Source organism: Micrasema longulum, unplaced genomic scaffold, assembly GCF_059751315.1.
Source record: "Micrasema longulum isolate JH-2025_06_02 unplaced genomic scaffold, ASM5975131v1 h1tg000299l, whole genome shotgun sequence".
In the NCBI taxonomy this organism is placed as follows: domain Eukaryota; kingdom Metazoa; phylum Arthropoda; class Insecta; order Trichoptera; family Brachycentridae; genus Micrasema; species Micrasema longulum.
The window spans coordinates 182,637-470,994 of record NW_028277503.1 but is presented as its reverse complement, the minus strand read 5'-3'; the positions used below and the strand labels follow the sequence as shown (position 1 = coordinate 470,994).

Below are 288,358 nucleotides of genomic sequence, written 5' to 3'. Positions count from 1 at the left end.
GAAGTTTACGTAAAAGCCTCAGACGAGTCTTGTCGATGAAGATGATGGAAGATCTAGCGATGGAAAGGTACTGAGATACCGTGTGAGTAGACGTAAGTTATAGCAGGATCATAGACTGAGTTTAATTGACGTCGGATGAATTTAACTGTATTGGAGTTTCGATATGCAATTAATGATTGTAGCTTTCGCGGCAGTGGAATCTATTTTTATTATTTGATCTTGTGCGCTAACCTAGAGAAGGCGCGGGTCTATTTCACTTGTAATTTTCACAGTTAAAGAGTTATTCACGGGTATTATTTATTGTTCAGGCGGGCCACGTTTTGTATTATTTAACTGTTTTTGCACGGAGTACGACAGAAGTGTACGATGATTAATTTCACAACTTGGACTTTTAAACACTGGGGTTTTCACAAAGATTGTTAATATTTTCTTAATTTAATATTGAAGTTAAACTGATTATAACAAGCCGGGTGTTTGATTCACTTCTAAATTTCACAGGATTTATGTTTATGTTTTTATGCGCGTGTTGCAATAAAACCGGGTTTGTTTCTTCTTGAAGTTCTACAGAAATCTAATGGTAATGCGCGGACTAAACTCAAAGGCGTTGTTTATACTTCAAAGTTTCGAAAAACCTTTCATTCACTTTTATATGGTAGATGACTTGCCAAATTGAACTACGTGAAGTCTACATATTGTGAGTCTGGGAGCTAGTGAGGTGAGGGACGAGGGGCAAATGGGACCTATTTATAGCATCGGGGGAGGGTGTCAGGCCGGAAACAGAATGCTTCCTGCTTGGTTGAAATAAGCATGGCGGATGCGTGATAGTAAAAAATTAAATTGGGGAATCCCGGGCCCATAAATAACTAGGGATGAGAAAAATGTAAAGAGAGAACATATTTGATTTGAAACGTAACGTGTAACGTTACATCCAATAGGGGCGTTTGAACTTTAAAAGTGTATAGCGGCGATGTTGGTAAAGCTATAGCCGTCAAATTTTGAGATTTTAATAATTAGGGTTGGGCAAGTCATCATGGAAAGTTACATTATTGAGCAAACTTTCCTATCAAAATGAGTGCTCGGTTCGAGATACGTTTCAGACAGAAAATCATCTTCAGCGACGAGGCCGATTTTTGGATGAATGGCTATGTAAACAAGTAAAATTGACACTTTCGGACAAATAACAATCCACATAAGATCCATCAGTTGCAAATGCATCTAGAAAAAGTTACTGTTTGGTGCGGAGTTTTGTCCGGCGGGGCCATTGGTCATTGGCCCGATGAACAGGCACTGCCATAAATGTCAATGGCGAGAGGTACAGGTTGATGATAATCAATTTTTGGTAGTCTGAATTGGAAGATACGGATTCACGGATCACTGGTATAGACCGCATAGGCGAATAAGCCGCAGACATTTGACGCCCTTAAAGTCAATATAAAAAATGATATGAGCCTGATTTATGAGGTTGAGTTATTGAAAATTGGACCTCTACAATACGCAGGTATTCGTAGGTCCAGCGAAGCTGCGGCGTAAAATTTAAAAAAAAAAGATATTTCCTACACAACTTGTTTTATTTCAATTTAAATTGTGATTTTTTTTTATGAAACAAATTTTTGCTGTTATAATACTACCCAAGAATATTCTTTAAAAAATCATGTTATTTGATTTAGGCAGAATTCTGTACCTGTAACATTTATGGAAATAGAAAACTTGTATAGACACATTTTCTGTAATAAATAGCATCAATTAAGTTTGTTATGCTTAATAAAAAATACTCACTATAATATTATATCCTTTGGATGCAAGTTATATAATCTCTAGTTGATAACTGTATTGGAATATTAAATGTTGTATATCTCGGTATTAGAACATTAGCATTATTCAAAATCATGGCAGATATAAAATTAATAAATGATAGTATTTTTCCCATGTGTGACCGATCATCTTAAGAAATCAACAGTATCTTTAATTTTAAATGTATTTTCAAAATATACACTGACCACTATATGGCTAACATTAATATGCAAAAAAAGTTTTTATCTATTTTCACTTGTAGGGGTTTTAAAAAAATATATTTCACTCCAATCTTCTCTCAATTGGATTATTGCTTTCCAAGTTTTATAGTTTGAATTAATGTTTACCATTGAATTTATTATTATGATGCCAAAACATTAATGTGATCTGTTTACGTACGGACGTATAGATTTTGTAAAACTTTTTATTTTGTAATATTTGTTATGAACGTGTATTGCGTTGTAATAAATTAATATGTTAAATGATATTGCTCGTTTTATTTTTAAACGTCACAGCGGATTATTATTCGTAAGAGCTCAATCCTACTTTGCAATGGCAAAATACACATGTTTCGTTTGATCGCCATTGCGCCGGTAATACCTGCTAAGTAACATTTTTAAAATTGTTTAGGAATCGATATAATAGTGACGAGAAAGTTTAGTGGTTTTTTTATTTTATTTGTTAATGGAGTATCAGACTAGGTAAAAAAAAAATAAAAATATTATGAAATCATTCCACCGGTGACGTTACAAGTTTTAGTCAGTGAGTTCTGCTGATTGGTGAGTGGATTCCCGGAAACTGGAAATCTATCACAACACCGTATCATTAGTTTATTAGGTAGAACTAGTGACGTGGTTTATTTTTATGATTTTTTTCATGCATTTTCAAGATACCGACAATGTTTTGAGTTTGTCCAAATTTTTGCAGACAAGGACTGGATTCAACCCCCTAGGGAGCCGTTAATTTTAACACATTACAACAGAGATGAAGAACTTTTTAGGGAAGGGAATATAGAAGTCTAGGCATCCACAGGGCTTATGACCTGTCATTGGCTGGTTTAAGTGGCCAAAAAAAAAATTTGAACAAACTCAAAATATTGTTGATGAATCCACCTGGTCCAAGAAGAAGTATGAAAATTGAAAAATATTTTCAGGCTTGCCCGTATGAAGGTGAAATAATTCAATCAGATGAATCTCACCCGCAACAATAAAGGTTTCAGCTCTTTAACTTCACAAACGTCAACAGATGGAAGAATCATCGATCGATGATCGGGTTGTGGTCCTGTGGCTAGTGTCTCGGACTCACGGACCAAAGGTCTGTGGTTCGAATCCCACTCTACCCCAACTTGATTCCATTTTCTAATAGTGAGTTATTTACAACTCGTTGAAAATGACCCTCAAAATTAAATATTTGGATAAATCATAAGAACGCAAATATTTCTTTTTTTAAAAAAAGGAATATAGATGTTCAAATATAGGCATAATGGGGAATGTTACACAGTGTGTAAAGTGGCCACTTAAACCAGTCAATGACAGGTCATAAGCCTTGTGGATGCCTAGACTTCTATACTTCCTTCTCTAAAAAGTTCTTCATCTCTGTTGAAATATGTTAATTTTCAAGATACAATTAAATGCTCTAATTTTCACTGCACGTAAGAAAACATTTTTTACATCCAATTTCCCATAGCACTGAACTTCCTCATTCATGCATATTTTTCAAATAATGATGTTCACTTATGAATGAAGGTTTAAGGTTTTTAGGTTTAATTTTTTTATAAATCTTGGGGTAAAAGGAAATTGTTTTTTTTTTTTTAAACATAAAGCCAATTATGTTAGATTATAAATTGTTGTAAAAGGCAGATTTGCTGTTTATGTTAATAAAATATTGTTTTCTAATTATTTTTTTTTTTCTTTAAAATTTTTGCCATGACACATTCATGTTTTTTACTGGGGTTTGACTGACTGATGTGGTTTCTCAAATGACGGATTCAATTATGTAGTTGGACTATATTCTTCAGGTTTAAAAAGACAATAAACCATTTGTAATTCCCAGAACCAGATGACTATGGTTGTGATTTCTACTCTGGCACTGGGCACACTGCAGCACAGGCGCCTAATCAAAACCATCTCAGAGAGGCGAGGATCTCCTGCATATATATATATATAGTTGGATAATTTAAATCACCTCAAGGGCACTGTACAATTAATAAATATCCCAGTACGTCTTGCAGCTAAAGAGCGCATGGGCGGTTGGGATTCTAGTTCCTCATTTTCAATTAAGATCAATAAAAAATTATAACAGATAGGAGCTAGATTACAGGACGACTTGCAGCTACAGAGTGCATAGGCAGTTAGAAATTTAGCCCCCATTTACACATTTTAAAAATTGAAAAATAAATTTAGTGTATTAATGATATTCAAAAAAAAATATGAATAGTAAAAATGAGTAAGATTACAACACGTCTTGCAGATACTAAGCGCATAGACGATTGGAATTCTAGCCCCCGTTTACAAAATTTACGTATTTTAAAGTTGATATATGAAAGCTAGATAACCAATCATCGTGCAGCTACAAAGCGCATGGACAAGTGGAATTCCAGCAAAGTTAAAATGATATTAATAAATTTATAAAAAATAAGAGCATAGTAGTAAATTGGTCAAGTGTTCATGCCAAGAAGTAAGCAATAAAAAACTAAATAAATCAAACACTGTTTCAACTCCATGGTTAATAAAGGGAGATAGATGTCCGAAGAGAAGCTTTTGTAGACAGTAGGTAGATACCGTCGCCATGTGGCCCACTGGCTGCTTGATAATTTCTGGAAACGCACATGTGTAGTTACAGGGGGATTATGCCTATTGTTCCAACGACTTGGTGTCCATTTTGGTCCCTATTATTTCGTTTTATGAGACGTAACATTCCTGTTCAATTCACTTTTTTACATGAATATTACACAAACGCGTGTATGAGCGGTTTGATTTATCATTTTGTATGTTATTAGAAGGCAGATATTTGAAATATTATGTATGCATGACATAATAGAGGGAATGACTGAGGGGACAAATCACAGAGGGTGTCCCCGCCGGGAGTATTTGGAACAAGCGTCATATGTTGAGCTCAAAAGGGCTGTAGAGAAAAGAGCGCAGTGGAGAACGAGATGCAGGACTGCAAACTGATCCCCAGGATCGAGACTGAATAGAACACTACACATATTTTTTAGTTTATGGAAATTACAATCAGTGGATTGCGGAATTAATAAAACTACTTTGCGTATAACTTCTTTTTTTATTTCTAAAAGTCTTAAATATTAAAAAATATGTACAATTGGAATTGGTACCATTACACAAATAAAAAATATGTGGCTTTTAAAAAATACACAGTAAAAAATATGATGAAAATGAATTATGTACAGGATTCAAATTATTGGTCATTACAAATAATTAAATTCATGACCTTCAAAGAGGATATGCGGTCCAACTTTTCTTCATACAAGCGTATTCCCATATTTCCTCCCTGGGTTATGGAACTAAAATATTTTTTTTACACTAGATTTTCACCATTGGCATGTTCCTGTCAATTGTTTTTTTATTTTTTATAAATTGTCTTTAATAGGAGCTAGGACCATCCAAAAACCCTTAAAAGCACCTAGTTTTATCTGCCATCTTCGGATATACGGTATACAAACATGATAACTATTTTTGAAAAAAGGGAAAATGTGTTGACGCGGTAAATTTTTTCCGATAAGAAATGGAAATCAAAATTGATTTAGTTTTATGTTGCAAAAAACGGTAATACGAGATCTTGATTTTGTTGAAACTAGGCGTAATTAGTCCGAGAGAGTGAAAAACTATATTCAAATACCTATTTATCAATTCACTCTTCAACCGCATATCCCCAACAGTCGAACCAGAAATTTTATGGAAATATCGATCGCCTTGTTCATTATTCATACTCATTATTTTATTAAGTATATAAAAAAAATTAGATTTAAGTCATGTAGGTGTGCAGTATTATGTAAAATTTTCTCTTCTGTATTCAATACTTAAAACAATAATTGCAAAACGACTTGAAAAAATTCTTATGTCCAAAAACTTTTACAGAACTGAATGGTGATATTGCTTGGGTCATTGCAAAAGCACGTGTCTTACTAAAAAAACAGACATTTCACCAATATACCCAAGAACTAAACAACTGCTGCTTTAATAAATAATATTCAGGCACAAATCAACAATACAAGATTTTAGATGATCTAGTCGTAAGAAAAAAATGATTATTCTAAATCAGGCAGACTAAAACAAATAATTCAGTGCTAAACCAAGTTTAAAAGAAAAAATATTTTATAAAATAAAACTCAAAATGTGTAAAATGTAATCAACAAAATCTGTAGTATGTCCAAATCTTTGTCGACAAATATTGGACCCTCGACAGACTTTGTCTAGAAAGGTGAGCATTTCAACAAAGACAGAGATTATTTACAGAGCTTATGACTTACTATTAGCCACTTCTACACTTCATTCGCTATTCTGACGGTGGTAGTGATATTAATAAAACCAGCATGTTTATATGCCAATAAGCATATAATATATGTAAAATATGTTCATCATCATTCCCTTTCTGCACCTGATGGTGCATAGGGTACTGTATCGATACACCAACCACAGCATATCTTGATAATTTTATATTACATGAAGGTAAGATGTCAGTCTTACGTTTCATGTGCCAGTCCAGTGACTATTAAATGTTTTGAACACCTTTTAAAATAAATATTTATTTTTCAACCACGTCGGGAATTGAACCCGAGACGTCTTGCATGGTAGGCTAACATGCTGACCATTAGACAACGAGGCAGACATAAAATATTCCTAAACTCTTTAAGTGGAACGGAAGGCCTACAGGTGTCTATAAATAGTCCGGCTTCTGTCGAATGAATTTTCTGTGGCTTTCTCTTCATTAAGCAAATGTGGAGAAGTTACAAAGGTCCACACTACTCGGATAAAGATAGCCAGGAAACAAAATCCACTTGCGAAATATAAACCCTGTACAATATATCAAGGTCAATTATAGGGATGAAACGGATATCCGGTATCCTGCCAAATGTTACTATACGGTCGGATACCGGAAAGTAGGTTAACATCCGGTGGATACTTATATTCATTAAACTGCAAAAATTTCATGAAATCAACACCACCAAATTGATTTATTAATCTTCGTTATTTAAAAAATTGACTTTTTTGCATAAAAACGCCAGTGTTCGGTATACACTCTAGAAAAAGAATTTAACCCGCAAACAAAAAATGTTTTTCAAAAATATTTTTTAAAATTAAAATTACATTTGCGTAAAAAAAGGATGTCCGGCTTAGGGGCTCGCCGAATATCCGGGGTACAGCCAATCGGGTTGTGGTCCTGTGGCTAGTGTCTCGGACTCACAGACCGAAGGTCCGTGGTTCGAATCCTACTCTACCCCAACTTGATTCCCATTTTCTAATAGTGAGTTATTTACAACTCGTTGAAAACGGCCCTCAAAACTAAATATTTGGGTAAATCATAAGAATGCAAATATTTCTTTTTCATTAAAAAAAAAAAAAAAAAAACTACTATCCGTTTCATCACAAGTCAATACTGCAACTTCCGAAAATAAAAAAATAAAAAAACAAGTCCCTAAAAATTGAGAAATATGGTGATCATACACAGGCAATGTAAAACCACTCAACAGGTCATAAGCCCACATCCATCCTCAAAAACAAAATATATCGTAATGAAGGATTTTTTTATTTTATGTAATATTGTATCTCTTAATTATTGTACCTGCGAATATTTAAGTTTGTTATATTAAATTTGTTCCTCAATTTATTAATTACAATATTATTTAACCGCAGTGACTCAAGAATAGTTTCTGCAGTTCTGAAATGAGATCTGTAATGTAGTTCCAAGATGGCGTGACTCTTTCTACAGCGGAAATAAATTCAGAGTCCCGGATGGGGCGTTTGTTAGTCATGGTATGAATTTTAACATCACTCGGTTTGGTGAATGGCAGCAAACACTGCGGAGCATGAACTGTGACTTCCCACACGGAGAGAAGGCGGCCATTACATATTTCGAAACTCCATCTGAAAAACGATATAATTTTTTTGTATACATAGTTTACGTAAGAAACTGCCAATTGGTCAGCCTTAATTCTGGACACACTATGCCTCTTGAACCTTTGCAACCGGCCGGAGGTTGTCCCAAAATTTCTATTGTTCACCTCACTGAAGCTTTTAATGATGATCCCACCAGCAATGAAAAAGCAAAACAAATCCTGAAAGCCTGCATTTTGCCATTTAATGTGCCATTTAGGACAAATTTGACAATTGCATGCTTTTGATATTGTCATGGTTAAAGGCAAATTCACGCTCGTATGAAAGCAGTTTCAAAGGGTTATAACAATTTGGTCTGCAAAGATGCTGATTTATTTCATACAAAACAGAATAGTGCTAAAGAAAATAGAAAAAAATGCGAGAAGAACTCAATTGGATACCAATAAAAAAGAGACTGATATAAAATATGCTTGTTTTTATATTTAAATGTTTTGACGATCGAATGCCCAAATACTTCATCAATAAATAAATAATAATAATAAATTGGAACAAATTGCCAAGGCTAGTTGTCCATTCCATTTCGGCCAGCCAGTTCAAAAACCGTTTGGATGCTTTTTTGAAAGAAGAAGAACAGCAGTACAAGAGATATGGGCTTATCAGCAAAGGCTGCCTGCCTGACAAATAATAAGATAGTGTTAAATAATTATATTACTAGAAATGAGGACAGAACAAGGCTGCTATGTATAAAGGTTTACAAATGTATGAAGAAATGCCTGAATGTATGAAGAATGAAAAGAGTTTGAATGAATTTCAAAATAAATGTTATGTTTACTGTAAGATGATGTAAATAGAAATGTTATTAAAGTAAGTGTAAATATTCATTTGCATACTAATAAATTGTAATACAATCTAACTTAAGATAATTTTGTTTTAATATTAGTTTTTAATTTAAATTCTTTTCAAAATATTTTTTCTTTTTTTGCATCTTAATTTATCATGTTTAAAAGGGCCTTTTAGGCATATAATATATGAATGGCACAAAGCCAAAGATGCCTATCCAACATTTATTTAGTTCTGAGATAATTGAGGGTAAAGTTATATTAAGGTTATAATAAAATTATATCTATTATAAAGTTATATGAATGGTGTCATCATAAGATCACATATGATGATAGGCACATTTGGACATAATAAAATATATTATTTTGGGAAAGAATAACCCATGGAAGGACCTAAATACAAAATTACGGTTTTGTAGGATAGGCACCTTTGACTCTGAGCCACTCATGATGGTAAAAATACTAAATGACTGATGGGTCATAAAGCGAATTTAGCAAAGGAGACAAAATATTAGCTCTAATGAAAAATGAACACAACTTATTTTTCATCTAACTTAATTTGGCTATAGTGGCGCATCAGTCAAGTAGTTTGACCTCATGATTTGGAGTCTGCGAACTATCTCTGAGCCGCAGCCCGTCTCAGTCAGTCATTTAAAAAATAATAAAAAATTACCTGTCATCCGTGAACTGGAGGTTGTACTTGATATGCAGAAGGTAGCAGTGGTGTGACCAGCTCCACGCCTCGCTCACTACTCTAGAACAGTGGCCAACAAGCTTGGGAAGGTCTGCACAGAGTGGGTTCTCTGTCTTAAGACTTGAGCCCTCTAACTGTGAGAGCGCCATCTTCATAGCCAGCAGGTGGAATTTCTGGTTGAACTTACTAAACTTAACTGTAAAAAGAAATAAAAAAATATTGCTATACTGAAAAGATAGTTATTGATAACTTAATGTTTTCATTCATGTGATTTATCCAAGTGTGACATGTATCAGAGCAGTGATGGGAACATTTTTGAGGAAGGAATACGGAAGTATGGGCATATACCAGTGCGAGTGGTGAGTTTTTAGATTGGTAAGCTGCAAAAATTCTGATAAAATGTCTATAGCGGTAGTTTGGCACATAAAAAAAAGGTCTATTTTATATTTGATAATCTATAACAAATGGCACTAACGGCTAATAGTTTCAGTTAAAATATTTTCTAATTTAATACGCACATTTAATTAACAAAAAATGGATTTAAAAAAAACGTAATTGCAAAAAACTGGACTATTTTATAAATAATCTATAAAAAATAGCACTAGCGGCTAATAGTTTCAGTTAAAATATATATATTTTTTTTTAATAGTAAAGGAAAAACAAAACGCAGAAGTTTGGTGTTTGGGGCCCTGGTTAAATAATAAATCATTTGACTTACCATTTGTAGAGTTTAAGCTAATATTGGCGACACGTCGCGTCAAGTTACTAACTTCTTGGGGGGAAGATTCCAGCAAAACTGACATTTTTATACTTCTCCTCATCAAGTAAAATATACACTCGTTGTCTTCCACATACTCCAAACAACATACATTTCTGAAAATAAAATGTTAATCATGAAAATCAATGGCAGACTTCTATTGTATATGAATATAAAAACAAAATAAGTCAATGTTTTTATCATTAATTATAAAGACGGGTTGCGTTTTCCGGTTGGGACTCCAGAAAAGAGGTTCATATCCCTCTCTGCAGAGTCACAAGTGTAAGTTGGCGGTGCCATTGTCATCATTGCTGTGTTTTTTAGTTTTCTCAAATTATTTGAGGCTAACAAATCCGAAGTAATACAAAACAACTATGCTTTTTTTGAAGAGGAACATACAATAGAGGCATCATTAATTCAATTTTAAAATCGGATAAGTGTTATCATATATTTTAGAAAATTTATTACCAATATTTACGATCAGAGTAATTATTTAAAAATATAATTTTCTTATTTTTATTGATTCTATCGGTTTATTTTTAATGATTCTACCATTTTATTTGAATGTTCGGTCCAGAAAATTGTCACCGAAGAAAAAGCAGCTGGGAATTCTTTAACTAAAATCAGTACACCTGAAGATTATTACTTAATATAATAATATATTAAAATAAATGACTGGATAGTTAATTGAATTTATTTTGTGGTAGAACACATTGACGTCATTCGTTGTTTTAAAGTTGCGATGATGATGATATTACAGGCATCTATTTAATTGATCGGACATGTTTAATTTTTTATTAACTGTGATTTTTTAAATAAAATTATGTATTTCATGTAAATAAATAATAAAATTGTATTTAAAGATGTATTAAAATAATACAATTATATTTAAAGAAACAAAAAGCTATTGTTATTTTCTGGAGATAAGTTCCCTCAACTTTACTTTATGTACTTTTCTTAAAAATGTGTGCAATTTCATTCAGTACTGTTTTTTTTAACATTCCGAATTTCCATGCCTTTTATTCAAAATTTTGTTATGAGACTACTTGAATTTATTTTTGAGCACTACTATGTAGGTTTGGAAAGCACAGATTTTTCCATCTATTTCCATTTCCATCAATAAAAATAAATAAATTTATGACTAAAAAAGTTTTTCAACAAGTCAAAGGTAATAAGCACCATGAAAAAACAATGGAATCCATACAGTGGAAGAAAAACTAAAATGAAATGTATTTACTTACGTATCAACTTGAAGGTCCAGTAATTCTTCAATGATTTGTTTTAAAGAAATAGGAGCTGGTTTTGATAGAAGAGCAGGTCTCTGTGTTACTCGAACAGGTGAATCTTCACTGTATAGAGACTTTTCACTTACACAAAGACTTACATCTTGAAATTTGGACACTTCATGACCTCGAGAAACATTATTTACTACATCATCACCTTCTGTCGTATTCACATTCACTCTCTCTTCTGTATTGGTGTTGGTTTGATGTTCAAATTGATTTTCCTGGTCATTTTGATCTGATTTGTCAAAGGAACTATTTACTAGAGATAAATCTGATATATTGGCAATCAAATGATCAGACCGATTGAGATTATCATTGTTACTTTCCGTTTCATTTTGCTTTTGAGGGACAATACATGAGAGGTCTTTTGTATCAATTGCTGGCAGCAAACCATCAGTTTTTAAGTTATTTTTAGTGATGGTATATGTCATAGTATCAATTTCATGATTGCCTGTCACCAATGTTGAAATGTCGATAATCTTGGATTCACATTCTATTTTACCATCTAATGTAACATCTTTAATCCATGAACACACCTGTGGTAGAACTTTTTGCTTTTTAGACTGCGTAATATTAAGTACATCGTCAAATTCATGGTCGGATTTTCTTTTCGCAGTGGTTTCACAAGAAGTATCAACATTCTTCATTATTAGGGAAGTGACATCTGTTACTGGAGTGTTCTTTTCAGAATTTTCAAAACCGATTTTTAAATTTGGATTAGTACCTAACTGGGGATTCAATTCATTATTTGATGTTACCACTTCGCCTAATAAACTTTTCACGAATGCATTTATTTTGTTGTTTTCCCGAGTAAGGGATAGATTACCAATTATTGTTTCATGAGTGGGTGTTATACCTTTGTTGAATTCAACTGTGTTTTTGTCATCAGTCTTTACAATTGAATCAACTTTACTTTTACTATCCTCTGGTTTATTTTCCGTTTCTACTTTTCCCAAAGGTTCCTCGATACTAGTTTCAATACGTGGAAGTGTAATATCAATAGACATATGACCATCTGTTGTGTCCAGTGCTAGATTACTCGGCTCAAGGTTGATTCTTGATTCTTCTATATTGGGAATACTCAATTCGCAGGACTTCTCATCCTGAGTACTCATCATAGAATCGTCGGCAGGGGAACACACATTACGATACTGTCCAAAATTTAAAGTTGAGTTAATCATTTTTTTGCTGTCAAATTCTTGTTGATCTAACAGAAAAGATTTTGTTTCATTAATCTGATTTGTACAAGCGAAACTTGTGCACGTGATGTTAGATTTGCTTTCGAAGAGAGCATTTTTAAATAATAAATTTGATACGCTACAATCGGAAGCCATCATGCATGAGATATTTTTATCCTTAATATCTGTATATTTCCTAATGTTACTTGTATTCCCTGCCGGTGTTTGCAGCTCAGATATCAGATGTTCATTTATACACGTGTAATTCGCAACCATATTACAAGAGAGATCCCGTTCCTTAATAAGATTACTGGTGCAGTAGTTAATATCTACATTATCTACGTCTGTTCGAGTTGGGTTATTATGAGTTTGAATGAGAATAGATTTATTTGTTGTTGAATTGTTACCTCTAGAAAAACTCTCACATGTTGCATTTTCCTTATTATCTGACATAACATCCAATTTATTATTTTTCATATCGATAATCTTAGACTGTTTAATACATTCTATTGACATACGTTCTTTAAATCCCTGTTTAGTGATTAGAGTGTTTTCACAATTTTCTAAAACCAAACTCAAACCGGTATTAATAACCTCTTTTTCAGAATAGGCTAAATTAGAAATTTCATTGGTCATTGACATATTTGATTCAGGATTCTCCTTCTCAAAATTAATAGTTTTACTCCTACTCTCAGCAACATTGGGAATAACATTAGTCATTGACATGCTTGATTCAGGATTTTCCTTTTCAAAATTTATTGTTTTTCTCTTACTATCAGCAACACTAGAGATAACATTGGTCATTGACATGTTTGATTCAGGATTCTCCTTCTCAAAATTAATTGTTTTTCTCCTACTCTCAGCAACATTGGGGATAACATTAGTCATTGACATGTTTGAGTCGGGATTCTCCTTGTCAAAATTAATAGTTTTTCTCCTACTCTCAGCAACACTAGAGATAATATTAGTCATCGAAATGTTCGATTCAGGATTCTCCTTCTCAAAATAAATAGTTTTTCTCTTACTTTCAGAAACATTGGGGATAACATTGGTCATTGACATGTTTGATTCAGGATTCTCCTTCTCAAAATTAATAGTTTTTCTCCTACTCTCAGCAACACTAGAGATAACATTAGTCATTGACATGTTTGAGTCGGGATTCTCCTTCTCAAAATTAATAGTTTTTCTCCTACTCTCAGCAACACTAGAGATAACATTGGTCGTTGACATGTTTGATTCAGGATTCTCCTTCTCAAAATTAATCGTTTTTCTCCTACTCTCAGTAACACTAGAGATAACATTAGTCGTTGACATGTTTGATTCAGGATTCTCCTTCTCAAAATTAATCGTTTTTCTCCTACTCTCGGTAACACTAGAGATAATATTGGTAATTGACATGTTTGATTCAGGATTTTCCTTCTCAAAATTAATTGTTTTTCTCCTACTCTCAGCAATATTGGGGATAACATTAGTCATCGACATGTTTGAGTCAGGATTCTCCTTCTCAAAATTAATAGTTTTTCTCCTACTCTCAGCAACATTAGAGATAACATTGGTCATTGACATGTTTGATTCGGGATTCTCCTTCTCAAAATTAATAGTTTTTCTCCTACTCTCAGCAACACTAGAGATAACATTGGTCGTTGACATGTTTGATTCAGGATTCTCCTTCTCAAAATTAATCGTTTTTCTCCTACTCTCGGTAACACTAGAGATAATATTGGTAATTGACATGTTTGATTTAGGATTTTCCTTCTCAAAATTAATTGTTTTTCTCCTACTCTCAGCAATATTGGGGATAACGTTAGTCATTGGCATGTTTGAGTCGGGATTCTCCTTCTCAAAATTAATCGTTTTTCTCCCACTCTCAGCGACACTGGGGATAACATTAGTCATTGACATGTTTGAGTTGGGATTCTCCTTCTCAAAATTAATAGTTTTTCTCCTACTCTCAGCAACATTAGAGATAAAATTGGTCATTGACATGTTTGATTCAGGATTTTCCTTTTCAAAATTTATTGTTTTTTTCTTACTATCAGCAACACTAGAGATAACATTGGTCATTGACATGTTTGATTCAGGATTCTCCTTCTCAAAATTAATTGTTATTCTCCTACTCTCAGCAACATTGGGGATAACATTAGTCATTGACATGTTTGAGTCGGGATTCTCCTTCTCAAAATTAATAGTTTTTCTCCTACTCTCAGCAACACTAGAGATAATATTAGTCATCGAAATGTTCGATTCAGGATTCTCCTTCTCAAAATTAATAGTTTTACTCCTACTCTCAGCAACATTGGGAATAACATTAGTCATTGACATGCTTGATTCAGGATTTTCCTTTTCAAAATTTATTGTTTTTCTCTTACTATCAGCAACACTAGAGATAACATTGGTCATTGACATGTTTGATTCAGGATTCTCCTTCTCAAAATTAATCGTTTTTCTCCTACTCTCAGCAACACTAGAGATAACATTGGTCATTGACATGTTTGATTCAGGATTCTCCTTCTCAAAATTAATCGTTTTTCTCCTACTCTCAGCAACACTAGAGATAACATTGGTCATTGACATGTTTGATTCAGGATTCTCCTTCTCAAAATTAATCGTTTTTCTCCTACTCTCGGTAACACTAGAGATAATATTGGTAATTGACATGTTTGATTCAGGATTTTCCTTCTCAAAATTAATTGTTTTTCTCCTACTCTCAGCAATATTGGGGATAACATTAGTCATTGACATGTTTGAGTCGGGATTCTCCTTCTCAAAATTAATAGTTTTTCTCCTACTCTCAGCAACACTAGAGATAACATTGGTCATTGACATGTTTGATTCAGGATTCTCCTTTTCAAAATCAATTGTTTTTCTTCTACTCTCAGCAACATTAGGGATAACATTAGTCATTGACATATTTGATTCGGGATTATTCTTCTCAAAATTAATAGTTTTTCTCTTACTTTCAGCAATATTAGAAATCACATTTTTCCGTGATATATTGTATTCAAGATTATCCTCATTTGACTTTATGGTTGCTTTTGTTTGTTTTATAAGGAGTGTCTCATCTAAATATTTTTCTGTTTTAAATTTGAATTCCTCAATGTCTATATTACTTAACTTATTGTTATCGACTTCCATATTTTCATCTGCTAGTTTATTACATATTTCTTCTTTTGTATGAATTTCTTTCGATATCACCTCCTTGGTTGAATCATACATTTTGTGACTGCGTTGTTCTAACATGTTTTCTTTACTGCCATACACATGTGTAGGTATCGGGTGATAATCTTCTAAATTATTTCTTAATAAATGTTTTTTAAGTTCAAACTTATCAAAAAGAGGTACACTTGTAACGGCATTGAGATCACTGATAACAGCATTTTTCTTATCGGTATATATATAGTTTTGGCAGGATTTGGTTTCCAAAGACTCAACACCGGTTATATTTGGATTTATACATGTCATTGACATATTCGCTGTCTGTTGATTGAAATCAATATCTTTGTTTTCTGTGTCTATATTTAGATAAGGTAAATTAGAGCCATGTTTTGGGAAAATACTGGTTATCGACATGTTGCAGTCAGAATTGTTTGGATCAAAGTGGATCGTCTTCCGAGACTTCATAGCTTCTAAATTACTTAGGTCCATATCCATCAATTCAATACTATTATTTTTGATACCAAAAATATTTCCAGTGTATAAGTTATCCTCTATACGGGTCATTGACATATCGCAATCTGAAGTATTTTGGTCAAAAACAATTGTACGCCTTCTGTTAGGAAAGAGTTGATCAGAGTTATCAAAGGTACCTTTTGTCCTTTTATCTGGTAAAATATACGAATCGTCCATACCACTATCGGGAAGAGTTCTTTTCATAGTAACGGGACAATCCTCCATTATTTTCTCTTCTGTTAAAATAAAATCTCGCTCAAAATGTTCTAAGATAGAAGAGGCAGTACTAACTTGAGGTTTCTTTACTTCCTTGTTGATGATTTCCATATTTTGCTGACACATAAGATGCATTTTAATATTTTCTTTATCTCCTGCCCAATTTTCTTCGGAAACTTTTCGTTCAATTTGAGATAAGTCGAACAAGTTTTTTTTCACTGTTACATGTTTGATTTCCTGGATAGGTACAGGTACACTTTGGGTGATTGACATTTCGGATTGACTTTCGTTAAAAAAGGTGTCTTTTTGATTGATGGAAACATCGTTGGATCGAATGTTGGAGAAATCTAACGGGGCTCCTGTAGAATTTGCTGCCAATGGATCGGTGGAGTTAAGAACAATCGAGAAATCATTTTTGACTGAGGTTTCGATGAGTAGGGGATCTTTGGAAGAATCCATGGATATTTTGTAGTTAATCAGCGCTTCAGTATGGTCTGAGAAAGTGAGTTGGGTGTTATTAAACACAATATTAGGCGATTCTTTTTTCATGGGCTTACTTAACCCATAGAGCACGGCGTGAATATCTACGCAGTGGTCCTCTGTATCATCTTCGTCATTTATCACAGCGAATGTCATGTCGTGATTACTATTATAGCTCTCATTATAGGAATCATCTCCAACCTTGAGAGGGGGGTCATTTTCGTCCTTGACTATAGTGGAACAGGCAGCCTTGCTGGAGTCCAGATTGAACTGGAAGTGCGCCGCTCCACTGGAGTCGGAAAGGTCAGGTTTGTTGGCTTCTTCGTAGATATTATGCCATATAGTGTTGCCATGATCTGAAGTGAAAAGCCTTAAAAAAAAAAGTTTATTTCAAGCTACAAAATAGTTAGGTACTTCAATTATAAAAAAAAATACATCTTAATAAAAGAATAATACATGTGTTAGCTGTTTTAATGCAGACAAAATTGGCATTCATCATAATTTTATCCTTGCTTAAAAGAATACATGTAATATTGTAAATAAGGTACATTTATAAATTGTAAGTGTGATTGCTAGCTATTTCACCAGGCATGATAACCTGTTCTGATAGCGTGCAATGATCCCTTATAAAAAAATATGTTATATTAACAAATCCTTATCCACACTTGATGGTGCATCAGGCACTGCATTGTTAAAATAAATTAAACGCATCTTGATCATCTATTACGGGAAGGCAAGGTGATCAGTCTAGGCTTCAGGTGCCTGTTCAAGGACAGTGAAATACTACAGTGTAAAACCAACTTATTAACAAATATTTCATATAGACTCTCCCAGGAATGGAACTAAAGACCTCAAGCACGGCGGGTAAACGTGGTAACCATTTTTTTATTTTTTTAAATATTTTTTTTATTTATTGCTTTATTGGGGATATCAACAGTAATACATGTAAAAAAAATATAATAAAATATACAGAGAATAAAACCAATGACAGATATGCACAGAAATACATGAAATACTCGTACAATACATGTTAGTGTGAGTGTAAAGTGTATGTGAAAGGGTGGGTGAGCGAGTGTTATAGTGGAATGAGGGTGGACATGTGTAAATATTAATGCAAAAGTGTCAAAAATATATAAAATATGAAGAATGAATTGGACGTAGTTATGCATAAAGCGTCCAACCCTCAAAATGCTAAAAATGAGTATGGCTGGTTTCGATAGAATACTACGATATATTTATGTGCTGAAAACGTCCTAACTCCAAATGCTGTACTTATTTTACTAATTAAGGAAATGTCCAACCCACATCACAGCTATCATTGTTATATTAACTTTAACATTTAACTTTAAAAACGTCCAAGTGGTTTGACAGTTTTGACGGCAGCTCTTTTTTAAAAAAAGAATTTAATTTCTTTAATTGACAAGAAAGTAAAGCACTTGGAGCTTGAACGTTTTCAGCACAAAAAAATATCGTAGTATGCTATCGAAACCGGCATCAACCCATTGCAACACAAAGCCGGCGAATCGCCAGCCAAGGTCAATTTGCCACTGACTCACAAAGCCGGCGATTCACCGGTTTGTCTTTGAAGTGATTTTTTTGCATTAAAATTGAATGACTTTATTCATAAAAATGACATAAACAAGTAAATTTTGGTTAATGATTTCATAATAAAATGTAATAATCACAATTTATTTCACATTATTTATTACAAAATATTAATTTAGTCTTAATGCTATTGTAATAAAAAGTGTCAAAATTAAATAGTGAGTTGTATGAACAAATTATGTCAACTTTTATTAGTGGTGCAATAGGTTAAACTCATTTTTAGCATTTTGAGGGTTAGATGTTTCCGCATAACTACGTCCAATTACACTATGATTTTAATAATCGAGTTGAAAACAATAATCCAGGATTTTACCCAGTTATGTTATGTTATGCCTTTTAAATAATAAATACTTTTTAGTTCCAATTTAAATCCAATTATAAAATTTCCTAAAATGGAAATGAACTATTCTGAAAACTAGTTGTAATTATTTATACCTTGTCTGTCTTTAAAATAAAAATACTTGGCTGAATGTTTTGTCTCCCAAAAACATGTTAAAAAAATAGCATAAAAGTTTGAAACTGTTGTAAACAATTTACCAGGCCTGAAGATGCCTACTTAGGCAAAAGTGAACGTTGTAAAATCTTACAAAATTAAGTTTGACCTTGACTTATAATTTTGTTGATATTTTTATTAAATTAGTTTTATTAACATATTACAACAGAGATGAAGAACATTTAAAAGATTTTTATATATTTTTTTATTAAAATTTCAGGCGTTGCCTAGTATGTAGATGAAAAAATTCAATTAGATGAATCTCACTCGCATAAATAAAGGTTTCTGCTATTTAACTTCACAAACATTAACAGATGAAAGAATTGAAGTAATATAGATGTTCAAATATGGGCAGAATGGTGAATGTTACAGTGTGTAAAGTGGCCACTTAAACCAGCCAATGACAGGTCATAATCCCTGTAGATGCCTAGACATCTATATTGCCTTCTTTATTTATTTATTTTCTTTTATTTAGGAAACATACAGTACAGTTACAAAGTTTTATATTTTATACAGTTAGACTTAACTCTAATGGACCAGTGAAGTTTCCATATTATAAAGTAATTATATGTAAGGTTATTATGAAAGTACAAAAAGTAAAAAAAGTACAAAAAAGAGAAGGAAAAAAAAAACATAAATGGAAGTTGTTTAAAAATTTAAGTAAAAAAGTTATTTTAAAGTTTGTAGTTAGTATTTACAAATAGAAATAATATTAAAAATGAAGAAAACTTGAAAAAGTTATTAAGAGTTAAGAATTAAAATAAAGAATGAAAAACATGCTCAGATGTAAATATAAAATAAAATAGTAATAACATTTAAAAAAAAGGAAAAACATAAATATACATATACATATTTTAAGGGATTCAAAGAAACGATAAGAAGAATCTTTAAGTGAAATATAAGATAATAAATTTAAGTCAATTTAAAAAACATCTTCAAAATTAATTGCACATTATGGTAAGAGCAGCAATATATTGATTTTATATACATATATAATATAAGTAATTAAAAGTATAAAAACATGTCAATACAGCAGAGAAAAAAGAAAGAATAACAGGTATAGCAAGTAATCTTTAATATTTGAAAAAGCAATATAAGGAGAAGATTTAAAACCAAGAGTAGTCGATAAATTTTCATTAAGATGTTCTTCATCTCTATATGTTAATATTAACAGCTCCCCGGGGAGTTGAATCCAGTCCTTGTCTACAAAAATTTGGACACACTCAAAATATTGTTGATAAATTAGTTTTATTTAAGAAATATCAACCTACAAAAGACATCTATGTATACTAAAGCGAGATTCACATTATTTCCACACAGTCAAAAATAGTACTAAATAGAGTTAAAACCAATGTAATTAATTTACTAATCAAATTATAAACATTTCAATTAATCCATTTGTGCAATATTTTGAGTACCCATTCTGTCACGATAGATCTTACTCGGGTTGCAGTGACGTCAGGATCTTATTTAGAACCGGGCCCATTTACTTGTGTCCAAATCTTAATGGACTGATACTGTAAACCTACTCTTTTATCGTCTAAATTAACCTAACTAACTAACTACTTCTTCTTCTTCGTTTTTTCATGGCCTTTTCACATCTCAACTTGGGTGTTCTGGCCAGTGTCGAGTAGTTTTGTTTTTTTTTACATATATACACATGTGTTAGTAATATAATATGTACAAGTTAGTATGTTAGTATTTAATATAATATATACATATAATAATAAAACATATTTACAGCTTTACACCATTTACAACTAGATATTTACATAGGATTTTAAATACACGTTTATTGGGTGGGGACAGGAGAGTTAGAATATGAATAGGGAATGGGATATTAATATCAGAGAGGTCGGATAGGAAATCAGGATAACAATCATTTATGGGGCATCCAAAAAAAATATGGTTTAAATCTTCCTCATCTAGCTGACATTCGCAAATGGCAGAGTCCCGGACATGGATTCTGAACAGGTGAGAACCATTGCAGCAGTGCCCAATGCGCATTCTGCATATGGAGGATGTCTCAAACTTGTTCAGAATCACTTTGGAAAACCAAGGCTTTTCTGTAACATTTGGTTTCAGTTGGAAAAGATGTTTACCCTTGGCTTGGGAAGAGGCTACCCAATATTCTTGCCATGTGCGAAGTTGCTTCTCCTTCGTCATAACAAGGAGATCACCTAGTGGTAGTAACTAACTAACTAACTAACCATCACGCCATTTCCCCGGAGGGGTAGGCAGAGAGGATAGAACGCCACACCACTCTGTCCTGGCACACTTCCTTTGCTTCCTTCACATTCATACATCTTCTCATGCACGCACGTCGATTATTCCGACTTTTCACATGACCACTTTCAAGAATTTGTTGTACTTGATCATGCCATGTCTTTCTCGGCCTTCCTCGACTTCTACAACCAGACACATTCGCATCATAAATCTTTTTAGCCGTTCTTTCATCATTCATTCGCTCCACATGACCGAACCATCGCAAAAGACCTTTCTTAATTTTGTCGATAATGCTTAACTCAGCCTTGCATTCTGCTCTAATTTCGACATTAGGGCACCTATCATACATTGTTTTTCCGCACATTCGCCTGTGGGATCGCATTTCAACAGCATTCAGTCTACTTTCGTCCCTTTTTTTCCAACTCCATGCTTCGCTTCCATACATTAGGGTTGGTACCAGAACTCCAAATTAACCGATACATAAAAGACTTTAAACTAAAGAAATTCGTGCATTGTGACAATAGTTCGAATGAAATTAATAACAAAACAATGTTTTGAGTTTGTTCAATTTTTTTTCGATTTGGGAAGTATGTTTACTAAGGATGGAAAGAGTGAGAAATATATTGAAAGGAGGGCAAGTTTCGGGAACGGAACGGGTGGGTAAACGGAGCAAATCAACCTTGGTAAATAAATGTTTTTCGCAGGAGGCAAAACTAAATACTCACAACGATGTATGGAATTGGAAATACAAGGATAAAATCTATCAAAATGTGATCTCTCAGGCGAATGTGTGGTAATACTATGCATGATAGATCCACAAATGCAGAGATCCATGAGTTATGTAAGGCTAAGACGAGCATTATTGACAAAATCAAGAGAAGAATGCTGCGTTGGTTTGGACATGTAAAGCGGATGGACAGCAAAAGAACGGCTAAATGGATTTACGATACGAATGTTGATGGATGCAGAAAACGACAAAGACTGAGAAAGACATGGCAAACTTAAATTCAACAACAACAACAAATACTTGAAGATGGACATTTCAAGTCGGAATAATCGTACTGTGTGTATGAGAAGATGTATGAATATTGAAAAAGATAGGTATGTATGCAAAGACAGAGTGAAGCGGCGTTCCTTCCTCTCTGCCTATCCCCACGAGGAAACGGCGCGATGGTTTGTGAGTGTGCGAGTTGTGGATAAAATTGGTACTTACGCGACTCCTTTAGTGGCAGAGAAAGAAACCCTCCTGCTCCGCAAGGTTTCCATGGTAATTCCATCATTCTCTTCTGTGGGCTTCAGGTCAAGTTCTGATAAGGGCAGGCGAGCCTTCGGAGGCTTCAATATGGACGAACGACGGCCACCCTTGTCAGACATCTCACTAAAAAATAAACTAATTTCAATACACTAAAATCACTTTAAAACACACAATTGATTGATTTTATAATCAATATCGTATGAAAAACAACACAGAAGGCTTCTGAAGTCACAAAACCAGTGAAATAGCGGTATAACTTCGTGAATTAAAATATGAATCCAAGTAGACTATTAACATGTCTAAGAGATTACAAGAATTTAGGAGATATAACAATCGTACCTTTTATTTTATGGGAATTTCTTATTAGTTTGATTCATTCCTTATAATAAAATAACATTTGTGAAAATATTTATAACTCTTCTTGGCAAATACGTCAAAAGTAAATTTCAAAATTTGACTTCAGTAACCGAAACATCAAAACGGAGCATTTCTAAGATTTTGAAATTATAGATATTTCTTACCAACCTTATGAATTGAAATGTAACGTTCCTAAAAAAAAAAAACATCCGCCACGTACCTACTTAGGGGAATCCAGGGCGGAACGGGGTAGCTAAGCTTCGATTTAAATTTATGAGAGTTTGAAATGAATAACACCATTATTTGTCAATTTGTACGTTTATTTACTCATTTATCTACGAAAAACAAGTCTTTGACTTACCTAAATACATCATTACTTAAAAAAAAAAAAAATCTAAAAAAAGGGGAAATTTCCCATTTTGCCCCACCCCCCGGGGCCCAATGGGAAATGAACCCTGGACACAAAAAGGTACTCGTCGCAATTACACAATACAATAAAAAAATATATTTTTTTAGAATTGATGCCGCCAAGTATCCTATTTTTCAACTTATGAGTGCATCAACAACTTGATACATAGCATCCACAGATCAGGAGTGCCAGCTGGTTTTTTCTTATTTATGTTCGGACCATCTGCAGTTGAAAAGGTGACGTTAGAGGTATAAAAGCGTAACCAACAAACAAATAAGTTAGTTGACAAAAAAGGAAAAAAAATAGACCTATAAGTAATAATCCACGAATCGTCGATGTATTTCGTTTTTTATCATTATATCTTTAGTTACAAAGAAAACAACAAAAAAAGCAATTATTCATGATTTTTTCTGAAGCATATTGTTGTGTTATAAGTGAGGCCTTATATGTGCCTTATCTTTAAAGTTAGGAAGGAGAATTTTTTTTCCAATTTCATAATTTTCATTATCTTATTTTTGACTAAGTCAGTAATTAATTAGAGTTTTTGTGCGCTAATGTACCAACGTGGGGCTAACCAGTACACCCGAAAGTGGGATATGCCAAAAGGTTTTTTAAAAATAACACCAAAAAACTTATTTCTTCTGTAGGGATCTAAAAAAAGAAAATTTGAGGAGGTATAAAGACTAATGAAATTGTATAATTACGCGGGAATCACCTTCTTATGAGTGTTTTTTGGCTTTTTCACCTCCCAACTGTGATGTTCTAATCAGTGTCGAATTTAGAAACATTGTCATGTGTGTTATTACATTATTTATTATCTGCGTTAGTTCAGACATGTTGAGCTAATGGACAGCGATAGAATTGTGCCTCACAAAAAATTTAATCCCCTCCATCCTCTTATCCCGAGGATGAGCTCTGCGTGGAAACTCGATTTCTTCTTTCTTTATCAGAGGCATCAAATAAGAGTATTATTATGTCCTGGATCCCTAGCCATTGTGGTATTCCCGGGAACGAAAAAGTGGACGCATTAGCAAAGGAGCCGGTCTACTCCGGAGATCCTGCCTATAGTAATTTAATACCACTAGGTGATCTCCTTGTTATGACAAAAGAGAAGCAACTTCGCACATGGCAAGAATATTGGGTAGCCTCCTCCCAAGCCAAGGGTAAACATCTTTTCCAACTGAAGCCAAATGTAACAGAAAAGCCTTGGTTTTCCAAAGTGATTCTAAACAATTTGGAGACATACTCCATATGCAGAATGCGCATTGGGCGCTGTTGCAATGGTTCTCACCTGTTCAGAATCCATGTCCAGGACTCTGCCATTTGCGAATGTCAGCTAGATGAGGAAGATTTAAACCATATTTTTTTTGGATGCCCCATAAATGATTGTTATCCTGATTTCCTATCCGACCTCTCTGATATTAATATCCCATTCCCTATTCATATTCTAACTCTCCTGTCCCCACCCAATAAACGTGTATTTAAAATCCTATGTAAATATCTAGTTGTAAATGGTGTAAAGCTGTAAATATGTTTTATTATTATATGTTTATATTATATTAAATACTAACATACTAACTTGTACATATTATATTACTAACACATGTGTATATATATCGTCACCTCAAGACAACAAGGTTCTATCTTAACTTTTTTCGTAAAATGACTTTAGTATGTAATATTTTGCTTCTTAAAAAACCGGTTCTATCTAAACTCAAGAAATATCAATATTGTACCTAAATCAGAAAATATTTCAAGTTAAAAAAAGTTCTATCTTCAAATTGTTAAAATCCTACAGAGCAACAAGGTTCCATTTTGAAGCTTGACAAAATCCCTAAGGTGTGAGTAATGACGGACGTTCTATTGTTTGTCTCTTTCACTAGCGAACATGTACGCATAAGTGTGTTTCACGTAGGTGTCGGTTGCAAAAATGAAACAGATAGTGCTTTTTCATTAGAGTAAGCGAGAAATTATATAATGAGATTATCACGGTAGTCACATCTTGCAAGTTAGTTTGTAAAGATGGCGGATTCTAACGTGTTTGATTTAATGTCTGAGGATTGTTTTTTAATTTTGGATGAAAGTACTGGTGAATTTCGGATTACTTTAAATGATGTACAAGTTCCAGAAACAAGGTGAGTCAATGCATATTTTTATGATAATAAAGTGGACACAAAAATGATTTTATATACAGTTAGTTGACTTTTCTCGCTATACCGAAGTTTCAAAACAATGGGAGTGGAAATTAACAGAAATGGTTAAGTTGTCGTATTTTAATAATGGTTTTTTTTCAGACTAGATGAATTGCAACCCAAACCAAAAGTTTTAACGAGGAAAAGATTATGTAATCCAACAAAATGGAAACGTAATATTCGCAAAAATAAGCATCAAGCCGGTCAAGCCTACCTAACAAGTCGAGGAAAACAAGTAGAACCCAAAAGCAGTGTTGTAAATAAGAAAAACTGCTTTATTTCATGCATGTTTTATTGCAGCAGATTTTTGTCCATCTCTCAGCAAAAGGAAATCAATAAAGAATATTACAAAATGTCACAAAATGAAAAATATCTATTTATTATTGGAACCACTGAACGTACCCTAAAAAAAAACTGCACAAATAATACTGATACCAGAAAGTTTTCATTTGTATTTCATTTTAGTGTCAATGGAATACTTCATAGAGTGTGTAAACAGTTTTATTTAAGTACATTACAAATTTCTCAAAAAGTTGTGTATGGGGTTCATAACAGAAAAAACGCCAATACCAATACTCCCCTTCAAGATAAAAGAGGAAAACACAATAATCATCGACGTGTCGAGGAAGATAAAAAACAGTCTGTCCGAGATCATATCAAGTCCTTTCCTACAGTCAACTCACATTATTGCAGATCAACCACTAAAAAACAGTATTTGGAAACCAGTTTAAGCATTTGTAAAATGTTCGAGTTTTACGAGCAAAAATGCAAAGATCAAGGATGTATGCCGGTAAAAATGTCAATGTACTCGAAAATTTTCAATGAAGAATTTAATTACGGGTTTCATATTCCAAAAAAAGACAGATGCGATATGTGTGAAGAGTGGAAAATTGCCAAAAAAGAAAATTTGATGACTGCCAACCTCGATGAAAAATATAGAAAACATGAGAGGGAGAAGGACGCCATGAGGGCTGAAAGAAAAAGAGATAGAGAATCTAAAATTCCAGTTTTATGTTTCGATTTGCAAAACGTAATTACTTGCCCAAAGGCTGATGTCAGCTCTTTTTTTTATCAGAGCAAATTAAATGTTTATAATTTGACCGGACATTTTTCTACAACCAAACAGGTTTATTGTTCTGTTTGGAATGAAACTGTCTCAGGAAGAAGTGGAAATGATCTTGCAAGTGCCATCATAACAATTTTAAAAGCTGTTTATGAAGATCATCCAGATTCAAAAGTATTTACACTATGGTCTGACTCGTGTGTACCTCAAAATAGGAATTCTTTGCTGTCTTACGCCATAACAGATTTTCTTAGAAGCAACCCTAGCTTAGAAAGCATTGTAGTGAAATATTCAACTCCGGGGCACTCTGGAATACAAGAAGTAGACTGTGTTCACTCTTGCATTGAAAATATTTTATCCGCAGCAGAATTTTACTCTCCTGTATCTTTAATGAGGATTTTGAAAAGGGTAAATCCAAAAAAACCATACAAAATCATCAATCTACTGAATTATAATGGCGACTTTAAGGATTTTTCCGCATGTTCAAAAATGTTGAACTATGTAAACGTTCCTTATACAAAAATAACGTCAATGAAAATCACTCAATCATTCTTCAATTTATATTACAAAACCAGTCATGGGATGAGTGAGTGGATAACAGCCGATTTACTTCCATCTTTACCAAGACCTCGGAGAAGAAGACAAAGTGGAGATGGGTCTTCAGTGATGTACCCAAGAGATTTGCCAATTCCAAGAGAATTAACCAAAAAGAAAAAATTACAAGAAAACAAAATAAAATCAGTAAAATTTATGATGAAATGGATGCCAGCCGATGACAGAATGTATTACTCAGCCTTGTTTAGGCAAATAAAGGCTACAACTCTCCCTGTAGGATAGATCGCCACTAGACTCTGTTCCAACACACTTTGCTGGCTTTATACCTACATTAAAAAACTCGTACACGCACGTCAGAAACAGTTCCTGGCATGGCAATATTCGAGTAATTCTAATAAACTTAGTAATAATTATTATTTTTAGTTAGTTTTTTAAAATATTTTTATTTCTTAATAATATGTTATAATGGTTTTGTTCCTTAACACGTATAATAATATAATATATGTTAAAGCACATGCATAGTTTTATTTACGTACAAAAAATAATTTATATTCCTAGTAGCAACAAGGTTCTATCTTGTTGGAACTTTGTAGACCTGGCCAATTTCACTACTTTTGAAAGCAACAAAGTTCTATCTATATTTTTCAAAAAAGTTAAATTAACCAAATTACTTGCTTATCAAAGAAAATACTTTTATAATGTAAGAATACTATTTTTTAAAATATCATGCATTTAAATAAATCATTTTTACTAAAAAATAATTTAATTAAAAAAAAAAAACTTTCTAAAATTCTTAAAATGCTCTTCCTCAACAGTTTTGGTTTTATAAGATGGAACCTTGTTGTCCCGAGGCGACGATATGTAAAAAAAAAAAAACAAAAATACTCGACACTGGCCAGAACATCCGAGTTGAGATGTGAAAAGGCCATGAAAAAACGAAGAAGAAGAAGAAGGTTGATTTTATAATCTAAAACGAAAACACCTGCTTATTTTTACGGGGACAAAAGATTTTAATTCCTGAATATTTTAAACAGGTATGTTTAGCTCGCATCATGTGTAAATATGTTTTAAAAAAAACAAAAATACTCGAAGCTGGCCAGAACACCCGAGTTGAGATGTGAAAAGGCCATAAAAAAACGAAGAAGAAAAAGTGTGGTGTGTGTCACTTATTTTGGTTTTCCATAGAAAAGACACAGACTACAGATATCTTAGAACAGCTATCAAAGCAGCAGAACAAATATCATTGATGGCGTCCCCGGGCGAATACGGTTGGTTTATTTGATTACTTTTGTTGTGCAATCATTTTTATACAATTATAGAATGTTTTCATATCTATGTTACAGAAGACAAAGTGGCTGCCAGCGATACTTCTCAGCCAGAAGTGAGCCCTGCGGTTGCTGTGCCGAATGACCTGGAAATGGAAATAATACAAAAATATTTCACAACCAAACTAAAGTTTAATAGATCGGGTGAGGCATCGATTGACGAAGCATTAGACGCGCCGATTGTTAAAGTTTTGGACGACTTATCGATTGATGGAATCGTGAAATACATTCAAAGCGACGAATGCAGAAATATTATAACCCTCGCAGGGGCGGGAATATCAACATGTAAAGTATATTTTTCAGTGCCATATTTACGAGTTTAAAATACGGATTGTCTATGACTAACAAAATGTGGTGGATGCGTTTGTTAGTTGTCGTTTACTTTTCGTATTTATTAAAGTGATTTGTAGATAATAACGTACTAATTTAGTGAAATCCGTGTCAAAATCAGGCGTAAGTATAGCCTGTGAGCTCGCCAATACATGACAGATGACAGTAAACATAACCATAGAAAAACAACAGTTCAACTTAGAAATACAACGTGAATGCAGCAATGCTTGAAATACATGTCAATAATATTCATTTTAATACATTTTATCGGCTGGGAGGTGGAAAAGACAAAAAAAGTACTAAGAAGAACTATTAGCATAATTTGCATTTTGCCACGGGTCGATTACGATTTTTCATAGGTTATAAATGTTTTGATCGACAAAATAAGAACGACGCTTTGCTTAATTAAATTAAAGACGTTGCGAAAACAAAAGTGCTCGCTAGGTATTAGTTTGAGCACACAAAATGCGTAATTTATTTAACATAATAGATTTGCGAGCGATTTTCTGCACGTTTTATATTCATGATATAAAGGTTAAATACAAAAACTAAAACGCTAACAACAGTGGTTATCGTAAACTATGAAATAATAATTAATTTCAATGTTTTGCGAGTCCAATAAGTATATCCCGTTTAAAATTCGTGCGCTAATGACACGCTTTACTGTGATAGGTGACTATACTGCCAAGCATATTGGCCAACATTACAATTACAGTAGTGAATTGGCAAAAATAAAAAGTACCTACCTTATTCTTTTCAATAGTAGACTACCAGTCTTTAAATAAATGTAATTTCATATTTAAACGCATGACAATATTTTTTGTTGATTGTTACGAGAAATTATTGAAGATTGTTGGATTCATTACAAGAAATTTGTAATATAAAATTCATATATTTGAAATTCGTTCTTAGGTGTGATCGGGTGTGGTTGGTCACATTGTTTTCCAAATGTCAGTTTGACCACCACAACACTAGTTAACATTTACAATAGACAAGAAGTTACTGAATTTAATGACCATAAATTGTCCAGAGTACGTTTCAAAGATAATCATTGAATTTAAACTATTTAATTATTTCATTCAAAAGGTTTGATATGAGAACTATTAAAATGCTGGAGCGCTGTATTTTTAAAAGTTTGTTGTGTATCTGAAAAAAGGTAAAATAATTATGTTTTTGTTGATGATATCAGCAGATGATTCAAAAAGTGACACGACATTTTTTATGAGAAATTCATGGCGTAGCCGAAATACTGAAATAAAACGAGAATGTTTGTTGAGTGACGTGAGCAGGCGCTACCCAGGGGCGACTTTGTGACGTACGAAATTATTTAAAAAGAAATTCATGGCGTAGCCGAAATATTGTAATAAAAACGAGGATGTTTTTGTTAAGTGACGTTAGCAGGCGCTACCCAGGGGCGACATTGTGACGTACGAAATTATTTAAAAAGAAATTCATGGCGTAGCCGAAATATTGTAATAAAAACGAGGATGTTTTTGTTTAGTGACGTTAGCAGGCGCTACCCAGGGGCGAGTTTGTGACGTGAGAAATTATTTAATAAGAAATTCATGGCGTAGCCGAGATACAAATTTGCGTGGTGTTTCGAAATTTAACAGTGTTGGTAGCTGCCTAGTTACAATTTTTTTTTTGTATATATGTAATTTTCCTATTTTAAAATGAAAATAAAATTATCGGTATTTTTTTTTTTAATCGCTACCCGTTTTTTGCATTTGTGTTATTTGTGCATTTTAATTAATATTGTTATTATAAAGCATATTATGATTTATTCTAATTTACTGTACTATTTTTATTACAATTAATAAAAATGCGTATTTCTCGATGAATTTTTCCGTAATATACAATCTATTAAAATAATACTCATCAAATTTCAATTGTCTGTTGCTTTGATTTCCAATCTTCTTTTTTTTCGATGGTTAAAACTCTAGGAAATTCAAAGACAATAATTTTTACTTTCATGTATTGGCGAGCTCACACGCTATACATAGCCCGGTTCCTTCTACTCGGGTAACAATACAATCTGATATATTATTTTTGCCTTGCATATTTCATTGTTCTATTTTAAAAAAAAGTTTTATTTGTTTTTATAAATATGAATGATACAGAAAAACCTCCAGATGGGTCAAGTTCTGGTTAGTCTGGTGGCACAATGGAGACTATACTGGACGCCACTGGATTTGTAACTGTGGTCTCAGGGGCTAAAAAACCAAAGTTAATAAAACCAAGGAATTCGAGCTCTGACTCAGACCGCGTCCTTCCTCAAATCTCCCAGCTCACGACCAATTGTTCCTGCAACCCCAACTACATAGCAGGATACAATCATAGTAACACCAACCACCACACCTCCAAACAAAACAATCCCGCATGTACAACGGAATGGACAGAGCTCCGTTCATCGTACATCTCACCAAATTCCAAGGAGATTGCGACACCCCAACCAATCTTTACGACAACCTTTGGTCCCTTCCTCCATAAGAATAATATCCGGACGGTCTGCAACGGAATTGAATCTGTCGGCCGTAACCGAGTGTCTTTGGAGTTTAAGACAGCGGACGAAGCCAATTCGTTTGTCAAATCAGAAATTTTGAAAACAGCGAAATATAACACATTTGTACCTACTTTCCAGGTTACGAAACAGGGTGTAACCAAAGGTATTCCCTCACACTGGTCTGAACAGGACATAGTAGAGAATTCCGAGGTACCCCACGGGTTTGTTAAAGTAATAAAGGCCCGACGACTGAATTATCGATCGAGAACAGGTGACGTAGTCGAATGGAAACCTTCCCGCACAGTTGTCCTGCCTTCGACTCCAAGGCACTCCCATCCCACATCTCAATGTTCAATGTCTCACTCCCCGTAGAGCTCTACGTGTTTCCGACCATCTAGTGCTACAAGTGCTGTAAATTTGGGCACACAAAAACTATCTGCAGATCTTTCGTACGCTGCTACGAAATGTAGCTCCCCACATAATGGGGAGACCTGCACTGTAGCGGAGAATGCGCAAAAATGCCTAAACTGCTCTGGAAATCGTTCAGCCATCAGCAAGATATGTCCAAAACTGAAAAGGCAACTGAACATCAAGCATACAATGGCCGATAAAAGCATCTCGTATGTTGAGGCTTCTAAGATGATCGGAAGAGCAACGGTTTCGTATGCAGAAATCGCTTCCAAAGCGCCAATTCCCCAAAGATCCTGTTAAACCTAACCCGTCAGTGTCTTTCCAGAAATCAGTGGAGAGGAAGTTGAAATCAAGAAAACTTCCTTTCAAATCCAATACTCCTAAACCTGATTCCTCACTCCTATTTTTCCCGAATGGACAACTTCCATCTGGGAAAAATAGGAGGGAGGATGAAAAAACTTTTGTTGCTCTTTGTCACGAGACGTGCCAATATCGACCGTTTGGAGCATGATACGCAGATTTAGAAGTTCTTTCACTCCACCTGTGAGACGTCCTGAGTCTCTTGGGTGGGTTGAGGAGTTCGCCAACAAGTTAGCCCCGCAGACTGCTAATAACTGGAATGAGTCCCCCTATTGGTACCAGTTTACAGATAGAGGCTGGTTGGATCATAGCTTTAGTTCAGATGAACTGAAGACTGTTCTAACATGGCTAAGGACTCAGCTCCAGGGATTGACGGTATCTTATATAGCTTCATACAACATAACAGTGATCCTACCCTCTCCTATCACTGATCAATATAATCTTTAAATCAGGTAACATTCCCCCTTTCATGGAAAACCAATCCATCATTCCTATGCTTAAACCTAACACGGACCCTAATGGTACTTCCCACCGCCCCATAGCCCTCTCCTCCACACTGTTAAAAGTTGCGGAACATATGGTGAGACAACGCTTGGACTGGTTTGTGGAGAGCTTGAAAATTATCTTAGTCTCAATTTGGATTTAGGAAAAGAAAGAGCACCATTGAAAGCGTATCGGTTCTGATATCCGATATCAGAGCCGCTATGACAGATAAAGAATTCCTAATCGGTATCTGTCTGGACATAAGTGGAGCATATGATAATGTTATAATACATATTCTGGAAGCTAAAATGCTACGAATAGGAATCCCGCGAAAGCTCACTTCTTTTATAGCAAACTTGATTCTCTCCAGAAAGGTAGAAATCAGTGTTCGCGGTCATGCTGTGGTGGAGAGAGAGTTGAGCAAGGGACTACCTCATTTCTGTTCGGTTCTGTCCTGAGCCTGATTCTCTTCAGTATCTATACGCATGACATCAGCAGAATGTATCACAATCCGAGAAGCTGTCAAATACGCTTTAAGCTTGCAATATAGCAAGTTTCTTACCCTGTCGGATTCCCTGAGTGCCTTACAAAAAATCCAATCCCCCCATCCTCTTATCCCGAGGATGAACTCTGCGTAGAAACTCAATTTCTTCTTTCTTTATTAGAGGCATCCAATAAAAGCATTTTTATTTCTTGGATCCCTAGCCATTGTGGTATTCCCGGTTACGAGAGGGTGGATGAGTTGGCAAAGGAGGCGGTCCATTCCGGGGATCCTGCTTATAGTAATTTCCTACCACTAGGTGATCTCGTTATAACAAAGGAGAAGCAACTTCGCACATGGCAAGAACATCGGGTAGCCTCATCCCAAGCCAAGGGAAGACATCTTTTCCAATTGAAACCAAATGTAACAGGAAAGCCTTGGCTTTCCAAAGTGATTATGAACAAATTTGAGACATCTTCCATTTGCAGAATGTGTATTGGACGGTTGTTGAATGTGTGTTGTAACGGTTCTCTCCTGTTCAGAATCCATGTCCGGGGCTCTGCCATGTGCGAATGTCAGCTTGAGGAGGAAGATCTAAATCATGTCTTTTTTGGATGCCCCATTAATGATTGTTATCCTGAGTTCCTATCCGACCTCTCCGATATCAACATCCCGTTCGCTATTCATATTCTTACTCTCCTTTCCCCACCCAATAAACGTGTATTTAAAATCCTATGTAAATATCTAGTTATAAATTATGTAAAGCTGTAAATATGTTTTATTATAATATGTATATATTACATTAAATACTAACTTGTATATATTATATTACTAACACGTGTGTAAATATGTTTAAAAAAATACAAAAAACTTAACACTGGCCAGAACACCCAAGTTGAGAGGTGAAAATGCCATTAAAAAACGAAGAAGAAGAGTTTAAAATGCATTATTTTGATATATGTATACAAAATTAAATAGTTCACCTTGTATTGCTTCCGGACCGACCGTCAACGGAACAACTAACCAAAACATTAATTTTATGCAATGAACAACTAACTTCCTTATCCAACACAGCGCAAACCGATAAAACCAATTAAAAAATATTAACAAATTACAACAGGGATGGAGAATACCTTAAAAAAGGGAATATTGAAGTCAAGGCATTTACAGGGCTTATGACCTGTCATTGGCTGGTTTAAGTGGCTACTTTACACACTGTGTAACATTCACCATTTTGCCTATGTTTGAACATTCATATTCCTTCAATTCTTCCATTTGTTGATTTTAGTGAATTTAAAGAGCTGAAACCTTTATTGTTGTGAAGAGATTCATCTGACTGAATTATTTCACATACTAGGCAACGCCTGAAAACAATTTTTCAATTTTTAAACTTCTTCTTGGACCAGTTGGTTTCATTACAATATTTGGACCCCCTCGGGGGTCATTAAAATCTCTTTGTTAATCTTAATGACCTCCAAGGGGGTGAAATCCAGTCTTTTATCTACGAACATTTGGACAAACTCAAATATTGTAAAAAATATTAGTAAACCCCCCAATACAATGAAGAAGTTCAGTTGTTTCAAAAAATGTTTACATATTTGTCATATTTAGCTATCAAAGTATTAAAAATAAAAAAAATCTTGTATTATCATTGTTATGATTTTCTAAGGTTGTGAAATTTTTTAAATCCCCGCCGAAACTTCTAAATAGCTCCGCTAGCTATATCATACATTCTGGTCCATGAGTGATCAAAACACGTCTGAACATGTATCAAAACACGGTGAAACTTAACTGACAAGAAGAAAAGAAAACATTGGTTTAACTAATGTTTATTCTACTAACCGCCGACTTGCAGGCATTCATATGACATCGTTTGACATGATCGGATTAGTTTGTCGGAGCAAAAAACAGTTTGTTGTAGCAAAAACAGGGGCACTGCTCTTTTAGGAAACTAAAGTTTGATACTTAAACTTAAACTAAATTTTGATTGGTCCCAAATATTCATCAAGTGCAATCTTAACAAAACAAAGTACCTAAATAATTCCACCAAAGATTTTTTATTTATAAATTTTTAACTCTCCCAAGCTGCCGGCATTCCGGATTTCCGCAGCCCGGGATCGGGCTTGTATCACAACCTGCAGAAGTACAACTTGCCCGAGCCTCAGGCCATATTTGACATCAACTACTTCAAGCAGAATGCTGAACCATTCTTCATGTTCGCCAAAGACCTGCTCCCCGGAAGCTTCAAGCCGACTGCTTCCCACTACTTCATCAAACTGCTCGAGGAAAAAGGTTCGCATTTCATTTATTTATTCAGTAGTTTTGCAGCATTAAAAAAATATGTATATTTCAATCACAGTAAACGGAAAGAGTTTTAAAAGAATATGTTGATTTATTAATTTGATTTATTTAGGAATAAAAACGGATAATCAGTAATACTTTAGACAAAAAACAAAATATTACTGGCCACGTGAAGCTAGAAAGCTTCATCATCATCATCAGCACTCGCGTGTCGAATGGTGAACATAGGCCTCCTTTTTCAATCACCACTTCTCCCTATCGTAAAGGAACCGCATCCAACCACTTTTTGCGGCCCATCTTAAGCGTCTTAGGCACTAAGTAAAAGTAATCCATATTCTTAAATTTATAACTTACATGAAAATCAAAAAGTTATTACCTAATAACAATGGACTTCCATCAAGAATATCATAATCATCATCATCATTCCATGTCTGCCCCCCTAGTTGAAGCATAAGGTGACAATGATCCTCCAGGCATCTCTGTCAGCTGCCAGCTCCTGTTCATCCTCCCAAGTCAGGTTTGCGTCCTGTAGTTCTGACATGAACTGCCGACGAACAGTCATCAGTAGACGTCAAGAACCTTGTAAAGTAGGCAAGCGTGGTTAAGGCTCTCAGGAGGCTTCCGCAGTACATGGCCAAGCAACCGTATTGCCTCCCGTGCCCGTTCTCTTTTACTTCATTCCTTACAGTTTAATTAATATGTCATGAATTTGTAATCATAAATCGATTAGTGCAATAGAATTTCTAGAGTTTTCACCATATGTTGTTTTAAACTGTAGTTTTAATTATTGTCATAATTTGTAGGTTTGTTATTGCGCCATTACACGCAGAATATCGACACCCTGGAGAGAGTAGCTGGTGTATCCGAAAGTCACTTGGTGGAGGCCCATGGCTCCTTCCACACCTCGCACTGCATCGACTGCAGGAAGGAATATGACATCAACTGGCAAAATTGTAAGTACTGCTACCAATAATGACATTGTTATTTTGCCATTACACGCAGAATATCGACACTCTGGAGAGAGTAGCTGGCATACCCGTCAGTCACTTGGCGGAGGCCCATGGCTCAATATATACACTTTAAAGAACAGAAAAAAAATATAGAAATTATGATGTCGACTATAGCAAAACCAGGTAAAAAAAGAAGTCAAAACTAAAAAAAACATTGCAATTTTGTTTATTTATTTGAAATGTTGGATTGGACCAATAGATAACTTCATTTTATGAAGTTATCTATTGGTCCAATCCCCGGACCAATAGATAACTTCATTTTATTAAAGATTTTAATTATAATATTTTACATTCCTTCCAGACTTGACTGAGTGCTACCCAGAAACCAAGATCCCAATTTGTGAAGATTGTCGTGGTGTGGTAAAACCAGATATTGTCTTTTTCGGGGAGACAATTCCGGAAAGGTTCCATGACTGCCTAAAAGAAGACTTTTTTCACTGCGAACTTCTTATTATAATGGGTTCTTCTTTAGAAGTTCACCCATTTGCGTCACTCATTGATAAGTAAGTTATCTAAATATTATTCAAGTGTACTCTGTGGTTTACACATTCGCCTACCATTTGCTTGCTGTGAAATATTTGAAGGATTATTTTACACTGCATTGTTTAATTGTCCTTCGGCTGGCACCTAAAAAGTAAGACTGATCACTTTACTTTCATGGAACGGATGATGCACTGCACTCAGTGTATTTTTTGGGGAACTTTCTCCTCCGCTTTTTAATCCTGATGGCATATTTCTAAACACCCGACGTGTTATCCACTTGGGATGTTTCGGAATCCACCTCTTCAGGTGCCACTTCTGGCTTTGTAAATAGCAGACATGTCGGACGTGACATACTTGATGCGTCATCCATCTCACTAGTAACCAAAACAAATTAAATTATTTTATAAATTCAAGGTGAATCATACATTTCCTGTATACAAACGATAGATTGTCAAAAAATTAATAACAACCTGCTGATACGAGCGGATATAAAATTGCTGAGAAACACGATATTAGTACACAACCTCAAGATCCTACCGGGAAGTAGAATGAACACTAGACAATAACTACATATAATTGGTAGCATCTTTAGTTAGTCAGTTCCATCGTGTAATCAGATAGTTCAGTACTTACTCAGTTACTAACGTAAAACATTTATGTAGTTGATCTTTCCATTACTCTGTTTATATGACATGTAATAAACACGCATCAAAGCTTATCATCGTTTTCTCCTGTCAACCTCTAACTGGGTAGGAGCTTCCATGTATCCACATGCATCAAAACCTACGATGAAAAGGTGAATGTTTATGTTTAGTGACGTTAGCAGGCGCTATTCAAAGGCGATTTTGTGGCTTTACGAAAACTAACATTGCTTATTAATGATGACTGCCCGAGTGATTCCGGAACATCACAAATGGATAATGCGTCCCGTATTAAAGAATATGCCTCCTGGTTTTCTTTATGCCCATTCATTGGTCGGTATATTACACTGGAACATCTCTTTACACGGGGGATACGTTCCACAGAACCGTGTCAAAAAAGTATACTAAAAAAAGTACAATGCTGGATAGGTTTCCCTGTATAAAAATCTATTCAGGATATCAAAAAAAATAGATTGTTTTCCATTTATTGTACCTTAATTTTCTTCATTAATATATCATGACATTGAAATACTTAAAAAAATTGTAACCAAGATTGTTCGCTATCATAATATAATATTATACGCGCAATAAGTAAAAGAACAACGTAAGATATTCCAATAACTAATATGTTGTATAATTATGTTACTATTACGCAATGTTCAATTTTTGTACTGTGTTATTTCAAAACCTTGTAAAAAGAGATTGCATATTCTCCTTCCGGTGTATAATTTTTTTCATCTTCATTTACCAGAGTTCCTACTTGGTGCCCTCGTCTCCTGATCAACCGCGAGCGCGTGGGCGTAGCCCCGGTGCTGGCCGACACCCCGCAGAAGGCCTCGTTTATCCGTGGGAAGATGCTCTCGCTGTCGGGGCTGCGCCGGCTGATGGCCCCCGAGGGCCTGCACGAGCTGCTGGAAGTTGGGGGCATGCGCGATGTGCTGGACCCCGTGGGCCTGCGCCTGGATCACCCCGACAACATCCGGGACCTGGCCTGGCTGGGGGACTGTGACGACGGCTGTCATATGATCGCCGACAAGTTGGGATGGGGGGTATAAAATAATAACTTAATCCTTTTTCTTGTATACTAACTCAGAATGCGTTAAAACATGCTTCAGCAGATACTATGCCAATACCAATATTATTTATTTATATAAAGATGCATATTACATTACTAAAATAAAAAAAAATATTACAAAAAAATAATAATTAATAAATATTAATAATGTCGAGTTGGGACACTTGAACAAAATGGTCAATTACACTGCACCTACTTTAAATTTAGTTAGAGACAATAATTTACACATTTTGCCTTCGGTAAAACTTAAAAAACAAAAATTATTGAAATACTTTAACTGAAACCTTTTTTTAAAATTGAATTCTTTTTTTTTTTAAATAAAGGATAATTCTGGTTGTAATATTCGATTTCAAACAATATTATATTGAATTTTTCGTGACCTTCAGACCAGCCCAAATCACTTTCGGTAAGGCAAAATCGTATGATTTCCTAATTTTGCGTTGGTTCTAAAAGAAATAAAGAAAAATGTCACAAAAACGTATGTGATTTAAATGCTTGTATTTTTTTTCAAAAACAAACAATTGAAATTTGGCCGCGGCAACTTTTATGTTAAATTTATTATCTTCAAATTATTGCAACAAATTTTTGTTCAATACTTAGTCTTTATTGATATCCCAGTATCTAAGTTTAGTCTAAATTTGAAATGGCGTAATCTGCCGGTCTAAAATTAATTATATTTTAGTTACATAAAACTTTTAAGTGTATTTTTTAGCAGAAATACCTTAGAATTTTTTTTTTTATCTAATTTATGTTTTTTTATTTTTTTACGATTAAAAAAAAACATTCATTTTAAAATAGCGAAATCGTATGATTTCCTAATTTTGCATTCGTTTTACTAAACTACAGCCTTAATGAGCTATGTGTGTGTGTTTTTTTCTCAATTTTTTTTAATAATCTAAAATTAATTAATTACAACGACTGCCAAAGGGAGGCTTCGTGTAATGATATTAAATCCGCTATTATTTTCTAGGAGGAGCTAAAGACCATGATCAAGTTGGGGCACGAAAGGATCGACCTGCAAGCTGCGGAGAAAGCTAGCATTAGTACGGCCACTTCTCCTGAAGCGCCGCACTCGTCCTCTCCTTTTTAACTGGCGCAGAACGGCACTCACTCAATCCTGTTTATCCTTCATCTCTCCAATATCTCATTACACGCGCTGTCTAACTCCAAACTCTTTGCCTTTTAGATTGTAATACATAGAATATTGTGCCTACTTCAGAGTGGTCTAGGGTTGTTATTGTTCATGCCAGCGGATTTGATCGTGTTAATTACGATGTTTGTTCTTTCTAATTTATTTGTCTTTTGGGGTTATTCGTTTTGGTATATGTTCGGTGAAAGTTAATATGTAACGGTGGTTATAAATGTTGTGAATATCGTATTAAGGAAATTATTGTGAATACTGGATGATTTTTTGTCTGAAGTTGTCACTAACCAAAAATATGTAACAGTTTCCTTTTATGCAAAATAACGATAGGGCCCCTCTATAGCTAGCACATTATTACTCTGAGGTATTTATGTACCAGTAGTTTGTACTGTGCCTCAGGAGATTCAGTGTTATTTTGTTTATTATCGTACATATGTAATGCCGGGAACCGTGTTGAGTTTTTTTTAAATGTAAATATTATTCCTCCAACAGACATAGCATGTGTGAGTGCAGTGAACCTTCAAAGGGGGCGACAGGCTTAAATTAAACTATACATGGATACCGCCAAAACTATTAGTAGATAAACACATATTTTTTTGTACACAACACACCCTTTGCAACAATAGCCGAAACGTCAGAACAAATGCGACCAATACGGGAAAAAAGACCAAACATACAGATAACAGTGACCGTGATAATCTACGCACTCATAAATATATAATTTTTTTTAATAAGTTTATCTTTCCACAATATCATGACGTGATTTAAAAAATATTATTTCCCTTCCCTACCTTATTTTTATAGTTTTGGCAGTTTTTAAACATTATTTATTTTTCTAATAAAATATTTGCAGAGGAATGTTAGTATGTATTAGATTTGTTAGTTTGCAATTGAATACATTATCGTTGATGTTATACAGATATATACATCCAATCAAACTTTCGTAGATAGAAATTAATCACCTGTACAAGTTCTAATAAAAATGTGGTTTAAAATCCTTTACAAGAGAAATATGTAATTTACTCTTTCAGTTTCTAAACATTGTCATTTTTTTCTAAAATTATGTTCATTTCAACAATATTTTGAGCATGTCCAAATGCTTGCAGACTGACTGGATTTTCTCCCTAGGGAGTTATTCATAATTTAATTTGTTGCAACAGAGAGGGAAAACATTTTTAAAAATGAGTAAAAGAAGAAGTATAAAAAATTAGAAAATTGTTTTAAGGCGTTGCCTAGTAGGTGAATTGGTTCGGCTGGATGAATCTCACCCACATAATAAAGGTTTCAGCTCTTTTACTTCACAAAAGTCAACAGATGGAAGAGTTGGGGAAATGTGGATGTTCAAACATAGGCAGAATGGTGAATGTTACAGTGTGTAAAGTGGCCACTTAAACCAGCCAATGACAGGTCATATCTGGTAAATGCGTAGACTCTCATATTCCCTTCTTAAATTTTTTTCCCTCTCTGTTGCAACCAAATTATATTTATTTGTTGACAAGTTAAAATTATGTGTTTTATCCTAAATTGCTTAATCTTTTTCCTTCTGAACTTAGGTATAATATATATATAATCATAATAATATCCTAATGTGTGTTTCCTTTGTAATTTTGATTTCCTACTAATGTATTTTTGTACCGAGTGTAAAGGTGCATAACATGCACACTAGGGTGGTTCGATTTCTAATTTTTTGGAAATTGAAAACGGCCCTATGCGGAAAAGATGTTCTACAGCCTACAGATTACGGGAAAAATAAACAAAAAAATATATTTTTACGATAACGTTTGCCGCGAGACTGTTGAAGCTTAGGTATTTTAACATTTTCATAGTATAAAAAAAATTTTTTTGGGTAAGCAAATTTTCCTATATTTTTTTTTAGTATTCATTGCAAAGATAAAACATAAACAAATTGAATAATTTTTTTTTATTAATAATATGTATTGAGCAGCTTCAGAAAATTATTTTGTTTTATGTTAAAAAAAACGTCAAAATTTCAGTTGACGGTTATTACTAGTCTTAAACACTGGTATTAATTTTCATAATTTAAAAAAAAATTATTAAACCTGTTTCTTTTTTGGTTTCTGCAGACAGAAACTGCTGCTTTCGCAAGTATTTTTACAATTCGTGTGGCTTGACTGTGACAGGACAACCCCTTGGTGGAAGGTATGGCCTCCTCAATATCGATAATAATCGATGTGTCTCCTATTGCTTCTGAAATCATCTTATAGGTAAATTGTTCAGCCATTCGAGGCTCTGCCAGATTACCTTTTTTAGTCAAATCCACATAATCTGTTGTACAAATATCACATTCTGAAAATTCAAAGATTCGGAAATCTGTTGCAAGTGTAGTCCATTTTATTTTGCAGGCTCTCGGACTTCTCCTGAAAACTATTTTTTCTTACGTGCTTTCTCTCGTCAGCTAGCACTGATAAAATAACATTCTCAGGATACGAAGTTAGTATTTTTTTAAACTGGGTCTTAATAATTCAATTAAATTATAGTTTTTAATGTCACTTAAATGTCGGATAGATTATTGTGAGACGCATACTTATTTCTCTACTATTTGCGGTTGTAGGCCACTTACAGTGCCAAATTTTTCTAGGGGTTCTTTTCTACAGACTTTAATTGCAATGTCCAAAGATGATAATTTTACAATTTTCATTTAGTATAGCTGATCAGTGGCTAAGCCTTTCTTATTAGTGGACAAAAAAATTATTTAAATTTATTTCAACAGAGAGGGAAAAAGTTTTCGAGAAGGGAATATGAAAGTCTAGGCATTTACAGGGCTTATGACCTGTCATTGGCTGGTTTAAGTGGCCACTTTACACACTGTGTAACATTCACCATTCTGCCCATGTTTGAACATCCACATTTCCTCAACTCTTCCATCTGTTGACTTTTGTGAAGTAAAAGAGCTGAAACCTTTATCACGTGGGTGAGATTCATCCGGCTGAACCAAATCACCTACCAGGCAACGCCGGGAAACAATTTTCCAATTTTTATACTTCTTCTTTTACCAGGTAGTAATTCAACAATGTTTGATTATGTCCAAATGCTTGCAGACTGGCTGGATTTCTCGAAAACTTTTTCCCTCTCTGTTGAAATAAATTTAAATACGAACAACTCCCTAGGGAGGAAATCCAGCCAGTCTGCAAGCATTTTGACATAATCAAACATTGTTGAATAAAACTATTAGCAGCTTCTCGCCATCTAACAATTTTTCTATTTCTTCCGTGAATCTTCTGAGCCCAATTGTATTTTCGAAATTTGCAAAATTATGACAATGTGGAACGTTATTGGCATGTGACTGGCACACAAACCACTGTTCTATCAAATCCAATCGCAACAATATCAGACCTTCTCTTGTGTTTTCCAATTTTTTTTTACTCTTCCGACATTTACAAATATTTTTCCAATATTCTCGGACTCAAGTTCTTTTTACCAGACTTATGTGTTTTTGGTTTTGATTTTTCTTCCGCTTTTTCGTAATATTATGGTCTTATCTTTACGTTTGTCAAAATATAAATTAATCAGATCAGAACTTGCTACAACTGGCTGAGATGGTAAAGTGGTTCTTGTTTTTGTTTTCTCACGCCGAATTAAAATTCAATCAATGACGTTCGATATGTTGCTTAGTGATATAAGGCCAACATCTTGAAGTACAGCTGACACGATAGCTACCCCTTCTTGTTCAGAAACGCCATACTGATCTAATGTTCTTCAAGTGTAAGGTCTTTGAGAATTCAGGATGGGGTTTCAAGAATATCCGACTGTATAGGAAAGTCAGAAGTCTCGCTCACAGGCTGGTTCCGTTTGCTCGTATTTTTTCTCTTATCATTTACATTTGTTACATTTAACATAATTTTAATTATTGTCGTAAGTGTAAACAATTTATTTGGTGTGTGAATGAGTATCATACACTAATTTACAAAGAAATTGACAATATTACTGTACATTCTGTTTGTTTACCAAATAAAATAAATAAATAAATTAATAAAATGATCTTGTACTTAATTTTTGGGATTAATGCTCGTTGTTAGATATCGTCTTCTTAAAAAAATATTTACATGGTTCAAAAATGTCTTACTTATGTCGTATGTCGGTTTTAATGCCAAAATACACACCAGATTACAATTTCACGGGTAGAAAGCATATTTATGGCATGTCACAACCAGGCCCGAAAATATGGCAAATCGTGTCTTTTCTTAATATCGCTATAGTAATAAACTAGTTCAAGTTCATCGACTCACACAATTCACACAATATAATAGTAATTTATTTATCGGGAACAGCGGCCGCGCATGCTATTCTGACGGCCGCTCGCTCAGTGTGATGCAGTTTTACGAACTGATTTAAGAGGATAAGGGGAAAGGGTTGACTATCAAAGCCATTGTAATGTATTATCTTATTAATGATTATAATTTATGCATATTTATATTGCGGAAGAACATTCATTTAGTATCCAAATTAATTTAACCAAAACATGGCTTTTTTCAACAAAAATCTAAAATTCAACCCCCTCGCGGCAAATCTTTCCCTTAAAAAATATTTTTTATTTTAATTTTCCCTTAGTCTACATAGTACTATAGAACATCTTTTCCGCATAGGGCCGTTTTGATAATTTCAATTTTTTTTCTCCATACAAGATCGATCCACCCTAATGCATACCTATGTATACCGAATTACTTCTATTAATTTATTTGATATCAGGCTAAAACAACAAAATCAATAATAATTTTTATTACGATTCCCCTGTCAGTATATGAGAATACTTATAAATATTTTACACAAAATAAATTTTGTTCTAAATGAATGAATGATTAGTTGACAAGTAATGTAATTCTTGTCATGATGCTAATTAGAGAGGGTAATTTTTTTTTAACTGTTCTTTTAAAACAATTACTCTTCCGCCACACCCCTCACCATGAAAATGAAAAAATGTGAAACTGTTCTGCCAGTTGCTACTAGATTTTTTCACCACACTGCTCTAAACTGTTATTTATATTATATAAATTTCACAAAGCAGCTTAATTTGTGAAACGGTAACTGTTACTGCTACTTATAAATAACCTAAACGCTTATCTCTAATCCCAATACAATTTTTTCTTAAGAATATTTGATAATATTTAATATTTTCTGCAATCAATTTAATAAACTCCAAAATAGTATTCAAACTGTATCTAATATTATTGTGGGGTTATTTTTAATTGAAATGTATGAATATTTTATGAAAACTGGTTACTATACACATATTTGAGTTGAGGGTGGAGATTTCATTTATATTATAAAATTTGCATCGTTTGGCCATATGTAATGACATTCCTGCAAAATAAATATTTTTTAAATTTTTATTATACATAATTTGGTTGGATTATATTCCAGTGTTAAAAATGCTTTTAAATTTTTTTGTAACAAATTTGTGTTTTTTAAAATTATTTTTATGGGAATTCCTTCTCAAGATATTGTAGTTTTTGTATGTGTAAAATGTTGCAAAATTATCTCATTGTAATTAAGCATGTATCTCCCATCAAACATGGCCAGGTCATGTAGAGGTTTCAAAAATTACCTCTTATAGTATTTATTATGCCAGTGTGCCAGTGGCAAACGGTGACTTTTTTTATAGGTAAGCTTTAATTTTTTTCATAATTTGTACCTGTATGTACATACATACATAAAAGTTATCTCGCAAATAAGTGGAGGCGTATAAAAAAAAGTATATACAGGTACACGGATTCTTTTTCTATGGTTTTTTGTAAAAACAACTTCATCTCTCCAGCTCCAGTTCCACCTGCTGGCAACAGAAGACGCAATACCTACTTATTTTTAATCAAAATAATTTTAACCAATTACCCAACAAACAAACAACAATTAATAACTTTGCGTAATATGTAGGTATATTCTCCATTATTTTTAGACAGTACATGTATGCAAAAGTTTTAAAATATAAGGACAATAAAATAAGTTTATTTATAATTCCTTTTTGTTTGGCACTGATTAAAAACACCGTATATTTGTTTGTAATTTACATTTTATATTGCAAATATTTAGGTACTAATATAAATGAAAGTAAACATTTTATTGAATTTAAATTAATTTAAGATTAGATTTAAATTAATTTATTTATGCCAAAATACATCATTTTAACTTTACATATTACATTACATAACATAACATAACAATAACATTACATAACATAACATAACAATAACATTCATTAGAAATATTCACAATAATATTGCAACAAAAATTCTTCGTTTCCTTCTAAACTGAGAATGAATAATGCAAGAAATTGACGACACCGAGCGAGGCGCCACTAGCTAAAACGCGCGGACTAAAAAACTGGCGTCATATGTCAACAGCATACTATCAAACGAAAATGGTCTTTAGGAAATAACGCTCGAAATACTACTCTCCAAATAGAGAAGCTTGAAATAATATCTGTAATCTGCAAGTGAACTTAGCAAGGAAAATATAAGCACTGTGTTTTTGAATGTTAAAATACAGTATACATTTTGTATTGAAAAATAAGCTGCAATAATCGGAACCGGGCAATGCGCTGGGTGCGCATTTAGCAGCTTATATTTATTTTTTGAGGAAGATATAAACAGTGACGTTAATTTATAACAAATAAAGATTATTTTATTTATTCTCCTATAATTAAAACTACTATAAAACATTATTATTGGTAGTGAAATATAATGGTAAGCTGTAAATAATCGATTATATGGACGGTTCGCCCCTGCAGTGTGCTTAGTAAAAAAAAAATATTCTACACAATTTATTTACGCTTTTTTGTCTATTTGTATAGTGCAGAATAATTAAGTTGTCTTTGGTACTAGATACTTAAACTATTTACACAGACTTTGTCATAGCATGAACAAGGGGATTAAAAAAAAAAAGATTTGCTGAATGAGACAGAAAGACACTAATATGTTTTTAATTGCATTCATTTATAGTGTTTATTTACATAAATAATGTAAAATGGCCGGATGGGATAGGAGTATAGTGTAAAAAAAAATTGCTCCCCATTTGATAGGTTCCAAAAACAACTTAGGAATGTGCCAGGGCATTTTGTAGCATTATATACTATGTAGTAAGATGCTAAATAAATTATTGACAATAACATTTGTTCCCTGAGAGTAGTATGATGATTACTGATTAATTAATGATACCATTAAATCTCCTGCCTTAGGATTAATCAATTTTTTAAAAATGTTTTCTATTTGAAAAATTATGTTGGACGCATCTGAAAATCTTTTTGATACAACAGATATTACAATATGTCTATTGATTTCATACTGTGTTACAGACTTGATAACTTTGCATCATTCCGGTTTTGCTAATTGTCCATCTAGTTGTGACGCCCTAGAAAAATGATATAAAAAAGTCAGCTGAGTTCAGATTTAAAGTACCCACAAAACTATTATTTTTATACTAATTGCTAATTGAAACTATTGCCATTTGTTGGAGGCTTAAGAACGTTGATAGTGTGATTTATTTATCTTTATTGCATATATTTGTAACATAATTTAAAATGGGGTTAAAACCCCATTTTAAAAAATATATGTTTTTTTCTCATAAATGTGTTTTATTCATGCGGACCTGACTTGAGGTTAGTAGCTGACGGAGAGGCCCGGAGGCTGTTTGTAGATTGCGTATGATTAAACTAAAGAGTTAATGTGGAAAAATATGATAATTTACACTAGGGCTGGTATTCCGAACGCATTTACAGCGCGCTATAACGCGTATTTAGTACGTAAAAACGCGGTATACCGCGCTAAGATTGCGTTCGGAATACCAACCCAGTAACAGCTGTAAAATATGAAATCGACAACTTTTGTTATTGACCCGTTACACTGCATTCACACCCGTTACATACATAAAAAAACTTATACCTAGAATTTTTTCTTTTACTAAAATTATTTCCTTTGAGGAAATAGATTTACCAGTGATAAAAAAGTAATTTCAAGACAAATACAAAAGATTTTTTTCAATAAATAAATTTAGTATCGAAAAGGTTAGTAGCTGAAGTATTTATCAAGTATAGTCTATATATTCATAGTCAATGACAAAATTATTGTTTAAACTAATAGATAAAATATGAGTGTAATTTTAACGCGGGGAAAGGGTTAAAGATCTGAACAATTTATACGTGTTATGAGAATGTATTAAAAAGGAAAAATATTACCATCTTTCTATTTACCCCCCTTCCTTTCACACCGCGAATTTTTGGACCGACAATACCATTCGATTTAAAAAACAAGTTTTTAAAATGATTGCATAACTAGCAGGTAACGTGCTAAAAAATCCAGCCGTTTTATGTTTAGAATCCTGGACGCTTTGGGATATTGTGATTTCAGACACTCGGAAATTTCAGCCCTTTGGATCATACAACGTATTTTTTGTTGTTTAGAGCAATCACCTTGTGTCACCATTTTGGACAGCAACAGGGCCTGCATTGAAGAAGAATAATTATTATATAGATACCTAATATACATATGTATATATATATATATATATATATATATATATATATATATTAAAAATATAAAAAAACGCATGAGCACTTCGAGGACCATTTCGGTGTTTATGAACGCGACTTCAAGCGCAATCGTTTTTTTGTCCATGGATTTTCAAATTTGAACAAGAGAAAAAAATGACAACTTGTGAACTTGTCTAGATTTGTAATTTCTTTGCTAAAAGCGGGAAATAGTCGAAGTGAAATTCGCGCATATAGTAAATAAAAAAGCTTATTTTTGTATTTTCTTAAAAGTATAATTATCTAAAGGTTCATTTTCAGCATATCAGACGGCCTTTGTAGACTTTGTAATATTAAAAAAACAAAACTTTACAAAAACTTGGGTACACTAGTATTGTGTGCTCCAGCACTTCCGGCAAGTGATCCACCGAAGTGATCCAGCCCGAGCAATCAACAAATTATGGCGATGACATTATCTGCGACAACGGCATCTGTAGTAGAAGAGGATGCTGACGATTGTGGACCAACTCTAATTAACAAACTTGAGGTATAAAAGCAATCCCACACCAGAAGACGTGATTACTGGAAATCTAAAAATATAATGCAAATATTTATTTTTTGCTCTAGGGAAATGGAATCACTTCTGGTGATATAAAGAAACTTCAGGAATCTGGTTATAATACTGTTGAATCTATTGCCTTCACACCAAAGAAGAATTTACTAGCAATTAAAGGTATCTCTGAATCAAAAGCTGACAAGATTATTGCTGAAGCTTCTAAACTAGTTCCCATGGGGTTCACCACAGCCACTGAGTTTCATCAAAAGAGGTAGGGTTTCTTCTTGCTCTACGGCCTTTTCGTCCTCTTGTGGTTGTATATTATATAATTATAATTTATATTATGATAGAAAAGTTCCTGGCTAAACATCAGAAACTTTTCTGCGCATTTGTCGATCTGCAAAAGGCATTTGATAGAGTTGACAGAGAGAAATTGTGGAAGGTTTTATCGGAATATGGAGTAAATGGTAACCTGACAAGGGCTATTGCGTCACTGTATAAGGACAGCACAGCATGTGTGAAGGTGAATGGGTCATTCACATCGTGGTTTAATATTCCGAAAGGAGTCAAACAGGGATGTGTAATGTCACCATGGTTGTTCAACATATACATCGATAACTGTATGAAAGAACTGAAAGATTTAAGAATGGGAGCAAAAATGAATGGTATAACTGTTAACTGTCTTCTGTATGCAGATGATGCCGTGCTTCTTGCTAGCAGCAAAGAAGACCTTCAATTCTTGGTAACAAAAGTCTACGATGTATGCAAGAAAAGCGATTTGCTTATGAATGTTGATAAATCGAAAGTGATGGTTTTTTAAAGGGATGAAAATATAACTAAATGTGAGATCAGCGTGAACGGAGATATTCTGAATCAGGTAGAAGAATTTGTGTACCTGGGAAGTATGTTTACTAGGGACGGAAAGGTCGATAAAGATATTGAAAGGAGGGTGAGTGCCGGGAACAGGGTGAACGGTGCACTAAAATCTACTTTGGCAAACAAATGTTTATCGCAGGAGGCTAAACTAGCAGGTCACAACGGAGTTCTAGTTCTAACTCTAATGTATGGGAGCGAAGTATGGAATTGGAAAAATAATGATGAAAGTAGGTTGCTGTCGAAATGCGATCCCTCAGGCGAATGTGTGGTAAAACGATGTATGATAGGTGCACAAATGTCGAGATCCGTGAAGTGTGTAAGGCTGAGACATGCATTATTGACAGAATCAAGAAAGGGGTGCTGCGTTGGTTTGGACATGTAGAGCGAATGGACAGCGAAAGAACGGCTAAAAGGATCTACGATGCAAATGTTGATGGATGCAGAAAACGAGGAAGACCAAGAAAGACATTGCACGATCAATTCCATCAAATACTTGAAGATGGACATGTCAAAAGTAGGAATAATCGGCGTGCGTGCATAAGAAGATGTATGAATGTAGAGGAAGCGAGGTCTGTATGCCAAGATAGAGTGTTATGGCGTTCTATCCTCTCTGCCTACCCCTACGGGGAAACGGCGTGATGGTTTGTTGTTGTTGTTGTTGTTATAATTTATATATAATATATACGAGTATAATGTGTATGTATTTCAAGTAATTTTTAATACGTATAGTATATTAATATATCATACTCGATTTTTTAATATTTTTATTTTTAAGCACTCTTTAAACCACAGATATGTAAATGGCAGAATTGCCGTTTATAAATAAATAAATATCTAACATATTTATTTACAATGTAATATTTTTACTTGTTAGTTACTATCCAAAGGTTATTGCAGTTAGTATTAACTCCCCCTTACCTGCGATGTGTAGCTAGTACACATTGCATCTAATAACTTAAATATATCCATAAATATAATCTGGCTGGAGATTTTAAATTTTCTTCTGTTATACATTTACGTATCGATTGAAATAATTCACTATTAAATAATAAGTTCTTTTTAGGCTCAAAAAAGCACTTTATCAGAAATCGGGGATACATCCCCAATACAATAAAAAGTTTACCAATGTGTCGCATTGTCGAGGCGATAAAGTAAAAGAGTACCGAGTATACGACTGCCTCAAACACTCCTCACGCGTAACTCTCTATGTTATAGGTATATTTGTGAGCGAGAGAGACAATTTTATGCATCACGCATGTAACCTGTACCACTGTCACAGTACGACGGTTATGCGTTTAATTGCTCTCAGAGCTTTGTTACAGGTGGACCTCTTGCTCGTGCTCCGAGCGTCAGCTAATGGGTTTTCCACATTTTTAACTATTAGATTAATAATATTATCGCTTTTGACTTCCTAGACTGGAATAAATTGCCAAGCCTAGTTGTCCTAGCTGTCCATTCCATTTCTGTCAACCAGTTCAAAAACCGTTTGGATTTTTTTTTGAAGGAAGAAAAACTCGGACAAAAAGCAGTACACGAGATATAGGCGCATCAGCAAAGGCTGCCTTCCTATAACGAATAATAATAATTATAAATATTGAACCAATTGCTTATGAATATTCCATTTTTTTATTTTAAATCTCCCATTTTTGCATGTGTATTGACTACGCAGACTAGGCCAAAAATTAATACACAGTATTACTGTTACACATATTAAATTAATATGTGCTAGAAAAAAATTTCACATAATATCATGGGGTAACAACTAGGCAACTTAAAAATCAGCATTTTTGAGTTACCCACTACAAACAAATATTTGTATCTTCCTCTGTGAATGCTACAAATAGACGAGTCATGCATTGATGATAAATGATGAATGAATCACGACGAATGAGGTTACCTAGTTGTAGTAATTACTCCGCGATATGTTATTTAGAATGTTCATTTATATGTTTTGAAAAAGTTTTACTTGTAATTAAATGTTTATATTTTAAATACAATTTTGAGAGTGATGAATTTCCTCAGTCAAATATACCACAAGTTTACTAGCTAAAATTTTGTAGATCTGAAATCATCCAACTAACGACCGGTTCTAAGGAGTTGGATCGCCTACTCGGGGGTGGCCTGGAAACTGGCTCTATCACGGAGATCTTCGGGGAATTTAGAACTGGCAAAACTCAGCTCTGCCACACACTTGCTGTGACTTGTCAGGTATAATAAAGAACTTGCTAGAAAACTACTTCTGCTTGAGGATTTATTTTATTTGGAAAACCGATAGTTCTAGCCTATTAACAGTTTGTATGCGCTCACAACCAATGAAAGTTTTCTAAAAATTGCACCATGTAAGTAAAGAAATATACGTAAACATACATTACTTCTATTGAGCGATACCCCTGTTGAGCCGAGACGAATAATGTACTACTTGTAAATTAATAATACAACAAAACATTATTATAAAATAACACATAGCACATCAATATAGAAAGAACAATGACATAACCAATAGAAAAATCATCAAGAAGTTTCCGCCTCAAAGTATGTTTATTACTCATCTGTCTCTTTAATTTTTTTTCTGAATAGATAAAATGTATCATAAAAATAATAAATACGCATATTATGTATTTAAATAATAATTTATGGTGGAGTTTAGTTGCCCGTGGAGCAAAGCGGAGGGGAGGGAAAGTGCCTGTATGTGGACACGGAGGGAACGTTTCGGCCGGAGCGTCTGCTGGCCGTAGCGGCGCGTTACGGTATGGCCGGGGCGGCCGTACTGGACAACGTGGCCTACGCCCGTGCCTACAACTCCGACCACCAGACGCAGCTGCTGCTGCAGGCGTCAGCTATGATGGCAGAATCCAGGTTCGGACAAACATATATTCTATATTATATTACGGCAAATATGCAGAACATTTTTGAGAAGGTGAATTTCCTCTCTGTTGCAACAAATTAAGATCTAAATCAATTGATTTTATGAATGTTGTACTAGAGGGTTTTTGATATAAATGCTAAAACAGATGTCTCATATGACACAGCTTATTTACTTAAGGTTTTGTCAAGCACAGCCTGTTTGGAAAGAGCTACTATAGAGTCAAGTCGACAAGACAGCTTGGCATTAGATTTGCGATTATTGATTTTAATTCATTTGATTGGTTTAATTTACGAAGTATTGGTTTATATTTTATAATTATAATTTATATATTGACGATTATAAGAGATTTTCAGCTATTTTATTTTATTTTATTTGGGAAATCAACAGTTCTACATACATATTTTTAGTAAACAAACAGATATAGTGTATAAACTCAGAACTAATAACAGATTTCCACATAGTATACAAAGTTAGTAAAGAAAATATAGTGACTATAGTGACGCATAGTCACTTAGTCTTTTGACTGTTGTCGCTGCTGCGATATAAATATATCTAGATACACACATAAAAACAGATCAACAACCATCTAGCAAAATAGCTTTGTCTTCAAAGGTGTAAAAAATCATAATAATCTTCTTAATGAACTAAAAACTATCAAAAATAATATATCGTTATATAAATTTAAAGTTAATCTTAAGAAATTTTTTGAACTCGTGTAAAAACAACATTAGTATGAATGTATTATTGTTTTATGTTTATTCTTTAAATATCCTATGTTTTTCTTTTTCTTTTCATGTACTCGTATTAAAATTATATAAACTCTTATAAATAAACAACTTAAACAGTGTAAGTCACCCTCCAAGCACAAGAGCTAGTCTCTTTTTTTGGAGAGTTACAGTGATAAAATTTACTAGATGTGTAAAAGTAGTTATGTTTAGAATTTTACAAAAAACTTGTACTTTTTTATGAAATTTATGAATAAATAAAAAAAAATCTCCGGAAACATATGAATGGAGACAGCTATTAATATATATATATATATTTGGATAATTTATATAGCGCCGTTTTTGTGAAAATCACCTCAAGGGCGCTGTACAGTAAATAAATATCCCACCACGTCTTGCAGCTACAGAGCGCATGGACGGTTGGGATTCTTGTTCCTCGTCTCCAATTATGATATACAGGAGCTAGATTACAGCACGTCTTGCAGCTACAGAGCACATAGATAATAAGAAATCTAGCCCCTATTTGCAAGTTAAGAGATTTAGTGATATTTAAAAAATATATATTACAAACAAATTTATAAAAATAGAAGTTAGATAACAACAAGTCTTGCAGCTACTGAGCGCATGGACGGTTGGAATTCTAGACCTCATTAACTAAATTTGTATATTTGATAGTTGATAACATTTACCTATTGAAGCTAGATTACTAATCGTCTGGCAGCTACAAAGTGCATGGACGAGTGAAATTCTGGCAACTTAAAATTATCAATAAATTTACAAAAACAAACATTGAGCATAATAGTCAATTTGTAAGGTGTTCGTGCTAAAAAGTAAACAATAAAAAACTAAACAGATAAAGCACTTCAACACTATGGATGACATAACAGATAAAAATATCCGAAGGGTAGCCCTCGTAGATGTTCGGTAGTCACTAGTCACTGTTGCAGTATCGCACATGTGCAAACACATGTTTATTCTAAATTCCTAGAAGATGGTCCGGTCCACGTGTAGTTGCCGAAGGGGGGAAAGAAGTTTATTGTTCCAACGACTTTGTATCCATTTCAGTCTGTATTATTTCGTTTTATAATGAGAATGAAATTCCCGCTCAATTTTATTTATTTTTTACATTATTATTAGACAAACGGGTGTATGAGAGTGGTTCGAGGATTGACGTATCATTTTGTGTGTACGAGCATATTGGAAAGAATATTTTTAATCTATTGAGTATTTATCAATAAGTTCACTTTTGGTAGCACTGTTGTAATTCATCGTGGGAGGTAGTATTCTAGATAGTTAAATCTTGGTACATTCGCATCGCAAATTAATACATTCTTAAACGATTTCAATGGGTTATTAAACTGCTACTTACTGTGTAGAATCTGTATTTAGTAAATGTATTGCTTGGGTGAATTATGACGTAAATTATAACTTCTGGGTACAGCTTTTTCACCACATACTGCATACCGCTTCTGAAGACTTGAATCCTTGGCGGTACCCACCTACAAGGAAAAATTGCTTGTTGCCTAACAGAAGACTCTGCCCGAAGATGCTCTATATAATCTGGTATCCTTGGCATCGTTGTGTTGCATGAAGGTAATCCAGAAACACATAACATGTACTTCATTGGGCTGAGAAAAGGAAGAAAGTGAATTCTTCACTGACTGGGATTAAATTGATCGGATAAGATCAATTCGCCAAAATGATTACAAAACTTATTATTTATTTATTTGACAATATTGTAGTCTGCATTGCTTTACGGGCTGTTTAACCCACCACGTAATGCAGACTGTAAACATTAGTTAGATCTTAATGGATAGAAAGCAGATAGCTGCGAAACTACCGATACGTACAGAAAAATAGATCCATTACTATCCACAGAAGCCGTATTCAGCAATTGAATTGTCCTATTAATGGATGAATTCTGACTTGCATTTGTATGGCTTCTGGGTGTGTAAAACAGTGCGTGAGATCTCACTCTAGTATAATTATTGAGAGTATACAAACTGATCTCTTTCAGTATATTTGGATTATATATACTTCCAGAAATCAGCTTATAGAAATGTTTCCCAAAAAAAATTTTACGACGAGATTCGAGAGTGTTGTAATCCAACACCCTTGCTAGAAAGAATGATGATGAGAATTTTAAAAGCCTTGAAATTGTTTTTGAAAGCCACTAGACCTGTTTATCCGACAGGACTTTTTAAAGGGTCACGGATAGTATCGAGAAGCTCCATTCGGTATTCATAGAGAGAGGGGAAGAGACAAGACCACAGAATGTGTTCAGAAGATTGATGAACAATATTAAAAACAAATAAACTTTAATTAAATTTACCTGAATTATCGTGATCAGGGATAACCCAAGGAGAATCCTAGGTACAATAATAACTAATTCTAACCTCTTATCCAATATTATTAATGTAATTAAATATTGCGCAGATACGCTCTACTCATTGTGGATAGTGCTACCGCTCTGTACAGAACAGACTACTCTGGAAGAGGAGAACTCAACGCCCGACAGATTCATCTTGGACGATTCCTTAGAATGCTGTTGCGACTAGCTGATGAGGTAAGTAAACTCATTCAATTCAGATTTTACTAAATATGAATGAATCTTAAAGATATGCGTGGGACCAATAGGAGACGAGCTTTCTGAAGAAGGACAATTTATTTATTTAACTTTTTCTACATAATGTTATTTGTACATTGGCGGGCTTATTTCCAAATGGCAATTTCTTCCAACCAACCAATAAAATTAAAGTTTTATTTTTATAATTCAAGTTACAGAACATATTCAATAGAAAAAAAAAGATTAAAAAGCTAAAGATATATAAAAATAGAAATAAATGTATTTGTTTATAAATTACCTTAAATCAAAACTATTACTCAATGGGAAAAAGGAAAAAAGAAAGGAGGAGAGATTAAGGAAGAGAACGGAAATGTTTCTCCAGACGTGATTTAAACAGAGATAATGTAGTAACATCTTTGATGGTGGATGGGAGATGATTCCACAGTCGAGCCGCATGGACACTAAATGAGTTAGAGAAGAAAGAGGAATTGTGGATGGGTATTAAGAGAGTGCCTTGAGAATTAGAACGAAGAGGTAAACCATGAACTGATAAGTGTTGAAATTTTTCACAGAGGTATATAGGAGCGTTATGACTATGAAGCACATTGAACAGAAGTAAGAGGGAGTGATAGTCTCTCCGCTGTCTAATTTTGAGCCATTTCAGTTGCCTACTACCTAATGTGGTCATATTTCCAATGACCAAAAATGTACCTTATGCATGTATTCTGAAGTCGTTCAAGTTTATCAAGTTGCTCACAGCTTAAATCAGTCATGGAAACATCAGCGTAATCTAGAATGGGTAGTAGTAATGCTTGTACAAGGGTGCATTTAGTATTAATGGGTAAGAATTTTTGCAACCTTCTAAGTGAGTGTAGACTGAAAAATATTTTGCGGCTTAATTCATTAGTATGAGCTCGCCAGCAGAGATGTTCATCCATTTGTACTCCTAGATTTTTTACGGATTTCCTGTATTGAATATTGGTACCATTGACAATTCCATAGATCGGAGTAAATAATGTGTTAGATTTGATTTTCAGAACAGATTTTTCTGTCTCTTATAAAAATTTGATTTAGTAGATTGGCGGTAATGCACGCCGACCGATGATATATTGTCTTTTAGCTAATCACACCACATAAGTCATTTTTGTTATTTTTACAGGATGACAAAAAACCGCTTATTTTATTGAAAGGTCAACTAAATGATGCATTTAATGTTATTAAATTGAAATGTTTATCGATAAATTGTTGTCTATTAAAAACCTGTAGTCCAATTCCTCTTTAATTCAATAAAATAATCAAACAAAAATGACATACGCGGTGTTGTTAGCTAAGCGACGGTATGCTTAATAATTTTATGTAATTTATTTATTTTTTATACTAATTCTAAAGGGAATTTCTTTTTCATCCACATGTATCAAAGATGTATATGTTTTTAGTTTGGAGTTGCCGTTGTTATAACTAACCAAGTAGTGGCCCAAGTGGAAGGTGCTGGAGTATTCGCAGCCGATCCCAAGAAACCGATTGGAGGACATATCCTAGCGCACGCCTCCACCACGAGACTATACCTCCGCAAGGGGCGTGGAGACAATAGGATATGTAAAATATATGACAGTCCCTGTTTACCTGAGTCAGAAGCCATGTTCTCTATCGCGACCGAGGGAATCACGGACGCTAAGGAATAAAATTAATTAATTCATCATCATCGTTTCCATATCCGCATATTTATTATCTTCAACCCATATCCTGATGGTGCATAAGTAAATGGAGCGTATCTTGAGCATCTGTTAAAGGAAGGTAAGGAGATCAGTCTTACGCTTCGGGCGCCAGTTCAGGGACGATGAAATATTGCAGTAAAATATTTACTTGTAATGCAAAATTACATTACAAGTAAATATTTTATGTCAACATTCCCAGGAATCGAACCCGGGACCTCAAACTACAGTACGAAGCAGACTTTTCTACACTTGATTCCCCTTTTTAGGATTTTAACCTGAGAAAGGCCATCGAGAAGAAAACACCCGTCCAGGATTCTGGTTCTATTTCACACATAGAGCTGTATTTTTCATCCGCCCAGTCACAGACAAATACATAAAAAAGGCAGCCTCCATTGTGTGATGGTTAAGACACTTGACTCACGCGTGTAAAATTCCAGGTTTGATTCCCGGTGAGAACACAAAAAAGTTTTTCTCAACCCTAGGTGTTTTGTGCTGTAATTGGCTCCCCTGGTCTGTTGAGATGATTTATAAAAATAAGTAATTATAAAAATTCTAAAGCATAATTTAGTTCCGTGACATTTGATTATATCATTTGATTTGGACTAACCCCATCACTGCTGACCAAATCAGTCATGACATTAGCTCCACGTGGCCAAGCTTTGATGATTTGATTTTGTCTCTTACTTCTTTGTGATGTGTTTAAATACGTAATTTTATCATAAGCCGTTAGAGACAATGCCAGTAAATTACAATCAATTTTTCCATAACTTATCACAAGCGAGAGGCGGATACATTGTCACTGATTTCAATTTACCTTTTTTTAAAAATAGTTTTTGAAAAAAATACTGTATTTTAAACCAAAATTCATTTTCATCTAATGTCGTCCGAGAAGAATGTTTGAATACTGGGTACCCTCAAATCAGCAGTAAGGTGTTGACATTGACAGTAAATTACTTGCTTTATCCAAGACAATATTTGTAATAATGTTTGAAAATATGTATAATTATTTCCGTGATGTCATTTGTGCAAGAAAACTTTCACAAAATAATCTTGTGTAGTGGACATCCTATTGTTTTTGAAGGGATGTTAAAGTAGCGACCAACCATAGAGAAAGGTACCTCATATATTTAAAAAATATATCGAAGGCCTAATGCACACATGTGTAAAGTGTGATTTTAGATGGTGAGTTAAGTACATTTTCCATCACCCAAGACAATACTTTATGGTGCACAGTTCAAGTAATATTTCACTTCCTGTTGTCACTATTATTTTTAATACACATTTGTTTTAGAACTGCAAGTCGAACAGAATATCTAAATTATCAATCCTGCACTTAACATATTTGTGCGCGCTGGGCCAACGATATTATATGTTAAAAGTTTGATTGATTTGATCTGTAGAGATGTCACTGTTTCTATCGACTTAACTTAAAATTATGTTCGGTTTGTGTTTTTTTTAAAAATTACTATAACATGGTATTTAATATAAATTGATGCTCAATAATTAACCCTTTCGTATTTCAAGACCACTCACACAAGTTTATATTCATAATTGATATAACTAGTTACAGATTCTCAGTTGTAGCTATTATCGAGTGAGTTTATAATTATGTACAATATTGATGATGGAGTACTGTTAATCCAAAATATGTTAAAAAGGTAGTTTAAAAAATAATCATGTATTTGTGGTCTTAAAAATCAAAATACTTATTACATAAATATGTATTTACCCTTAGTTTCATTATTAATTATCTCATTATTCCCTTTTCGCACCTGATTTACATTTACATTTACTAATTACAATGGTGAATTACATCACAGAGCACCCAGGCTTGAGAAAAATCACATTTTAATTTTTGTGTTCTCACCGGGAATCGAACCCGGAATCTCCCGTGCGTGAGTCAAGCGTCTTGACCACTACACCACGGAGGCCACCAATGATGCTGATGGTGCATAGGGCACTGCTTTGGTACACAAACCGCATCTTGATCATTTTTGTTACATGTTTGTAAGATGATCAGCCTCACCTAGGTCTCACCTCTGATCATTTAGGTACTCTCACTCTGATCATTTAGGTACTCTCACTCTGATCATTTAGGTACACTAACTATATTGGATTTTTATAATAATAAAGTTTTTTCAAGCAAATGTATCTGTTTGAATCCTCACTCGGGTGTATGAATTAATGTGGAAGTTCACGGCTACGGGATATTGGATATAAAATTGTTTTCTTATGCGTGGTAAAAATTAGAGCAATAAATTGTACTGCAATGTTTCTTGAAAATGTATAAAATGATAAAAATTATTTTAATAAAAACTAACTACTTTGAACGAAGTCACTAGTTCTTCCAAATCAACCAATGATGGAGCGTGATCCGGTTTACGGGAAGCCAATTCATCAATCGGCAGAACTCACTCAAGACAACTTGCGGCATCACACGCAGAATAATTACAATACTCATAGCACTGATAATACGATACATAAAAATATTTTTGGCTTAGCTTGATAGTCAATTAAAAAAATGTAAAAAACCACTGAACTTCCCCATTGTTTTAAGTTTATTACAGAAGTTAACTTATTTATTTTAGGTAGATAAATAATTATTATAATACTATATTTGACAATGCACTGTCCTGGTTATTTATGATTTAAAAGACATGTCTGTCTTGTCTTCATAATTAATATTTGAAGATATGAAAACACTAGATATATAATGTCCATTATAACAAGTACCTACTGTAATGTTTCGATAAAGTTGAACTTAATTTTATATGTGTGAAATTAAGATAAAAATAGTGTAATAATTATCTATGCAGTCAAGCTGACATCAGATCAACATTTTATTTCAACACAAATTCAACATTTTCAATTAAATCAAAAATACATTATGTTACCTTTAATTTTATGTTTATGACTTTGTACATTTATCTCGATTGCCTACGCATTGGCATGATTTTAATCTGCTTTGTCTCGAAAAGGTCAAGATTTAAAAAAAATTGTATGTAAATATACTTATTCTAGGTTATATTATACTGACCATGTAAATAATTTAAATGTATATTTTTTTTTTAATAAAAACATTGAGAAAAACATATTTTATTTATTTAACGTGGACCCAAATACTTTATCAATAAATTTATCTCTTTTATTTTATACATTTACTACCCCGTGGGCTTTTAAAATACAGAATTGCTTATCAAATGCATAATACAGTTTACAAACAATAAAAGGTTGCAATTACGTCTTTTATACAATAAAGTTGAGTGATCTGTCACTGCCAGGTTTGATTCTGACCAGGAAATTAAAAATTATTACGTGGTTCCTGAGAATGGCGTGGACAATAAATGTTTATCTTTAGAGGCAAAATCAACAGTTCACAGTGGAGTTCTGGTACCGATCCCTAAAATGCGATTTCTCAGGTGAATATGTGGTAAAACTATGCATGATACACAAATCTAAAATCCATGCATTATATGGATGAGACTAGCATTATCGACAAAATTAAGAAAGGAGTATTGTGTTCGTTTGGACATGTAGAGTAAATAGACAGCGAAAGAACGGCTCAAAAGATTTACTATGTAAATGTTTTTGGTTGCAGAAAACGAGGAACACCGAGAAAGACCTGGCATGATCAAATACTTAATGATAGACGTGTCAAAAGTCGAAATAATCATCGTGCGTACATGAGAATATGTAAGAATATAGGGGAAGCGAGGTCTGTATGCATGAACAAAGTGATGTGGCGTACTGTTTTCTATGCCTACCCCCACGAAATGGTGTGATGGTTCGTTTGTTTGGTTCCTGAGAACGCACTCATGTAGTTTTTGAACGCACTTCATAAAAAAAAATGCTTTATGGTCTAGAAAATATAATCAGGCGGTTTTCGTTGTCTATGGCATCTGCATCTATGGTGAAGTCCAAAGAAAGCGTTTTTGAAATTTGAAGTCGAAAAACATCAAATCAAAACTAAACATCGGAAAGCCTAGATTATCTTCGGCTTTCTTATTGCAATTTATAATAGTAACGGTTATTTAGGTTTTTGAATGCAATATTGACTTTAGTATAAAATTTCCTTAAAATGTCTTCTAAAGCTAAAGTTGCGAAAAAAACCCCAGCGCCTAAGAAAAAGGGTGCTAAAGGTTATAAACTTCCCGACCCTATTCCTAACGGCGAAATCCTTCAAGATATTAGCAAAAAAAAGTGGCGTATCGGACCTTCGATAGGAACCGGTGGTTTTGGAGAGATATACTCGGCCTGCGAACACGATTCTACTCCCAAGAAAACATCTCAATATCCTTATGTCATCAAAATTGTAAGTACAATTGAGTACAATGCACTTAACGTCTGTTTATTATTACAAGAATTTTCAAATAAACAAACCAGCAGCATGATACCCGACGGAGAATAGCTTATTTCAAACATATTTATTTACTATTATGCTCAATGTTTATTTTTGTAAATTTATTGATAATTTTAAGTTGCTAGAATTTCATTCGTCCATGCAATTTGTAGCTGCAAAACGATCAGTAATCTAGCTTCAATAAGTAAGTGTTATCAAATATCTTAATTTAGTAAATGGGGTCTAGAATTCCAACTTTCCATGCGCTCAGTAGCTGCAAAACTTGTTGTAATCTAACTTCTATATAATATGTTTAAAATATGTTTTTTATTTCGTTTTTTAAATATCACTCCAACTCTTAACTTCATTGTCAAATAAAAACATGTAAATAGGGGCTAGATTTCTTACCATCCATGCGTTTTATAGCTGCAAGATGTGCTGTAATCTAGCTCCTATATATCATTTTTGTAATATCATAATTGGAGATGAGGAACTAGAATCCCAACCGTCTATACCCTCTGTAGCTGCAAGACAAGTTGGGATATTTATTTATTGTACAGCGCCCATATAAATTATCTAAATATATATATATATATATATATCGTCTTAATCTAAACTGCATGGTAAAATTATAGTGGATTGACATTTATTAGATTCCTTATAATCTTCGTTTTTTTATTATTTATAAAACTCCATAGTTTATGACTTGTATAAAAATATCAATAAAAATGCCCCGGTTAATGTAAATAAAAAAAGAAATATTAACATTCTTATAATTTACACAAATATTTAAACTTTGGTGACCATTTTCAACGAGTTGTAAATAACTCACTATTAGAAAATAGAAATCCAGTTGGTGTAGAGTGGGGTTCGAACCTCGGGCCTCTAATCCGGGAGTCCACAACACTAGCCTCGGGACCACAACCCGATTCAAATAATATAGTAAAACTTAACAAAAAGATTTTAATGATAATTTTATCAAAATAATTATTTAAATTTAGCGAGTACTCTCAGGTAAAAATCCTGCAAAAGGATATCGGCTGGAGATTAGTCAGTCCCATGGTGTACTGGTTATTGCGTTGGCCAGGACTTTGTTAACTCTCATCATTTTAAATACTCAATCTCTACTGATTAAAAACAGTAGAATGTAGTTATTTTGCTTTTATCATATTTATTTTATCTCAAATGTCAAAATAATTACTATTTTACAACCGAAATCGGTAGTTACCCATTTTCTCAATAGGATTTGTTTTTAAGTGCTTAGAATGAGTTAACTAACTCGTGATAATGCATAATTTAAGGGTATCTTCATCGAGAAATTTATAAATTCTCACGACTTTTGACAGTGCCGAAAAAATGTAATTTAAAAAATATTTATAAATATTTTTTTATGAATTCTAATATGTACCTTATTTACAGGAGCCTCATGGAAATGGTCCGCTGTTTGTGGAGATGCATTTTTATATGAGAAATGCCAAAAAAGATGATGGTAAGAATAATCAATTACTAAAGTATCATTTACACGTGGACAATACAAAAGATATGACAATAACTCCATTTTAGAACAGGCTGAGCCATGTTAGATAGAGACTATCATAAACAGAGAATACTCCTTTTTCATTTTACATTAATTAGTTTTATATAGATTCCCTATTAAGTATGTATACAAATTTTTTGCAATAAATTTATTTAAAAAAATAAAAATATTGTATTGTCCCAGCTCCATGAACACCCTCGACCGCGCAGGACAGAATGCTGGGACAAAACTAAAATTTGGTCACAGCTCACATGTAAGCGCTGCTAAAATGAATACATAACGGCATTTATTACAAGCGAGTTCACAAAAAATGTTATTTATTTTATGCCTAAATTTATTAAATCCTGCCCATCTATCTCCATTACAATGTCCTATCTTACAAATTGCTGTTTACAAGTGGACAGTGGTAAAGATCTGGGACAGGACAATATTGTATTGTCCACGTGTAAATGACCTTTAACAATGAGGAAGTTTGTTTTGTGTTGGTGTTTTAAAATTTTTAATGTTTCATATTATCAGTGCGCGTGTGACTTCTCATGTTCTCTTCCCCTTCCTCTCGATGAGTTCTGCAGATCAGTCAGTTGACTTACCGTAAACCGGAAATCTATCACAACCCTCTTATTGTTGGTTAATTAGTTTGTTTATATTAAAATCATTTTTTCACAAAATTTTCCAAATCAATTTCTCACTCCCACACTTAAGTTTGGCACCAGGACTCCTGCGACAGTAGTGCACTGTTCACCCTGTTCCCGGCACTCACCCTTCTTTTAATATCTTTCCATCCCTAGTAAACATACTTAGTTCCAGCATATTACCCATTCACAGTGATTTCACATTTAGTCATACTTTCATCTCTTTCAAAAACCATCTCGATTTATCAACATTCATCGGCAAATCACTCACCCCTTTCCCGGAACTGTTTATAAAGACTTATTTCTTTCTTAAATTTCGCATATTCACTATGAATTTTTAAAAATTAACTAAGCGTAAATATAATATTTCTTTACAATCAAACTGCGAAAATAACAAAACAGAATTTTTAAAAGCTTTCACTGTACTGTCAATTTTCGATCAATCAATTACACATAGATTGCCCAAAATTACTGTCCCTAATAAAGTTTCATGTACTCACAAGGACCACCAGCCTCCAACACATGTTCCAGTGTGAGTACAATAGGTCAAACTTTACCCACCATTCTCCCCTCCCCTAGTGAGCATCCACAGAACAGCTAATAATTATACCGAGCTGTTGGACTTGCTCCACACCACTCCTGCTGTTATCAAATTAGCTATCCTATCCATCGAATGGCCATCCCCTCAATTCTCCCCTATTTAATGTGTTTCTCCATTCATCTTCACTTTATTTCCTTTTCCTTTTTTTTTAGAATGAATTACATGTTAAGTGTAATTGTTATGATTTTATTTTTGATATTTTCTGTACTTTTGTATGTTGTAAGAGCCCTCTGGGCGTTTATTAAATAAAGAAATAGTCAGTGCAATCACCTTATTCTAATTTCCTAGCTTGACAGTGGAGGAATATAGTGTTAGTTCCGAGTTGAGACCGCGGTCATACGCTCCAGATCCCGGTTAAAAAAATAGTTTTAAAAGAATTATATTTTATGCTAATTATATAACAATTTCTTCTATGCCTCTGTTGGAAATATTCGTCATACATTATTGTACATCTCTCATCGGATCTTAACAGTGTCTCTGCCCTAGTTCAGGAGTATATGAAGGCGCACAAGCTGCCGGTGCTGGGTATGCCGCTGTACATGGGGTCGGGGTCGCACGAGTGTGCGGGAGAAAAGTACCGCTTCGTGGTCATGGAGCGATACGGCAAGGACCTGTGGTGTCGCTTCCTCGAGAGCGGACGCCTCTTCCCCGCGCACACTGTCTTCAGGATTGCGATACAGATGGTGAGAAAATTTTACTCAAACATAATTTCAATAGCTAACGGATGAGAAAGTTTTACAATGCTACCCAAAATTTTATATTATTAATTAACCTCTCCGTGTGTTTCTTTTCTTACCAAATAATGTAGCGAGTGGTACTTTTCTCCATGCATTATATGCCCCAGATATGAAATTTTATAAACTATTATGGTTGTTAACCCTTTCCCTGCGTTTAAAATTGACGTATTTTAATTATTACTTTGAACATTTATTTAACATATTTTATTTATTACTTTAAACACTTATTTTGTTAGTGACAATAAATATATTGGCTCTATACTTGATGAATATTTAAGCTATGAACCTTTTTGATAATAAATTACTCGCATATCATCGCTGTTCAGACAAAAGTCACTTAACATCAGATTTTTGTGTTCTGGAGGTTTCGTATACACAACATAATTCATTCATTTCTTTTTAATTGATTCCGTTGGTAATTTTTTCCTTCTGATACATTAAAAAATATCTGGAAGGTTTTTGATGAACCAAGGTGACTTAAATTTTGTTAAGTGACTTCTGCTTGTTTATAATCTGAACAATGCAACCTGTAAGAGTTAGTGAAAGGAAGGAAATATTAAAAAAATATATTTTAATGCTATAGTTTTTTTTTTTTTTTCAACTAAATATACTTAAAAAGTAGATTGTAATAGAAAAACAAAACATGTATCATTTTATGTAACCATGTTAATTTAATTTTTTAAATTTAAAGAAATATTTTTTATCATGTGTTTTTTTTAATGTTGTAATATAAAGTCACTTAGTAACCAGATTAACGCAATTTATTTCTATGTTACCTTTGTGACGTTTGCCTCTTAAAGAACATGTATAATTTTACGCTTCGAATGTCATTTATTTAAAAACTAAATTTTAGGGTGAGTGACTTGCCTGAATAGCAACACTATGTTGTGAACACCGCTTAGTAATGCTGTCATAGGCGCTCACAGACGTATGTGAGCATCGCGGTGAATGATTCAACAGTTCTCTAAATTATTATAAAAATAAAACTTTGTTATTAGTGTTAGACAATTTTTATTCTTTTACAAGAACACTACTACAGTTTCGGGAGAGCACTCTTTCCATCGACGGGTGATATAAAACTAATATAGTAAACACAGAATATTGTTCACATAATATTTCAAATATCTGCCTTCTAATAACATACAAAATGATAAATCAAACCGCTCATACACGCGTTTGTGTAATATTCATGTAAAAAAGTGAATTGAACAGGAATGTTGCGTCTCATAAAACGAAATAATACGGACCAAAATGGACACCAAGTCGTTGGAACAATAGGCATAATCCCCCAATAACTACACACATGCGTTTCCAGAAATTATCAAGCAGCCAGTGGGCCACATGGTGACGGTATCTACCTACTGTCTACAAAAGCTTCTCTTCGGACATCTATCTCCCTTTGTTAACCACGGAGTTGAAACAGTGTTTTACTTATTTAGTTTTTTATTGCTTACTTCTTGGCATGAACACTTGACAAATTTACTACTATGCTCTATTTTTTGTAAATTTATTGATATCATTTTAACTTTGCTAGAATTCCACCCGTCCATGCGCTTTGTAGCTGCACGATGATTGGTTATCTAGCTTTCATATATCAACTTTAAAATACCAAAATTTTGTAAATGGGGTCTAGAATTTCAATCGTCTATACGCATAGTAGCTGCAAGACGTGTTGTAATCTTACTCCTTTTTATTATTCATATTTATATTTTTTTTAAATGTCATTCATACACTAAATTTATTTTTCAATTTTTAAAATGTGTAAATGGGGGCTAAATTTCTTACTGTCTATGCGCTCTGTAGCTGCAAGACGTCCTGTAATCTAGCTCCTATCTGTTATAATTTTTTATTGATCTCAATTGAAAACGAGGAACTAGAATCCCAACCGTCCATGCGCTCTGTAGCTGCAAGACGTACTGGGATATTTATTAATTGTACAGCGCCCTTGAGGTGATTTTCACAAAAATGGCGCTATATAAGTTATCCAACTATATATATATAATATATAGAATTTAAACAAAAATAAACAAATTAATCAGTGAAACTTAGAGCAGGGGGGTTTTTTTCCACTTATCTAAGGTGTTAGCATATAAATGGATAGTTATCTAAAGTACAGACATGAAAACATGATCAATGAGGGAAAGGACGTTAAGTAGAATTTATTTCTTAAAATTTAGCACATAAGTGGAAGTTACAATAATTAAGTCTAAGATTTAATATGTGGGATGACATCGCTCGGCTAAGAGATTGTTAACAGACGCGGGTCTAAGTAGGAAAGTGGAGTTCGGGAGTCGCAAAGGGAACATAGTTAATAAAGGCGAGACCCTTAAAGAAAGTTTTATTTTCATAATATTTTATAATGAAGTTTTACGAAGTAAATGCCGATTCAATTAACAATATAACAGTTCTCTGTTTTAGTTTGACTTGAGACTTTTGAGTTTATTATCAGGTCTGCCCAAGATATCTTAAGCGTTTTGCTATGTTAACACATCTTAAAAGCTTCCAGCTTGTTCATAATGTTCACCTTCAGAGTCCAAGATTCATATTCATATTATTACACAAAGTGGATGCCGAAACTACGAACATCATTATTGGTATATCTTATTTTCAAGTTGGACGTCCTCCAATACATACACGGAAGGACTTATGTCCATGCGGACATCAAGGGAGGGAATATCCTATTTGGAACGAAAAAGGGGACAGAAAATCAGGCTTACCTAGTTGACTTCGGACTAGCGTCTCACTACACCATAAAGGAGTATAAGTTTGATCCCAAAAAGGCTCACAACGGCACCATCGAGTACACCAGCATTGATGCCCACAACGGAGGTAAGAATACATACATTTAAAAATAAATGTATTCAGGAACCAGTATGTGTAATAAATTGGAAGGATATATATCGTGGGTATTACTGGCAAAAACGTTAACTCGAAAATATGCGGATTTGACTTAATGATGCAGTTTTGTAAAGTTTTTAACGCTCTACAAACTGGCAAAATACAGTCATATTAAATTTCATATATCTTTTGTTTATAAATAAATTTAAGGTTAAGTCTTATACCCGGTATTTTATTCAGACTAAAAGTTTTAAATAGCTTAATATTTACTTAATATAAAATTAAGAAACAGAAAAATTAAAAACATGTTCTTAAATGAGCACTTACCATCTTACTGTATTTAAATAAAATATAAAAGAGTAAAATTGGAACAAAACTTAAATGCTTACATTCTCAAAACAGGTATTTGAGAGTTTATTTATTTATTTATTAACGGACATTGTCCATGTATACAATTTATAAGGTATAAATATTACAATAAAATAATAGTTTAAAACATTTTTTTAAAAAAGAAAGAAGCATTGACAAACATAAGGGACATCGAGACAAGATCTGGACTATTTATTTAGTGCTCATTTAAATCGTTGTAAACTTAAACCAAAAAAGTCCAGATCTTGTCTTGAGTTAACAATACGACAAAGGCGGGTCATTGGAGAATTTAGGCCATAGTTTGTTCTATGCTGATCGATGAACAGTACTTCATTGTTTCTCAATCTACGAGTCGGAATATTGAATTTTACTTGTCCCAGTAATGATGGAACATCGATTATACCATTTAGTATGCCGAACATATATATGGAGTCAATATTAGTTCTACGTTTTTGTAGACTAGAAATATTTAACATTGACTCTATTTCAGCATAAGAATAATTATCTCTCTCTAGTCCGAGCATCCACGCTATTTTTCGAAGCAAGCGATGTTGGACTGATTCAATGTGATTTATGCGATTGACATAGAATGGAGACCAGACCACGGAGGCATATTCTAGAAGAGGGCGAACAGTTGAGCAATAAAGAGTTTTGATTGTACGGACATGAGTAAAATCAGAGGATATTATGTTAATGAAGCCAAGTAATTTCAGTGATTTTTTTACTGTATTATCTATATGCTCGTTGTATGTCAGTTTATAGTCCAAAACAACTCCTAAATCTCTGATGGACTTGACTACATCAATTTTGGAGTTTTCTAATAGGTACTCGAAGGAAATTGGTTGTTTTGTTCTATGAAATGACATTATTTTGCATTTTTTAATATTTAGTTCTAATTTATTGACTTTACACCATCAGTTAAAAGAGTTAATGTCTGATTGAAGAAGAAAGCAGTCTTGTAAAGTTTGAATTATTAGAGTTAAAGTTTTTTGCCAGTATACCCACTATATGTTAATGAAATTGAATTGTTATGGACTAATTTTCCATTTATAAATCATTCAGGGGTAGGCAGAGAGTATAGAATCCCACATCACACATTTGCATGCACGTCGATTATTCCAACTTTCGACGTGTTCATCTTTTATTATTTTTGGTTATAATTGTTTCAAGTTTGTAGGTTTTCACGGCCTTTCAGGTTCTTGTGATGTTTTTCTGGTTTATAGTGCTGTGTATTAATACTACTTTTTGCTGACGTTTCGGACGAAGTTACTCTCTGTGCTAATCGATTAATCGTTAATCGGCGAATTGCGATTAATCGATAAATTATTGACAATTTTTAAATTCTCAGTTGGTTTTGTTTTTTTTTGTTATGTAACAAAGAATTGCCATTGTTGATGCACAACTAAATACATTGAGTCAAAAATGTATGAGATACTGCCCTGCCATTTATGTTTCGAAACTTTTGAAGTTGTCAATAGTATTTTTGTTTATCCATGGTCATATCTAACTCATTTCAGACCAACGGTGGAGATTGCTGTCTTTGTTTTAACATGCCTCATTGAGGAACTTCAGCCCTACGGGAAATTGGATACAACAAATATTTTCTTACGCGTGGTAAAAATTAGAGCATTAAATTGTACTGCAAAGTTTCTTGAAAATATTTTAATTAAAATGAACTACTCGACGTCACTAGTCCATACGAATCAAACAATGATAAGAAAGCGAGTTGTGGAAGATTTCCAGTTTACTTACTTACTACCGTCAACGGACCAATTGGCAGAACTAACTGAGAATAAGCGGAAGAGAACTTGAGACATCACACGCTGAGTACTTTCAGAAATACAAAACTTTAAAAAAATTGGCTTACTTGAATAGTACATTAAAAAATGAAATATAAAAAAAACCACTGAACTTCCTCATTGTAGTGCTATTGCATGTAAAGATTACGCAGACAGTCTATATAATTATAGTCTAAGCTTAGTCGAGTTTAGTACATTATAGTTTTTCTTGCATAGTGCCCACTCGGCGCGGGGATTTAGAGATCCTGGGGTACAACCTGGTGCAATGGCTGGCCGGCCGCCTGCCTTGGGAAGGGGACCTGGCTAGCCCCCCGCACGTACAGCAATACAAGGAAAAGTCCATGAAGGACATCCCCGCCTTCATGAAGAAGACCTTTCTGAAGTCGGCGCCCCCGCGTAAGTGATACAATCCTTCTTTACCTATTGATAAATGTTATTTATACACCGTCCATTAAAATCTTTGATAACTTCTTAAAAATAAGTTTTCATATAAATTGTATACAGTAAAAAACGTATTTAAAAAATTACGTACGTAGCGAGTTATTCCTTAAAAAAAATATTGAAAAAAAAAATAGGTAATCAATTATTTTGCAAAGAAAAGTAAAGGTAAGAGATAAAATTATTGTTTATTACAGATGCCCTCGTTTCCTACTTACAATACGTTAGCACTTTGGCATATGACGAAGTTCCCGACTACGACAAGTGTAGAAATTGGTTCCAGGCAGGTTTGAAGACATTAGGCTATTCTAATAACTGTAATCTAGACTTCACACCCACGAAATCCAAGTCTCCAAAGAGGAAGAGCCACATATCCGAAGTTGACAGCGAAGATATTTCCGACACGGAGAATCTGATTGCTCCCAAAAGAAATAAGCTTACAAAGAAAAAAGCGTTAAAAGGTAAACGAACTTCGACCACTCCGCCTAAAGACATTGCCCCTAAGATAGTTCCCACCAAAAGATCGCTCAAAATAGATGTCGGTGTCAAATCAACCCCTGATAAAAAAATGACCACAACAATTGCGACGCAAACATCGTTAGAAAAAGCCAAACCTCTCCGACCAGCCATCAAAACTGAACCAAATAATTCCATCAGTGAAGAAGTTATCGCAAGGCCGAAACGGAATGGAGCCGCTAAAAACTATTTAAATTCTAGCCAGTCCAGTGTTGATGTGATCGATAATTCCTTCTCAGAAACACCTCCCCAAAAAAAAATTCTCAAAAGGAAACATACCAAACGGTTGGAGGTAGAATACGCTTCCGACGAAGAAATCACTATTCATACGACCATCAAAAAGAAAGGAACTCCGGTGAAAGCAGTAATCAGGAGTTGGAAGAATAGTCCTGCTGTACTTAACGGTAAAGTGCCTTCTAAAATCTAGAATATACAACAGTATTGAATTAGCTTTAATTTTAGACTTGTATTTAATTATGATTTTTTTACTTTTGCATCATTTGTTTTCATGAAATCTATTGATAATAATAATTGTTTGAAACAATGTTTTATACACAGTTTTATTAAATCATACTATATGTTATCTTTGTTGACTTTTCTTACTTTTGATGTTGTCTGTACATATTGAGTGTAAATATTTGTAATATGTTATGTACTGAGCAACAATAATTTAACAAGGATTAATAATAAATCTCAAAACTTTCCAAATCTTGTTTTTATTAATTTATTCAAATGCCAAAATGTAGCCCAAGACATTGCAACTGGCAATCATTAGATTCTTACTTGAAATAGACCATTTGTATAAAAATAAATCAAATATAAAATCTATTTAAGTAAATAAGAAATACAACTTTTTTTTACAATTATGAATTAATGTCTATGAAATACTTTCAAGCAAAAAAATATTTTTAAATTTCCGCAAAAATGCTTCATTGCATTGGCCATGCCCCTTATACGTCACAATTCGCTTTGAAGTTTGACATTTTGTCACTCCAGTACGTACTTTGTATGAAGAGACCGTCCTATTATTTCATGCGTGTTTATTTACAAATATTAGTGATTTTTGTGCATTATGTCTGTAAGAAATGGTTATAAATATTGTATAGAACCCCACATGCACAACAAATATATAATTAACAATGTCAAAATCCTTCATAAAAACCACGCGATAACAGTCTGTACAATTAGCAAGCCAAAATGTCAAACATTGTAGACAAAACTGAATCTTGACATCACAATTCACATCACATCACATTGTTGCTTTCTCGTGAAAGCGTATTTTTAACAATTTTATTAAAAAAATTATGAATGAAAACATTTTTCCACAATACCCAGATGTCTTACTAATGAACTGGACAAAAGAAATTTGCATGGGTTTACTTTGTGGTATAGTGGTCATTATGTTAGGCCCAATTCTCAACAAGGTAAATATAATTCATCGTCGTTTTGTTGATATCTGTTAAGTAAACTTTTTTTAATTTCCAAGTTTTTATAGCTTTATTTTGATAAAATTTACTAAAATATTTTGTCAAAACAAAATTAAGTAACTTTCCATTTTCTATCAATAAAAAATTATCTATCATTAAAAGATACATTTATTTCTTATGTAATAATTTATTCTTTCACATTTATCGGGACTCAAGTTTGTATTGAACATTTGATTATCCAGGATTTTTTTCCTCTTAGTGTTTACACAAAATGCTGAAAAATCCGGTGATATATATATGTAACTCAATATGCCTAAAAAATCGACCTCATGTTTAGCCATCTTTAGAAATTGTTGAAAAGAAATGAAATATTATTTTTATCTATTATATGAATCTAATGGTCTAAAGTGTCATCAATTTGCATGATTTCAATGTATTTATCAGCTAGGAGAGACTTCTTCCGTATCGGGACTTCATCATCTAATTCCTTATGTCGCTCGTGGCGTTTAGCTAGGAAGTAGAATACTATGCAGGCTCCGAACATCAGTCCGGCAAAGAAGAAAAATTGCTGCGCCTAAAACAAGATGAAAATACTAATTTCAGTGTGAAATATAACTTATGCACCATTTATTTTTACAACAGGAAATTCTTCAAAACATAAGTAAAAATTGATTTTAAATGATTAAGAAAAAAAGTTACTGAACATCCGTTGCTTTGTATGTTGTTTGCTCGGCTTTCTTTTGATTAAGTAAAATGTCTAAATTATTTATTGAAAGTTCTCTTTCTACTTAAAAGCTATTTAAAAATTAACATTTTAAATATTCATAAAAAATGTCAGGAAAATTAGTGTGATGAATTTCATCGAAAATTGTATTTTGACAACAAACTTTTAATGCCGTAAACCAGATAAAACAAATCATCGGACGTCATGCTTACCGCCAATCTACAACTGATATTTTCATATCTGGCGATTTTGAACTCTTATTGGATGTTCCCTAATCGTACGATACGCGTGGTAGTAGGTGATCTTTCTGAAGAAGAACAGTACCTCGGATCGGAGTAAATAATGTGTTGGATTTGATTTTAAAAACAGTTTTTAATGTCTCCTGGAAAAAGTTGATTTACCAGTTTGACGGTAATGTCTCCTTAAAAAGTTGATTGACTAGATTGACGAATGAAATAAATAAAAAAATATACGCAAGATAAGGTTCTATGATATTTCTTATGACCATTCTGATTTTGGCTTCCAAAGTTGGATTTTGGCTTTTTTGATTCTTCATTTTTTAAATATTTAGTGTTGATCATGAATCAGCAGGGTTAAATTCAAATGGAAGTCTTTTCATAAATACCTGTCTGTATCCAGTTCCCAATCGTGTCACAATGATAATGATTATATTACCAACGGCTTCCACTAAGAGCCAATATGCCTGTAACACGGCCTTCATACTTTCCGGTGCCTCTTTAAATGCAAATTCTAACCCTGTAATGGCAAACAAAACCTGAAAATAAAATCATAAATTAATTCACAAACATCTTTTGATGGGCTTAAGAAAAATCCAATAAATGATTAATATATTGTTCATAAAAAAATATTAAATGATACTGACCTCTCCTGCAGAAATAATGATCATTTGAGGTAGAACCCAAGCTACTGATACTGAATTTGGTTCTGTAACTGTCAACAGCTGGGCATTCTAAAATATTTATTATTTTTATTAATTTAAACACTTGATATGTATATATAAGGGCGGGCATATTGCCTCAAGGCAATTTCTTCTTACCCACCCAAACTGTTTGATTTGAGAATATAAGTAGTATGTGGACATGTTGTAGGTATGTTATAATGTTTAAATTATAAAACAAAACATAGATATTATTTTTTTAGAAACAGAAATGAACTCAATATCTACACTATACTATAAAGAGGGGAGGTGGTAAAAGTGGGAAGGAAAGAGGGAGGAGAAAGGAAAAACTCAAATATTTAGATAGTGACATTTTAATTTTGATTTAGTGGGAAGATTATTCCACAATCGAGCAGCTGAGAAAGAGGAGGTAAAAAAATAGAGCGGTGAAAGGGTATTGAAAGGGTTCTCTCGTTGCTAGAAACAAGAGATAGCCCATGTTGCGATGGAGGTTGGAAGAACTCTCTCGGATAAACAGGCGAAGTAGGATTATTCCAAATATTGCAAAAAAGTGATAGCATGTGAATGTTTCTTCTATGCCTGATACTGAGCTAGTGTAGTTTCAATATAAAATTAATTAGTAGAACAGTTTTGCCAAAAAGAATATCATAGTCTCACAAATATATCTTGTCCATTACATTAGCTTGGTATTTTGTATGTAACTTACATATTCGTTAATATCGTTTATAATGATGGTGTACACTCCCCCAATTCTGAAGTCCATATCCAATTGCATAAGCTTCGAGTTTATGAACAGTTCATATTCACCGGAAAACACTTCTATAAGTTCCGTGTATGTAGAGTTGGTCCACAGTTCTATGTTTCCTCTGTATTTATTTTTCAACAAAATTTCAAGTTTTTTTTTGTTGACGATATTTGCCAAAATTCTAAAAAAAAGCCAGATTTACAATATTTTATGCTTACTTTTTGCATGATTGTTTTTAATTTATGACAGAAGATTTTTTTGTTCGGTCCGTAGGGACTGTAGGAAATTCTTCAGTGTTTTTTTATTTGTATGGCAAGTATTACCCGTCAATAGTTATTTTTTTAGGAGTTACTAAATCAATTAACTCTAATACTATTAAAATAGTTAAGCCTGAATATGAAGAGTTGATAACAAATGTATCAATTTTCAACATGTCAAGAAAATTTACTAATTTGAATTTGAAACATTTGAAATTTCCATACAGTGCTCCCAAAGATTTTTAAATGTGTATTTTTGTAATGTGTATCAATACATTTTAGAAAACGAAAGCCCCTCATTGAAAAATACAGAATGTTTGAATTATGAAAAAAATACTAATCTGTCTCTCCTGAACAGCTGGGTAAAAACCAGATCTCCAAAAGGAGATACAGTAGTTTACCTCTCACATACGGAATTAATGGTGTTTAAATATATTATAATAATTTCTTCATAATTACAGCTTATCATTGTTATTATAACACCAATTGATATGTTTACATAAGTTTATATGGCAACAATAATAGCTAATGTTTACATACCTTACATATGGCAAACCAGATCTAGATTTATCAACATGGTCATTATATCTCAAAACTGTTGCATTTCCTAAACTATCATCTCGATAAAAGTATGATATTGCTTTATTTTCTTCTACGTGTATTTTCTCCAAAGACGTGCTGTTATATTCTGGACAAATCATTGTTCTGTTATACAATAAATTCTGATTTCTTTCAACTTGAATAAATTTATTTGCATAAATGTCAAGTGGATTAACGGTGAAGTTATCTTCTGTCAATGTGTTCTCAAAATACATTTTGCAATTGTAACCATTGTATATTCTCAGCTGGCCCAAATCCTCAGATGGTAAAACGGGATAAGTTTTCTATAAAAATAATGTATATTTAAAACACGTAATATATTTTCCGGAAACACGGACCAATCGGTGATGGATTCAGTTGCAATGCAATTGCTCAGAGCATAGATAAATACATAATATTAGTCAAAAATGCTGACATACACAAATATAACACCAGACAACAACAACACTATCATATTGAAAAAGCAAAGACAAACACAGGACAGTCAAAAATACTACATAATGGACTTAAACACTACAACGACCTACCTTACTACTTGAAAACTATTACTGGAGACAAATTTAAAATCAATCTGAAAAAGCACATGATGACTGAACTAACTAGACTAGACGAGACATAAAATGACTAGACAATATTAAATTTCTAATGTAACCCTAACGGGTTTTTTAAAATTGTAAATAAATTAAAAAAAATATATGCAAAAAAGTTTTAATAATAATAATAATGATTTATTAACATAACGGTGACTATAATCTACTACATTTTTGTGGTAATAGATTTCTCTGGATAATAATTATGTTTTGATAAAAGTACCTACTGCAATCTGTGAAGTTTGGAATAATTATTGTTATGCTGACAATACCAACTATATAAATATATGGGGACAAACTTTAGGGGGCACTCTCAATACCTCGACATACCTCAAGGATTTGAGCAAAGATATGAGCTGCAGGTCATATTTGAGACTTAAAGAGGTCTTCACAAAACAGACCGGAGTGGCAGAGGAGATGCAAGTCTTTGCTACAAACTAATCCATTTTAGAGAATTAAAACCAGAGAGAGAATGACAAACTGTACAAAGTTTTTTTACTAGGCAGTTGGTATTGCATATCTTTGTATCCGTACAAATCTCAGAGTAATAATTCGCTGCCGCTTAAAGAGAAGCCTTTTCGCTGTATTGCATAGAGCAAAAGCATCCCAAATTTTTGGTTTGGTTTTCGGTTTAACAACAAACGCATTAGCGCTTGTAATTCTCGACCTGAGTGCCTACGGCCCGTTGTATTGCTGTAAACTGTAGCCAACTTCGTGTTTAATAACCATATAATGGTTTTTGTCCGTATGGGTGACTATTAGTGGTGTATTATTACTCTAAGTTACAAAGTTAACACTTATACTTCATAATTATATTTCTTACATTTTTATTGATTAATCAATATAAGTGGTCATATATATACATTTATATTATGATCTCATGATTAACTTACTTCAAGTCGTAATTCCAGTAAACCTGTGAATATGTAAGAAACAGCTGCAAAAGCACACCCCAATAATAATCGCTCTAAAGGTTTTGTTAGCAGTCCAAATTTCCCTAGACTTGGATAAATTACCTGGAAAATTGTATTAAATTATTCATAATCATCAAAAAATATATATTTGTATTATGTTCTTAAAACTTACGTGAATATAAAATTTTCGGGCCATTTTTAACTAGTTTAAAATAGAAAATGGAAATCAATCTGTAGAGTATTGATTGAACTTTGGATCCAAATTACCATTTATTTATTAATTATTTTTATTGATAAAAAATATACATGATTTGATTACAATGTATTCCTCACTGGGAAATCCCATGCCTGGTAATACGTTTTACATTTTTATTTGACAAAGAACTTTTTTTTAAATGCATATTGGCAGGTTTGTTTTCAAAAGCAATATCTTACAACCAACCAAATATAAGCATATTTGGTTCTAGTCTTACCAGTTATAAATCAAGTGATTGCATTTATCAACTCGCAGTATAATTCTCAGATTTCGTCCTTTGTTTCAACCAATCATTACAGTTAAGCTAATTTTTGTATTTTTTTACAAATTTTTCACTCATCATGTTTGTTAATATGTAAAAGGTTATCAATGCTGTTCAATTGTAAAATAAAATGCCTAGTAAAAAAATATTTGCTATTTTTAAGTTTATATATTGATGTTGGAAGGGCAAAATTTACTAAGCGACATGTAGCCAACTTTGCAGAAAAGCAAATAAAAGTTTTTTTTAAAATTAATAAACTATCTCATATTTTCATTAAAATTATTATTTGAGATTTTTTTATTTGTTAAAAAAAAAGCTGTCCTCTATAAAGTTGCTACATGACGCCTACTAATTTTCGCGGCTTCAATCTAAAAGGGCCAATGCCAGATTTCATATTTTTCTTGCCACCATTTTGTAGAGGGTCGATGTCAATTAGAAAACTTGTATATTTAACTATTATTCACACATATGTGTGTTGTAATGTTTTTTATTGATATTTATTACCAAAGCTAAACAGTTCATTATAACTCCACAAAATGGATAAATAATTACTCCTGTAATTTTTAAAGATTTTTAAAATTGGCCGTTATAGGTGCGAGCCACAGATATAGTGTTCTTTATATATATATATATATGTTTTCAAAAATTATAACCTTTTTGAATACTGGTATAAGAAGTAGAAGTGAGATGGGGCAAAGAACTTGAATCTGATCCGGTTTCACTGTGAAAAACCAGAACCTTCCATCCATTCTTGCTGCTTGCAAAGTCCAACGTGATCCCTAGATAAAAAATACACTAATTGGAATTAAAAAGTTCATGTGTCAACTCTAAAGCTCGGGTTTCCTAGGACAGCGGTGCCCGTATTTTAACGGCCGTAGTGAACATTTATGCGGTTGACAGCCGTCGCAACGGTGACTAGAGAGTGGTTTCCTATAAAAATGGTGTTGATAACACCGTTAAAAAATAAAACCACTCTCTAGTCACTGTTAGGACGGCTGTCCACCGCATCACCGTTCACTACGGCCGTTAAGATACGGGCACCGCTGTCCTAGGAAACCCTAGCTTAACCGTGCTAAAGAATTTCCCTTGTGATATGATAACATTTTCTTTGATGTAAATTTTTATGTTACAAAATTGAAGTCAATAAACATAACCCACTATACTACGAGTATAAACCATTTTATTTTTAAATTAGCAAAGTTGATTTCAAAATGTTTATTTCTATAAAAACCAAGCTTACATTATTAAATTATTGAAACAATAACTTACAGTTATTATTCATTAAGTTATTAGTAAAATTCTATGAAATAGAAACCATTAAAAACAAAATACAATGGTTTGATTATACAGAATTGATTATTAATTTTGTTCTAAAACACCATTATTATAATGTGTTATTAAGATTCTGATTTCTTGAATTTACATAAGTTACGATGGGTTTGTTGAATGCTATTTCAGTTATCCTATATAATCACTTATTTCCGCCTCTTCATTTCTGGTTGTGGTTGGAATAGTACACCTAAAAATATTTTAAGACAAACAATTTTTACCAGTTGATCTAACAGTGCCCAAAACACTGGTAGAGGGGTAAATAAAACAAACACACGGAATGTTCGTTTGAGATTATTTATAAACTCCAAGTCATAACTGCCCCTAGCGTAATCCAACCAGTGTTCGTACTTCTTCCCAGCATCCGTAAGTTCTCGGCGACGCTTGAAAGATTCCTGAAAAAGACAATTGAGTACATTTATAGTGCTTCATAGTACCTCCATGAAACCAACTAAGCTTATTTTGAACACTAAAAATATATAAAATAAAAAATGGAAGCATTTGGTGTTTAAGGTTTGATTCCGATGAGATCACAATAATCAATCATAAAAATAATCAAATGTGGTCTTCTCAACCCTAAGTGTTCTGTGCTGTAATTCACCACTGTTATGGAGCAATAGATAAAAAGTAACGTAAATAAACCGAAGACAGATATACATATTATTTTATAGTTTTAAACAATTTAAAATATGTATTTTCGCACTATCCATGGACCACAACCTCTTACATCAATTAAATGGCTACTAATTTACCTGTTACATCTAATAAATCTGTAGCTTGGGTCTGAAAGGGCCAATGTCGTAAATCACAATATTACAGCAGAGTAATTTTACAGCTATTTTGTGGCGTTATAATAATTTATTTGAGGAAACTATTTTCAATAAAAAAACACTACCACATATGTATGTGCAGTATATTTTTCAATATGTGTATTTTTTAATTTACATCAACCCTCTACAAAATGTTGGCAAGAAAAAAATTAAATCCGACATTGGCCCAAAACACAGAAATTTGCATATTTATTGTTTAGGGAAACCTGCCATGGTTTATTTTATGATGGAAAAAAGTATTGTACATAGGTAAATGTGGTATCAGGAAGGTTTCAAAATGTGTTTCACTTGAACCGGTTGAACCTGGTTGTGGTCCCATGGTAGTATTGTGGACTCACGGGCCAAAGGTCTGAGGTTCAAATCCCACAGCTCGATTTCCATTTTTCCGGCACAAGTATTTACGGCTTTTAGGAAATTGGCTTGAAAATTTAAATATTTGAGTAAATAATAAGAACTCAAGTTTTTCTCTTTTTTAAATAAAAAAAATAATAAACGTCAGTCTTGAAACTCTGTATGGTTGTAAACTTCAGTCTGTGCGGTAGGTCATTTTACATTTTCAGTCCGTTATTTAGCAGTCGAGATTGTCCTATTTTTGTTTTCGCTGTCTGTATATATTACGGTAATGTGAAGTACTCGTGTCGTGATTGTGTATGTCGGTTACTTTTGCTAGTGTGATGTCGTCATCCTTAATGTGCTCTAGTGTGAGTTTGTGTATTATTTTGAGGGTTTTAATATTTTTTTAGTTTTCTATGGCTAGGTGTTGTAGAGTTTTTTTTATAATTCTTTATAATATTAGACTATTATAATGTCATGTTATATATTTCCTCCTTAGTACCTAATGTTATAATTTAATTTTATCGCCCTCATTAGTTATTAATTTATATAAAATTCTTAAATAAAAATGTTATTTATGAGTAAACAAACAAAAAAAGAAACTCACATAGATGCACCGGCCAGCTTCTGTCATTATATTTCCTGTTGGCTTCTTTATTATGTACATCTTTTTGCCACAAGTAAATATAACTAAAAATTCAAACATAGTACTCATAAATGAATGGTCTTGAAATAGATGAGAACTTACGATGGCACTCGTATTAATTAGGTAACAAACTTATAAAGCTAATGTATTTTTTAAGACCATTAGAAACATCATATGAAAAAAATATACCATACACTTTTCCAATCTTATTTAGAATATGGTCTAATAGGATGGGTATCTGCTGCAGCTACACATCTTAAACAAATTATTGAAGTACAAAAAGGCATCATAAAAGTGTTTCTCAAGGTACCGATAAGAAGTCCATCTACTGAAATCTTTAGACCCTTTGATGTGCCTGAGATATGCCTAATATACGCTAAAATTATTCTGCTAGACAGATTTGGAGATAGACATCGTCATCCCCTTGCTCATTAACATGAATATATAACAAGGGCAAGAAATAATATAATTTTCAATAGAGTTGGGCAAAGGTCCAAGGATTATTTTTTCTGTCAAATTGTTTAACATGCTTCTACATAAAATTAAGTGAACTGATAAACAATATTTTAAAAGAGAAATCAAAATCTGGCTGAAGAAAACTAGGATAGAAGAAACAAAAAAATATTTAAATGACATGAAATATGTAAAAAAACAGTCCTCCTTAGAACAAGTTTCCCTAGGGAGGACTCTTAAATTCATTTTGTATAAAAAATATTTCATATAGGACCTTACTCATAAACTTGGCATAAAGTTACACTTAAGTTTAGTAGTATAATTCAGATGGGAATACCATCCCCATTATAATGGTAGAATTAGGAAGGTATTTCCATCCGAATTATACCACTATACTTAGGCGTAACTTTACGCCGAGTTTATGAGTTAAACCCATTGTATATTAATAAAAAAATACTATTCGTTTTTATAATTCCCTCACAAGAATATAGGCACGGTGATCCATAACTGAATTTTCATTAAAGCCCAGTAAACACGAAAATTTAGACGGAAAGATTATACAGACTCTGGATATTTCAAGTGATGAAATTTATGTAGAACCTAATATGCGTAAACAGGTACGTCTATTGTCTGATAGTGATAGTTATAATTTTTAAAAGTATTTTGTCATCTTGTTATATTTTTAAATAAATCATAAACAATTTAATATTTTTGAAATCCCGAAGAGATTTTTATACAAGAAAACCTATCCGCTATTGTTATTTTTTTAGTATACATTTTTACACGGTACTACGTGGAAAATAATATCCACTGTGTAAAAAAGAGATTCCGGTGTACTCATATACATAAGTAGTTCCACTATGCACATGTATTTTTAGGACAGTAACTAATTTATAGTGTTGATAACATACTTATTGATATAATGATTAAGATTCCCGGTGCTCCAAATGCCAGGGAAAAACAATCCTTGTGTCCAAAGCATTGTACTTCTGACCGTAGCAAAGGTGACACTGATTTAGCAATCAAACTGGCCAAACACAGAATAAAATATAAAATAGAGAAGAAAGTGGTGAGCTGCTTCTCTTGCTGCGGTAGAACAAACTGGTCTCCACCAAATGAAGAAACACAGGGTTTGATGCCACCGGTCCCAAGAGCTACCATCATCAAGCCTATAATGGTGAATTCTCTGTAACAAGAAGATACGATTATGATTTGATATTTTATAATTTCAACTTAATAACTCTAATTAATCTAATTTTTACATGCACCCAAGAATAAAATCGTCAATGCTATAAATCATAATACATTCTAGATAGACAAAAGTTGTTCTGGATACAGTGTTTATATGGAATTTTCTTTTAAAATTGTGAAATTTAATTCAAGAAGTTTGAATTAATGTTCAATAATAATGGTAGGTAGTTTATAAATTTTGCAATACACATTATACATTGAATTTCATCATTCAAAATAATAATAATGTTGTGAGACTAGGGTGTCTAATTATTATTTTAAAAATATGATTCTCCATAGAGGGAAGGTCCTTACTACTATATATTTTTTTAATATGGATGTATGTAATAGTGAATATACAAGTAGCATTTCGTATCGCAACCCCCCCATCCAGAGTGCCATAAGCAGACAATCTCCACCAAGCAAAAATCAGTAGATTCAGAAAAAATTATAAATGAAGGAATTGATTAACAGAGTTGGAAATTACATATATTGTTATTTTAATACAAGATTGATGAGTGATAGAAAAATAGGTAGCTTTGTTATATTTTTAATAAATACCTTCCAGGAATACCCAAAGTAGGAACAGCAGTCACAGTCAGAATAATATTGCCAGCAGCATAAACCACCATTAGGTATATTATTGTTCTAAAACAGATTGTCGGAAACATTTTATAATTTGTTCCACAAAAAGATATTAGTTATTGTGTAAAATAAAATTAGTCTCTCATTTGAGCAAATTTTCTTTATTTAGATCACCTTCATAATAACCTGAACTTTCCAAAGAAACTGTCGGCCAGTATGGCGCCAAATATGGAAAAGAAATATGCCATGGTGGTGAAAATATGATACACTTCGGTGGCCTCATCCTCTGTGTAAAATAACTTCTGCTTGAGATACAGTGCCAGGAATGCTAAAATGGTAAAATTAGTAATTTCATATTTTCATTCGCTTTGTATCATTACTACGTGTTAAGTTTATTATATGGCACAAGTGCCTTTTACAATATAACATTATACCTAATGAGTTCAGTTATACAAAAATAAAAAAACAATATTAAAACATGGATATATAAAAAAAATAACAAGAAAAATATATACATGGATACATATATGTATATCAACATACAAAAGATATAAAAAAAGTCGGTATATTACGAACATAAAATGAGAAAAATTACAATATGTAAAAATATATTCTAAAGCTTTCTTTCCACAGAGCTCATAAAAATAACAAAAAGTCAGTAATAAATACACAGTAGTTATTGGCTTTTTTCTGATGTCTTAGATATGGACTTTTAAAATAAAATTCAGTTTAAAACAAATTAAAATACTGAATGCAACCATATAACATTAGTGCTACAAGTGGTAAACATAATCAAAGCATTATTTACCCCTTTCTTAGCAATGTATCCTATAGAATACATATAATATAATTTTTTCTCAAAAACTAAAATAGGCACCGTGGCGCAGTTGGTTAGACGGCTAACTGTGAAACTGGTGTCGCAGGTTCAATTCCCGCAAAATAAATGAAAGATTATTTTCTCAATTGGTCTGGGTATTGTGGTGTATTTTTCATAACCTCCTCTCATATCCCCCTCTTTCCCACCTGCTGACAAGCCTCTAAATAGAGTTAGGTTAATCCTTTAATTAAATCTGGTTAATCCTTTGAAAAAATAAAAAAGGAGTAAAACAGCATTCAGTTAAAACTCATCATCATCATCCCATGCCCACTCCCTAGGGAGTGTATGGTGTCCACAAAGACCTTCCATGCATGTCTATCTGTTGCCAGCTCATGTGCATCCTCCTAAGTCAGGTTGCCGTCCCGTAGTTTTGACATAAGCTCCCGACGAATACTCAGCAGCTTATGTCTAGAACCTGATGCCTTGTAAAGTTGGCAAGCGTGGTTAAGGCTCTCAGGAGTGACCGCAGTATATGGGCCAGCCAACCGTATGGCCTCCGCTTGATGACAGTTGTCACCGGAGTTTGCTGCATCCATTCTCTTATTACTTAATTCCTTACAAAATCAAACCACCGCACACCCAAGATTCTTCTGAGACACCTATTCTCAAAAACATTAGTTGAATTTACTTTACCATATTTTTCATTCTTAACCGCATTATCACATTTCATAATAAACTTAGAATAAAACAAAAAAGGATGTTTGGGATTCTGAAGCCTTTTCAACCATCAAATGTGTAAAAAAATATTTTTTCGTTCTGTCAAGATAAGGGGTTAGCTAAAAAATTTTGTTTTAAAGGGTTTTGAATGTATTAACATATTTTCAAACAATCAAATTTCTTACCACACCCTTTCCCCTATAAATACACAAAAAATCACTTATGCCCCACCACACATGGAACCTTACAAACACGATTATGCAAACTGTTTCCTTTTAGATTGTGTATTATTAAATCAATAGTAGATTTTTTTTATTTGCTCTAGTATTGTTATGATTACAAAATCCTTATTTGGGATTTTTACAGATATAAAACCGTGATATAATTTTTTAGTAATATCGTTGGGTTACTACATTTATTTTTATTTTACTAGTTGTGAGATATTTATTTTTATTTTGTTTATAAATCATATAACACAAAGTATTTTACAAGTATAACAAGTTGAATTACATTCCCAGGAGTTACAACAACTCAATTCGGGACATAAATAATATTAACATTTGAAAAATAACACATATTGAGAACAACAAAGAAACAAAGCAAGTTTAGCACCTTTATAACTAAATATAGCACAACAATATATACGCCAAAAACCTTTTCTTACACAAGCAGAATAAATATATTTAAAAAACGCTTTTAAGAATAAAAAAAAGTAGTGAATCTACTAAGGGAGATAAGGTCATTAAAATCACATGACATGCAGATGATGCAGCCATAGTGATAATGAGAACATATTCATCTCAGTAAGGATTCCTAAGAAATGTCTTAATGTACTGCAATTTTAAAGTTAAAAGCTCATCCTAAATCAACAATTCAAATAAAACTGTAAGTTGAACATTATAAAATATTTTTTTTTGTATTTATGGAATATGAAATATTTTTATTTTTTAAGGTTACTTGATGCCATTTATAAAGACATCTAATTTTTTAAAAATTTGTAGTTACCGACTTTTGCCATAAACCCGACAATATATAAATATATTTTTACATAAACTTTAATTTTAAATAAAAATCCTATAATATTATAATGAGTTACTGATATTTAAAAAAAAAAAAATAATAAAATTAAATACATAAATCATAAAGTATTGTTTAAAAACTTCAGGGTTCTAGATATAAAATTGCTATATATGGCATGGCACTCATTGAAAACACTGCATATTTTGTAGTTTTAGGAATATTTATTAAACAAAAACCGAAAAATAAATTGTAAGATGTCACTCCCATTACGTACACAAGAATGTTTTTTTTCTTTTATGTAATGGGAAATGTTAAAATATAAATATTTATGTATAATATATATATATAAAATATTTTATTTTTTCTGAATAAAGTATTTTTTTAAATGTGTTGTTAAAAAAATGTTCAATTTTTTTTTTTGTGACAACTCACCCCGCATTCCCGAATATGAAAATCTTTCACAAAATTCATTGAGAATGATTAAAAACACAGCACGGGGAAATTTCTCGAGGTCCTAAAATTAAGATTATCTTCACTTAGATTATTCTAATCTCACTTTGTTAGGAATATAATTTAAGATCTTTATTATATGAACTTTAACCTTCTTTTGTACCGGTTCATACACCGTACCGTTTTCTGTACGTGTATTGACTACCATTCTACACACCTTAGCACTCCAAAGATTTAAGTAAAACTAAATTGTGCAACTGAAAATTATATTTATATGCAATATATTTCTCATGTAGAAGTGAAGTCAAACAATGAGTAAGAAAAAAATAAAAGATATACTCGTACATTAACCACCTCACACCCGAATCACTAGACATTAAGATATATTTATTGAAACAATATTTGAAATCTACCCTACTACACTAATAATTTATTGTTGATTGAATTATTAGGTCTTTATTAAAATATTAAATTAAAATTAAATCTAACCATATAAGAAGGAGGATAACTAAAACATAATTAGCTTTTATAGAAAAAAAAATCCCTAAGCATAAAACATTATTTAATATTTTTAAGATATGAATTGAAATGATAAAAGTAAATATGAATTGTCATTATTTTGCAAAACAAAACAATGAGATCATATTTTTTCATACATAGTGGTAGATCATATATATTTTAATATGCCTATAGTTTACACCATTAAATTTTAGTAAAATAGGGCATAATAAAAAACTTTACACTATGGTTCAACCATTGGAAAAATGTAACTCCAGATCAGTGGTGGCCAAACCGTAGCGCATGCGCCAAACGTGGCGCATTGAATGATCACAGGTGGCGCATTGCATTCTTGTGGCCATTATTTTAAAATAGGCGCCATGACGTAAATTAATTAATTGAATTCTGTGATTGAGGTATTCATTTACCTCCCAATAAGCAAAGCAGTTCCTATTCCTATCTCTATTTTACAACCCCAAACATGAACGTAATACGGTAAAAAAAGTTCGAATTGTATGGCGCATCAGACCTTGTATGTAAAAAAAATTGGCGCATGGTATACAAAATGCTGGCCACCACTACTCTAGATACATTACTCTTATGTGACTGATTTTATAAAGTTGAAAGTTTGCTGGCAAATTAAAAGTTAGAACATAAGAAAATGGCTATTTTTGTAATTTTTTTTTTTTCATTGGATTCATCCCTGTCTTAGCTTTTAAAAATATCTTTACAAACTAAATATTGACTCAAAAGGTTCTTGACACTAGAGCTGACAAAACTTGACTTTAACTTATGTGCCAAAAATATTAAGCATTTTATGCTAACGAATAAACATTCATAATTCTTACATATTTAATATAAGCAGTAGAATTCTTAGATAGTGACACATGCCTAAATTGTTAGCTCGTTAAATATAAGTTTATAATGTATGTAAGTTCATTGTTATGTTTAGCGAATGTTTACCTAGTTAGCTTAGTGGTTAGCACACCATGTCTTTATTGATTGGGTCTTAGATTCAACTTTTAAACTCAACTAGTTTTTAAAAATATTATTTAAATAATATTTAAAGTAGTAGTAAAATGGCACTTTTACCAATTCAATGTGCCACTGAATAAGAATGCTTTCATTTCATTGTAGTTAAAGTCTGCCAAAAAGAGTAAAAAATAATTTAGAGTGTTAGTATATTAATTTATGATTGTTGTTTTATAGTCACATTTAAAAAATAGCAGTACTGAATGAAAACATCTTGACCTTGTCAAAACCAATCTCAAAATAAGCCAATTATAATTTGATGTTGCCAGCTTTCAGTCTTTCAAAATCAGTAGTAATTCCGATTTTTATTGTTAACTACTGTTTTTTGACTGAGTATAATTAATAAACTGACTTCCCAGCTCGGTGTTGATATAATTATATTGATACTTATACATTTTAATATACCGTATTTTGCAAACGATAAGACGCATCGGACCATTAGGTACACCCAAATTTTTGGTTGAATTTTAAGAGTAAAAAAGTGCATCTTGTGTGTCCGAAAAATACGGTAATATAAAGCACCCTACCAGCAGCATTCATTCTTCTCATAATTTTCATGATGTAATAAATAGTCTAACTATTAACTGCATAACTTAGTGTTTGTCACATATATTATATAAGACAATATAAGATAACTATTTCTATTCACCCCTTACAGAACTAAAGCTTTTATTTATCTTCTATCATCAGGATTTCAAATCAACTATCCGATTTTAAATTTGTTTTTTTTTTCCTTTAGGCATTGTGGTACTTAATCTTAAGATATATCATATTTTATGTCTTGATTGGTTTTTATCTAGGAATCATATAAAAAAAAACACATCCAATGTCGATATTGAACACCTTTGCCTTTATATACATAACATTGTGTATCTTATTGATATTTTTAAAAGTAAGTACATAGTTTATTTTAACAGGTTCATAGTTAAATACAGATTTTTTAAAAATAATATGTATTTCATAAAACTATAAATTTAATAAATGTACCAACAATACATAGCATTTTTTGTTAGAAAATTATTAGCTACATTAAGAAAATATTTAGGTGATAGAAAAAGGTCAAGATTGGTATTTAAGAATGAGGTATATTAAATTAGATTGAAATAGATCTGGAAACAATATTTTTTTTAAATTGGTGTCTGCGATTCAGCCCTTATTAAGTATTAAATTTATTTCATTATTATGTTTTAAATTTCTTATTTCAGTTCTAATAAGTATCAAAACGATGAATTCAAAAAATATTTCATACTAATGATAAAAAACTTTTTCATTTGAATGACATGAATACACGACCGCCAAATGTTCTCAAATCACATGTTTTATTTCTGTCGGCTTATCTTTAATATTTGCTCCAACAACAAATAGGTTTCTTTCACAAAACAGGGTCAAATTTATAAATTGATGTAAATTTTACAAGAATATAAAAACCGGCTTCCTACTCTCACTAGTTTGTCAATCATGCAATATGCAATTTTTTTTTCAATAAATAATGGTACATTAACCCGTTTTTGTTTGCATGTTGAATTCTTTTTTTTAGTTTTAATTTTAAAACAATAAGTATACAATATGACTACTAAATACGATTATTTAAATCCAAGTTTTATATTAAACAATAGTAATCAATATTATCATTTAATTATCTTTATATTATATATTCAAAATGTGTTTCAGCAAGTATTGAAATGGTTACTTGAATTTTAACATAACTTTTTGTTTCCTAAATGAAATCATCCACATTCTAAGGAATAATGCATAGAATTAAGAATAGTCCAGAAGGAGCGAAGAATCATATTTGAATACACCGGACTGTGTTCAATAATTCCCCCACTATGCCTCACTTTCGCCGCGCGCATTCGTGAAGTCGCCGGGTAATCTTGCTTGATCGGAAAAAAAATAATCATAACACAAATGTAAGGTAAAAAATAGCAATCTGTTAATTTCTCTAAAATTTTATTGTGCACGAGGAAACATTGATTGACACAACAGAGTAGATAAGTAAAGGGTCATTTAATAAGAGTAATTGAATGAATGAACTTTGAACTTAAAATAAAGACAAATTTTATTTGACATAAAACTGATATTTTTATATCATGTTGAATAATATATGATGTTTTAAAGATAATGTCGTTCAAATGTCCCCCACGGTGTTATTTAATCCGAGGTCTAATTTTCATTAGTTCTTTCATTAGATAAGCAAAGCCGGGTAAAAAATTTACTACCCTGGAACACTAACGAAATTTCCATTTTGTTTCTTCGACAATCTGACAGATGGAAAAATAATTCAATTTTTAAGTAATGCATTTGCTACTTAAACATTTGTTTGTTAATTACACACGAAATGTGATGCCATTTTGTTTCTTTAAGATCCTAGGAGTATTTCTACACTTTAGAAGGACACAACACGGCATAGTTGAATTCAAATCAGGAGTTGCGTACTGAGCGACGTCTACAAAGAAACTAATGGGTCAAAATGTAAACCTACTCATTTATGAGTAGTTTAGTCGCCTTCTTTTTAATGTGCGTATGCGGTTTCTGGACTATTCTTAATTCTATGGTATAATGCATCATCCAAACAAAAATATTTGACTTACTGACAATTACTGAAAACTTCAAAATTAAAAATATGTTTTTTTACAATCCGGGATTTTGAAATAAATTTTGTTAATTTTGAATTCTGAATATGCCCTTTAAAACTTTTAACGCAATATATATAATCTCAGAAATATCTGATTTCGTCTGTAAAATTATAAAACAATATCCTTTACAGGATAAGTACATATTTTATTTGGGTTGTTTCACTCAATACAGAGTACCTTTTCTCTTTGCCTTGATCTAAAATGTTTCATAACTAACAAAGAGATACTTTAAAAATTGGTGATGATTTAATACGCCACGATAAACACATAATGAACTAAAAATACATAATTAAATAATGTTATCTTGGCTATGTCTCCTAAAGTAGTATATAAATGTCAGGTTTTAGTCTCTGTATAAATAAAGGCACAGAATTTACTCATTTAGATAAAATATCAAAAGCGAAGAACTTTTACTAGTACGGCACAGATTGGACGGCAGGCAGTAAATATTAAATGCAGAAGAGAATCATATACTTTATTTATAAGGGAATCTAGATTTGTAAAAATCTCAACAGTAAAATCATAATCTGAATAAATATTATAAAAATATGCAAATGGACACTTAAATTACATGAGATTTTTGTTATTGTAGCACTATGTATGAGTTGATAGTTTAGAGTAATAACCTAATAGTCGCCCATATGCAGAAAAACCATTCTATGATTATTGACCACGAAGTTAGCTACAGATTACAGCGGGCTGTAGGTACTTGGGTTGAGAATTGCAAGCAAAAATGTTAACCGTTCATTACATGTTTGTTGTTAAACTAAAAACCAAACTAAAAATTTGGAACGCTTTTGTTCTATGCACCCAGAGAATTATTACTCTGAGTTGAAAGGGTTAATAAATTTTTGACATAAAAAAAAATAAATAAATTATAATGCAGAATAAGGGTGACGACTGTCGAGGTTTTGTCCTTTAATTCACCTTTTAATGTAGTAAATAGCATAGCTCGCATGCATACAGGTCCAGGGCCCCAATTACAATGGGAAATTAGGAGAGTTATCTTCAATTGCCTACAAAGAAAAATCAAATTTTCTGTACGAAAATGTGTATATTTGTATGAAAATTTTAAGTATCTTTGTCGGTAACATGTTTTAAAAATAAATTTATGTGAGTATTCAATTTTTTATACATAAAATTCGATTTTATTTTGCAGGCAATTGAAGATTTGTGATATGGACCCTGATTCGATTCCTCACTGAGTCAATATAAAATAAGCTATCTGTTTTGTATTTTTTAATAAGAACAAAACCGTTTTTGAATTTTCGAGATGATTCTAAACTTGCATTTGAAAATATTAATAAAGTTGTTTACGAGTGGGGTTCCGATATATTCATTTCATTAAAATATGGAAAATATCTAAACAGTGTAATTTTATAATCGCCAAGCCAATTTAAACAGCAATCACATAATATTTATAATATTTTAATTCATAATAATTAGTGAACTAGGGCCGCAGTTGTGTTTTGTGTATATGGAAATATTATAAGATCAAGAAATGTTTATATGATACGAGCTAAACCAGCAATGCTTTGTTATTGCTAGATTTGAGTAAATACTCATATTATATACATATATTAAGTGAACACAATCGAAAGTTTCATATCAATTAAAATTAATTATGTACATATTCATTATTATTTTCATGTTTCGGATTACATATATTGAAATGGTATGCAGTGACAAAGAATTTTGATAAATAGGCATTTGAACATTGTTTTCCTGTCACCGTTTGAATATGCCTCCCCGATGCTATGTGAAAAAGACAACTACATTTCGGACCTTTTATGCCTAACTAAAATAGACAAAATCGACGTTTCGTTATCCCATTTTCTTCACCTCAAAACTGAACCGATTTTGTTATTTTTTAACAGAGTATCAGAATGAAATTTTCTGTATGAGTACGTTTTAGGTTTTTTAAAAATAGTTATCATAATTGTATACCGCCCGAAGACCGCAGATAAAACTGGACATTTTTATGGGTTTTTGGATGGTTCTAGTTCCCATAATAAACTATTCATCAATAAAGTAAAACTATTCAGACAACGCTGATGGTAAATATTTATAGTGCCATAATCCAGGGTAAAAATACGGAAATACGCGTTTCCTCTCAAGATTAAACATTATTAAGTATACTTACAAAGTTAGCTTCATAATGCTTTAACGTAACCAAAGAAACAGTTTCGGTTTTCTTTAATAAAACCATTGACCTCTTATTAGTACACACAGACTCACCCCAAGCCCTCTAAAATTATGACAATTACCTCATGCCCAAACGCTCAGTCGTGGCTCATGGCAAACGCGTATTTAATCATTTTTTAACTGCCAGCCGGTTTTACGTGAGCTTGATATTTCATTTGAAACCCGAATGCCTGATAGTCCGTGAAAATGTGTAAAAACTGTTTAGATAAAAGATGGTGTAACTTTTTGCTGATAAGTAGGAACCTAGGTACTATAATTAAATTCCAATCTAAAAATAATTAATATTCAAATATTGAATTTAAGTAGGTATCTAAGTACTTGTTTATTATATTTAATATAAAATAATTTATTTTCAAATGTAGAATTCTTTTTGCAAATGACAAACTCTACTCTTCTCACCAACAGGGGCGCACTCTATCTAGGAATGCGATTTTCGAAAAAGTTATGAATGTCAGTAAATATTATTTTAGTATTAACTAAAATCCAGTCAAAAGAAATAAATAGGTAGGAGTTATAAGGAATTTAAGTAAATAATCTGATTCGGATCCATAAAAAACGAACGTTGTTGAAAACATTAAAAAATAAACTTTTTCTATACACAAAAAATAATATCCTTCCAATTTTATTGAAGATTTTAAGGGCTATAAATATGCTCATGGAAAAGATCTATTTCGCTGAAAACCACACTGAAATCAGTCCATCCAGGATACACATACGAATATTGCCTTTTATATATATAGTTTGATAGAAGGAGAAGATAGATATAAGATATTTATTATATTTTCTTTTCATTTTTATGAAGGTGGCTGGTTAACAAAACTTGCAGATTCGCATGGACCTGTCAACATTCTGAGGAATAAAAAATCAATATGAACATGTAATATGTACAAAAATAAATTTATTAACAATACTCATTGATTGAAAATACAATGCATAAAATTTGACAAAGACCTGACACACATTTAAATTGGACCTTAATCCAGCTGCAAAGAAAAGAGGAAGCTTGCATATTTTGGTAAGAAAAATTAGTTTGCAATGAAAAAAGACATTATGGCAGACTGAAGAAAGCCATTGAAAACTTATATAAAACTTTTTTGATTGCAAATTTGTGAGAAATTTGCATTAATAAAGTGTCTTCTGCAAACTAAGGAACTGATTTTCTTATAAAATACATCATTATTATGTTCTTATTTACCCCAGGTTAATATGGTGATCAATTGAATTCCAGCTTTTGCTTTATTTATAAATAAAACAAATTAATTAATAAAGATAGGATTCTTTAAAAATATCAATTAAAATAATTTAGAATGGTTCATCGATGTTCTCAAATAGTATCTTTCAATCACAGGCGGCTCCTGACCGAAAACATTGGCAGTGCATTTCTTTACATTTTGTCACCTTGTATACTAAGTTCAATAATATTATAACGATATGACAGGTCTGGCATGATAAACAAGCAATAGTATAACAGCCCGCGCATCGGAACCAGGAATGCTAAATTTGCCTAACATTATACTCACGTTATGGATAACTAAATCAACTAAATTCGTTCTAATATCATGTCATTACGCATGTTCAAAGTGACATTACAAACGAACTTCAAATCTGCGCATGCGTCGGCAAAGCCCGGAGTATGTATATTGTCTTCTCCCTCTAACGCACGATTCACCGGTATGAAGCGTTGTCTATCTCACTCAAATGACGATTTTAGGAGATATGTTATATTTCATACAAATTCAGGGTAAAGAATTGTGCAAAACAGAATATGCACGTGGACGATTGCGCATGCGTAGACAAGATGTGAAAATTGTCCGCTAGAGTCGATCTCGCTAGATTTTTTGGCGTTAGTATTGAATATTATGATGTTGACGAGTATAATATTGAAACGAATTCCTATTTCTTTGTACCTATAACATATTTTTACTATCAATAAAATGACTTATTTATCCACACATTTTTTTACTTGGCAGTGCACTGCACTTATGCACATACTAAGGAACCGCCTCTGCTTTCAATTGAAAATTTATTAGTATGGAATTTCATTTGTGTATAATTACATTTATTATGCACATATTTACAGTATCTTAGCAATGAAAATATTAAATGTAGGATGAAACAAATGCCTGACCATTACCAAAGTCCTAACTCCGCATTTGAGACGTACCACAAAAGTTAGATTTTGTCAGGTTTCTGGCAAGTTGGTAACTACAAATTTTGAAAGAATGAGATGTCTTCATAAATGACATCAAATATTTGTTTAAAAAGTAAATAAAAACATTTCTTGTTTTATTAATAAATACCTTAAAGTTGAAAATTATAAAATATCATTTTATAATATTCAACTTTAAGGTATTTATTAATAAAACAAGAAATGTTTTTATTTACTTTTTAAACAAATATAAAATATCATTTTATAATATTCAACTTTCGGTTTTATTTGAATTGTTGATTTGGGATGAGCTTTTTTTAACTTTAAAAGTGCAAAATCTCACTAGACAAATGTTAGTTACCGACTTGTGTCAGAATCCTGACCATTTAAAGATTCGCTACCACAAAAGTAACTAGAGAATTTTGAAACATTTACAAAACTTATTTTAAAGATTTAACTTTAAGCATGTTTTTGCAGATTCAAGATTTTGGCACTAATCAGACAATATAAGAGTCCTTTATATGCAAAACAACTAACGCCGTTACCCATGAGGGTAGGCAGAGGATAAATTGCCACACTACTTTACCTTTACAGACAAATCTCACTTTCATGTATCTTACTAGGCATGCATGCCGATTATTAAGTCCTTTGACATACTAAATTCCAAGTATTTACCGAATTTAGTAATGTCATGTCTTTCTTGGTCTTCTTCCTTTTCTCCATCGATCTATATTTTCATCAATAATCTCTTCAACCATTCTTTGCTGTTCGAACCATCGCAGCATCCTTTTCTTAATTTTGTCGATAACATAGGCCTTTGCAATTAATAATGCAAGCCCTCAACTAAATAGGTATTTTTAGATTAGCTTAAAGCATTTTGTCTTATAGTTGAATTGGATTTCAAAATAAGATAGATGTACGCATAAAAGTATACGCACAATTTTTTGATCAAATAAATACTCGGCATGAATTATATTGATTAGCTATTTGATTATTTCCCGAGCATTACTGGTGCTTTTTAAACTTAGCACAAATATACAAAACTACTTATTTAACACTATGCACAAATATATGTGGAGTAATGTCAAAAGTCTCATCATTGAAATAAAATGAAAATTGTAAATGACAAAAAGTTTTACAAATCTTATAACATTTTGATCACGAAGGGTTCACTGACAAATAGATTGTAATAGTCCTAATATATAACTTCCGAGGTCCTCGTCCTGGTTAGTCCATGAGACATATATACTCTTGTTGACATCCTCATCTCCTTCCACCTTGATTAGTACAGATTCCACGGAGATGTTGCCGTCTGTGAGATGGATGGTCCAAGAGGGCAGGCGATCCGTGAGAAGATGCAGCAAGCGCTGGGCTGTGCGGGCTGCAGGCCCTGGAGCCTCCAGCCGCACAGTGCTAGTGAAGCGGATAGTGTGACGGTTAATTCCAGCCTCTTCGCACACCTCGTCCATGTCCATTACGGACAGCTTGTTATCCCTTACACACAGCACTCCGTGCATGATGCGCCTTCTCTTAGGATCCGGGGGATGCGCATTATACCGGACCGCCTCGGCCTTCAGTAACCGCAGGGAAACGTCGACGGGAATCTTTAGCGGAGTATTGATTATGCAAGTCTCCCCGTTGGCCGGGTTGAAGCAGTCGATGCTGAATTCTTCTTTAATTTTCCGCATCAAGAACTCCATTTTTTCGGCTTCCCCGTGGACGAGCATTACGTTTTTAGGTTCGCAATACTGAATAAGTTGCATTATACCTTTAGCGTCGGCGTGGGCGGAGAAGGACATGTACTCCACCGCCATCTTAACATCTACAACTTGACCATTTTCAAACTCGACCCTTTTGGCTCCGTTGAGGATTTTGTGTCCGACGGTTCCCTGGACGCAGAACCCGGGCATGATGACCATGTTATTTTCGTTGGGGGCCCACTTCTTGAAGATCGACAGCGACAGGCCAGCATGGAGCATACCCGGAGTAGCGAAAACCACCATCGCTCCCGGGTTGTCTATGTTGGATTTATCAAACGGTTTGATATGCTTGAAGTCAAACATGTTTCTTTGTACGAATGTTTTGCGAATCTTTTGATTAGTCCATGTGATGAACATTTTGTAGTAATTGTTAGCTTTCTCTGTCAGCCCGACGGCAAAGTACACGGGGTACTTGAGATTCATGCGCTCCCAGTAGGTCTCCAGCAGGATGCACAGCTCCTGAGCGCGCCCGAGCGCGAACACCGGGATCAGCACCTTCCCCCCATTCTCCACACACTCGTGCACCTTCTTGAGGAAGTCTCTCTCCCGGCAGCGCTTGGAGTCCCGGATGGTGGTGGCGTATGTGGACTCGGAGATGAGGAGGTCGGGCCGGCACTTGTCTATCCAGGCGGCCCCGAGGTGGCGGTCCGGCGTCATGTTGTAGTCCCCCGTGTACACGACGGATTGCGAGCCGACCTTAATCCAGAACATGGCGGCTCCCAGGACGTGTCCCGCGTAGTAAGCTTTGATTTCAAGATCGTTATCTACCATAACAGACTGGTGCAGGGTAACAGCCGTTACTTTTTTCATGCAGTCTTTGATCATTTGCGAGGTGAAGAAGTTTGATTCGCCTTTCCTTTCGACGGCTACTTTTCTCATGTCCTCCAGGAGAATGGGCGCGATGGCCTTGGTGGGGTGGGTCATATATATGGGGCCCGAATAGCCGACTATCTCGGACATGTAGGGTAGCGCGCCGCAGTGGTCCAGGTGGAAATGGGATATTATAACGCAGTCGATTTGGCTGGTGATGGGCCCCTCGGGGACGATGTAAGTGAAATCCGGGAATCTTCTCTCGTCGTTGTATCCCATGTGCATGCCACAGTCCAACATAATATTCTTACCCCCCATGGAAAGGAGAATACAGCTCCTTCCAACATCTTGCCCGGCTCCCAGTGGTGTTATTTTGATATCGGGCATGTTTGATAATAGGTAATTGTACTGAAACTGGCCTATTTATATTGATCATAGAGTTTAAATCTGACAAATAAACATGTACGTTTTTAAATATGGTTCAGAAGATATATTATTTAAGTGAAGAATTCAAATACCATGGCACTGGCAATTCGCACTCATTTTCTCGTTAACAGTAGTCACAGAAAAATCATGAAACTATCATTAAAATTTTGACATTGATTGTCATTCAGAAACCATAAACTGTTTGTTATCCAAAATAAGGTAGCCAATATTTAGTCGATTAAAAAAAATGTTCACTTCATATTTTTAGATTTCGGCCCCATAAAATTCATGATAATAATAACAGATAACACATTTTAGTATTATTGTGATTCAAATCAGAGACACATTTTTCTAGGATCTCTTGAAAATTTGACTTTATTCACAATTTTTTTTTACTCCCTTTATTTTTATTAAAAAGTGGTCAGATATACTTGACAAAATTCTAAAATTAGTCGCAATTCATGATGTGTCCACATTTTGTAAGCTAAATAAATTTCTCCAGAGAAAGCTCGGGGAATTGGCACTTTTTATAACGTATGGGTATTATATTATCCTTCATCTGTTCAGAAAAGAATAAAATATGTTAATAGACTTGAAAAAATCCATTTACTTTTTATTCCAGTACATCCTCAACAATTTCTTAATAAGGAATTTTAGCACTACAGGAAATTGGAATTGCAAAAATGTTCTCTTTCGAGCAGTAAAAAATAGAATATTTGATTATTATTATTTGATTATTAGGCGAAGTTTTTTTTAAAATGTAAATATATGTTTTTTAACTAACTGAACTACTTTGAACGGCGGCACTCGTTCTTCCGAATCAATCAATGATAGAGTGTTGTGATAGATTTCTGGTTTATTTGAAGTGAATTCACCAATCAGCTAAACTCACTGAAGATAAATTGTGACGTCACACGCAGAGTGATTTCAAAACTTTAAAAATCATAGCGCTGATAATACTATACACCAAGTTTTTTTTATTTTTTTTTATTTGGCTTAGTTTGATAGTCTAGAATTTTTTTTTAAACCACTGAAATTCCTCATTGGCCTTATAGTTTTATTTTTAACCTAGAAAGTATAGTCTTTTGGCCTTTGTTTGGCCTCATAGTTTTTTTTTTTAACCTAGAAAGTATGGTCGCCCTAAACACCATAGAGTATTAAGTCAGAGAAAAAAAAAAGTTGCGAGTTGTGACAGATGATTGTGTTTTGTGTTGAAATTTCGTTTTTCATAAATCGTTATGGCGGAAAGTAGATCAGATGATAGTTGCGAGGCACCAAAAGATTTTCAACTATCGTCAATAGAAGGAAGTGAGAGCAGATTCAGTGTAACACGTCGTAAATGTTATTTGTGTTTTCATTTTAGAAAGGTTTTCTACTGCAAACAATGCATAAGGAACGGAGACTTCGTGTATTCAACATCACATTTTTCCGAAAGGTATACCTTTGTGTTTACAAATAGCCGATACTTGTATACCTGCAACTTTTGTATATGCGCATTTTATTTGTATGAATATTTTGAGTAATTAAATATGATATTTTTATGTTGACACTGTTTATTCATAATTACATACTCCTTTAACTTTTTTTCATTCAATATTTTTATTCCAAACATGCAAACAAAATATTTTTGTAAACATGCCAATGATTTTTGAAAAAAAAGTACCTTTTGTTTTATAAATATGTTCATAATTTATTGTAAATATTAAGTCATTGTAATAACATGTAGGTAAATATTGTTTAATTTTTTTTAAGTCTGCATAACTAAAATGACCTTCAACAAAATGGAATATATTTATGTTGGTCATTATAGTATAGATATAGTTATTCCGTTTTTATCCGAGAATTATAAACATCAATTTCAGTGTAGTATTGATGTTAAGTATATTATTCTCAAGTAATGACTTTATTAGACATTTGTAATATTTTGATGATGTTCAATGGTTTTTTAATATTTTTATACATTAATAGAATATCAGACAAAGCCAATTTTTTTAAATATTTTTTTTGTGTTGTATTATTATTGCTATATTTTTTTAATGTTTTGTAATTTTGATATTTAATTTCCTGTAGCACTGAACTTCCTCATTATGTAAACAATTTGTTATGTAGATTAGCAGATTTGGCACTGAATTCAATTCCTGGCAAGATTAACAGGAAATTTAATAAAAGTTTAAATTACACAACTATTGAAATCTGGTAGTGAAGTTAAATTTACATATAACAACAACAAACTATCACACCTTTTCGGCATAAGGGTAGGCAGAGAGGATAGACCGCCATATCACTCTGTCTTTGCATACAGATCTCGCTTCCTTTACATTTATACATCTTCTCATGCACGCGCTCCCGTATTTTGACATGTCCATCTTCAAATATTTGTTGGATTTGGTCATGCCATGTCTTTCTCAGTCTTCCTCTATTCCCTCTACACGTCCAAACCAACCCAAAGCTCCTTTCCTGATTTTGTTGATAATGCCCCATTATTACATAATGTACGGATCTCAACATTTGGGCATCTATTGTTCATAGTTTTACCATACATTCGGCTGAGAGATCGCACTTCGACAGCATTTAGCCTACTTTCATCCCTGTTTTTCCGAGCCCATACTTCACTCCCATACATCAGGGTCAGCACCAGGACTCCATTATGAATTGCTAATTTTGTCTCTTGCAACGAACATTTATTTGCCGAGGTTGATTTAAGTGCACTGTTCATTCTGTTCCTGGCACTCACCCTCCTTTCAATATCTTTCATAGTCATTCCATCCCTAGTAAACATATGAACATCCCAATAAACTATCAGACAAAACTAAACAAAAGACTCTGAAATGAATGTAATCGGTAAGGGTTTATAAATAAATATTATATATATTTTTTTTTAAATACTTCACCGATAAATAAATTCCTCTACCTGTTTCAGTATATCCCCATTCACAGTGATTACACGTTTAGTCATACTTTCATTTCTTACAAAAACCATCACATTCAATTTATCGACATTCATCAGCAAATTACTTCTCTTGCATACATCGTAGACGTTTGTTACCAAGAATTATTGTAGGTCTTCTTTATTGTCATCAAAGTTAAGAAGAACCATTCACTTTCCACTGGAGTCATTGTAGTTCTACAAATAGTTTACAATAATTAAGTAGGTGGTTTCTCTAAACGCTCGTAATAAATTATTATTTGTTGTAAAGTTGTAATATGTACAATGCACCAATAACGACTAAAAATCGGTAACACCGACCGACAACTAATAACATGATAACTGATTCGAACTGGCCCTCGATGACCTCGAACCTCTAAAAATTCACAGGATCTTTGTTCTTAATTAAAGAAAACAATAACAATTGAACATCAATCCAAGATATGAAGAGCTCAAATCTTCCTTACTCTTCTAACCTATATACCATAATCCAGTAAAAAAATGTAAGTAATGTCTTGTGATTTGCGTAGAAATAAATTATAAACATTCAGAACAATTTGGTATCCTTCAATAAGGTTCTCAAGACTGGACCAGGAAGTGCTCCAGATTTTATAAATAAGTAACACTGCTATGTTTTATCTCCACTTTTAAGCTGGTTTAGGCTTCTCTCTCTAATCACAGTACAAAACGGAATTTCTTCAAGAGCAGGTTTTTTAATGCATCTCCTTAGCCTTGCCGGATTAGTACAGGGCATGGTGCAGAGGTTTTGGGGGCAGTGAGGGTGAGCAGCGGCACTTTGCTGACCAAGTAAAGGCAGTCGTAATTGATATTTCTGTATGTGATAAAGTTAATGTGATAAACAATCGAACTAAACGTGTTATTTCTGAAATTATTGGTAGTGCATTGCGCTCCTCGCTCCATAGTGAGAACCGTCCCTGCCAAATATGCACTGTGGTTAGCTTTAAGATGACTGAAAATTTCCGATTTTCTTTTAAACCAAGTAGTTTTCAATGTTTCCTCTGAAAAAAAGTATTTTGTAAAACGAAGAGTTTTTAATATGCTGTGAAAATATCATTTTTATTATAAAAATATTCAACTTGCACCTGAAAGGATTAAAACATAGCCAAAATGGTGAATGTTAAACATTGTATGAATTTGACCTGTTTCTTCATATCTGTTGAGGCAGGTTATGAATCCCTTTACCCATCTATGTAGGTGGAAAAATTGTAGAAATATAGATGTTCAAACATAGACAGAATGGTGATACTACAGAGTATGTAATAACCAGTCAATGAAAATTCATAGGGCACTGTGCTGGTACACCAAATGCAGTGTATCTGGATCATTTGTTACACGTGGGTGAGGTGATCAGTCTTGTGCTTTAGGGTCCAGTCTTGTGAAATATTGCAGTGTAAACCTTTAACGAGGTATGTATTTCATGAAGACCTCGCCAGGAATCATATCCATATAAACAACAGATTTTCATTTTCATATCCAAACCGTGGTATTTGGTACACCAAATGGAGCATGTCTTGATCACCTGTTGCGTGATCAATCCTACGCTTCAAGTGCCAGTCCAGGGACAGTAAAATATTGCGGTGTAACTGCCTAGACTTCCCTTCTCTAAGAATTTATTTTTTGAGTTATTTATCTAGATAAGTATCTTTTAATAAATTGTGTTAAAATTTTATTTTTAGATACGCAGACAAACAAATGAGATGGATTCAGACAAAGGCAAATATCAGATCCGTGGAGGAATCATGCGAAGTTCTTCTCAACAACAGACTAAAAAAAGAAAATGTCCTCTTGGACATCAACCGGTGTAAGGAGAAGGTGGAACTGCTGAAGCTGGCCATACAGCAGAAGAAAGACAATGTGAGGAATAACCGAGAGAAGTTGCAATCGCTGAAAGAACACAATCTTTCGGTATCCGTGAAGCTTCCCAAATATAAAGACAAGATTGAGAAGGTATGCAAAACATATGGAGTATTTATTACGTAGTAAGAGGTGTACGTATGTTGATTGGCAACAGCTAGGAATAACAGTTTTTCTCAGCGATAAACAAGTATACTGAATCTAGGGTTTTCACTTCTAAGCTACAATTAGCAAAGTACCCTATATTACAACCCTCTACGGAGTTATCATGATTAGTGTGGCTATGATGTCACATAAGTCTGCATATAAAACAAGACTTGATATATATGACGTCATATTTTGCTGTAAAAGGCCTAAATTACATTATTATTATTAATCATAGAAAATACATTGTCAAACAGTATACATAAATATGTAAAATTTTGGTTTTTAAATACCTGTATTTCAAATATCTCTACTTTTGCTTAATGTAACACAATGTTACAGCACCGTTTGCAAAGTGACTTTTTAGAACAGTCTTTTAAGAGTTAGCATATTATAACATAGACGGTGAACACTTCAGACAAGAGAATATGGAAGTCTAGGCCTCAATTACGATTTCTCAGTAATATAAAGGTTTAACTTTCTTTATTTTACAAAAATCAACAGACATAAGAATTGAAAAAGAATGGATTAAACGCAAATGAAATGTCAAATATTATGGAATATGTTTTACATTTCGCCAATGTTTGAAAATCTATGTCTTTTTAACTCTTCCACCTCTTGAATTTTATCACCGAAAAGTAAGAGCTGAAGCCAGAATCTTTTTGCTACAACAGTTGGAGTTAACTCTCTTACACACAATGCGGTCCTTACTTCTTTAAAATGTTGTCTTTCTTGAATATGTGGAGTTAAGTTTGATCTGTTTATTTTTTTTAAATATGCATACATGCCTTGATTAGAGTTACAGTAACTCAATAATTTATTTCATACATTCTTAGCTTTGGAACAGGCCATATTATTATTTAAAAAAAAGAAAATCATTTTCTAAATTATAGTACTGTTTTTAAGTTTTAAATATAATAATAAAAAATATATATTAATTGTGTAAGGTGTGCAAGCACGTTCACACCAAGAAGTCCATTATCGAGAGACACGGTAGTCACATCGAGCTGGAACAGGAGTCCCTCAAGATCCTGAGGAGACAGCGCCTTAAACAGCTGGTGGATTTTGTGTTCCCAATCAAGGAAATTCCCAACTCTCAAAAGTAATTATCTCATTTTTATATTTTTAATATCGTAAAAACCATAAAAATGTTATAATTTGTGGTGTTTAAACACAGTTATTTTGAATTAACATTATAAATGTAAGTCGCGTAATTAATTCCTTTCGGCATGGAAATTTGAAAGATAATTTATTTAATTTAGATATCAAACAGTATGCAAGCAATAAATATTGGAACAATAATATTGTATACATATGTTTTATTCTTCTGACTCATGGACCAGAGGTCTGAGGTTCGAACCTCGCTCTACCACAACTCAATTTCTGTTTTCTTATAATGAGTTATTTACAGCTCGTTAAAAATGACCCCCAAAATTGAAATATATGTCATTAATGTAAAAAATATGTTTCTTTCGAAAATTATTTTTAGTTTTTTTAAATTTTAGGCTCTTACTTGGGAATAGTAAGTGTTTAAACATGATTTTATGGAATAGTGAATCATTTTATAAATAACAATTTTTAATTATATTTATTATTGTTTGTATTCTAAAACCATATCTTTATATTATGTTCCTTCAAGTTTCAATAAAAGAAATACAGTGAAGAGTAATATAGCATTTGCATTATTTTTTAGTATGGGTTTGGGAAGCGTGGGGTGCACGGAACGAGCTCTGGCTGAAGCCTCACGCCCCACTTCAGGAGGACAGGCACTCGCCTCACTGCAGATACTGTCTGCCCTCCTACCAATAGACATAGGAGACTACAGCGCTTATTGTCACTGGGGTACGAACACTACATTTATTTCAATTTCCTCCATACTTGTACGAACACAAATATTGTTGGTATAGTGTTCAAAGGAATCTGACGTTGAATCTGTGTTTTTTTTTAAATGAAAATCATTGAATATAAATATGTACATCCTGACAAATTAATGATTTTCTTTATTTCTCCAATTATTGTAAATTTTAAAAAGGTTAAATAAGTGCATAGATTTTCACGGTTACTGTTATCAAAATGTATCCGAGTGAACCCTTGCAAGTTTTTTAGGTGATCCCGTGGAATGAATCTAATTTACGTGGGACATTAAGAAAATATACATATTAGAGTTAGAGTTTTTAATATCGAGTCCATTGCAGGTGAAGTGAACCAACTGGCAAAATTGTCAAAATTGATTTGTATTCAATGTTTTAACTGTGAGCTTTTTTTTCTTCTTGCTCGTGTGTCATGTCGGGCCCCCCTGACGTTGGTGACTACTTGGGAGAAAGCTTCCCTATCATGAGCAGTGCGAAACAGCTCCTCCACAGTTCTAATCCTGGTCAATGCTCAAATGTTTTTGAAGCTAAGAAAGCTGTTTTCTTCTAACCCCTCTACATCCCTCAATCTTCCCCTTTACGACAAGCTGAAGTACGGAATATTTATCACCTGGCCATGGCCAAAATATGAAATCTTACGGAACTCAATGGTGGTGAACCGTTCTCTATTTTGTTTTGACTCTATGTAATACTTAATTGTTCTTTATAATATCGGTCCAAAATATTTATTTATTAACGGACCTTGTCTATTTTTACAATTTATAGGGTTTTAATATGACAATAAAATAATAGTTAAAATCATTTTTTAAAAAAAGAAAAGAAGCATTGAAAAACCTAAGGGACATCAAGATAAGATCTGGACTATTTATTTAGTGCTCGTTTAAATCGCTGTAAATTCAAACCAAAAAAGTCCAGATCTTGTCTTGAGTTAACAATACAACAAAGACAGGTTTTTTTGTTTGTTTTCATATTCTTAACATTCTACAGTGGATCCACATATCAAATGCTTCAAGGCAGTTTGATGTATTAACAGTTTTTTGCCTAATTGTTTTTACCAAATTTTTTATGTTTTTAATTAACATGGATGTTTTGTACGCAAAGAACTGGAAAAAAAAGGTTTTTATCGTTAGTACAAAAGTGCATTATAGGCAATGCGTTTATTTCACCTTCAAAATGTCTTTTAGTTTACATCACCTGCAACGGGCTTAATTTATATACTTGGTCATTTAAAAATATGATAAAACTTCTGTGTACTGTGTCCAGGCTGATGAAGAATACAGTTCTGTTTGTGAAATAGAACCAGTATCAGACGAGTGTTTTTAACTCGATGGCTACTATCAAGTAAAAATCCTGAAAAATGAAATCAAGTGGAGATAAGTCCGCCTCGTAGTGTGGTACCTGAAGCGTAGGACTGATCACCTTACCTTCATGTAACAGATGATTAAAACATACTGCATTTGGTTTACCAATGATGATTTGGAAACGAGAGTTTTTTTGCAGATTTGCATAGACCTAACAATATATAAACAAGACTATCTATAATACGTTCATGTATGTACTTGTATGTACATATGTGTACATATTATAATTGATTATTTTATTTCCAAGCTTAACACTATCTTTTATCTAACATTTCATCAGTTCTATTTTCTAATTCGACCAAAATCTGTGTTATTTTTCATTTGATTATCATCATCTGAACTGCATTTATGTCTAGTTTGTTCTTCGCTCATATGTTTCACTTATATTTGGTTTGATTCAGCAATTGCATTATCTTTGGCTGTAATCTTTCCGAATGATGTAATCAACATATCCAACTGTGATTTATCTCTCTATTCAAAATATATGCATTTCAAACAGTTTCTGGAAATTAATTTACCAACATGTATGTAATTTAATAGCATTATATAATAAACAACAGAAAAAGTCTCAACCAAATGTTACATTTCTTTATCCCATATGTGCCTTGTACTAAGGAAATTGAGTTTTTTTTTATAGTCATGATTTAATAATACATATTGAATTTAATGAAAGCACGCCACCGTGATGCAGTTGGTTAGATGGCCAGCCATGAAATCGGCGTTGGGGTTTTTATTCCCACCAATTTATGTTTAAAAAAAACTTTTTTCTCAATTGGTCTGGGTGTTGTGGTGTATTTTTCATAACTTCCTTTCATATCCTCTCTTCCCTATCTGCTTACAAGCCTCTAAAATAATGGATTAGCGTGTTATTCCTTTAAAAAAATATTTTATATGTAAGTTAAGCAACTCTTCACAAAATATTTGGTTTTGTAGTATTTGACACAACATTTCAAATGACCGTGTCTTTTGCTATGTATTAATTTCTTTTTATAAATTGTCAAATTTCCCTGAGCTTTTGCGACATGCAGTTGTGTACTCTTTATGTGCAATTTTTTAATTGATTGTAAGAACTAAGTTTTACTGAAACTTAAAGAATGATTTCAGTTAATGCTATGTGAAGAATGAATGAATGTAAGAATGACTTGTTAAGAAATTAATAATTTGAATATTGTTGTTTATAAAATACCAATTTCTATGCATTTTTAATGGAATGTAAGGGCCACTTCCTATTAAATTTTATATTAATCTCATTTTCATGCCTAAATATTTGAATCTAATATTGTGGTTTCAATTTATGGTAATTTAACATATTTTTTATTCATCACATTTATTTAATAATACATTATCTTAGATTGTTGAAATGTAAGTAAGGACATGTTGTGATCTTAACCTTGAACTGTGAAAGTGATTAGCTTTTTGATAGATAAGATTCAACATAAATTTATGATAACAAATGATTATTACATTATCAGAATTAAGGATTGTTATTTTTACTATACCTACTTTCAATTTTAAGTACAAAGTGTAATTGGTTTGATAAATATATGTATTATAATAGTCGACAACAAAAGTGAATGTAAAATAGAAACTTTTGATTTATGTGTACGGGTAACCAACCTCTCTTTGAGTATGAGTAATATGTTTTTGACAAAATTGCATTCAACAAATTTCATACTCAACGGAGGTCACATATATACGAACAAAAAAAAATTTAACAATAAAAACACATTCAAATTATTTACTAATTCAAAGACAGAAAGTGGAAAGAAAGGGCTTTTTCAAACACTTTGACAGTCAATTGTTTGGGGAACTGATTTCACGTCCGTTTCTTGGCATATATACTATAGTATTCTTGCAGTTTATTTCTTCTAGCTCTTTGTTGGTCCTAAAATATCCTAAACCTTAGCACCTTCAAGGCCTTCGTTCCGTACCACTAATATCATCAAGTATGCCTTCAATATTTCACCCATCTGGTGTCCCCCTGTCTAGGAGGCTTTTGGAGACCTCTGTAAACGTTAGACTAATCTCTAGACCATAAATTATCATCGGTGGTGTGCACGTTGTCAAAGCCTTTTTTAAAGACAAACTGCATAAGCCGATAGAAATAAATAAATATTTCTTAAATTGATACAAAGTAATTCCAGAAACAAGACAAATTAATACCTTTGCACACTTCCACATTCCCTTCTCAAAAAACTTTTTTTCTGTTTATTCATCTTTCTATGCATAAATTTTTCATTATTCCTAAGTAATATCACATACATATATCATGAGGTCTTTAGCTACATTTGTAATGTTCTTTGTAGTTGCTGCCCATAAGTGCTTAGTGAACAAGCAGACCCCCGGTGGACAGACCGTGGCCCCTGAGCCGGTGAAGCAGAACCCAGCGTACCGGATAAGTGCCGCGCTCGCGTACAGCGCACAACTATTACAAATTATGGCATTTTATCTGGATGTCAGACTTCCATTTAACATCTCGTATAGGTCAGTTTAACAATTCATTTATGGACTTACTCTTTACTAATGTAATGAGTATATAGCTAATAGTAGTGTTTGGTGAAGGTGCTACGAATTATTAAATAATTTGTTGTAATTTTTTTTGTTGTGTCCCCTTATTCTCTTTATTTGGAAAAAATGGACACAACTTATGTTAACACCCAATACATTCATAGATGTGAATAATAAACACTATACAATTATTTTTAAAAAAATCTCTGTTATATTGGCTTGTCAAAATTATTACAACTATTTTTTCCTTTTGGCAGTGATCTATGCAGCTGTGAATTAGAAGAGCGGCGGTTCAAAAGACGAGTGTGGCGCCTTCAGGGCTGTGCCGCAGCTGTGGCAGCCGGGGCTGGGCTCGGGGAGGCAGGCCCTGGCCTGGGAGGCCCCCCTGCCGTAGTGGAGCCGCCCCTGCATGTTCTACTCAGGGCCTGTCCTCTGCAACTGAATAGGTAATGTTTTATTTAAAGAAAAAATATTTCTTTCATCGGTACACCAATACAACTATAAAAACAGCAGTAACTCAATTGAGATTATTTTGCAGTAGAACTGATGTAAGTTTTCAATTTACAAACATTCTGTTTGCCGGATTGAAAAAAATAAGTTGATATACATATATGTATTCACTCAACAAATGTTTATAGATCTTCACTTAACTTTTAAATGACTACTAAAAAATCCCTCTACAAAAGTTTGGAATTCAGGTAATTTAAAGCAAATATTTTACTTATTTATATGTATACTGTTTAATAATTTATTTTCCATAATTTATAAAGCCTATTTTAGCAAAATACTACTTCATTATTTTTTTTAATAAGAGAGATGTATCAAGTCTTGTATTCTATGTAGACTCATGTAACATCATAGCATACAAGAGTTATGAATGTACAAAAGTTACAACACGAGCAACTGAAATGAATTTATGACCTTTTTTGAATAAGTAAGTTAATTGTAGTAAGTATATGTTGAATTGTAGCGTATCATGGTCATTTGTTACATGAAGGAATTTATCTTGTATTCACTTGATGCCAATTTAGGTAGTGAAAATACACCTTTGTAACCAAATATTTTATATTGACTGTCCTTATAAACGATTTTAAAATAAATTTCCAATACAAATTGTTTTAGCTGTCATATCGTTGTTGTTCAGGCAAAAGTTACTGACCCGAAAATCATCATTTTGAGAAATCACTATTTGAAATTTTGGAGACCAAGAAAAAATCAGATTTTTCGGTGTTGGAAGTTTTATGTACACAACATAGTTCATCCATGTCTTTTTAATAAATTCCATTGGTAAATTTTTCCTTCCGATACATAAAAAATATCTGGAAGGTTTTTAACGAGGCTAGGTAGCTAAAATTTGGTTGAGTGACTTGCATATTAATTTTAACAATGCAAGCTAAAAGAGTTAGTGAAAGGAAGGAAATATTAAAAATAATTATCATAATGTCGTGATTAAAAATTAATATTTATTAAATTAAATATTTTTTAACACAGTATTTGAAAATGTTTTAATATAAAGTCTCAGTAAAAAACAAATAATTTGGATTAAAACATAATTGCAGTATAAGACAGCTAGCAATTGTATAATTGCAGTATCCACTGTGAGGACATCTACCAGCGCCACGGGCGGCAGGCGCAATGGCTGGAGCGAGAGTGGTGGGGGTGGGGCGGGGGCGCCGAGGCGGGAGGGGGCTCCGACGAAGAAGAGGAGCCCCCGGAACATCTGCAGTGGGATTGGGAGACGGTAAGTACATACTCTTTCTCCTTCGTCATTCCTCAGTGCTGAGGGTCGTGATCATTGGTACTCTCCCCAGCCATTCTATTAAAAATGCACCTCCACCCTTCACGGCTCTGCGCCCTATCTACAGCTCCATGCTGAATGGTCTGTGTCATTTTTTCACATCTGTTTATGTGTCCGAAGAACTGTAGAATATGTTGGCGTCATACTGCCGAAAGGGGAACATTCACATTGAGTTCCTCCAGTATGGAGACATTTGTTATTCTGGGTGTCCGAAGAACTGTAGAATACGTTGACGTCATACTGCCGAAAGGCGAACATTCACGTTGAGTTCCTCCAGTATGGAGACATTTGTTATTCTGCCTGTCCATGGGATCCTCAATATTTGACGCCAAAACTAGATCTTGAAGGCATTTATTCTCTCCTGCTCACATTCTTTAACTGTCCATGTTTCTGCGCCATATAAGAATATTGGAAACAAGCGTATGCACTATGTACATTTTTGTTTCCTTTAAGATGCCCGATCTTGCTAAATTTTAAGTTTCAGTCGAGTTGTGGCTTTCTTTGCAATTTGGATGCGTCTTAATTTTTTTTGAGCAAGCGTCTTTTAAAATAATTCTTACAATACATTAATTTATTTTTCAATTTTGAGACAAACCTTGAGCTAGACGCATATCAGTTTAAATAATAAAAATTTATATTTATAAAAGACGGGATGTTGGACTGTGTAAGTGCATAACATACCTAGCATCGGCTGCTTACTAGTTGGTGCCCTTTATATTTATTTTGTACAACTATCTAAATAAACACATTACATTATCCTGTGATCACTTTCAGCTGGGTGATGCGAACCAACCAAATATTCGCACTCCGGCCATCAATCTGGTCTCAGCTCCCATTGCCCCCGGGCTGGTCACTAGTGCTGCTGCCTCCATCCTCTCCATGTGGAGAGGCTGGACCACCAAATAACCGACCTATGGACAAAATAGTTGCACAGACCCGTTCTGAATTGCGGTAATTTCTTATGCAGTGCCTGTTCTATATATTTTTGGACATTTTCAGTTGTAATGTCTACAATGGTTTACATCGATTTGTCAATAATTCTGATAATTGTCAGTTTTTTATGGTCTGAGTAATACGGACTACATTTGTACACATTTCACAAAAGTGAAAGTGAATTGAAAAAAAATATTACGAATTATTGAAGTTAATTTACTTTGAATAGAAATCATAACCACGATTTTCTGTGGGTAAGATTGTAGAACAGATTAATAGGTTTTAGAATAATCTATTTTTTTGAGCTATCAATACACCTAAATGATTCAATTGTAAATATGTCAGACCTCTTTTTACATGGTGGATCTGTCCCACGCAGTACCGTTTAAAAAAAAAACACATAAAATAGTGTACTAACAAAAGAAAAATGCTGGATAGGTTTCCTTGTATAAAAATCAATTCCGAATTTCCCAAAAATGAAATTATTTTCTATTTATTGTACCTCCATTTCATTAAAAAATATAAAATCACAACAAAATACTTGTAACAAAGATTATTCACCATTAGACAATTGCTTGAGATATCCAGAGCTTTTGTAACTAATAACTATACTACATATACTAATAACTATAGTCCTTAAAATATAGATTGATTAAAATGACAGTTGCCAAATGTCACTAGGAAATTACTGATCACTGATCATGTATCAATCAAATCGATTTTATCATGCAAACATGAAACTCTGTTTCCGAAAATTGATATAAAAACGTAAAAACAAGCCTATTATAGTGCGTTTAAGACAATTATTCACCAAAAAATAAGACATTTATACTTTTTTTCATGAACAACATCAAATGAATTATTTTTTTATTCAATTGATTTACATTTATCAATTTGTCCATCTCTAACATTTTTGCAAAATGATGTAATCTTGTAAAAACGTCGTTAATAATTAGGTTTATTTTAGTTTTTAATCTGATTTTATATAATTATATTGATTTATATGTCAAGCATTGTATTAAAAAAATAAATCAACATGCCAGATACCAATGATTTTTCATGTGTCGATATTAATCACTCCTTAGACGTTACTAGAAAGTTATGCCGTCACTTTTGCTGACAACTGTCTTCTAATCAAGCTATACTTTAAGGACTATAATGATTTCTTAGTTTATTAACTAGTTGCAGACTTTCAAGAATTTAATACACTTTTATTGGACTTTCCTTTTCATCGTCCGCATTGTTAAATTAATGTCAAAAAATGAAATTAATTAGCTTTTGTACTGTGTTATTTTGTAACCGTTTAAAAGGAGGTTCCGGGATGTTGTTCTCTTCAATATGCATTGAGTCTATATAATTATTCTCTATAATAATAGAGACACTGATGTACAATAGTACACAAGCAAAAATGCAATTTAGAAGACTACTTTAAATCACATTGTTGCTTTATTTTACTCTGCAATATTAATAATTTTTGACTTACATAATACATCTGTGGGTTACCTAAGGTCTATTTTTTTTTAATAAAATGTATTTTTAACCCTATTATTGAAATCCTGGTTTAACTAGGCGCGTGTACATGGCAATGTTTAGTTCCATGGCATTTCTACTACATGTCCATCGGCCTTGTAAGAAATACGCAGAGAATAGAGAGAAATAGAGATTTTATCAATTGACCTGCATAATAAGACGGGTTGTGGTCCTGAGGTGGTGTAGCAGACACTTAATCAGGAGGTCTGAGGTTCAAATCTCACTCTACCACAGATTGCTTCCAAATGCATAACATGCTTTTTATGACTAAAGAAAATGTCTATAAAATTTAAATAATGCAAACATTAAAAAGTATGTACCTATATATCTAACACTTTAATAAATCATAAAATCACCAAAAGCACTACGACTTTGTGTCTGTAAAAAATATTCAAGCCATAAACAGAACAAAAATTTTGGCATAAATATTATTGTCTTTGTCCTCCTTTTCTGTCTATTATAAAAAATAGGGTTTTTGCATTAAATTAATATGATAATTTAATACATACAATTTTTTAATCAATTAATATTTATACATAAAGATACTTTTTATTATATACAACATAATTGTAGTTATGTATATCTATGTAAAATAAAATATTTGTAAGCATAAATTATTCACATATTTGTAGTGAATGAAATGAAAATAAAAGTAGGATTCTACACGCTTTAATTGTCATCTCCTTTTCAGGCAAAATCACCCGAGGGCAATTATTTAAAAAAAAATTTTAGACAAAAACAATTCTTGTTGAGATTATGTTTTACTACCGTCAAACGCGTTTATTCAATTTAGTTGCTGTGTTAAAATAGCAAGGTTTTAAGAAACCGTTTTCAACAATGTATGGATTATGGAATTTTTAATTTCGTGCTTATATTGTCCATTTCAAATAACTTTGTTTTTAAACATATAATATGAATTTATCTATTGGGGATAAAATAAATCTATTTTCGTGACATATGATTACTTAATGTAAGAATTTCAAGAAGGTAATAAGTTTAATAATTTCTCTTGATTGACACTTTCATTGACATTTGAAATTTATGTGAAATTAAGTGATAACAATAGACGAAGTTTGATCATAACTGATTGATAAAATTGTTCGTGATTCTAATTTCCGGATTGCGCTGTATTTAATAATTTATTTTTTCTACTTCATATTGTCCAACTTAAATCATCTATATATAAACAAAGTTATCAAAAATGAATAAAATAAAATTTATATATGCGTTATAAAATAATCAAAAAATGATTTTACGCATTTTTACAATGTGTCTCGTATTTAATAATTCAACAACAGAAAACAGTTTGACAAAATGAATATTTATTTAGGTATTTTTTTTTAAATGTATTTTAAAAACATTGTCTATTTTTAACGAATTGAAGAATTGTATTATATAATATTTTTATGTATTACGGGTTTGAAATTGAATGTGATAGAAACTTAATTGATAAAAGATAGTGTAAAGATACGGAATTAAGTTGTTTGTGAAATTTCTGTATATTTGACGTGATGTTTCTGTATATTTTTGAATTAATAAATATTGATTTATGATTAGGTAGCAAAATTAAAACCGTTTGATGATTGTTTTGTATGTATGTATTTCAAATAACCGTCTTATGTTGGTCATTAGATCATTGATATCTTGATTCATATATACATACACCTAAATATTATTACATAACAGTTAATTCTAGTTTTTAATTATAGAAACCAAAAAAAAACATTGATATAGGCATAATCTCCATTTTAAAGACAAATAAAAAATATAAAAAATAAAAATCATTGTTACATCTTCGATTCTTTACAATTTTAAGAAATTTTTGGATGTGATACACAATAAGAAAGTTTAGTGGTTCAATAGACTATCAAACTAAGCAAAAAAAATTTTTCATTGCTATGATTTTACAAAGTTCTGTAATTTTCAAATTACTCCACTTGTGATGTCATCGGTGAGCTTAGCTGTCAAAATACACTAAACATTGAAAAAAAATTGCTACTTGGAAACCAGAAATCTATAACACTATATTTTTCAAAATTTTCTTTACTCTCCTTTTTTTGGACCGTCTCTCCACTTCGGATACTGGAGCTATCATATAAAAAAAATATGTTATGTTCTAAGTGGCCAGTAACATGAACAATCATTGTGGCCAGGATCTAACAGAATATGGAAGGCAATTTGAATTTTTGTTTGTACCCACACAAACTTGCAACATTGCTAAGTAATTATTTTTCATCATTTTTTTCATACATTTTCGAATTGCCGTATAATTAAATTCTCTGGTTTTTTCCACGTGTAAGAAAACATTTTTTTATATTCAATTTTCCATAGCACTGAATTTCGTCATTATTATTAATTTGTTAGTAATTTGTCTTTACTTGCTTTTTACTTTATGGTTTTAAGGTTTTATTATTTAATTGCAGTGTGTTTGATGTCGGTCCTTACATTTTGTGTTGGTTTCCAGTGAATTTAAAATGAATAGCAGTCAATTTGATTAATTTGCATGTTTTTTATAGGTATACTTTAGTGTTATTTTTTATTAACAGAAGTAAACATGTTTTAAACAAAGACGCGAAACTCATTTGTTTATAAGTCCTGACTTTGTGCAAAGATTTTTTGGGCTGTAAATAATATAAATTCATATTGACTGTACACAATGAAAAAACACATCAAAGTTTAATTTAACAAATACATAAATATGTGTAGGACATATCCAAATAGTTTATTATTGTCTATTATCCTATTTCAAATTAATTTAAAATCGCCATTATAAGCAACAATATTTAGAGTTTGTCCAAATGTTTGCAGACAAAGACTGGATTTCATCCCCTAGGGATTTATTAAGATTAACTTTTTACACCAGACACGGAGAACATTTAAGAGAAGGAAATATGGAAGTCTAGGCATTTACTGGGCTTATGACCTGTCATTGGCTGCTTTAAGTGACACACACTGTATAACATTCACCATTTCTACATTTCTATGTGTTTGAACATATTTTACCATATTTCTTCCATTCTCCCATGTTGATTTTTTGTGTTATGTGGCCATTTAAACCAGCCAATGACCGATCATAAGCCCCGTAAATGCACAGGCTGCCATATATCCGTCTCCAAATTATTATAAACCTGGCTCACAATCGTAATGATAAATAATCAGATCCCTCATATTTTTAAACTGATTGTTAGTTACCAATAATATTTTGAGCATACTCAAGTCTTTGTAGACAACAACTGGATGTCGTATAAAATTATTCAGATTTACAAAAACAAATTACAAATGTGTGCATTAAAATGTGCGAGTAATTTCTAACCGCCGATAAGCTTAATCTTAATATTTTACTACTAAAATGGCAGGCTTAAAATTAATTCTAGCTATCTCTTAGCCACCTTATGTTCAAGAGACACACTTTAGTGACTTGAATGTTGGATTAAATATATACGCAATGTATGTCAGTCATACAGTCACCCAATTTAGTTGTTTTTTTTCACACTATATATTTCATTGCTGTTTTTCTTTTAACCTGTCTCTTGTGCTCCTCACTGCTCGCGAGCATTGTTACCGAGGTTTTTGTATGATTACATATTGATTCTTTAGTATTTGTCAGATTTCACCACTTGCATCTCGTATCTTAATTATATAATTCCAAAACCTTAAGAACCAAATAAAACTGCTAACTTGCCAATCTGTATTATGGCAAAAATATTTCGTGAAATCTCTTAATTAAAAAAATGCTGAGATATTTATGCTACTCCACCAAAAATTTAAAAAATATACAGGTGTTCTTTAAACCCTGTCACATCCGAAACCACGATGATCAGTATGGGCAAGCAGACATATAAGCATATTTAAAAGAATATTTAGAACAAAGAAAATTTAAAAAATATTTAAAAATAAAAAAAACAAATGGTTGCTTACTTCTGCAGGGGAATGTGAGGGGAGCGCAGCGCAATATCAGACTCCGCCCCCCTCGTTTCTCCCCTGCAGAAGTAAGCAATCATTTGCTTTTGTTGATATTTTATTTTTTAAATTTTTTTTCTTTCAAAAAAATATTTCAATGTGCCAATATGTCTTCTGGCTCATACTGATCATCGTGGTTTCGGATGTGACAGGGTTTCATGAACACTCTGTATATATATGTGCATACATGTAGTTTATTACACATTATTTGAGACATAAGTCCCAACTCCATGGGACTAAAAGTCCTGTGTTGAGATGGGACGAGCAATTAATTGACACAGACACATGAGTATATCACCACAAATATAGCATCAGAAACACAAAAAATAATTCAAAAAACATATATGGCACATCAATATGGTAAACAGTAAACTCAAACATTTGGAAAATATATAGTGGATGTTAAAGTAAATATTGCTGTATTGACTCAGTAATAAAATATTTATTTTACAGAAACGGTATCATCGACCTATCAATACACATAGACACGTCCACAAAATAGTACACGGGTATGTTTTCGTGTCACAAGTAGTGACACAAAAACGTACCCATAGTTACCAAGTTTGTTTATTTACACTAGGGCTGCATTCAACGAATATTATATATTTTCCTTTATTAGATATTATTATTAATAATAGATTATTTCCTTATAATTTCGACCCATTTATTTTTTTCACTGGATTTTGGGGATGCAAAAATAACATTAACTAACATTTATTATATTTTTAAAATGTATTCCTATCAATGCATCTCTGTAAGTAAGAATAGCTTCGCAATTGAGCCACTAGGCATAGTTTGACGTTTACAAAAAATAATATTTATATTTGAATATGAATTATTTTAAGCTTTGTTAATTACTCATGAACAAATATTTATCAATGAAAAGTTATAAAATCCTTTTAGAATGTTTATTTACGCTTTCATGACACAAGCAGGCGTTTTAATTTTGATTCTAAATGTCACATCTGGCCAGCGGTTAAAGAACGACTAAATACATTTTGGGAATTACTGAGCATTTAGATATCGATTATTAGTGTCATCATTTTTGAGGGCTCAGGGAGCGTCTATGTGTATCAATAGGTTGATGTATGGCATAATTTGCCTTTAACATACCTTATATACAATGAAAAAATATGATTTAAAAAAATTAATTCCATAACTATAGTAATAGTAAGCAAGTAAACACACATACATATTAAATAAACCTTTTCACACTTAAAAAAAACCTAAGAATTATATTGTGAGTAAAAAAAATACTTTGCTGGTTACCTTAAAGATAAATCCCAACATACTAAGCGCCTCATCTTGTAAATACAGTGTATATTACTAATGACAAAAAAAAAATTACAGTGCACAGTTGTGCAATTGTATGTCACATGTATTTTTTCTTTCTACAAATATTATTAAAAGGAAAAAATATTCTAGCTATTTGTGTAAATGTGAGAATGCGCCTTATCACTAAAAAATGTAATGTGTCGGGGTAGAGTCCTTTCAAAATCACTATGGCATTGTTTTCCCTCCATATTTGCTCATCTTTTTTCAGCTGCTGGATGATTTGTAGCTTGTAGGGATGGAATTTCAAATATTTCTTCAAAATGTTGTGTACTGAGAACTTTTTGTTGCCTGTAGATGTTGCAACCTTACGGTTGGATGTGCGTAAATTTCTCAAAATGTTGTTTCTCACACGGTTTAAGTTTTCCAGACCCAAAACAGAAATTGAAGATTCGGGTCGAGGTTCATTTTCAACTGATCCAGTTCTTTTAAACTTCTACACCAACGTCCATATTAACTGGTTCAATGGCCATATTTGGATATCGAACTGTGAATAAAAACGCCGCTTAGTCGCATTGGTCAAATTCTTGTTTGCGAAATACGCCTCAACCGCGTAAGCCTAGTGGGCTCTTGTTCACTGACTTGTGAACAGTAAAAAATCCGCAACACTCCCGCGTCGAACGATACTCTATCCTTCCGCTGGCTTTATTATAACCAGAGACAGCGCGATTTAAAGTGTCGAATCTGCCGGCGGACACACTATTTTTGAACCTAGGTTATTCAAAATTAACCAGAACGGACTTGGCTTGTGAGCCACTCAAATATGACTGGGTATGTTAGGTGTAGTGTTTACCAATAATATTTGACCTCATTTACACAAAAAGTATTTTTTACCAAAGGTTTTCATAAAATGCCAATTTATCTTGAATTTTTCAAAACTTTTGCACCTCAAAACCCATGCAATCATCGATATTAGAAAAGTTTTATTCTAATTGTACGACTTAAAACATTTTTAGGATTTACTAAAATACCCAGACCAAAATACGCATTAAAAAACATTTTTAAAAACAGTTTTTTTTAAATAATTGTTTCAGATAATGAAAACATAAAATAAGTTTGTCTTGTGAAAACATAATTCTGTTTGCATCAAGCCCTTCCCAGCTAAATTCAAATGTAATAAAAATCAAGAATAATCGCACCCCTACTTCAAGGGCCCCACAAGTAAAAAAACACTGTGTTTTAAGAAATAGAACGTTAAGGCTGTAGTCTGGTAAAACGAATGCAAAATTAAGAAATCATACAATTTTGCCATTTTAAAACGAATGTTTTTTTTAATCGCGCAGTAATAAAAAAATAAAAAAATAAAAAAACTTAAATTCTATAAAAACAATATTTTTGAAAACGATTAAATAATTAATCTGCCGGTCTAAAAGTAATTATATTAAGTATATTTTTAACAGAAATACCTTTAAAAAATATTGTTTTTATCTAATTCATGTTTTTTTATTATTGCGCGATAAAAAAAAAACATTAGTTTTAAAATGGCAAAACCGTATGATTTCCTAATTTTGTGTTCATTTTACCAGACTACAGCCTTAAATGGAATTTGGAATGTAGTACACTTGCCAAACTGACATAACTAAAAAGTTCATTAAAACTGCACACAAGTGCATAATGGCTCTCTAACATGATATTTATTTACAGTCATAACATATTTATCAAGTTTCTAAATTAACAATTAAAGATATTTTTAAATAAATAATTGTTTTTATTGATTATATATTACAGTATTTTTACATTGAGTACGTTGTTACAAATGTCAAAATCTTCTCATTCATTTTTCTCAGTTTGACGCATTTGTGGTACTCTAGACAGGGGTGTGAAATAATCTTAATTAATTTGCCGACATCTTGCATATAATTTCTATGATACAAACAATAATTTTCTAGGGTCAGATATGGAAAATACGACATTCCTCGTATTATTAAACTTACATTTATTTCAACAGAGATGGAAAACATTTTTGAGACGGAATAGCTTCTTTAAATTTTTGCAGTTTCAATATGGAACTATACATAGGAATCTTTTCGAAAATTCTGAGATGCCAGTTTTGTAGGAGGGGGTTCATTAGATTATTGTAATTTTTGCCAGTGTGAAACCGAAGTGACATTTATTTTCCTAACTTTACAATAAGTTGGATTGATTGTTGAAAGTTACTTCACATGTAGATCTCCTTTACTTTAGTTTGAAAGTATGAAAAAAAAAATTGTCATAAAATATGCATGTATTTTAACCCCTTACTACATCTAAGTTATAGTACAGATTAAAGGTAAGATATAGCAAATATTGCATTGTCCTTAAGTTAACTATAGGGTATTTTCAGATATCGGGAATACCATTGACAATTCTATGTTTGGTAAGGGGTTAATTTACAACTTACTGATTTCAATTTTCTTGTTTATATTTAATTGGAAATTACGCTGTGAAATTTAAATTTGTATTATAAATGTGTATAGGTGGTGATTATTAATAAAATAAATTCCATATTTTTACATTCTTATTTTGTGTCTTATTATTGTTTACTCCCTCTTTGTTAAGGAAAATACCAAAGATAAATTCTCTGTGGTTAATTTACACTGGTCCCGGGTTCAATTCTCAGTAGTCTAATTGAAATATTTACCCATTAGGTGGTTTTTCACTACTATTCATAATTCCTGGACTGGTGCTTGAAGCATAAGAATGATTACCTTACCTCATGTTTATTACAAATGATCACTGATTAGAGTATGTATGAAATATGTAAACAACAGTTTACCCGTCTCGAAACCAGTAAAAACCAAAGTCGGTAAGTGGTCAATACAATTATTTAGTAACATTTAATAACACCTTATGACTTACCTGTTTGCAAGATATCGTCGCTGCGCCGGCAATACGAGTATCTATTGTAACTGTTAAGTGACATTTAAAAAAAATAGGGAGATAATATTTGAAACAATTCTACCTTTTGATGATGGTTTTTTTTTTTATGTGATTTTTTATTGTTATCAAAAACATAAGTTTATTTTGTTGAAACAAAATTGTGCAATCTTAATGAGAAATTAAAGCTACTTCATAAAAATAAAAATCACTTAACAGATATATTAAGTAGGTATGTATATGGCTTTCCTACTAAAACATTTCTCTAATAATCTCTCCTTTTTTCCTCTCTTTTTATTCCCTATTCGCATTGTTGACTGGGAGGTATCGATACTTTATATACACATATTGCTAGTTCTATTTTTGTACCTGTTTTGTAATATTTTTTTCGCGCGTGTTTTAAAGCTTAAATAATATAAAACCCATTTTATTTTAGTGGTTAGTTGGAAGAAATTGCCATTTGGCAATACTCCCAATAATCAGCGTCGGATCTAGCGCCCCGTCACATACTGAGAAGGGACGGGAATATCGTCTATATATTATGAAATATCCTAAAAGCCAATTTTTCGAAATGCTTTTTTTAACAGAATATGATTCTGTGAAATTCTTTTATTTTATGCATAATCTTAAATGCTAAAAATGCTATTCTTTTTAAGTTATTCAATAATTTTTATTTATCTTAAGCGCCAAACACTCTAAATCATTTAACTGAGCTATCCTAAATCCCTAGAATACTCTTGAAAGGCAATTAAACTTTTAATTTTTCACATGATTTTTTACTTTTAATTTACTCTGAAACATAGAGTTTCTATTCCAAAAATCGCTCTCCTGCATATCTTATGTTTTGGCGTTTAGGATAATTCAGAATTAAATAGACAATATACATATTAAGTATCTTTTTTGGGTAATACCGTATTACCAACATACACGGTATTACCCAAAAAAGATACTTAATATTTATAACAGTGACCGTGAAAACCTTCGCACCTATTTGACAATATACATGTTTATAAATTAATAGGAGCATATTATTCTCCCCTCTCCTGTGAGCATGTGTCTGGTTTTTTTAGATCAACTGAACCTACGGTAGGTCCGGCTCTGTGCCAATGTCCAAAGTTAAATGAATAAATTAGGTATGTTGATGTCATATTTCGAAAAAAGCAGTTCAAATATGAGCTTGACAGGTTTTTGGTTCAGTAAAAGAAATTATAAATTGAAGATTGAAAAAAAACTTTTTGAACATTTTGTTTGTTTCCCAATTATATGCTAATTACTTTTATAGTTGGTAAAAGCCAAAAATATAATAATTATTGTCCAAATTAGTTTCACAGCAGAGATTATGCACGAACTTTTACAGTAAACAGAAAATCAATTATATTTTAATTAAAGCGTGTTGAGGCCTTTTACCATTTAATTTATATAAAGAGAAGTCATTTTAAATAAAAGAGACTTAAAAGTTAGAAGACTTTATGAAAACCATGTTTTTTTTCAAATTGAAAAAATATCGATAAAAGTTTTTCTGAACAAAGTAGGTACCACAGCTACCAAAGTAATTACTGATGACAACACCAACACTTCATTCTTATCTATTTTTAATTTATTTTTATAATACCGCGCATGCGTTTTGCGCACACGGTTTGTTTCGTTCTTACTACGCTGCCTTAATTTGATTTAATAAAATTGACCAATGAAAAAATCAGGAAATCGCATTGGCCAATAAAAACAATCTTCATTTTGCGAATGAGTACGGAATATTCGTAGGATCAAACGACCGAACATAATATTTTATTTTTATTCGCCATTCACGGCAATTCTCGGATTCGATTTTTATTTGTGTCGTTTTCGGTTTATCTCGTGTGTATTATGCGCGTATATGTATGAATTATTTATTTAGGTTAGGTAGTCGTAATAGTTTAGTCGAATTCGCGTTAAATCTATTTTTTATCTAACGAAGGCTGTGTTCGAGTGTAAGCGCCTCAGAATTTAAAATATATTTTCGTAATCAGTGCACGGTTCCTTTCCTGGCGGTTCTCGACTATTATTATCTCGATGTGTCAAATCGCGATCGAGTCGTTGTCGAGAAATCACGCGTAGAAGTAGTACACCTATTTGACTTTTAAGATGTGTAGATAGTGAACGATATCTTTCGGACTCGCGGAAACGAGTCGGAGCAAGGCCAAGGATGGGGGTATGTCTGGACAAGCCCGTGACGGAGAAGTATAACGAGCAGGGCACCGGCAATGGGCTCAGCTACGGGGTGGCGTCCATGCAGGGCTGGCGCGTGGAGATGGAGGACACGCACGTCGCCGAGACGGGGCTCGGCGACCTGCCCGAGTGGTCCTTCTTCGCAGTGTTCGACGGGCACGCGGGGGCCAGCGCTTCGGCATACTGCGCCTCCAATTTGCTGGACACTATTCTCCAGACGGACGAGTTCCGCCAGCGGCAGGTAGCCAAGGGCATCCACGCCGGGTTCCTGCGCTTCGACGAGGAGATGCGCGAGCTGCCCGAGGTGGCGCGGGGGTCGTCCGGCTCTACGGCGGTGTGCGCCTTCGTGTGCCCCGACAGGGTATACCTGGCCAACTGCGGCGACTCGCGCGCCGTGCTGTGCCGCGGCGGCGCGCCCGCGCTGTGCACGCGCGACCACAAGCCCGTGTTGCCCGAGGAGCGCGAGCGCATCTTGCGCGCGGGAGGCTCCGTGATGATCAGCCGCGTCAACGGCAGTCTCGCCGTTAGCCGCGCGCTGGGCGACTACGCGTACAAGAGCGTGAAGAACCTCGGGCCCTGCCAGCAGCTCGTATCGCCGGAACCCGAGGTGTTCGTGTGGGAGCGAGACGCCGAGAACGACGAGTTCCTGGTGCTGGCCTGCGACGGCGTGTGGGACGTCATGTGCAACGAGGACGTGTGTTCCTACGTGCGCGCGCTCCTTCATATCACGGACAACCTGCAAGATGTGGCCAACCGCCTCATCGACACGTGCCTCGCCAAGGTATTATGCACTATATCAATCTTCATCCCCCTTTCCGCACCCATTGGTGCATAAGGCACTATATTATAAACCGAATGGAGCGTAATTTGATCTTAATATGTTACATGAAGGTTAGGTGATCAGTATTACACTGCGGGTGCCTGTCCGGATACAATGAAATATTGCATTTCGAAACGGCTTTAATTCATATTTCACGTCCAGGAATCGAACCCGGGACCTCAATGATGTTAGGCGAATGCGTCCACTACTGCACGATGAAGTGGATTTATCTTCACTCTATTCCTTATTCAGGACTTTTGAAAACACCTGGTTCTATTTCTCACTCTGAATGATATTCTTCATCAGCCTGGACACAGAGAAAACATATTTAGTAATATTATAACATATTTCCTTTGTCATACACAGTCCGATGACGAGCCTCCCATTATGTAGCTCTAGTAAGTTCCATTGTTTCATATGTAAGTGCTATATAGTTTTAGACCAAAAAATTAACATTGCACATACGTATGCTGCTTTGCCCTTACTATAAGTTTGTGTTTTTTTGTTTGTAAATATTGTGCAAAGTAAAATTTAGATACTAGGAAAACACTTATTTGAAATAAAAAATTCTAAAATATTTGATCAAATAAGTACCTACTTCCTACATTTATCATTTCCAATGTTTAGTGCTAAAACAAAAATTGTTTTGTGATTAATACATTGTTGGGATCATAAAATATTGAGGTTATGTTATTCATAATGTGTTAACTTATTGGATCCTCTTTGCTGATAGCACAGTATCGCGCATAGATGTCACATTTCAGCTGAGCTACATTTATTTATCTTTTATAGGTTTCTAATGAAATGTATTTATAAAACCTTGATTATGTAACTGACATCATAATGAAAGATGACAGAAGATATAATATTGAGAATTAACATTCATTATCATTATTCAAATTGAATGACCTAAGTGTTCTATTTGGTTTTCTTGCTAGGCATATCTTTATGTTTTATCATTTTTAAATAAATACATAGTGACACCAGCAATAATTTCGATGCACAAATATGAGTTCTTTTCCTTATGTTACTAGTCTCGTTTCATTATTATTTGTAACATATCTTACAATATTGAAATTATAAAACACCTACAGTATAATTTCATTAATGTCAATCCACCCTAATTTTACTGTGCTGTGTGGATTTAAAGGGAATACAGTCTGAACGTTTGGTGGTAACTAGCGAAGATAGCCAGCGAGAGTCCTATATAATTTCAAGTTTGAGATATATTCACACCTTTTAAACATTGTGTTAAACCAGTCATTCCTCAAGTGGTCTATATCGACCCCCCAGGGGTCTGTTACAACCTGCAAAGGGTCCATTAAAGTGAAAAAAAATATATATTAGGGGTCCAACAGATGTGAATGGGGGTCTACGTGGATCCCATGTAGACAGACCGTCACTAAAATTTTACTGTAAATGTAATAATCTACCTAACACAGATAGTATCTTAGAAGGTACTTACGTAATAATTTCATAGAATAGACATACAATTCCTAATTATATGTATATTTAATATAATTGTCACGCACCATTGTTCTTGGACTTTGCAACAATGGTGATTGGACTCATAAAGGTAATAAACCAAAATCAGTGATCGAACATCCAATTTCCAAGATAAAGAATAATGTTTTTTTCCAAGTAACTTAGCCTTGTACATGGCAGGTAAGGCTACTAAAATACAGGGGTCCAAATATGTTCATATAATTGTTTAGTAAGCCATCCGCTTTGTGGCCGCAGTACGTGTGACTTGTAAAACCTCGCACATTTGATACCAGTAGCAGCGAGTTGGATTTAATAAAAGCTGCCGCAGTAAGGTACGCATTGACACATGTTGCACCGGTTCGACACTGGCTGTCTGCCGGAGTCAGGCTAATATTTGCAAAAATGACGGGAACTTTAATCAATTACTCCTTCACACTGATTTTTCTTTTATTTAAAAATTTCCCGCTGTACAGTAAACCTTATAGAAGTGAGTAGTTCTACGTCAGCTTCAAAAACACATTTGAAGTTGATGAATTTCTTTAAAAAATTAGAAAGTAGGGGGTCTATGAGACAGAAAAGTTTAAGGACCTTTGCTTTAAATTGTTCATAAGTTATATTTTGCTTATACTCACTACTCACATATACAAAGTAAAATAAAAAATGAGCAATAAATAAAAATATTCTTTAATAAAATAATGTAACCTGCTAACAATCTTTGAGATTGCAATCAATCTCAGAGGCAGACTGATGGAAATCCTTACGTCAAATGTTCAAAAGAAGCCTAAAGAATCTACTTTCTCTAAGTGATTTCTAATAATTTATAGAATTTATTTGTATTTTCAGTATCTTAATACACTGGTTCTTTCATTGTAGGAAATTAAAAATAAGTACATTAATCTAAATAGTATGCACATCTGAGAAGATTTCTGCTTGGGAATTTATATTTTTTTCCATGTGACTACACTTTGCTTCATATATGGCCACGCTGATGATTAAACATCCGTTAAATGCACTATTAGGTGCGGACAGGGAATGATGATGATATCAATATAGCAATGTGTGCACAACAATGAACATAAATAAATTAGTATAATGTTCAAACTAACTGATTTTTCAATCCGGAAAAATTTAATTTCAGCAGCAGAATATATGTAATCACTTAAAACATGCTTTGTTGCAGTAATACAATATTTATAATTCTTAATTATCAAATAATTTTGATTATAATCCATGTTTCTACAAAATAGGTCTGTGTTACAGTCGTTAACCTTGATTATATTGGAATAATGATTAAAATGCAGCTGATGAATTTTCCAGGGGAGCTACGACAACATGACCCTCGTGCTGGTGACCTTCCCGGGGGCGCCGACCCCCAGTGCAGAGAGCCAGCGCTCCGACAGCCTCCTGGAAGCCGCCATACACCGAAGGATTACAGGTTGCTATAACGCTCTGCCCACCATTTTCACGCGACGGCGATCCAAAAGCAAGGGGGACATTCAGTCCCCGTAAAGCTTATTTAAAACGGCAATCCATAAAGAATTCGATTTACATATTAGTCATTTTACTTTGTTAGGGTGCGAGCAAACAGAGCTAATGGCTATTTCTGCGTCTAGCGTTCTTTGTTGTTCAGAAAATAACACACACCAGGCGATAAATCCGAATCAGTCAGTTTAGTTTAGATCTAAATAACTCCCTAGGGAGGAAATCCAGCCTGTATGCAAACATTTGGACAAACTCAAAACATTGTTGAGTTTAGTTCAGTGGCATTTATTAAATGAAAAAATGAGACAAAATTACATTTATATACTGATTCCACTAACCATACTCACGGTGATCGATGGAATCTCTTTTAAAGTATCCTTTTATTTGCGCCAGCTAATACTAGGTAATTAAATATAAGTTATTAATTAAAAATACTTGGTACACTTATTTATTTGATCAATTAGCGCTTTCACCCTCTAATGGGCAAATTTAGTTTTATATAAATGATCCTTACACTGTATAATATTAACAAATCTGAAGATGCCCATTAGAGGGTAAAAGCAACCGGTCAAATAAATAATAGTATTTTTAATTTATAACTTATGTTAAAATATAAATTATTATAGAATGACAATGGAATTCCACCAAAAGTTGACAGTAAATAACATAAATCTAATAATACTAGGTTACAAAAAGAAATGCATTAAAGTTAATCAACTTATTATTTTCTCTACTGACATTTCTATTACAATAATTAAAATACTTTTTTTTAGTTTAGACCACTTTTATTTATAAATTCTTTACCAGTTACCGAGTTTTGTCATGTCCGACATCATCAGACTGGAGACAAATTCTTATGCTAAACACAAGTGAAAGTAGGATAATAAAATAACATAGCAATAACAGTCTCCTTTTTAGTCTCCCACCAGTCTGATGTCGGTCATTAAAAAACCTTGTTACCAAAGAATTTTTTTTAAATATGGTCAAAACTAAATAAAGTAGTTTTCTTATTTTAATTATTATTGATTGTATTGCAAAGAACATGGGATTCCCATCTCCGACACAGAAATCTGGTTAAATTATTAGAAGTATTTTTCTACTTAAATTGTTATTAGAAAGTATGTATAAGCATGGCTTGAGTACCAGCTTTTATTTGCAGGATAAATATTCTTGGTTTTCTCCTCATCTGAATCACCCACAAAAGAAAGCAATGTTTCGTATTTGAAAGATAAAAGTATCAAGCTATATATTTTATGTTCTATGTTTAGTAAAATATATTGTTTTTAGATCGAAAATTGAATTTGAGATAGAAAATTGTGTTCAACAATCCGTTGAAAACATAACACCCAGCCGCTTTCTCTGTTTGCTCATATCCTAACAAATTACATTGACCGAAGATGCTTTTGGAAATGGCCATCCTTGGCTTAGTAATTGAGGGCTGTTTTTTCAAAACTTTACATTTGCTTGAAACGTAATTTTTCAGGAAAGATTTTTTGTGATTCGCGTCAAATTGCTTGAACAATCTTTGTTTTAAAATATTACACCTTGCAACTAAGCCTGATTGATGGTAGTCTAATTTATAATTTATACATAGTTTGTAATTTTTTTTTATATTTCATTAGCACCCAGTATAAATTATTAAAATTATGGATCCAATATACACAATAAAATATAGTGTTTTAATAAAATGGAAATTTTTTATGCCGGTTTTCAGCGTTGGTGAGTTGTTTTTTTTTCAGGTAATTTATGCATCTCAATACTGGCTTTGAATTATTTTTTTAAACCCGAATTGCTACGTGGGGTGAATATTGTGTTTTGAAAAAAACAATCCTCAATTGAAACTAAGTGTGTTGATTTATTCAAATCAATTTATTATAATAATTGTTATCGTAAAAAGGAGAAGACTTACCATATAAGTGGTATCACTAAACATACCTCTATACAATTTATTCCAATATGTTTCTCTTTTTTAATTTATTTTTAGTTTTTGAATGTGAACCTTATTTTGTAAAAAAAATGTTCGTCCTCGCTTAATTATTTGACTTTAATGTAATATTGACTTTTAACACAATCAACGAATTAAAATGAAAGAATATATACTGCTTTAAAAAAAGTATTTACGCTATTTGTAACAGACATGAATCTCAGAAGTATTACGACAATCTTCATAACATTTTTATGGTTTCAAAGGTGTGAAAATATCAGCACTATATGTACAGAAATTAATGTAATGAATTTTCTGTTTTATCTTTTTGTACGTCAATAATTTTGCAGATGACATTTTTGTATTCACTTGAATATGGAAATTCTGTAGTAAAAAAAATAAATATATGTATGTGTAAAATGTTGCACATATATGAGCAATCCTATTTTAGTATCTTGAATTCTGTTTATCATATTTTTTTAATGGCAATGTATTCAAATCAAACGTACTAAAATGGCAATGTTTTTCCATGTCAATATTATCAATGCAATTCTACTAATATGGGCTCTCGAAGTAACTATTTTTATTATGTGTATTTAAATATGATTGTGCAATCTTTTACTCACAGGTGAATCAGAAATCTGTATATTTGTATTAATAGCGTGGACTTGTGGTTTTGTATTTTGATTAATCAAATTATTTACTTAGTAAACCACAGAATTATATTGTTAACACTTTTATTTTTTCCTGTTTCTCATCGTTAACAGAAAAATTAAATGTGGTTGAATTTTATATATTATTTTTTAAAGCGATTTATTTGTAGTTTTAATTACATAATATACAATTATATTATATTGTGTGATATACAAATTCTAAAATATAGTGCCTATACAATTAAAAATAATACCGATTCGTGTTATAATACGTGATGTCACTATTGATGACATTAGCTCGGTGCAAGTTACGAGTTATTCACTCAGTAATTCTCGTTGCAGCCAGATAATAGATGTAATTTAGATAAAATAATCATGCCTTTAAAAGTGTGCTTAAGAATTTTGTCATCAATATACATAAATTACATATTTGAAAAAATAAGTGAAAATCAAATTTTCCATTTTATAATTTAACAATGTGAAGATAAATAAATGGGTCCAGGCGAGGTGTGTAAAAAAATATTAAATCAACTTAATGTGTTTTTTGGTAAACAACTGAAAATATTTTATCTAAATCAAACTTAATTCAATCTGTTCTTCTTTTGATATTGAAAATTTTAAAAAATCAACAAATTAGAACAATAATAATAAACAACAAAGAATGTAATTGGCTTATTTTGTTTGGGAGCATGTTTTTAAAACATCTAAGTAACCATTACGCTCTTTCTTGATAATGATGGGTCTAGGGTTGAATTCCGAATAATATAATATATTAAAACTTTATAATTTAAAATTTATAATATAAACACTATTATATGTATCTCTACTTTTGGAATGTTCAAGTTTTTTTTTTAACTTGATCATCTATTCTTTGTTTTAGTTTTATTAATAATGTACTCATCATTTGTGCACTTATCGTACTTAGATAATTTTACAGCAAATCCAATTCATTTCGGCATCTTTTTTCCGACTCCATACGATTGGATTGGTATCAGTATTCTGTCTCTCTCGACCCAACGTCTAACCAATATTGAAATTAAATACATTGTCACTTTCCTTTCTCCACACCTCAGTTCATGTTAGTCATAATAAGCGCAAGTTATCCCCTGACAACAGTTGCAAGAAGCCAAAGCAATTTGACTTATCATGTTTACCCTTTTAAAACTAAATAATCTTATGCAAACAAAGTTGTCAATTACCACTACAGGGTGAGCTGAGAATATTTACAATTTATTTATTGCAAACAATCCACACGGTAATTATTAAAAATATAAATAATGTATGTATATTTATTATATACCTTTTGAAGAACTGCCATCGATTGACTTGTTGAATATTTAAGTGAAAAAAGATTATCAAATGATAAATTGAAATAATGTTGATTTTGTAAAACTCATTGATAAAATTAAAATATAACATTTTTTAACTCTATGTAAGACAGCAAAAATGCTATCACATAATATAATTTAACAGCACATGTTTTTAAATCTGTGTAAATAATGGATTTTTGCTTCCAAATTCATGATTGAATTTAAATTTATTTCATGTAATTATTCTTATTCTGAAAAATGGGGGTCAGCGCTATATAAGCTCCTTACGTCACTGCAACCTGTAGAGATTTATTGTGACGAGTCTCCGTAAATATGTTCTGGCCCTCCAAGCCCTGATCTTTAAAGAGTTGGCGATTGTTCTCATATTGATAAATCTCCCCCTTCAAGAAGTATCCAGCTATTAGGTAGGGAGTGAGCGCTCTAATGAAATGTAACTAATTAAAAAATAAATAACTAGTCATTACTTTAAAAAGTTCTAAAAATAATATTATACCTTTGTCAGACTTATTTATTTCTAGTATGGGTAGGTATATCCAACAATTTAAATATATCTAATTGATCGATTCTTTATTTCAAAAGTGACGGGATAAATTAATAATGTTTATTTTGCTCACGGCATTTTGATTCCCTGTTCTAAATAAATATAACATTTTGCTGGATTACTCAACCTTCGTGTTGTGTTATTCATGTTTTACATTATGTATGTGTTTACGAAATGACAATGATGCAATGCAAAAAGGTGTAAACTTTGTTTTACAATCAGCGCACATCTATCAAAAGAGAATAGAAATTAGTAAAAATCAGAAATACAAATATTTTTTTGATGCTGGCCTGACAACACCTTTCTATTTTACTATGCTGTTTTAAAGTGTTACCATAAGATTACCCGCGCCCTCAATAATTATTTTCTACTCTTTATTGACAGACCCTTAAAAATAAATCTGCGAGTTTATTTACTAAAATAATTTATTAATTCAAAACTAGTAAAGTAAGAAATTTATATTTGATTGCCAGTAAAAGGCTTTAAATCTCTGAAACGGCAACGTATAAATAAATATTGAATCTTATAGATTTTGTATAATCTGAATATATTTTTATATAAATTATACATTCACAATAGAGATGCCAAATGTGATTGTAGTGCCCGTGCATAATTTTAAATTTTCTCTAGTTGAGTGTGCCAAATATTTTATAGACTTGAGATGATTGCAAATATCAGTGGCTTATCCCTGGATTTAATTAGTACATATATAATGACAAATATCTGCTGTAAGTTTTGGGTAACTCAAGTATTTATGTTATCAATAAGCAATTGAGGAATATATAAGGTGATTTATTAGCGAACGACATACATATTATAGATGAAATTAATTAAATGAATTTAGTGATTCATTTTTTGGTTAATTATATTGAATGATCGTTAATATCTGTCTCTGTCGTACTGTCTCATAAAGTTGTAACAATTTTACTTTAATATGTAGGTACAAAAGATTTTGTGTAAATGAAATAAATAGAATTGCATTGGGTGTAAAATTTGAGCAATTTTCCAATGCTGATCGGTCTATTTTCATTCAGTACAAACTTGCAGCTATTTGGCTATTGGTCTATTTATATTCATATGAATTCATTCGTTCCTGTTTGAGCAATTTGTCCAATGGTCCATTTGCATTTGAATGAATTATATATATGTATGCAATATTAATATATTTGCTTTCAAAAGAATGGATTTGTTTTGAATCTAATTTTTTTTTCAAAGTGTCATTCGGTGTGAAGTTAATTTACATTCATTCGGTGCAACTTTTAAATCATTCAAATTAATTTTCGCATTCAAACAATATAATAATTTAATTAATTTAATTATTTTCATTCTTTTTATTTACTGCATTCCAAATTTGACAGCTTTAGATCTGGCCATAGTAAATTAAAAATCCTTCAATAAAATTGTATTTGAAATGTTAAACTATAAAGGTTTTTTAATGTTCTTTTTTCTATAAGGAAATAGTAACTACATATTTATTTTGCAGTGGATGACATGAAAGCAATTCCTTGAATATTTATTAGAATTACCCAGGCCAATATTTATACATAATTATAGAAATTCTCGGTTAACATCCATTCATTTGAACTGTTTGATATACATACACTATTGAATAACCTTCGCACTATAAAATGTTCTCGTCTTTATTGGACTTAATTTAAAATACTGTATTCCTTAACAGTTCTTTAGTTTTTATATATTTCAATATTTATTCATGAATGCAATTACCAAATATTATACAATGTTTACGTTGTGAGAGCTGTACACTATTTGATGCATCGACACTTGGTGCCGCAATGAAGAACTTCAGCCCTACGGAAAATTGGATACAAAATGTTTTAGAGTGTTAAATTGTGCGGCAAAGTTTCTTGAAAATGTATGAATTTGAACTATGTCACTAGTTCATATGAATTGACCGATGATAAGAGAGCTCAGAAAGATTTCCGGTTAGCTTACCTTCAACGGATTAATCGACAGAATTGACCAAGAAGAAGCGGAAGAGAACTTGAGACGTCGCACGCGGAGTAATTTCAGAAATACAAAACTTTAAAAAATCAGAGTGCTGATCATTCGTTACATATTTTTTTTGCTAATAGTCTATTTAATAAAAAAAAGCCCACTGAACTTTCTCATTGAATTTACCAATTTACTAGAAAAACCGAACTACCTTTTCGGAATTGTTAAAATTACAGGGACATTATTATTTTATGCATGTGCTTAATCTTCTACACATGTTTTTAGTGATACCAATGATACATTAATAGTTGTGCTAGTTTCTGTTCATCCTTAATTCCTAAAATCTATTCTTGCACCCATCTACGAGCGCCATCTTCTCTTTAGACTTTACTCATCCTCAGGTAATTAACTTTTATCTACACCGAATACTGATTCACAATTCTGTATGTGTTCTGTACCGTAAATTATTAATTGAATAACTGTCTAAACAGTATCTTCGGCTGCCAACTTTGGCAATGAATTCTTATAAATTATTATTTACCTCCTAACATATTACACAAAGTTTTGTTAGTAACCCTTGTAATTCCGGAATGCGTAGAATATGTGCTTTTAATTTTTTGTCTCAGTTAATACCAATTGAGTTTTGGTAAATGAAGTCGGATTAGTGAGTGTACAAAATATATAACATTACATTTAAATTATTTTGAAATTCTTAAGGTCTGTACATTCAACAATATATCTTAGCGATTTATCTGTGCAAACCGATGTGTACAGATTTATCGATTGCATATATGACAAATCATTGCAGATTATGGTTTTTGCACAGTCCATCAGCGGCAGGTGCATTTTCTATTTGATAAATCGTTGTCGATTGTATTTGTGCAGTTTTATCGTAGTGTGTGGATGGTGGCATCGTACAATCACTTAATTTGCCAAGGAGCTTTCTGTGGACAGACGTGTCCGTGCCCATGTCGCAACATGTTGGAAGAAGAAAGAAACGGACAACACAAACAAATAGAATCATTTATCCAAAGCTACAGATCCAAAACTTGCCTTAAGAAGACAAAATCAAAGGAGTACTACGATTCTAATAAAATTAAAACCGCCTACAACAGGCTGGTTGAAAAATACAAAGCCATCGATCCTAATGCCAACCAAATACCAATCAATCTAAATAATCAATGATTGTGGATGACATGTTTCACTCACAAGCTTTTGCAAAGAACTAACAGTCGACGCAAATATTGGTGGCGTGTGAAGACACTAGAGGCGTTAGATTTAACTGTGCAGTTTTAATATATCGTTACATGATTAGGGACCTTAAAAGTTACAAAAAAATATTCAGCTTAAAAACGTTGAGGCCAATAACGGGCCCTGTGGGATAAAAAGGGTTCATTTTTCTCTCTTTTTTGAACCATTCTATTTTTTTGTTCTTATTGGAAGGTATATGAATTTCTTTAGTAGCCTAATAAAAGTTTAGAAACATCAGGCTACTATTTAATAAATATAATACTACGCATTTCAATTCCCAGAGCAATCTGCTCAGCTCGAATGTCACGTTAATAGTAGTAACTAACAGTATCTCTACGTACGTAAATATTAATTTGTGGGTCAATTAAAGGGTGCAACTACTTTATCTCGGTACATGTATGTTGCTATATCAGACACTCGTAATCTGTACAAATAAGGATGGTAATCTATTTTTACAGGTGGGGAGGGGATTGTAGAATCTCTAAAGTATAAAATGTCAAAAAAGTGTTATTTAAAAAAAAAAGAAGCTAATCAACAGGCTTATGAAAGCCCAAATAGATTGGCATCAATGATATATAATAAAATTAATTAACTTAACCCAGACAAGAATATACATATTTAAATGCACAATATACGGTGATTTTTTTTTATTATTACCGCAACAGGCCAGAAGGTCCATGGTGAACAGACCACTGTGCTAGAGAAAAATTACATTCAATTTTTGTGTGCTCACATGGAATTGAACGCGGAGCCTTCCTGAGTCAGGCGTCTTAGCAGTTACACGACGAATGTCACCAATATTGCAAAAATATGTCTCAAAATAATGCCAAAATTTGCTAGGAGACGCATTTAAACTACAACTAAAGTAGGTGTAAAATTTGCATGCAAAACCAAAATTATGAAATTTTCAATGAATATAATAAATCTGTAGTTAGTATTTAATAAGGCTAATGTCATTTTTATTTTATTTAAGTTTATTGTTGGTGTAATTACAGTGATATCATTACAATAAAACATAAACCTAACACGGCACCAATTACGTACACAACATATAATACAATTTCTGAAAAGGACAACAAAATGTGACGAGAATGTGTTTAACACGTGACTCCATTTGTGTTGGTATCTCCATAGTTTTGAATATATCACAATGTATATCACAATTTTGCAATAGAGCAATAATATGTACATAACTTTTCAGCTGTTGTATGTTATGTATGATAAACAGCTTGAAACAAATACTAGCAAAATAAAATCATAATATATGTTACATTTTAATGTATTTTTTAAAAATATATCCACATTGTCCCCTTTAAATCCAAGCTACAGAATTATATTCATGTATGTATTTGAATAAGTATGACGTTTTTGTCTAAGAAACTTCAAATATCTGTTTACATATGTCAAAAAATAAATGTAAACTGTAAGTATTTCTCAAAACTATGTAATTAATTCATGAAAAAGTTTATAATAATTTGTTCCTTGGTTGAATTAAATTAATGATTTCTCTGAAATTTTTGCAGTAAGTATTTTCCGAACTTAGCTGCAATAAAATATTATTATAAAAATGTAATCTATCAAAAATATGTTGTGTGCAAGTGTTTACTTTTTGTGAATAATATTTTCTTTATTACGTGTTGTTTCCACTGCATTATCTTTTAATCTATACAGTTTATATTATCTACCAAAGATGTTGTTCTGTTTTTACCGTGGTATGGTGTGGAAGGTCGACAGCCTATAATATGTACAAGTCTCCCTGTAATCTAAACCAAATCTAAATCCAACACCGCAAATAAAACCAAATTAATATTTTGATTCAAACTATGATGACAATCTGCCGTGGTTACCAACGGCTAATCTTGATTGTGGACTTAAAATAGACATTATGTCACTCAATTATTACATGATGTTCCGTAGGTACTTAACTACCATTTCAATCACGTATTTAAGATCTGTCCCTTTAATATTAACCATTTACTTGAGACATGCAATCTGTCTTATTTCTATGCCAGTTTTGTAAAGGACCAATTATTGTTAAGTGATGGTTATTTATTCATTAAATTATTTGTTTGTGGTTTTAATTTAATGTATTTATTAATTAATAAATATTGTGTTATGTTTATTAAACTTTAAATGTTTATTTTTGTTATTTCGTACCTCCAATAAAATAGAGACATAACTCCAAAAAACCTGGCCATTCTCAAATAGTGTTATAGATTTTCTTTAAAAAATATAATTGCGTTGTTTGAGACAAATCTTAATATATATGACACATTGGCATTACTTTAGAGGCTAAAAAGAAAAACAAACTAAATAATGAAAACATGGTTTTAAGAGGAAAGGCGGTCTTACTTTTCTTCATACAAACATAATCTCTTATTTTCTCTCTGGATTATGGCACTAGAGCAATGATCTTTTTCCGCACTAAATATTTACCATTGCTGTGTCTCTATCGTTTTAGTTTATTCATAAATTGTTTCTTATGGGAACTAGGGGCCATCCAAAACCCAAAAAAGTGCCCTGTTTTATCTGCCGTCTTCGGATGTACAGTATACAAATATAATAAATAGTTTTAAAAAACGGAAAAAGTACCGACACAGAAAATTTCATTTTGATACTCTTTCTAAAAAAAAACATCAAAATCAGTTCAGTTTTGAGGTGCGGAAAAGAGGACAGCGAAATGTCAATTTCAGTTGACCAAAACCAGTCCGTCGTGCAGTTGTCTTTTTCGCACTGTATCGGGGAGGCATCTGCGAGAGAGTGACAGAAAGACAATGTTCAAATGCCCATTTGTCAAAATTCTTACCTACCGCCTATCCTCTAAAGATAATATTTTATTTTACTTGCTAGGCTCTCCTGTAAATTCTGCTTTCTCGAGTTATGACTATTTTATCGGACATGCGATTTGTTACCATTCCATTTCTGTAGATTTATCATTGTGTGATTTGTGTGCCAAAAATAGAGTGTATTTTCAATCATACACATTTTTGTCAAATTAATGTAAAATACCAACAGAAGTGCCTCGAAAATACTTGAAAAAAAATCTGTTAGAAGCATTATAATGAATTTTTAGACAAATTTTTAGAAGAAGCATTATAATGTTTTATTTTATAGATATAAATTGTGAAGAAGTTCTCTTTACTATTTATTTTAATTAAGTTATTCCTTTTTTAATATAAATTATGTGACTGAAAATAACTATGACAGTATTTTATTTTCACTTACATGTTCCTAAACTTCTTTATATAGCGTACTCACAACACTATATCAAAATTGTCCAATTCGAAAGTTTCTTTATCCCATTAAAATGTTTGGATGGTGCAGAGCCAAATAATAATTTTAATAATTTCGGACATGTTTAATTTGTTAATCCTGCCAATTTCATCAATGGGAAATGGTAATATGTTTTATATAAACAAAGAAAAAAATCTAATTATTTTATTGTGGTGTTAGAGACATCATCTTGTTTTGCAAATATATCCCAGTGACCGTTCTTTCGGAAAATTGTGTTTTTAATGTGTTCTATCAAATCTTTTAGAAAGCTGTTACGATATAGTGTAACAGAAAACTATATTTTTATTTAAAGTATTTTAGTAGGTATTTATTGGCTAGCGCCACAGTCATCGGAAATTCCATCGCGATCTTCCTTCGTGGTAAATCCGCAACCGAATGAGCAGCCACACTACATATTCCGCGCTGGGCTATCAGTCGACCACCGAGCCTTATACAGTTGACGCGGGCTGTCCGCCAAATGTAGTGCATCCCATTAGAAAACACGCAATGCGGCTTTGCCGATTAGACGTTGACAGAAGACCCGTGCGCAGAGAACGGAACAGATACCGAAGGCGAGCAGTTCGTCCGATAATAGTAAATCAACGCAATAAAATATATTGGCGTTCCGCTGTGGAAGATCGGTGATGGAATCACCGCTGAGTGTGGCACTAGCAATTTATTTGACATTATTTAATTTTAATGTTAGAATCGAACACCGATTTGAGTACCAATTTTCTTTTTTAAACAATAAACAACCTAGAGTTGTATATAAGGAGCTTCAGTCTACTTAATCTTCACATTCATTTGAAAATACCCCAACAAGGCGAAACGATTGTCTGATTTTTTGTTTAAAAAAACAAAATAAACTAAATTAATTGACTCAAACTAGTGCTTGATTTTACCAGCTTTATGTATCAAGTGGTTAAAAAGAAAAACATTAATACTGGAATTCCACATATGGAATATAAAACTTGCATCTTTATAAAGACAACAGACAATACTGTAATCAATGCTATGAGAAATTTCAGTGTTTTTTAAGCTATAATATATAAATGTGTTCACATACTGTTCAACTGAGAATTTTACAAATATAGTAATTACTTGTTTACAATTCAATTAAAATAATCAGAAAGTCTTTCAATTTCTTTTAAGAATATTATACATAATTATGTAACGAAAGCATTTACAATATTTTTTTCAATTGAGTGCTCAAATTATAAATCAGAAGTTCAAGTTTTATTTTGAAAATGGTTTGATAATTACATTCGCTCGAACGAAGATGCTTTAATCTAAAAAATGATAATGTATTTTTATCTTCAGAGGCCAAGTCACTTGTCATATGAATGCTAATCAATTTTTCGCGTGTTAAATTCTCAATCAGATACATAAAAATATTTTAAAGAAGCATTTTGTCGGTGATACTGCAGTACCGCGTAACTATCAATGGAATTTTTTGGCAGGGGAACCTAAAAAGCGTTCTGATAACATATTACTTGCGATTTTATTCAATCAAAAATACCGCTAGAGTATCGGAAAAACTATCATCATTTTGAGTAAAAACAACAATAATTTAAAACTAACGGCTCTTAATCCCCGTGGCAAATTTATTCCAGTTAAACAATTTTGTAAAAAAAAAGGTAATTTGGTATTGTAGTATCACCGACGATTTGTTCATTTTGGGAATTGGAGATTCAATTTCTGATTGTGAATTGACTACCAAGTTGGCCTAAAGTATAGGCTATCATTTCTGTACTCTGTTAGTATATATATGTTTAAAGGTTTGTCATATTTGTATGTAATAGACTTCTAAATATAATCCCTCTGAATCGTCACTTACCTTAGGTATTGAAAGAACCTACCATTTTGTATACTTGCCGAGATATTTTCTTCCTCCAACTTGGGCCAATGAGGTAGTTTTGCCATTTCTATTTTAAATATTTATTTTATTTGTTTTGATTGTCAAGTGAATATTTTTATTTATTCGCAAGTCTTCGTATATTATGTAGACAATGTGCAATAAAATTATCTTTATTATTTCCGTACGCTGTTTTATTTAAAAAGCACACTGTAAATGGGGTTTCTTCGCTTAAATCAAACGCTGAATGAGAAATCAAACTATCCATTCCATTGGCCCAAGGAGTACTATTTATTATTATTTGATAAATGGTGATTATAATAATATTAACTGAAAAGGGCTGTTATTTACCCACTAGTTTCACATTATACACGTGTGCATAACGAATAAAGAAATCATTGTTCAATACAATACCTGTTTGATGTTCAATATTTAAACTAATCTTATTTTGGAGGAGAAAATATGACTTTCTATAGAATGTAATAAATAACATTTACTACTGTGGTGCAATGTTTTTGTTTCTGTCACACAGTTTTTTTGGTTAAATATGGATTAACAAATTACAACAGGGATGGAGAATACCTTCAAGAAGGGAATATGGAAGTCTAGGCATTTACAGGGCTTATGACATGTCATTGGCTGGTTTAAGTAGCCACTTTACGCACAGTGTAACATTCACCATTTTGCCTATGTTTTAACATCCATATTTCTTAAATTCTTCAATTTTTTTTATTTTAGTGAAGTTAAAGAGCTGAAACCTTTATTGTTGTGAAGAGATTCATCTGACTGAATTATTTCACATACTAGGCAACGTCTGAAAACAAATCAAAGTCTAGGCATTTACAGGGCTTATGACATGTCATTGGCTGGTTTAAGTAGCCACTTTACGTACAGTGTAACATTCACCATTTTGCCTATGTTTTAACATCCATATTTCTTAAATTCTTCAATTTATTTTTATTTTAGTGAAGTTAAAGAGCTGAAACCTTTATTGTTGTGAAGAGATTCATCTGACTGAATTATTTCACAAACTAGGCAACGCCTGAAAACAAATCAACAAATGGAAGAATTTAAGAAATATAGATGTTCAAACAGGCAAAATGGTGAATGCTACACTGTGTGTAAAGTGGCCACTTAAACCAGCCAATGACAGGTCATAAGCCCTGTAAATGCCTAGACTTCCATATTCCCATCTATTCCCAGGTATTCTCCATCCCTGTTGTAATTTGTTAATCTTAATGACTCCCGAGAGGGTGAAATCCAGTCTTTTGTCTACAAACATTTGGACAAACTCAAACATTGTAGTTAAATATGGAGTTTATAAAAAATATAAAGTGCAGGGAAAACAGCTTTCTGTGATTATTTGAGTAGTTGAGAGGTTAAACAAATATATGTCATACTTGCATATTAGTATAAACTATTATTTATTTTTGTTTTTTCAAATTATATTGAAGTTTGCATATTTTTTAAATCATTTATTAAATATATTATGAACAGTGGCCAAATCAAAAAATAAAATTTCCACACAGAGATCATATTATACAGAAATGTTAAAATTGTTTTCATATCCTAAATATATAAAAATTAGAAAATAATAATACATCCTGAGTCTCAGGTAATTAGTTCTTAATTAGATTTTTGTAACAGTATTTTGTTTTTAGATTGTACACTTTTTGTGAGAATTCAGTATTTAAAATGCATTTTAAATATGTACTGCGTTAATATAATACAATTTTTATTTATTTAAATCAAAAACACACTTCATAAGCAAATATTAATCGATTATAATAGGTTATATTGAAAGAATTATTAAAAACGAGCTGGGTATAACAATTAATTCAGAAACTTATAAACCTCTTATTTATCTATATCAAGAAATTAGCAACAGATTTCCCTCTCCGAAACGGGTTTCATATCAATTATCACTACTAAAATAGATTGAAAAATTGTCTGCCTTCAATTAATTGAGAATCTAAAACTCCGAGAAAATTAATTGGCTGACAGCGATGACAGCCACAAAACAGGCTTCACATTATAAAGAACTAGGATTACGTGTAAAACGATACACCGTATGTTTAATCTTCAACTATGCCACAAGATGAAATGAAACACACACTGAAAAAAAATCATCTTTATTTCTGTATTTGATTCGCACTCACACATTTATTTAAATTTAGCACGTTTGATCAATTCAGACAGCAAATAATTATCGGAATAAATGAAACGAGAATTGTCTGCTAAATTATAACGCCACTTGTTATTCACTGTTGATGATTTTGACACTAGCGAGTTTGCTAATATTGCAGTGAAGATGAAATGATGTAAAACTCGAATGTCACTAAATGTTAGTTAGGCATTTGCCAGTTGTATGTGTTGGCAGTCTGCCATGTCGGATCGCTCTAACACCTTGATTCTATTCTCTCTCCGCTTTCAAAGTCATTTGTCTGGCTTCCTCCATACTATGGAAGGGGAGCCGTGTGTCAAGGTCGCATTAACAAAACCACATTGTTGACAAACACAAACTATGCCCACTTGTGTATATAATACTAATTTGTTCGTATCACACCAATCTTGAGCTGTTCTTTGTTGACTAAGACATTACATACATTGTAGTAACAAGTTTAATTCCTAAAATCAATAGTTTTACGTGTGCAAAGAGAAGCCCTTTAAGTAGAAGTAGATTTTTTCCGCTTATCAACTCCCATACAAACAATTTAAACCTCGATTCCATTTGTGATGTTAAATATCATTTTCGGATATTAGGAATATTTATATTTGTTTGATATAATTCCTAACACATGTTTTTTAACTTACTAAAAAAAATGATTAACTTAATATTTAAATCATGATATTTGTGACATTATTATTGTAAAGTATTTCATGGAATTGAAAATGTTTAATTTTATTTTCTTTATATTGCATCAAAATATACCCGAATGCCACGTAAAATGAAGAATTATGTATATTCAAGTGGTGTTATAAATCAATAATTAACATTAAGTATTGTTTCATTATTATTAATTTATTTCTATGTTTAAATAACATGAGCACATTTTTACTTGGTCTCCTTTATATAATTTTATTACCTTTATTGTATTTATTTGTTCATGCATAACTTTTCATATGAAATTGTAATACATACCCCCTAAGTATAAACGGTCAACTATTTTATAACTGATTGTAATTTCCACTCTGGTTTTGCAGAACTGGTATCCCAAGGTGAAAAGAACCCGACCTCCATAGCTAATGAACTGCGAAGCTTGCCGGGGTTACTACCGGGGGGCGGGATTCACGACAAGTAAATATAATCCAATTAATTTATAATACAGTCAGTAAAATAAATTATGCACTAAATACAGTGAATGCATAATGCAGTTTAAACAACACACTTGTGACAAATCTCAAAATCAAAAATAAATGGTTCTGTAACCTCTTGTGTAGAGAAAATTGACAATATTTTGATTCATATATATATGTACCGGGCATGTTCTGTCCACACATACTGTGGATGTGGCGCATCATTAGAGAATAATGCGTATTTTGTAACTAAAATATGAAAAGAGAATAAACATACAAGTATTCCTAATATTCCCACAAAGAATTTTCCAGGGGGAGAAATTCCTAAACCCAAGAAATATTTTCAGCATGCATACCTAATTAGGATTTAAATAAAAACAGTTCCTTATCTTCCGGCTATGTCCGTCAAAATTGTCTCTCATTTAGGAAATAACGGCTGTTATATAACCATCAGTCCAAAAGACATTGCCAGTGAAAAGACAGCTATAGTCTATGCGAAGTTGTAGTAATTATATGGTAGGAGATATTGTGTCCCTATATAAAACTGTCCATACATACTGTGGATGCGGCACATCTCTTGAATATTTGAAATTTATAATACGTATTTTTTTTCCCAGACAAACAAATTATTTTGTCATCCACATGCTCAGGATCGACTAAAATGACAATTTTATAACAGCGTAAATTTACAAATACGTAACTGATTACAAAAATGCATTTTACGATATAAGTAGATATCTACTACCAAACCTTTTTTAGAGTTAAAGCAAGAAATACGTACAAAAAACATGAATAATACCAAGAGCAGGATCAAACAATATAGTAGGCAGTTCCGAAGAGAGATGACATAACTCGGTGTGTTTTGTTGCAGGTGGGCTATCGTGAACTCGTATATGAATGACCTGGGGCTGTCGGACAATGAGGAGGAGGTGGAAGAAGAAAATAAATAAATTTTTATATCGTAATATTGTCAAATGTTAGGGGAAGGGATTTCTAGAATCCTTTCCTTGGTTTTCGACGCAGTTTTATTTTTCCATTTCTGGTAAACGATTGTTATTCGGTAATAAAAGAAATGTAAAAATAACAATAACCACCCCATAAATGCATTTCTAATTATGATTTTCTAATTTTAGTACGCGAATCATTCGGTTCAATAAATGTTATAAGTAAATGGTATGTTTTAACTCGGGACACGTGTATTTTCGATGACTGAGAATTAGTTTAACAGGTGTAAAGGGAATGGGTAGAACTCAACTCTAGTACAAACTGGCGATAGTACGCCGTAGGCCGCGTGCTTCTCCCTTGGTCCCGGCGCAGGGAGGGTGTCGCCGCTGTCTTGCCGTCGGCTTCCTTCTCCAGACATGCGTGTCACATTCCTTAGAAATGTCCAATTTGTAATGTTTTGTAACATGGCGACTCTCTCCCTTCCCTATATTCAAATACCAAATAATGCAAATAGCACTTAAGGTCGTAAATCTCTCTCCGAGACTCACGTGTAATAAGAATATGTACAAATATGTATGTTTTTACTAGAAAATTATTATTATATGAAGTATTTTTTATGCCAGAAAATAAATACCGAATACATTTATATTCATATGGTTACCGTGTCGTTAATTTCTGAGGCTGTAATTCATATCTTAGAATAGATCTCATAGAAAAAACAAAAGGGGATTTGTGGAAATAAAATATTATTAATGAATGTGAAGAAAGTCATTCTATCCCTTACCGAATCGTTTCCTCCTATGCTGCTGGAGAGAGTAACCCTATCACATACGGATTGATTTTCAAAGGTGGCGACCATCATATTGTAGATTGTCCACCATCAAAAATCATCCCAAACTTTAAAAACACCAAAAATAGTCATTTTTATACTCAGTGAATAGTTTCAGCAATCCATCCGTTTGCCTTTCCACTAATTAAATTTAATTTAATGCCATTACAAAACATTGTTGTTCACTAGAATATATCGCGCTTTTATTTTAACAGAGCCAAAATCAATCAGAAATAAGTCATGTAATAACATATTTTAACAGCTAACATGTTTGTGTCACTATTTCTGCTAAGATAACCCACAAGTGAATATATTTGCTTTCTCAAACACGCAAATATTATCTATCATCAATATTCCCATATATTTTTTAAATACTCTGAAAACAAAATTTGATCATATGTAATACGAGGAGTACGTCCCTGTTTCAGTTATTATGTACTGCCTCCGACAAAACAAAAATTATTAGTATTCTTGTAAATAGATATTTTTGATTTTTATTTCAAAGTTTGTGCAGTAAAAAATAATTTTTGCTTTACTCTCTTTGAAATAGTAAAATGTTTTCTAGTTACGTATTTATAAATGTACCCATATTTTAATTTCATCAGCTCTGAATTTGTTTTTTTGTCTGAGTACTTGGTATAGCTTTGGGAAGTGATTAGTTTTTTAGAAAATCATAGAAATGCGCCATGAATGTGTATAGTACAAATGTTTTATTTTATAATCTTAATTTTAACACTTAATAATTACTGGAGGATTAGCCATCCTTTTGTCCATCAGCCCAACAGCTTACCTATATTATTTAGGTTCACCGCTGTCAGCGAAGAAACAGACAATAACTTTGTACTTGTTGATTAGTAGTTATTCCGAAAGATTCCTTATAATATTTCTGGAAAGATCCATCGGTTCGAAGGTTGTAAGTAAAACAAAATCAAACCCAATTGAAAATAAAAACGGTCACATTTTGATTGGGTTTTCAAATACCGAATGAATATTCCAGATGTATTATAAAGTATAATAAATTAATTCATTTTATTCACTTTGTCGCCACGGCGACTCACTGCATACTACAATTATTTATTTTAACAAATTAAGAAAGAATAAAAACATCTCTACTATATTTTAAATGATTTTAATAATATTTTAATATGTGATGTTCAATAACAGAATAGCATAGTGATATTTAATAGTTGAAAAATATGTTTTTTTTCATTCTTCTTAATTTGTTAAATGTTTTGTTTTTTAGTATTTTAATAATTGCTTTTTTCTCCGATTAACTCGAAATGAAACCTTACTCACAATTCTGTGTCTTCTAAGATGGATGACTGTTCACCATGTTATAAAAAACCGAAATATTCCATTTGTGTAGATAGTTTTTAAATACATTAAAAATAATATTTAGAAATGTATTCATTTCTTGACTTCAAAATCTTGTGTTGTTTTCAATTTTGCAAATTCACTAGCTGTGACGCAGTAAGATTAATAAATGTTAATGAGATATAAAAATAAACAATAAATTACTTAAGATATTCGTAATCAGCTGAGGTCAATTTTCAACATACAAGCTATTTTTATTTATACACATTTGATTTCAGTCAAACTGAAAACTTAATAAAGTTTGTAATTATTTTAATTACAACTGACCAATATCAATTTGCAATCTGCATTTTGCACAAATAATAATATAATTTATTGAGATCAATTAGCATTTTCAATTGTTAATGGTAAACTTTAGGTTGGTTGTGTTTTAATCTCAAAGTAGGACACAGAATTTCGTAGTGCTTTTTAAATTCTGAAATGCTGTTTTTGAGTTTTCTTCTACGCGTACTCTTGTCTATGATTATATTTCATAAGTAATCTTGTTGTAAGTAATCGTGTCATATTCACATGTAATATTGTTTCCTTGTATTCCACTGTTATTTCACCTTTTTGTTGGGCTTAATAAAATAATGTTTTTTTTGTTTTAATCTTATTTCCGTTTTGTTTTTGTGATTTCCTTGCACTTGTAGTTTTTGTGCACAAGTATTTTTTGCTTTTACTATTAATTTTGAGAGTTATCCATAGAATTAAGAATAGTCCAGAAGGAGCGTAGAATCATATTTTAATACATCGAACTGTGTCCAATAATTCCCCCACTTAGACACACTTTCGCCACGCGCATACTTGAAGTCACCGTGTAATATTGCCAGATTGCGAAGAATATAACCATAACACAAATGTGAGGTTAAAAAAAGCAATCTGTTAATTTCTCTAAAATTTTATTGTGCTCGTGGAAATATTGATTGACACAACAGAGTAGATAAGTAAAGGATAATTTAATAAGAGTAATTGAATCAATGGACTTTGAACTTACAATATAAAAAAAAATATATTTACATAAAACGGATATTTTTATATCATTTAATATAATAATTTATGTTTTAAAGATAATGTTGGCCAAATGTCCACCACGGCGTTGTTTAATCCGAGGTTCAATTTTCTTTATTTCCCTTATTATATGAGCAAAGTAGGGTAAAAAATTTACTACCCTGGCAACACTAACGAAATTTACATTTTGTTTCTTCGACAATCTGACAGATGGAAAAATAATTCAATTTTTATGTAATGCATTTGTGACAAACACATTCATTTGATAATTACACATGAAATGTGATTGCACCCTGTTTCTTTAAGATCCTAGCAGTATTTCTACACTTTAAAAGGACACAACACGGCATGGTTAAATTCGAATCAGGAGTTGCGTACTGACCAACATCTACAAAGAAACTAATGGGTCAAAACGTAAACCTACTCATTTATGAGTAGTTGAGTCGCCTTCTGTTTGATGTGCGTATGCGGTTTCTGGACTATTCTTAACTCTATGGAGTTATCATCAAACACTAATTATTAAATAGCGACCTAACATTATTTTTAAATTTAAAAAAAAAATTCTACCCAGTTTGGAAAACAAGCCTAATCAATATTTCATAGGACTTCCCAGCCTTCAGTTATTGGCAAAAAGGTGGTATTTAACTAATATTATTTTTTTGTTTGAATAAATTGAAAAATACACACCAATATTTTAAATATAGGACTATAAAAATTATAGAGTTGTGGAAGTTCTAAACTGGCAGAATGAGGGAGTTCAGCCCTACAGGAAATTGGATATAAAAAGTGTATTCTTATGCGTGGTAAAAATTAGAGCATTAAATTGTATGTGAAGTTTCTTGAAAATGTAAGTAAAAAATAATAAAAATGGTTTTGATAAAAATGAACTACCTTGCATGACGTTACTAGTCCTTACGAATCAACCAATGATAGGAGTTGTGATAGACAACTGATGAATTAGCAGAACACATTGAGAATTTAAGACGGCACTTCACAGTAATTAAAAAAATCATAGCGTTGATAATACTATACATAGAAATTAATAGAAAAACATTTTTGGCTTAGTTTAATAGTCTATCATCAACCAATAAAAAAAAACCACTGAACTTCCTTATTCTAAATGTTACACGGTGTGATACGTAATAACTTATAGCCAATGACATGTTTTAAACTATGTCAATACCCGGACTTTCACATACTCTAAATATTCTTTCATCGCTATTCAGATATTTCCCCAATCTAGGAATCCTGAGAGGATTAAATATCCAGTGCGGTAAGGTATGGACGTGCTCAAATATTATTAAAATTTGAAATACTTCTCTTGAGTACTTTATTTGCACCGCAGCAGGCCAGGGGCCAATCGCAGTATTAAATGAACCAGAATGAATGCACAGAACACCCAGGCTTGAGTAAAATCACATTTGATTGATCTGATGAGATTTGCACAGGGGATGAGAACCTGGAACCCCTGTGCATGAGTCAAAGTTACACAGTCATGTGGCCAGTAATACAAGTACGTAATATCTGTACCTCAAAGGCAGACGGATGCAAATCCAAATGTTTAACACAAACCTAAAGAATCTACTTTCTCTAAGTGATTTCAAATAATTCAGAACATTCATTTGTATATTCAGTATCTTAATACATAGGTTCATTCAATATAAGACTTAAATTTCTTCAAAATCAATGGACATGATCATAAACTGAATGCGAAAATTTAAATGTCGTTTCAGCAAATTCTGGATTTGCATCCGTCTACCTCTGAGGTACTGTATGTAGATTTAAAACATGTTTTGGAAATACACGCCTCGGGTTTGTTAAAAAAATGTGTGATGAAATTGGCACTGCCATCTGTGCTATCTGCCAAATGTACTTTTACATAGATAAAGATTATATGTACAACCCTTTCATATAAAATCAACTACACCACCAAAAAGTATCAAAAAACCAATATTGAGAGTGAATGAAGGTGATATATTATCAATAATAAACGCCTTTATCCATTTGTCTTCAATTATTTTTAGTATGGGATGTGTTAAGTTTAGAAATATTAAAAAAATTCTTTTTACTGGTAACACACTTCGGGCGGGAAAGGCATTTCTACCCGTTCAGTTGATTGATTCTTAAAGGCGGGAAGGGTAAAAATACCTTTTGCGCTGGCCTCATTTCAAAGACAAAAAAGAAGGAATTATCCAATGTTTTTATATGAATATTATAACTAGTCTCTTTGCTAAGGTCTTAACTATATGTACATAATTATCAAATAGCAATGCAAATCTTTTTTTTTTATATAAAATAAAATACAAAATATGTAATGTTATAAAATAGAAATTGAGTTTTACTTAAAAAATTAAACCATAATGATGTTGAATTACAAATAATATTTGGTTTTGGTCTATAATTTTATAGCTTGGATATGCTGAGTTAGTATGTAGAAATTTTTATTATTTTCGAAGATACAGCGATTTCAAACAAATTAAAGAAATTTGCTCGGGACCTTTATTTTCGCCCGTCGCCAACGGTCCGCAGGCTCAATACCTTTCCCGACCGAAGTGTGTTAAGTTAAGTTTATTATTTTTTTTTTAATAAACATGACCGACCTATACTTTACATAACAAAATAAAATAAAAAACAATTATTGTTGTTGTATTTTATCTAAAGAGGCTAAGTGACGTTCAGCCCTTTCATAAAACGTTGCTTTCAGCATTTTTGGATATGCGTCCATTAAGTGGCTGATTTAACGATTTGGCGGTGACATAAACATTATATGCATAAATATGATTATCTTCAAGTTTTCAGTTTACTAAAAATTCTTTGGTTATTTTAAAAACTTTATTAAAACGTAAAAAATATATATCAGACAATTTTATTAATTCATATAAAAATATTAAGCTTCCTGCATTTCTATTTATATAGTAAAAAAATACAGGGATTCGACCTATAATAAAATTTAACAATTGAAATATAAAGGGAATCATTTTTTATAATTATTTAAAATATGTGTAGATGGTTTGGAGTCACAAAATTAATTCCACATTTATACAATAATATATTGTTAATATACTGGTAGAACCTCGGGTGGTGTTACTCCAAGGATAGAACCCTCTAAATTACAATTTGAGAAAATAAATTGTAAATGCAGTTATGTGTCAGTTTTCGAGCTTTATCAACTGATAAAATCATTTAGGGTTTAGTTTCAAAATTATCACATAGAACACCCACTATTTTATTATCTTTTTCGAAATCTCATCCATTAAAACAATTAAAAGCAACTAAGATGATTTCACGAGTGTCTATCATCTTCAAAATATGTTGAAAAAACTTTTGTTGAGTTGAACATTCAAAGTGATTTTTCTCAGTATAGTCAATAATACATTTTTTAGAGGATTTTACCAGCATACTGACGATATGTAAAGTAAAAATGTTCACATTTGATTGAATATTTTTTGTAACCCAATATATTCAAAAATATTTTCTCATTGAAATTTGTTGACACTTTCATAGAGCGAGAAGAAGTAGGTAAATTATAGCTAAGAGGGACAAGTTTAGCATAAACACTCCCAATAAATCATGATTTTATCTATTATTGCAATATGTATTTTAATATTAACCCCATAACATGCCTACCAGAAGATTGTTTTTACAATATATAGGATACAAAAATATTCTAAAAATATTAAACAGATATTATTAATTAATTTGTGCTGCCATTTATCTAAGAAAATATTATTCATCAGCTGTGTGATGGCAAAAGGGCGAAATGGGAAAATCTGTCACTTTTTCCATAAGTCATTTTTACATAAAACATGCTAAAATCTGACGCTCTTTTATATGACAAAAGGATGTATTCTAGAGCTTCTTTCACAATGGCCATATTAAAATACGGAGTTCATTTGTTCCTTTCGCTAATGTTTTCATAAATGTAAGCCTTATTTCGCTTTCCTGTACAGTTTAGAAAATGACATATAATATCACTGAGGCATAATCAAAAAGAGATGATGCTTCAAATAAATATGTCTCTTACCGATGGAATGCTTTGGTAGTTATGCTCTAGTATAAACACTCGTGGATTTATCAAGTTGATTCAACTGTAGTTTTTAATAATATAAATATTATTTACATATTATGGAAAATCTAGAAACCAGATTTAAAGAAAACAAGTGTGGAGACAGCCATATAGATAGTTATGGCGTATCCTATTCCCCAGGAGAGGCCGCGAGCAGGCTGGGGGATGACTACCACTGCGTATACCAGAGTATGGAGAGTCCTGACCAGTGTAAATACTCTGAACAGCATAGTGGTGAGACCCACAGCGGGGCTGGTTAGAATATAAAGTCCAGAAATTATCATAAAGATGGGGATGTTCTCCAAGTCGTTCAAGTGAGCCCTAAAAAGAAACAGTCATCATTTTAATATTAGTTGATAAATACGCAATGAGGAAGTTCAGTGCTTTTTTTATATTTTTTATTATTTGTAACAGACTACGAAACTAAGCAAAATAAAAAAAAAATACGTATTGTGATTTTGAAATTACTCCGCCCGTGACGTCTCAAGTTCTTTACGGCGAGTTGTCCTGATTGGTGGGTTGGCTTCCCGGTAACCGGAAATGTATCACAACACTCTGTATTGGTTGATTTTGGAGAACTAGTGACGTCGTTCAAAGTAGTTTATTTTTATCAAAATAATTTTAATGATTTTTTTCTTACATTTTCAAAAACCTTTGCTGTACAAGAGAATGCTCTAATTTTTACTGTGTGTAAGAAAACATTTTTATATCCAATTTCCCGTTGCACTGAACTTCCTCATTCAGTAGCCAGTAAAAGAAACTGATTTTTGATTTGAAAAAACTTTTTTTCTAACAAGAAAACTAGTGGAGATTCATTCGTTGGGAAATTTCTAGGTGGAAGTTCATTGTAATTGATTAAGGCATGTCGTCCTGTCTTTAATTTATTTTAAATTAGTTTATGACATTCACGAGGGCCCTCTTTTGAATCAAAGTATTAAAATTAATACTGAAAATCATAATAATATGTTATCAAGCCCATAAACTAATTGCTTTACAAGAGATATTGCCATATAACTTATCAAATGGATATTATTGAGTAACTTTATAAGAAATATAAAAATTACAACTAAATTATTTGTTAACCTTATTTGAAATAGAAAATGGCAACAAAAAAAAGAAGATTTTACCACCAAATATATAAACTTTGACAGTGTTTTGTAATCATCATAAAAAAAATTGTATTCTGCATAATGTGTGTATGAAATTTAATCGTTTTTGAATATAAATTATCAGTTAATGATTAAAAACATAAACCAGTATTTAGCAAAGTAGTTATTGATTTGGCACATACATTATAGTATAGATGTTGGACCAGAAAAGCAAGGCTTCAATTTAAATACTGTACCTCAAACTAAATTTAAAATTTAGACAGTGTAGGGAACAAAAAAATAGCTTTTTACAGAAATGAATAAAACAATAATAATTTGTGATGATGGAGCAACAAAATGTCTAATACAATTTATTACCTTCGGACACGTTCCACATCATCATCCACTCGTACTTTTCCCTTTCCAAGTGCGTCTTCAGGGTTCGCAAATGCCTGGAATGTTAAGAAAATTTATTATAAATCATGTCTGTAAGCATAAAAAAGAAAATATCAAAACTGACCATATGAAATATCATAAGTATTTTTATGCCGTTTGTTTTAAAATAAATAAGAGTTTTTGGTTTTTTATCAAATTAATTAAATGTTGGGATATATTTTCAACACATTGAAAATTACTCAATATTAGAAATTGGGAATTAAGTTTGGGTAGAGTGGGGTTAAAACTTCAAACGTCCGATCCGTGGTCCGCGACACTAGCTTTCTGTATAAGTAATTATGAGTTACTGCAAAATTAGTATATCACAGTGTAGGTAATCTCTTCCTAATTATTTAGTACAGATGGAAATCAAACTGATTTGTACCTACTTTCTTCAATACCTATAAATAGTTTTAAATACCATGTTATTTTTAATATCTTAATAAATGGTAGGGAAATCTGAATTCTTCATGAATAAGTACTATTATCATCCATATGGTTATTTTAATTATATTTATTCATACAAAGATACATTAAACAAAAAAATAATAACGTATCCCTAACTCCATGAGGCCATGAGCCCTATTGAGTTGGGATACAACATAATGGAAAATGGAAGCATATATATTATATATATTAAAGAATACCAAAATAAAAATTATTACATAAACATTAATTTTCATCTACAACAACAACAACGTGATTAATAGTAGAGATGCCACGAATAGTGATTTGGCCGAATATTCGGCCACGCTCTCGGCCGAAGCGCCGAATGTTCGGTAAAAGATGTGTGCATTTCGCGTGTGACAGGACCTGTCTTATTGTGGTGCGTGCGGGGGTGACAGGGCGGGCGTATTTGTTGTATTTGCGAGTAGGTCATGTCACGACGCGCGTTATTTGTTCATTATTACATCACATAATTAGTAATTAATCCTTATTAGTAATTAGTAATTACTTGGTCGTTGTACATCATGGCACCATTTTATGAAAAAAATCGCCTATTTGGAATTATTAATTAGAATCGCGATAAATGAAATTGTAATTTTTTAAAAGTATTACTTACTCATTGGCAAATAAAATAGCCTTTTATAAGAGAGAAACCGATAAGAAGGCCCACGGTTTTTTAAACGGTTTCAGGGGTAGTATTCTGGATCTTCTCTACCCCTTAGGGAGTGATTAATTTGAAGTTTTTTTTTTTGCTTCATATAATGGCCACACTGATGATTAAACGCCAAACAAATACGAAAAAGTGCAAGTAAATATGAAAATTTTCATTTAGACCACTATTGCGACCTTAAGCATTATCCAAAACATCATCTAGGAAAATTTTAGTCAAAATATTTGGTTATGGGTCGTATCAGTTTGAGGCATCTAGTGGAGTTCCTCAGGGATCTCACTTAGGTCCTGTTTTGTTTTTGCTTTTTGTTAATGATATTGTATCGATATTCGAGGGAGTGGACATTCTTTTATTTGCTGATGACCTGAAATTATCTAAGACTATTGCTTCTTTAGTGACTGCGAATCTCTTCAATCAAACCTGGCAAGTCTATATACTTGGTGTCAGAGAAATGAGCTCTTTCTTAATATTGACAAGTGCAGTGTTATTACGTTTACCCGTAATAGAACTTCAATCAACTTCTCTTATAATATAAATAACACAGATCTCGTAAGAGTTACAGAAATAAAAGATTTAGGTATATTGTTCGATGACAAGTTGTCATTTGCTCCACACATTGATTCAGTTACTAACAAGGCAATGAAGTGTCTCGGATATTTGCTGAGAACGGTGAAGGATTTTAATTCCATCGATGTGCTTAAATCTTTATATGTTGCCTTAGTTCGGAGTAACTTAGAGTATAATTCAATAATTTGGTCACCTTGCTATAAAATACATAACATAAAATTGGAAAAAGTCCAACATAAATTCCTTCGCTTCATAAATTTTAAACTTAATATTCCTGTTGACCAAATCGACTACAACTTCCTATCAAATAATTTAAAATTGTCTACTCTCTCGAATAGGAGAATCTTAACCGATTTAGTAAACCTATATAAAATAGTAAATGGCGCGCTGGACAGCCCTGATTTAACGCGACTGGTTAATATTAAAATACCTTCCCGCCGCACACGAAATAAGTCGGTGTTTGTCGAGGTGTCCAGCGGGCACAACTACTATGTAAATTCACCTATAGCTAGACTCCATCGCCTTGGTAATGAATATGGCGATGTTGATATATTTCGTTACTCATTAAGCATATTCGAGACCAAAGTACTACAGGCGACTGACGCGACGGAGTCTAGTCAATAAATCTTCGATCGTATTTATGTATGCTTAAAAGTTAGCCCGTGTTATGTTTTATATTTTTAGTTTATAAAACCCTTTTCAGTTTTCAACATTTTGGATAACTTCACTTTAACGTTTAGTTTACCGGTGTAAAAAATAAATAAAATTATTATGTTTTATTTGAATCCTACTATGTAAACATAATATAATGTATGTATTATGTCTTAATAGTGTATTATGTTAACTATGTAACTTTATTTTTAAATTTTAAAAATATTTTTTTTCAATTTTTATATTTGAAAAAATGTTAATTATGTTTAATGTGTACTTTTTCTTATTATATAGTATGTATAATGTAAAAGCCCCATGGGCGTCAACAGAAAGAAAAATAAAAAAATAAATCACTCTCTCCACAAGAAGATTCAGAATACCACCCCAGGTACCTACATATACTGTAATAAGTAATCCTATAAAATTAATAATACATGAGGGGGTTAAATGCAAAACCGCCACGCGCATGATCACTATTTATGGGAATATCAACAAAACCAGTTGGTAGCCGAATGACTATTAATTTTAAGTTCAATGTGCACATTTAACTTAAAAATGTGCACATTTAACTTAAAATTAATAGTCTTTCCGCTACCTGTTATACCGCGCACAAGTTGCACATTGAACTTAAAATAAATAGTATTTTTGCTGCTGGTTTAGTTGGTCTTCCCAAAAACAGTGATCATGCACAATGGCGGTTTTGCATTTAACCCCCTCATATGTACATTCTGCATCGCATACCTACTAAAAAATCAACTTGCCAACAAGTCATTTATTATAAATTACCTATCAGTAATATTTTATAATTTTGTTTTGTGATGTACAGAATGAAAAAATACTACTGTTAATTATTTTATTTTGTAGATTTTGAACTTATTGAAGCATGCTATGTACCTTATTGTTTATTGTTATCACCTAATGTGGGTAACTGGGCCGCGATTATGAACGGCTATCTTCATCGGTATATACTGAGACGGTATGTACTTTTATGTATAAAAGTGTGTATATTTGTATGAAGATTTAAAATATCTTCGTCGGTAACTGGTAATCGAACATGTTTAGAAAAAAAAATGCAAACATTATCCATTTTTCATACAGAAAACATAATTTTACTTTGTAGATAAAATTGAAGATAAATTTTAACTTCCCACCAGAATACGTACCCTGGATAGGCAGAGTGTACTTAGGTACCTCTATTACCTACAACAATTAATAATCATAGACAAAGGCTAATAATAATAATGATTTATTATACAAGAGATAAAAAGAAATACGTCAGTTGGCCGGCCGGCACGCCAGTACGCCACGCGGCCACGCCGCACAATGTGGCGTCACGTGTCATTATCGTCCTTGTGCCTTGTCCTTGAAGACATCTGCTTACTATTCCAATTAGAAAATTGTTATATCAATTTTACTAAGTAATATACATCTACACAAATAAAATATAACACATACATTCGTATGTGGTAACCAGTAATTTAAGAGTAAAAAAATTTCACAAATATTTTTTTTAATCACTGCACGAAGGAATTTATTGTAGTGTAGAGCTTTCAAATTTTACATTTATGAATATGCATTTATCAAATATCAGATCGGTAATGAGTAATGACTGACTGAAGAATCCTTATTTATTATTGAAAACTACAGTGATGTATCAGTATTCAACCAATGATCGAGAATTATTATAAATGATTAGTTGTTGTGATAAAAGATACCACACATTAGTGAAGAATTTGAATTGTCTGATTTCCCACTAATCGCGTAAAATTTCAAGACGAAGCAAGTAAAAAAACTATAATATAGCATATTATACATATAATATTATGTGAATATTTCACAGAGTATCTTAATTATATCATATTCGGTCCACTATTGCTGTTTTTTTATGCACCGCACCCTAATTTTTAGTCTGACAAGTTAGCTTCTTATTAGAATCCACGGCGCGTTACTTTGTTGCAACATAATGTACCTTGTACTTGTACCCATACTGGATTTTAATCTGTCGTTTCAGGTATGCACCGGCTATAATTGTGTAAATAATAATACTTCGGTAGGAAGTTAACCTACCTTTTTACTCATTCGCTGCTGGCCGGTCAACATCGACATTATCAGCATTTTTAGTGCGAGGACACATACGTAAAATACGTATGTTTTGAATAGAGGATTGTTGAGGGAAATAATATCACCGAGTACTGCCATTTTGAGCGAATTTTGGGAAGACGCCGGTAAACAATGAAGAGGCCAGAGATGCGACCAATCACGCACAGAAACACTACACGAATGTCATGATCACAAATACGTTCTCGCAAAATACAAAGATATACGTGATATGTGATACGATTACACGAATCATGTTACTCACACAGGTATTTCAGGAGTAGGTTTATGAGTATATTTTGAATGTGTTCGTTTGTGATTTAAATTATCTTTATTAGGTTGACCATTTCTGCCGTTTTGAATGGAACGGTGGATATTTTTTAAAGTTGTCTTAATTGATTTTAGAAGGAGTGCTACGTTGGTTTAGACAGGTAGAGCGAATGGACAGCGAAAGAACGGTCAAAAGGATTTACGATGCAAATGTTGGTGGATGCAGAAAATGAGGAAGACCGAGAAATACCAAATTCAAAAAATATTGAAAATTAGAATGAAATAATCGTTGTGCATAGATGATAAGATGTATGAATGTAGAGGAAGCGAGATATGTATGCAAATACAGAGTGACGTGGCGATCTATTATTTCTGATTTTTTTTTTTGGAAAATAATAATAAATTAGTATTATTATTTAAGGTTTGCCATGAGGTATAGTATATCCAAGTATATCCAAGAAACTGCCAATGTATGTGAATTTTGTAAAATTATTTTCTTCTCCCGTTTTTGTGTCTGAAATCAGAAAAATATGTTGGATCTATCAATGCACGTGCAATAGTATTTATATTTATCATTTGTTACAATGTAGCCAATACATAAAGTGTAATGATATTTTATTGTCACATAACTCTTTTACACTGATTTTAAATACCTCACATTATATTATATTTTTTCGTGGGTATGGTTTTTTTTTGTCGTTCGCTGAAGCGTATATTCTTTAAATTTCTTATTCTTGTTTTTAAGATCCAAAATCACTCGCAAACGAGTGGAGACGTATAAAATAATAAAATAAAAAAAATACATATAATATCCGTTCACCTTTATTCTTTACGTTAAGGTTCAGTGCTTAGTCCTTTTCGTAGTAATTTCACATAGGGCATTTTCAAGATTTTTTCATAAGGGTTGGGTGCAAACAACTGCGTGGTGGACTTGTCTCCACTCGATTTCCTTTTTTACCTGAGAGCTCAGAGTAATGATTCTCTAAAGAAGCCCCTAAGTTCTATTGCATAGAACAAAAGCGTTAGAAATTTTTGGTTTAGTTTAAGTTTGTTTTTTAGTTTTTAGTTTAACAACAACAAACGTGTAATGGACGGTTTCGGTTTGCGCTCGCAATTCTCAACCCAAGTACCAACAGCCCGTCGTATTGCTGTAATCTGAAGCTAAATTCGTGTTCAATAATCATAGAATGGCTTTTCTCCCTATGGGCGACTTTATTACTCTTAGCCCGAGAGTACAATACAGCATTGTGGCCATCACGCTGAATTCTAGTCCAAGATTCTGCTTCTATTTTACATATAATTCTATTCTTCATCCACCCGGAAACGGAAAAAATTCCTGGTAATGTTTTACCCAAATATTTTAGTTTTGGCGCCATTTTCTTTTTGTCGGAAATAACCTTGTTGGAAAATGGGAAACAAGTTGTGGTAGAGCGCAGTTCGAACCCAGACCTTTCATTATATCTCTACCTACGGGACCACAACTCGTCTCATTTAAAATAAATACATTCATTATGTACCTATACCTATACGTCCTAAGTAGGTATACCTATGCGATATTCTTCTTCTCTGTCGTTCCTCAGTTGTGAGGGTCGTGATCATTGGTACTCTCACCAGCCATTCCATTGACAAAGCGTCTCCGCTCTTCACGGCTCTGCACCCTCTCCACAGCTCCAGATAGGGTCGCCCGTGACGTTGTTTATCCTAGCCTATGCGATAAATTGTCTGAATTCGTTTAATGCAGTGTCCTTAATTATTAACACCACTAGATCCTTATCTTATTTCGCAAATTATCAGTGACACAAAGGACTATGGAAAGGAAAATGCTGGGTATTTCAATAAGATACGGGAGAATTAACACATACATAAGAGCAAGATCACAGGTCACCGATGTGGTCCACAAGATTGCTCATATAGACAGAACCAAAGACTCTAGATTCTAGACAATCTAGACGGACTAAAAAAGTCCTGGAATGGCGACCCCGAACAGGTAGAAGAAGTGTCCGGTCAGGCCTCCCGGGTTAAGACGGGTTACAGGAAGTGATTGGATGCGGTTCGCTCGGGATAGGGAAATGTGGGGATTTAAAGGGCAGGCCTATGTTCACCATTGAACACGAGAAGACTGATGATTAATTTACGAAGTGTTTAATCAAATCAGCCGACGAAAGTAATAATAACGTATGAGCCCTGTAAATGTCTAGACATCCATTTTCCCTCTCTCTTTTCAAACAGGTTCTTCGTCAAAGATGAAAAATCGCGTGTAGAATAAGCGCTTACATACATATTATAATTTTACGGACATAATATGTATATTACATAATATTTCGGGTACAAGGTTCAAGGAAAACGAAATAAAAATGCGAACAAGGAAAATAACTAATACGGTCTAAAAATAATATGTCGATGTTAGCATAAAAGAATTTGCCGATCCGTCTAAATATGCTGGTCTAAAGTAAACACAACCTATTCTTTTCTTATGATATTTACAAAAAAATATTATAATATTAAAAGTTTGACTACTGGAAGCACTTTTTCAATTTATATTTATTAAATATTAAGTACAAAAAACTGCTGAAGTGCCATATTTTTTTTGGGCGGATGAAGAATACGGGGAGTGTTTTCGACTCGATGGCTACTTTCAGATAAAAATCCTGGAAAAGGAAATCGAGTGGATATATTATATATCTGTGGCTTGGGTCTAAAAGGGCCAATGTCGTAAATTACAACATTACAGATATTTTGTGACGTTCTAATAAACTTAATCCAGTCTTTTGTCTACGAACATTTGGACAAACTCAAATATTGTTATAATAAACTGTTTGAGGTGTTAAACATTATTTTCAATAAAAAACACTACCAAATATGTAAGTGTGTGTAAACGTTTTCAATATGTGTATGTTTTCATTGACATCAAGCCTCTACAAAATGCTGGCAAGAAAAAAATTAAATCCGGCATTGACCCTCAAACCCAAGACACAGATATAAGTCGTTTTTGCTGGTGCGTTTGCCCAGTGCTTACCGTTATGGTTGAGGTCCAGGGGTTTGAAGGTCAACATGGAATAAATATACCTACTCATAAAAAAAAACGTATTATTTTCTCTTTTCCCCAATGTGAGTTTAGCTAGCAGTGTGTAATATTAAACAAATAGTGTTATTATATGTTTTTGAAAAAGAACTGCACCGACAAACCATATAATTTATCTGAGTGAGTCTTGTAAGTGTAAATAATAATATTATCACAGTAATGTTTTGCTGCACCTATGTTATATTTTTAATCCGTTAATTTTAATTAATAATAAATTACTAAAATACTGGTTTAAAATTCCCAGGTCCCTGGATTGGAGCCTGAAGCGTAAGACTGATTGCAAATTAAGTGACAACGATTTTAAGTTCGCACTTATAGGCTGTCAAATAAGTGTTAAGTGTTATTTCATCATACTATTTTATTTAGGTAGGTGTTTTTACATTTGAATATTTCTTGGTCTCGGAACTCTCATCACCTGTAGCGTACGGTGATTGAGATTCCCTGCGATTATTGAATGCAATAAGATGCAAATAAGGGAATGTGTCGATGATTATTGTTATAAATTTTCATTTTTACTATCCATTTTTAAAATGATTTATTTACACCTACGGTAAATGTAGCCAGGGCCAGGTGTGTATTTAATGGCACTTGCAGAGTTTACGTAATTATTTTAACGAATGTTTTCACAATATTGATTACAATGTTTTTGTAACATAAAAATAGATTTTTTGGTATAGGTAGGTTACCTGAAGTAAGGTATACCGTTCTGGGCTGGTATTCCAAACACGCTCGTGGCCGTGTTACTTTGTGTAAATACACGAGAAATACTGTTTTCTCGTGCCGCGAGAGTGGTTCAGAATAGCGTTCCTGGGGTGGTATTCTGAACGCAAAAGCGCGCGTAGAAAACGCATTTTTAACGCGTATTTATGTACTAAATACACACTAACAGAACGATCTCTTCGAGGCCAATTCCGTTCAGAATCCAGCCCTGGAGTACGTTGAACATTATAAAAAATCGAAATAGGTATGAGGAAAATAAATATTTTGGTAATACAAATAAAAGAACAAAGTAAATAAATTTTTTTATTAGCAATATACCTTAAAAACTGATAAAAAAAACTAATCTTCAAAACAAATAGGTAAAATCAATCAATAAAGAACCTTTCTTTTACCTTGCTATTTTTAACGCTTTTACGTGCTATACCACGCTATAAAACCGTTTAGAATACCAGCCCTGAGGTGATATTCCAAACGCGGCCGTAGAAAAACTGTTTTCTATAGCCGCGAGAGCGGTTTAGAGTAACACCGCTGGAGTGGGTTAGATATTTTGAAACAGAGGATAAACCATTGGAGTTGATATAAATATTAGATGTAGATATATTTTTATACGTAGTTACCTGATATTTGGAAGTAATTAAACATTCAGAACTGAAGTAGGTAAAACATTAAGAGTTGATTTAAGAGCTTTTGAAGTTGTATAAATTTATGATTCATATAATAAATTGTAGCGCTTTAGCACTTATAGATTACGTGGACATAGTATAATCTAAGCTTAACCGATTTGTGCAGTTTAAATCCTGTTGTTCTGCAAGACACCATGTTCAACTTAAAGCGCTGATATTTAGAAGTGGAACTAAAAGTAGATTGCATTTAAAACACGGCCTTAACGGCGACGTGAGCCGCCATATAGAGGGTGATGAATAGCCCCCCGAAGAAGAAGGTGGCGCGGGCGGGCTGCGGCGTGGGGCGCACGGCGTACACCAGCGTGTGCCCCACACGGCAGGCAGAGTAGGCCCCCAGCAGAAGGCGGGCCCAGGCCAGAGGGGGGCCTGACACCAGGTACAGCCAAGAGATCAGCAGAAAGGCGGGAATGTTCTCCAGGTCGTTCTGGTGCGCCCTGAGAACACACATAATTTATTTCATTTTTCGGCAAGTCGGCATTTAGGAGATCTTTTCCATCACTTAGGAACATCTTAGACGTTGACACTCAGAAATGTTGTTCGTACTTTTTCGATCAGTGGCTGCCTATGACGTAATTGGCTGGGGAGGTTGCTCGGCATTTATCATGAATTAATCAAGACGCAAAGAATAATTCTTAGAAAAGTTATGCTTCGGTGCCCCCCGATATACTCGAGATGTTCAAGGTACTCGATATCGGACAAATGTATATCAAGGAATCATTGTCGAATTTCTAGTTAGGCGGCTTCGAAAAGAGGTCCTAACAGAAAGCCCATGCGAGGTTTTCGCGTAACCTGAATTACTCAATACCAAGAACCCGTTCGACGTTGCTCGGAGACGCTTTTCGCATGTAGCTCCAAGAGTGTTCAACGTCCATAACTGTATTTTTTCGAAGGGAAGAAACCACCGTATGAGATTGCTGCTGGGATATTTTTTTTGTAGCCATGTTTTATGTAGCTGATCGTTTTTCTTTCTTTGCCGTTCTGCTTTCTAGATTATGTTTGTAACTTTGAGCAATATCAATTATTTTATTATTTGTTAAAATTATTCAATATTGTATTTTGGTTTGTTATTCCTTATACTGATATTGTATGGGAAGCATGCTATTATTTGATTCAATTTAATATTTACCCCGTTAATTATTTTGGCCCTAACACGGTTACAGCTTAAAAAGCCACAATAAGTTCATAATGTAATAATATTATGTAAAATGCACTTCATTTTAAATTAATAAATGTTAAATAAAAAAAAATATTTCATTTGAAGAAGTTAAGTAACTACACAATTAAATCAATTTATTCACCTTCGAATTCGTTCGACGTCTGCATCGTCAAATTTAACTTTTGGATTTTTTTTTGCCGCTACAAAATATAAATCCTCAGGATTCGCGAATATCTGAAATGATAAAGTGAACAATAATTACATATGCATCATTACAACAATACGGACCATTACCAAAATTATTATGCATAGTACAAATGAACATAATGTAAAAACAAAATTGATGATCGTTTTTTCAAAACAAAATATTCGCCCTACAGCTATTTGCGATTAAAAAAAAAAATAAAGCCAGTATCAAGCATCGATTGCTTGATTTTTTTTTTATCAAAACACGCTAAAAACCGGCTTAAATCGTTTTTTCCAAACGCGATTTTTTATCGTGAATAATAAATAATTCAATAATAATAATATTTCCTAATTTCAATCATTTATATTGAGTGGTAATAAAATATAAAAGAAAATTGTAAATATGTGGTGTAATGGTCAGCGTGTTTGTCTACCATGCAAGAGGTCTCGAGTTATATTTATTTAAAAATAGTATTTTCACACTAGAATATTTCATAGTCCTAAGACTGATCATCTTACCTTCATGCAACAAAAATAATCTAGATACGCTGCGATTGGTTACCAATGCAGTGCCCTATGCACCATTATGTAGGGAAAGGGAATGATGATGATGTATGTAATTATACATTGGATTACCTTCAGGCTTAGTTGTAAGGTGTATTTTAAAAACAAAGATTGTACACGCGAATTGCAAAAACCCTCCCCGAAAAATCACGTTTCGAGGGACTGTCGAGTTTTGAAAAAAAGGTTCTTAATTGTGGTTGTACTGTAGAATTTCAGGTTCCAGTAGGTTTAGACATGCAGTTGACAATTAATATTATGTATTTATAATATATTAATATTATGGCTGAAATTAAAAAAAAAATATCTGTACGAATACATAAGAGACATAAATACCGTAAAGCAATAATTATTTTATACCTACTATTATGATATTAACTTATAGCAATAATAAATTTATTAATGAATTTGCATACAAACTTCATTAAAAAATACAATTACCGGGTAAACAAATTAAATTAGTCAATGATCAATGAAATCAAAACCAGTCAATGAAAATATCACATTCGTACCAACTGACGTATTTAATTATTACATTTTTAGTTACCATTTTTTACACCACAACATGTCAGAAGGCCCCGAATTAAGCACATTACACCCAGTAGCTCAATCACAGATAACTATTAACGTGCTAATAAGCGACGTGATAACAATTTCTCACCTTGGTTGTTTATCATATTCGCGATTACAATGGAACATCCGTGAACATGCAATATTAAATTTCAAAATATTTACGTTTCGCGACGTATAATCCTGCTGCGCAATCACATATTTGAATTTCGCCGTGTAAATAGGAAAAATATTCAAAAACTGCTATTTTTATTTATGTATTTATTTGTTATTTATTTATTTATTATTTATCATGCTATTTATTGCATTTAGCCGGCGGTTGCCAAGCCAAATGTCAAGAAAAGCAGTCGCCATAGTAATTGTAATTTAATTTTACACTTTTTTGTATTAGATACTCGTTAGTATTTTGCAAATGCAAAATATTGCATTATTTTTTTATAGTAAACGCAGATTTTTCGCTAGTGAACTATATTTTTTTTACGAGGAAAACAAAAAACAAACCGACTCGAGCGTTGACTTAGAGATTACACACGCGTTGACTTATGAATGCAATAACTTAAGCATGTTCATTGTGATTGCTCAAATGCTTAGCATGTTTTTAAGCACGTCAATAGTTATTTGTGATTGAGCTGCAGGTTTGACAAAATTATTTAAATTTTATTGTGTTTTCACCGCGGGAACTGAACCTGAAGCCTTCCGTGTGTTCGATCCTGTAACTAGACATCTATCTACCTGCTTACATTTTATATTGTTAGAACGAAAATTTTAGTATATTACGTTCATATGCTCATATTAATGTGACTGCTTTCGTGGTGTGTAGCTAAGACGCTGACTTTACACACGGAGGGTTCCGGGTTCGATTTCCAGTGAGAAAACAAAAATGTGATTTTTCTAAAGCCTGGGTGTTTTGTGTTGTAATTCACCCCCGTAATTGGGCCTTTTGGCCTGTTGTGCACAAAATAAAAAAATAATAATTGTAAAAATGCCTTCTTAATTCAATAGCCTGAAAAGTATTTCAAAATAATATTTTTATCTGTGTTTTCGAACCGGTTTCTGGTTAAATAACCACTTACCAAATAGTAAAAAGTTAATTAACCGAATAACCGGTTTCGTCATCTAACACTATCAGCCACACCGTCGGCGCCAGTAGGACAGTTGGAAAATGCATTGTATAAAAGTTTCACTTTTTGTATTTTATGAAAACCGAATAGTTTTTGTGCTCATGATAACGGACAACGGACTAACGAGAAGGAGTCTAATACTGATTTGAATTAAAAATAATATTTAATGTTTACGTAGATATGTAGGCACATTCCAGTCCTATATTTACATATGTTTTTGTGTCAAAAACAACAACTGCATTAAAATTTCTATTTATTTATTACCTTATCCTCTTTTTTGTTTCATAAGTTGTAAAATTTATGATGAATTTTTTGTACCTTTTGTTTTATTATTGTCATTTAAGAAATTAAAAAAAAATGCTTTTAGTTTATTTTAATCAGAATACGTACTCACACGAATTTATTGCAAGTAAATAATATATAATGATGAAGTAGGTACTTTAAAACTGACTCGGTATTATTTGATTTGATTAAAAAATAATAACTAAATTTTATCATTCCATCGTGGGTAGGCATTATCTGTTTTAATTATTTATCGTTGACCTTATTTTTATAAAATCTTCTGTTTTACACTGAAAACGCGTCAACAAACTATTTTAAACAATCTACAATACCTAGAATATGCGACCAATATAACAATATATTTACCGAGGCTGATATTTTTTGTGACAATGTACCTATGTAAATTTAGGTAAAAAATTATAGAAATTTTGAGAGAAGCAGACATTTAACTTTATTATTATTATTATTATATACATATTTTTTCATTTCTTTTCTTCTACATTTATTATATTGAACATAATTTAAATTATTGTATTAAGTGTAAACATTTTTTTGGTGTGTGCATGAGTTTCTTACACTAATATACAAAGAAATTGGCAATATATGTGTACATACTGTATGTTTACCTAATAAAATAAATAAATAAAAAAGTGTTGAATTATTTCATTTTTATTTTTGTAAATAATAAATTTTGTGTGGATGTTTAGTATTGAAATACGATTACATTCATTAGTATTCTTTCGATTTAGTAAATAATGCAATATTTTGTTCATAATTAAGGAAACAAAATCAAGTTGTAAACTATACTCACCCCTTTGGAAAGTCTGTACATACTGGTTAATGGAGACATGAGCAGCATTTTTACTATCAAAATTGTTGCATTGATGGCATAAATCCGGAATGCAGGATTATCGAACGAAAGTTGTGCACCCATATTTGACATTTTCGTAATACAACCTCTCAACTGCCCAAAAATAGTAAAACTTGAGTGTTTTTAAATAATATTAGATAACGCTCGGGATCAAACTCCGACTTACTGTAATCGTTTTTGAAAGCGTAAAGCACGTTATTTTATGGGAAGTGTAAAGACTAACTAAATGAAAAATGCTATGCGTTTTGAACGAAACAGGTTGACCAGGTACAAGAATTTGGAGATCGTTTTTCCTCTCCTAGCGCAACTTGAAGATGAACGAAGCTAACAGCCAGATTTTTTTGTAAATATTACATACTATTAAAACATAATATTTATTGACATATTAATACATAGACGCACCCCTACAGAGTTGAATATTTTTGAAACTTGGTTAATTTTTACCAGAGTTGCATTATAATACAATTTTTTTTAAAGTCAATCAATTTATGGAATCAATGTTATGGAAGCAGTAACAGATTGGCATTAATGAGTGTATATTTAATAACACTTAATCTAAACAATCTTAAAATCTATTTAAATTTACAAAAGGTATAATTATATGGCATAATTTAGGATGTTGGGGAATGCAAAAATAATATCAATTCTCGTTTATTATATCTTAAAAATGAATTCCTATCAGTAAATGCACCGCTAGGCGTAGTTGGACGTTTACAAAAAATATATTTAAATTAGAATATTAACTGTTTTAAGCTTTGTTAATAAACAAACATTTATCGATGAAAAGTTACACAATCCTTTTACAATGTTTATCCAAAAGGTTTTTGAACGCTTTCATGACATAAACAGGCATTATGGTTTGGATTCTAAACACCACACCGCGTTAGGCATGACTGAGCGTTTGGGCATGAGTTGAGTTTCATCATTTTTGAGGGCTCAAGGCATGTCTATGTGTATTAATATGTCGATGATAATTATTATCTATTGTACTACGGAAATAAAACATACGTTGCAGGGGATAGCGCTCATAGCTACCATAATATGCGTCATGCATGAAGTCCTGTGTTTTTCCCGACAGATTGACATGTAACATCGTGTTATTTATAAACTTTTTATTTTTTACTACAATACCGCACAGTACTTGGTACGTAAAGCGTTATCTTGTAAAATAAATTATCAGTAAACGATGTGTTTTAAAAAAAATATTTTGAAGGCGTTACGCTATTTGCATAAACAATAAGAATAGTATACGTAATCTGTGGTTACAAGCGTAATTAAATATTCTCACTGGTTTGTTGGGATAGTGCGGATATTTGCGCGTTTTTGATTGGCGAAATGGAAATTGGGATAAAGCACGTGTATTTAAAATATGTTCAATTTCAAACTATTTTGTCATACTTTCGTATTATCACGTCCAAGAAAACATTTTAAATATCACCTTATGTGATGTATTGTATCACTAATCAACAATATTTGAGTATGTCAGATAGATAAAAATACTCAATTCTTTTCTAAAATAATTTAATAAATGATTTAATGAAAAAAAATAGTTTTAATTGATCTATTCAAATAATTGTAAATTTTAGATTATTAATAAAAATAGGAGCCGCTTCTTTCCATTTTTGGTTTCCTAAAACAATAAAAGGTTTATCATGAACTAATTTCTAACTGTTTAGGGTTTTATTACAGCATGTAATATTTCAAGAGAGATGGAGAATAACTAATGAGACGAATTTGAAAGAATATAAAAAAATCTACAGCCGAGAATAAAACATGCCCCGTTTTTTAAGTAGACAAGTAGATACTACGCGTATTTTGTCTAACTAACAAGGTTTATTTATTATTTTTTATCTATACTTTTTTTGTCATGTTTTGTTTTTCGTCAGTCTGTAGTCATATCTGTAGTCTGTGGTCAGTATCACAGATGATATCTGTAGTCTGTGTCCACAGATACACAGATAGTTGGTCAGTCTTTCGGCATTTTGAGTTTGACTTATTGACGTTTGAAAATTGTCATTGTTTCTGATAGTGACTGGCTATATTTAAAAAAAAACACGAATGTTAAATAAGTATTTTTAACTTCTACATTATTTAGTTTTAAATGAATGCCGCCTCAGAAATCATGGAGGGTCAAGATATTGTCTTGAGTAATTTAAAACACAAGTTGATCAAGAAAAAGATCATCGTAGCGGGTAATTTTTCTACCAGTCCTCTCGAAGGATCTTCTTGTGAAATACGTATTTCAGAAATAAATGTTAAAAAGGAGGATGTAGGCTATCATGGAGAAGAAGACAGCACCATTTTGAGTAAAGATTTCGATGGAATGTGGGCCATTGGCAAAGCGTCCTCGTATATAGATATAGATTTAGAAAGATGCCTTCGACACATGTTTTTGAACGAAACAAGCATATTAAGCATAACATATTTTGACAAACACGAAGCACCCGCACTAGAAATTACTTGCAAGGTAACAATGAAAAGTATAAGCGAAGAAGAGTTGTTTTGCGATTGGCATTGGGTAAAGAAAGTCAAAGAAGCAACCTCGCACAAGAATGACGGCGTTCAACTGACTAAAGACAAGAGGCTAATAGAAGCGTTTAGAAAGTTCAGCAAAGCGCTAAAATTTCTTTTAACTCTGGATAAAAATGAGATGGAAGCAATCGACGAAACAGATATGAAAGTGATACAGAATTTGAAAGTGGATCTTTATAATAACTTGGCGTTTTGCCAACTGCAGTTCAGTGAGTATCAAGCCGTTCTAGAACTTTGCGACAAGGCTTTGGAGATTCAGAACGACAGCGTGAAGGCTCTGTACAGGCGGGGGTGTGCGCGGATGGGGCTGGCGGAGTGGGAGGCGGCGTACGGCGACATCTGCCGGGTGCTGGCGCTGTCTCCCACCAACGCCGCCGCGCGCTGCAAGGCCGCCGAGCTGAGGGAGAAGGTCATCCACATGAACGAAGCCTACAAGAAAGTTATTAAAAATATGTTTGCTTAGTTTGAACTTCATTAAATAAAATAATGTACGATATACTATCATCATACCCTGTCATTGGTAGACCGAATGCAGCCTATCTCGATCATCTGTTACATGAAATATTGCGGTACAGAAACACCTTTTTAATCAGTATTTCATGTCGATCATCCCAGGAATCGAACCCGGGATCGCGAGCATGGTAGGCGAACGTGCCGAACATCACACTATGACGTGGACTTATCTCCACTTGATTTCTCTTTGAAGGATTTCCTGACAGCAGCTATCGAGTTGAAAACACTCATCCAGGCCTCTAGTTCTATTTCATGCACAGAACTGTATTCTTCATCCGCCTGGACACAGATATATTATAGCGGTAACTGAACTTTTAAAAAAATTGTGAGAGTTTTTTTCTGCATAATGATAAAAGTACACCGCTTTTTCTATACATTATTTATAGTACTCGTATATAGTATTGTCTGTATTATATAAATCTATTACGTAGTTAGGTTTCACTATCTCCATTATTAAACAATATTTTTAGTATATTCAAATGTTCGTAGACATGTCTGGATTTATTCCCCGGGGAATTATCAAGAATGAAATTTATTGTAACACGGGGGAAACATTTATGAGAAGGTACCATGAAAGTCAGGGCTTATGACTTGTCATTGGCTGGTTTAAGTGGCCACTTTACACACAATGTAACATTCACCATTCTGCATACGTTTGAACATCCACATTTCCTCAACTTTTCCATTTGTCGACTTTTGTGAAGTAAAAGTGTCTTCTCTTTCTGTTCCAATAAATTTTGATCTTTGGTATTGTTCAAATCTCTTAAGTTGAATATTGTAATATTTAATTTGGGTAATTTTTTATTGGTTTTTTGGGTCACGAATAACTAACTTGTTTTGAATTGGCATTTGTTATCACTGATTTGACGATATTGCTTTAGTTTTTAATATTACCTGATTTTTGTCAAAATTGAAACTGAATTTGTGTTCTATTTATTTATTTGAAATTTCACAAGAATACATTGTATCATTGAATTAACAATGTATGCCGATGAAGACATTTTACAATATTTTAATTTAGTTTGATTTATTATGTTTTTGCACAAATAATAGCTTTCGAATAGACTTTATGCAAATATACAATAAATAAAGAGTACATAGCTTGTATTATAGTTTCTAAATTAATAGCATTTGCATCTATTAATATTCTTTTTTTTCCTGCTTATATTTGGAGTATTTTGATATGTCCCAAACTTCTTTGGCAGACTGTTAAAGGATTTAGGTCCAATATATAAACGGGAACATGGACCGTATGTTTTCATTCTCAGTACCGGTTGCAGTTTTCTTAATGGTTTCTAGCTTTGGTTTTGGCCTTTTGTTTATACCAATAACATAGTAAAACCCGCTTAAAAATTTAGAAAACATCAATACAGCCGCTGTATGGAACACATATACCAAACTTCTTTTAGGCGATTGAGTGCGGTTTTAGATGCTGATACCCAACTTATGATCCCAAACACCATTATACATTGAGCATAGAATTAAGAATAGTCCAGAAGGAGCGTAGAATCATATTTGAATACATCGGACTGTGTCCAATAATTCCCCCGCTATGCCCCACTTTCGCCGCATTCGTGATGTCGCCGCGTAATGTTACACGACGGGAAAAAAATATAATTGTAACACAAATGTAAGGTAAAAAAGAGCAATCTGTTAACTTCTCTAAAATTTTATTGCGCACGCGGAAATATTGATTGACACAACAGAGTAGATACGTAAAGGGTCATTTAATAAGAGTAATTGAATTAATGAACTTTGAACTTAAAATATAATTCAAATTTTATTTGACATAAATCAGATATTTTTATATCATTTTAAATAATATTTTATGTTTTAAAGATAATGTCGGTCAAATGTCCTCCACAGAGTTGTTTAATCCGAGGTTCAATTTTTATTAGCTCTCTCATTAGATGAGCAAAGTAGGGTAAAAAAATTTACTACCCTGGCAACACTAACAAAATGTCCATTTTGATTTCTTCGACAATCTGACAGATGGAAAAATAATTCCATTCTTAAGTAATGCATTTGCTACTTACACATTCATTTGCTAATTACACATGAAATGTGATCCCATCCTGTTTCTTTAAGATCCTAGCAGTACTTCTACACTTTAAAAGGACACAACACGGCATAGTTGAATTCAAATCAGAGTTGCGTACTGAGCGATGTCTACAAAGAAACTAATGGGTCAAAACGTAAAACTACTAATTTAGTTGCCTTCTGTTTGATGCTCATATGCGGTTTCTGGACTATTCTTAATTCTATGATTTTGACATAGCGCAAAGTAGACTGTTCTTAAGCTTTTGTATATTTAGTTCATTTCTCAAATTGTGGAATAAGTGAATAAGTTTTTTCATTTGGTTTGCGGTGATATCCGTGTTCTTTCCATCTGAGGAATTGAATATTAAATACTCGTATATTATAAAAGTTTAAACTAAACACTTAAATCAGAGATGTTTTCTACCATTTTGTCAGTTTCTATTTTGTAACTAAGGGTCGAGTTTATTTATTATTGCGTTAATTTATGCGAACACATTTAGTGGAACTATAATCTCTCTTAAAATGTATAGTAATAATAACTAACTAACATTTTGTAGAAATGAAGATCTTGAGTTGTTATTTGAAAAATGAAAGGCACAAGATTTATATTTAGTAAGAGTAATAATTGGGCGTAGTTATGCAGGAAGCAACCCTCAAAATGCTAAAAATGAGTCTAATGCCGGTTTCAATAGCATACTACGATATTTTTATGTGCTGAAAACGTCTAAGCTCCGAGTGGTATACTTTTTTGCCAATCAGAGAAATTTGAAAAAATAAAAGAACTGCAGAAAACAGTCAAACCACTTGGAAGTTTTTAAAGTTAATAAAAAAGTGATAGCCGTGATGCGGGTTAGAAATTTCTTTAATTGGCAAAAAAAATATATAGCACTTGGAGTTTGGAAGTTTTCAGCACATAAAAATCTCATAGTATGCTATCGAAACCGGCATTACTCATTTTTAGCATTTTGAGGGTTGGATGCTTTCTGCATAACTACGTCTAATTATACGAGCGTTGATTGATATGTTCTACCCCAGGGGTGCTATTATGAATCTTATTGCGGGGGTAGAGACGAAAGAAATTTTTAGTTTTTTATTTTTTGTGTGCAAATACACTTAGCGTCATTTATGGCCACACTTATGATAAAACGCCAAATGATGTATAAAACTGAAAAAACCAATACGGATTGGTCAATTCAACCTAATGAGGTGTTTGGGGTAATGCTTAAGGTCGCAATAATCATCATGTTTGATTTCAAATGCTCATCATTATTTGACGTTTAATCCTCAGTGTGGCCATTTATGAAGCAAAGTGTAAACGCATGCAAAAAATAAAAATCCCCAAATTAATCACTCTCTAGGGGAGAGAAGATTCAGAATAGCACCCCTGGAAATGTATGCACTTCTTTCGGAGATACATCAACATTTCTGTAGATTCCTGGTAGAACATTTGTCTGACCACTGCCAGCCACTCATCTACATGTCGCAGCACAAGACTGACCTTATTGTCGTCCAAAAATTTGTTACCGCGCTGATATTCCTAGAGTTTTGAGAATAGCCGGTAATCACTGGCGGCTAGATCAGTTAAATACGGGGGGTGTTCAACCAATTCGAATCTAGCTTGGTCAATAGCAGCTATTGACACTGATGCCTCGTGTGCTGAAGCGCGAGTAGGCGACAGGGGCTGGACAGATGTTCTACCAGGAGACTAGAAATGTTGGCGCATCGCCGGAAGAAGCATGTAGTTATGTGAGAAATATTTAATAAGTATTTGTTATAATTGTAAATATATTAGTTAATATACAATGTAATATTAACTAACTTAAATAAATAAATAAATATATAAGTCCAGGGGGACTACGTCAAAAAATAAAGTACTACTAACACATTTCTCATCTGCTTTGAAATAGCTCACACACGGGTGGAATATATCAATCAGCCCTCCTAATATGCATGTACTTAATTACATGAATTTATTTGTTGAAAATAATATTTAATATTAGCTTTAAAAGTATTTCTTACATATCGTTTCTTTATTTTGTTTCTTTTACTATTATAACCTCAAATAAATTACAAGTGTGACATATAAAACCGCAATTAACTCCATTCCGCTGTGTAAATGAAGTAATGCAATTTATTTTCCTAAATAAAATATTGACCGTTTACAATCTATTCTGACTAAATCTTTTTTTTATCAATAAAATTCACAAGTAATGTACACATTAAAAAAAAAACACAATTCACACTTCTTTTTTTTATGTGGCCTCTCCACTGCCTCATGGCATGTTCTGGAGTGTCAAAACTATCATATGATATTATTACAAGTCAAAAGTACGTAATAAATTCTGCAATACTCTAACTTACCATTTACAAAATAATGTAAGGGTTCTTTGCTATACCTTGGTGCATGTCGTTTATAATTTTTATGAATTTTAGAGGTATGCCTGTATAAAAATATGATAAAGTACTTATAATAAACTTCCTTTTTCTCAAATACTTTTGCCAAGACATTAACTTAATTTTACAATAAAAAAAAGCATCCTGTTAAATACATATTTTTGTAAAAATAATTTCGACAGTGGAAAGAAAAACTTTCCTAAGCGACATGTAGCAGCTTTACAGAGGAGCCGGTCAAAGTTTTTTTTTAAATTAATAAAAAAATCTATCATTAGGTTTCTGGCACAAGTATTATTTTACAATAATGAGATGTCTTCTTAAATGGCATTAAATAACCCAAGTAACCTTTGTTTAAAAAGGAAAAAAAATACTTCGTATTTTAGAAATTCCAAAAATAATATTTTATAATACACTTGCAGAAACTGAACTGGCGGTGCACAATGGAGTAGATTTGGGATGAGCTTTGCAATATCTGACAACTTGTAAAGTATAGTTACCAACTTGTGCCAGAAAACCGAAGATATAAACCTATTATTTTGGGGTTATTCCTACAAAAATTAGATAAAAATAAAAAATAAGATATTTTTTATTAATTAAAAAAAACTTTCATTGTCTATTCTGTAAAGTTGGCTACATGTTACTTAGGAACTTTTTCTATTCCACTGTCGATATCATTTTGATTTAGTTAAAAAGAGGATATTATAAAGAAATTTGTATTATTATTAAAATATAAATCTAAATATATCTTCTAGACTGAAATGTTATATTTTTAAATAAAAAAAAATGGATAGGTTAATTTCTCGTTTCATTACAGTACCTACAATTATTTGATTACTAATTTCATTTTTTTTGTTGTCAAAATAAATATTTGAGTTCTCATTTTTTAAAGTCAAGTACAAAAGCTCGTATATCAAAACTGACACTATTGTATTTCATTTTTAAAAAAGGGACAATTTTTTACAGTTCATTTTTAAAAACTGAGTGACACGTGGCTGATGAAAAGAGTTTATTTCTTCACAAGATATTGTACTAGACTATTTGATTGATAAGTTTAATATTTTCCCTATGCTTCCCTAGCTTAGTTATTTTTAAAAATAATTACATATTGATGGCATTTATTTAATAATTTTAAATCTTGTTCTATTTTTTTCAAAGTAGGGCGAAAGTATCAGGTTAACTTGGGGAAAGAGAACCATATGTTTCTCTTATCCCAATTCAGAAATTATTTTTAAAAAGTCCATATACTAAAAGTCACAAACAACTTGTGCGGAGAAATGGGAATCGAGTTGGGAGTTGAACCTCCAGACCTTTGGTTCGTGAGTCTACAGCACTATCACGGGACAACAACCCGGTTCAAATATTTGTCATTAAAATACCATACATTAAAAGCTGAAAAACTTGATTTACAGAGTGTTAGGTAGTTGGATTTTTGCATAATGACAGCAGGTCTTTGCATTAGTTTTATGGGATTATAAAAATTGAAGAGGGAATTTCATAATTAAAGACAAGTATAAAAAATAAGGATTTATTTACCTTACACCAAGAAACCATTTTACAATTATTGAAAAGATTAACATAAGCCATAAATTTTATTATTGAATAAATAGCATTGAGCATATATTATCTGTGAGGAGCAGAAATCAATAGAACTTTATAATAATAATATAATAAACATGGACAGGAAAACAACCAACAAAATAATATTTTTCGTGTCGCTGTATGGCACATGTACGTTTGCATTCTCCTTCCGAAAAAGACAATATATTTCTGCTGGGTGATGTGATTGTATTGGGGCTTCGAGTGTCCGTTATAATATATTCAAAGTATGTACAGGTGAAATTTAAAATGCAACATAATATAAGAATGATTTTTCTCACATTGGAAGATACAATCAGGCACTGTCGGTGTTGTATTTACAATCCTATTTATATAAATTATGTACTACTCACTTTAATAATATGATTTAAAATCTAGTAAGAATTATTCAGAAATACATACGAAAATGATTGGAATTGTATAAAACTCCCATCTTAAATAACTGTATAAATACATATAAAATTTACAACAATAAAAAAAAAACACGTTAATCAAAAGTATTAAAAAGATGTAACAAAAGGTTTGTAAACAAGTTTAAATTTTTGAAAAAATAACAGAGTGAAATAAAAGTACTTAAAAAGTTAATGTTTTTAACGTGGTTTATTTCTATATAGAAAGGAAATTGGATATTTTATTCTAATTTGGCAAATACGTTTCAAATATTTTAAAGTATTTTCTAGGGTCAACATCTGACGAATCAGATTCTGATGAATAAAATTGAATTCACACTACGATTATTAGTAAGGGGGAAATTCATTAAAATAAACTACATATTATGTACTTATTAAGATACCTCAATTACAAATATTTAAACAACTTATTTATGAGAGACCTCAGCGTGTAATACATTTAATGATCATGATACTGTGTCTTCGATTTCTTCAGATACCTCTTAGTTGAGATAAACTGAGCATAAAAAGAAGCATTTTCATAAAATTATCAAAATTATTAGCACAGCATTATGTTAAAAAAAATTATTACATCAAGTAGAGAAGAAAACATGTATATAATGTTATTCTTATATCCATTAATTTACATGATTATAATATATACATTCATTAATGTTTGTTATCACGAATCCTTCATTTTATACATCTTTTATTAAATAGTGATCGTTGGTTATTAAAATAAGATTTGTAATGATACATACACTACGGCAAGTATAAAAAAACATTCGTAAACTCAATGTTAACTCAGAAAACCACATTAAAAAAAATTAAAAAACAGTATTTAAAATCAGAGTAAGCTGACAAAAAATTATGTTAATTTGGTCCCATCAACACGGTTTACTGAAGAGGCAAAATTTTATTTAACATAATAATTGTAAAGGATTTTTATAAATCAGTACTATAATGTAAAAATTCGATGTTTTTTCCTTAATCATTTTATAAATAATATCGGTCTTCATATAAGAACACAGGTTATTTACGGAAAACATTTGTGTGTCAATAATCGAATCCTGTGTTTTTTGCTACGAAAATAATATTGCTACCGCGCTAAAAAAAGCAACTAAAGTTTTTATTTATTGCAAGGGAATTTTTAAATGAAATACGAGTACATTAGATTTTTAAAAAATATTGAAAACATGTATATTAATAAAAATCATCTTTAAAGGGTAGTGAGTGTAAATATATGCAAAGTTTGATATATAAAAACTTAATGAATGTTGGGTTACAAAAAATATGAAAAAAAAAAAAACTAAATTTAAGAAGACATAAATTATTCAAAGTAATGTTCTAATATACAGAATTTAAAAAATATATATTGTAATACAGCATTTGGATAGTTCTCTTGGTCTGACTATTGACCTTTATTTCATATCCGAGTGTTATAATGCTTTGAAGCAAAATATATAAATATAAAGCCGCTCTTCCAAACCTGTTATATTTACAGCTGTCTTTGGCCATGCGGGGGCCTTTGGGCGCACAGAGGTTGGGATCGAGAGTTTACTGTGTAAATAAACGCATGCAGAAATAGTTCCAAATAAAGGACATGAAAAACTGTTACATATACATATTATGTAGTAAGGCTTTGAAAAAAACTAAATATTAAAAATGTTAAATGAGTTGACATTGAGTTTATATTTTTTAAATCTATCATACATATATAATATTATTTATTCGGCAGGACCTACATGAAATCTGATTAGCCAAAGTTGTGTATACATAATTATTCTAATTTTTTATTATAATAGTACCGATACATACATTTACAACATTTATTCAGCTATCACAAGTCACAACCACTTAAAACAGATAATACCAAAGACAATTTAAATGACACAGAAACTTGAAGAAAAAAAAACATAATAACGAGCTCTATTAGTGTTTTTAAAAATACACAGTTAAAACTACACATATATTTTTAGACGATTGAATTTGAAATATGTTTCAGGCGAGTCAGACTAGAAATCTGGCAGTAATTCGTTTGAACGTACTAAATAATTAGCACTCGTTATTAACATGGCGCTGACACAAATTACATGATTATTTACACCGCCAAAATGTAAATATGCATAAAAAAATGGTAGAGTACACATCTAATTAAGAATTTAATTTAATTAACAATATTGTCTGAAGGACGGTTTTTATAAACATCTGCAAGTAAAGCATTCATTTCAACTAATGAATGTTTTGTATGTCATTCGATTTTAGATGATAATTTTTGTATCGACATTATGATTCATTCTGCCAATGTCAAATGGGACGGATGAATCTTATAGTTTTGCAAATTAATTATAAGAAAAATAATTAAAGTATGAATCATTCTACGGTGTGTAACTTCGTATTCCAAATAACAATTACATAAGTTAGATTTCATATGATACAAAATTGAAACTCATAAAAGACAACACGTAGAAATAAAAACTTGTTGGTACAAATTATTATCATTTCAATTTGGTAGAATGTTTATAAAACCGGCCCAAAGTGCAACAAGTTACATATTATAACTTGTGAATTATCGAAAGAGAATAAAACTCTATGCACTATGTTCTAAGGGCACAAGACATTTAATGTATGAGCAAATCACATCACAAGGGCTGTTATTCACATTAATTAAAACAGGGGCATCTTTGCTTTATGCTATCCTATAAGTTGGTCAGTATATCGGGCAGTGATTGAATAATGTCATGGACAAATCGAAAGCAGCTTGTGCAGGTAAAAAGATTCTCACCTCATTCGGATAAATTTCTTTAAAAGAGAAACATACTCTTGATCCTAAACAATTGATTACTATAGTCCTTAAAATATAGCTCGATTAAAATGACAGCTGTCAAACTAATGTGACTAGTGATGGGAAATTACTGATCACCGATCAAATTGATTTCATCAGTTTTTTCATGCAAACATGAAACTGTTTCCGAAAATTGATATAAAAGTGCAAAAACAAGCCTATTATATTGTGTTTTAAAGACAAGACATTTATACTTTTTTTCATGAACAACATCAAATGAATTATTTTTTTATTCGATCTATTTACATTGATCAATTTGTTCCATCTCTAACATTTTTGCAAAATGATGTAACCTTGTAAGAACATCGTTAGTAATTAGGTTTATTTTAGTTTTTTTTTTAGTTTTAAAGCTGATTTTACACATTTATGTTGATTTATATGTCAAGCATTGTATTAAAAAAAAAAATTAACATGGCAGATACAAATGATTTATCATGTGTCAATGTAAATCACTCCTTAGACGTTACTACAAAGTTATGTCCTCACTTTTGCTAACAACTGTCATTCTAATCAAGCTATATTTTAAGGACTATAGTTGAACGCGAATAGTACGGTTATCAAACAGAGAAGTGATATTGATATTTATTTATCATACAAGACGTCAAATTACAAAACAAAAAGGTTTGGTGGTACCTACGACGTATAATTAAAAGCGCGTAATAGATGGCATATCTTGTATTTATTCTGCAACATACTTTTATTGTGGTCATACGTGACGTTACAAAGAATAATGCCACCACTTGATGAGAAAATGCTTGAATGAAATTAAAAAAAAGGACAGATGTATCATTTATGGAATAAGTAAATAATTAGTTATTTTTTTTATTATCTAATTTTAAATTAATTTTGACAGCTGCCAGCTAGTGTCATATCTATGGTAATGAGTTAAACAGAAATAAATACAAAGTAAGGAAATATGTATATCTCTTTCTTACATGAATGATTGCAAGTGCAACTTGATTTTCTTTCTCCGTTTTTTCAAATCATTGAGGGCAATTCAATATTGGCAATATCTTATTAGGGAATATTATACATCAGTGGTATATACTTTGTAAAATCAAGTAATTTGACAATGTCTTGCAGATTTTGCTGAATTACTAAGTCTAGGATAAGAATACACTGTACATTTTTTTTTCAAAATGTAATGAAATAAATATGCATCATAAACGAGACATTACTAATAATTAGTTTTACCACTGATCTCTAATGAAGTTAGCTACATGTGTAAATACATTTTAGACTGCTAAGGTTAATTCCTTAATACACCATTATCTAAGTTAGTTGATATTAAAACATAAATCGCATTGACTTGTGAAATAGATGGACAAATATTGAAGAGTAGTCATTGGATTGAAACTAAGGTCCGATTGAGGCAAACAAAAACAAGAACAGAAGTGTCCACGGATGCGAGAAAAAGAGTTAAATATATATTATAGTAGAGTAGTATTGTATGTGTATCAGAAGACTTAACCACTCAATGCTCTTGTCAAACTTCGGCTAGTACAAGGCACGCGAGTTGTGACTTGAAGTGTTATATTGAACTGACAAGTTTTTATTTTATTTTAATGTTTTCTGTTTCAAATGACTTCTAAAATGAAAAGTGGTACTAAATAAAAAGATGTGGATATTAAACAATTAGAAAGCGGTAGTTTACTTCTGTTTGGAGTTCTGCATCAGAGTTGCATTGTTTAATGTAAGTGTCTCAAATTTAAAAAATACACATTAAAAAATTGTAATAAATTCCATGCCTATGTTGGAATAGGGCTAACACGCTTCTCTTTAGCTATCAGCTGATATGCCCCTATCCTGTCCTTCTGGTAAGGTTATTCCACTTGTTTTTTAACGCATTAACATATGGCGCCTTAACTATTTCTTGAGGTAGACCATTTGCATATTCACAGAACTGCCGTTGATAAAATGTTCAGCTGGATTGAAGTTGAACTATGTCACTTAGATTTTTGTGAAAAAACCCCAGCATTAAGTGGTTAAACTATTTATTTAATAATAATAACAATAATTTAAGAGATAAACCAAACCAATTTTTACAAATCTCGTAGTTAAATTCAATGATTCATAAAATTATTCTAAAAAAAGTGATCAGACATAAAACAATAAAATTTTGTGTCGCCGCATAAAATCAAAATAATTTGTAGTTTCAACGTTTTCAATTGTTTTATAAAGTGAACAGTTCTGAATTTGTTTCCATGTACCTCGACAGTGTTTAATTAGTTATTGACGGGAGTGTCTACGGGCAACGAGAAGATTGGAAGTGTAGTTCAGAGTTCCTCTGTCCGGAGGGCGGTGAATATCACAACTGCTTGGCTTTACCGTTCACCGCCTGCTCGGCCACGTGGACAGCGGCTTGTTGAATGCTTTTCTCTACCACACTCTGGTAGATAGGCTTCATTAGCTGGGCAGAGAATAAATCATCTTTATCATAGAATATAACACTTTTCTTTAAACATTAAATTCACAAGACCTGAGACAAATAATGCCACGATTTAAAACACTGTGTTTACCTAAAATTTAATTATTTTTCACTGTCAGTTTGCCCATTTATGATTGCCCAGCTCCGTGGCTTAGATCTCAAAGAGTCAATGCCACAGAAGGCTCCGGGTTCGATTCCCGATGAGAACACAAAAATTAAATGTGGGGCACTGCATTGGTATTCCAATTGTGGCCCATCAAAATAATAGTTCTGCATCTAGAAAACGATTTTACTTTCCTTTTCTTGGGATAGATCATTCTGTGCTTATAAAATAAAAAATATATTTTACAATTGATATTTGAAGCACTGACTTTGAGGCTTATCACATTAAATAATTGTACAATGTATTAATTTAGCGAAAATGCCTGTTTGTGTGATGTGCCTGAAGTGATTTTACACAAAATAATCACCCAGTTAAATAGTGAAGCCTAGGCATAATTTTATACCAGGTTTATAAGTAAGGCCTTACGAGTAATATTATTTTTATAATTACCCATTGCAACAGAATAAGGATTCTGAGTCCGTATCCCAATCCAAATGTATAAACTACGAGTCACACTCGCAGAACATTATTAATTTGTAAAAATAGAATTCAAAACAAATTAATTCTAAGTATTGGTTGAATAACACAATTTATCATATTATCCATCGAAAATAATAAACACACTTATGTTATCAGCATTCGTTTTGGTTTGAGATCTATATTTCGATTAGAAATTTGTTTTCTTTCCTCCTTTTTAATAGGCAAAAAATAAATGCAGCGCTAAGTCTTGAATATAAAAATATTTTTAAAAACCTGACGTAACAGATTTTATTTTTATCTAGTCTTAACAAATAAAATAATATTATAATAAACACATTGCATAAATACATGAAATTTTGACTAAAATTACTGTACATACAACTGAAAATGCACTTAAACTTACATTGTCCCATAAAAATGAAGCTCCTTCATCAATATTGCATCCAAATTCCCGGAAGTCTCCGCTGTAACTGAAGAGCAAGATTATACAGCGTTATGTAATGAAAAAACTAAGAAATTTAACTACAAAATAAAGTGGTGAATCATTCTATTCTATCCTCCTGACTACTCCTACGGAGAAATGGAGAATGTCGAATGGAGTTTCTCGCTACTATCCGTGGCCTTTTTAATATTTATTTATTTATTTAATATTTATCATTCCGGCGAATTGATCATCCAGTCAGTGAAGAACTTACCTCCCTCTTTTCCTCAATTCGTTTGAGTACAAATTATTTACTTTTGGATGACCTCTTACCGACTTCTCTATGTTTACCGGTTTCGAGATATATTTATCCCTACGCTAACACGCAAATCCCATTGTACACCTTCGCAAAATATACAAGCACATTGGTTTTATATTTTTGTGAAGTGTAATTAGTGTGCTGACAAAATTGATAGACATAGAAAAGTCGGCCAGTGGTTATATACAAATATTTGCTAACATTTGTTTGTTTTTGTAAAGTGATAAATGTACTTACCGAATGTATGCCCATATTACCAGAGTTATGAGCATAGTGCCCATAAGGGAGTTGCACACATTGGCTACAGAGTAAATTCCTAGTAGCCCAAACACTCCACTCAGTATATAGAAGAACACGGCTATTACGAATATAACGGAAGGAGTTCTAGCTGCCTTGAATATGTTTTTACTCTCATTGTGCGCCTTGAATTGGTTAAATGACTCGTCCAAATCCTGAAATAAACAAAATGTTGATTACTTTGGTAATAATTTGTCTTTCTTCATGCTATTATTGAAAAAAAATTCAAATACGAGGTTTGATTATCAAGAGAAATAAAAAATTCACGGATTCTTTTATTTCATTAAAAAATACCTTAATTTATTTCTCAATATTACGAGTAATATTGTCCCCTTCAAAGTAATCACTATTCTGCCAGCGTTATTTCCTATCCTAAAAACATTGATTCCCGGAATGCACTCTTTGGTATGCCTTTCGGTTCCGTGACCAGTTGCAAAACGTCATCCTTTCATAGTCAAAGGGACACGTTTGGTGAGAACGGTGGCTGGAGCATCAATAAACTCTGGTTTTTTGTCAAAAAGTTGAAAACAAGCCGCGAGGTGTGAGCGGGCATGTCATTTTCGCCCTGGAATAATCATGAAAATAATGTAATAAATAAAATAATCCACCGACCTTGCCGAGCTGTTCTTTGTAAGATTCGGAGAACTCGTCCCCACCCATCTTCCTCTTGGCCTGGAAGCCCCCGATGGCCTTGTCGCGGATGCGCAGATGGTTGGCCTCCAGCAGCTGCGTCTGCAGGTACGGCCTCGTGCCGCCGCACACCTCTTCCATGAGAATGTTGTACGTTTCCTTGGCCTCTGCCACCGCTGTGAGATTGTTGGCCTCTGCAGTCGCCTGAGAAAGAAATGCAATTCAAAACTAGATTGAGGTATAAGTATAATAAGTTTTTGAGAAGGGATAAGATATTTGTCGGGGATTGATGTTGTTAGGACATTTGAAAAGGATTAATAGGGTCATTTTAGGATCTGTTAGGTTTGCTGTGTTAGGGACCATTTTTAGTTCTGTAAAAAGTGAATTTACAGAACTAAAATTGACATTTTGAAGATTCATTTTTGGAGATAGTATAATTCATAAAGATTACATACAAATAAAAAGGTTTCAGTTTATAGGGGATAGTAATGCAACTCCGAAGTGCACATATGAAAATAAATACGAAATATACTCACAACAAGCATTGATTTAGGTTCTGGAAGTTCATTTCCTTTGTAAATATTGATATAAGATTTGAAATATTGTACGAGATCTCGAGCCTTGACCCGTTGGCCATTGATTTCCTTTAGTACAAGATTCTGTGGGGCTAATAACATTGGCACGAGAGACTGGAGGCATTTCTTAAATTCTGTTTCAATGTCTGGAAAGTAAAAAATATCAAAGATAAATATTGGGGAGATTGAAAAGAAAAGAAAATATGACACCCTATTTTTCAGTCTGTTTATGTTAAGACAGTGCATTTTTACCACTGGATCAAAATCTGAACGTTTTAAGTTCAAGAACATTCTAAGGTCATTTAAGTTAATTTTTTATGTTTTAAATGGCACTCAACAATTTCTTAATAATTTTTCATTTCTGTAAATACAGTTGAACTTGGTTATTATGATGAAGATGGGACCGACTGAATTTGCTCATTATGCTTATTACTCGTTATACCAGAGAGGTTTTTTTTTTAAAATCCAATCACCATTGCAAATTGTCACTAAGTAAACAAATAAATATATGCATAGTTTATACAGATAATTAAAAAACAAAACTATTAAGGAACATTATAATAAATGCTTACAAACATACTACTCTCTAAATTTCAAATGCAAACATGAATATTTTTCCACAATGTTGACACTGTGGATAAAGATAACTTTTTACTTCAACATTTTTCACACCACATTCTATTTCAAAAATAATTGCCACTTTTTCATGAATTGAGAGACACTTCTTCTTGTTAGTAGACATGTTTATAATTCAAGGGTTAGTTTGTAACTGATCTAACATCACCCACTAAATTAGCCGCTCGTTTGGATTTCATTACTTAAGTTCATATTTCGAAAATTATGTTTTCAAACGATTGAAGACTTTTTGCTCAACTGTTGACAATATTTTTGTTCGGTATGCCCGAGAAGTAGCTTGTTATAAAAGTGAATTGATGTATGGAGAAAACCATAAGCTAAAATGTCAACGAATGTTTCCTCGTTACATCCGAGATCTCCTCGTTATTTCTTTGATCAATAAACCAAAGTTCTTAAACGTAAAAACAAGTATTTTAAACGAAAAAACATTAAAAGATTTTTTAAATGTCGTCAAGTTATTTTTCTTTTTAATGTGCATAGTTATTTTTTATTAATCAAATGATTGTTTAATTATACAGTTTTCAGAAGAGTAGAGTTTTCTTCAATTGCCCATAAAGTAGATTTATATTTTCAGTATGAAAATGTGTATATTTATTCAAATTTTATTTCGAAACATGTTCGATTGGTTACCACCGAAGATAATTAAAAATTTTAGATTGACAAATACATTTTTGTACACGAAAAATTTATTTAACTTTTTAGACAGTTGAAGAAAACTCTGTTAACTTCCTATTGTTATTGGAACCCAGGTAACAGTACTTGGATAAAATCAGATATCTATAAGGGTTAATTGTATTCCAAATATAACAATAACAATGGTTTTCTTTGTAAATGTGGCGTCTGTAGTCAAATAAAGTTTACCTGCTAATCTTCCATCGAAATGTGGATTTGTGGCAACTTTGAGTCCAGGGTGAGGCATGAGGTAACAGGCGATTTCAGTGAAGCAGGATGTGATATGTTTTCTAAGGGATTGTAGTTCTGGATGTTGTTTTTCAGAAAGCTGCAAAATAATACAATGAGATTTATTGGGAAAAACATTGTTCTTCAATTACAATTTACAAATATGTATAATTAAATGTTATAACGACCGATAGGAATCAATTATATCAATAATTTGTGAATCAGGTTGTGAATCAGGTTGTGGTCCCGTGGCTAGTGTCTCGGACTCACGACTCAAAGGTCTGTGGTTCGAATCCCACTCTACCCCAACTTGATTCCCGTTTTCTAATAGTGAGTTATTTACAACTCGTTGAAAACGGCCCCTAAAACGAAATATTTGGGTAAATTATAAAAACACATTTTTTTTTTTTTTTTAAATAAAAAAAATATTAAATTCTATACATTTAGATTTTTACTACAGTTGAACTTGGTTATTACGAGGAAGACGGGACCGATTGAATTTGCTCGTTATAAGCGTTACTCGTTATACCAGAGAAAGGTTTTTTTTATACAATCGCTTTTGCACATTGTCACTAAGTAAACAAGTAAATACATATGTGAACATATAATTCATACAGACATTTAAAAAAAAATGTTAGGGAAAATTGCCACTTTTTCACGAATTGAGAGACACTTCCTCTTGTTAGTAGACATGTTTATAATTCAGGGGTTCGGTTTTAACTGATCTGGTCTAGAACTCATTTGACATCACCCACTTGTAATGTTTATTGTGTATTAAAATAAGCATAGAACATTAAAAATCTTTAAAAAATCCCCTAATAACCCCCGAAACAAGCATGTCATTCATAAGCTACAAAAGCAGCTGTAAATTGTTACAATGTGCCGAACCGGCACTTACTAAGTTCACAAAGCTTGGATTTTTTAAAAACCATGTGTGTTAATTTTTTAATATTGTCATCGAAAAATCTAATTAGGTACCTCGACACTTACATAACTATCGTAAACATAATCCGATCCCAACGCCCGGCATTATTTATCTTATACTTTAGCCGACCATTTGGATTTTATTACTTAGGTTCTTATTTCGAGAATGGTGTTTTTAACAATTGAAGATTTTTTGTGTAATTTTTGACAGTATTTTTGTTCGGTATGTACGAGAAGTAGCTCATTATAACAGTGAATAATTGTATGGAGAAAACCATGAACTAAAATGTCAACTAATGTTTCTTCGTTACATCCGAGATCTCGCTATTTCCGTGATCGTTATAACGGAGTTCGACTGTACCTCCTTAAAACAACAAGAAAGTTCAGTGCTATGGGAAATTGGAGATAAAAAAATGTTTTTTACGCACAGAAAAAATTAGGGCATAAAATTGAATGGCGAAGTTTCTTAAAGATGTATGAAAATTTGATAAAAATGAACTTTTTTGAATAATTTCACTAGTTCTTCCGAATCAACCAATGATAGTTTTGTTATAGATTTCGAAATTTCGGTAAGCGAATTCACCAATCAGTAGAACTCTCCGAAGAGAACTCACTGAAATAACAAAACGTTAAAAAATGATAGCGCTGATAATATGATACATGAAAATATCACTAATTCGCGTATAACTGGGGCAGAGAACATTCCTTAAAGTTGAAACCGCTTTACGAGTTATCTTTTTTGTAACAAAAAATCTCATAGCCAACCATATAAGAGCTACTTAAGTAAAAAAAAATACCTACTATTTATATGAATTAAAAAATCATTATTCACTAAATAGATAATACAGACATTCATCAATATATATTAGGAATAAATAATGTTACCTGAACAACAATAAAAAAATAATAAATACATACAAACATGTATTTTTTTTGTGGATAGTCAAGCGAGCAAAAGTGCTGGCTAGAATACATTTTTTTCCTCTTTAGATTTTTTTATTTTACTTGAATTCTTATATATCTGACATTAAGTTATTAAATACGATGTACACATTTACAATATAAAAACAAAAAAGAATCCACGAACATTCTTTATATACTCGTACACAGGAAGCATTGGAATATACAAGACCACTGTGTTTGTACCTTTAATCTCCTCTGCAGTATTGTTTGACCACCTTCTGCACCGTAGGGCGCTTCGTAGGGGAAACTCCAATCTCTGACGAGGAACTGGAGTCGTTGGAATGGTGTTCTACCGCTGTCGGCGAGTGCCAGGCGACCATACTCCGTAAATAACTATAAATCAACAAAATAATCTTATAATTTAAGTACGTCTGAACTGCAAGCGCGTAATCTTAGGCAGGTTCTTATGTATTTTATTAATATCAGAAAACTAACAAACATTGTATTAATAAATAATAAATTAAAAAAATAATAACAATGTGTCAAAACATCTGTCAGCGTCAAATACGGTAGTGTCAAATATGGTATGTGAACTGTGGCTGAATTTTCATAGTGTCCCAGCATTCTGTCCTTTACGGTCGAGGCTGAGTGCAACAGGGACAGGACAATACTGTCATATCTATTGTATTGTCCACATGATACTTAAGACTTGCATACTGCACAGAATTTGACATTTGTGTAAGTAGTTTTTTACACATTCACCTTAGACTACGCATTTTGACAGGATTCAGTCTACTTTCATCTAAATATAAAAATGAAAATAAGCCGTTAAAACCCTCACGAGATATTAATATTTTGGATAGAAAAATGTCATAGGAAAGTGATTTCTGCTCGACATTCAACAATGTTGTTTATCTTCGCACTCCTGATCTTTAGACATGTGATGAGAATGTATTAAGTGATGCATTACCTGCAAATGTTGTAAGTCATCTTCCTGAATGTTCTGCGATAGGTTGTATATTTGTACTGAGGAGACCATTGTGGAGAGGGCAAACACTGTGGCACAATCTCTCACTGTACTCTCACTGTCGAAAGCTCCCTGAGTATCCATCAGCAGTACTGCCACCTGTAAAGAGATAATCAAATATATCAAAATCCAGTCAAAATCCAATCACCAATTTTTCTTCGACATAACAAAACAAACATAAAAAAAAAGTTAAAAATTGAATGCACATACTTATAAAGGTCTTCATAATTTTAAAATTGGTTTTCCAGTAAACACTTGTTTGACCAAAGTAGAAAAAGTCACAGATTTCTTAGAAAAACCAGGAGAAAAAATGACATCACAAACAAATCAATATGGAAAATTAAAAATCCTGGAGATAATTTAAGCCTAAATTATGCTTGCCTACTTAAGGCATCTCTAGTTCCGGATGTTCTCTGCTGACACTTCATGCGCAGTTCGTGTTTAACTGAGGAAGTTTAGTAACTTTTTTTTTTTTTTTTTATTTGTTAAAAGACAGTTAAAGTAAGCCCAAAAAAGGTGATTTTGATATCAGAGATAAAGAGTTTGAAGATGAAGACCAGAAGGGAGTTTTGTATTATGATCTTCTAAAACCGGGTGAAACCATCACTGGAGAGCTGTACCGATAACAACTGATTCGTTTAAAGAAATCTTCGAAGGAAAAACAGCCAGAATGGGAGACCGGACATTGATTTTCCAAAATGACAATGCTCGGCCACATGTTGCTCAACCCGTTAAAAACTATTTGGAAAATAGTGTATAGGAAGTTTTCGAATACGTTCCACTTTAGTCTAAGACATAAAAAATTGGCTCGATTCGTTCTTTGATTTAAAATATTTTTTTTAATTTTTAAATCGGGTTGTGGTCCTGTGGCTAGTGTCTCGGACTCACAGACCAAAGGTCTACGGTTCAAATCCCACTATACTCCAACTTGATTCCCATTTTCTAATAGTGAGTTATTTACAACTCCTTGAAAATGGCCCATAAAATGAAATATTTGGGTAAATCATAAGAACGCAAATATTTCTTTTTTTATATAAAAAATAAATAAAAATATGACCAGCCAGAAAGATGAAGAAAGATTGTAACTTTCAATGGAAAATACTATGAATAACAGAATATTACAAGATTTTATTTAATAAACGCTCGAATTTCCTAAAAAAATCCGGTTTTTAAGTTATAGACCTATTAATTTTTTTCGATCATGTCGCATTTTTTAATGAAATTAAAGTACAATAAACAGTAAGTAATAAAATAAATTTGAAACCTTAAATTGATTATTTTTAATTGCACAAGGTAGGTACAGCGTAGAAAATTTATTGTAAAAAAGAGGTTTCAGTGTATTTAATAGGTTTAGTATGAGCACACGATTTAAAAAAAAAAAAAAAAAAAAAACATGCCTGAAATTAAATTTGATATTATATGCAAAGAAAGTGCAATCTTTGGGTGCGTTGACCTCACACTAACTGCCAATTTATAGTTGGCTTCTGTAACCATACAAATAGTATTTCATAATACCTTTTCTCCGTTGGGCAGCTGTGTGAGGAAGATTTCCGACCAGAGCAGGATGCCCGTAGTGTCTCTCTCGGAGCCTCCGCGCCAACTGAAACCGTCCAGGGGGCTTTCCTCGTCCCCGAGCCACTCGTTGCCTGTCTCCTTCAGGACATACTGAAACAAGAAAGAAGTATATTATAACTTACTGCTGAAAAATGAATGGGGAAAAAATATATAGGTACACGAATAATATAAAAGGAAAAAAAATGCACAGTAAAGTATTGTTTTGCAATACAAAACTTGACTTTTCCATTGATGAATATTAATTTTTCGTCACCTAAAACAATATCTTTTGAAAGAATTTTAGCGATGAACCCTTTTAAAATTATCTTATTAGGTGTAATCACGCTGCATCAAAATATAATACCCAAACAGTGTCACCAAATCTTTTCAAAGTTTTTTTTTAACGTTCTTGTACGCTTTGTTGTTTGACAAAGCGTCATTGACATACACGGTTTTTCCGGCCAGACCGCAAAACTTCAGAGGAACATTCCTCATGGTAAGCTTTAAAAAAAATCCTAATCATTTTTTCCAGTCATTTAAAAAAAAAAAATGATCTCAAAATGAAGTAAGTCATTTTTTTTTTTTTTTTTTTAAATTACTTTTTGGTAAAATTTTATAAAGATTTTTTTTAAAGCTCACCATGAGAAATGTTTCTCTGAAGTTTCGCGATCTGGCCTTGAAAAACCATGTAAATACAGAGACATTTTGTGCAAAACATTTTTAAAAGTAGTGACACAAAATGTACCCGCATGTACTGTTTATTTATACCGGGGGTGATATTCCAAACACTCTCGCGGCCGTAGAAAAAGTTTTTATCTAGCGTATTTTGTATGTAAATACGCGAGAAAAAGTGTTGTCTACGGCCGCGAGAGTGGTTTAGAATAGCAACCCTGGATAAAGTTGATTTAGTAGATTGGCAATTAATTGACGGCGTAGTTTCTCAAAAATGTATGAAAAAATTAATAAAAACAAAGGATTTTGAAAGAAGTGACGTCACAAGTTCTTGTGCATCAACCAATAAAGTACAGTGTTGCCATGTGTTGCGATAGATTTCCGGAAAGCCATTTTCTTCAACGTGTATCATATTTTGGGTACGGGGCTCTACTTTTAAATGTCACGACAACTCACTGATGGAACTTGTGACGTCACAGGTAGAGTGAATTCAAAATTACAAAACTTAAAAAAACATAGTAATGAGAGTACAATACATAAAAATAAAAATTGGCTCAGTTTGATAGTCTATTTCACAGCGATTTATGTGGTATAATGGGTGTTAGGGTGGGCCGATATTTTTTTTTTCCGAATTTAGAAATGAAAGGGGTCTAAAAAGATGCCTTTTGGATTACTCAGAATGCAGAAAATATCAAAAAAAAAATCGATACTACTTTTGGCCCTCAACCAGAGCTTGAAGTTTTCAAAAAGTCGATTTTTTGCTCTAAGCAGGCTGTCATTTCAAATTTGAGTAAGTAAATCAGTTCAATTAAATTTTATAATGTGCATTAAATCTTATTAAATAAGCATCTAAGGGCGTGAGTTGCACTTTGTTTCGTAATAAATGGGTAGCATTGTTTTAATGGGCCATTGTTTTCGTCAATATTAGTCAGGCGCTCGACGGAATCAGTTCCGCGGAGTGTAAACTTTTTGCATTTCGGTAGTTTTAAAGCGTGTTCGAATTTGTAATGTAATTAAGTTATTTATTTACTGACAAAAAATAATTTTATAAATATAGATAATTAACAAAATGTTCAGACAGTGATAAACTTCAAACCTCAGTTGAGGGCCAAAAGTAGTGTGGAATATTTTTTAAAATAATTTTTACGTTCAATGTGATTTAAAATGCAACTTTTTAGACCCCTTTCAGTTTGATGTCTAAAAAAAATAAAAAACCTCATACATCATCAGCCCACTCTAATGGGTATACAATAGATAGAAGAGTGGAAGAGCAAATATAACTGGAAATATTTTAAGAGAACTCCTGGTAATACGAGTGATTTTTTTTCAAGATGATTTCACAGAGGGTATATTAATCCCATTTGATATTTATTTGGTCAGTTCATTATATATTTATTTATCTTTTATCAAAATGATTATCGATGTGTTTATTCAGCACTACCTATCTTGGGAATACTTAAAAGACGAAGACACAGAATAGGTTTTATCAAATCAAAGACTTTGAACTGCATTATCTTGTGAATGTTTTAGTCATAAATTAACAGAAACTGATAAAGATACATTTTATATAGGTACTATCAAATAAAGTAATGCAACATATTATACATATTCATAATATATTTATTGTGCATGCAGATAATTAGTAGAATTCCATATTAAAATTTAGTAAGGCATCCAAATAAAATAATTTGATTGGATTTAATTTTACTTTTATGTTTTAAATATACAAGAGCGTAAAATGTGACGCGTTTCGTCTTGTTGGGACATTATCAAACCTCACATTAAACACTTTTGTATATTTAAAAATAAAAGTAGAATTAAATCCGATAAAATTATTTTATTTTGGATAGCTTACCAAATTTACATGCTCATAATATATATTAAGAAAATGATGCATATAGTTTTCAAAAATTGATTATGAAAATCAGAAATTATTCCACATTCTTGTATGAATTTTTATAATAGATGGATACCAGAAGAGAGAAATAAAGTATTAAATATTATTTATTTTTGGGTTCCAGAAATTTTGAGAGAGAGAAATAAAGTATTAAATATTATTATTTTTAGGTTCCAGAAATTTTGTGCTTATGACCTTATTAATAATTTTAATATACAATTTTTGTTTGATATACCTGCAGGCAATAACTTACATTGAAATTTAAGTAGGTAATAATCATCATACCTACTCTTTTATCGTAATGGAAGTTACAGAAAAAAGTGTTTTTTAATAAATGAAAAATAATCACATCTTCATTTTGATTAAACTAAACATACAAATTTTGCAGCCATTTTTATTTTTAATTTATTTAAATCTTCAAGTAGAAATAAAGGGAAATGGCACAAAAATGTGTGTGATTTAAAATGCTTGAATTTCTTTTCAAAAACAAAAAAAAAATTTGGCCGTGGCCACTTTCATGTTAAATTTATTATCTTCAAATTATTACGGCAAATTTTAGTTCAATACTTTGTCTTTATTGAGATCCCAGATACCTAAGTTTAGTCGAAATTTGAAATGGCGTAAATTGCCGGTCTAAAAGTAATTATATTTTAGTTACATAAAACTCTTAACTATATTTTTTAACAGAAATACATTTAAAAATTATTGTTTTTATCTAATTTATTTGTTAATATTTTTTTATTATAGCGCGATAAAAAAAAATCGTTTTAAAATGGCAAAATCGTATGATTTCCTAATTTTGCGTTCGTTTTACCAGACTACAGCCTTATATAATGAATTAACCAGAGCACACTACATATTAATGTAAAAATGATTTACGCAATAAATAAATGATGTGCAAAATAATAATTATTTAAAATAAAGCTGTCTAGGTGCAAATGTCTTTTAGAAAACTAATGGAGTTGAATAATTCAACATGATAGCATATCAAATTAACATTTCTTTGAATTCGGTCCAATACGAAGAGCCGATCACATAAATATACAACCCAGTATATAAATAAGCATATATTAATGATAGCCAATTTTGTGCTTGCGATTTATCGTACATGAGTGACAACGCAATTTGATACGCTGTTTTCGGAGTATACATAGATTTTTATATTAAAAAATTGACATAATTTTTTTCGTTCATGCTGACAGGCTGGAAATTTCACCGCGGGCGAATTCTGTAATTTTTTATGTAAACAAATTTGGGGCAAAGATTTTCCAAATACATTGAATTATTATTTTTTTAATTTGACGAAAATGACGCATTTTTACGTAAATTATGAAATTTTTGTCAGTCTCACAAACCGTGAACGCGAATAAACTTGAAATTTTACCGCTTTTTTTGAGCTAATACCCATTTTCCTAAACTGTTTTTTTTTTTTCTTTCATAAAATTATTTTGCTATATATTCATCGTCACCATCATTCCTGGTCATTCAATGGTGCATAGGGCACTTCATTGGTACTCCAATTGCAGCGTATCTGGATTATTTTCGTTAAATGAAGGTGATATGATCAGTCTAACGCTTCAGGTACCAGTCCAGGGACTATGAAATATTCTAGGGCGAAAACACCATTTTAAATAAATATTTCATTTTAAATATGTCGGGAATCGAACCCGAGAGTTCTTGCATGGTAGGCAAACGCGCTGACCATTACAACACGAGGCCGACCACTACTATCTATTACATCAGTAATTTTTTATTATATTATTAAACAATACATACATCATCTAAGTTCGTTACTGCGCGATATTTGAAATTAAAAAAAAATAATAATGTTTTGATGATTTGAGAGTTATTGCTCAATGCAATTATAACAGATAAGTTGTTTTTACACTTGCAAGAAATTGTAGGTATTAACGTATGGTTTTGATATATTAATTGATTTAAAAGCAAATACGCGTTTCGCCATTTTTTCAAAAAGTCGAGGCTTTACTGACAGAATGCATTAAGTAATTAAGGTGATTCTAAACGAAAATATGAAACGAATTATTCATAGATCACTTATTTTTCATAGATTTTTTGTCATTTTTTATTGAAAAATGCCATTTAAAAAAAATACTTATCTTATTATTTGTTTTGTACACCATTTTGTGTAAAGAACCTAAATTATATTGTTTTTTTATTTTTATTTATTGGAGATATCAACAGTAATACATGTAACAAAAATATAACAAATAAAATATACAGAGAATAAAACCAATGACAGATATCCACTGAAATATATTAAATACACGTACAATACATACTAGTGTGTTTGTGTGTTTGTGTGAGTGAGTGAGAGGGTGGGTGAGTGGGTGTTATATTGGAATAAGTATGGACATGTGTGTAAATATTGCACAAGTGTCAAGTGTCGAAAATATAAATATATATAAAATAAGACTTTATTATTGAAACTAAGTATAAGACAAAAAAGTATGTTTTAAGACGCGCATTTTAAATGTTATTTTTTTTACAATCAAATGGATCAAATAAGGGGAAAGTTCAAATTATATTCACGAGCAAAACGGAGAGTGGAGAGTTCTGGGCATAGTTCGTACGCACTGCTGGCACATGAAATAGATAGCTCGACGTGTGACGGGTGCGGTAGCCGGGTACATTTAATGATAGCTCCGACAAAAGAGCCGGACTATCAAGGGGTCCACTAAGTATGTCATGAAGAATTTATGGTATTTGTTACAATCAATATAGTGTTAAGTTTCCGCAAACCAAGTTTTTTTAAATTTCCATTGAAAATAAACGTAAAAATTGCATTTTTGAATCAAAAATAATAAAAGCGCCGTCTATGAATAATTAGTTCCATATTTTCGTTTAAATCACCTTAAAACAAGTTTCGGGATAATCGCATATAAAGCTTTTTTATTCTTTCAACGCATTATTTCTCCCACAATTTTAATTTTCTTTGAACCTTTAAAAGAGTAATCTTCATTTTAGGTATGCCTAGAATGGCATAAAATTTGAAATCAACATCTTGCACCTATATTAAAAATATTTTAAATATACCGATACTTGTTGTTATTATTACTGACATAATGCATTAAGTCAACAGTCTTTGCTAGTACTAATAATAAGTTTTCATTCTTGTGAAGTGTGCGTTAGGTAGATATGACGAGTCTATATAATTATTACTCCAGAATCGATTGATTGCGTTCGTCACTAATACTCGCGAATAGGAATTTGAGCCTTATTAACGTGATATTAATGCTAAATCAGGGTCATTTTCGCCTGTTAAATTTTGGCGAATTGCTATCCCGGTGATTTAATCCCCGTAATCTAAAACTGTAAGATACGGATAAAGGAAAAAGTTTGAAACTTCTATTACACAGTACGAAAGATGCATTCACATTTTTTACTTATTATCTTATGCTGCACGTGCAATGCGAATATGCCCGAAGGGTCGAATTTCCTAGTATTATATTTATTTACTAACTTTGTACAATTTGTGTGGAAACCTGTTATTGGTTTAGAGTTTATGCAATATACAGGGTGGTCGGAGGAGTGACGTTCAAAGGTAAAATGTAGGTGCCTCATATTGATTTAAGTTCGAGCAAGTCAGACTTGAACTTTTAACTTAAAATTAAAAATCTAAAAAGGCAATTCCTTAGTTTTTGAGTATTTTTAAAAAGTGCAAGCTTCTCTCATAATACAAAAAAGGTACTTAATAGGCTATTCGCTGAAACCAGCCTTCAAAGATACTGAGGTGGAAAATTCGTAAGGATAATTACGATAGAAAGTGTGCAAACTAACAAAAAATAACTGTTAGAGATAAAATGGCGACACGAGTAGCAGTAAATACGAGGTGAGAATGACAGGAATTTTCCACCTCAGTATCTTTGAAGGCTGATTTCAGCGAATAATAGCATATTAAGTACTATTTTTTGTATTATTACAAAAGCTAAGAGTCTAGCGCAGTTTGTAAAGTTACTCTGAAACTGATGAATCGCTTTTTAAGATTTTTTATTTTAAGTTGAAAGTTCAAGTCTGACTCGCTCGAACTTTCTGCATTCTGCAATTTCGGTCAAAAATTTTGTAATATTGATGTTTTTTGTTGATATTTCTTAATAAAACACCATAGTTAATGATTATTTTCTAGTCTTGAAGATGCCTACTTAGGCGACAGCGCTCGATGGTCAAAATAATAAAAAGTAAAACTAAACCAAGAAGTTTCATTAATAATTTTTTTTTTTATCATAATCATTGAAACTTTTGTAGCCTCCATTAATGTTACGAAGCTGATTATTTCACGCGTAAAAGTACAATTTTGAAAAAAATGAGTTACAAAAAAAATCCTGAAAAAACCTTCCGAAAATTAAAAATAAAAACCGATCCAGTCGAAAATATTCAAAAACTCAAAAACTACGCAAAATCGCGCAAAAAGTTTCCAAAATAAAAAAAGGTAGTAATAAATAATATGTAATTATTGTGTTTATGTTACGCACATTGCTAGCATAAATAAATAAACAAAGGTAGACCACCAACAATAAATTTAATATTCCTACAACGTAATATCCTTAATTAAAGTTCGTTACTGCGCGCTATTTTCGCGATTCATAGAACATGTTATTTTGCTGGTCAATCAATGTGACGCTACGAAAAGAATGATTGAAAAACAATATAAAATAATCTACGCTATATCTCCTGCAACGGTAATAAATTAACTGATACGATGTTATCATATTTTCAAGTTTTATTGGTCAAAAGATGCGACGCAGAAGCGAGAGAGAATCATCACTTGATATACGAATCACGCTCGATAGATAAAAACTTGCATCAAATTATATTTGGGACATTTTGTGAAGGTACAGTTTATGGACTGGCGCCTGAATCGTGAGACTGATCATCTTGCAGGGACGAATCGTCCATATAAGCGATTATGCGCAGCTTACCATTATATTTGACTATCGATAATAATGTTTTATAGAAGCTATATTTAGAGGAAAACAAATACAAAAATTGTTTTTTATGTTTAATTATTATTCGTTTGTATTTTTGTCAAAAATAATACGAATGCCGACAAAGCGCGCCCAGCCCGTTCCCAGTGAACTGAGAAAAAATATCTGTAAAAAAAAAGTATGCCATATTTTACATCTTAAACTTAGTTGCTGTAATTTTCTTCTAAAGTAAGCTTGCATATAACAAAAAATATTTAAAGACTCTCTATTTGGAAAATAGTATTTCTAACGTCATTTCCTAAGGACTATATTTCTTTGATAGGATACAGTTGAAATTATATTATGACTACAAGTTCTTACGTTATTTATTTATTATATTACGGCTTAGCCAATTACAACAGTTATACGAAGAAGCATATGTACAAAAAACTGAACAAAAAATCATAAGTAGCAAAGAAGACAAACAATCGTAATACACGAGATTTACCGATGTCTGGTCAGTGCACTTTTCTATATCAAAATCGAATTTTCTATCTCAATATTAAATTAACATAGACTTCTAGTTGCCATCGGTTGCATAGGAATGAGGAACTTCACCCCTACAGGAAATTGGATACATTTTTTTTTCTTACTCGCGGAAAAAAAATAGAGCATTAAATTCTGCGGCGAAGTTTATTGAAGATGAACGAACAAAATAATAAAACACATTTTAATAAAAACGAACTTTTTTGAACAACGTCACTAATTCATATGAATCAACCAATAATAAGAGAGTTGTGGAAGATTTCCGGTTTACGGCAATTCAACGGAAAGTTTAATAGTCCATTGACAAACAAAAAAACACCGAACTTCCTCATTCTATCATTAATGTTAAAATTGCGTAATTGAAATTAGCAAGGGAAACTTAAGAGTTTACCATATTTGACAGTATCGGTAAACCTCTTACCTTCCCAATCATAGAATAATAATACTACACCCGCTTAAAGAGTCGCCCGTACGGACAAAAACCATTCTATTAATATTTATCACGAAGTTGGCTACAGTTTACAGCGATACAACGGGCCGTAGGTACTCAGGTCGAGAATTGCATGCGTTAACCGAAGAGGCTGTTACATGGTTGTTGTTAAACCAAATTTTTGAAACGCTTTTGTTCTAAGCAATAAAGCGATAGGGCTTCTCTATAAGCGGGCGAATTATTACTAGAGTTCCCAATGTATAATCGGAGGCCACGAACCTAAAATGAATAAGAACACTTATCGATGATGATTCTAAATAAAACGATAACACACTGGTTTGTTTGATCAAAGTGTGAAATTTTACCATTGTAATATGGCGCATTAAAATAACAAAAAAGTTTGCCGTGTGAGGCCCTTAGATCAGAGGCAGAGTTCATTAGTAATAGTAAAAAATCAGAAATAGTAAAAAAAACAAAACCTAAAATCTTAATGATGAAACGACTGGACTATGGGAGTTAAACGCTAGACATTTTCAGAGCATTATTTTGCTCTAATTTGTAAGTTTTCGTCGTACTTTGAAATTAGGTAATACCTTCAAATTAATGCAGAACACATTAATTAACTACCTACGATATTTTCTTTCCAAGGCATTGTTTGTATTCCACACAAAGTAAATTAATACAATAAGTGAGAAATGTACAATTTCACTGACTTTCACTTACCACCAACTTCAGAAAAAATAAATATTTTACCATCAAATTGATAAACAAAAATTATTATATTGAGTCATCTGTCTTATCCACATCCACCCTCATCAAATAATGTATGTATAGGACACAAACAATTTAAACATTACTTTTAAAATCACGCTTTCCCGTCAGTAAAAGCAAGCATTGAAATCCGATTTATCGAAGGGTTAATTTTTAATTTAACAGGAAACAGGACACGTTTTTACAATGGGAAGCAAACAGATTTAATTATACATATACAAGATGTGTAAAAGTAGATATGAATAGAGTTGAAAAAAAAACATGTACCTTTTATGAAATTTATTAATAAAAAAATATATAAATTAAAATCAAATATCCTGTTTGAGAAATATAATATTCATACAAAAACATATTTTAAGACATGTTCAATGAGGATTTTCAGTGCTACGTGAAATTAAATATAAAAAATGTTTTCTTACACACAGTAAGAATTTTCTCGAAAATGTATGGAAAATAAATAAAAATTAATAACTTTGAACGATGCCACAAGTTCTTCCGAATCAACGAATGGTAAGAGTGTTGTGAAAGATTTCCGGTTTCCGGGAAGCCAATTCACCAATCAGTAGAACTCACCAATTAGGGCTCGTGAGGTCACGGGCGGAGTAATTTCAAAATAACAAAACTTAAAAAAAACATAGAGCTGATAAAACAATACATTTACAATACAAATATTTTTTTTAATTTGGCTAAGTTTGATATTAACATACAATTTTTTTTAAATTAAAATCACAGAACTTCTTCAATACAGTTTACCTATGAAGATACTTCAAATGCTCATAAAAATATATCCATTTTCGAACAGAAAAATCGGTTTAATTTTATATCCAATTGAAGATAGCTTTGCTAACCTCCCATTGTAATAGGGCCCCGGGCAAAAGCAATCCCACAATCATATTGTCATCACACCTTATCACTTTTATTTGTTTCATTTTATTTACGTAGAAAGATTACCATGAATACATTCATAGACGCATATAAAACAAAACATTGCATGCATTATGCATAATACCCTTTTCGTATATAGTGCATATGGGCTGGTACACTGCTTCATATGCCAGTTTAGGGACTGTGAAATTATCTAGTGTAAAACTATTTTATTAAATGAATATCTAATGTAAAAATGTATAATGTCGGGAATCGAACCCGAGTTCTCTTGCATGACAAACGCGTCAATCATTTGAACACGAGGCGGACAAAAAAATACTGGACCAATTATCTTGTCGAACGGTGAATCGAAAAGTAATTATTTAATTTAATTTAATAGCTGATATAATTTATATATTTGATATGAAAATCTCGTCTCGATCGGTCACTATTATTTAGGAATCACGCCAAAATAATAGGTATTATATGTAATTTTTTTATTAATTAAAAAATAAATAATTGGCTATTCTGAAAAGCTGCAACATATCGCTTAGGAACTATTTTCATTGCACCGTCGATATAAAAAACCTCGTAACCCACAAATCATTTATAACTGCCCAGTCATCTTTTTAGACCGAATATTAAAGTCACATCAATTTATTTTTTTAGACCCTCGTCTTTCTGAGATATAAAAAATTATATTTCAACGTAACGTGTGGTCTAATTGCAAAAAAAACTTAACTTGATATGGGGTTTTGCATATTAATTTCATGATGTATCAAAATACATATTATTATTTAATAATGTGTAACATATGAAACTGAAATAAATATAAGGCCAAAACAGCGTTACTTGCAAATAATTAACCAACATTGATAACTTTAGCTGTAATATTTCCATGACATAGAAAAAAGTTCAATGTTGTGTTGAGCCAAGGCGGAGAAGATTGCGTACTGACTTCTATAATTCCGCATGTGTTCATGTTGTGACGACATTGTTCACTAATTTAGATACGTCATAATATTAGAGTATGTTCTCACGATTAGAGCTTCCTTTCATTGTATGACGCAATTTTAAAGAAATTACGTCACATCCATAGTCAGGTCGGCGCATTGAAAGTTGCGAATCTGTCATTTTTGCAAAAAAAGTTTTTAGTTAAAATTTAATAACGCAGCAAAATATGAATATCGATCGACTATCGACGAATAGCCTCGACTACGCAGGGCAGGACAATGGGACAATGCAATAATTCTACCGTAGTTAAGACGCGGAACACTGCGAAAATGAATACACAAGACACGCGTTACGAGCGAGATCGCGAAAAATATAGAAGTACTTAGGGGTTCCAGTACTTAAAAAATAAACTCGCCACTTTTGAATATCGGTAGGTACGAGAGTAAAAAAAAAACTTAAAATTCGTGTATATTTGAGTGAACACCAGGGCTGAAAAGGATAAATACCTGCATTTCAAAATATGTCGTATTTTGCTTAATGTAGCACAACGTTTCAGCACTGTCTCTAGAGGGAATTTTTAGCACAGTCTTTTAAGGAACAATGCTTTGAGTATGTCCAAATGTTCGTAGACAGGAAGGATTTTCTCCATAGGGAGTTATTTAGATCTAAATTTGTTGCAACAGAGGGAGGCATTAGGGAAATATCACATACTAGGAATACCGATAAAAATATATTAAATGGATTTATAATAATTAATTGTATTTTCAAAATCAATGTTAATATAGTGGAGAAATATTTTCATACACAAATGTAAAAAAGAAATTTAATAAAAATACATTGATAGAAAAATGCGACGTGTTTGGCCTTGGTTGTTGTGACGTCAAGATTCGTGATAATGTTCGAAACAAATTTCAATGGCCAGGAACAAATAAACATGAATCGTGACGTATTAGGGGCGTGGCCAATGGAATAACAGTTTTTACGGGAATATAAAATTACAAATTAAAAAATATTTTTTATGCTACTGATAATTAGCAAAAAACATTTTTTTTACTGGACAGTATTTTATAGTCCTTTATTACTTTTAAAATGTTTTAAAAAATTGATATTTCCCTATTGAGAAGGAAATGGTTCAGCCGGATGAATCTCACCCACATGATAAAGGTTTCAGCTCTGAACCCACTTAAACCAGCCAATGACAGGTCATAAGCCCTGTAAATGCTAAGACTTCAGTATTCCCTTCTCAAAATTGTTTTCCCTCTGTTGCAACGAATTCAGTCTTTTAAGAGTCAATATCGATAGTTTAAACCTATTATTATTATTTAACCGGCGGCCTCCGTGGTGTAGTGGTCAAGACGCTCGACTCACGCATGGAAGGTTCCGGGTTCGATTCCCAGTGAGAACACAAAAAAAGTGAGCCTGGGTGTTCCGTGATATAATTCACCACTGCAATCGGGCCTCCTGGCCTGTTGTGGAGCAAACAAATAAATGAATAAAAAATGAATGAATGAATTATTATTAAAATGTTCGCAGATTCGAAACACTCACAGGGGACTTAACATCAGACATTTCGGCGCAGATTTGAAATATGGGCGTGTTATGTATTTTTATGGTAACGGTAAATAATTGAGAACTCTTTGTCTGATCGTGGGTAATATTATTAGTTTTTAATGACGTCAACATCTTACATAATCGCTCAAGGATAAAATGAATAGTGCGATCTATGTAATCGCCTTTGCGAATTCTGTATCAAAGTTTTCATACACAGACAAAAGCTTTTAATTTTAGTGTTCACCGCTAAATTTAAAACGAGAAATCGATACATCCATCGGTTCTAACAACACCGGTTTTTAAAGTATTACAATGTAATGCGTTTGTAGATAAAATCAGAATTAATATGTTAAAGTATCTTTCGTACCACCAATCAATCGAATAACAACTAATAACAAAAATAACGGAAATAATATAACGACTTTAACTATTTTTACAAATTACAACAGTGATGGAGAACATTTTAGCGAAGGGAATATGGAAATCTAGACTAGCCATGACTTCCACATTCCCTTCTCTAAGTCACAACTAGTCTAGACTTCCATATTCCCTTCTCTAAGTCATGGCTAGTCTAGACTTCCATATTCCCTTCTCTAAGTCATGGCTAGTCTAGACTTCCATATTCCCTTCTCTAAGTCATGGCTAGTCTAGATTTCCAATATCCATTCTCTAAAATTTTCTGTTGTAATTTGTTGATCTCTCCCTGGGGAGTGAAGTCCAGTCTTTTGTCTACAAACTTTATACATCACCTATGTACGCAGTAACTTGGAGTTCGCATCCGTTGCGTGGAGCCCACAAGACATAACAAACATTGAAAGGATTGAAAATGTTCAACGATTTTTTTTAAATACCTGGATTATAAAAACAATAAAACGCTTTGCACTTACAGCCAATCCGCTAAACAAAATGGGTTTTCTACCCTTGAAAATAAACGAACTATATCTGAATAATTGTACTATTTATATAAATTATTAAATAATAAAGTAGACTCTTTTAACCTACTTTCCAAAATTTATCTTAACGTCCCCTTTCGCGTGACAAGAATTAAGTATTTATTTCATCTGCCAGTATGTAGCACCAACTATGCACAGCACTCTTTCCTCTATCGTTATTGCTCAAACTATAATGCTTTTTTTTCATCTATTGATATATTTAACATGCCCTTTCATTTATTTAAAAATAAATTAAGACTCATTCTTTCTGGCTGTGATACGCTCACGCTTGCAATTTAATGATGCTCACGCTTACACACCCTTTTGTTGTACCACAATTTAATATTTATGATTTTTATTTAGAAACTTCGCTGGTCTGTCTTTAAACCGTATCTTTTTTATGTTATTATACCATTGTTGACTGTTTGTTTCTGTAAAATAAATAAATAAACATTTGGACAAACTCAAAATATTGTAATAAAACAAACTGGTCGAAGAAAAAGATTGAAAATTAGAAGTATTTCAGGCGTTGCCCAGTATGAAAAATAATTCAATCAAATAAATCTCTTTACAACAATAAAGGTTTCCGCGCTTTAACTTCACTTACATCAACAGATGGAAGAATTGAAGAAATACGGATGTTCAAACACAGGCAGAATGGTGAATGTTACACAGTGTGTAAAGTGGCTACTTAAACCAGCCAACGACAGGTCCTGTAAATGCCTAGACTTCCACATTCCCTTCGCAAAAATGTTCCCCATCTCTCTTGTAATGTGTTAATCTTAATGGATCCCGGGGAGTGAAATTCAGTCCTTTGTCTACAAATATTTGGACATACTCAAAATATTGTTTACTGTTTTAGGTTATATTATCGGATATTGGCAGGTTCGTGCGAAAGTGATAAAAAAGTAAAGTTAACATGACCATCAAACCAACTTCCACATTACCTTCGCAAAAAGTCCACTTTGTTTTACTGCAAAAAATATTATTTATTTATTTTAAAGAAACAAACAGCCGACAATGCATAAAAACATTTTTTAAATACGGTTTAAAGACAGACCAGCGAAGTTTCTAAATAAGAATCATATATATTATTAAATTATGTTACAACAAAAGGGTGTGTTTATGTGTATTTGTATGATAGTAAGTATTTATATGTACTATAATTATCAAAATAATTATTATTTTACATTGAAATTATTTCATTCAGTTCAAAAGTTATCATGTTTTGGAAATCGCACAATCACAAAATCTCGTTTCTTGAACATTTAGTTTAATGTGATTCGTTTATCGCTTATAAAGGTACATATTGAACTTTAAAAAACATGTGTTGCGTACTGTTTTTTATATCAATAAAGTATAAGCCGACTTACCGATAATTCGATTTAAGTAAATATTATGATGTACGAACTAGGTAGTTTAATATTTAATTTTGAATCATTAATATAAGAGTATATGGAAGTTCCTATTGACTGGTTTAAGTGACCTATTTACAACATCTATATTTCTTAAATTCTTCCACCTGTTGATTTTTGTGAAGTATACCACGCATTTTATTACACGTTTTTTTTTGTTGCGAAAATGGCAAATTCGCACCGACCACAGGCCTGATCACGGCTCAAACTGTGAAATTAATAACAACAATAAAACGAAAAAATATTCACAGAATATATAGGCGCATAAATTTGATTTGAATTCCAAGTAAACAAATTTTTTTCTGTAATTTTTTTTTGAAACAGAAATATTAGCGTTTTTATAATTTACCCAAATTTTTCCATTTTGGTGGCCATTTTCAACGAGTTGTAAATAACTTACTATTAGAAAATGGAAATCAAGTTGGGGTGAAGTGGGGTTTGAACCTCGGGCCTCCGGCCCGTGAGTCCACAACACTAGCCACGGGACCACAACTCGATTCAAACTCGACCCGATTGATTATGATTGAATGTTTTTCATTGTAAAAATAGTCATTCGAATGACGAAATTGTTGACAGAAAAAAGATAAAACTCATTTTTCGAATATCGCGTATCTAAAAGAAGATCCATCATATTATAATGTATTCCAAGGAATATATTATATTCCTTAGAATACAGCGTAAGTCAGAAGGTCAGAAGCTTACATTTTGTTTGGATAAAAACACTTTAAAATCATAATAATCTTCGTGTGTCTAAGTTTCGCTCAAGAAAGTTCGGCAGTAGGTCTTTGGAAAATATTGGCCATTCCGAATATAATAAACTGCCCGATGAGCTAAAACACGAAAAATTGAATAAAAAATCCAGAGGTGTCGCAATTAAAAAATATTTCTTAAATCTTTTTGATAGTGATAATTATTAATGTAATTTATATAGATGGTGTTAAGTATTGTGTTTAACGTTTCTTATACAATAATGTTTTTTTTCTATTTCGGATGTATTTTCATAAAAATGTTTTTTTTTTATGTACGGTCCCAAAGAGTTTCTTTAATAACTCCTGGGAGTATAATATTTACTTTTTGTATTATATTTTTTATTAATAACAAAAATAAAATAAAAGATTTGGTAAAAAAAACGATTAATTTTAATACAAAATTACTGATTAATGTTTTTTTTTGTCTCCTGTAAAGTTATCATTTAGTTACTTAAGTTGTATTCAAATTTAATCGACAATATCGTCGGGTCAATGCCTAAGTCGCGAATGTGCAAAAACACTATTTTGAGATATTGCGGTTTGAAGTTCAGAACTAGTGTCATAAATCTGTTTTGATTGTTACTGCTTCATTTATTGATTTATTGTACATACGGCCTAAGCCGATAACAACAGTTCCATGAAGAAACATATATACAAGAAACTAAACAAAAATAATATAAAACTTTGTAGCTAAGACAAACAAGGGCAATAAAATAATGGTATACAATATATTCATAAACATATGAGACTTCGAGCTGAACCATACCAATGGATCTTCATCCCACACTGTTTTAGTAGCGAAGAGATCAACGAAAAGCCGGAAGATATATCCCAAAGAATTCCAAGTTATGTGACGAATTGACTCATCTACACATTCTTGACATTGGGGTGAGAAAGCAAAAGTTGCTATTAGAAGATTTCACAAATAGCAGAAATAAAAGGTAGTGATACTTTAATCCAAAAATTAGGAATATCCAGTGACCGGTTTCATCGCTTTTCACTGGATATCCCATATTTGTGGATTAAAGTATCACTAGTCTTTTATTTCTATAATAAATTACAATGAACTTCCATCAAGGATTTTCACTTACAAACTTAAATGTTTATAAATAGCAGATGTTGACTTCTGGTGACATGGTTGGGAACGTAAAAAGAAATTGATTTATTTTTTAAATTTATTATCATTATATTACAAACACAAAATTATGATTTATGTAAAGTTGCTTTGACTGTCTAACTGGGGTCTAACTACCCGTTCTAAGACAGTAAAAAAAAAAAAAACAGTAATCAATTTATAGAAACAGTTATAAAGATACAGGACAAAGTGAAAAACAAAGCAAAAATGGAGTAAAAACATGGTAAAAAATGTAGTAAAAACATAGTAAAATGTAATAAAAATATAGTAAAATTGTAGTAAAAACATAGTAAAAACATAATAAAAATGTAGTAAAAACATAGTAAAAATGTAGTAAAAAACCGTAGCAAAAAAAATGATAAAAACAAAGTAATAAATGCAGTGAAAACATAGTAAAAACCATGAAAATATGTCTATAAAAATATTTTGAAACTAAGTAAAATATTTTTTAGATTGCAACACAGTATTCTGAAAATGCATACAAGGTCCATCTCAGCTCTACGTTTCTCCAATGAAGACAGATTAAGAGATTGCTCAATTTCAAAAAAAGGAAAATTTACCCTAAATAAATAAAACAGTGTTGGACAGACTCGATATGGCCAATGTGAGTCCTATAGAATGGATACCAAATTGGAGAAGCATATTCTAGACGGGGTGGGGTAGTGAGCAGTAAAGAGTTTTGATGGTATTAATATTTTTTAAGTCGGTCGTCATTCTATTGATAAAACCAAGAAGTTTGAGAGATTCATATATAAGTAACTAAATATCTAAAAAATATATTTATTAGGACGCTCAGAAAATTAAATAATATGTCTTTATTTTTATCACATTGGTGATTTTAGCATTGCAAGATTTGTTGTAAATGCATTTTTTGTATGGGGATTCAAATGTTTTAAAAAAATATATTTTTGTTTTATTTTACTAACATTAAAACCACTGAATAAGTACATAAATTTATTTTTTAAATCGCAATAACAGTTTTTCTAAAAAAGGAAAAGATAAAGAATTTAAAAGAAAAAAAAGTGTTATGGATAACATTCAGTCAGACGCACTGGAATCGCGTATTTATCGCATTAGACATTTTAGCGTAGTTTGCCTAAGCAAACAAATAAAAATGTATTCAATGCCAAACTCTCGAAAGAAATATTCGATAATTTGGCATTGCATAGGCGGGTATTCAGTCAGAATGGTGAAATGGTAGGTGGTCAGATTGTCCTGTTACAGAATTTCCAATTAGTTGTTTTGGTAGTAGTTTTGGCCCGACGATATTGTATTGTATTTACAAAATCATGCAAATAGTCTGATGTCTCACGGCAGTAAAAACTCGTTTAGAGGTTCGAAGTACATTTCCCACTATATGGGTAGCATGAATTAAATTTTACTTTCTAACGCGGTATTTATAAACACAGGCGAAAATAGCACAAAAAAATTCTAACCAACATTAAATTTTTTTATAAAATCATAGAAAAACTTAAATCACTAGTATGAAGGGGCATATTGTCGGGGTCACCAGTTGTGTTGGTCGCCTATTGTCGACTCTACTATTGTCTCTGTAGGATGGTCGACCAGCGTGTATACGCTACGTGGTGTTTTTATTCCCGGACTGCAGGCTAAAATGTGGTGTAGGAAGTAGACTCCCGTATTTTATCGTCTACGGAACAGAATGAGGAAATTCAGCCCTACGGGAAATTGCACATAATTTTTTTTCTTACGCACGGTAAAAATTAGAGCATTAAATTGTACGGCAAAGTTTCTTGAGAATGCATAAAAAATATTTTAATAAAGACGTACTACTTTGAATGACGTCACTAGTTCATGTTAATCAACCAATGATAAGAGAGTTTTGAAAGATTTCGATTTTTGTCCACGAACCAATCGGCAGAACTGACCGATGAGCGGAAGAGAACTTACTTGAGACGTCACACGCGGAATAATTTCAGAAATACAACACTTTAAAAAATCATAAAATATACATATACAGATCAATAATATATTAAAAAATAAAAAGAAAACCACTGAACTTCCTAATTATTTCGTATTTATTTAAAATTTATTCAGGGGCTTACACTTATTCAAGTATAAAAATCCTGCTAAAGGAAATCGAGTGGGAGATTGGTCGGCCTCATGATGTACTGGTTATTGCGTTGGCAGAAATAAATATAATACAAATGAATATAATCGACTTTATGTTATTGTATCGTGCCGTGTGGATTTTTGTCATGGTATGAAATGGGAAGAGCCCAACAGAAACAGAGAAATGTAATTCATCCTTATCATAATTTTACTATCCGCTCCCAGTGGTGCATAGGGCACTTCATTGGCACTCCAATTGCAGCATAGGATAATTGGATACACGAAGGCTAGGCAAGATGGTTAGTCTCAACACTTACGGGGGGGTTCTCCGGTTTGATGGGTTCAAAAAATAGTTTTTTTTGTTGCATAAATTGTTTTCTTAATATATCTAGAATATGTTGGTAAGGTGATTTTTTTTAAAATTCGAAGCCATAATAAAGATACAACAGTTAGAAGAGGCAGGTATGAATTGTAACTGTACTTGAAACTTCAAACGTGTTTTTCTCAATACTATGTTTTTCAAACTTCCTCCATCATATCTTGAGAACGGCTTGGCCGATTCACTTCAAATTTATAGGGTCGACTCAACATATATAGACACACGGAATGATTTTAACTTGATCTGAATTATCACCTCAAAATTAAAAATATATTTTTTTTTCAAACAAAAAGTTAACAAAAAATACATGAAATTCGAAACTTTTTGTTCCGAATTTTGTCAAAATCCAATTTTCAAAATATTCTTTTCATAATAGTTCATTCCGTGGATACAAGCTTACAGATTAAAACACCACGGATTTTTTTAGTTTCAAATAAGCAAATCAGCTGATTTTTTGGAGGGAGTGAGCGTCCATTTTTTTTAGGGAGGTGTCTTCAGATCGCTATAACATTGGTTTTAATGAATATTTTTAGCTAAGAATTTATACGTATACTCTTGAAATACTTATAAATGAATGATAAAAAATCCAAAGTTCTATCTCCTTATTGGTTCTCAAAAAAAATCCCAAAAAATGCTTAAAAATCCGACCGCCAAACCAGAGAACCCTTAAGGTGCACTCCGGGGACTACGAAATGTAAGGTACAGTAAAATAACCCTTTTAAATTAATATTTCACATCGACCTTGCCAGGAGTCGAACCCGGGACCATAGGCATGGTAAACAAACGTAGTAATCACTAGGCAAATTTGTCTCCACCCGATTTTCAATTTCAAGATTTTTACCTATCCAAACTCTCCACTCACTAACTCATCCAGGATTCTGGTTATCTTTATTAGCCTGGACGTGGACATAGAAAATGTAAATTTTTAATTGCTCATAAATATTCTAAGAATCATCTATAAGTTGATAAATGCTGTACCGGGGAATTTTAAATATTAGTTTGAAATTAATTTGTTACTAAAAACCTTTCCATAACCCTAAAAAGAGTTACGTAAAAAAATACACCTGGATTGAAAAAAAATATGATTCGCGGTCATTTGTGTCGTCATGGTTCCAAAAAAGAATCTTCGAGAAACACGCGGAGTTTGAAAATAGAAGAATAAGACGTTTGAAAAATACGCGCGAGGTGTGGGGGTGAGTGGGAGTTGGGTGTGTGTGGTCAGTGGCCGGTAGCGATTGCAATTATTGCTATTTTTATTTATTTAAAAGCACGCGAATTTTTTAAAATTAGCCCGTGTGAAATAGCTATTAATATTTAGTGACCGGCTAAAACAAGATTTTCAACCGACGCCGAATTTCGGCTTCTGTTCTAGTTTCGGCCGAAACCGAAAATATTTTAAATAAGTTAAAAGTCTATTTCAACAGAGAGGGAAAACATTTTTGAGAAGGGATTATGGAAGTCTAGGCATTTACAGGGCATATGACCTGTCATTGGCTGGTTTAAGTGGCCACTATACACACTGAGTAACATTGGAAATGTGGATGGTCAAACATGAGCAGAATGGTGAATGTTCCACAGTGTGTAAAGTGGCCACCTTAACCAGCCAATGACAGGTCATAAGCCCTGTAAATGCCTAGACTTCCATAATCCCTTCTCAAAAATGTTTTCCCTCTCTGTTGAAATAAATTTAAATATGAACAACTCCCTAGGGAGGAAACCCAGCCAGTCTGCAAGCATTTGGACATAATCAAACATTGTTGAAGTTATAAGTCACTTTGAAAAGGCCCATTTTTTTTGTTTTTATTGTTAAACTTTATGAGATCATTAGAATAAGTGTCAAATAAAATGCATAATTTTAAATAGAAAATTTGTTAGAAGTTTTTTGGTTCGTTGTTATGCTATACATATTATAACTTAATGTAACAGATCTTTAATGTACGCTATAGGAATTATTAACCATAAAGGAATCACAAGAATATAAAAATGAAAGATCTTAGAACTACTAACAATAGTCAAGAAATCACAAAATAAGTTTAGTTTTAATTTTTACTAGCAATGCAATAACTAATTATTTGAATGGACAACAATCCAATATCTCTAATTGTTCTGAATTCCGACACATCCCGACCGCAGGTTTCGGTTGATCCGAAGATTCGGCCGAAATCGAAACCGCGGTCGAAACTCGTTATACAAGCCGAAACCGAAACTTAGGTTGGCTACTTATTATTTTACCCCAGTGGCTGACAATTTTTTTTTCGGATTTAAACATTTTTTGCGATTATTTCAGTTTTCCCGGATATAATGGACCGTTCTTCCTCTCACTCTACGCTCGCAATTTTTTTTTAGTTGAGTCTTGAATTTTTCAGGACTCGGAGGAGTTTCTTTAAAAATCGTTAATGTATATTTTCAGGATACCTCTGAAGCTCTGAATCATTCAGAACATTTTAGAATGTTATATTGCCGCCATTTAATTTAATTTGAGGTTTTATTACTTTTTTAAATAAAAATTACCCAGCTTCAACAAAAACTGCAGTTAGGAAGATTTTATTACTTTGCAGGAGAACACATTCAATGCTTGAATTTGCAAACAACGAATTTGCTGAGTTTTAAAAATTAAGTTATTTAATAAACATGACTTAAATTTTAAAACAGTACGTCAATTCATTCCTGAGAATAGCGAAAAAAACTAATTGGTCATTTAAATTTTCATTGACTTTTTAAAAGACTTATTTCGATCTGTGTGTATTTTAATTTTGTGCAAGGTTTTACCCGCTTCTTTAGTTCTATTTCGTATGTTTTCTGTAATATTCTTTTGCTCCCCTTTCAAATTTCAAAATATATTATTGAACAGCATATCGTCGGCCTAACTTGTAAAATTCGTAAATTAAAAAACACGTTTTTTCAGGGGAGATTAAAAACAGTTTTTACTTCAGTAGAGAATCGTATGGAAGTTTTTTTAAATATATATATTTTTAATGATGCAACACTACGTATATACACACAGATTATTTGACGTCCTAACAGAAAACGTCCAAATACAATTTTGACCATTTGTGGATTTACGAGTTTTATAAGTTTGGGTGACGATATACATTTATGTTTTGAAATATCTGCACTTTAAAATACGTCGTTATTTTTTTATTTTTTTTTTATTGGGGATATCAACAGTAACACATGTAACAAAAATATAACAAATAACATATACAGAGAATAAAACCAATGACAGATATCCACAGAAATACATTAAATACACGTACAATACATACTAGTGTGTTTGTGTGAGTGTAAGTGAGTGAGAGGGTGAGTGAGTGGGTGTTATATTGGAATGAGGGTGTCAAGTGTCGAAAATATAAATATATATAAGATATTAACAATTAGAGATAAAATTTAATAAAATAAAATAAGTTAAAGTAAGACTTTATTATTGAAACTTGAATTTGCTTGATGTAACATGACTTTGCATCATTTTCAGAGGTTTTTTTTTAGTACTGTCTTTTGTTAATCTCGAAACCACTACGCTAATGCTATTAACGTCATCAGAGGACGGGGACCGTCATCCCGGGGAGTGGTGGGGAGGGGGGGGGGGTCCAGTGGACGGCGGAGCGGGTCTCGCGTCACGTCACGGCCGAGCGGGCCCACGGCACCGGTTTATATGCGGCAAACCAGCTCCGCCTCTGGACCTACCCATGCACGCGAGTATTACCTTGCCCGGAACATTCCTCCATTCCATATGCCCGCGCCCGGGCGACACGCAACAATGTGAACTCGCGGACACAACAAATGCGCTTGACAGATCAAGACGGGCTAAGGTCCCGTGGAAAATCTTTTCATAAAATCCTTCACAGAAAATAAAAATTCTAATTAGTTGCCTATTACATTTAAACGTACTAAAAATATAAAAGAATTTAAAGCCAAACGAAAGAGACATATGAAACCCACTTGAAACTAACTTCCATATTGTGTTCAATGAAGAAGTTCAGTGCTACAAGAAATTGGACGCTTAATACTATACATACTCTTTTTTTCTATGATATATTTTGTTGACCTTTAATAATAAGGAATATTTTTGTGTTTTTAAAAATATTTTTTACTTACTTTTTTAATTACTATAGAAAATACCATATAATCTTTAACAGAATATTTGATTTATGTAAAAAAAAAAATTAAAAAAATAAAATAAAAAAAAGTATTTTCTTCACCATCGTTCCTTTTTCGAACCTAATGGTGCACAGGGCACTTCATCGGTATACCAACGCAGCGTATATTATATTTTTTTTCATGAAGGTACGCTTCGGGTACCGGTCCTGGGAATATGAAACATTCTAGTGCGAAAACACCCTTTAAAATAAATATTTTATATTAACCATGTCGGGAATCGAACCCGAGAGCTCTTGCATGGTAGGCAAACGCGCTGACCATTTCAACAACGCTATTTGCTACATTATAGATCCTTTTAATTATTTTTAGGTCATCGACGAACATAAGAATCTCGACATTTTCAAGAATATTGACAATATCATTTATGAACAAAATAAACAAAATTGCACCCAAAGGTGAGCCCTGAGGAACACCACTTGTTGCAATATTTAAGAGGAAATGGCTTTAACTTTTTTACACAGAGTGACTAATTATTCAAATGACTTTTAATCTAGTCATATAGAGAGTCTTTAACACCCAACTTGTTTTTTTTTTATTTTTATAATTTTTTTTTATTTTATTTTTTTTTTAAATTTATTTATTTTCAATTTTAAAAACCCGTTAGGGTTACATTAGAAATTTAATATTGTCTAGTCATTTTATGTCTCGTCTAGTCTAGTTAGTTCAGTCATCATGTGCTTTTTCAGATTGATTTTAAATTTGTCTCCAGTAAAAGTTTTCAAGTAGTAAGGTAGGTCGTTGTAGTGTTGAAGTCCATTATGTAGTATTTTTGACTGTCCTGTGTTTGTCTTTGCTTTTTCAATATGATAGTGTTGTTGTTGTCTGGTGTTATATTTGTGTATGTCAGCATTTTTGACTAATATTATGTGGTCGTCTTGTATGTTTCCCAGTGTTATTTTGTGCACAATTTTTAAGGCTCAATTTTAGTCAAGTAGTTTATGTCAAACTGGTGTGTTTTTTTGTACAGTTCAGTCGTAGAGGTCAGGTAGGGTAGGTTGTATGTTGAATTATAGCGCTATAATCCGGGGAAAAATACGGGACCTCTGGGACCGTGCATCCTCTTTAGGCATCTAATTATGTAAGTTTTTCTAAGAAAACAGTTCTAACATGGCATGTTAAATAAATAAAACAAGATTTTCCTACAAAAAATGTATTATTGCGACTTCAACTCAACTATCGTAAGTAAGGCTATTACAGAGTACTGTGTCTAATAACTGGTTAAAATTTACTTCAATTACAGGTATGTTTACATTTTTCGCTTGGCTGAATATTTCGCTTTGTAATCTTCTGAATAACCCTGAATTTTATAATATTTTTTGTCAAAACCTATGTATATATTTATTGTTTGTTTTAAAAATATTAATGAATCTTTTGGTGACTTGTATGAAGGGCGTCGGAGTTCAGTAATTATTCAAAATAAATGATAATAATTATAATCTAAATTGATGTTATTAAAAACATAAAATACTACAGTGGAAACATGTTTTCGTGATTGAATTTAATAAAAGTAAATACAGTTTTGCTAACATCCGTGTAATAAGGATTTTTTTTTTTTAAATTACAAATTTTAATTAATAAGGATCCATCAAATACTGTAGAGTAAAAAAAAATGTTTTTTTTTACTTTTAAGTGGCATAAAAAAATATATTAAAAATAATGATGTAACAACTTATATTTACAAATAAGTTACTAATTAAAAATACTTGGTACACTTCCACTTATTTGTTTGACCAATTAGCGCTTTCACCCTCTAATGGGCATCTTCAGACTGGTGAATAATATACACTAAATATTGTCCCAAGTGTAGGTACATTAAAAACTAAGTTGAAAGAGATACAATACGCAATATTTTAATCGAACAGAGTAGGACAAATTATTGAAATATATATTGGCGGTGTACTGTAAGAGAGGATTATATTCTGAAAGAACATTTAGCTTCACGTAGATTAAATAACGATATATCAAACTATGCATCTTATTTTTTAGTTTTTATTTCCTATTGAAAAAAATGTTAAGCGAAAAGTATGTGCGAGGATACTAGAGTTTTAAGTATGATAATCGCTTACTCGGTGACCTAGAATCTAGCCCGGGATCCTCACACTTTATTCAATTGTATTTATAACAATTTGAACTTTGTGAACGTCAGACGCCACGCGTCCATTTATTTGTCGGAACGTGGCGGGAAATTCACGGCTGAAGTATTTTTGATAATAAAAAAATGTATCAATAACATCACAATCGGCGGCTTCTTTACCTGTGATCCAGCGGCCAAAACGCGTTTAACATACTAATTTATTTATTTTCTAAATACAGAATAGATTTAAAAGACATCAAATCGATTTTACGCACGCGGGTTCCAGGTTGTGTGAACAATTCTCCTGTATTTTACAGGACATCCTATTTTTCAGCAATCATTTTGACTGTCGTGTATTTTAATAATAAGAACATAAGTCCATACTTGGTACTTATAATAAATGCGAAGTCCCGTATTTTTACCGTAAATCTTGTAATATTCATAACATTCCGGTAGTCTGATGGCAAAAGAGTATATCTGACACTTTTTCTAAGATAGACATTTTTACATAAAACATGCTAAAAAATCTAATGCTCTTTCATATGAAAAAAATAATATGTCTCGCGAGAGCTGCTTTCAAAACGGCTATTTTTAACTATGCGGTTCATCTGATTACGATGGGTTTGCTCATGTAGAATTAATGGATGACAACATAATGGTAAAACCTCTAGAGTACCGTATTTTGCGGACGATAAGACGCATCGGACCATAAGTGCACCTCAATTTTTGGTTGAATTGTCAGAGTAAAAAAATGCATCTTGTGGTCCTAAAAATACGGTAATAATTTGCCAGCTTATAGACAAGCCCTTTCGCTCTATCGCATAGAACAAAAGCGTTCAAAATTGTTGGTTTAACAACAAACGTGTAACGGACGGTTTTGGTTTCCGCTTGCAATTCTAGACCCTGACTACCTACGCCCCGTTGTATTTCTGTAAACCGTAGCCAACTTCAAGATTGACAATCATAGAATGGATTTTGTTCGTACGGGCGACTCCTTAATCGGGTGGAGTATTATTACTCATCAAGGTTAAAACATATGTATATGACGCGAATGAATGGTAACGTAGGATGAGGACGATCAAGCATGCCGTGGCATGATCAGATCAAGTCTGGTCATGTCAAAAGCACACACAACCGAAAGGCATGTATGACAAAATGAATGAATGTGGGAGAAGCTAGTAATGTATGTTAGGATATACGTGTGTGGCGGTACATCCTCTCTGCCTACAACTATTAGAAAATGGCATGACGGTAGTCGTAGGGTTCACCTGTTATTTTCACACTTTAAGCTATGTGACAGAAGGAAGTATTTGCTTGTCCTGTATAGTTTAGAAAATGACAGATATACCCTTTTGCCATCCTACTACCGATTTACATAATTGGTAACCCTAGCTCCGAGTCACGAAAATGAAAATATAAACGCGATTTTTCTCAAGTTTAAGTGTTCTGTACTGTAACTCACCACTGCAGTAGGGTCTTTGGTGCAGAACAATAAATAAATTTATTTATACATCAACGGTTCAAAGAACCTTTTACAAAAAAATTATAATTTACAGAAATAATCACAGCAGTGCACAAAAATCATGTAGTACATAGTATGAAATAATAGAATAATTAAAACTAAACAATTTAGTAAACATATAATAAAAAAAGTTAAAAAGAAACATAACATTTCTAAATAAAGATAGCAATAATCATGATAAAATCTTACGCACTAAATATAAATATAACACAGTAAAGTTGAGAATAACTAGATAATAATAATAAAAAAAATAATACAACATTAGTACTTAAAAACTAAAAGTTTTTTGAGCAATAAAACAAAAATAAAGAAAGTTAAATTACTAAATAATAATACCTTTATTTAGTGAAATCATCATCATCAGTTGGTTGGAAGAAGTTGCCATTTGGCAATAAATCCACCAATGTACAATTTAAAATTATGTCTAACATGTTAAATAAAGAAATAAAAAATCACGTATTCCAGGAAAGAAAGTTAAATTTAACAATATATTTTAAAATAAATACATTATTTTTCTAAAAAATAACGAGTGAGAATTTGTTTTAATTCATGAACAGAATTTGTATTGGAGATATCAAATATTTGTTCTAATTCATTTCCATACCTATGTATCCTGGGTATAGGAGAGTACATTTCAAATGAAATAATATTGTCGGATACGACAGTTAGCAGTTGGACAGTTAAACCGGGAGAGGGGCGATATTAGGCAGACAATAAATAGAAACTATGTCCCGCGAAGAGAAAAATTCATAGCCTCGACGTCTGGTGTGGTATTGAACCAAGGTTTGCAATATTTAATGTGCAGATACAGAAACTAAGCCACACAAAAAGTTGATTCAACTTATCGATTGGTGTGGCAATAAAATGAACGTTTATGTTCATGTTTAATAGTGAATAGTTTCATTGGAAACGTGCGCTCTATTATTCGTTGTTTTTTCCTTCTCAAGAGTGCATTCTGAGGTTATAATTTCAAATTAGATTACACGGTCTCGACTTATATTGGCATTGTGGAAAAATATTGCAATGATCGTAGAACAACGACGCGTGTGATTTTCTTCAATTTTACACGAGAGCGGTTCAATTTTTTTTTGGCACTGTCACAACTTGACGAGTATAAAAGTACGTTTTTTATATTATTTTATAAATTTATTGCATAAAGTAAGTATACATATTTAATAACAGGAAATCTATATAAATCTCCATATTATGATGTTCACATCAAGAATATTGAATCAGTTCAAAATCGATTTTTAAGAAAAATAGGCTGGAGATTGGGCTTATCCAGAGACCTATATACGTATAATGAGTTAGAAACTACTTTGAATATATCTTCTCTTCAAGACCGTCGAAATAAATCCGACCTTATAATCCCATTTAAAATTCTCAACTCACTCTTTGATGCGCCTGAACTAATGAGCTTAATAAAATTAAATATCCCAACTAGAAATCTCAGACAAAACTTACTCTTTCATACCGATAATCATAGACCTAACTATGGTTTTCATTCCCCTATGCCCAGAAATCTTAGGTCTGCCAACAAACATACCAGTCTTGATTTCTTTGATAACAAGTTGTCTTCTTTCAAACGATCACTGAATCAAATTCAATTATAAACACCCCTCTCCCGCTTCCACTCCCACGAAGTCTACTACAAACCATTGAGTCTTTCTAGTTTTGTTATAATAATTTTCTATGTATAAATGTGTAAATAAAAATGCCCATTGGGCGTATATATAAATAAATAAATAAAACTAGTCAATAGAAAATGAAAACGGAGTGTTCTCTATTTAGGATAGTCTCCATCTAACATGGCTCAGCCTGTTCTAAGATAGAGATTTTTTTATCTTTTAAAGCATAAGTAGTTCTATACTAATATAACAATAACAAAAAAACTAACAATATTTTGTGTTTGTCCAAATTTTTTTTGTAGACAAGGACTGGATTCAACTCCCTTTCAATTCAAACCTTTATTTATGCATGTGAGATTCATCTAATTGAATTATTTCACCTACATACTAGGCAACGCATGAAAATGTTATTTCTTCAATTTCTATACTTCTTCATGGACCAGGTAATTTATCAACAATATTTTGAGTTCTTTGAGCTCTTTAACTTCACAAACATCAACAGATGAAAGAATTGAAGGAATATAGATGTTCAAATATAGGCAGAATGGTGAATGTTACACAGTGTGTAAAGTGGCCACTTAAACCAGCCATTGACAGGTCATAAGCCCTGTAGATGCCTAGACTTCTATATTACCTTTTCTTAAATGTTCTTCATCTCTGTTGTAATATGTTAACAAAAAAACTACTTAATTATAAATGTCTAGCTAATCAAATGTAAGAAATTAATAATCGTTATTATACAAATATTAAGTATATACATGTGCTAAGAATACATAATGCTTAAACATAAATAATATAGCATAATAACAATAATAGTGAAAACAGTGCCTTATTTATTTAGTTCGTTATTGTTTACTTTTTATTATGAACACTAGACCATCTTACTACTCTGCTAATGTATGTTTTTTATTTGAATCATTGTAATAAACTATCAAATAATTTCAAACTTAAAATTCATAAATATGGTTTAGAATTCCAACCGTCTATGCGCTTCGTAGCTGCATGATGTGTTATTTGTAAACGATTAAAAAAAAATCAGAAAAACCAAAATTCAATTTTTAAATAATGTAAATGGGGGTTAGGCTTCATACCGTCCATGCGCAAGATACGATGTAATCTAGCTTCTATCTGTTTTTAAATTAAATTATTATTCTAAACGAGGAACTTGAATCCCAACCGTAGATGAACTATGTAGCTGCAAGACGTGTTGGGATATTTTACAGAGGTGATTTTCACAAAAAAATGGCGCTATATAAATTATCCACAAAAATAATAATAATAATAATATATAGTAAAAAACAAATATAAAGCAATGTAATACATTAAAAAAATATATATATATGTACCGATTATACAGGTTGTTCTTTAAACCCTGTCACATCCGAAGCCACGATGATCAGTATGGGCGAGAAGACATATTAGCATATTAAAAAAAATATTTAGAACAAAGAATTTTTTTAAAAATAAAATATTAAAAAAACAAATGGTTGCTTACTTCTGCAGGGGAGAATTGAGGGGAGAGCGGCGCAGTATCAGACTTCCACTCCCCCCCCTCCTCCTCGTTTCTCCCCTGCAGAAGTAAGCAACCATTTGCTTTTTTGATATTTTATTTTTTTAAATTTTATTCGTTCTAAAAAAAATATTTTTATGTGCCAATATGTCTTCTTGCTCATCCTGATCATCGTGGTTTCGGATGTGACAGGGTTTAATGAACACTCTGTTTATATAGTCGGCCTCGTGGTGTAATGGTCAGCGCGTTTGTCTACCATGCAAGAGGTCTCGGGTTCGATTTCCGACATGGTTGATATGAAATATTTATTTAAAAGGGTGTTTTTACACTAGAATATTTCATAGTCCCTAGACTAGTACCTGAAGCGTTAGACTGATAATATTACTTAGGCATTATTCGTGTGAAACAGAAACGCCGGGCGGGTAAGAATAATAATATTGATTACAAATATTTTTATGAAATATCACATTTAAATCAAATTTAGGACAAGCTTTTTTGTATAAAAATCTATACCTTCAAGGATAAACTACGGGAGTCACATGGAACGAAATGTTGTGGAAACAAGATTTTGTGATTGTGCGATTTTCAAAACATCATAACTTTTGAACCAAGTGAGATAATTTCAATTTATAAAGAACTTTTAATGTAAAAAAAAAAGATTATTTTGATAATTATAGTGCATATTGAAATAGCGTATCTGGGACTAATGATGTTTTTTGCATTAAAATAAAGTGGACTTCAGATTTTTATTTTAACTTTAAATAACATTTTTCTCGCGAAAGTGGACGTCGGTGTTTTATTCGCGTAAAAAATAGCTTATTGTGATCAAATTCTGCATACTTCCCCAAAACAAGAATCCAGGCAACTCAAAACAATCTGCATCATAAAGGACTTAAGATGTTTAATGAGTTACAAAAAGATATTAGGGACGCTGGGTCTATTGCATCGTTTCGTGGGATGGCGATGATTTTTATTAAAAACAAGCATCCATATAGGCAGATAGTGTCATTGGAAAGCGACTGGATTTTATAAGAATGTTTTGTTTTTGAAATAATTTTTGTATATATATTGTTTATTAGTTAAGGTATAACTAGGTAGTCAAATTTTATTTGTACAACTATTTAAATAAATACATTACAAAACGGCAAAAAGTGGACTCCCATGTTTTATCCTCTAAGGTACAGAAATATGTTCAGTTAACAGTTTTTTTTTGTAATATGTATTTTTGTATAAATAAATAAACAAAATAAAATAGAACAATAAAGTTTTTGAATTATTTAAAGACAAAAGGTTATTATTAAGCCAATGTTTCACAATTTGCATACATCTGTTTGCATTGTCGATTATTTCTTCCTAAGTTTTACCTTGTGTCGTAATTGCAGTATCGTCTGCGTAAGAATTTTTGATAAAGAATGTACTCGTATTCGTTACGCTTACTTTTAGCACATGGCAAGTTATTTGATAAACAGTATTTTTCGTGGATTTTATAAATTTTAATCAATTTATGCCTATGTTGAAGCTATACAGTTAGTTCTCGAGTAATCTAAGATTTTATCATTTTATGCATAATTTTCGGAGTCGTACACACTATTTATAAAGATGTTTTTTTTATATATCACAGAAAATATCAAGCGATCGATATGAATCATCATAAGAGGTTACCAGGCTCCGGGGGCGCGTTAACAAACGCAATCTTCATCGGTACATATCGAGACGGTATAAAATAAAATCGATATTTATGTACGAAAACAAACGTGTATATTTGTTATGGAAAATTAAAGTACTTTGTCGGTAACCTGTAATTGAAAATGATTAGAAAAAAAAGGAGAAATATTATATTTTTCTTACTCAAAACTTGATTTTACTTTGTAGATAAAATTGAAATTGAAACATCCCATTGTAATACAACCTAAGGATTCGTTTTGAATGTTGTCGATTAATGTATCGTAGTTAATTTTTCGGGCTTGTAGCCGTTGATTTTATATTTCTGTAGAAGAGTGTGAATTTAAAACCTCTTGTGGACTCTATGTCCAGCCTTTTGAATAGGGACAAACCACTGTGCGGCGGAGAGCTTTAACCTGAGTAGCCTCTTTTTCAAGAAGAGGCGTCTGGTGAAGTCGAGGCATTTACAGGGCATATGAATGTTTCATTCACTGGTTCAAGTGACCACTTACACTATGTAACATTGCATTAGGCATAAGTAAAAAAAAGCGACGTCGGATAGATTTTCTACTAAGGTTTGATATATGCATAATTTGAATTACCCGAAAACGAGACGCTACGCGCCCTGTGGGACAAACGGCACGCATGACGTTTTGGTGCCTAACTTGTACGCAATGTTTTTTTAATTATTTTTTTTGTAAAAATAAATATTTGCGCTCTTATAATTTACCAAACATTTTAATTTTGGTGGCCATTTTCAACGAGTTGTAAATGACTCACTATAAGAAAATGGAAATCAAATTGGGGTAGAGTAGGGTTCAAACCTCGGGCCTCTGGTCCGTGAGTCCGCAACACTACGGGACCACAACCCGATTCTAATTTGGCGTAACGCGTGACGTCAAAATGACGTGATGCCAACAGCGAGCCGTTTTTTATGTGCTCAGTTTTAAACCCAAAAATTACAAACGAAAATTCGATTTGAACACATCGAGAGTTATATCATTTTAATTGTAAAAATCCACCATAAATATGCTGCTGCTACTACTACTACTACTACTACTAACATCACGCCATTTCCCAGTAGGGGTAGGCAGAGAGAATGGACCGCCACACACGTCTATCCTGGCATACATTTCTAGCTTCTTCCACATTCATTCATCTTGTCAAACATGCCCCTCGGTTCTGCCTGCTTTTGACAAGACCACACTTAAGATTTTGGTTTATCTGATCATGCCACGTCTTTCTTGATCGTCCTCGTCTCACGTTACCGTTCATTTTCGCCATATATACTCGTTTTACTATTCTTTCGTCGTCCATTTGAACGCAGTTATACAGGAAGCAGCCAGCCATAGAAACGTGAAACTGAGATAATAGTACTTTTATGAAAAAAGTCAATAATCAAATCTACACAACAGTTAGAATGTTTTTGACTTTGACAAATGATAAACAATGAATACATTAGTTTTTTTTAAATATTACAAACAAGAATCTAATGCTGGATTTGACCAGTTTTAATGGTGATTATTACAGTTTTTTGTATGGAAGCGGTATGGCTGTTTTTAGCAGAAAATAGAATTGACCTTACTGCACCCGATAACACAATATATTTTTTTTTTCAAAATTGTGGACTGGCTGCTTTCTGCATAACTACGTTCATTTGTTCTACAGATACCCTTTCTTAACACTTTGGTCCCGGAGCCGTGTAAACACGTGATTATATAACCACACGTTGTGTCCCGGTCCCGTGTTTTCACGTGGTTTACCGGCTTTCTAAAAAAATGCATTTTATTCACATCTAGTGACTTTTATCAGTACTGTTTCGCTGCTGGTAAACTACGTGAAAACACGGGACCGGGACACAACGCGCGGTTATTATAATTACGTGTTTACCCGGCTCCGGGATACAAAGCACAGAAAAAGGAGTGAGACCCTGTATATGTGCGAACATTGCAATGTGGCTCTCCATAAGGGCCAATGTTGGCAAAACTATCATACAAAAATGACTATTAAATTGTTTCAAATAAATATAAGAAGTTTCAATTGATTTAACTCAGTATTTTTTTATGATTATGACACTTTTAAGAAACCCTTCACAGAGCATGAAATTTCACAAAAATGGGCCGGTCACAGGGAAAATTCTATGTGTATTCGGCCGGTACTCAAAGTGTTAATCTTATCAATTATACCTGACTCATATTTACTCTAAATATGAATTATATTTATTTCGATATCGACTTGAAAATTGGTACCCTGTTATTATGAACCATTGAATATTTCAACAAAGGACTTAGCGTAGTAGAAACTCTCGCTGGCGCTGGTCAGTATACAGTATCTAGCAGTGGCGAGCTGTGATTTATTTTATAGGTTCTCTACAATTTTTTTAAATTAATTTGTACCAACGTGTAAGTACAAATTATTTCAGTAATAAAATTATAAAATGACTATTTATTCCGTGGTTTTGTAAAAATCAACTCCAACGATTATTATTAACCACGCGATTAACGTAGCTTCATTCTATACTATTTTGATACAATACCCTTACAAAAGTTTATTAAAAAATATCACTATGACATTCAGCAGGTATTTCCATTATGATTTAAATGTCAACATTGAGCACTGGCTAGTTCCTTTTAAAATAAAAAATGCCAAAAACGGCCACTGCAAGTGCCACATGTCTTATGTGATACATAATATGTCAACCGTATTATATCAAAGAAAAATAGTATTTCCAACATTAGTTCGAAATACTAGTTTCCAAATAGTCTTCAAATAATATTTGTAATCGGCAAGCTTGATTTAGTACTAAAAAACGCGACTAGGTTAAATACGTAAAATATGGTGTACTTTTTTGTATGGAGAAATAAGCTGAGGAATATCGGCTAGTTTCATCGTTTACTGAGAAGGGGCTGGGCGTTTGCTGCACTTTATAGATTTTTTGAAGGGAGATATAAACGGTGGTGGTGATTTATTTATTTTATTTTATTTATTTACTTAAGTTAGTTAATATTACATTGTATATTAACTAATATATTTACAATTATAACAAATACTTATTAAATATTTCTTACATAACTACATTATTACAATAAACATAACATTTTTTTTTAAATCCGTAAGTTTTCTTTCATTCTTCATACTTTAAGGCATCTCATCATACAGTTTTAACCCTTTGTACATTAAGCTATTTTGTGATTTTGTTTTTTTCTTAAGTGGTAGTCTTATCCTATTTCTATTTCTTGTCCTATATTTATGTACATTTCTATTTAATATAATTTCACTTATAAATAACCATTATTATCTAAAGTCAAATATAATGGTAAGCTGTGCATAATCGCTTAATAAGACGATTCGCCCCTGGTATCTATCTAGTTGACAGAGAAACCGACGCAGATCGATGGACTTGGACGGTGTGGGCGAAGCCGGCTCTATCGAATACTTGACTTCCCTATCAAAGATTGCGTCGTTATTAATTGCCAGACCGCATACTAGACGAACTTGTGCAGAACGCATCGATAGAGGAGGCGTTCGAAAAATGATAGCTCCAATGAACTATGTTTTTCCATTAGATTATACGTCATAGCATAAAACGTTGTATTTCAGTAGCAGCAAATATCAAGTGCGGAGGTACAAAGAGCGTAGCAAAGGTAAGCTAATTTTAAATGTTCATCATACACGTGAAGCGCCGAAAGCCAGAGGAACTTAAGCGACATTTAGAACATTTTTTGATAAAACGGCTTCCAAACATTTATGACTTCTGTTTCTTTTTAATATAATATTACTAAGCTACGGTTAATGTCAGGATTTTTTCATGGCATAAATAATATTTCGAGCATGTCCAAATGTTTGTAGACGGGCTAGATTTCCTGCCTAGGGAGTTATTTAGATCTAAATGAGGAACTTCTGCCCTTCGGGAAATCCGATACAAAAAATGTTTTCTTACGCGCAGTAAAAATTAGAGCATTGAACTGTGCGGCAAAATTTCTTGAAAATGTGTGAAAAAAATAATAAAAAATATTTTAATAAAAACTAACTATTTTGAACGACGTCATGTGAATCATTAAATGATAAGCGAGCTATTAATGATTTCCGTTTTATGGAAATTCAACGGACCAATGACGGAACTGACCACGAAGAAGCGGAAGAGAACTTGAGACGTATTTTCAAAAATATAAAATATTAAAAGATCGTAGCGCTGTTAATACGATACAAATTTGTTATAAAAATAATTTTGGTTTATTTTAATAGTCTATTAACAAATAATAAAAAAAAAAAACCATTGAACTTCCTGGTTGAAAAATTGTTTTCAGGCGTTACCCAGTAGGTATATTAGTTCACCCGGATGAATCTCACCCGCACGATAAAGGTGTCACCCCTTTACTTTACAAAAGTCAACAGATGTAAGAGTTGAGAAAACGTAAATGTTTAAATATAGATAGAATGGTGAATGTTACACAGTGTGTAAAATGGCCACTTAAACCAGCCAATGGCAGGTCATAAGCCCAGTAAATGTCTAGACTTTCATATTCCTTCTCAAAAATGTTTTCCCTCGCTGTTGCAACAAATTTAAAAGGGAAATAAATTATGTAAATTGAAAGCTCATACAACTTTGGTAATTTTGTTTCTATGGCATTTCTTTTTTAAACAGCTATATAGATTTTTTTAAACCAACATTAATATTGGCACTCGAGTGTGTGGCTTAGGGTGATTCTAAAATTATTTATCTTATTTTTTGTTTTGTACACCATTTTGTGAAAAGTGCCTAAATTTTATTGGTATGGTATTTGTTACAATCAATATAGTGTAAAGTTTCCGCAAACTAAGTTTTGTAAAATTTCCATTGAAAATAAACGTAAAAATGTCATTTTTCAATAAAAAATTATAAAAGCGCCATCTATGAATAATTTATTTATTCATATTTTACTCTTACTAACTATAACCAATAATACAAATAATGTGATCTCACTGGGGTTACTCGTGCCGAGGACACTTAACAATATATTTTTTTAAATGTTTTTACATTTGAGAATAACCAAAGAAGACTAACTTAATAAACAGAGATAGTAAACAAAATGTTCAGACTGTTTTAAAATTAGGTATATATATACATTTATATTATTTATATTACAAAACGCACAATGCAAATAACAAAAACCTAACATACGCTTTTCAATATTGGTTTGGGCGAATGAGACAATCCATTTTACTTCTACCTAGCTCCACTATCCATTTTTTATAGCCTTTTTAAACATTTTCTCGTAACTAATTGTTTTAATAGATAGTGGAAGTAGGTTATAGATTTTAATTGAATAATACTCAAAATAGTTTCATATTTTCGTTTAGAATCACCTTATAATGTAGGATTTTTTTCATCTAACTACAAATTCGGTAGTGACCGACCGAACTTTTGGTTTTGGCCAAAAATTGGAGGAAACTTCGGCTCAGCCGAAACCTGCGGTCGGAATGTCGCATGTCGGATTACATTCGGCTGTACTCGGGTGCGTCTTATGGCTCATGACTCTAAGTTCTCGTCAGTTGTCTTTTCTTTAGAGAAGAAGATCTAAAGATCCTTCGTATTTATATTTTTGCAATTACTTTATAGTTACACAACAGTCCCGTTTAACCGAATTTCCGGATCACCCGAATCATAGAAATACTTTTTTATTACTATACAGGGTGTTCTTTAAACCCTGTCACATCCGAAACCACGATGATCAGTATGAGCAAGAAGACATATTGGCACATTAGAATAAATTTTTAGAACGAATAAAATTTACAAAAATAAAATATTTAAAAAACCAAATGGTTGCTTACTTCTACAGGGGAGAAACGAGGAGGGGGGAGGGGAAGTCTGATATACCGTCAAACGCGCAGCGGCGCCCCTCTCGCTTCTCCCCTGCAGAAGTATGCAACCATTTGTTTTTTTTAAATATTTTCTTTAAAATAAATTTGTTTGTTCTAAATATTTTCTTTAAAATAAATTTGTTTGTTCTAAATATTTTTTTAAATATGCTAATATGTCTTCTTGCCTATATTGATCATCGTGGTTTCGGATGTGACAGGGTTTAAAGAACACCCTGTATGGATGCAGTTCTTCTCATACGGAGCAAAAGAAAATATCACATTTTTTACTTTTAGTGTTGTATTTGATCATGCAGGAATGTTTGTATATGTTTTAAGAAATTTCATATTTTCATTTATTCTATGCCGCACATTTTCGCTACCAACATAATATTTTCCGGTTTAACCGAATTTTCGTTCAATCGGAACCTCATCGGTCCCATTAAATTCGGTTAAACGGGACTTTCGAGTAATAAGTTAAAGTTTCTATAGCGTACATTGAAGAACTGATACATAGAATAACATAACAACGAACCAAAACGCGCTAAAAATAAACTAATTTAACTATTTGACGGCGACAAATACATATTTTCTTCGTAAGGTTAAATGTTAACGACACCTATAATTACTTTACACGACTTGAAGGCTATGCATCATGTTTGTTGCAGTATATTTTAAACAACAAAATCTTCATCTTCTTAACAACAGGTGGAACCTGTTTTAAAGCAGATTTTTTAAGTTGCAAAATTACATGTGTCCTCGACTCTGTATACGAGTACAACCATAACCACAAGATCCTACTTCCTCTACATTCATACATCTTCTCATGCACACACGCCGATTATTCCGACTTTTGACATGTCCATCTTCAAGTGTTTGTTGGAGCCTTGTCTTTCTCTTTACGTGAATTCATCAAAATTAGCATCTTAGTCGTTTTATGGGCCTGCCACACACTTGACGAGTGGCACGGGAAGTAGCGAGGAAAGGCGGCAGAGACGTAGTGCGGCAACATAACTCGTCGTGCCCACAGCTCCCCATTTTGTCGGTTTTTGAGCGCGAGTCAAAGGACCGGCAATATGAGCGCGAGTGGTTGACCGCATAATCGCGCATCGAGCGCTCACACAAGACGCACGCGTCATTTTTGAATGATGTATATTTCTTTGTATGACATTGATATAATTAGCTGTACTAAAAATGCATAGCGCGCACGCTGTCAAAGTTTCATCGTCCATTGTAGAGAAAGACAAATGACAAGTGCGGAGCGTCGCGATTGATTGCGCGAGTAGAGCAGTGTGTGGGCGGAGAGGGCGGCAGCGCGAGGGGCATGAGCATGAGCAGCGCAAGGAGCATCGTGTGGCGGGGCTATTAGCAGTTCTTTCGGCGAGCATTCGCTCTACATATTCGAACCAAAGCAGAACTTAAGTATGAAATACGAAACATCGATACAGTATGTGAGTGATAAGTACCTACATAAGAAATCCAGGATAAGTAAGTTTTATTATGCACTGCATTACTGGGGATTCCCCCCCGAACCTTACAGTACATATTAAGCCTGGGGGTAGATAAACGGGGTAGGGATTGAATGGTATAATAAGAATACATATATACATTTATGTTATAATACATAACAATATGTAAGTGAACAATAATGAACTGTCTGTTTTTCCTGCCCAAACAATGAATGCGAGACATTGGGGTATTAGTGGTAATCTATCAATCATTAATGAGAAACGTCAGTACCCTACGGGAAATTGGAAACAAAAAATGTTTTCGCGCGCGCGGTAAAAATTAGAGCATTCAATTATGCTATAAATTTTCTTGAAAATGTTCGAAAAAAAGTATTTTCATAAAACTAACTGCGTGTCGAGATTTTATTGAAAGTCACACCACTGTTTTTCAGTAACAACAAATAATTTCGATTTATGTCACTTTTTTACAACTAAGCAACCATAGTGACTTTGCATCTTAAAGAACATAATTTTACGCTTTGAAAGGCATATTATTCAAGTCAAAAGATACTTTTTTAGGGTTAGTGATTTTTGCCTGAACGGCGACGATATTATGTATTTATATTTAGGTATATTGTCGGCGGAAATTCGTGTAGTTTGCCTAAGAGATTGAAAAGAAAAAAACCTGGTTATTATAAGTGGATTTTATGCATCGCAACAGGCCAGGAGACCCATTAAATAATAGACGATCAAACTACTAAGCCGAATTTATTTTTACAAATATGTATCGTACATAGAATTAAGAACAGTCATTTAGGTATATTGTCGGCGGAAATTCGAAATACCACGGGGAGCGCAGTTTGCCTAAGAGATTGAAAAGAAAAAAACCTGGTTAATATAAATGTATATAAATATCGATTTTCGTCTTAATATATGAACAAACACTAAAAATACGATTTTTGCATCGCAAAAGGCCAGGAGACCCATTAAATAATAGACGATCAAACTACTAAGCCAAATTTATTTAAAAAAAATATGCATCGTATTATCAGCGCTATGACATTTTTTAAAGTTTTGTAATTATTATTTTTTTATTTATTTACAATTTTAAAAAACCCGTTAGGGTTACATTAGAAATTTAATATTGTCTAGTCATTTTATGTCTCGTCTAGTCTAGTTAGTTCAGTCATCGTGTGCTTTTTCAGATTGATTTTAAATTTGTCTCCAGTAAAGGTTTTCAAGTAGTAAGGTAAGTCGTTGTAGTGTTTAAGTCCATTATGTAGTATTTTTGATTGTCCTGTGTTTGTCTTTGCTTTTTCAATATGATAGTGTTGTTGTTGTCTGGTGTTATATTTGTGTATGTCAGCATTTTTGACTAATATTATGTCGTCGTCTTGTATGTTTCCCAGTGTTATTTTGTTGAAATTACTCCGCCAGTGACGTCACATGTTCTAGTCTCCGAGTTCTGCTGATTAGTGAGTTCGCTTGTCAAGTTTTAAATATTGGACCACTAATGAAAAAGATATCGGCTCTCAAACATCTGTTCGAACTGTCGCATTAATTGATGTGACATATTTTAAAACAAAACAGACGCGGGAATAGAACGTCGAACTTTGTTTTTTGTTGGAGGTAATTTTATTTTTGGAAAGTGATTCAAAAATCTCCAAACTTGCCACAAACGAGATAACTTTTGGAAAGAAAAATAACAAGTTCATTACTATTATTATTATTATTATGAATAACTTATATGGGGGCTTTACAAAAGTGATTTGAATATTTATTTCAATTTGATCTAAAATTAAAAATTTAAATCAAACTTTTAAGTATTTTGTCATCACACGCTACGGATGTATTTAAAATATTGATAGAACAGATGAGTTTTAAGTTTTTTCCGAAACATCACTTTACTCTCACAGTTTCGCACTTCTGCTGGGAGAGCATTCTATACCATAGGGTCCGGACCCGCGAATCGCGTTCACTTAATTTAGTGAGCTGGTTGCGTACAAACGACTGTTCCTATCGCCATAGATGCAGCTCACCTAAGCATAAGACGTCTATCAGCTAGTTCATTTGCATTAACATTATCTTTACCATAGCTAAGTATAAACATTTGATATTTTTTTATGATACGCGATAGGTGCTTCAAGAAAGCATTTAAAAGTTAACGAAAAAAAAATATTAAGAAATAAATCATGCGTAAATATAATAGGTATGATTTTCGTATAAAATTAAATGCAAAACTTTTTTTTGCTCTACTAGAAAAAAATAGTTGGGACACCACATTCAAATAGTTAACCTTTAAATGATCAAAAAAGAATTCAATTTAGACTCATTTAAGTACTGTTTGGAAATGTTGTAATTAATACCAGCCACCAGTAAAGACAGTAATAAGCCTTAAAAATAAAAGGAACAAACAAAACTAGCATGGCTCATTATCATAAAAAGGTACTATTTATTTATTTTATTTGGAAAACTGACAGTTCTACATATTTATAGTTCATGGTCTCAGAACCAATAGCAGATTTCCACAAATTGAACAATGCAATCATAATACATTTCAGAGTATATTATTAACTAGCAGAAAAAAGTATAGTACGTGCTAGAAAAATCGGCTCTCGGGGCCTCATAATTTATTTTTTGTTAGAAGCAATCGAAATGTAAAAAAGAAGTATCTGTCGTATCGTGTATCGAATAATGTTACTAAATCCACACAAAATAAACAGATACAATATAAGAGTATTAATGGGCTACCGCTATAGTCGCCCATATGGTTAGGTATAGTTTACAGCAAAACAATGGGCCGTAGAAGTCGAGAATCGCAAGCGCAACAACGAAACTATCCATTGCACATCTATTGTTAAATCTTATACAAAGACTACTATTTTCGGAATTAGTTCTCGAATAATGTTACTAAATCCACACAAAATAAACAGATACAATATAAGAGTATTAATGGGCTACCGCTATAGTCGCCCATATGGTTAGGTATAGTTTACAGCAAAACAATGGGCCGTAGAAGTCGAGAATCGCAAGCGCAACAACGAAACTATCCATTGCACATCTATTGTTAAATCTTATACAAAGACTACTATTTTCGGAATTAGTTCTCGAATTTGAAAAAATTGACGGCCATTCCGAAGGTGCCCAAATCACTCGCCGCCGTACAAAACTTTCAATAGTTGCATGTAGAGTCGACAGGTACCATTGTATGACAAGGAAGTTAAAATGATATCTTTATTGCTGTGTCCGTTTTCATAAAATATAATATCATGGAAAGCATAGCTTTATTCCGATTTAGACCAGCACAACTATCACAATACAGCGTAATAATCAAAGTTCAAACAGAAGGTTAAGAAATATGTGTTAAAAAACTTATAAATTAAATATATGTACATTGTTATTATTAAAGTGCGCATAAGAATACGTTTATGTGTGCCACATTTCAAGATTCAAAATAAATAAATAAAATACCTTTATTATACTGCCCTTTAGGGCGCTTCAGATAAATAAATACCATTTGTAACAAATAATTGTACGATACGATCTTTAGCATGTAATTAGAATGTATTAAATAAAAGTTTAAGTATATATACTTAAACTTTTATTTAATACATTGCATTTTTACATATGATGATGTAAATTACTATTGCAAAGGTAGAATAATATTTCTCTTAGAAGAAGTACAAATATAATAATAATTGAACAACTTTTAAAAAATTAACAAAATTTTAAGAAACAAATTTATCCTTTAAATAAAAACAGATTTCGTGATGGTTTAAGAGACTACAATAAACATGATTTTTTCAATAGATTTTAAACAAATGAAAAAAAGGATTGGAGAATATTTGTATAATATACAAAATACATGATATTTTTTCAAGATTAATGCATCAGATTTTTAAGGCTATTTATTTCATGTTTTATACAGCTAGTCAGGTACTGAGAAAAAAAATAGGAACTTACCCTAGAAGTCATGTAGCGCAGGAAAAAATCCAGTATGAAAGACTTTCCCTTTCGGAATGCTCCAGCAACTGATATGACGACGATACTTCTGTCCTTGACATCTTTTTGCAGCATGAGCTCTGTGAGAGCATCCTCATCCAGAGTAAAGGAATGCTCCCCATCCGTATTAACTATTTGAATAGCGTGCGCCATTCCTTTTGGTGGTGGTTTTTCTATTGCCAGTGCAAAAAAATCATCAGTAAATTAAACTAAATTCTAAATTTAAAACAAGTTATATTTTTTTACCAAAAAATATTCAGTAAGTACCTACACTGAATTTTGATTTTTGATCATAATGATCCAAGTCAAATTAATATTAAAGCTGACAAACAATTTGAACAATTGTATTGCTTTGTGAACGAGGCAAAACAGCGCACAAAGCATAGGTAAAAGAAAACAATAAATAACAACATGAATAATATTTTTGTTTGAAATAAAATCTGATGCTAGATGTAAAATACTTTTTTTGTGCAAATATGTTTTCATTAGTTGATAGGGAATACTAATAAAGTAATCATTTTAAGGATGGTAAAGCGTAGATATATATTTAAGATCAAAACATTTCAAAAACAACACTGTTGTTTGTAGGTACACCAATGAACAAAACTTATGATTGACAGTCGCTGCACAGACTACCTTAACGAAGACACATTTAACTGCACACGAATTAACGAACCTTTGGCACACAATATTTATTTATTACACAAATATTTCACTAACGAACATAGGTCACAATGAACAGGTGGTTATACGTCTGCTTTTCCGCGATGTAATCATACTAAATGTCATTACAAGTTACAGATTTTTACCAAATACACGCAGAATACAATTTGAGCATTTTAACACGTGTAAACACATTTGCAAATAATCTAATGATAAACCACGTCAAACGACAGATTGCAAAACTCAACGTTGGAATAGAATGCAAATTGTCGAAGTACAGAGAAAGAATCAAAGTAACCGTAGGAATTGGATGCACAGAAAACGTCGCGATATTTTGTAATCACCAAATTCATGAACACGTTACGAATTTACCCACCGCAATATAACACGACGAATATTAAATTATTTACCTCCACTTTCATCTAACGAATATTCCCTGTGTTTACGTCCCTCGAATTCAGCCATTTCTCATTTGTGATAAATTACCAGAACTGACGTAACACAAATCTGATAGCGCACGATGTTCATGTTATTCAAAAAGTACCTATTTGATATTCAATTTTAAAAACTTATAAATATTTACCGACTAATCTTGTAATCTGAACTATATTTTTTTATTATGTGAAATATTATTTTCAACCATTTGATACAACCTATAGCACAATATTTACAAATATTTTTTTTTTTTAATAAAAATATAAATCTTGCTACATTTATATTATTATAGTATGGCAGCACCAGAGTGTCACTGTCAAATTCTCCTGTGAAGTGCACGGCGGGGCATGGAATTAGGTTATTGCCTTATACAGTATTACAAAATTATATGTTTATTTTAACTTGTCCCTTCATCTAAAATTAACTAAAAATGCAGGTAATACATTTATTTTGATAAATAAATTCTTAAAACATATCTACGCTTAATTATACATAATATTAATATTAAGTTTATCCGACTAAAACGGTCTGATTATTGATCATTTTTCATTATTAACGACCAAGGAATAATTCGACTAATAAACTATAATTTTTCTGGTGTTTTCAAATATATACGTGTATTTCCTTAAGGTAAAATGAAAATCTTGACACTAAAAATAATCCAGTCTTACTTCTTTCATTGTGCACATTATATTTAGCCCAGCTATGGATGAGTGCTTCTCATATGAAAAAAAAACAACAGTGTTCTCTCTTTCTATTTGCCCCTTATCATTATCACTATAATTATTCCCCTCTCCCCTTTTCCTCTACTTTCATTAAATTTTTGTAAAAAATTACCTCAAGCTCGCTGATAATATTGTTTATCTAATATGATGAAAACAATAACTTCAATAAATCACGCACACCTTCGATTTTTCGAGTTTATGAATTAATTTCGAAATAATCAAAAGTCCACATTTATGCAGGCCAGGGGTTGCCCACATGTGCTTTGAGATTTTCTGTTGGTCCGCAGAAATACTTGTCGCCCAAAATGGTTGGGAAACGCTGCTCTAGAACATATTTCGAATATGCTTGTCTTTTGATGGGTGATTAAAATAGGTGATTTTATTGTCTTTTGTATGCTGACGATGCCGTGCTTCTTGCTAACAACAAAGAGGACTTGCAATTCTTGGTAACAAAAGTGTATGATGTATGCAAGGGAAGCGATTTGCTGATGAATGTCGATAGATTGAATGTGATGGTTTTTGAAAGAAATGAAAGTATGACTATATGTGAAATCACTGTGAATGGGGTTATACTGAAATAGGTAGAGGAATTTGTGTATCTGGGAAGTATGTTTACTAGGGATGGAATGAGTGAGAAATACATTGAAAGAAGGGTGAGTGTCGGGAACAGTGAACTAATTAAATTATTTTACTAAATCGAATCAACTTTGGCAAATAAATGTTTGTCGCATGAGGCAAAATTAGCAGTTCACAATGGAGTCCTGATGCCGACCCTGATGTATGGGAGCTAAGTATGGACCTGGAAAAGTTATTAAAGTAGGCTGAATACTGTCGAAATGCGATCTCTCAGGCAAATGTGTGGTAAAACTATTTACGATAGATGCACAAATGTCGAGATCCATACATTATGTAAGACTAAAATAAGCATTATCAACAAAATCAAGAGAGATCTGCATTGGTTTGGACATGCAGAGTGAATGGACGGCGAAAGGACAACTAAAAAGATTTACGAAGCAAATGTTGATGGATGCAGAAATAGAGGAAGACCGAGAAAGTCATATCATGACCTAATCCAACCAATATTTAGTGTAGAGGAAGCAAGATCATGGCAATGATATGGGATTCTATTCTCTCTGCCTACCCTTACGGGGAAACGGTGAGATGGCTTGTTGTTGTATAAATAATTTTATTTTCTATTGATTTTAGAACCCCAATGAAGATACAGAATGGAATGATGTTCTCAGAGCTAAAGGTATTATCCCAGCCAAGGAAAAGGCAATTACCGAAGAGTCCATCGTCTCTATGCTTGAAGACACAATTCAACAAAAACAGGAAACGAGTAAGTTTCATTTTAACAAAGTTGTAAATATATCCAAATCCTATCTGTCATCATCAACCTTGATGATGGACGCTGTAATGGAATTCAAAATTTCAGCAAATAGTGCGAAGGACACAGCACAATTACCCAAAATAAACTCACTGTACATCTGAACTTATTCTGTCTATCAAGGTTTATATTATTTACATTTAGAATGCAAATAAAATTGTGCGTTGGTTTGAACATGTAGAGCGAATGCGCAGTGAAAAAACAGCTAAAAAAATTACAATACGAATGTTGATGGATGAGGAGAACGAGAAAGACATGGCATGGCCAAATTCAACAAATACTTAAAGTTGGACATGTCAAAAGTCAGAATAATCAGGGTGCGTACGTAGTCTGTACGTCAAGACGTGGTATGGCATTCTTTCCTCTTTGTCTCCCCCTACACGGAAACGGTTTTATGATTTGTTTGTTATGTGTTGATATGTAGGATTAGGTTGTTGAGGCTTGGAGTTCCTACCCCAGTTAGAGATTAACAGAAGACCTGTTGCTGTTTGATGTTTATTTATTACATGGCAAATAAAAAATGAATTATGTTGGGCGAGTGTTACGGTGATTAAGAGTTGAAGAGACTGCACTTGAACTACATGCTGAAACTGTGTGACTGATTGAACTGGACTGACTGGTCGACTGAACTGAATTGACTGACTGGCGTTACCACTCCCTGTGGTCTTTTTATAGGCCACGTTCCTTTGTAGTTCATTTTTTCATGGTAAGGACGATGTGAATGCATGCTGAACGATGCTCCCGATGTTAGAGTTGCATTATATGTTGTATTGGATTGTATAGAAAATGATGACATTGCTTTCTCCGGTCATCGCACTATTTCAGGTGAAATATTTTAGCACGTGTGTGTCATCGATTGTGGACTATGAACCTCACAGATATATTTATTTAATTGTTCAAACTTTTTACCAAATATATTTATACAACATATATAACATACATAATTCATTTTTATATTTTAGAACATAAAAAATTGTCAGCCCTTGAATTAGACGAGTTGGACGAATTGGAGGACTCTGAAGATGAAGCCGTGCTGGAGGAGTATAGGAGGAAGAGGATAGCAGAGATCAAACTCTTGGCAGGGAAGCCACGCTTTGGGGCAGTACGGGAAATATCCGGACAAGATTATGTGCAGGAGGTCAACAATGCTGGAAAGGAAATTTGGGTTATTATTCATCTTTACAAACAAGGGTAAGTGTACTCATTTTTAGAAACAATCGCAACAGAGAGGGAAAACATTTTAGAGAAGGAAATATGAACCTGTCATTGGCTGGTTTAAGTGGCCAATTTATGCACAGTGTAATGTTCACCATTCTGCCAATGTTTAAACATCCACATTGCCTCAACTCTTCCACCTGTCTTTTGTGAAGTTTGTGTGGAATGTGAATGTTTAAACATTGGCAGAATGGTGAATGTTGCACAGTGTGGAAATGGCGTGCCTTGTAAATGTCTATACTTCCATAATTCCTTCTCTAAATTCTTCTCTGTTCTCCATCTCTGTTGTGATATGTCAATGACAGAAACCTTCATTTTTTTTCATTGAACATGCTCAAAATATTGTTCTCATTTTTAATTGTAGTGCAACAATTTTTTTTTGTGAAAAAGAAATCGTTCTTATAATTTAACCAAATAATCTTGAGGGCCATTTTCAACGAGTTGTAAATAACTCACTATTAAAAAATCAAGCTGGGGTAGAGTGGGGTTCGAACCACGGACCTTCGATCCGTGAGTCCGAGCTAGTGTCTCGAACCACAACCCGATTCAATTGATTATTTTAGAGAAATTTATATATTTTAATTAGGTTGTGATTGTGGTCCCGTGGTAGATTCGTAGACTCATTGATTAGAGGTTCGAACCCTTCTCCACCACAACGTATTATATGATGTCCCATTTTGGCTTTAGAAAATGGCCTTAAAATTTAATATGATGTGGTAATTGGCAAATATTTCTAATATTTAGAATGCAAATATTTATAATATTTAGAATGAAAATGTTTCTAATATCTCTCTAAAAAAATGTTTACAAATAAAAAAGCTTGTAATTCTAAATAAAAAAGGTTATGTATACAAAATGTCACCTATTGTATCTCTGAAAAGTCCATATTGATCTTTGTTGAATTGCCAAAAAAATGAAAATTACCATGACAGTTAAATATTAAATTTTTTATTTATTGTAAAAGTAAAACATAAAACGGTAAATTAAAATGGTCAATGATGCAATAAAACAAGCCGACCAGTTTTCTTTGCCGAGTTTTTTAAAGAATTTTCTTCTTGCTCTTCGCTGTGTCAGTGTGGCCAGGTCAGGTAAATGACTTATTTACTAACAAATTGCAGGATTCCCTTGTGCGCTCTTCTGAATCAGCACATGGTGGAATTATCCAACAAGTTCCCTTACACCAAGTTCCTGAAGTCTATAGCGCAGACATGTATACCGAACTTCCCAGAGAAGAACCTCCCCAGTATGTTTGTGTACTACGAAGGAGAACTCAAGAAACAGATTGTCGGCCCCATTGAATTTAGAGGCCCAAATGTTTCTCTCAACGGTATGTGTAAATTTGTAACTAAAATATATTTTTAAAAATATACCTTTTATTCGATGTAGAAATGAATATTTATAAACTAAACAATGTACAACGCAGGTAAGACTTTGTAAAAGAAATAGGCTCTTGTATTTGGTGCATTGCCAAAGCCCTTTGTTTGTATCGCACGTAGCGTAAATGAGAGCGAAATACGATTTTGATTGCATTATAAGGAGATGGATATATGAGATACCAACAAACTTACGAATCAAAGTAATGACAGAATAAGGGCTCTCTGTGTTAAATATAACTAGAGCTTTTTCCAGAACCAGAGTTTTCGACGCGATGGCTACTCTTAGGTAAAAATCCTGAAAAATAAAATTGAGTGAAGATAAGCCTGTCTCGCGTTGTAGTGGTTGGGGAATTTGCCTGCCATCCTCTAGGATCTGGGATCAATTTCTTGCAGGGCGGACGTGGTGATATATTGGTTTTAAAAATATAGAGTTTGTCCAAACCTTTGTAAACAAGAACTGGATTCAACTCCCTGGGGAGCTGCTTACATCAACATATTACAACAGAGATGAAGAACATTTAGGAGAAGGAAATATAGAAGAACAGATGAAAGAATTGAAGGAATATAGATGTTCAAATATGGGCAGAATGGTGAATGTTACACAGTGTGTTAAGTGGCCACTTAAACCAGCCATTGACAGGTCATAAGCCCTGTAGATGCCTAGACTTCTATATTTCCTTCTCCTAAATGTTCTTCATCGCTGTTGTAATATGTTGATATAGTATTTCATTGTTCCTGGACAAAGCCTAAAGCGTAAGACTGACCACCTTACCTTCCGTATAACAAAAATGATCAAGATATGCTTCAATTGGAGTACCACCTATGCACCATTGGTTGTGGAAAGGAAAATAATTATGAAAAATAAGTTTACATATTGTTTAATTTCCAGCTTATAAACAATTACTTGTAAAACATTCTAGTGTGGAATCAATATTTTAATTATGTTCTTTCTAAGCATTGAAAAAGTTGTTACTGTATATACTCCACTGTAAATACTTATGTATGTATGTAATGTAAAAGGTCTTGTACCTTTAATTCTTGGAAAAATAAAATAAATAAATATTGCTATAATAATAAGTGTGCATAATATGTATGGTATGGAATGTAATGTCTGTCTAGTTAAGGGGCAATGTTTTAAATAAAAAAATACATTAAAATTAATATTACATAACAAAACTACACATAAAGTTTGTGTGAAATCACCAAAATAAATTTGATATTCCGACCGGTTTCAGAACATATTACTTTGTCAAGGTTTAAAAATAAACTATGTAATACAAAACATTAAAGACATATTAGATATTAGCAATGATGAATTTTAGGTGTCTTATTTGTTATTTGGTAAGTTTTAAAATATTTCATGTTAGTTTTTTTTAAGCTCTGACAAGGAAACAGTCATATTCCTAAACCGGTCGGCATATTAAATTTATTTGAGTGATTTTACACAAAGTACATACATAGTTATATTATTTAAATAATAGATTACTAAATTCTATATCATCGGTGATACTACAATATCCCATATAGTTATTGATAGTTAAATAGATTTTTTTGGCAAGGGAATTTTAAAAGCATTCTGTTAATATGTTACGATTTTAATCAACCAAAAATAATGCTAGAGTATTAGAAAAACTATCATTATTTAAAGTAAAAATAGCAATAATTTAAAACTAGCGACTCTTAATCCCTATAGCGAATTTATTTCAGCAAAATATTTTTGTAAAAGAAAAAGGGTAATGGGGATATTGGAGTATCACCGACGATATATTGTAATATTTTGACATATTATAAAATATGGAATATTTTTTTTAGAACTCGAATACCTTTTGGGACAAACTGGTGCGATCGAGACATCCATCACAAAAGACCCGAAGAAAGGAATCAAAGATAAAATGTTTGCAGACTTGGAAGATTCCAAGGATTGGTAGCAATTTATTTATTTTTTACTGTGTGCACAAAGACAATACATATTGACTATTCATTTTATCAAACATACGCTTTAAAAATTTTATACATATTATTTATTGAAATAAAAGAAAGATTTTACTTTAAAAAAAGCTTTATTTCTGTATTATTGTATAAATAGGTATCGGACGGTGTTAACATCCTCTGTGTGCGTTTAATGTGAGTACACATTTTGCTATATACGTTTCTGTGTTTATTTTGGAACGCATTCCAAGATCGAAGACTTTGGATAATATTTGTGTGGCGTGCTCCTGCATACATACTACAAGCTCCGGAAGTTTCTCAAGGGCAGAGATGGCCAGTTCAGGATTGGAGGCATCCAGGCAACTCATCAGGGTAGCGAGACCTAGGTGGTGAAAAAATAAATAAAACCAATAAACAAAAAAATGTGATCGCACGGCGATGATTATTGGTCTAAAATATTTTAAACCAGTTGTAATGTTTATTGTTAATCCATCTCAATTTACCAGAACACATAGGTAAAACAAAAAAACATACTACTGTTTTTTGTTGAAAAATTGCTTGGAATTTTTCACACAATGCAAAATTGGCAGTGATTAACTTCTTGATTAATAAGTTTTATAAGATTAGTAGTGCAATCTATTACGGCTTTCATAAGTCTGTTGATTGGCTAAGTATTCATGAAAAAGCTGTGTTCTGCAGAGTTAGTTATTTTCAATAGAAAAAAATATGTATGTAAATTAACACACTTTATGCGGACTTCATTATAATGTAACAGGTTAATGCAGCAGTAAAAAAATCAGCGAAAAGTTAGATCATTAGTACTTTTATAAAAATCACTTTACCTCCTAAAATATCAGTTAATTTTAAATAAAATTTCGACTACCCCCTCACCCACATACTGCTTATCAACATCTAATAAGAGGAAATAATAGTCAATAACACATCATAAAAAAATATATAGGTTAATTTTGTATCATGCGTAGATGTCATTGACAGTCCAAACCTTTACATAATCTGGAAATACAAGTGAAATGAATACCACGTCCCAATGGCATCATAGGCAAAAAGAGATTAAAAGGTTTAAACTCCACTAAAATCAGCAGATGGAAGAATTGAAGAAATATTGACGTTCAAATTTAATTTGACTCTCCCCTATTTAATGTGTTTCTCCATTCATCTTCACTTTATTTCCTTTTTCTATTTTTTTTATAATGAATTACATGTTAAGTGTAATAGTTGTGAGTTTATTTTTGTTATTTTCTATAATATTTTATATGTATTTTTAACTGTACGAGGTCCGTTTAAAAAGTATTCGACCATAATTTTTATTGGCAAAACAAATATCGCTTTGAAAGCGGAGCTTATATGACCGTTTGTAGGTATACCTAGTGCGCATGCTCAATTTTTTCACGACCACAGCGCCACTCAGTCGCTGCCACGCTTTTGAAGAGTAAGAACGTGTACGCAATTGTCGTCGGATTTTAGTTTTAACAAAATGACAGAAAAAGTTGAACAACGTTACTGCATCAAGGGACGACCCAGAAACCAAGTTCCAGTCATCACAATCGAAGCATTCAACATCCCCGAGGCCCAAAAAAACAAGGCAGGTCCGCAGCAATGTGAAAATCATGCTGAACCGTCTTTTTTGACTCCAGTAGCGTGGTTCGTCATGAGTACGCTCCACACGGCACTACTGTCACCAAGGACTACAACCGAGAGGTTCTGCGTCACCTTCGGGATGCAGTGAGACGCAAACGGCCAGACCTGTGGGCAAATGGCAGTTGGCAACTTCATCATGATAATGCACCCGCTCATTCTTCACACATGATACGGAGTTTCTTAGCCAAACATAACACACCTGTGGTTCGTCAACCTCCTTACTCTCCTGATCTCGCTCCTCTGGCTTTTTCCCCAGCTGAAAATGCCTTTGAAAGGGACCAAATTTCAGACCAGGGAAGACATCATAAACATTGCAACGGACCACCTGCGCGCCATACCAAAACAGTCTTTCCAGCGTCGCTTCCGGGAGTGGCAGAACCGCTGGGAGAAGTGTGTAGCAGCTCAAGGGGACTACTTTGAAGGGGATTAGTGTCATTTAATTGTATCTCGATATATGTTGTTTTTATGAATAACAGTCGGATACTTTTTAAACAGATCTCTATATTGTCCTCTGAGCCCTCTGGGCGTTTATCAAATAAATAAATAAATATAGGCAAATGGTGAATTTTACACAGTATGTAAAATGGCCACTTACGTAGCCAATGGCAGGTCTCATAAGCCCAGTAAACGGCTAAACTTCCATATTCCCGTTGTAATAAATGGGTCGGCGATCAACGTGTTGAGTCACTCACCTGTGTCTGTGTCGACAGTGGACGCGATAACGTTGTTGAGTATGGTGATGGGCGAGGGGTGTGTCGGGGCGGGGGCGTGGTGAGGGGAGCGGGAGCGCTCTCCCCACTCCCCCCCATCCGCTCCGGGCGCTCCCTGTCCTCCCCCACTGTCCCCTACTGTGCTGGAGGCGCCCACAGCACCGACAGAGGAAAGGATAGGATGGGAACTGAAAAAAATCACATTTGTCGAGTCGTTATAACGAGGTACGATTGCCAAAACATCATAACCAACAAAAACAATATTTAATCGGTGAATATTTGATCTAATATTGATGTTTTTCGATGACATTTCTTGATAAAACTCCATAGTTAATGATTTTGATAAAATTATAAATAAATTTATTAATAAAACTTCTTGGTTTAGTTTGAATTGAGTGAACCAAGACTGGTGAATTGTTTACAACGTTTACAGCTTTTATACTATTTTTAACATATTTTGGAGGTAAGAAGATCAAATAAGCATTTTAACAGGGGACAGAAAACACAAATATTTACAACTGGTTTGCTAAACAGTTTATTTCTAGGAGTTATTGAACCGAAATAGGGACTAAGCATTTATTTTTTATAAGGCGGGAAAAACAGTAAACGGTAAACAGTAAATATATTTGCAATGTTAGTATTAGAACACACATAACAATATGTATGATATGTGTGCCCTATTTTAAGATTTAAATAAAAAAATATTAAAAAATAAAAAATAAACACACGGCGAAATACAAGAGAGTGGGAAATACACATTTTAACAGGTTAAGTTAGCACAATACTTTTAACAATGTTTGATTATGTCCAAATGCTTGCAGACCGGCTGGATTTCCTCCCTAGGGAGTTGTTCATATTTAAATTTACTTCAACAGAGAGGGAAAACATTTTTGAGAAGGGAATATGGAAGTCTAGGCATTTACAGAGCTTATGACCTGTCATTGGCTGGTTTATTTTTGTTTCAAATTTGTTCATACCTAGGGTATGTCCATATACTTCTTATTTTCTCAAACTGAACGGTTTGGGTAGGTAGGAAGAAATCGCCCTATTACTTGTATATGTAAATAAGTGATTCGATGGTAAGGAGATAAGTGAGACAGTTTCATGAAGGTCACGATTATGTGCACGACGACGAACGAAGTGGGCGTCCCCTATTATCATTATTGATAACGAATACATCGTAATTTCTACATTTATTTCAACAGAGACGGAAAACATTGTTGAGAAGGGAATATGGAAGTCTGGGCATTTACAGGGCTTATGACCTGTCATTGGCTGGTTCAAGTGGCCACTTTACACACTGTGTAACATTCACCATTCTGCCCATGTTTGAACATCCACATTTCCTCAACTCTTCCATCTGTTGACTTTTGTGAAGTAAAAGAGCTGAAACCTTTATTCATTCAGAGATTCATCCGGCTGAACCCTAGGGAGGAAATCCAGCCAGTCTGCAAGCATTTGGACATAATCAAACATTGTTGAATTACTACCCGGTAAAAGGAGAAGTTTAAAAATTGGAAAATTGTTTTCAAGCGTTGCCTAGTAGGTGATTTGGTTCAGCCGGATGAATCTCACCCACGCGATAAAGGTTGAGTTGAGGAAATGTGGATGTTCAAACATGGGCAGAATGGTGAATGTTACACAGTGTGTAAAGTGGCCACTTAAACCAGCCAATGACAGGTCATAAGCTCTGTAAATGCCTAGACTTCCATATTCCCTTCTCAAAAATGTTTTCCCTTTCTGTTGAAATAAATTTAAAAATCAATACTTTTAAGTTTACATACCTATAGATAAATGACGAAATGTTTTAAGATACATACCTAGATAATGCATTTGTTTATGGAATGAAGTAATTCATTTTGATAATAAATTTTATGTTGATTATATTATTTTAGTAGTAAATAAATAAATAAAACGGAGCATAGTTGTATATTAAATTAATGGTTAAAGTAAAGGAGAATTAGTATAAAAGCTGTAAACATTGTAAACAATTTATCAGTCTTAAAAATGCCTACTAAGGCGAAAGCGTTCATTGGCCAAAATAATAAAAAATTAAAACTAAACCAAGAAGTTTTATTGATAGCTTTATTTATAATTTCATCAAAATCATTAATATTTTACCTTCTCAATTATTAAGGAATATATTTTGAGAATCAAATTTGTTTTGAATATTTTTTTAATGATGTCAAATTTTGTTTGAAACATTTATTACAAAATTACAAACCTCAAAATATGATGATAATCTCTGAAATAGTCATTGGCTCCTGCTGCGTCAAACGCCATATACCCCTGCAGCAACGTGGCGAATCTCTGTATCAGCTGAGCCAGGTCCTTCAGGTGGCCGTGCTTGGTGATCAGGGCGAAGTAGCTGTCCAGCACCATGTGCAGCCTCTTCCGATAGGTGGCGGAGAAGAGCGAAGGCTGCAGCATCTCCAGGATGGCCAGGGTCTGTGTGAAGTAGGCGGCGTGACCCCCGTTGCGGAAGGGGCCCCACTCGAGGTGGCAGCGCCCCTTGAGGAGCGTCCCAAGGAGCCCTAGCTGGCGCAGGGCTAGGCGAGGATGCTGTCTGCACAGCGATCTGCAGCTCGCTTCCAAACCGGGGATTCTGCAAAAATCAATTAAGGTCTTTTAACCGAGGCAAGTTTATTTTTTGGAACTCTTGAGCGACCTGTCAAAGAGTCTTTTACGCTAAAATTTAAAGAAGGTATTTGCATTTATTTGTTTATACTTTTACATTGTTTGTATTCTTTTTTTTATACAGAATAATGTTTCGGGGTGTCCCGTGCCTAGGGAAACTGTGCATTGATATATATGTATATACTAGATGCAGCACTAAGCCCCCATCTTATGTTCCATTCAATGTAAGTTTCGGAACTTAATTTGTAGTTAGTAAATGTGAAGCAGCATAAAAAGGCGTGACATACAGCTTTGAATTCACAGTATACTGTTGTAGACAATTAGTATTTTTTACTCTACTGCGCGTTTTGCACGGCAATGTTGACGTGACAATGCTTATTATTTAGAACATCATTTCAAACTATCGTTCTATGAAGCATCATCTCCATTTAATTATACCTGGGTGGTTATTTGTAGTTTATATAACTTATGACCTGAAAAATGAAGTTTTTGAATCATGCTGGATGCGTGAAAGTTGTGAATGGGACATTTTTTTGCACATTTTCTCCAATTTTTATACAAATAGCTTTTTGTTTTTCCACGCTAGGCTTGGCAATTTATTCTAGTTTGAAACTACCCTGCTGGAAAGAAAGTTTTTCTTGGATTGAGGACGATAGAGTCTCCAGTTATGACCCCTTAAATTTGTGTTAGGATTTAATTGATACATCTCGTGCAGGGGGCAGTCATAGTAATTATTGAGTATCTTATAAGTTTCTATCAAGCCCCCTCTCTTCGTCGTATATATATACAAACAACAGTGGATACAAACTTTTTGATCCATTCCTTGGAATGGGGTGTAGCGGCAAGAGCAGTAAACATACAGTGTGATATTTTGTCCACTATACTGGTTGATGTTTCTGCAAAACAAAATAGAGTAAAATTATATTCATATAAACAGTATAAAAATACATACAAAAATTGTAAACAAATAAATAGTAAACCTAGTAAACCTGAAACTCTGATAAAAACATTAGGTGTTAATATAATAATATTAAAATGCATCCTTTTTTTCCAAATTTAAAATGAGCAACAAAAATAAAAAAATGGTAACAAATTATACGTCGTTCGAAAGCTAATTTTCTGGTCTACAAGATATTGTTTGCTTTCATCATCATCACTCCCTTTCCGCACCGAATGGTGCATTGGTACACCAATCGCAGAGTAACTTCATTTTTGTAACATGACGGTAAGATGATCAGTCTTACGCTTCGGATGCCAGTCCAGAAACTATAAAATATTCTAGTGTAAAAACACCTTATTAAATCAATAAATGCACTGCACCACGACACCGACCATGGAGATCATCGAGTTCGTTTCAGGTTTCCGGATGGCACGTGATGTAATTAAAATACATAAATTGACTTACCGACAGCATCCAATTCATCGGCCTCAGACATGACAATATCGTTCAAGGGCAGGCGACCTTTGGTGTTTAGCAGATGCAGTATCTTAGGAACTCTCATGTAGAGAAGAAGAATGAAGGATTGCAAGATAGGATCCGGATTATGGAGCTTGTTCTCCAGGCTGATGATGGCGCTCATGATGGAGTGGTCATCCTGGAGGCTCTCTAGGAGTAGAGGCAGCCGGGACTCCATCCTCAGGCAGGCCTGCTCACGATTGGAGCATTGTGAAGCTTCTTCGAGGATGTATGATATTAAAACACCAATCTGTAACAAATTCAAAGAATTATAATAATTTTAAAGAAACAAACAAATGATCACGCCGATTCCCCGTGGAGGGAAGGCAGAGAGGATATAACGCTAATTTTGTCTATCTTTGCATACGGACCTCGTTTCCTCTACATTTAATCATCTTCTCACGCATGTACAACCATTTTTCTGACTTCTGACATGTTCATCTTCAAGTATTTGTTGAATTTGATCATGCTATGTCTTTCTCGGTCTTTTTGCATTCATCAACATTTTATTGTAAATCCTTTTAGCTATTTCTTCGCTGTCCAAAACAATTCACCTCTACTTTCTTGATTTTGTCACTGATGCTTGTCTCAGGCTTACCTATACCTATGTGAAATGCCCTTGAAAAACAATTGATGAATTATTTTCTTTCTTTCCTAATTTGGATATTTTATTTATTTATTTACACAAACCTATTATAAAAAAATAATAACATATCCCAAACTCTATGAGACCAAAAGCCCTCTGTTGAATTGGAATACAACATAATGGAAAGTGGAAGCATGGACATTATTTAAGAACCCAAAAATAAAAATTATAACATAAACATCTATTTTAATCCCATCTGGACAATACGATTAATAATAAATAAATCTAAGTAATATCTCGCAGCAATCTCCCGCAATGGTCTCTTCCCTTAGACAGAATCCAAACTTGAACATTTCTCTTGAAAATGGCTTTCGTTTTGGAGAACTTAATATGTTCATCGAGGACATTGAACACTCTTGGGGCCACAAAAGAGAAATTTCGCTAAGTGTTACAAATAACTTTCCTACCGTGTCTTTATCATTTTATATGCTAAACATGTTGTTTTATTAGTGAGAAGAATTTGGTAGGCATCAACAAACCTGTTCATGGGTCAAGCGAAGAATATCTTCAGGAGTATGATGTTTAGGAGTGGTTTTATCTCGCCCTTGCCATATTCTGGGACTCTTTGTCAAGGCTGAGATCAACTCTAGCACCGTTGTTGCTTCCCAATCACTGAAATTAAAATAATATTATTAAAAAAATAATAAAGACAATACAAGGTATTTGATCTATTGCGAAGGAGATGACGCCATTATGAGTTAGCTGACTGTTGTGTACACTTCGTGGTCATTGTTTGAAATGCCAAAGAAAATTTAAAATCCCGTTGCTTGTGAGATAAGGTCTGTAATTCGTTTCCTTCATGCATACCAAACAGCAGGGAGCCCTTTTATGAAATAGGAACTCAGAAGCTTTGCCGCACTATGACGAGCGCCTATAAAATGGTGGAAGTTTATACAGAAAAACAGTTAAAGGTCTAAAGATTTTTTCATGATATTTTCTTTTCCTAAATATGTACTTGTTTTCTTTAACCTGTCAAACGGGACGTGTTTTCCGGATATACCTCTCAGGTTAATGTTTGTTACCCAAACTGATCCTTGGGTTGGAGAGAGAGAGAAATTGGTGGAGAGGTTAATATTTAAGTGTTTGTTACCTATTGGGAGTCAAGAGAGCGGTCAGACATCCATGGAGGGTTCTCCAAGAAGCTCTGTGCGCCAGTAGAGCCACCAGCAACTCCTGCCACTGTGCTCCCCCGGATCTGAACATAAGTTTCATCTGAAATTAAAGATAAAGTAACAGTTAATAATTAACAACAATTCAGCACCTGCTTCCAATATTTTAATGTTATTATTATTATTATTATGGATAACTTATATAGCGCCATTTTCGCAATAAAATACCTCAAGGGCGCTTTACATGGTGATTCTATTATTAAGTTCATTTAATTGAAGCTTTTAAATTTGTTATTTTTATAATAATTTATTCTGTTGTCACATGCTACGGATTTATTCAAATGATTTAGAGAACAAGTGGGTTTTAAGTTTTTTCCGAAACATCACATCACCTTCACAGCCTCGCACCTCTGCTGGGAGAGCATTCCATGCCATAGGGCCTGCGACGGCAAATGCGCGTTCACCAAATTTAGTGCGCTGTTTGCGTAGAGGTATAATAACTTTTCCTCTCGCCGTAGACGTAGCTGATCTAAGCGTGAGACGCCTGTCAGCTAGTTCATCTGGAATGCATAGTTCCCTTAGATATTCTGGAGCCGAGTTGTGCAGTGACTTATACATTAGCCAACAGAGTTTGTATTCGACCCTCTGTGGAAAACGTAGCCAGTGTAGTTCCCGAAGTAGTGGAGTGATATGACTGAACTTAGAGATTCCGAAAATAAGTCTCGCTGCGGCATTCAATACAGATTGTAGGCGAGTCATTTTGTTCATTGGTAGACCTGCATAGATACCATTACAATAATCGACTCTAGACACTACAAACGCATTTATTAATTGACGGGCGGCATCAACCGGCAAATTTTTGCATATGCATTTAATTTGTCTCAGCTGGTAGAAGCATGAACTTATCGTTCTACTAATTTGAGCGTCAAGAGATAGGTCAGAATTGAGTAAAACTCCCAGTAGTTTAACGGTGGGTAAAGCGGTACTCCCTACATTGGGTAGGGCCGTATCCTGGATCAAATTCTGTCGTCTGGCTGAAGCCACCCATAGTTGTTCAGTTAACACTAAAATTATTTCAAAACAAATCCCAACAGGCAAATATGGAATATGATTTTATTCCTAAACTGTTTGTATTACTGGGTAGTCGATTAAAATATTTTATTTTATTATAAGGAGTAATGTCCGGTGAATACGACGAATGGGGTAAGACTTCCCATTTGAGCGTTTTCAAGTATAGTTTGACTGGCCTTGCAACATGTGGCCGAGCGTTGTCATGCTGAAAAATTACTTTGTCATGTCTCTCCTCGTATTGTGGTCATTTTTCTTTAAATGCTCGGCTCAAACGCATCAATTGTAGTCGATAGCTATCTCCCGAGAGGAGCTCATAATGGACTACACCCAGCTGATCCCACCAAAGGTTTTGCCTTCGATGTTGATGCATGGCCAGGCTTACCCTATGATTTTCTATGCTTCGGATTATCATAGTGTATCCACTTTTCATCACCAGTTACAATACAATGCAAAAAAAATTTTCTTTTCTGCCACCGGAGAAGCTGTTCAGACGTGAAAAAACGCCGTTTGATGTCTCATGGCTTCAATTCATACGGAACCCAATTTTCTTGCTTTTGAGTTATTCCTAATGATTTTAAATGTTTGGCAACTGTTGTGTGATCAACTCCTAATGATTCTGCAAGTTTATTTTGCCTCTGACATGGATCTTTGTCAAGTAATGCTTCCAATTTTTTGTCTTCAAACTTTTTCGGTGCGCTTTATCTTCAATATCAAAATCATTATTTTTTAAGCGTCGAAACCAATCTCTGCATGTTGTTTCCGAAGGAGCATGGTCACCTTAAGTCTCCACAAGAATGAGGAAGTTGACTGTTTTTTTAAAATATATATTTTTTAAACTAAACAAAATTGAAATTTTTCATTATCTACTACAATTAAAAGAATCGCCAATTCAAAGGCTTTTTAGTTGAAATGTGAATATAAAGATCCTCTGCTGCTTAATAAGGTACGTTGACTTTCAAGAGAAAACATTTTTAAAATAAAATTAATTTGGGTATTAGAAACATTAATTGCTGTACTGCTGATCTTTGGCTTTTTTGACTGATAAGTTCGCTGACTACTGGCCTAACCTAACCCGATAAATGTTTTCTTTTACCTGAGTATTGGGATTGTCGCCGAGTAACTCTGGCTGCAAGTTGGCCATCCAGTCGATGATGAGGCCGGCTGCGTCCCCCCCCGTGGCCAGCGTGAGCTGCTGGCCCTCTCCCTGCCCCTGCCCCTCCTCCAACTTCACCCGCGTCACGCTTCCGTCCTGCTGCCTCTCCAGGATGCTGACCATGGCCTCCATGAGCACCTTGGTGTCGTGGATCTCCATCAGGTGGCGGCCCACTTGCTCCAGCATGTTGATCGGGCACGACTCCAGAGCTAGAAAGATTCAGAGATGATTCAATAATTTACAAGAAATTAGATATAAAAAATCAACGATACATATTTTGGCTTAGTTTGTTAGTCTACAACAAATAAAAAATAGCCATTCGATTTTTTGTTTTTAACTTAAAAAAAATAATGATTAGTAGATTCATATCAACATCGTAGTTTGATTTTAAATACTAACTAAATGTATAAATGAGTTCAGATAAATTCGCCTCGTAGTGTAGCGGTTGGGGCGTTTGCCTATCACGCTTGAGTTCCTAGGTTCGATTCCTAGCAGGGTGGACATGAAATATTGGTTTTAAAAGTACGCTGTAAATGTCATTCCTGGCACCTGAAGCATAAGGCTGATTACCTTACCTTTATGTAACAAATGATCGAGATGAGTTGCAGTTGGAGTACCAATGCAGTACCTTTGGCACCACTGGGTGGAGATAAGGAAATGATGAAGATTAATCAAACAAATAAGTACAGTTTGAAATATGAAAATGAGTGAGTTCAGTAGTTTTTTATTTATTTGTTAATAGATTATTAAACTAAGCCAAATTAAAAAAAAAATATATATATATTATATGTATCGTATTATCAGCGCCATGATTTTTTAAAAGTTTTTGATTTCTGAAATTACTCCGCGTGTGACATCTCAAGTTCTCTTCCGCTTCTTCTCTGATTGTCAGTTCTGCAGATTGGTGAGGTCCGTTGACAGTAAGTAAACCGGAAATTTTCCAAAACTCTCTTATCATTAATAGGAACTAGTGACATTGTTCAAAGTAGTATGATTTTATTAAAATAATTTTTATTCTTTTTTTGTACATTTTCAAGAAACTTTGCCTACAATTTAATGCCCTAATTTTTACCGCGCTCAAGAAAACATTTTTTCTATCCAATTTCCCGTACGGCTGAAGTTCCTCATTATAAAAATTAACAAAAGTAAAATTCTCTTACTTTTTACTAAGAAGTCTTTGGTCATTTTCTTGCCAGGAATATTATTAAAAACTTCCAACTGATCAGATATGGTCTTTTCAATATCAGTTTTCACTACAATATTCTCCCCATTAGGTCCCTTCTTCACTCCCTCCGAAAAGGCCTTCAAAAGGGACACCAGAGGGCTCTTGGACGTCTGGTAGTGCTGGAGCAATGTATCCGCCACTTTGGTAAGGGGCTCATCAAACGGGGTGTCGCGACAGTGTAGAAGCAGCCTTACGAGCGGACAGGAGTAGCGAATTTCTTTGAGGAAACCGCTGACAAACTGGTAGCACTTAGGACTCTCTAGAATAAGCCCCAAGTAAATGACAACGCATTGGATGAAAGGGCAATCGGTTACTTGGAAGTTTTTATTTCTTGTGCATTTTGTTTCGCTGGAGACAATCTAAAAAAACAAGATTAAATGTTAATACAAACTTCTATTTGACAGATATTTCAATGTGAAGTGTTATGTATAGTCTGTATTGTTGTATGGCTGTGGGCCTTAGACTTTGAAGGTGAACATTATGAATGGGCTGGAAGATTTTGAGATGTGGTTACATTACAGAATGCTTAAGACATCTCGGACAGACCTGACAACAAACTCAGAAGTCTTAAGTTGAGCTAGATCAAACAGAAAACTCTTAACAACCATAAAAGTTTAATATCTGAGGCATATAATTTATTTATTTTATTATTATCGAGACTGGATTAGGTTCAGGGCTGCGGAACAGATTTTCCGCCTAGCACAGGACAGAGACACCTATGCCAGGATGATTGCCAACATTGAGGATACCTGATAGGCGAGATAATAATTATGTTACTAAAAAAACATTGTATTTTTTTATCAATAATATCTTTTGCGCATAATTTATCTTTTGAAAAAATAGTTATTTTGGGTTAAATTTATTTTCCATTTGTTTTCTTGTGACTTAGTCGAAAAACTAAGTTTGATAAATGACTCGGAAATGTAGTGTTTTGAGTTTTGGTATAATACCAGGATTTACTGGCATTAGACAGGAATCGAATAGTCAGTGTTTAGTTTTGACCGAGTATAGACTAGACTTCCAGACGTATTACAGGATTTCACATATTTTATAGGAAAATAGTTGACCTTTTGCAGCGCCGTGAATCCAGTATTGATGTTCCCCTGGTAGGTGTTGGTCCCCAGGAAGGCACTAGCGAACAAGGGTCCCACTTGCTCTAGCTGGATCTCTTTACTTTCCGGCGGGGGGCCGTCAGTCTGCTCCTTCCACTGCTCGGCCGAGTAGGTACCAAACACGGGCAGCACTGGGAGGGGGTCATCCATCATGGATGGCTCTGGAAAAATATATTTTTATTTTTAACAATATTTCGACTATTTATGGATTTTAAAATCTCATGGTATTATACACTTTATACACATAAAAAAACATTCTTACACGTCAATCGTCCAGTCATCAGTCGGACATCTCTAAATTACTAGTTCAGAGGTAATGAAAAAAGTACTATTTTAATGATCACATAAAATTGAATGTTGTCGATGTGTGCACGATTTTTTAATAATTTTTCAACCGGTTTCATACCATATAGAACGTTATGTGCTGTTCACAATCAACAGGTAACTCAAAATTGACAAAATAGAACTTAGGGCTGTTTAGGGTTTTCACAGCAGCATTTGTACTGCAGTGCCTAATTCTTAAATTACAAATGTTAGATGTTTGTCTGCTGAGACAAATTTGTTTTGGAATTTGGAATTATACCTCAAACAAAAAACTAAATTATAAAAGACACAATAAAACCTTCAGGGTAAACTGGTTCCTGCAGTCCCAGCGAGGAGTAGAAAGTATGTCCTCCGCGGGCCCCCCTTCTCCACTGGACCCCGATTAGCTGCGCCATATAACCTCTTTCCACAACCAGAGTCCCGACCGTCTCCAGGGAACATGCATCCAGAGCACTCAGCAACGCACTGCAAAATTGCTAAGTCAGTCACACAATCCAATACAGTAATACCTCGACTTATGAGTTTTATTTATTCTGTTAGCTCATAGTTTTGCAGTGATAGTCTTTTTGTGACTAAATCAAAGGCAGAACTTATCATGTATTTTAGTTAATTCGCATGTGGGAAGTGAAGTTGCGTGTTTTATAAAATTTAAGATATCGTCTATGTAAGTTCAACACCGCGTATGAGCCGAAAAAATCTAAATATGGTTTTCAATTGAATGGGACGAGTCGCATTGATTGGTATATTTGAATTTTGAAATTGACCAACAGACTGCTTGCATTCGATTAAATTCAGTACTGCGAATCAATCCTCCATACTAAGAAAGCAAATCAATACTGCGTATATTCTCAAATCGAATACAGTAGATGAGACGTATTTATTTATTGAACACTTTATATACATTTATATGCCCTTATGGGTGAGCATATTGCTTTAAGCCGATTTTTTTCTACCTACCCAAACCGTTCAGTTTGAGAAAATAAGAAGTATATGGACATATTCTACGCATATTAATATCGATTCTTACAAAATTTGAAACAAATATACACTAAAAATTTACACAATACTATGAAGAGAGGAGTAGATGTAGGTGAAATAATTCAATCAGACAAATCTCACAAGCATCAAAAGTTTCAGCTCTTACAGATGGCAGAATTGAAGTAATATAGATGTTCAAATATAGGCAAAATGGTGAATGTTACACAGCGTGTAAAGTGGCTACTTAAACCAGACAATGACAGGTTATAAGCCCTGTAGATGCCTAGATTTCTATATTACCTCCTTCTCTAAAACGTTCTTCATCTCTGTTGTAATATGTTAATAATAAATATTTGGTTCGAAAAGTGGTTTGACACTCCAATATTTCACTGTCCTAAGACTGGCACCTGAAGCGTAAGACTGATCACCTTGCCTTTTTGTAATGACGCACTCGGTGTATGCAGTATGGGAGAAATGGAAAATGTGAAAGATTACCTCATAGAATCAATCGGTATTCCGAAGCTCTGGATGAAGAGCACCAGTTGCTGGGCATCCAGATCCTTCAGGCTGGCATTGATGAGGGCCGGCTGGTGTGAGCGGACCATCTTAAGCTTCAACCAGTCGGGAAACAGGAGAGCCTCCTCCGATGTGTCCATCAGGAATGCTTTGGGTGAGTTAGGGCCGAACCATATTGACAGGAACCAGTTGAAAATTTCACTATTCTTGTCAACTAAAGATTGAACAAAAAAAAAATTTTCATTTGTAGGTATTTTGGTATTTATTTTTTTATGAAACAACCAACTCAAATAATTGAAGGAAAAATCCCCCTCAAAGAAAAATTCAAATTAACATTTATAAGTTGTGTTAATTTTTTCCCAAATAAAGAGAACAAAAAGACAAAAAAAAATAGAATGAATTAGTCAAGAATTCATAGTATCTTCATCGTACACTGCGCAAATATCGCAAGCAGCTTTATTCCCTCGATTGAACGCAAACGAGGTATTGAAAATTCTCACTTTTGTCTACTTTAAATTTCATTTGAAAGGCTAGTAATTAAAATAAAATAATATATGTAAGTAAAAGCAAACACAATATTTTTTAAAGCAGAAAATTTTCTTTCGAATGACGTATAACTTTTACCATTTTTAAAACTTTTGATGTTCATTTTAAAATTTGGGAAAAAATAGACACAATTTATGTGAACACCTAATATAATTCGTAAGAAATTCACCATTAAGAATTGGATAATGGAGGTGGGATGCGCACGGATTGATGAGTGGACCTTATTTTTACGTTCCTCAATTTTACGTTTTCCCGCTTTTTACGCCGAAATGCTTAAGGACCATTTTTTTCCGTACATTCTCATTCAAATATTCCCCCAAATAACGTTTTTAATGTTTTTCATAACCCCGGTTTGATGTTGAAAATTTTTCGAAACTCGTTCGATCAGTCAAAAGATGTCGAGCCGCGCGCCGCCTCGTTTGCCCAAAATGGTGAATAAAATCAAGGTAAATAAAAAATGTGCAAATTGTTATCTCAAACTTAATTCAAAGTAAGTTCAGAGTAATTGACCATTTTGTTTAAGTGTCTAATTTTGACATTTCACTAAATTGCGACAATAAAGAATAAAGAAATATGAAGGATCTTTACATCAATAAATTATGATACAATTAGAAATTAAGGAGCTTATTGAAAAAATTATAAAATGAGTTCCCCCTCTTAACGCAAGCATCACGAACAAATAAACAATAAAGTTACCTTTGCTGGGCCCAAAAGTCAGCAAAATGACAATAGCGTGGACAACTAGGATGTGCATGGTACAACCCTCTCCGGAGGGCCACTGCAGCAGAACCTGATCTTGGCTGGAGCACCAGTCGTACGCCTCCCTCTGTGGCTCTCGAATCTATAAAGAAAGATAATTTATTTGAAAAAATCATACATATTACTTGTCCACCACTTACATGACGGGCGTCAGAGTAAAGAAATGTAAAAATAATGATAATAATAATCTAATCTGACGTCATTAATATTATAAAACTACTATGGTTATTGTGATACAAGTAAACACAATTTTTGCTACCATTTGTGTTTGCAATATGATGGAAAAATTACTATATTTAACAAAGGCCCTCCAAATGATTTGCCAAACCCACAGTGAAGTAGTACAGTCAAATTCAATTAAAATCGCAATATACGAAATATATTTTTTTAAAAGAGTACCTCGTTTATTGACATTGCTTATTTGTATGAGTGAAACACATAGGAAGACCCACGGTCTTTATTATTTATTTGTTCTTGTACAATTGATGTATTACTTTTTTTACATTAACTCATTTTTTTTTTTTTTTTTTTAAAAAAAAGAAATATTTGCGTTCTTATGATTTACCCAAATATTTAATTTTGAGGGCCATTTTCAACGAGTTGTAAATAACTCACTATTAGAAAATGGAATCGAGTTGGGGTAGAGTGGGATTCGAACCACGGACCTTCGGTCCGTGAGTCCGAAACACTAACCACAGGACCACAACCCGATTCACCGCGGTGCTCACATACGTCTGCGAGTGCCTATGACAGCACTACCGCGTGGTGCTCACAGCATATGTGAGTAATTTACTACCAAAAAGGTTCGTAGCTTAAGTATTCATCAAGTACAGAGTCTACATATTCATAGTTTTTTTATATATTTTTTTTTTATATGGGAGTTGCTTTATTATTTACCTTGCTTATAATATACAAGGTTTATATTTCAAAAGTGGATTTTTCTGCAATTAAATTTCTTTAAATTTATCTAAACTGTTGGGATCAGGAGGGATATACTAATGTGGGCCAATCAGGAACTTCTCAGCATTTGCTTATGTGGAGAGGAAACCACTCAAAACTCTTCAGGAGAAGCCGGCCTGTTGGCAGTAGTCAACAGGCCTTCCGTTCCACTAGAGGAGTGTTCGGCATTTTCTTCCCTACTTTGGTTTATTTTACCAATAGCCTGCACTATATTGATCATGTATAATACTACCTCTCGTGTGAGTTCTTTATTACCTATCACCGATGGGATGTCGCATAGATTATATATTCATAGTTATTTTAACTAATAAATAAAATACAAAAAAAAAGTGATTCAAATAATAAATAACATATGTAAATTTTCAACACGTAGAAAGGCTTAAGATAATGTTCTCTCACTCGGGTGTCCAAGGGAGACATTCTATATAATTTTAAACATAATAAAAACACATAAAACTCAAAAATAAAATCATTTTTCTACCAATTTGGCCTGATCTACTCATCAATTTGCGCGCATGTTACCTCCATTATCAATTTCGTAATGGCGATTTTATAGTGACAGTATTTACTAATTGTCCTTATGGACAGTGGAAGTAGGTGGTGCACTTTAATGAAGAAGTAGACCAATTCTCTTCGACCGAAAGCTGTGTTAATTTTCAATTGCTTTTGCAGCATCAGGGTGGAATGTCAAGTAACTCTAAAACGGTTTCGGGCATGTGTATTCTTGAGACTGCAATCCTCCACTTGTCTCGGAACTCCGCATTTCTAAGATGGAAATCTTTCGTAATGCATAAACAAATGTAATACAGTAGAACTCCAGTCATCCGAATGCAAAATATCCAGATTGTGATCAGGAAATAAAAAAAAGGAGAAATTGATTTGAATTTAATTGTGCACTTAACTTTGATGCCAATGTTTAAGTAAGTTTTTAATGTGATTCCAATTCGCTGTATTATTTCAAAAGAATATAATCTGGCACTCATTAATCCGGATAGTTGGAGTTTTACTGTACTTGGAATTATTCAGAGATGTCACTTATTAACAAAGGTTCAGGGAATATTCCAATAAAAACCTTTTGGCCATCTATTGTGCACTTATCAAAGTTTCAGCCTGTAAAGTCAAAAATGTCTAAAGACAGTTGCCGCGTGTGGGGGTCGATTTTCAGACTGACTAAAGACAGTTTCCACTGTGATTGTGTTGAACATTAAAATCTTTTCGTAAAATTCACTTTATCGTTTGAAAAAATCTTACTTTCAGTAAATACCGATGGAAGATGGTGTTGAGCGAGTAGAGACACTGGTGATGTGGAATATCGGAGTTGTCTTCATTCGGTGTGACGTCATTAGAAAGGGACATTGGTGGTAAAATAGCAGCCATTATAGACATTCGATCTACTATCAGCTGACTGAGATCCTAAAATGAAAATAAAAACACATTTGTGTATAAAATAATCACATTCATAATCATTCCACATTCGTAATCACATCATTTTTTGGCATAAGATGCCAAAAAATAGCTCGATTCGTGGATATCCTCAAAAGATAAATCGTTCTTTCGAGATGGTATTCCTATGCTGCCCGAAAGGAGGGAGAAAGTAGTAATAAAGCGATGGACAATACTTTCAATGACATGTTCTTAAGTATTTTTTTTAATAATACATTAATTTTCACAAAAACGCAATGAGAACTGACTGAAATCATTATTTACAAAACCACACTCACGAAGGATGGGACGCTAAAAATAAAATGAAATACTTAAACTCATTAAAATAGCATTATATCAACTCATTAGTTAACCCAAAGAAAATTTTTGATAATGATCCTTAAGATAAAAATAACTTTATTTAATTCTACTTACATATAACTTTGAATTATCTATCCTTACCTCTGTTTTGTATAAATACATTTAACTCTTTAATAAAGATACCAGTCTCGAAGATGTCGCGAAAGCGATGATACCGGTCACTGGATATTCCAAATTTGTGGATTAAAGTATCACTCGTGTTTTATTTATATAATAAATTGCAATGAGAACTTATTCAAGAACTCTCGAACTTTCCAGCAGGGCGGTTTCAGACTGAAATAAATTGCCGAGCCTAGTTGTCTATTCCATTTCGGCCAGCTAGTTGAAAAACCGTTTTGATGCTATTTTGAAAGAAGAAGAATGCAAGCAAAAAGCAATATACGAGATATAGCACGAACCAGTAAAAGCAACCTGTCTATAACAAATAAAAGTAATAAGTTCCTAATAAATAAATGAATACCAGCACGATGTCCTGCAGCTGAGCGGTGGTAGTGCAGGCGAGCTGCGCGTGTTGCCCCAGGAACAGCATGTAGCAGTGCAGGTGCGCAGGCTCCGTCTCCACTAGGCACGCCCCCCGCAGAGCCGAGATGACTTCCTCACACACCACGCCCCAGTGGTGATTCTGGGTTATAATGGACAGCCATTCTCTAAAAGACCGCAAAGTTAAATTAGTATGTAAGTAATGTATGGAGAAATTGTAACGTAAAAAAGTGTGCATTTTTTTATGCTGTAGATCACAGTGGAATCTGATGCTTAGTGAACCCACCATCGTCTTCGCGCTTTATCCTCTTGCTTGGAGATTCTATAAAACACGATATTTAGTCCTATTTCACTGCAAAGACCATCAGCCTTTTAAGATTTGATCCGTCTACCTGATTTGACTCAAAAATAGTACTGAATCAATAAATATAAAAATATTATAAATTACGTAAATAAATCGCTCCAAATTGCGCAGGAAAATTTATCAAATGACTCATTTGTCCAAAAATTAAAATTGCTTAGAAATTTTTTAAACAAAATAGAATGATTCTAATTTGTCAAAATACATATACATATTAGGAGTGGAGAGCACTGGACTTTCTAAATTCAAATATTTAATACATAAAAATTATTGTAAAATTTGTAATGATGGTAAAAGTTCTAAAAATATAAATAAAGTGTAAAAATGGTGTCTGATACATACATTATTTATTGAATTAACAGAGAATTTAAATAAGTATTGTCAACACATTTCTACTCATTGTTATGTAATAGCTGTAAACATTCTTCATAAATAACAAAAAAATAAAAAATTACTTACTCTGGTGTTACATTAGCATTCCATTCCGCTTCTGTTGGTTCTTCTGCGTTTGCTGGACTCAGGACCATTTTCAAACCCTTTTGATTAGAATACATATAAATACAACCTTTTAAAGTCAGACCTAAAGTAAAAAAGATCCTATTTATTTATTTTCAAGAAATACAAATTTGAATTGGGTTGTGGTCCTGTGGATGGCTCTTATTTTTTAATAGTGAGTAATTTGCAACTCGTTGAAAATGGCCCCCAAATTTTTTTATATTTGGGTAAATCATAAGAACGCAAATGTCTCTTGAAAAAAAATGGCATTATTTGGAGATCAATCAACTAATAAGCCATTAATATTTATCCCTTTGTGGAAATCATAATTTATTTATTATCATATTATATAACAAACAAAAAAATTCTAATTTATACAAAGTTGCTTTGACTGCCTAAATAGGGTTATTTACCCCGTTCCAAGGCAGTAAAATAAAAAACAGTAATCAATATATAGAAACAGTTATAAAGATAGAGGACAAAGTGAAAATCAAAGTAAAAAATGGAGTAAAAACATAGTAAAAAAACATAAAAAATATTTAAATATGTATGTAAAAATATTTTAAAACTCGATAAATGCGAAATAAAAACAGAATACATAGTAAGAAACATATTTAAAGTCATAGTAAAAAAATGAATGTATGTGTATAGCAAAAAGCATATTTAAAAAAACATAGTAAAATTATTACGATAATTGGTCAGCACCGATGACATTTGGTCCTTTGGAATGTTAGGTCACTGATTCATTTGGGCTTGGAAATAAAATGAAATAGCACTTGTTCACCATTTGATTTGAATGGAAAATAATACAATTTTGTGAGAAAAGGATGTGGAGTGGGTAGATTTTCAAGGTGACTGTTATCATTATGTACTGTCTTTTTTGTTTTTCATATAATACAGTCAATTTGTGCTTAAAAGGGCCCCTAGAGGGAAAGTTGCGGGGTAGTTTTGATTTCTTCCATTCTATATGTTTTTTGGGGCGCTGAATCCGAGTCTGAGGTTTGCTAACAAAATTTTGCGACGCAACATTGAAAAAATGCAAAAAAGGTGAAAAATTTCATTTTGTGGCTTTTTTGTAGAGACAGCTGAAATTTGCCAATTATCAACTAGCGCTTGAGCCTCAACGGTTTGTTGGAGAAAAAAACCTGAGTAGTGTAGGAAATTTTATGTACTTTCATTTTTAAAAGAAAGGTTATTTAAGAAAAGTTGATAGTTTCAGAGTTATAAGCAAAAAATCACAAAAAAAGAATTATTTACCTTGATTGTACTTTTTTCAATGTTGCGTAACAAAATTTTGTTAGCAAACCTCAGATTTGGATTCAGCACCCCAAAAAATATACAGAATGGAAGAAATCAAAACTACCCCGCAACTTTTCCGGTAAAAACAAAATTTGACTGGACTAATTATTATTATTTTCATTATTGCGTTTCTGAGAAACAATGTTCAACGAGGCAAGACATAATTTTAAGAAAAAAATGTTAGGAGTATAGAACTCCGTTTATCTGAACTCCAGTATCCGGATTTCCAAATAACTAGATCATTATCATCAAATGATAAATAAAGGAGATTTTCTAATAAAAAATAGTAAATAAATAAACTGGTAAATCAAAAACGCCAAGGGCTTTTAAAAATGTCAGAAACTTTCCTCTGGTGTACAGAAATCAAACAAAATTATGGATGACAGTTGCATTGTTTACAGAGTGGTACGATAAAACTTTGCTGGATATGTTTATGTAAGTTTTTAATGTGGATTTAATTCACTGTATTATTTCAAAAGCAATAAAAAGGTGACCTCAGAGTAAATTTATTGTTTTTTTTCAAAACATTGTCTTGATTTAATGGTTATTCTAACAATCTGGATTTTTGCATATCCAGATAACTTATGCCACTCATTAATCCGGATTATTGAACTTTTACTGTGGATAGGTGCGTGTAATGTGTGGATGATATTTTTTAGATTTGTTTTAAATATTTCTGACACACAATTAAATAAATACCCTGTTAGCTTGGTGCCTTATGGGAGGATGCGAGTGAGTCAAGCGCTGCAGGAAGAAGCCAAGGACGGGACGTATGGTGGCCGTGTTGGAGACAAGCAGTCGCAGGTGGCGCACCAGCTCACCAGCCTTACCCCCCAGGGCCCCCGAGTCTCCGCCCACCACGAACTGGCACAGGCACTGGACCGGGAGGACACTGGAGAAGGCAATATTATACACATCATGTGCAGAGTTATCATCCATCCCTGTTATTGAGCCCTCTTTCATGACAAAACCTATAACGTCCCGATTTAAACTTGCACAATGCAGCATCTGTAACTAACAAAAATCTTTTACGGCCGTACTGACTGTGAACAAGTAGATGGGTTGGCAAATGTTTTCAGCAATTTATGTATCTAAAGAACTTCACAGAGGCTAAACTTGCCTCGATAAAGTAGAAGTCGATAGATTCTGTGGAAAAAAAGTAGTCTTAAAGTTTGACAGTTAATTCAACGCCATCTATTGGTTAAGATTTAAAAAATAGCGGTAGTTACAACGCATGCGTTAGATCATTTGACGTTTAGATTTGAGGGCTATGTCTTCTCAAATCTTCCTGAAAACACGTATCGACATGTTGGTAGAGCTGGCTTCGTAAAACCGAGGGAGATACTATAAATTATCAATAAAATATTGCCATGTATTATTATTTATATTTTTCTATTATTATTATTTTGTATATTGTTTTGATTATTTTGTCTATTTTTTAATATGTTGATAAATGTTTTTGATTTATATATAGAAGAGTCCCGACTTAACACAAAATTTCCTAACAAGTCGGGACATCAAAAATTATAATTGTGCTCTATGATAAAATTGTGTATTTTATGCATTAAATAAATAAAGATAGATAGAACAAAGGTTAAATATACTGCCTCGATATGTAGTGATAAAGATAGCGTTTGTAATCCCCCTGATGGTGACATTTTAGGCAAGTTTCAGTATACAATTAAATGTTTAAATTATTATTTTGTCCAAGAAAACACAAAAAAAAAATTTCTTTTGGAGTTAATCGACTTTGCTTTTAACCTAATGAAGCTCAGCCGAAATTGAGGGTTATCACATAAACACCTTGCTAGAATGAACGTTTCTGAAACTTCTAGATGTAGGTTTTTCAGTGTGGAAATACCAATACACATTCTATGTGAATGTGATGCCCAACAATTTAAATAAAACTGCCAGTTGAATGTTACAAAATATTCTTTTTTGTATTTTTAAAATTCGAAATATTTTTATTTACTTTTTAAATAAAGATGAATTGATGCCATTTATAAACACATCTATTTTTTAAAATTTGTAGTTACCAACTTGTGCCAGAAACCCGACGATATTACAAATCCTCGCGGGACCACTGGTTAAAACCGAGGATGTTAGAGCGCCCGTTTCCTACCCGATAGCCTGATATTTTAAGGATCTGGGCTCAGAGGGGAAGATTTAGCAAAATGGCAACACTCGTCCAAGAATTAGACACCGTGAGATGTTAGAGCGCCCGTTTCCTACCCGATAGCCTGATATTTTAAGGATCTGGGCTCAGAGGGGAAGATTTAGCAAAATGGCAACACGTCCAAGAATTAGACACCGTGAGAAAATAATTTCCAATGATACAATTTTTATTTTTGTCTCTGTTAGGATATCTATCCAAGTAAATAGTGGGCATTACCTGAGGGAATGTTCCGAGGTTTGGAGCAAGTCCTGGAGCCAGGGCATGGACCTCTGCGTACCCTGGCGGGAGATGATGTCCTGCAGCAGGGCGGGCTGGCGGTACAGCAGGTGGCCCAGCCGCAGGGACTTGTTGAGGGCCTGTAGGCAGTCCACCACTGAGGAGGGAGGGCGCCGGGCCGGGCCGATAGGATCCATCAGCATCAACTGAAAAAGGAATGAAGGATCTGTGGGTACAGTGTCCATAGATCGATGACATACACAAAAGATTTTACCAGAATCTAGAGTGTCGACCGAAGAAAGGACATAGCGTTTTCTATTTAACACAGTACATTATGATTATATAATACCTTATAATACGTTGGGGAAAAAGAAATTTCGTATTTTTCGCTTTATTTCAATGCTTTTTTAAAAAGTGTTACAATCATCCAATTTAAGTCAAATATGCGCCGTTCTGTTTGATAACTTGTTGCCAACGAGAATCTAACTTCATAATACCCACGGCAATTGGCTTTCGACCACGATCTCTGTCGCTTGACATTGTCGTAAGTGACCCACTTTTCATCACCAGTCACCATCCGCTTCAGAAATGGGTCGATTTTGTTGCGATTCTGCAGCAATTCGCAGATGAAAATTTGGTCCATGAGGTTGTTTTGTGTCAGCTCGTGTGACACCCAAACATCGAGCTTTTTCTTAAAATCCAATGATGATTGTACCGAATAGAGTGGATTGATTTTAATTTTCATGGTATCGTCGAATAAAATCAACTAAATGATCAAACCTGTGATAGGAGTCGGCTGGTGTGTTCTGTAATAGAGACTTTGGTGCTGGCGGCGGCCAGGTGTCCCTCGAACTGTAGAACGGCTGCGCGCTCTCCTTCCACCTCGGATACGCAGTCGTTGCATGTCCATTTACTGGAGAAATAAAATCATTTATTTATTCAAACACTTTATATCCATATACAGTTTACAAACATATGCATAAGGGCGGGCATATTTCTTCTTACCACCCACACCATTTAATTTGAGAAAATCAGTGGTATATGAACATATTGTAGGGTTACTATATTATACAGAGGAATATTTTTCTTTTATTAAATGAACAAAGAAAATAAAAAGTGCAATCAGGAATACAAGACGTCACTCCCCATTATGAGAACAAGAATTGTTTTTTTATTTATGTAATGGGAAATGTTAATGTAAATATATGTATTTAATTAATATAAAAATTGTATTAAGTAGTAATATTGTTTACTTATATTTGTTATCTGAATAAATTTTATAATTTTTTTATTTTTAATGGAAATCGACTATATATCTACACTATACTATGAAGAGAGGTGGGGGGGGAAAGGGGAAGAAAAGAGCGAAGAGAAAGGAAAACCACAAATATTCAGAATGTTACAATTCAATCGTGATTTGAATGTGAATAAAGAAGGGGCATCTCTGACATTAGTCGGTAGATTATTCCACAATCGAGCATCTACTACTAGAGTTCTCTCGTTACTAGAGATAGCCCATTCTGTGACAGAGGTTGGAAGAGCTCTCTCAGATAAACAGGCGAAGTGGGATTATTTAAAATATTGTGAAGAAGTGATAGAATGTGAAAATCTCTCAGATAAACAGGCGAAGTGGGATTATTTAAAATATTGTGAAGAAGTGATAGAATGTGAATAATAGAGTCACCCATGCGGAGAAAAACACTTCAATGATTATTAACCACGAAGTTAGCTAGAGATTACAGCACAGAATGTGAATGTTTTTTCTATGCCTGATTCGGTTATTCGGTCAAATTTGCGAAGTTTAAAGATATAATGAATACAAACATTCTGCAATCGTTCCAACTTAATTATTTAGTCTGTTTTAAACATTTTGTGTTTATGGCTATTTTTGGTCTAATACTCGTATTCCTGGGCTATAAATGGACATCATATTTTAAAAATTAGTCAAAGTATGAAAAGTGATTATCTAAAGAATCATAATTTTGCGATTAGTCCTGTTTCTCCCCTGTACCAATTCAAATATTTATATTTTTAAAAAATCTACTTACTTGGTGATACACATTTCAATAAGGGCTTTTAGTGTTGGATACTTTTCAAAGGCTTGTCGCGAAAAGGTGTGGGGATTATGGGCCGCTATCATGACCAGGACTATCCAAGCTCGCCAGTACAGGGAAGTGATGGCCAGAGAAGGCGCTACATATCTGGAAATTAAAAAAAAAATTAATCACGAATGAATTATTATTAATTAAGACATGAAATATTTATTTTTATTTATATCCCTACAGAGATGAGGTAGAATTTTTTCAAATTCAAGATTCAGGATTATGGATATTCGAGCGTTTACAGGGCTTATGACCTGTCATTGGCTGGGTTAAGTGGCCACTTTATGTAGGTACTACAACATTCCCCATTACACTTATTTTAGCGAATATCCACACCATCTTGGAAGAAAATTCAGATTTGTGTGCAGGTACACGAACCAAAAAATGTTATAAAAAATCTGGTAAAAATATAAGTAAAAATAAATTGCAGAGTCATCTGCAGGCGTTTACTAGTACTTAATTTAACTCGGCTGATGAGTCTTAACTACATAAAATAAAGTAATCTGCTAATTAAATACTTAACTTCAATATCAATGCATAGATGGCGCTTCCAACTCGCTTGTGGATGGGTTCTTGATTCGTAGCATATATACAAAAACCAAAAATGTTACCTGGTGTGGATATTCGCTAAAATAAGCGTAATGGGGAATGTTGTAGTACCTATATAAAGTGGCTACTTAACCCAGCCAATGACAGGTCATAAGCCCTGTAAACGCTCGAATATCCATAATCCTGAATCTTGAATTTGAAAAAATTCTACCTCATCTCTGTAGGGATATAAATAAAAATATATACCTACTCCCGTCTTGGGAGAAAATTCAGATTTGTGTGCAGGTACACGAACCAAAAAATGTCATGAAATATTTATTTAAAAAGGTGGTTTTACAGAATTATATTTCATAGTCCCCTGGACCTCAGACTTATCATCTTACCTTCATGTAACAAAAATGATCAAGATATGCTGCGATTGGTGTACCGATGCAGTGCGCTATGCAACATTGGGTAAGGTCCCACCTGATCCCAACAGTTTAGATCAATTTAAAGAAATTTAATTGCAGAAAAATCCACTTTTGAAATATAAACCTTGTATATTATAAGCAAGGTAAATAATAAAGCAACTCCCATATAAAAAAAAAAAAAAAAACATTGGGTAAGGAAAGGGAATAATGACGAGGATGATGTTAACAGTGTAAGTTTTTTACCAAATTTAAAAATGAGCACCAAAAGTAAAAAAAATGGTAAGATTTATACGTCATTCAAATAAAAAATTTATGCTCTACAAGATATTGTGTTTGCTTTAACGATAAACACTAAAAATTCGATAAATAAATGAGTATTCTTTTACAGACTCAGAAATAATGTAATATTTATTTCAAACAAAACAAATAAATGAATAAAATATTTACCCCTGTGGAAGCGTTATATTTTCAGGGTGATGATATTGGCAAAGTTGGAATATGTAATCTGCCACTTCAGTTTTATCTAGTGGAAGAGGATTCTCCTCGGTGGTCAGGGCGCAGGCCCTTCTTACCAGCTGCTCGCAAAGTTCCAAGGCTTCCCCGGGAGTCACTGGTAATTCCTAAACAGAATTGCAAACACATAATTTGTCAGGGTTTTTGGCACAAATTGGTAACTAACATTTTAGTAAATAAATATATTCTCAGTATTTTATATTTTTTAAAGCTAGACAGAGAAATCTTCTTAAGAAATTGCAAGATAAGAGTTTGAGAAGTAATTTACCTTGGAAAGTCCAATGAAAAGTATTCCTATGAGAGTATTTTGAAGCAAAGGAACTTCACAGCTCACTCTGAAGGTGACAGCTCTCTCGGAGTCTGTAGGCCAATTGTCTAGTTTACAATATGTGTCTAGATTTTCTAAGAACATTATCTAAAAAAAAACAAAACAAAATGTAGACATTATTGTAATTAATATATTATTGTTATAGAAAACACTAAATTCAATCGCGTCTACTCATATTGTCATTTCAAAGGTGAGTAAGTGACATCATTTGTCAATAATGAAGTTTTATTTATTTATTTATATGCCTTATGGGCTTTTAAACATTTATTAGCAAAACATTCAAGTGCAGCAGTGTAATATAAGTATGTAAATTAAGTTAAAAGTAAGTATAACATAAGAAAGACTAAAATAAACAATAATGAGTTAAAATACGGAAATGTACCCACATAGGTATATAGGTAGTGAAGTACAGTAAGATATTAAATACATTTACATATATACACATATACATACACATGCATGCATACACACACATATATATATACATATTATTGAAAAGATACCTAAAAAAATAAAGAAACATTTAGTAAATACAGAATAATATTAGGAATTTTAAACAGATTTATTTCTCTCAATATTTTTTTTCTTCATATCTTGACAGATTGAAACCGGTAGACACAGAAAAGTCTATAAGTGGTTATCTACACATATTTAATAACAATTAGTAAAATGTTCAACCACAAAGTCAATGCTTTAAATATTAATATACATATAGCAATATTTTTTCTAAAAATAGATGTTACTTAAATAAATAATTTATGAAACTCTAATTAATTCACAATGTTCCAGCAAAAAAGCTAATTGAAACTGAACCGTCTGATAGTATAAAAACTAATATTTAGACTAGAGAATGACAGATTTCAGAATAATCATGGTGGCTAGAATGTAAAGTAAAAATTACAAATTTTCTCATAAAAGAATACCTTGTGTAACGCAAGTGTATATTCCTGCGGTTGGGGTCGATATAGTGTCACAGCTGATTCATGAAGCCACCATACGCCATCACATTGAATCGAAGAAATCTAAAATATAATATAAATACAAATTTTTATATATCTTTTAAAATAAGGTTCAATCAAAATAAGAGTGCTACATGGATTATGGGAATCAAGTAGTGATAAAACGGAGTTGGAATCACTGATCTCTGATCCGTCCGCGACATTAACACGGAACCACAACCAAGTTCAATATTTTTAAAACTATGTACTGGTTTTATTCTAAATATTTTTTGCTTGTGAGGAAGATGTCTTTGGGGTATTAATAAACAACTTAGCCAGCGGTGCGATTCTGAACATTCTTACGAGGGTAGAGAAAGCATTGCAGGCATGTAACAGACAATGTGCTGATTGAAAGTAGTTTCGATTATGATTGGAGCTGCCGGAAGTATTAATAAAATGTTTTTCCCTACAATTTTCCATGCCTATGATTTCAGGAGAATGCAGAAAGCTGGCTACGAGCTAACTCAGATTCTCACGGGTCACGGTGGGTTCATGAGCTACCTGCATCGCTTCAAGCTCTCTGAGATCGACAGCTGCCCATGCGACGATAAAACTCCTCAAGATGTCTCTCACCTGTTGATGCATTACCCCCTTTTCAGCTTTCAAAGACAACAGCTGGAGGCGCGATGCAGAAGCCTGGGTGAAGATCTTTGCGGCATCATACATGATAAATATAGTGCAGGCAATTGGTAAAATAAACCAAATTAGGAAACAAAATGCCGAACACTCTTCTAGTGGAATGGAAGGCCGGTTGACAACTGTCAACAGGCCGGCTTCTCCTGAAGAGTTTTAAGTGGTTTCCTCTGCACATGAACAAATGCTGAGAAGTACCTGATTGGCCCACATTAGAATATCCTTCCTGATTTCAACAGTTTAGCTAAAATAATGTAGTACAATAGCAGAAAAATCCTAATTTTGAAATATAAACCGTGTATATTGTAAGCAAGGTAAAAAATAATGCAACTCCTATATAAAAAAAAAAGCCCCAGCAGGGGTGAATTTATACAGAGAAAGGGCACATTATATCCCATAACTAACCTGCATTCTGTAGTCGGGAAGATGCTTCGCATGCGACGCCGTCAACAGGATGCAGAGCCCGAAGAGATCGGCGATGGCGTGGAACATCCTCTCCCGGCACTCGGGCGGGGGCTCCTTGGGGGGCGCGGCCGCCAGCCCCCGGCACAGGGCCAGCAGGGCGGGCGCTCCTTCCGCGCGGCCCGCCCGCACTGCCTCGCGGGTCAGAGCGCGCAGCGGGCGCAGGTACTCGTCAGGCCGCATGAGAAGCTCCTAGTGTTGAGAAATGTACGGTAAAAGCAAACAATAAATGTATAGCGTTCGTTTTTCTTTTTTTCATACATTTTTAAGAAACTTCGCCGTACAATTTAATGCTCTAATGTTTACTGAGCGTAAGAAAACATTTTTTATATCCGATTTCCCGCAGCACTGAACTTCCTGATTGGTATTATTTTTTAAATTTGAGTTAATGATTTGAATGCTGTTTACCTGATATGTTTCAGCCATGGCTTGCGGCACGGCTTGAGGTTGTGCCTGGATAAGGGAAGCAATGGCGGCCATACTGTTCGGGTTTCTCACATTAGAGAGCTCATTATAGATGGTGTGCATCACTACGCAGCGTAAAGTGGATGGACAGGAGCTCACCATCTCCCTGGAGAAACAAACAGGTATAACTGAGTATTCAAAATTTATTTGTACAACTATCTAAAATAAATACATTACAAATAAGATGCCATTTTGATAAACATGAATTGATATTCAGAAACAGTGAAAACTGCCAAAGTAGCAAATATAAATATCATGATCATCTTATCCCTTAAATGGACATCTTTTTATTCCTATATAAGAGTACATTATAAATTGCATTAATGTAAAATTAAGAACTACGGATGATAAATGCAAAAACGTCGAGATCCGTGCATTATGTAAGGCTGAGACAAGAATTAACGACAAAGGAGTGATGCGTTGGTTTGAACATGTAGAGCAAATGGATAGGGAAAGAACGGCTAAAAGGATTTAAGATGAGAATTTATTTATTTAATAAACGCCCAGAGGGCTCTTACAATAAAAATATAGAAAATAACATAAAATAAAATCAAAACTATTACACTAAACATGTAATTAAGTCTAAAAAAAAGAAAGAAAAAGGAAATAAAGTGAAGATGAGTAAAAAAACACATTAAAAAGAGAAGAATTGAGGGGATGGCCATTCGATGGATAGGATAACTAATTTGATTGCAGCAGGAGTGGTGTGGAGAAAGTCCAACAGCTCAGCATAATTATTAGCTGTTCTGTGAATGCTCACTAGGGGAGAATGGTGGGTGGAGTTTGTCCTATTATATTCACACTGGAACATGTGTTGGAGTCTGGTGGTCCTTGTGGGTACACGAAAGTTTATCGGGGACAGTAATTTTGTGCAATCTATTAGGGTGCATATTACTTTGCGCATTAGAGTGAGGTCAGCAATTGTCCTTCTGGTGAAGAGCAATGGTAACCTCAACTCAGACATCAAAGTTTGATAGCAAATTTCATTTACATATATGTGGCGTAAAAACATCAGCTGAACTCGTTCCAGGTTAAAAGAGCTGCAGTTGTACAAAGAATTTTGATGGATGCAGAAAACAAAGACGACCGAGAAGACATGGTATGACCAAAGATAACAAATACTTGAAGAGGGACATGTCAAAAGTCAGAATAATTGTCTTGAATGTAGAGGAAGCGAGGTCTGTATGGAATGACAGAATAATGTGGCATTCAATCTTCTCTGCCTACCTCCACGGAGAAATGGCACGATGGTTTGTTTAAATAAAGAATAATTTATCATTATTATTAAAAAATATATTTGAATACCTTAAGCAGCTGAGGTAAGCATTGACCAATGGTTTTGTCTTCAGTCGCATTTTCACGAGCTGGGCGAGTACCTCCTGGTCTCTCGCTGCAGTACCCGAGATGTTGATGGCCACGTGAGCCAACAACTCCTGTGCCGGGCGCCACAGCTTCCCCGAGTGAAGCCACAACTCGAGGCGCGCTGCCGCTATCATGCGGATCTGGAAAAAACAGATCACCATAGAAGTTAGTTTGTATTTCAAAGATAAATTATAATTATCTGTTACATGAAGCTTAGGTTAGGTTAGAACACCAATATAAAAATTACTTTGTATATCTAAGATAAATGTAAATTATCTGTTATATGAAGGTTAGGTCATCAGTCAAACTTCAGGTATCCAGGTACTATGAAATATTACTGTGAAAATCTACTATTAACAGGTTGACTTTGCCAATGCTAAAGAGTAGGGAATGCCGATTACTTATTTTTTCTGCAAAATTACTTCAACCCGTTTAATCTTTTAGTTAAAATACATTATTTAAGTATTTAGATATGTCAGAAAACCAAAAGTAATGATTACAAATACAACATGTGATAAAAAAAATTGGTAAGTTATTACTTTGTTCGTAATAAAATTGATCACCATATTTTTGTAAGGTCTTGGGGTGCCGATCACGCATTTACGCGTAATAACATTATGCTATTTCTACTTGTTAATATTCCGCTGGCACCTATCGTAAAGAGTTGTTTATTCATCGGCAGTGCGCGGTTGAAATTGTAAACATTATTTTGAGATAAATAAGACAAATTTACCTCTGGAGATCCACATGTAGCAGCTAACAACTTTAAAAATCCTTTCCCAATGGCGTCCGGAGCTGCCCTTCTTCCCAACTGTTCTTTTATGGCCTCGAGTATCATGGCTTCCACTGATTCATAGCTCTCTCTGTATCTGGGGAGTAATATTTGACAGTTGACCATAATTATAACATTTTGTCTTGTACATAATTTTTCTGTTGTAAATAGGGCTAGAATGCCAACAGTCTATGCGCTGTTGTAGAATGTGTGATAACCTAGCTACTAACTATAAATTATTTTCTAAATTAAACATAGTATAAAAATCATAATTTTCAATGTAAGCAGGAACCAGAACTCCAACTGCTTATGAGATTTATACCGCCATGCAGAGCTTCAATCGCCATAACTCACATTTTGTCATTTTTGAGTTATTTATTGATTCGTAATCAGCATTTACTAAACTATAAGTGTATCCAACTCTTTTTTCGCTACAACTGGAAGGTTGTAAGTGAAATATTTATCCATGAAATAACATCAAGTACTTAGTCCATAAATTATTAAAATACTAAGTAAAATGTTTTTTTTTTTTTTTTAATAGATTGATGTAGAATATTTAATTATAAAAAAATTATAGTCATGTATTTTTTACATCATAATTTGATAAATAAACAAAGTTTTAAAAAATATGTGTGTTTTAATGCAAACTGCTTCTTTTTACTCGAAATTTTAGCCCTCATTGGTTTTAAAGTACCAGTTAGAGTGACTAGGCTAGTTCAACTTTATCACTGCAACAATCATATCTCAATATATTCTAGCAATTCAGTACTGAATCGTCTACATGCGCTGGGTAATAAACATTCGGATTTAGGTGACATATTTTTATTGAAATTTCCAGCTTATAAACAATTACTTGTAAAACATTTTAGTGTGGAATCAATATTTTTATTATGTTCTTTCTAAGTAAGCATTGAAAAAGTTGTTACTGTATATACTCCACTGTAAATACGTATGTATGTATGTAATGTAAACGGTACTTGTACCGTTAATTCTAGAAGAAAAAAAAAAGTATCTACTATTAGTATTCCCCAAAAACCAACTAAAACGTAGTAAACCTTATGAAAGACTACATTTTAGACTGTAATAATGAGGAACTTAAGCCCTACGGAAAATTGGATACAAAAAAATGGTTTCTTACGCGCTGTAAAAATTAGATTATACAGCAAAGTTACTTGAAATTTTTTTTTTATAAAAATGAACTACTTTAAACAACGTCACTAGTTCATATAAATCAATCAATGAGAAGAGAGTTGTGAAAGATTTCCGGTGTACTTACCGTCAACGAACCAATCGGCAGAACTAAAACGGCAAACTAAAATAAGTTTTTTTTGCAGTATCGAGTTTTAATACTGCATTTTAACTAGTTTTGGGGCAACTTTTTGTTTACAGTAAACGATGTGAATTAAATTTTTTTTTTAAAATGACTTCTATGATATGCTTTTTCTTCAAAATTAATTAATGGTCATCATCTTATGGTTAAATTTATATAAAAAAAGTTTTTATCAATATCATTGCAATTTACTTATTCGAAAAGGTTTTTGCGTTTTTTATCAAAAGTGGATATTTCGAGTTACAGCAGTTTAGGGATTGCATGGCAGTATAGCTGCAAGATGAGTTATAATATGGCTCATATTTATTATTTGAATTTAGAGCAATTGAAATATGAATTTTAAGCGGGGAACTAGAAAAAAAAACTGCTTAGAATGTTTATTGTACAGCACCCTTTAGGTGATTTTAACAAAAATGGAGCCAAATAAATCATCTTAAACAATAATAATAAGGTACCTTGGAAAAACTGTGAATTCCAACTCGGTAGAGTCACTTTCATCTTCGTTGGAGCCCAGCGAAGGAGATCCGGAAGGAGATAAAGTTCCTGAAATTATTTTGAAGATTATAAAATATTGCAAACAGTAAAAATTATCATTTTTTCTGGTTTTAAAAGCAGGATTTAAAAAATCTACATGTTTAAAATTCCATGGTTGCGTAAAAATACTGCAAAAAATTGCATGTAGTGCCTCTTACCTTAAAATAAAAATGTCATTTTTAGTAGAAACAAATATTTCAAATATAATGAAAATGAATAATGAAGTTGAAAAAATAATTTGTTTTAACATACACGATTGATTTTTTAAAATAAACACACAAGTAAAATGAAAAAGTTTCTGAAAGAAATAATAAACAAAGAAAACAAAATTAAATTGTGTAATGATGCATTAGTAATACACAATTAATAATATAAATATGCGTATGAAATGACATAATAATATAACAAATTTTAGAGAAGGAAATATGGATATCTAGGCATTTATAGGGTTTATGACGTGTCACTGGCTGGTTTAAGATATCACTTTACACACTGTAAAATTCACAATTTTGTCTATGTTTGCGCATCCATATTTCTTAAATTCTTCCATGTGTTTATTTAAGTGAAGTTAAAAAGCAGAAACCTTTATTGCTGTGAAAAGATTCACCTGATTGAATTATTTTACATCCTAGGCAACGCCGGAAAACAATTTTCAAATTTTTATACTTTTTCTTGGAACAGTTAGTTTAATTACAATATTTTGAGTTTGTTCAAATATTTGGATATGAAAAAGTGGGTTTCACCCCCTAGGGAGATATTAAGATGAACAAATTATAGCAAAAATTTTCTTCTCTAAAATGTTCGCCGTCTCTGTTTTAATTTGTTAATCTTAATTTGTTGGCCTCGTGGTGTAATGGCCAGGGCGTTAGTCTGCCATGCAAGAGGTCTCGGGTTTGATTCCCGACATGGTTGATGTAAAATATTTTTTTCAGTTTCAGTGCTGCAGAGCAGCGTTTATTTAATAAGTCAAAAATATTACATATAAGAATTTGTAACCCACTGAGTCTAAAGATTTTTCGGTGTGACACATTTTTTTTTATGACAGGTTTATATTTATATTTATTTAATTTATATTTTACAAATTTATTTATAAACAGGCACTATAAAGTATCTAGAAGATATTTCTTCAGTTTTTTTTTTCATTTGAAGATCCTTCATGTTAATGATGGTTTGTGGGAGATCATTGAACAACCTTGGAACAACGCAATTTAATGTTCGCTCTCCGAAGTAATTTGGAATTCGGGGAACAAAATTTAAATGGGTGTTTTCACACTAGAATATTTCATGGTCCCTGGACTGGTACCTGAAGCGTAAGACTGATCATCTTACCTTCATGTAACAAAAATGATCAAGATACGCTGCGATTGGTGTACCAATGCAGTGTCCTATGCACCATTAGGTGCGGAAAGGGAACGATGATGAATCTTAATAAATCCCCAGCGGGTGAAATCCAGTCATTTGTCAATAAACATTTGTAGACACTCAAAATATTGTAACATTATAATAAACAAATGAAATGAATTAATGTTCATCTTTATTATTATTTACTAGCTTTGAATTATATGATTTACACCTCACATAAAAATATCAGCAACGTAATGTGAGAATAGCTATTGTACATGCACGATAGCGCAAGGAATGGATTTTAAGAACTTACCGAGAGTATTGTTATCATTAGGCATGAGGTGACTCGGGGGTATGGTTGTGAGGAAAGCGGTGACGATATTGTCTACAAAACATTTGCACCACGTACAGTCAACCCACCAGCGCTCGTTCAGAGCATCTTCGATGTAAACCTTAAAACAACATCAAATTTACATGCACAGTTTTAATGCCCTCATGTTTTTTTCTTACTTTTAATAATTGCGGGACTATTATATTATGACAATAATAAATAAAAATATTTTTATTTATATCCACCCAATGGGCATTTGCAAACATGATACATTACAATATAGTGTGATAGAAAAAAGAAATAATATTATATAGACATAAGTAGAGAGCAAAAAAATTTATAAAAATATAGAAAAAACTATTGATTAACGTTGCCTTAATTTGAATACAATGTAAATTTTATTTTATGTGTTTGAGATTATGATGGAATATTTTTCACCGTACAAATAGCATCTATCTTTGTAGTTTGAACTAAGAAATTGTTGATGGAAAAGAGATATGTCACATTTTTCAAATAATTTATATTTCTTGGAATACAGGGTAAGTCAGTAGGTGGTCAGTAGTACAGTACTTTACATTTGTTTGGAAAAAACATTTAAAAGTCATGCATTCCTTAAAAATAATATTTGGTAAAAAAAAAAACACTAAAATTTCATATTATATTTAGTGATTTATGAAATTTTTACTCTTTCCTATAAAGTTATCATTTAGTGACACATTGTATTCAAATTAATGCAACAATAATATATATGGGGCTGAAACATGGACGATGCATGCCTACGAGAGGAAGAGGATCGATGCATTTGAGATGTGGTGTTGGAGAAGGCTGCTGCGTGTGCCTTGGACAGCCAGAAGGACGAATGCATCGATACTGGAAGAGCTCCATATTACAACTCGTCTATCAGTGGTGTGTTTGAGAAGGATACTGTCTTTCTTTGGACATATGAGCCTAGCGATACTAGAAAAGGCAATAATGTGTGGCCGAGTTGAAGGCAGGAGAAGCCGGGGTAGAATCCCATATGGACAGACTGACCAAATAAAGGTGGCTACGGGGCTAAAATTTGATGAGTCAGTTCATCGGGCTGAGGACAGACTGGAGTGGAACAGACTAATCAGAAGTGTTCATGGTGATCACGATCCTCAGCATTGAGGGACCGACTTGGAAGAGGTAATATAGTGCCTCAATGGACAGAACTCGGAAACATAATTAAAGTACAGTTACATTAAGGAAGAGAGGAACACAATTGGACTAGGTGGGAATGGAAGAGGGAGAGATATGGTTACAGTTGAATTTGATTAAGTAATCAAATGAAAGAAGACAACTTCTTATCAAAGAAATCAAGGCTAGAATATTTGTTGGCAGACCTAAGAATTCTAATGGAAGGTGGAGTGTAAACCATAATTGGTTCTATGGTTTTTATAATGAAAAAGTTAATTTTGTCTTCGGTTTCTTTTTGAGATATTTAACTTTGTAGAACTCAGAAGTTTAGTTGCATTAAAGAGTGAATAAAGGATTTTGAATAGGACAAACAGATAAGATTTATTTCGATGACCTCGAAGAGAAATGTGTTGAAAATGATATATTACATATATAAATCAGATACCAACAAAATAAAATTTAAATATAAAATAATCTTTAACCAACCTTTATAAATGCATCTGGCCAAATTTTGCTGTCTTTGTGCCCAGCATATAATAAACTGCACGCCAGGACGAAGACCAGGGGGTTTCCTTTACTCTTGAAGGCGGTACCTTGTTCCCTCTTGAGGAGTCCGCAGAGCCCCTGCATCACAGTTTCGTTACCAAACATGGCGGGGCGCATCTTGGCCAGGTAAATTAGACCGTGAGACAGCGCAGGGTCGGGTTTCCACCTCTGGGTTTTAAGGAGCCGTATAGATCCAGATAAAAGACCAACCTGGAATATAAATTATGAATGTTTATAATAGCGGCTTGCGAATCAGTGCAATGATGATCTACTCGTTTTATAGATCGCCATTGACAAAATCAATTCCTGTATTTTCAACTGACAAAAAAATCATTTTCAACTGACTTATACTTGAGTGACATTTTGTTTGTTCAAATAAACCAAGGATAGAGTATTGTGATATGTTTCCGAGAAACCAACTCACCAATCAGGACAGCTCACAGAAGAGAACTAGTGACATTGCAGGCGGAGTAATTAAACATTTACAAAACTTTAAAATATCGTAGCGTTGATAATACAATACATAAAAAAATGCTTAGTTTAATAGTCTATTAACAATTTTAAATATTTTTAAAAACCATTGAATTTCCTTATTGAAAAACACTTCTTAAAAAGCTTAGTCTTCAAAGATACCAATGTTCCTCGCAGTGTCTTTTTTCTTAGATTGATACTTGTATCAAAATAAATATGGAATCATGTTCAAAAAACATAAATATTTTAGAAAGTAATACTCACATATTTCTCTGTGTTGTGGCTGTCGTAAGCTGTCAGAACAGAAGGGACAAGGTCCATGGGGTCCACATCCAGCGCCGTACTGGATTCTCCGGGTGATCCGCTATACGACCCCAGTTTTGGTTTTTTAGTCGGAGGTACATTTGGTGCCACACCTTCCCTTTTTCGTTCTGTAGATGCTGAAACACATACAATATAATTATATTGAAGAAAACATAATTTTTATTAATAATTTAAACAAAAAAAATCTGTAGCTTGGAACTAAGAGCCAATGTCACAATTCACAATTTTACAGGTAATGAGAGATTCGATTGGAACGAATGGTAAAACAGATATATCCAAGGGTTGATTAAAATGCTCCACCCCTGACCTATTTCAAAGCGGATGAGAAAATGTAATTGTACTAAGTTTTTTGACGTGTTCCCAGACTTGTGTGCACTACTTCCAGCGATGCTCCAACATTAGTATAGCTTTCTGGATCGATATACGCTGCGATTGGTTTACCAATGCAGTGCACTATGTACCATTAGGTGCGAAAAGGGAATGATGATGATGATTTTTTATGGTATAATGGATGTCTTTAAATCAACTATCGGTTAAAAGTCCGGGAGAACTTTAAGAATACTGCCAAATTACGAGATGTTACCATTCTTGCTCCGAAGTTTTATAATTTTTTTATATGACAAAATGGGATTATTTCATTTTGGTTGTTTGTGATAAGAAAATTTGTATGTTTATTTAAAGATGATGTTTTATAAAATGTGGTGTCCCCTATTTTTACCCAAAATTGCCCTAAATCCAGTCATTTTAGATCACACATCCAGTAAAATGAGCACATAGAGTTGGTCACCCTACACATAACCCATAAAAACACTATTTGTATGCAGAGTTGTGAAAATCTGATAGTACATTTATTTCTGCTCATTTAAAATCCACTTTTTTGGCGTAAAACAAAATATATTTACCACTTGTCGAAGGTTTGTTGTGCATAGATCTCTTGGCTTCAGCATCTCTGTTCAGGGCACCGGTTGACTTCGAGCCCAAAGCAAATAAGTCTGTAGGATATTGAGCTGTTTTGTTTTTACCGCCTCTTCCCGACGGCGCTTTATTCCGCTCCATGGTGAAAATTAAACGGTCGGCTCTTTATTTCAGATGACACTAAACTAAAATAGTGCATTTACCCCCCATGGTCAATTGTAAAATAAATTAAAGCAAACAAAACTACAAAACGTGCGGTGCAAGCCGCATTTACGGAAGCTTTTAAATTAAAATTATGAATTATGACAGTTCTGAACCATAGAAACCTTTATGACATTTCTACAATAGCATAGATGTAGACTGAATAATACGGGGAACGTTCATTTGACATTGTTTGGAATGACGTGAAGTGAATAACACATCATCATCATCATTCGTTTTCCACACCTAATGGTGCATAGGGCACTGCATTGGTACACCAATCGCAGCGTATCTTGGTTGCATGTAGGTAAAATCATCAGTTTTACGCTTCAGGTACTAGTCCAGGGAAAATTCTTGCAGTTAATATAAGCCTTGTACATAATAAGCAAGGCAAAAAATATACAACTCCTTTATTAAAAAAGACTATGAAATATTCTAGTGTGAAAAAGCCCCTTCAAATAAATATTTCATTTCAACCATATCGGTAATCGAACCCGAGACCTCTTGCATGGTAGGCAAACGCGATGACTATTGCACCACGAGGCCAACATAATAACACAACTTGATAAAATAAAAATAATTTTAATTTTGAAAAAAACAATTTTTTTCATTTTTATGAGCATCAAACGAACAAGTATTTGAAAAATGTTATCATGGATATAAAAATTGTTTTAACTAGACGGCTATTTTAAGTTTTTTTCCTTCCCTCATCTTTACCCGCATACAAAATGGTGTATATAATACATTGCATTGGTCTCGCAGAGTAATAACACGTTACTGCTTATAGAGCCGCCCATACGCACAAAAATTTATCTAGAATTGTCAATCACGAAGTCAGCAACATTTTGTAGCAAAACAATTGGCCGCAGATACTCAGGTCGAGAAAAACTTAGGCATTATATATTTATTTTTGTGGTGTTATTGCAATGTATATTTCTTTGATTCTTCTTTTATTATTGTAATAAGAACATTTCACGTTATTTATGAGAACCGCCAAGTACACTGATGAAAGCTTCTGTTACACGTCTGGTCTAAAACCAAAAACCAAAAACCAAAAATTTGTAACGCCTTTGTCTTATGAGATAGAGCGAAATGGCATTTTTATAAGCGGTAAGCGCTTTATTACTAATTATAACAATTTATCTCGATGATATTGTGCTAAATGAAGATAAAGATGATCAGTCTTGCAGTTCAGATCATCACAAACATTCACAATAGATCTAATATTAGTAAACTATTTGAGTATTATAAAGAATATGTTTTTTTAGTACGTCCAAATATTTTTAGACAAGAACTGGATTTAATCGACCCCCCCTCGAACATAAATACTATTAAGATTAAACTGATGGCTTAAACAAGTCATAAGCCATGTAAACGGTTCGATTTTCGTATTCATTATCAAACTGCTTAAATGTCAGCAGAACTCCCAGACGAGAATTTGTGAAGTCACAAACTACAGCGATGATAATACGAAGCACAATTTTTTAAATTTATTTTTGAATAGGCTTAGTTTAACAGTCTTTAACGAGTTTTTTTTTAAACCACTGAACTTCCTCATTGAAAATTTACAATGCAAATGCTAATTGAACGGATTACGGATATACGGAACATTAGTGTTATTGGGTGCATTAAAATCAATTCTGTGTTCTGCTAAAATAGGCCAGGCCACTTTCATAAAAAAAACTGTAATAATCATCTTCTGAAAATAGTGTTGATCACAAAACTCCATTTTTTAATTTGCAGAAAACACCCACAACACTAGAAAAATCTTACGGTACAGATGCTGATAGGATGATTAATGCCACGCGAAATCTACTTAAAGTATAAATATTTAAATTCATTTATTGAAAAATACGCGTAATAAAAAAAATAACCCTGAATGTCACCTCATACATTCAAAGTTTGAAAGAAGAATCATTTAATATTGTTTAGATCCGGCTGTGCCTTCAGCCAGACTTCAAATCACCAAAAAACACATAAGTAAAATAATTGAGTGATTCTTTACAATTAAGTACCCCAATATAAACATAAAATAATATGTTCAATACATAATGACTCATCATGTATCAGAGTTTTACGAGGGCCGGCTGTTTTCTGCAAAATGCACATCTTAGGTTGTGTGGTCACCCAGACTTCAAAAATCACTGGTTGACCAGTTTTTTTTTTATTATTTATTCACCAAAAACATATAAAAATTAAAATACAAATTATTTTAAGTCCTACTGAACTGCATAAAATGCTGTTCGTCAGCAGGTGCTTATAGTTAAGTTCTAATATGTATATATACATAATCTATCTCTTAAATTCTATGACATATAAAATCTCTTATTACTATGGAGATAAAAGAAAAATATGTGTTGCCATGTGCATCGAAAATATGTTACAGGTAGAAAAATAAGAATTGTCCAAATAAAAAAGAAAAACACAAAAAATACGTTCTATAAGCCAGATTCTCATCAGACGTCTTTCTCTTGAGCCAGATAAGGTTTTTGTTTTTTTTTTTTAAATATTTAATGGGAGCATATTATATATTTTTGGTATATTGTACTTGGTACTTGTACTTGGACTACTATTGTATCATTGAATTTGGAAATTCTGAACAATGATTTATATAGTCTGGATGATTTTTATTTTTAAGGCACATGATGAATTTTTTTTTTAAATTATGTAAAAAAACGGGAGTGTGCTTTATTTATAATTTTTTAAAGTAAAAATCATTTCATCTATTTTGTACATTTGTTTATCACTCTTTTTACAAAAGTGCTATTATCTCAGTTTAAATTTCCTATGGCTGGCTGCTTTCTGCATAACTACGTTCAGTCAATCCCATTAGAAGTACATTGAATGCAGCCGTTTTTGTTGAAGACACCCTCGGGCGGTCTGCATAGCAAAATAATAATATTATGCGCCGAATGCCCTCTAAAAATGATAGTTAAAACATAACCTACATCATTTCTGAGACGACCTTCACTAACTTCACTTATTCAAGACCATTTTCTTTGGTTTGTTTACAAACATATTGTATTGCTTAGGTTTCTACGATAACATGTATTAAATCAAGATACAGTTATTCGATAACTTTATTTGACAGCAATTAATTGAAGCCGATGGCAATGAGGAAGTTTAGTGGTTTTTAAATATTTTCATGTTGAAGTTCTTTTGTTAAGTAACTTGAAAACCTTATTTTATGATTTTCTTCACAATGTTATATTATGTATGTGGGTTAATGTGTATGTACGTGTGAGTGGGTGTGCGTGTGAGTGTATATGTGTGTGTAATTATACATGCGTGCGCACGCATGATCATTTGCATGCATATGCATATGTACTTATTTATAAAAAATGTTTTACATAACTTTATTTATTTTTTGAAATATATATGTATTTCGTACTTATATTGTAATCCCACAGCAAGCACAAGATCTTTCTTCTTTTTTGATGTGGTATTCCGTTTCGTTTTTTGTTTTTGTACTTGTGCTTTATTGTGTATTTCTTTTTGTTAACATGTTGTAACTTTATATTATATCAAATAAATAAATAAATTTAAAAAGTAAAGTATTATCAGCGCTATGATTTTTTAAAGTATTTTTGAAATAACTCCGCGTGTGACGTCAGAGGTTGTTTTCTGTTAGTTCTTACCATTGGTTCGTTTACAGTAAGCCAACCGGATATCCTTCCCAACTCTCGCATCATTGGTTGGTTCATATGAACCAGTGACGTCAATCAAAGTAGTTCGTTTTTATTAAAATATTTTTTATTATTTTTTCCGTAGATTTTCAAGAAACTTTGGCGTACAATTTTATGCTCTAAATTTTACCGCGCGCAAGAAAACATTTTTGTATCCAATTTCCCGTAGGTCTAAAGTTCCTCATTAAAATTCTGCATTTTAGGTGGAAACTTTTGTAGTTTCCATTAATGTTACGAAGCCGATTATTTTATGCGTGACAGAACAATAATAAAATAAAATAGTTACAAAAAAAATATCCTGAAAAAACCTTCCAGAAATTAAAATAAATAATTAAATCCGATCCAGTCGAAAATTTACAAAAGCTAATTTAAAAAATAATAACTCGAAATCTACGCAAAATCGCGGAACATCCATGACATGGGGATGATTCTGATACCCCTCAGTATGCGGCACCTACATTTTCTCTTTGGACATCACTTCTCCGGCCACCTTGTATAAAAAAAACAGGGAAAAAAGGTTGTTGGATTATGCTGATTACATAAATGTAATGTAAGCAATGAATTTACTTCACCGTTAATATCCGCTAGTTCATTTCACCAGCAATGGGCTCATATAAAAGATGACTGGCGCAGTTAGATTTTGGTTTGTATGTGTGAATGTTGCCAGTAATTTGTTATTGTTTCAAAAATAAACAAAACATAGGGAATTTTTCAAATAAAGATCACAGGGTAAATTTTATGATGCATTTTATTAAAAATTACAATAAATAATTTTACTAAACATACCTATTGCCATAAACTAAGACTATTTTTAAGCACATTCAAACATAATAGTTATATTTAAAATAAATAAATCGTGAACGTCATCAAAAATAGGACATTACATAGTTACTTCAATATGGGTCAATTTGGTTTTGCAAGAAAATTTTACACTTTAAGGTAGCTTCGTTTGATAGCGTATTTACAAATAAATAAAAATATGTAAAAAAAGTGATCTTCCTCGTTAAGGGCACACAGCAAGAACGGGCTCATTGCAAATAACGTATTTTATAGGAGAACAAAAAGAAGAATAAAAACCTTATTTGTGGAACGGGACTCTGGGTTTATATGACTATTTGATAAAATATGTTTTCAATTAATGCAACCTATATTTTTCTATAAAGAACGAACAAAAACGTATACAATAAATATGTATTTTTAAATTCTCTTTTGAATTGACAAAAATGAGCTCGTTAAAGCAATGGTCGCATTTAGACCGTTATTTTTTGCCAGCCAGCCAAGACAGGAAGCCACACATTTTGTTAGTTTTGAATATCACATTTGATTGAATTCATTCAGGGGTGCTATTCTGAACCGCTCTCGTAGCACGAGAAAACAGTTTTTCTCGATAAATACGCGAGATAATACGACCGCGAGAGCGTTTGGAATCTCGAAAATCGAAAATCAAAAAAATAAAGCATTAATCCCGTTTTAGCCATGTACCCTTTAATTGTGTTCATAAATTAATATTAAATATAATCAATTCATTGGATCCAATTTACGATAATTATTAAATTAAATCACCTTGATGGAATGGAATTTGTTTACGACATTAAATATTACATTTCGGAACGTGCATTTTTTTACTACCATTAACCTCTAAGTGAGACACACTTGAATCGCTATGATTGTAATTAAATGGAAATATTTATTCTACGAATTAAAACGCGACCTTTAAAAATATTACCTACCCAGATTTATCATAATCTTAAGAAAAATAATGAAATATGTACATTTTTTGTCAATTTGACGTATCACATACCTTAAAACGAAGATTTAACGAAGTAAAATATGAATTATTGTTAATTTTAAACGAGACAACGCCGTATTTAGGCACATGCCACCTTGGCCTATGATTTTGCGACACAAAACAGTTTATTGTGAATCATTATCACAATTTCCATATCCTCACCTAATTGTTTTTGAATAAAAATGAATACTTGAAGCCATAGAATTAGTCCAGAAGGAGCGTAGAATTATATTTTAATACATCGGACTGTGTCCAAAAACCCCCGCTTTCGCCGCGCGCATGAGTGAAGTCACCGCGTAATGTTACCAGATCGCGAAAAATATAATCATATTAAAGATAATTATATTTAAAAAAAAGCAATTTGTTGATTTTTATAAAATTTTATTAAACACGCGGAAACATTGATTGACACAACATAGTAGATAAGTAAAGGGTCATTTAATAAGAGTAATTGAACTTTGAACTTAAAAAATCAAAAAAACCCTATTTTACCTAAAGCGGATACTTTAATGTCATGTTAAATAATATTTGATACCATCATGTTTTAAAGATAATGTCGGTCAAATATCCACTACGGCGTTGTTAAATCCGAGAGGTCCAATTTTTGTTAGTTCTCTCGTTAGATGAGCAAAGCAGCGTAAATAAATTGACGACCCTGGCAACACTAACAAAATGTCGTCAACTAACAAGACGTCGCTCAGTACGCAACTCCTGATTTGAATTCAACTAAGCCGTGTTGTGTCCTTTTAAAGTGTAGAAATACTGCTAGGACCTTAAAGAAACAGGATGCAATCACAATTTATGTTTAATTAGCAAATGAATGTGTATGTAGCAAATGCATTACTTAAAAATTGAATTATTTTCCCATCTGTCAGATTGTCGAAGGAACAAAATGAACATTTCGTTAGTGTTGCCAGGGTAGTAAATTTTTTTACCCTACTTTGCTCATCTAATGAGAGAACTAATGAAAATTGGATCTCGGATGAAACCACTCTTTCGTGGACATTTGACCGACATTATCTTTAAAACATCAAATATTATTTCCCATGATATAAAAATATCAGTTTTATGTAATATAAAATTTGTTTTATATTTAAAGTTTAAAGTTCATTAATTCAATTACTCTTATTAAATGACCCTTTACTTATCTACTCTGTTGAGTCAATTAATATTTCCGCGTGCACATTAAAGTTTTAGAGAAATTAACAGATTGCTTTTTTTTATCTTACATTTGTGTTTTGATTATATTTTTCCCATCGTGCAACATTACGCGACGGCATTACGAATATATTCAAATATGATTCTGCGCTCCTTCTGGACTATTCATAATTCTATGATTATAACTATATTAGAAGATAACGTGCTCTGATACTCTTATCAGGTAACGGGGCATAAGAAATAATCGTGCATAATTTAAAATTATTATTAAAAACATCATGGTAGCCGAAACGTCGGAACAAATCCAACACACACGGTATCACCCAAAAAAGAAATATATTGATAACAGTGACCGTGAAAACCTTCGCACCTATTTATTAATAAACACGCTTTCTTTTTTCAGGTTGCATCTAGTTAGGCAGACTAGACATGATCCAGATAAATCTATTACCTAAGTGTGTATGTGTATGTAGAGGGTTCGAACTGTCAGTAGGATCGCAGTGAGTTACATCTTACTGGAGGATGTGATTATATAAAATGCAGCGAACGCCCAGTTGTATTCCACCGGTAAAGGTAGGGTTTCCTAGAAGAGCGGTTCCCGTATCTTAACGGCCGTAGTGAACGGTGATGCGGTGGACAGCCGTCGTAACGGTGACTAGAGAGTGGTTTCCTAGGAAAACGGTGTTGATAACATCGTTAAAAAATAAAACCACTCTCTAGTCACCGTTACGACGGCTGTCTACCGCATCACCGTTCACTACGGCCGTTAAGATACGGGAACCGCTCTCCTAGGAAACCCTAGCTTAACACTACTGACTAGTCCTACTCGTTAGCGTCCACGTCGCGAACCCCGGGCAATGGGATCTCACTCATAACGGTGTGATCACAGCAGATAGCGAGAGGATGAAAGGCGAGTTTCTGGGGCCTCAAAACCAAAACCAACCAGCTAAGGGAAGGTAACCCCGACAGAAAAATCCACCAGAGAAGGCAATGGGAAACCACTCTGGTCATCTTTTCTCAGGAATCACTACGGCGGGTACATCAATAAGAAGTCGTCCTGGCTGCGAAATATAAAAGTAACGCAGGACAGATACATATGCTTTCGCTGTAGTGATCGCCAACGTCGGGGGGACCCGGCAAGGCACTAAAAGAAGACGTGTATGTAGTAGATAAAGTAATTGTTATTTTTGTTAATAAACCA

The 288,358-nt window shown here is 32.8% G+C and overlaps 13 protein-coding genes across 15 annotated transcripts; 7 read left to right on the top strand and 6 right to left on the bottom strand.

Annotated features, from left to right (window-relative positions):
• Positions 1–7,519: 7,519 nt before the first annotated feature.
• LOC148282739 (uncharacterized) lies at positions 7,520–23,055 on the bottom strand. 2 transcript variants are annotated; one of them, XM_088224613.1, is made up of 6 exons: positions 22,903–23,055; positions 22,522–22,686; positions 11,397–17,354; positions 10,117–10,271; positions 9,378–9,594; positions 7,520–7,895 (listed from the first exon to the last, which is right to left on the bottom strand). In XM_088224613.1, exons 2-6 carry the CDS (start codon positions 22,680–22,682, stop codon positions 7,655–7,657), a joined length of 6,732 nt encoding a protein of 2,243 aa, XP_088080739.1. In that variant the 5' UTR covers positions 22,683–22,686; positions 22,903–23,055; the 3' UTR covers positions 7,520–7,654. The 2 variants fall into 2 exon arrangements, with proteins under 2 accessions (XP_088080739.1, XP_088080740.1); XM_088224614.1 differs by lacking the exons at positions 7,520–7,895; positions 9,378–9,594; positions 10,117–10,271 and having other exon boundaries at positions 14,970–15,157; positions 15,241–17,354.
• Positions 23,056–28,273: 5,218 nt separating this feature from the next.
• Positions 28,274–40,725, top strand: LOC148282738 (NAD-dependent protein deacetylase sirtuin-2-like). The gene is made up of 7 exons (XM_088224612.1): positions 28,274–28,407; positions 28,483–28,749; positions 35,118–35,324; positions 36,137–36,286; positions 36,645–36,846; positions 38,219–38,516; positions 39,513–40,725. The coding sequence occupies exons 1-7, from the start codon at positions 28,386–28,388 to the stop codon at positions 39,630–39,632; spliced, it is 1,266 nt and encodes a 421-aa protein (XP_088080738.1). The 5' UTR covers positions 28,274–28,385; the 3' UTR covers positions 39,633–40,725.
• A 7,603-nt stretch (positions 40,726–48,328) lies between these two features.
• spn-A (RAD51 recombinase homolog spn-A) lies at positions 48,329–58,084 on the top strand. Its single transcript, XM_088224587.1, has 6 exons — positions 48,329–48,709; positions 48,790–48,989; positions 51,655–51,802; positions 52,242–52,450; positions 55,622–55,751; positions 57,188–58,084. The coding sequence occupies exons 1-6, from the start codon at positions 48,623–48,625 to the stop codon at positions 57,431–57,433; spliced, it is 1,020 nt and encodes a 339-aa protein (XP_088080713.1). The 5' UTR covers positions 48,329–48,622; the 3' UTR covers positions 57,434–58,084.
• A 3,250-nt stretch (positions 58,085–61,334) lies between these two features.
• Positions 61,335–71,980, top strand: ball (nucleosomal histone kinase 1). The gene is made up of 6 exons (XM_088224586.1): positions 61,335–61,778; positions 63,225–63,294; positions 65,062–65,258; positions 67,925–68,141; positions 70,535–70,714; positions 70,954–71,980. Exons 1-6 carry the CDS (start codon positions 61,545–61,547, stop codon positions 71,697–71,699), a joined length of 1,644 nt encoding a protein of 547 aa, XP_088080712.1. The 5' UTR covers positions 61,335–61,544; the 3' UTR covers positions 71,700–71,980.
• Positions 71,981–72,866: 886 nt separating this feature from the next.
• LOC148282735 (peptide transporter family 1-like) lies at positions 72,867–86,622 on the bottom strand. Its single transcript, XM_088224585.1, has 14 exons — positions 86,528–86,622; positions 86,359–86,440; positions 83,559–83,700; positions 83,349–83,435; positions 82,469–82,743; positions 81,066–81,148; positions 79,517–79,690; positions 78,620–78,745; positions 77,428–77,550; positions 75,885–76,228; positions 75,049–75,268; positions 74,307–74,393; positions 74,049–74,198; positions 72,867–73,273 (listed from the first exon to the last, which is right to left on the bottom strand). The coding sequence occupies exons 1-14, from the start codon at positions 86,582–86,584 to the stop codon at positions 73,094–73,096; spliced, it is 2,130 nt and encodes a 709-aa protein (XP_088080711.1). The 5' UTR covers positions 86,585–86,622; the 3' UTR covers positions 72,867–73,093.
• Positions 86,623–93,627: 7,005 nt separating this feature from the next.
• IntS11 (integrator complex subunit 11) lies at positions 93,628–98,139 on the bottom strand. The gene has a single exon (XM_088224584.1). The coding sequence runs from the start codon at positions 97,851–97,853 to the stop codon at positions 96,066–96,068; it is 1,788 nt and encodes a 595-aa protein (XP_088080710.1). The 5' UTR covers positions 97,854–98,139; the 3' UTR covers positions 93,628–96,065.
• Positions 98,140–99,051: 912 nt separating this feature from the next.
• Positions 99,052–111,835, top strand: Atg14 (autophagy related protein 14). Its single transcript, XM_088224583.1, has 8 exons — positions 99,052–99,327; positions 102,516–102,786; positions 103,785–103,939; positions 104,531–104,679; positions 108,376–108,553; positions 108,835–109,023; positions 110,168–110,318; positions 111,150–111,835. Exons 1-8 carry the CDS (start codon positions 99,131–99,133, stop codon positions 111,279–111,281), a joined length of 1,422 nt encoding a protein of 473 aa, XP_088080709.1. The 5' UTR covers positions 99,052–99,130; the 3' UTR covers positions 111,282–111,835.
• A 10,739-nt stretch (positions 111,836–122,574) lies between these two features.
• Positions 122,575–146,799, top strand: alph (protein phosphatase alphabet). The gene is made up of 4 exons (XM_088224580.1): positions 122,575–123,972; positions 126,814–126,931; positions 142,964–143,057; positions 143,928–146,799. The coding sequence occupies exons 1-4, from the start codon at positions 123,169–123,171 to the stop codon at positions 144,004–144,006; spliced, it is 1,095 nt and encodes a 364-aa protein (XP_088080706.1). The 5' UTR covers positions 122,575–123,168; the 3' UTR covers positions 144,007–146,799.
• Mgstl (Microsomal glutathione S-transferase-like) lies at positions 145,783–167,041 on the bottom strand. 2 transcript variants are annotated; one of them, XM_088224582.1, is made up of 5 exons: positions 166,658–167,041; positions 163,269–163,360; positions 162,260–162,404; positions 152,727–152,800; positions 145,783–151,581 (listed from the first exon to the last, which is right to left on the bottom strand). In XM_088224582.1, the coding sequence occupies exons 1-5, from the start codon at positions 166,787–166,789 to the stop codon at positions 151,329–151,331; spliced, it is 696 nt and encodes a 231-aa protein (XP_088080708.1). In that variant the 5' UTR covers positions 166,790–167,041; the 3' UTR covers positions 145,783–151,328. The 2 variants fall into 2 exon arrangements, with proteins under 2 accessions (XP_088080708.1, XP_088080707.1); XM_088224581.1 differs by lacking the exons at positions 162,260–162,404; positions 163,269–163,360; positions 166,658–167,041 and adding an exon at positions 157,186–158,280.
• A 1,596-nt stretch (positions 167,042–168,637) lies between these two features.
• Positions 168,638–169,753, top strand: LOC148282730 (peptidyl-prolyl cis-trans isomerase FKBP5-like). Its single transcript, XM_088224579.1, has one exon. It carries the CDS (start codon positions 168,819–168,821, stop codon positions 169,710–169,712), a length of 894 nt encoding a protein of 297 aa, XP_088080705.1. The 5' UTR covers positions 168,638–168,818; the 3' UTR covers positions 169,713–169,753.
• Positions 169,754–179,870: 10,117 nt separating this feature from the next.
• On the bottom strand, positions 179,871–234,511 carry atl (atlastin GTPase). Its single transcript, XM_088224578.1, has 11 exons — positions 234,429–234,511; positions 233,317–233,528; positions 190,185–190,334; positions 188,613–188,768; positions 187,886–188,035; positions 185,777–185,915; positions 184,241–184,425; positions 183,687–183,908; positions 183,015–183,229; positions 182,441–182,507; positions 179,871–181,436 (listed from the first exon to the last, which is right to left on the bottom strand). Exons 1-11 carry the CDS (start codon positions 234,481–234,483, stop codon positions 181,335–181,337), a joined length of 1,653 nt encoding a protein of 550 aa, XP_088080704.1. The 5' UTR covers positions 234,484–234,511; the 3' UTR covers positions 179,871–181,334.
• A 230-nt stretch (positions 234,512–234,741) lies between these two features.
• Positions 234,742–241,213, top strand: viaf (viral IAP-associated factor). Its single transcript, XM_088224577.1, has 5 exons — positions 234,742–234,889; positions 236,385–236,517; positions 237,528–237,756; positions 238,899–239,107; positions 240,969–241,213. Exons 1-5 carry the CDS (start codon positions 234,884–234,886, stop codon positions 241,082–241,084), a joined length of 693 nt encoding a protein of 230 aa, XP_088080703.1. The 5' UTR covers positions 234,742–234,883; the 3' UTR covers positions 241,085–241,213.
• On the bottom strand, positions 241,198–280,653 carry IntS1 (integrator complex subunit 1). The gene is made up of 32 exons (XM_088224576.1): positions 280,311–280,653; positions 279,349–279,524; positions 278,554–278,823; positions 276,892–277,030; positions 275,156–275,243; positions 273,332–273,467; positions 272,542–272,738; positions 271,180–271,342; positions 270,715–270,963; positions 269,602–269,700; positions 268,619–268,765; positions 268,285–268,457; positions 266,825–266,977; positions 265,557–265,689; positions 264,777–264,982; positions 263,084–263,276; positions 261,050–261,126; positions 260,210–260,396; positions 259,198–259,359; positions 256,924–257,068; positions 255,661–255,895; positions 254,486–254,652; positions 253,819–254,024; positions 252,687–253,110; positions 251,467–251,735; positions 249,284–249,405; positions 248,673–248,805; positions 247,497–247,797; positions 246,900–246,987; positions 245,679–246,059; positions 243,437–243,642; positions 241,198–241,467 (listed from the first exon to the last, which is right to left on the bottom strand). Exons 1-32 carry the CDS (start codon positions 280,462–280,464, stop codon positions 241,256–241,258), a joined length of 5,991 nt encoding a protein of 1,996 aa, XP_088080702.1. The 5' UTR covers positions 280,465–280,653; the 3' UTR covers positions 241,198–241,255.
• Between the last annotated feature and the right edge of the window lie 7,705 nt (positions 280,654–288,358).

What these genes read in the sequence shown, in the direction of transcription:
- atl (XM_088224578.1), bottom strand. Translation starts at nt 234,483, where the DNA reads ATGGCTGAATTCGAGGGACGTAAACACAGGGAATATTCGTTAGATGAA. An exon ending in TTCGTTAGATGAAAGTGGAG is followed by an intron (nt 233,529 to 234,428) that starts GTAAATAATTTA and finishes CACTGGCAATAG; the next exon opens with AAAAACCACCACCAAAAGGA. An exon ending in TACTGCAGAGGAGATTAAAG is followed by an intron (nt 185,916 to 187,885) that starts GTACAAACACAG and finishes ATTATTTTGCAG; the next exon opens with CTTTCTGAAAAACAACATCC.
- IntS11 (XM_088224584.1), bottom strand. Translation starts at nt 97,853, where the DNA reads ATGCCCGATATCAAAATAACACCACTGGGAGCCGGGCAAGATGTTGGA.
- LOC148282735 (XM_088224585.1), bottom strand. Translation starts at nt 86,584, where the DNA reads ATGGTAGTCAATACACGTACAGAAAACGGTACGGTGTATGAACCGGTA. An exon ending in ATGAACCGGTACAAAAGAAG is followed by an intron (nt 86,441 to 86,527) that starts GTTAAAGTTCAT and finishes TCTTAATTTTAG; the next exon opens with GACCTCGAGAAATTTCCCCG. An exon ending in TACTGGAATTACGACTTGAA is followed by an intron (nt 76,229 to 77,427) that starts GTAAGTTAATCA and finishes TTATTTTTATAG; the next exon opens with AAAACTTATCCCGTTTTACC.
- alph (XM_088224580.1), top strand. Translation starts at nt 123,169, where the DNA reads ATGGGGGTATGTCTGGACAAGCCCGTGACGGAGAAGTATAACGAGCAG. An exon ending in TCGACACGTGCCTCGCCAAG is followed by an intron (nt 123,973 to 126,813) that starts GTATTATGCACT and finishes TGAATTTTCCAG; the next exon opens with GGGAGCTACGACAACATGAC. An exon ending in GGGGGCGGGATTCACGACAA is followed by an intron (nt 143,058 to 143,927) that starts GTAAATATAATC and finishes GTTTTGTTGCAG; the next exon opens with GTGGGCTATCGTGAACTCGT.
- spn-A (XM_088224587.1), top strand. Translation starts at nt 48,623, where the DNA reads ATGGCGATGACATTATCTGCGACAACGGCATCTGTAGTAGAAGAGGAT. An exon ending in ACTGAGTTTCATCAAAAGAG is followed by an intron (nt 48,990 to 51,654) that starts GTAGGGTTTCTT and finishes AAAATTTTGTAG; the next exon opens with ATCTGAAATCATCCAACTAA. An exon ending in GCTATGATGGCAGAATCCAG is followed by an intron (nt 52,451 to 55,621) that starts GTTCGGACAAAC and finishes AATATTGCGCAG; the next exon opens with ATACGCTCTACTCATTGTGG.
- Atg14 (XM_088224583.1), top strand. Translation starts at nt 99,131, where the DNA reads ATGGCGGAAAGTAGATCAGATGATAGTTGCGAGGCACCAAAAGATTTT. An exon ending in ATAAAGACAAGATTGAGAAG is followed by an intron (nt 102,787 to 103,784) that starts GTATGCAAAACA and finishes TAATTGTGTAAG; the next exon opens with GTGTGCAAGCACGTTCACAC. An exon ending in CAGCGCTTATTGTCACTGGG is followed by an intron (nt 104,680 to 108,375) that starts GTACGAACACTA and finishes TGTTCTTTGTAG; the next exon opens with TTGCTGCCCATAAGTGCTTA.
- LOC148282730 (XM_088224579.1), top strand. Translation starts at nt 168,819, where the DNA reads ATGAATGCCGCCTCAGAAATCATGGAGGGTCAAGATATTGTCTTGAGT.
- ball (XM_088224586.1), top strand. Translation starts at nt 61,545, where the DNA reads ATGTCTTCTAAAGCTAAAGTTGCGAAAAAAACCCCAGCGCCTAAGAAA. An exon ending in AAATGCCAAAAAAGATGATG is followed by an intron (nt 63,295 to 65,061) that starts GTAAGAATAATC and finishes TCTCTGCCCTAG; the next exon opens with TTCAGGAGTATATGAAGGCG. An exon ending in TCTGAAGTCGGCGCCCCCGC is followed by an intron (nt 70,715 to 70,953) that starts GTAAGTGATACA and finishes TGTTTATTACAG; the next exon opens with ATGCCCTCGTTTCCTACTTA.
- IntS1 (XM_088224576.1), bottom strand. Translation starts at nt 280,464, where the DNA reads ATGGAGCGGAATAAAGCGCCGTCGGGAAGAGGCGGTAAAAACAAAACA. An exon ending in GCTTACCTCAGCTGCTTAAG is followed by an intron (nt 271,343 to 272,541) that starts GTATTCAAATAT and finishes TTGTTTCTCCAG; the next exon opens with GGAGATGGTGAGCTCCTGTC. An exon ending in ATACCGATTGATTCTATGAG is followed by an intron (nt 254,653 to 255,660) that starts GTAATCTTTCAC and finishes GCAATTTTGCAG; the next exon opens with TGCGTTGCTGAGTGCTCTGG.
- Mgstl (XM_088224582.1), bottom strand. Translation starts at nt 166,789, where the DNA reads ATGTCAAATATGGGTGCACAACTTTCGTTCGATAATCCTGCATTCCGG. An exon ending in GACGTCGAACGAATTCGAAG is followed by an intron (nt 162,405 to 163,268) that starts GTGAATAAATTG and finishes GTGTGTTCTCAG; the next exon opens with GGCGCACCAGAACGACCTGG. An exon ending in GATGTGGAACGTGTCCGAAG is followed by an intron (nt 151,582 to 152,726) that starts GTAATAAATTGT and finishes GTTTCTTTTTAG; the next exon opens with GGCTCACTTGAACGACTTGG.
- LOC148282739 (XM_088224613.1), bottom strand. Translation starts at nt 22,682, where the DNA reads ATGTCTGACAAGGGTGGCCGTCGTTCGTCCATATTGAAGCCTCCGAAG. An exon ending in TCTGCCACTAAAGGAGTCGC is followed by an intron (nt 17,355 to 22,521) that starts GTAAGTACCAAT and finishes TTTTTTTTTAAG; the next exon opens with GCTTTTCACTTCAGATCATG. An exon ending in CTGGACCTTCAAGTTGATAC is followed by an intron (nt 10,272 to 11,396) that starts GTAAGTAAATAC and finishes TTTTATTTTCAG; the next exon opens with AAATGTATGTTGTTTGGAGT.
- LOC148282738 (XM_088224612.1), top strand. Translation starts at nt 28,386, where the DNA reads ATGGCGTCCCCGGGCGAATACG. An exon ending in AGGGGCGGGAATATCAACAT is followed by an intron (nt 28,750 to 35,117) that starts GTAAAGTATATT and finishes AACTCTCCCAAG; the next exon opens with CTGCCGGCATTCCGGATTTC. An exon ending in TGACATCAACTGGCAAAATT is followed by an intron (nt 36,287 to 36,644) that starts GTAAGTACTGCT and finishes CATTCCTTCCAG; the next exon opens with ACTTGACTGAGTGCTACCCA.
- viaf (XM_088224577.1), top strand. An exon ending in TCAACAAAAACAGGAAACGA is followed by an intron (nt 236,518 to 237,527) that starts GTAAGTTTCATT and finishes TTTATATTTTAG; the next exon opens with AACATAAAAAATTGTCAGCC. An exon ending in CCCAAATGTTTCTCTCAACG is followed by an intron (nt 239,108 to 240,968) that starts GTATGTGTAAAT and finishes TATTTTTTTTAG; the next exon opens with AACTCGAATACCTTTTGGGA.